The sequence below is a fragment of the Eptesicus fuscus genome, chromosome 23 (genome assembly GCF_027574615.1).
Source record: "Eptesicus fuscus isolate TK198812 chromosome 23, DD_ASM_mEF_20220401, whole genome shotgun sequence".
NCBI lineage: Eukaryota > Metazoa > Chordata > Mammalia > Chiroptera > Vespertilionidae > Eptesicus > Eptesicus fuscus.
The window spans coordinates 4,768,386-5,056,743 of NC_072495.1; the positions used below are offsets into that span (position 1 = coordinate 4,768,386).

Here is a 288,358-nt window from a genome sequence, read left to right on the forward strand (position 1 = left end):
TAACCAGTGTTTCAGTTCCATTTGAGCTTAATTTGTATGACTGAAGCCTGCGTTGCTGCCAGTTCCAATTTGCTCGGCGATTCTCGCGCTCATTACCTGGGTGATCACGCTCCCACGCAGGCGGCCGCACCCGGAGCCGGGAGCTGGGAGGTGGGAGCTGGGCCGATTTCCACGAGCCATTGTGGGCCGGGGTAGTCCCTCTCCTCTCCCACCACCACTCAATAAATAGGAAATAAATTATTAGAAAGCCAAGTTCTGATAAGGGGTCCCCATCATGGTATTTACAGTGCAAAACCATCACCACTAAAAAAATCACCTCAACAAATAAAAACCAACAACAAACAAAAGACAGCAGCCGCAGACAGAGGAGGAGGAGGGGGCAGCTGCCTGGCGCGGTGCAGAGGGAGGGAGAGGTTTAAGAAGCCTTGCTTGGAACAGCCTACCCCCCCGGGACTCGGGTGGCCACTGTAGGAGGGGCGAGTGTTAAGGAAACCTGCAGGTTTTAAAAAAATATTTATGAGACAAAATTTTATCTTCAGCTGAAGAGAAAAGCAAGATCCATGCCAGGAGGCTACTCTGGCTGTCGGGGGAAGAATGTGGCAGGAGCAGCAACGGAAGTGGCACTTGAGGAGAAGATGCTTTCGAACCCTTGGCCGCACCCCGAATTCTGGCCTCTTCAAGCAAACCTGGGGAAGAGGGTCTGAGTGTACGAAGGGATGGGGCTCTGAGGCCCTGTCGTTCAAACATCTTGATTTCCTGTTGTCTCTGAAAGACCAACTTTCCTTCAAAGAAAGGCGAGAAGCACAGGATGCAGGGAGACCTGGATGGACCGATGCCCAGACGGCTCTGATCCGGGGCGTCTCCTCTCAGCCAGAGGGAACCCACACACTGCCTCAGGCTCTCCTCTCCGATGAACCTCTCCATGTCCATGTGTCCTTTTTTCTCCAAGTCTCGGGGAGCTCGCTCTGCCTTTAACTGCCCAGGCCTCGGGTGAACCCCACTTCTCAACGTGGGAACTGGCCCCAGAAAGGGAGCGGCTCGCCAGGCGCCCTCACTCAGTGAGTCCCGCAGCAGGGGGGGGCGGGGGGGGCGCGCAAGGGCTCCAGGAGTTTGGCCTCCAGCCAGGCCCCTCCCTTCCGTCCTGGTGGTTCTGTGCGCTCTGCCTGAGGTTTCGGGCATCTGCCTGCTCCCTGGAAGCGGGGGGAGCAGCGATGGCGGGGGCGGAAGGGGTGTGTGTAAAGGAGATGAGCAGCACCCAGTGAGAGCGAGGGACGGAGCCCCCAGGGCACTGAAGCAGCCTTCTTGCCAGCCCTCCCTGGCCGGGGCTCCCTCGCTTGGGACGCCTGGGCGGAGGCAGGTGAGTCACATTGCCAGGGAAACGGCCAGGGCTGTGGGAAGGGCGAGCCGTCCCAGCCACAGACCCCCGCTGGCTGGGCCGAGGCGCTGGGAGAGCCTCTGGGTCCTGGGTCCCAGGACGGGTTCTGAGGTGACCCTCTCGGGGGGAGGGGGCGCCTCTAGCTGCTCATTTCACTCCCCAGTTTCAGAAACAGCTTTGCTCTCTCTCCTGGCAGAAGAGCACGAGGTCACAGAAGGCCTTCGCTTTGGGGAGGGGGTGTCTCCCGGGATGACTGGCACCTCCTCCCCGGCAGCGGGACCCCGGCAGAGAGGACAGAGCCGTCTCAGGACGGGAGGATGAGCCACGCCTGTGGGAAGCAGGTCCCTCACAGGAGCCAGCCGGGTGTCGTGTCGGGAATGCCCAGGGATGCTGCCCGCCAGCAGGTGCCCTGGGGCAGGGGGAGGCCAGCGGTGCACGTTCCCGCCTCTTTCAGGACCTGAGCGCCTCCTCAGCTCCAAGTGCCTCCCGGTTACCACTCCTGTGACCCCGTGGCCTCCACCCTCCAGGCCTCAAACACAGGCCGCGGCCGCGTCAGCACCGATGGGCTGGGCGGCCCCCACGCCTGGCACCACCTGCCCTCAGCCTGAAGGGCTTTCCGGGCCCGGCTCCGACTGCGGCCTCCCTCCCCCCCTCCCCGCTAACCTGGCTCCGACCCCCCCCCACCCCCCGTGGGCTGGGACTCACCATCACGTCCGCTCATAAGCTTCTTAGCCACTGACCTGGGGGCAGGGGGCCCAGCCTGAACCTTGGGGCTTGGAGCTCAGGGGTCTCACCTTCAGGGCGAAGCCAACATCCCCACCCCATCCGCCTCTCAAATCCCATCCAGAGAGACACGAGGGAAAGAAGTGAGATGCACAGAAATACTTTAGAAAAAACCCTTCCCCCCGACCCCCCCACACAGCCTCTCCATATAAATAAATAAATAAATAGTGAATACTGCTAATGGCGCAGCGAGATCTCACCACATAAATAAATAAACAAACATAAATACAGGAAATAAATAGCAGGCTTGCTGGCAGCCAGGCCTCTCGCTTCTTCCTCAGGAGGTGCCGTGGCTCCGGGAGCCTCAGTCTCCGTGGAGGGGGCGTCCAGCGGGGTCCGGGTGGGGAAGGGGGTTATTTACAGTTGCTGTACATGCCCTCCGGGCACCTGCCTGTCCCGGCACCTGCCATCCGGCCTCCGTGGTGACAGCATTGGCATCGGGAGGTCTTGGCGGGCGGGGGCCGGGCCTGGGCCAGAGGCGTCGTGGGAAGGCCAGGCCCTCACGCTGCCTGGACAGCCGGTCGCTCGGGGTGGCTGCGGGCCGGTCTGGCCCCTCAGGCTGTGTGACGGGAGACTGAGGAGGGGAGGGGGGCTGCTCCCCAGGTGTTCCCTGTGGTGTGAGCGATAAAGGATGCTTCGTCCCTGCTTCCCCAAAGCTGAGTGTCCCCTCACTCCCTCCACGTCCTGTCCTGCTGCTGTGGCCACCGCAACGTGAAACCCACCCACGAGGCTCCGGAGAGCCAGTCAGCCGGTGAGGGGCTGCCCCGGAGTTTATTTAAGGATCCTCTCTCACCCCCGTCCTCTGCCTTCTGTGCACGCAGCAGCTGCTGGTGTTTGTGTTAGAGATCAGCTTACCCCGCTGCCAGCCCTGGGCAGGGGACGGGGTGGGGGTGGGGGGCGGAGGGCAGAAATAGGGTGGGGCTTTCTCCACTGACAAGGAACTTCAGAAGCCACTGGCAGCTCAGGGCATGGAGCACCCAAGACCCCAGACTCTCTGGGTTTGGGTCTTTCCCCCAAACTGGAGCTGCTGTGCCCCATCCTAGCAAAATTCCTGAGAGGCAAAGGGGGAGGCGTAGGCTGAGGTGGGCACTCAGCTGCACTGGGCAGGATCCAGGGTGTGGCAGTCTGGGTGGTGGGGAGGGGGCAGGCAGGCGCCAACCGGAGGGCCAGGCCAGACGGGCTGGCGCTGGGGGCTGGCAGCTGGCCATGCACTGGGGAGTGCTCGGCAGATGGTCCCGTGGAATTAAGTTGGTGCCAGCTGGTGGGGCTAAGGCAGGTTTGGGAAGGGGGCTGTGTCCTTTCTCCGGGAGGTTGCAGGTCCCTGCGAACAGCCCAGAGGCATTGTGGGTGAGCCAGTGAGGGCCTCTCCGTGCTAGAACCTGCCGGCTCCGTCTGACCTGCGGGGGCACTGGAGCCGCCGCCCTCGCCCTGTGTCTGCATCCCTGGGCAGAGGACCCTCCTCCCAACGGACACGCCCACGTCCCTGCTCATACACGTCCCTTCTAGGACTCGACAGCCTCTGGCCTGTTTGGGGTGAAAGGCCTGACCCTCTCCTGGAGCTGAAGGGCCCTTGGTCTCTTCTCCTGCCCCCACCCCACACCCACCCTCTCGAGCCTGCATGAGGGAGGGGTGCTAATCGCCCTGCACCCTGGCAGCAGGGGCAGTGGAGCCATCTCTGCGTTCCCCTGGCCAGGCCCCTCCGCTGGAGTCATGGCCCCGCGGCTGCTTACAAAGCCCGGAGGGGAGTGTGGTCTCCGTAGGTCCAGGCCTCAGTTGAACCCAGGGTGGCGCTGGTGGAGGCTCCTCGCAGCTGGACATGGAGGCCGACCCCTCTTTTCCTCCTCCCAGGAGCTCAGGAAGGACAGGGTCCAGGAGCCCTCAAAGTCTGTCACCAAGAAGGCAGGGTGGGCAGGGAGGGGGCTGGCCCAGGCAAGGCCCGCCCGCAGGCAGCTGGCTCCCGGGGGCCTCGCTTAGCGCCTTGTGCTGGAGTCGCTGTCTGCAGAGCTGGAGCTGCGGCTCCGGCTCCGGCTCCGGCTGCGGCTGCGGCTGCGGCTGCGGCTGCGGGAGCCCAGGCTGGGGCTGCGGGAGCTGGAGCTGCTGCTTGTGCGGGTCCGGCTGCGGCTGCGGGAGTAGCTGCGGCTGGCGGAGCGGCTGCTGCTGCCGCTGTACCAGGAGGAGGTGCTGCTGAGGCCGCTGGACGAGGAGGGGCTGGGCCGGTAGTAGGGGATGGGGCGTTTCCGGGCGCTGCGGAGACCAGGGGGAGAGCATGAGGGCCAGACTCCTCGCCTGCGCCCCAGCCTGCGCCCCAGCCTGCCCTGTCCCAGGGGAGAGGGAGCCCGCCCTTCTCCCTGGCGGTTCCGAGCGCCAGGGAGACAGATCTAGTGCTGACAAGTCCTAAAAAGTGGTAATTTCACCTTTTAACACAGCAGGCCCGGGGCTCAGAGCCTCCGCTGGCCACGGAGTCTACATTAAACTTCAATCCGACTTTGGTTATTTTTACTTTGACTGGAACCTTCTATTTATGGCAGGGAAGGACAATTTTCCATCTACTGTGGTGTCTCAGTTTCCTTTTTAGAGAAATGTACGGCCCTCTAAGGAAAGGCAAGTCTATTTAGAGAAAATTAAGTCAACACTAGGCCACGAGCAGACAAGGCAAAGGTGGGGGTGGCTGAGGTTTGGGAAACACTGATGAGTTCACCGGATGGACTATTTGGGGTTGACCAAGGAGACCCGAGTCTTTGGGAATGCCACTCTCCTGACGCCAGCCTTCCTCTAAGCCATGGTGGCGGGTGCAGGAGTCCCCTCCTTTGGCACAAGTTCCTTTCCCTCTACGGGCCATGAGGGGGCGCCCCTGCCCTGCGGGTCTCGGGGCTGATCCTGGAAGGGGCAGCCAGCTGGAGGGCAGCACTCAGGCCTTCCCCCAGCTGCCGAGGCCGAGACACCGCGTCCACTCAGACCGGCTTCGCTCTGCTGAGACCTCACCTGTTACAGAAACTGGGCACCTGCCCAGCCCGTCCACAGGATGGCACACAGCGGGGCCTGGTGTTCTGCATTTAACTCACAAGCACGGCCACATCTCTGTCTCCTCTCACTCCAGCTCAGATACTCCGGGACTGATTTCCTCCCATACTTCCTGGGCGAGAACTTTCCCGTTCCCCTGGGAAGTGGCCTGGCCAGGATTCCACTCCAATCCCAGGACTCTCCTCCTCACCGCCCTCCGAGCACCTGTGAGCTCCCCCACCTGCTCTCTGACACTTGGTCAGGGTGCAGATGCAGTGGGCCTATCTCAGCCTGGATCCTGAGCCTGTGGGTCTGCCCAGCTCCACCCCGGCAAAGGCCCCGGCCCAGTGCTTTGGCCCCGCCTCCTGGCACCAACTCCGGCCACCGCCCAGGCCACACCCAATCCTCACGCTGGCCCACCCTTCCCAGCCAGGAGGGTGGACTGGGGTGCTGACTTGGCCCTGAGGTTCTGAGGCAAACTATTTCCGGGGTTGGGAGTTCGGGGGCGATGTGGTCCTGAGCTCCCGCCGGTGAGGTGAGGAGGGAGGGGGAGTGAGGGTGAGGTCGCACTGGCCTCCGCCTCCTCTCACCTGGTTATCCTCCGCGCCTCCAGGTGGCTCGGGGAGTCTCTCCGGCGCTTCCGCATGGGCGAGTAGGACCTCCGTCTCCTACGAGGTCGCTCGCGCTCCCGCTGCTGCGAGTTCTTCTCGTTGTACTTGGGGTCCCGCTCCCTGAAAGGGTGCAGAGGGGATTACTGGGAAGCTGGGGCTGGCCTGGCTTACTGTGCCAGGGGCTGAGGGGCACTCACTTCCTGTGCCCATGCCCTCCCCCCACCGGGGCAGGGTCGGCTCAGGCTCCAGAGGGCGGGAGGGAAGATGGCCGGGCTGTGGAGTCTGCGTGGGTGGGCACCATGGGCAGGGTGGGCACCGTGGGCAGGGTGGGCACCGTGGGCAGGGTGGGCACCGTGGACATGGGTGGGCACTGTGGGTAGGGTGGGCACCGTGGACATGGGTGGGCACCGTGGGTAGGGTGGGCACTGCGGGCAGGGTGTCAGCCTTTGAGGGTAGGACAGGGGTGCAGGAGCTGCAGGGTGAGGATGTGAAGGTTACACAGGCCCTGATGAGTAAGAATTGGGGGCTCAATATGGGGATGAGGGGTAGTATGGGGGGTGTGAATGGTGGAGATGTGAATTCTGGGGTGTGGCCCTGGGAGCCTTTGGGGTGGGGGTACATTAGGGCACAAGGATATATTTGGGGTCTCAGTTGCCACCCCAGCTTACAGAAGGAACTACAGTTTAATCATCATCCTATTCCTAGTCTGGCTGGTTTGACCTAAGGGGAGTAGGGGCGGGGCTTGGGGACATTCCACTATGAGCCTGGGGGCGGGGCCTACTCAGAGGGGCGGGGCCAGTGCTGGGGGCGGGGCCGGTACCTGCTGGGGCTGTAGCGGGAGTAGCTGGGGCTGCGGCGGGATCCAGAGCTTCTGCTGGGCGGGCTCCTCTTGCCAGACTTGGAGGAGTAGCTGGGAGAGCGCGAGTAGGACCTGGAGGAGAGGAGACCCCTGAGAAGCCTGCTGGCCGCCAGGCCTTCTGTTTCCGGAGCCGCCCGAGGCAGCAGGCACTTCCTGGCATGAAGTGCCCTCCCTGTCACGTGGTTAATAACATGGGCATCTTCCTCTTACCGAGTTCTTCCTATCCTGGCCACTTATTAGCCACGTGACCTTAGGTAGGTGATGCCTCTGGGTCTCTTTTCTCGTCTCTAAAATGGGGGTAATAATAGTACTTACCCCACAGAACTGTAAAGTAAATGAGTAAATTAGGGTAAATCACTTAGCATACTAGCACTGAGCCAGCACGCGGGAAGTGTTAGCTATGATGTGTCTATATTATCATAAGTATTTTACTCTGTGCCAGCATTGAACTAAGGTAAGCTTTGGGTGCGCTGTCTCATTTAATCCCAGCACATCCTAGGGTTGGGTCCTGTGACCAGTGTTGTGTTTGAGGAAACAGGCACGGGCAGGGCATAGAATTTGCTCAGGACATCTGGGGGAGCTCCTGTTTGCAGAGGGGAGCTGGACTGCAGGAAGCCCAGGATGATTAGGTGGACTCTTGCAGACCCTGAGGTTTCATGTCTGCATTCTGCTGCATCCTTCTTCCACAGGAGAAAAAGCAGCAATTACCAATCGCTATTGTGCTCAGAGGTGGGATGCAAACAATGGACACGCCCTCGTCTTCCTGTAGCCACACCCCTTGAAATGTGACCTTGCAGCTCCTCCCACTCAGAGGAGCACCCCTTGCGTCTGATTGGTCGTTGTGACTTGCTGTCGCTAACAGAATGGCAGAAAGGATATCAGGCACATCCCAAGCCAGGACCTCAGAGGCCTCGCACACTTCCGCCCTCTCTCCGCACCTGCCATCGCTGCGTGGAGAAGCCCAGACAAGGGAGCTGGAAGGAGAGGCCACCCGGAGCAAAGCAGCCAGCCCCCGCTCACGGAAGACGTGTACTGAGCCCGAGAGAGACTGGAAAACCACTCAGCTGAGCCCAGCCCAGACTGCTGATCCACAGAGTCAGAAATTAAATAAATGCTTGTTTAAGGATGCTAACTTTGGGGGTAATTTTTTTAATTTTTAAAAATATATTTTTTAATTGATTTCAGAGAGGAAGGGAGAAGGAGAGAGAGAGAGAGAATCATTCATTGACTGCCTTCTCCATGTCCCCCACTGGGGATCGAGACCACAACCCTGGGCATGTGCCTTGACTGGGAACCGAACTATGACCTCCTAGTTCATAGGTCAACAACACTCAACCACTGAGCCATGCCAGCTGGGTGGGGGGGGGGTATTTTATTTTTGTAGAAACTAATTGACACACATCAGCTCCTCATCATGCCAATAGCAACAATAATAACTAATATTTATTATGTTCCAAGTTGCTCTAAGTGCCTTGTAGTTCTCGGAACAATACTTCAGGGTATTATTTTCATTTTGCAGATGAGGAAACTGAGGCCCAGAGAGATGAGCGGAGGCCCCAGGCGAGCAGCTAGTCCTGGGTAAATGGCATTCAAACTCACGTCCGCCTGCCTCCTCTGCCCACGGGTCCAAGGACATGTCTGGTCTCTGGTACCTCATCAGCTCCCTCGGGAGGAAATGCTGCAGAGCCAAGGTCAGAGGGCACTCACCTTTTCCCAGAGGAGGCGGATCGGCTCCGGGTGTACCTGGGGGAGGCCCTGGGGCTGGGGGATCGGGAGGAGCGGCTGGAAGACCGGGTGCTGGCATGGGAGGAGCTGCGGGAGCACCCTCTCCTGGGGGAGCTCTGGGCTGTGGGCGGGACTGCACTGGACTTCACCGGCGACTGCCGTCCCCTGTGGGAGGGAGAGCATCGTCAGTACCGCCTGCCGCTCACCTCCCACCTGTGCCCCAGCTGTGGTGCGCTGCGCACCCCCTTCCCTCCTCTCGCACCCGACCTCCGGGAAGTGGCCCCAGGCCACCGATGCTGGAGTAGAGGCAGAGCGGGACACATCCCATGGGACACCTCGCAGTAGTTTGGGCCACTGGGCAGGGGCACGGTGGTAAATACATCACATCACGTGCTGGGAGATCTCCCTTCCCAGTCTCTCCCGGTCCCTGGATTCCATTCGTGGGAAGGGTGTTGGTGCTGCTGGGTTTCACCCCTCCCCAGTCTGCAGTCTCCCAGAGAGGAGGCAGGTCACCGTGACTAACTAGGAGTAAATGCACCGTTTCATCGTGTACCTTTATGGGTGCCTTCTATTTAGGACAAGTGGTACTAATGTTCTATTTAAGGTGGCACCCTAAGTGTCCTTACATGAAGAGGAGTTTGTTGAGGTGAGAGGAGTACAGAGGGAGGGTGAAAATCGAGAAGCTGGACTGAGTTTGGGAAACCATGGTGTCGCCATTCTGCACCTGGGAGAACTGAGACCCAAAGGGTTAGCGGCTTGTTCAGAACCACCAAGGACAGCGACCGCCCTGTGCTCTCACTGCCCAGGCCACTCGCGGCCGTCAGGACCTGCTCACTTGGCTTGGACCAAGGGTCAAGGGTCAAGTTCCAACAACATTAGCAGGTTTCGCGGTTCAGCCCTCAGGCTCAGCTCTCCCCTCTGGACTCTGGGCCTAGCAGACTGTTTGTTCCTCCTGGAATGTCCCTGTCCCCTCCCTGTGTCCGGCCTGGGAGCATCCCCACCGCCTGGCACCCCCTTTCTCCCCTCTTCACCTGAAAACTACTCAGGGTCCAGGCTTTAGTCTGACCTCACCTTTTCAGGGAACCCTTCCTTGACACCCCCCGAATCTGGCTGGGTGCCCTCCAGGGTGCCCCCCGCCCCCATGCCTCCCTCTGCCCAACAAGACCTCTTGGCCTCATAGCTGTTCCTTCCTCCTGCAGACACTGAGCGCCTTGGGGACGCTGTCCCAGCCCCCGACACCTGGGCGCTAGGCTGTCAACACCCAGCTGCGGAACAAGCACCTGGAGACGCCCAGGGCCCTGGCCCTTCACAGGCCTCATCTCACTCGGTCCCACCAACAGCCTAGTGAAGCGGCACCACTGTTACCCCCAGTTCACAGAGGACTCCAGGCCTCCCGGACGCCCCAACCGGATCTGTCCAGCTCCGAGCCCATGCCCCTGCACCTCGCCAGCCCCCCACCTTCACGGATGAGGGTTCCCCGGATTTAGAGCTGATGCCTCTTGCACCCAGCCATCTGCTCAGAGCTGACGTGACACAAATAGCCGTGGATTTAAAGATCATTTACATTTCAAAGTGCACGGCTGGGGCTGAATTATTTCACGTGACTGTCCACATCGAGCAGGTTAAGCAGGTCACTGCTCGCCGCTTCTAGGCGTTGCTCCAGTTCCGGGGACAGACCTGTGTTTGGATCCGGTGTTGACCCTCATTACCGCGTTTCCGAACTACTCGGAGCCTCAGTTTCCCCAGCCGCTCTAAAGGGGTTATAAGGGGACCGATCCCGTAAAGGGTTCTGCGTGCAGGAAGGTGATTCAGGGAAGCACGTGGCACAGGACCTGGCATGTGTCAGGGCTCCGTAAATACCAGCTGCCGCTATTTCTCCTGCTGCTGGCGTTTCCGTCGCTACTCGGTGCGCCTTGCGTAACAGCCTGTGTCAGTAGACACGTGTCCCCGCTCATCTGGAAATGTCACTCCTGTTCTGGAGACAGTGACATTTGCTCTGGCCCAGCCCTGGCTCCCAGCCAAGCTTGGGCGTGAACTGGGGTCAGGGATGTCCTGAGGCGGCGAACCAGAGGCCAGGTCTCGGTGTGGATGCCGCGCGGTGTCCAGGACGGAAGTGGCTATGTGCTGGGCACATGGGGTGCTCTGTCCTTGCAGACGGCTCTGCCGTCGCGGCTGTGCTGTCTTTCCGACCTGGGCCGGTTCCCCTCCTTAGGCTTCCTGGTGGGCCCCGCTCCCGGGAGGTCCCCATATCGATGCTGACACCCTATCGATCGGCATAGCGCGTTACGGCCCAGAGCTCCTGGGCTCCCGCGGTCCCCCAGCCTCAGCCTCCCCAATCCTGTCTTCTGAAACCGGCCACTGTGAACCAGAGCAGACCCCATCCCCAGAAGGAAGACCCCACTGTTGTATGGCGGAGTGCAAGCCGGTCCTTCCCACCCTCCTCACCTCTGCATCTCCCCCATTAACACTCGCTCCCGGGGAGAAGGGCCCCCGCTTTTGTATCTCCAGCACAACCAGGGTCCGGCCTGTGGGAGGTGCCTGGAGCTGAGGGATGAGACCCTGCATGAGTGTGGGGAGGGAGTGGGCAGCAAACTGCAGCAGCTGCTGCCCAGGCGCTGTCCTCGGTGATGAGAGCGTTACAACGGTCTCCTATGTGGCTGCACGGAAGTGTTTTCCACAGAAAACTGCACCCAGCAGGTGTGTGAAATGGGCAAGAGGCTTGTAAAGTTTTATATCTACAACTTTCCACAAGTTCAGCCTACCCCACTGTCACCATTCCCCACGGAAGGGTACATTTGTTATAAATAACTAGAGGCCCGGTGCATGAATTCATGCACGGGTGGGGTCCCTCTGGGTGGCCTGCAGGGATAAGGCTGAAACCTGCATTCCAACGCCACCTGTAGCTCCTACCTGCCGTTCCCGCTCATCCCGGCCCCACTTGCCTGCCGTGGGCTCGCGCCCAATCAGTCCTGATCGGGAGAGGCTCGTGCTGCCACAGCAGTGCTCGCCAGCCGAGCCCTGCATCTGGCACCCTCTCAAGGGGAGTGGCCTGTGGGATGGAGGCTGAAACCAGCTCTCCAACATCCCCTGAGGGGTCCTGGATTGCGAGAGGGCGCAGGCCAGGCTAAGGGATCCCACTGGTGCACAATTGGGCTGGGGAGGGACCGTGGGAGGGCTCCAGGGTGTGTCTGACCCATCTTGCTCAGTCCTGATCCGATGGACCCCAGCAGCAAGCTAACCTACTGGTCAGAGCATCTGCCGCCTGGTGGTCAGTGTATGTCATAGCGACTGATTGACCGGTCAACTGTCTGCCCCCTGGTGGTCTGTGCACGTCATAGCGAGCGGTTGAGTAGCCTAAGCATATCATTAGCATATTACGCTTTGATTGGTTGTTCGGTTGTTCTGCTGTTTGGTCTATTTGCATATTACCCTTTTATTATATAGGATAAGCCTGACCCCAAGCCCAGCTCACATGAGGGCCCACTCTTGGTGGTGTCCATTCTGTGGGCTTTGACAAGTGTATGATGACATGTATCCACCGCTATAGTCTCATACACCATCGCTTCCCTGCCCTAAGAATTCTCTGTGCTCGGCCTTCTCCCCCCTTTACCCCTCCCCCTCCCCGTCCCTGCACAGCCCCCGGTGACTGCTGGTCCTTTTACTGTCTCCAGTTTTGCCTTTTCCAGATGTGATACAGTTGGAATCATACGGTAGGCAGCCTTTTCAGATTGGCTTCTTTCACTTAGTAGTATGGATTTTAAGGTTCCTCCATGTTGTTTCATGACTTAAAAGCTCATTTCTTTTTGGCTCTGAATAATATTCCATTGTCTGGAAGGACCACAGATTATTTCTCCATTCATCTACTACAGGACATCTTGGTTACTTAAAAATGAAGCTGTTATCAATTGCAGGTTTTTGTGTGGACATACATTTTCTATACATTTGGGTAAATATTGGGGTCTATTTTTGAATGACAGCGACTTATTCTATACAGGAATCCAGCCTCTCCTGGCCAGAGTGGTTGGTCCACTGCAGGCAAGGGGCCCACGCTGGCCGAGCAGAGCCGATGGGCACCTGCCCTGGTGTGCTGATGAAGTTCGGGGAAAGAGGCATTTCCCTGCCAGTGGCTGGCTATCAGATGGAATGTTAGCTGGATGGCACGGCTGCCAGTGCTTTGGGAGGGCCTGCTCGAGAATGAAGCAACAGACAGGGAAGCAGAGCTGAGAGATGTGATGGGAAAGACAGATTCCCGAGGATATGTTTTTGAGCCCCTGGATCCAGCTGTACCTGAAGCTGAATATTTCAAAAAACATTTTTAAAAAGCAGGATTTGTTAAAAACGATGCCAGTTGGAGTTTTTTTCCTCTTGCAAATAAAAGACTCCCGGGTCAGAGCCCAGTGGGAGATGCAGGGTAGGGGTGCGAGGCTGCGATGCAGAGCTAAGGGGGTCCCCTCCTCCCGCCCAGGGCACTGACCTTGGCTCTCTGCCCCTGCTGGTGGGGGAGAGATTCTCGGGAGCCGTCCCCTTGTTCTGGGGAGAGGAGGTGGTGAAGGAGTTCCCTGAATCAGAGGTGTTGCCGCTGTTGAGGTCCCGGCCCTGGCTGCGTTCCCCGCCGGGGCTCTCCTTCTCCGGACCCCGAGACCTGCTGGAGCTGATCTGCGTGGAGGGTGGCGAGGAGGTGTCGTTGCCTGAGTCGTACTCCTGGGAGCGGCCGCGGCGGGTGGCGAGCGGGCTGGCTGTTTTGGTAAAGAGGTCAGCAGCAGACCCCGACCCAGTGATCTGAAAGCAAAAACACCCGTTGGACGCGCTGAGCATCGGCCCGCGGCTGCGTCTAGATAACCTAGAAATGTTTACCGTCATGATGCACTGTAACGAGAGTAAGAGAGAGAGGAAAGAAGAGACGCCAAAAAACAAAAGCACAAATTCCTGAAAGAATACCACAGAAAGGAGATATTTTACCCCCTGCTAGGATAACTGGAAGATTTAGGTATCATGCAGAGAAAAAGCATGCGATCCAGATTAAACAAAAGAAAAAGGAAATTATACAAAATTTAATTTCTAATGAATTAACGCAAACCAAAGAGGCAACTTAATAGAAAGGGGGGTGGATACACCCTTAATCTAAAACAATAACAAAATAAAGGAAGGGGAAGGGGAAAGAAATGGGACTGTGGGCCTGAAAAAAAAATTATCTTGGAACTGAAAAAAATAAAAAAGATAAAGCCAAAATTTTGAACTTCAACCAAATTCTCAATGGTTTGGACTATTTTTTCTTTTTAAATAAAAAGTTGCCTGAATAGATCCTTAAACAAATATCACATGGGGAAAAGAAATGAAATAAAGATGAGCTTTTAAAAATATATATGTAGAGTCAAGGTCACAAAATGACATTTTAGTAGTGTTCAATTAAAGGGGAACAGAAAGGGGGCGGGGCAAAAGGAAGTCAAACAGTCTGACTGAAAACAAACAAAAAGCTCTACGGCCTCTGTGTGCGTCCTTCCCCCGGAGCAGGTGGCTAAGGCTCTCGAGTGGCTTCTAATAAATGCTCTCATGTCTTTGCGGATTTTATCCACTTACCGAGCAAGAGCTCCTCCTTTAGTAGGTAGGTAAGGTGTAAGAGAAAGGGAAGAGCGGGCAACGTGAGTCCATCATTAGAGTCGCAAATGACAAGAAAACACACACACCTTTCTGCACACCCTCACGCTGGGCCCTGAACTCCGCGTTTTGGTTTCTCCGGGTTCGGGACAGGGGAGGCGGCCGAGCTGTTCGCATCCTCTGTGGGCACCTCGAGCCGCCAGCGCTACCTGGCGTCAGTCCCCGAGTGCCCGAGCTGGACCCAGAACGCTCGAGGACATGCGCCTCGAGGACATGCGCGCGGGGCCAGGATCAGGCCACCCAGGGAGGGTCTGCTTGCAACAAAGGGCTTGGGGAGGGGCTTGGAGATTTGGCTTTGGGGTGACTGGGAACGAGGAGGGGTTCCCAGAATCCTGCTTGGGGTTCACCTAAGGCAGATGAAGGAGTGAAGGGGTGCTGGAGAGCCCGCCCGTGGGAAGGTGGTGTGTTTAGAAGCCAGCGGATGGTTTTCTCTCCAGGTTCTGGGTTCTCACACCTGGGGTGACCCCGTGTTTGGTTCTGGTCCCCGCCAACAGTGCAGGCGTATTTAGCTGCGGCAAGAGGAACCCCTGCCTGGGCCTCCTCCAACGATAACCATCCCCATGGGATCAAGAGGGCGCCTCGGGAATGACTCTCCAGCACCAAGACCCCAGAATCCTGTTTAAATGGCCCCAAGCCCCCGGGATTTCTGCGGCTCATCCTGGATCTACCTGTTCTCGAAGGCGTACACACTCCTAGCTCCAAGGGGCTCTCTGGACAGGCCTTGGAGGTTCAGGCTGAGGTGTCAGCGTGCAGGCGTGGGAGGCCCATCCAGGTGCCGCGTGGTGTAGGAGGCGGATGAGAAGCGGGGCGGGGGGGGGCAGGCCCTGGGCAGGTTCCCACACTGCCACGCCCTGCCCGGCTCTCTGAAGGGCCTGAGGTCCCCGACTCAGAGCAGAGATGCTTGTGAAGACATGCTGCCAAGGCAGGAGCACACACTTCACTGAAGCCCGCTGGCCTGACATAAACATGCGGACGGACAGCATGTGGGCTGCCTTGAGACGCTTGCCCCGGACCCCGCACGTCCTCGTGTGGGTCTCACCGTCAGCAGCCTGCGGCCCCCCACTGTATCTCACGCACTGGGCTTTCTGAAGGAACATTCCTGCCTTCAGCAGCTGGCCTGAGGGTGAGACAGGAGCACCGCAGCTGGGAGAGTCACAGGCCCCTCCGGCAGCTCAGCATGGCTCCGGGCCGGGAGGCGGGGCTTCCCCATGGACGCTCCCAGGAGGCTTTGAGCACAGCCAAGGCATGGCCCAGCGTTGCCACGTTCTACCCAGCATGGCTGCTGCTTTCCCTGCCTGGGTCCTGGCTAGCTTTGCCCTGGAGAAGGGACCTCAACATAAGGCTGCTCAGGCGGAGTTTCTAGCTCCCTTTGGTCTTCCTGTTTGCAATGTGGATGTCACCTCTTCCCTGCCTCTGGGGTGGGAAAGGTAAGGTGTATTTCCACAGCCGGTCAGGAGTCAGACAGCGCCATGCCAGGCAGCTAGACCCGGGCCGAGTCCTGGGGCGAGCGCTCAGCTGGGGCGTGTCCAGGGATGGGCTCCAAGACTCGGCCTCAGAGGTGGTGGATGTTTGGTGGCCAGGACGTCGCCGGTCAGCCAGGCAAGCCCTCCTTGGAGGGAACCAGGTTCAAGGGAAGGGACTGTGAGAACAACGATCCCGTGGTCCCTGGCCTGCTCGCGGGGGCAGCCAGGCTGGGCCTTTCTCTCCCCAGAACCTGGCAGAGCTGGACCCTCCTCTTGTCTGTGCACAAAGCCTTGTCCACTAATTTCCCATGATTGGCCCTGGTGCATTGTGGGTCTCCGTCGGCGAAGATTTGGCAAGTGGGAGGCCCCTCAGGGCTGGTGGAGGCAGAAGGGGACCTTTTCTTCGCCACCTTCTCAACCCCACACCTGTGCTCACGGGGACACTTTCGGAGCGCCTCTACCTGACCACAGCCAATATCCACACGCTTAGAACCAAGAATTCTATATGGCATCGTGCTTTCCATCATCACCAGCGAACAGAGATAAAGGTGCCACTGCAGTGTTCCCACGGGGTTGGCCCTGGTGCCTGAAAATACCCACCTCTCTGGCCTGTTTAAAGGTCCCGCTGCTCGGGATGAATCTCAATTCTGTGACATGTGTGACGCATCCTTTACAGCCCACCCTCTGGCTGCGGCGTCCCAGGTCGGTATTCACAACTGGCCTGGTCAGTGGGCCGGTGGGGGGGTTAATTCCACTCCACGGCCCGGGGCACACCAGTGTGATGTAACATCCCTGGCAGGTGCCAGACATACAATTCTTCTCCCTCGGTTTGACCTGCTTGGATTGGAGTATTTACCGGGGGCGGGGTGGGGGCGGGAGGGCATTCATCCCTGCTTCTTCCCCCTGAGATCTATTTGGTTCTGTCTTTCACGTCTTGGTGGCTCTGTCTATATTTCCAGGGACAGGACATTTTAATAAATTCATTAGGGATGTCTGGTTAGTTTCATGGCTTCGCAGCCGCAGACTCTACCTTTTCCAGAGCTTGCCATTCACCCCACACAAAGAGGAGGCACAACTGAAGAGAGCCAGAGATGAGTGTGTGTGTGTGTGTGTGTGTGTGTGTGTGTGTGTAACAGCTACGAGGACGCACAGGAGACCAAGTCTCGACTTCGTGACAGGCAGACAACAGAGGCCTCCGTCCCTGGCCTCTGCCCTCCTGTCTCGGGGGTCTCCTTCTGAGTGGGCACCCCGTCCAGCATGGAAGATGCAAACAGTGGCCCCGTACCACACTGACACCAGGGGCAGCTCCCCGCCGCCCCCCCGCCCCCCCCCACCCTGTCACCTCCTTTGCATAACAGGCCTCTCAAATTCATCTCCGAGCTCTTCTCCATCCACTGCACTTTCTCCTCTAGGCCTGTAGCTGCCCCCTGCCCTTTCTTCCCGGCTTGGTTGCAAAACGGTGCTCAAGATCCTTGCTAGGAGTTGCCTAGACCTGCTGCCCAGTAACAGTGTCTTCAGGGAGCCAGGGACCCCATTTAAGACAGGGCGCTCCTCAGACCAGGGCTGTCCTCTTTGGTCCATGCTGACCCCTTCCTCCGCCTCGGCCTCGCCCTTCCTCTCATGTCTTCACAAAGGCCCACCTTTGGGTCTTGGCATGAACCTTCAGCCCCGTAAGATCTGCTTAGCCACCAGGAGCAACAGCACCGTCTTACTGTGGTTCTCCGGGAAATCAAATCAGGCCGGGCATTTGAGGGCTGGTGGTTTATCCCAGAGGGCGTGGCCGTAGGGACGCGGGGGGGGGGGGGGGGAGAGGAGATGAGGAGAGGGAGAGGAGGACCCAGTTGAAGATGCATCAAACCAGCTGCCACAGAGGGCGCTGGAGGGCAGGAGCCAGGGCAGAGCTGACCTCAGGGTCCGGCTCAGCCTGGGCGGGGCTGCGGCACTGACTCCCCACTCCCGCCCCTCCCTCTCCGGATGAAGCCCGTAACGGAGCTCTCAGTTCTCTCGTTTGTCCCGACGGCCTCGTGGCCAGGCCAGGTGGCCTTTGACAGACAGAGGCAGCTGGGAGTTGACCATGAGCCCTGGGGTGAGGAGGGTGAAGGGACGGACAGTCGGCTGCAGCCCCAGAGTGGCCCGGGACAGCGGTGCCTTGTTTTAGGTATGCCCCCGTGGTGTGTGCGACCACCAACGTGAACTAACTGGTTTCACCTAACAACCCCGTTTTGGTTCGTGTTGAAGAAATAAGATCTTGCAATGCGGGGTCCACATTCCTGCAGTATCAGCCTGAGAGTCACGGGCGCGGCCTTGTCCTCTGCGCCTGAGCTCTCTGGCCCCGAGCCCCACAAGGCCCCCCACAAGGACCCCTGGCTTGTGTCGCAGCTGCCTGGCCCCTGAGACCCCAGAGTCTGCGACCCTCTGTTCTAAGTGTTGTTACCCCGATCACTCTTAAAGCAACAGACACGTGTGTCCTGCGTGGCCCGTCTCGCCCTTCCACAGCTATAATGGATTGCTCCTGCTCCCCCATCTCGACCTTTCACCCCTCCTGGCCTTTACAATGAAAGGAACGAGGAGACCAGAGCCAAGAAGCCTTATCGATCGGAAGGATTGCCAATCTCAGATTTTATTTTTAAGGGACAAGCTCCTGGCGCGGGGAAGGAAGCAAGCAAGCAGCCCCTCCTGCCTCCTCAGCTCCTCCCGCTGAAGCGCTAGTCCTCCCGCGCTCACCAGCCTGCCGCCTCTCCTTCCCTAACACACTCAGCGTTAACACTTGAGTTTTGCTAATAAGTAATTAAGTCCCCTCACCACGATCTCCGGCTCCCGGCGTTTCACTGGGAGTCTCGCTCAGCCCTCCAGGGAAGCCGGCACTGTTATTTATTGTTTTTGTCTCAAATCATTATTTAATCAAGAACGGGGGAAAAAGACAACCTCTCACTTACACTTTAAAATTTAATTTCAGCTGAATTCTGAGATCAAGAGGCAGCATAGCCTAATAGGTTACAAAAATACAATCAAGAAGAGAATTCCAATTAAGCTGAACAAGTCCATTTGCTGAGCTTCGCAGGGGCCCGTGGAGAGAGATGGCTATAAATTTCTTTCCTTCCCTGCCATACGGGGGCTGGGAGTTCTCAAGTGAACCTAGAGCTGCTGGCAGAGCTTTAGCTAGAGGGGCTGGTTGTTTCTTTTTAAAAAAGCCTTTTGTGGCACAGACATTAAGCTTATTTTGCTGGCTGTTGTTCGTCTTCCTTTGCAAACTAATTAGGAAGACAGCAAAAGAATGGATTCATTGACCTGTTGGGAGTTCATTTGAGAGGAACAGGGGATGGAGAAGGAGAGGGAGACCTGCAGGGGATTGTGGGGAGGTGACAGAGGCCCTGGGGCTGGAGCCATTGTGCAGGGCTGTGCACCGCATGTGACCTGGGGCCCAGGGCGTGGTCTGGCCTCCTCCTGTCTTTCCCTCCAGATGATCAGGGGGCAGCTCCAGCTTCTAATTTCGCTGAAGGCCCTCTTGCTGGCCCCAGCCCACCGGTTCTCACACTCTCAGCGTGGATCCTGTTGGATGGATTTTCACCAGCCCCAACAGAGACGAGAGGACTCAGTGCAGTGGAAGGAGCTGCATTCATTTAAAGGCGCCTTTAAAGGCATGGCCTCTGACCTTTTCTGGTGGGGAGATGTCACTTTCATGATAGAAAATCCTGTTTTCTTTCTCTCCCGGCAAAAGTAAAAGTTGACAATGTCATGCCACTTTCCATTGAAAACACACACAACCCACGGGTCTCACAGCCCCCAAGCCTCAGGCTGCCCTTCTGCATGCTGGTCTCTCTCCTCTAAACCGCAGGGCATGCTGGGCGTGGAGCCTTCCCATCTGGAGAGAGTCTTGGGGCTTTTGCAGAATCTGCAAGAGCCTGGGCCAGGGCTCCGAAGGCCAGGGCCACCCCCGTGCTGCCCCTTGGCCTCAGTTTCCCTGTTTACAAAATAGGAAGCAAATTGCCATCCCACCCTTCTCCGAGGGTTGTTCTGCGGGTCACCAGAGAGCCTGGCTGTGATTAAACCTTGCAAAGTGAGAGATACTCCAAAAACATCACGTCGGGGTCTATCTGGAGTAAGTCTAATAAAGCCACTCTGACAACAAACACTAACCCGAGCGACACTGTGCCCTGAGGGTATGGCCCAAGCACTGGGCAGTTTCCACACAGAACTGCAGCTGCACGAGGCAGGAACCTTGCCTGCTCACCCAGTACCTGGCACACAGTAGGTGCTTCATGCATGTCTTCAAATGAAGGAAGAGTATCTCATTCCATCTGCACTACTGCCCGATTAGCCAAGGTACAGACAGGGCACTGAGGCCCAGCGCAGTGAAATGACATGAGGGGGCCGTACAGCTACACACCTGGTCTCTGAGGTCGGGCGTTCTGGGTGGGATCTAACTTCTCCATTGAGTAGCTGCCTCTTCCTAAATTCTTCTAGGCTGTGGTTTCCTCATTGTAAAAGGGGGTATTAGTGGAAGCCCTTGAAGGGCTACTCGGAGAAATGAATAAGATGATACCTGTACAGAGTTCAGCCTAGCACCTGGCACACAGTAGGTGCTCAGTAAGCATTAGTTATTGCTGTTACCAAGTGTCTCACAGGAAGACAAGGTCAAGAACTTTCGAGTATCCAGACCTTCCTCAAAGTCTTCATCACTGCCCTCTATTGCCTCTTCTTGTAGACAAACGTTGTGAGACCCATTTTTATGGACCCCAAGTTCTGCTTTTTTTCCTCCTTGTTTTTTGTTGTGGCATCTGTGCAGATTTTTATTGGCAACGAGTTTGTGGCAACCGTTAGCCCAAGCTAGATTCGGGAGGAGGAGAAACAAGGCCTGCCCTTCTCCTAGGTCTAGCTTCCGTCTCGACCAACCCCGTCCAGACTCCCTCCTAGTTATATGGCGATATGCTTCCTATTTTGTAAACAGGGCGTTGCCAAACCTTGTGGCCACCAACCTGCCATTCATTCCGTGCTCTGGCTCTCAGAGTAAGCTTCTGCGGCACAAGCCGTGATTCATACCAGCTCCCCTTCCTCCCAATTGGGCTACCTGCCTAAGTCATTTCACCTCTCTAAGCCTCAGTTTTTCCACCTGAAAAATAGTGATAATGATAGTATCTACCTCAAAAAACTATTCTGTGGATCAAGTGAGGAAAAAAAGCTGTGTAAAACATGTGACATGGCCTGGCACATAGCAGTATTTCCCCCTCCCTCTGTCATCATCCATCTCATTTTGGTGAACTCCTACTCATCCTTCAAAGCCCAGCTCAAATGTTCCTTTATTTATAAAGCCCTCTCAGACACCAAGACAATACTGTCTGGTCCTTCTTCTATGGTCCTACTACCCACTGTATCTGCTTTCATCACCATTAGAGGTGATGTTACAAATATTCAACAATAATTGGTTTGGTGTGGATACTCCTTCCAAAGGTCACTGGCCTTGGTACTGAAGGGCTGTCCAGCATAACCCTTTAGTTGCTGGACTGTAAGAGGTCCAGAAAGTACCAGAGGAGAAAGGAGATGGCTTTGTTGAATGGGGGTGGGGGAGAGGGCGGGGTGGCAGTCGGGGGTGGAGATGGTGACGACAGGGTCTATTTATCAACTGGTGTGCAAGTATTTGAATATTTTAACAATTGAGGAGGTGCTCACCGGCTCAGTCTCAGCCCTAATTACAACACTTATCTCACTGCATTGCAGCATTCTGTTAACTACTAGACAGTGAGCTCTGGAGTTCAAGGGGAGTATGTTATTCATGTCTCTGTCTCTCTGTAAATTCATGTCTCTGTCAACCCTGAACGAGATGGTTGAGTGGAGATAAGGAACATGAGTGAGGCTGTGAAGGGTCCCTAAGTCGTTTCCTTGGGACCCTCCTTTGGATTTGAGCTCAGGCCCAGCAAGAGGGCTTCAGGTTATCTTTAGCTCACTAAGTAGGATCGCAACCAGACAGGACCCCAGATTTGCATATTCATATATGCAAATATGCCCCTTGATGTGATACACCGCCCTTGATTTTTCCAAGAGCTGTGCATATGAAATGCCTGCAGTGGAGTGGGGCAGGAACCGTGGCACAGGAGACCCTTCGGGCCCCTGTCCTCTCCAGACCCCCACCTCCTGTCCCGGAACTGTCTCCATCCCCGACTCCAGCCTTCACTTCCTGCTTCCTTCGGCTCACTCCCGCTCACCTCTGGTTTCCCAGTCAGTTAGCCTTCTCTGCCCTAAAATAACCCCCAAGTCCTGTTCCAGCCTGCTACCTTCAAGCCCGCCTCAGCGTCCCTGCACTCATCGCTGTGGATTGTCTTACCCAGTTTTCACCCGTCTGCCGCCGATGAAGGCGCAGACTGCTCCCACCCACTGGGTCCCCAGACCAAGGTCAGAGCTGACCCTTCACAGATGCTCAGTGGGTAACTGGTCGATCGGAACGGATGACTGGACGGGTGATCAATGACAGTGGCGTTGCTGTTCTCTTTATCAGAGAGCTCAGGGAACACGTGGGGCCAGGACTTGGAAAACCTCTGGTCCCCTGGCACCTCCTCTCACCCCTGCCTTTGCAGAAGAGAAGATGAGAGCGGGTCCGGTGTGGAGGGCACTCAGAGGGCCAGAACTGGGGGGCATCCGATGTGCCCACAAGTCAGGCAACCACGAGCGGGGTGGGCCCAGCCATATGGGCTCAGCCGCCCTCTAGGCCGGAAGGAAACTGAAGGCAGTGGGAGCAGGGGCCCGGCTCTAAGTCCCAACTCATCCGCCGTCTAGTCTGGGCCAGAACCACACTAATCTGTGTTACCATTACCACCATGGCTGCCACCATTCCTGCTTCCGCTGCCACATCATGAGCATCAGCCATAACAGCATTTGCACTCGCCTGCCGCAGCCCAAGGTGCTCACTTACACTGACTCACTGAACCCTCACAACATACCTGTGAGGAGGTCGGCCACGTTATTATCTGGGTTTTGCAGATTTAGAGGAAACAGAGGCACGGCGAGTTCATGGAACCTGATGAAGGTCCCCCAGTGGGAGGGGCGGAGCCAGCACCGGGACGCTGTTGTCATGACACCCGCTAACACGTGCCGGCTCTGCCCCGTGCCCCGCACCAGGAGCGGAGGTTCACAACATGGCTTTGCCTTTGTCCTAACAACGAGGCTTCTGAAGAAGAGCCTTCTCGCCATGTTTCTAACAGATGAGGAGACTGTGGCTCCAAAGGCTCCAGCAGCGACGCCCAGCGTGGCGCCGGCTCCGGCCACACAGCCATGACCACGCGCTCACAGCTCTGACTGGCCGTGGCTCCTGGCGTCATGGGCCTTCTGTGAGGCTCAGTTTCTTTTCTTGGGATCGGGGCGTTGTTGGGCGAGCTCTCCAGCTCCCTGCCTTCTACCCACGGACGGGCTTCCAGCTCTTCTGAGAAGGGCTGGGCCCGAGGGGACATCACGGCTTCAGGAGCCAGCAGCAAGCTCGTCCCCCACTGGCTGTGGGAGGCCCACTTCCCCCCGACTTCTGGACAGACCTGCGCTGTCAGGAACCCCTCCCAGGCAGGTGACCACACACAGCCAGCTGCTCCAGGGGCACTTCTTCATGAGGGTCTCGGGGCCACCGAACGGCCATGACCGGGGAGACGGGGCTTGCACTGACTGAGAAGCATTCTTCTGTCCCTGTGGCTTGGATTTTAAACTTACTTCCACCTTCGCAACAATCCCTCTGGGAGACCATTTCCCCATTTTGCAGGTGAGAAAGCTGAGGCTGGGAGGGATAAAAGGAATTGTCGAGCCACGCCTGGGACCGGAGTCGGAACCTCTGCACACAGGGGCCTCAGAGGGCATTGGGGAGGGCGGCATGCAGGTGCCGCACCCAGCACCCAGGCTCGCCGCGGAGGAGCTGGGAGGTGGCGGTTCCAGCAACGGGGGGATTGGGCAACGCGGAACCTCGGTGACTCAGGGCGCCTTGGCAGGTAACGGGGGGTCCAGAATGCACGACGGAGCCAACCAGTGTGTCAGAGACCCATCGAGGGCTGTCATCACCTTCTGTTCCCCGACCTCCCGGCAAGCACCTTGGTCCCTGTCTCCCGCCACATCCTTTCTAAGGGAGCAGCCCTCTGAAATCGCCCGTTTGCTCGTGGCCAGACAGATGGGCCCCTCCTACCTGGCAGCCGCTCAGGCAGGCTCCCTCAGGGCTGAATCAGTCTGTCTATCTGTCCCTTTAGCGGCTACAACAGGCCGTCATGGACTTTATGTTGTTGTATATCCCCAACCGCCCCTCCTGTGAGCGTGTTACCGATGAGAAAGCCGCGTTTCAATGAGGCTCAGTGACCTTCCCAGAGCGGCACGGCCGGAAGTGGCACCGCTGGGACCGGTCCCCCTCCACCCCCAACCCCTTGCCCAGGGGCTTCGCGGGCGCAGTCTGGAGTCACAGCCCAGCTCGTCACTGCTGACGGGCGTGTGGCCTGAGTCCACTTGCTTTTGCTCTGCTCTGTGGTGTGGACCCAGACCGCAACCTCTCGGAGCCTTTTTTTTTTTTTTTGGTCCCATCTGTGGAAGGGACTAGAAGAGCAGCTATGCCCACCGTGGCCCCCCACCCCCTTGGACCTCTGTGGACCGTGAGGGAGGCAGGGCCACACAGGTAAGGCTGAGTTTACACAGTGAGGCCACGTCCCGGCGGCAGGCAATGGGGGCTGGCTGGCGTCAGAGACGTGGACTTCATTGATCAGTAGGGGTGCCCTGGACCCTCTAAGACCTCCGTCCCTTCCTCCCCAGGTGGCTCCCACAGTGCCTCACATGCGTTCCTGAAGATGTCACTCTGGAGACTGTCAAATACGTATGTTTCAACATCCCCTGGGTATTTCCATTTGTCTAACCACCCACCCAGCCCCAAATCCCCAAGCCGAGTGCTGCCAGAGGCTGGCGAACGAGCATTGGATGGATCTGCCATGAGGCCTGAAACCGGGGGGCTATCTGCCCGAAACTGAATTAACGTGTGATGTACACTGCCCTGCGCTTGTGCCTTCCCCCCCTCCCGCCCCCCAGGTGTCGTGGCCCAGGCTGGCCAAGGAGCCGGGCAGGATACTTACTACACCCCTGGCGGACAGGAGGCTGAGCATCTGGAGGGGCTGGCTAGGCGGGTGGCTGGACTGGGCCTGGGGGCTGGCCTTGCCGAGGGTCTTGGAGCAGCGGCGGGAGTGCCTGTGGCGAGACTTCCGCCCTTCCTCGGGGGACCGGCCGCGGTGCCTGGGGTCAGGGGAGAGAGGCCTGAGCGCCTGTCCACGGGGAGCTTGGCAGAGAGGAGGTTGAGGGTCCCATAGGACCTGAGGACTAGAGTGTTTGTATAAACTCCGCGCGCATCCATCCCAACATCCCCCACCCACCCACCTGCCCATTCATTCATTCTCTCGTCGTCTCACTTGTTCATTTAACAAATGTTTGTTTACGCACCTGGCGCCGTTTTAGGGGCTGGGACGCAGCTATGAAGACAGAAAAGGTCCCTTCCCTGATTCAGGTTAGGGCCCTTCGCACATCTGAGAGGCTGTCTGTGCGTCTGCGCCTGTGTGTGTCTGGGCCTGTCTGTCTGTATTTTCATGTGTTTGTCTATAAATATAACCGCAGATTTCTGTGCGTCTTTGTGTATGTGACTTCGCCATCTGTGAAACAGGCATCTCCCTGACTGTCGCCTGAAACTTTGGGGGGAAATATAGCTGACAAGTGACAGAGATGCCTCCTGCGAGCCTGTCAGGCCGAGGTCTGCCACCCTGCCCTCCGTGCCAGCCAGGGGCGCCTCTGACTCTCAGAAAGGGCACTCATGTGGGCTCCTCACGCTCGGCTCCTCGCTCACATCGCCCTGGGCCGTGGTCGGCAAACCGCGGCTCTCGAGCCACATGCAGCTCTTTGGCTCCTTGAGTGTGGCTCTTCCACAAAATACCATGGCCTGGGCGAGTCTATTTTGAAGAAGTGGTGTTCGAAGAAGTTTAAGTTTAAAAAATGTGGCTCTCAAAAGAAATGTCAATCATGAGAACTGTTGATATTTGGCTCTGTTGACTAATGAGTTTGCCGACCACTGTCCCAGGGAAACGGGAAATCCTCCCTTCTCGCCCGCCCTCATCCGAACTGACTCTGACCGTGTGCAGGGTGGGGCCCGGGCACTGGTGTTTTTAAAAACTCCCAAGGTGATGGCAAAGGGCAGCCAAAGTGCAGAAGGCCTGGCTAGCCCGTGGCCTCCGGGATGAGGGAGAGAGAATGTACATGGAAGGGTAGCGCAGTGCCAGGCAGCGTGGGCTTGGAGGAACATTCCCCTCCTCCTTGCTCTAGAGCTTCTCATCAGACTGGGGGACGGCAGACAAGGACGTGAGATTTAAAACCTCCCGGTGACATGGACACGCAGCCACGTGGGAGAAGCATTTAAGGAAAACTAAGCGGCCGCCGGCATCCAGAAGCTGGCCTCGGTGCTCCCCTTGCACGTCAGCCACTTCGCTCACTGGCCCCTCCTTCGCCCACAAAGCCCCTCCTTCTTCTGTTCTTCTCAGGCGGCACAGCCAGCGTGTCAGCAAGGAAGGGCCCAGATGAGGAGAAACCCAACTTGGAAGGGCCTCAGAACGAGGTACTTAGTGCTGTGTGACCTTTTATAGGTTGCTTAACATCTCTGTGCTTAGAGCAACCCTTAGCGGGAATGCAAAGTCCAGAGCCAGATGCCCCATTCAATCCTCATCTATCACTCAGCAGCTAAGTGAGGAGCAAGTTCCTAACCTCTCTGTGCCTCGGTTTCCTCATCTCTAAAATGGGGATCACCATGGCACCTATTTCCTAAGGTTGTAGGGGCCCCTGCAGCTGAGAGAGGGAGCCTGCGTACCCCAGTGCGGCCACAGGCGCCTAGGAGGCATGTGTGCTGGTTAGTGGTGATGACAGTGCCGCGGGTGTGAGGGGGGAGGGGCGGGCATCCCTCTGCTGGGACAGCGGCATGGGAGGCGAAGCTGATGTATCAGAAACTGGGCTCTGGGCAGCGGCCGGGTGAGGGGCCCTTTGGGGTGAGGGGCTACCTGCTCTCGCAGCTGGAGGACCGGGACTCCGAGCTCTGGGACCGCGAGGGCCTGTGGTGGTGGCGGAGGCGGTGAGACTTTCGGGGCCGGCTTCGCGATCTTGGGGTGGGGGGGAAGGAAAGAGTCAGAGAGAGAGGTTGAGTGACTGAAACTTCTGATCGGACTGGGATGTAGTCTGATCGGACTCGTGTGACAAACCTTGTCCTCTGCCAGTGTCCCTGCCAAAGTTAAGCCTCTCCCTCCACCTCCCCCCATCACCCTTGCTCCCCACGGGGCACCTGGGGTCTCTCACCAGCCGTACTGCACACAAGTGACAGGAAGGGGGTCCTCGGCAGGAGCCGCCTGAGGACCCCGCCTCCCCGCTGGAAGCAGGCTGCCGACCACACCCTGGACAGGAGCGGCCCCCCCTGCCCGCCCCCAGCTACGGCCGGAGGCTCAGCCGCAGCCCCGCGCCAGGCAGGCACCACAGTGCGCCCACCAGCCCAGGGCCTGGCTGCGGGAGGAGCCTTTGCCCACAACAATGGCTTGGAGCTGGGTCTTTTAATTTCTCAGGCGAATGCAGAACTATAGGTGTTTTTTATGTAAAAGATTCCTATTTTAAATGGAGGCTCGTTTTTAAAAATGACACTGTTTGGGGCAAACACACACACCTGCAGAGTACATGAGGCCTCTGGGCTGCCAGTTGGTCACCTCAGACCTGGAAATGGAGTCTAGAATCTTCCCCTGGAGCCAAAAGCCCACTTTCAGAGTGAGTGACACATCACCGACCACAAACACCACGGGAGCCATGGCCACTGTCCCTGCAGCGGCACCCTGACAGCGACCTCAGCTCCTTTTCAGCGACAACAAGGACCGGAAACAGCGGTGCCACTGCGGGTGCCGGTGCTTTGGGCCGAGCCAGGAGGACGCGGGAGGTAGAGATGACTATGGGGTGGGGGGGGCGGAGCTTGATTATCTCAGCCAAGGACTCGGGACCTTGTAATGTGATAACCAGGCCACTGCCCTCGCGTCAAGTCCGAACTCTGACCGGGAACCCAGCACCTCCAGGAGCCACTCGGTTAGCTCCGCAGCCTCCCTGCGTGACAGGCCCGGCCTGGCAGCTCGAGCAGCTCCGAAACGCTTGTGTTCCGGCTCACACGTGTCCCGGTTCCCGACGGCCTGACAGTGCTGAGGAGGCAGGCAGCCCGCACCGACACACAATGCAGGCCAGGCATCGTGTTCCAGGCGTTTCCCTTAATGGACTCAGCTGCTCCTCACAGCACCTAAGGCGTAGCGTCCCTGCTATTCCCATTTCACAGACGAGGAAACCCAGGCACAGAAAGGCTATGCACTCGCCTAACCTGCAACCGAGAATAGTTCCACCGGCATCCCCACCCCAACCCTGACACCCCTCCTGCAGGAAGCCCCTGTCCAGCGCCAGGGCTCCCACAGCTCCCTCAACATCCTCTGCCACCGCGGTGCCCGGCCCGCCCTGCCCGGCTCCTGTGCCCACTGCACCGGGAGCTTCTCGAGGCCAGAAGAAAGCTGGCTGCGCTCTGCCCTGGGCCCAGCACGGCCTGCCGATGTCAGGGCCTCACTAAGGGATGTGAACCGGAGGGGCTGACTCACCGGGGTCACTTGTTTAAAAGCAGCCCGGACGTGGGACTTGGCAAGAGTACCATCCTGCTGGTCATTTCTGGGACTCGTTCAGCTCTTGGCACCGGAGGCGGGCAGGCCTGGTCGCAGCGAGGACCCCGCCCGCCCTTAGGGTCTGGGCTCAGGCCCTGGCTCTGGGTGTCTGCACTGCAGCCCAGTGGGCAAGCGGGGCCGAGGGCGCCGAGAACGGCACTGTCTGTACTTGGCATGACAGCACATGCAATGCCCATGACCAATAACTGCCTCCTGCCTCACACAAACCTGATGACCAGGAAGCCCCCGGAGCTAACTTGAAGCACTACTGCTCCTTCTAAAGCTTTCTCCGGGCACCGTGGTGGTGGCTGAAATGCCCTCCTTTGCACTGACCTTGGGTGAAGTGACCTTGGGAGCCGCAAAGCTGCGCGCCCTCCCTCTGTGCCCTGCCTTTCATCCCATTGCCTTTGATCCTCACTTTAGAGGCCTCTTGGCAGGAGATAAAGTAGTAGTTGATTGGAAAACACACGCACTAACATTTGCAGGGGACAGAGTAGGTGGGTTGTAACCAAACGTGCTTTTAATTTGGCCGGGAAGTGAACTCAGCAGGAAGCGCCGACTGATTTGAATTTCTACACCAGCTACAAACCGTGCACCTGCTGGGGTCCCAAGACGGGCAAAGGCTCACTGATACCTCGGTGCCCCGAGCTCCAGCAGCCAGGGCTCGGACTCATGTGCACCTCATGCATGTGCATGCATGTGATCATGCCCCCTTACCCCTTGTGCACACACAGCACACATGTGCACAGGTAAAGACCCCCCACCCCCCGCCCCGAGTGTATAACGCACACAGATATGAGCAGTGCACGCTCAGTGTGTACAATTCACATACAATGGCAGACAGCGCACCTATGTGCACACAGTCATGCTCACATAAGCACGGGCACATGTAATGCATTCGTATGAACACAAATACATACCACACACACACACACACACGAGGTACCCATATTGCGTACATTTATACACACAGTTCACACAAATGTTTGCATGATGGGAAAATCTATAGACATTTACAAACAATGTGTGCGCTACACATACACACACTAGATACACATAAATACAGAATACATGCACAGGAGCACCAGTTCACACACAAGGGGTGTGCCAGGCACATGGGTGCACACCCTTCACTTTCATGCACACACACATCTACAGACCACTGTGTGCCCTTACGCACTCCCAAGCCCACGGAGCGCGTCCACACTCAGTTCTGTCCTCCCCCTCCCTGTTCCCGGTCACTGGGCAGCTCCCCAGGTGGGGAGGACCTTCCCAGAGGTCTCTACTCACTGTTTTTTGTGCCTCTTCTCTTCCCTTCTCTTGCTTTTTGGGCTGGAGGAGCTAAAGGAGAAATGAATGGCCAGTTAACTGAAAGATGCAAAATTCCAGGCGAAGGTAAACATAAACTAGTAGTTAAAATGCATAACACCCAGGGGCCAGAGAGCCAGGCTGCCGGGTCGGCTCCGAGACCCTAGACCTGGGCTCCGAGACCCTAGACCTGAGCGGTGGGCGCAGACTCTTTCACCAGCAGGTCCAGCCAGAGACTCCGCCCACACAGGCGGGAGGTGGGGGCCGGCTTTGGTAGTGAACACTAATAAAATGACACTACTGCCATTTTGGAGACTTTATTACAGAGTGGACATTCTGCTGAATACTCTGTCAGTCATCTCATGTTACCCTCCCACACCTGGGGCAGAGGGCGAGCTGAACAAGGACGCATTTTACAGATGGACACTGAGCCTCAGAGGAGCCACAATCACACAGGGAGGGGGCGTGGCTGCACCGGGCCCACAGCCACGCCCTTGGCCGCCCGCACTGACACACACTGTGCCTTCGTATCTGAGGGAAGAGAACGGAACGTCCAAGGAGACACTCGAAGCCTCAGCAAGCTTGGCAGATGCGGAAATGTTCTGCCCACGAACCTTCAAGCATTTGGGTTTTAGTGTCTTATTTTTTCTAAGTCACAGGCTTGGGCTATGGACAGGATGGACCACGATGACTCGAGGTCCCGGCGTAAAGAAACGGAGGCCCGGAGGGTGAGCGGATTTGGCCTTCAAGGCAGACGGGTTTCAGGAATCAACAAAAGGCGTGACTGGCCAGGCCCTGGGACGGGAGGGCTGGCTTTGGCACTGAATCGGACCTCGCATGAGCCGTGGATCTGACCTCGCCGTGAGCCGTGGATCTGACCTCGCCGTGAGCCGTGGATCTGACCTCGCCGTGAGCCATGGATCTGTCTTCATGCTTGAGACTCAGTTGGGGGGGCGGGGGGGGGGCAGGGCCTCCCTGAAAGACCCAAGTTCAAGTTCCGGCCCCACAGCAGGTGCTGTGTGACATTGGACAAGAGGCCCGTCTCTCGGAGACCCCTCCTCGGCTGTGACAGTGAGCCGGGCCCAGGCGGCTGGGCCGGGTGGATGGAGGACGCTGGAAACCACGTCTACTTGTTCCTGAACGGACGGAAGGCCCTGCACTCTGCCAGCCGCTCGCGATGTGGCTGCGTTACCGAGGAGCACGCGCTGTCCTGACGCTGTCGGAGACCTGGGTTGACAGTTGGCTCTGCCACCATGTGACTGTGTCTGTGGACATGCCTGTCCCGGCGCCTGTCTGAGTCTCAGTTTCTTCGTCTGTCACATGGGGACGCACCGCACAGGCTGTGATGAGGGTCAGTGGGGACTGAATACGCACAGGCATGGAAAGGGCTTAGCGCGGGCTCCGATGTATGGGGAGTACCCTAGCTGTGTTTGTGCCCCCCACCCCCCCAGTTTCCAGTACAGTGGGGTTGCCTCCATCGCTCAGCCGGGGGCTGGGAAGGCTGGGGGGGGGGGGTGGGGTGCAGGCGGGGGTGATGTTTCTCTCCACGCCCCACCCCAGGTCTGTCAGTGCTCAGATGAGGCTCTGGCAAGTGGGGGAAGCTCCGGAGAGGGGCCCTGCCGGCGCTGGTCAGGGGCAGCCGCTTGCCTGATGGAAGCTGGAAGCTGACTTTCAGGGAGGCAGGCCAGGCCGCTACTCGGGAGGAAACTGACACAGGAAGAGGAAGAGGAAGAGGAAGAGGAAGAGGAAGAGGCTGAGCCCACGAGCACGGGGACACGGAGCCCAGAGGCTCTGGGCCAAGAAGGCAGAGGCCGAGCGAGCAGCCAGGGGACACGGTTCTTACCTGTGCCTTCTCTTCTTGGAGAACGACCTGGTGGAAGGGGAAGGGAAAGGGAAGAGAGAGAGGGAGGGCGGGAAGGAGAGAAAGGAGGAAGGAAGACACAGAGGGAGGGGGGAGGGGGAGGGGGCAGGGGGAAGAGAATAAAGAGAGGTGAGGTTGAGGGTCTTTCCCTGGGATGCATGTATCAGTGCGCTTGCGATCACGTGACACCGGGGTTGGGACGCTTAGTGAAGCCTCCTCGTCTCTTAGATTCCGAAGGGTATGAAGACCACATGGAGGCACTGTCTGCATTTTGAATTCCCAGGTCAAAACCTACCAGCGCTCGGTCCTCACCCAAATCGTCAGTGAGCCCGTATGAGGTTGGGCGAGTCTGGTGAGGTGACGTAAGGGAGTCCTCTGCCCCCTCCCCACCCCCAGCCTCACTTTCATCTGTCTCTCCCCAGCTGTGGACGCATCACTGTCATTATCATCATCATCACTGTCATCCGCAAGGGACAACCAGCTTCCACATGTGGGACTCACTGTGGGCCAGGCTCGTGCCCAGCATCTCACACACTCATCCTCTCTTTCCCCCAAACCCTGGGAGATACTATTAACAACCATTTTACAAAGATACCGAAGCTCAGAGAAGTCAGTTAAGTTGCCCAAGGTCACACAGCTTTCACCCGAGTAACTCCTGCTCATTCCTGGAGTGCCTCTCCGGTGGCCTCATTTCCTTGTAGCGTGTTCCGATCCCCAGGCTGTTGGGTGCCTTCCCCCTGCCCCCACAAGCTGCTGCCCCCCAAGCTCCGAGGCCAGACCTGCTCACATGATGATTACCCAGCTCCCCAGCGAAATGGGAGCAACTTGAGGGTAGGGGCTGGGCCTGGGTGGCTGTTCTGTTCCCGGGCGCCCAGAATCCTCATTCATGCCACATAAAGGCATTCAATAAACAGATGTAAAAAGTAGAATTTTTAAAAAACTTGAAGCCTTTTTAATGGAGGAGAGAAAAAAAAAAAATCTCAATGCATCCTCTGCTCCTAGCTCCTGTCTCCAAATAGCCAGGCATCATTCAGCAGACACGCTGTGGGCGAGGCAACGCTGGGCCACGCGGGGTGGGTGCTGCTCAGAGGGAAGAGGCTGGGCGGTCAGCACCAGCGTGTCCTCATCTCCCCGTGACAAAGCGCCGGCCTGGCCCATAAACACAGCCTGCGTCCTCCGCTGAGCACCTGTCCACTCTCCTGCCCGCCCCAGGAACCCACACGTGTGAGTGTGTGTGCCTGGTGTGGATTGGGACCTGGTGGGACGTGTGTCCAGTTCAGATGCCCCTGAACTGTCCACAGGGGGGCAATCCCAGAGCCTGTTTGCCTGATTCCGCCGTGGGACACGGGGACCAACCGCGAGGCCTTTCCTGGGGATTTCTGATGGAGAGTCCGCGTCCCCGAGGCTGGGCCTGCGATGCGGAGAGACGGCAGCGGGGCCCCCGTGGCTCCCACGTGGAGCGGGGAACCGTGTGTCCTGTTGGGGTTCCATCCGCCCCCCCCCCCCCCCCCCCCCCGGTTCTAGACCCTCCCGGAGGCCTGGCTGTCCCTGGGACACCCCTGCCTGCCTACCACCCAGTCCCCTCTGCCCAAGGGGCTTTAGTGGGCCTCTGGCCCTCGCAGCCAGGGTCTCACGTTGTGCAAGATACAAAGACAAACAACAAAAGCAATTCCTAGAGAAACACTCCACGTGACTGAAATGCTCCCGAATGCCCTTTCGGTGCCACCACTCTCCCCGCCCCCACCCCGCCCCGCCCCGCTCCCGCCCCCTGGCGCGTCCCTGCTGGTGGAGGAGGAAGAACCATACCTGCGCCGCTTATGCTTCTTGGAACTCTTCTTCTTCTTTTTCTTGACAGGCGACGAGCTATAGGACGGGGACCTGTGGGAGAGGGAGACCTCGTCAGAAGGAGGTTCTTAAAGGCCGGGGATGATTTCAAAAAGACCCCTTTCCAGCCCCGATGCTGGCCTCAGCTCTCAGTGACACACACACCCAAGTATTTGTTTGAAACGTCAGGCTGAGGGTCAGGTGACCCGAGTTCCAATCCTGACCTTACTACCAACTCACGAGGTCACCTTGGGCAGGTCACTGCTCTCTCTATTCCCCCCTGACAAAGCGCCAAGGCTGAAAAAGGTTCGGAGTTTCACACTCAACGGAGGCAGCAGCCCGGGGTCAGGCAGTAGGGAGTGGTGGGGACTGTGGCCAACCAGAGAGCACCTGGCTGAAGGGAGGCCAGCCGAGGGTCCGTGTGGGACTGCAGCCTGGGCTGCCAGAAAACCCCCTTTCAATAGAAGTCACCAGAACACATATTTTTATGTGAAACCTCCTGGCTTTTAAATGTTGGTCACCAACTAAAAAGACAAAACCAAAACCAAACCAAACCGAACACCCTCCACAAAAGCCACTTGGCAGGGCCAACAAACATGTCTGCCTGGGAGGGCAGGGCCGAGAACAACCCGGCTCCTCGGGTGTCACAGTGCCTGTCCCCAGACACGAGCCTCGCGGGCATTTGCTGGATGAGAAAGACGTAGTGGAGCCTGATGCCCGTGCTTTCCTTCTTTGAAGTGTTCTCATGCTCCCCCGCTAAGATCCAGAGGCATAAGCCATTTGCCCCAATTCCACCACTCGCCCCACAATGTCTGGAAGTCAGGGTCTCATCCACATTCCCCTTTGGGCCCTCTTAGAAGGAGGCTAAAGGGGTGTCCTGGGACCTGTCACTCAGACACTCCTCTCTGCTGCCCCCTGCAGGCTTCTTCGAATACTGCCTCCCAGGTTTGGTGTGTTTTTCAACTCCCCCTTCTAAGGTCTCTGCCCACCACTGTGGGTCTAAAGAGCGGCAGCTTAGAAGAATATCTGGGAATCTTTTTAAATACAAAAGAATTAAAAGAAATTGTACACAGAAAAAATCATAGGATAGAACAGAATCAATAGCTGGCACAAATATAAAACCCATTATCCTTGGCTTTAAACCTGCTGGTGGGCGTGGCAGAGCCCAATGAGGAGCCTGGAGTCATGTCCCTGGGGGCTTTGCCACCCCCTCTCGGTGCCTTTCTTTTCTCATCTCTAAAATGGGGACAATAATGCTTGCCGGGTAGGTTGTGGTCAAGGGTAAAAGAGGTTATGGAGGACACAGTGCTTCGTGCAGCCCTCCACACAGGGAGAGTTCTAAAAATACCCAAAAAACAAAAAACCCAAATCAATATTCATGGTCACGACGATGCTGCCGGTTAACTGGTCATTTACTATGTGTCAGACACTGTGACAGCTCCTTCCGCGTCTGGGTTTCCATCTAATTCACACAACAATCCCAACAGGTAGGAACTATCCTCATTTACAGAAGTGGAAACAGAGAGGGGAAGTGACTTCTCCAAGGTCACACAGCTAAATAAGAGGCAGAGAGAGGAACTCAACCCAAGGGGTCACTGGCTCCGAAGCCCCTTTGACCCCCGTTTTGTCCCGTCCCCCATCTTCAAGGCGTCCCCTTCCCTGGGCCTCACCTCCTTCTCCTCTTCCGGGTAGACTTCTTCTTCTTCTTCTTCCCCCTGGAGGACGGCGGTGGCGTCCGATCTTTGTCGCGGGAGGTGCTGTAGGGAGCACAGAGTCTGGCGTTAGAGGACTCAGGGTTCCCGAGCCCCCTCAGGGCTGTCGCCACCGAGGGAAGAAGGACCCAGCTCCTTGGAGGGTGAAGGCCCAGAGCGGGGCCCTAATTAACGCCTCATGGCTGGATCGGGCACACTTCAGACTAAGTGCCTCAAATAAGGAGTTAATGCCCACCTAATGAGACAGACGCTGTACGTTACCCAAACACCAACTGATTATTTAAAACAAAATTATAGAGGCTAACTGCTCCTTAATTGATTTACTATCAAACTTGCAAATGGTTCACCTTGGTAAATAAATCGCTTTTTAAATAATTAATCGGCAGTCCGGCCCCTTCTCTGCCCAATACGTCTTGTCTGCATAGTGCCTGCTGGAAATGTAATAGGAGGCGTATATGTTAAGTGGCAGCTGATTATTGGAAGTATATTTGCTGAGGTCTAATGTAATGAGATACATATCTTATATCGCCTCGCAGAACCTCAGAACTCTCCGCTTTTCAGGAATAATTATTTCCCATTCAATTAAATTCAAATGCTCAGGCTGCAGTTAAATGAAGTCGAGCTATCTCCTATTATAATCGGGGCAGGCTCCAGGGATATTTTTAAAATACTATCCCATGGCAAAAGGAGGTGGTTGGGGATGAAAAACCACTTGGAAATTGAAACACGCCAACCCAGTTGGACCACAGTGGGAAAATGACATATTAATAAGAATATTATTGTCTTTATTAGCCATAATGCAACTACCATTTATTCACTTATTACATACATGCCGAGCGTTTTCAATGCTTGGATGCTCGCAGACGCGGTGAGAGGGGGCTGATTCTTCTGCCTCCTTCTACGGCCTGCCCACGCTGCCCGCAGGAAGGGTAGTTCCTGCTCGGAGGGCTTCCCCACAGAACCCGCCACCTCTGGGTCCTGTTTCTGCGGCCACGCTTTTGGAAAGTACCCAGCTCTCTCTAGACCAGCATAAAACGCTGCCATATTGAATTCTACTCCAAGAACCTGATCATTTTGGTGAGTGGGAAAAAAATGATCAAGTGGTTACAACATACGCTAAGGTCTCTGCCTTGCCAGAATAGAAATCATAGAGCTGTAGCCAGAATGTTTGCAAGAGTCAGTTTCAGCGGGTTAAACCTACATATCAAGGGGATTGCGACTCCGCTGCTTAACTACACTTACATGTGAGGAGACTCAGAGGACACTACGCGCTTCCGGAAGCCGACAGGCTGCTGGGTAACTGGGGTAGGCCACTTCCAAACCTTTCCTTCAACAAGTGCTGACACAGAGGAAGAGCCTAATACATATTGGGTGAGTGGCCAAATGAGGGGTGAATGGATGAAATAATGTAGCCACATGTTAAATCGTCTGGTTTCATATAAACATTCCCCAACATAACAGTGGCCAGGAATTTGAGAGAAAAAAGAATCCAAAGTGTTTAAGGAAGGGATACTTAAGGGGGGAAAACACCGTTTATAAGTATATTGTGCGAAACAGAAAGATCTCATTGTTTCAGTCAATAACTCTCACTTCTCTCTGGAACCCGAGAGTCCCAGGGGAGCAAGGTTTGGGAACCACTGTCCTAGAGCAGATGGGGTAAAACCCAGAAAGCCCTTGCCTCTGGGTAGAGTTGAGGCTTGCTGATCCTGATGGAAGGGTTGAAAGTGGAGCTTGCAAAGCCCGAGGGGAGGAGTGGCCAGAGAGACAGACTCATTTCTGCCTCCTCAACCTGCACATTCTCTCTGGCCTGGAGGAGTGGGCAGCACCTCACCTGCGTGCTCTCGCAGGACTGCGCTCCCGGCAGGCCTTGTCTCTCTCCCAGCTGGTGCCCGAGGCCTCTGTGGCCAGATGCTGGCTCAGCTTTCCAGAGGGTCCATCCTGACCTGGAGCCATGGGGCTGCTCTGGGGTTCTGTCCTACAGGAACAGAAATAAGGAAGCAAACGTGTTAGACTATGACAGAGACTCGCAATGCTCGTCAAACCTCCCTAGATGCCCCTAACATAGCCCAGCTTCCCTGGCAGTTAGTTTGGGGCCATGGGGTTATCTTTGACCAATGGTCTCTGGGTGGGAATGACATGTCATTTCCAGTTTGACACAGTAAGGTCTTACTGTGTTCCTCTGTCACAGCGACTCTGATGGAGCAGAGATGCCTAACCACTTTGCATGACAGAAATCAACCTTAGTTAGGTGAAGCCACTGAGGCTGAGTTATTTGTTACTACAGCACAGTGAACCCTATCCTGACTAAATCACAGCGAGAGGCTGGAAACCAGCATTTCACTTCCTTCCTCAAGACATAATTTGAGGCCAAAGCATGATGTCACTAGTTCCAACTCCTCTTTGCCATTTCAATTCCATTTTTTTCTTGCCTTATATGTATATGGAACAGAGATACCTGAATTTAAATACCACTCTCACCATATAGTGGCTATAGGACCGGGGGCCAGCTCCTCAACCTGAGTCGCAGTTTTCTAAGTTATGAAATAGGGACTAATATCAGCGCATATGTTGTTGAGCTGTGGTAAAGATAAAGTAAGTGAACAGGAAGACCTAAAAAGTGTCTGTTTTCTTCCCTTTCCTTCCCTGGGAACCAACCCTCCCATCGGGTGCCGTAGCAGGCCTGAGGCCGCCCACTTGAGGAAGGCCTGAAGTTCCCTCTTCTGCCTCTAAGATGAGCTCCAAACAACACAGGCAGGTCCCTGAGTTCCCCCTCCTTCTCTGAGTCCCAGGGAGGGAAAAGAAGTTGCCTAATTACCCAGTCTTTGAAGAGACTGTCACTCAAATCTGCTGGCTCCTAAGCGGGAAGAGTCAGCAATCCAGAGTCACAGGTGGATCCGGCGCCAACAGCAAGCGCCCCTCCCTGCCCGCCCTGCCCGCAGACTCCAGGGCCAGCATTGATCAGCAAAGTCGGCAGTTCTCATGCCCCCCACTGCTGCAGCCAGTGCATCAAGATTGGTTTTACGACTCGGGATGAATGCATCTGATAAGCCCCCTGCTCCTTGGGGCTGCCAGGAGAGCAGGCCAAGCCCAGTCAATATTGAAGGAAGGACAGCAAAGGCATCCATCTCTGTCAGCTGCTTACGGTGCATCTTTAGAAGCAGAGCGGGGAGATACTGCAGGCCCAGGAGGAGTGAACATTCAGGTCAGGGCTTCCCAGCCCTCCTCACTGCCGGCTGCATGCCTCCAGAGCTCCCTCCATCCTGCTCAGCTTGTGTCCCCTGCACCTCCCTGCCCCCCCCCCCTCCTCTGAGGGTCCCATTTCCATGCCTTTGCCCAGGCCAGTCTGTCCATGTGGAATCTGTCCTGGCTCTTCTCAGACAACTCAAGGTTTGCCATTTCTGCCCAGCCCCCAGCAAGGCGTGCCTCCCCTACACTTGTCTGGCCGGGGCTGACTGCACTCATGAACGCCCATGCCCCGAGGGTCGGCAATGTGCCCAGGTCAGCTCTAAGTGCGGGGCTGCAGTGAACACAACAGATGTCGCCTGTGACCATGGAGTCTACATTCTAGATGGGGGAGCAGGTAATAAACACACAAGTGAGTAATAATCAGGCTTATTGGGTAGTAATAAACTATGGAGAAATAAATCAGAGAAATGGGACTAGGGAGTGGGAGGGGGTGACTGCTATTTTGTGCAGAGTAATCGGGGAAGACCTTTCTGAGGAAGTAACGGGGTGGAGACTTGAAGGACTAGGGACTAACCTTGCAGCTGTGATGGTTTGGCCATGTGTTCACAGACTCTTTGGCACTCCCGCCATCAGAAGATGGAGCCCAATTTCCTTCCCCTGAGTATCGGATGGGCCTGGTGACTCACTTTTAACGAATACAATAAATTGTGGAAAACAGAATAAGTCAGCAGGAGTGACAACGTGTGACTTCCAAGTCTCGGTAAAAAGGCAGCTTCGTCCACACTCTCTTGAACTGACCACTTCCAGGGAAGCTGGCCGCATGGAGAGGCCCAAGGTGAAGGAGAGCCACGGCCTCCTGCCGACAGCCAGCACCACCCGGCCCCGGGAGTGGCCACCGTGGATGTAGACCCAGTCCCAGTCCAGCCTTCAGGTAAGACTGCAGCCCTGGTTGGCATCTGACCACAATCACATGAGGGAGGGTGAGCCAGTCGCCCAGCCAAATTTCTGACTCACAGAAACCGAGACATAATAACTGTTTATTGTTTTAAGCCACCAAGATTTGGGGTAATTTGTTGCCCAGTAACATATAACTTCTACACAGGCCTCTGCAGGAAGCAGGACATGTGCTCCCGGCAGAAGGAACAGCAAGTTCAAAGACCCTGGGCATACACAAGGGACAGCAAGCAAGGGCCAGAGTGATCAGAGATCAGAGACCAGGTCTTTGTCAGTCCTAGGGAGAACTCTGGGTCTTCTGTGATCGGCATGAGGAACCTCTTAAACAGAAGAGGGGTACGGTCTGGTTTGCATTTTAGAAGGATCCCTCCAATGGCTGGAGACACAGATGGAACAGAGGGAAGGACAGCGACGAGGAGACTGCAGCAATAGTCCAGGCTGAGGGCAGCAGGCAGCAATGGAAGTGATGGGATGTGGTCAGATGCTAACATATTGTGAAGGTAGAACTAGCGTCCTTTGCTGCTCGTTAAATTGGGGTGCAAGAGACTAAGAGAAGGGGAGGGGTCAAGGAGGACTCCAAGGTTTAATGCCTGAGCAGCTGGCCAGACGGAGTCCCCACCGCTGAAGTGGACATGGTGACGTAGGGAATAGACACCTGGGGCGGTCTAACCCCTTTCCCGGGATGTGCTAATCCATTTGGTACCCTCACTGCAACTCTTAATCATGTGCTAGGACCATGTCACTATCTTCTCTCACACTAAACTATGAGCTCCCTGAGAGCAGGGTCATGTCTTCCTGCCCCGAGCCTGCTGCTTAGCAAACACCCACAACACATGTTCAAGGAATAAATTAAAGAGCACATGCATGGCTGCAGAGAACATTTGCTTCGAAAAGCTAGCAAGGGCTTTGGAGATGCTTTGAGCGAATCCCCGTGTGCTACAGTTGGTGGAAATAAACTAGCCGTGCCTCAGTCTACTCAACAGGCCCATCCATGCCTGTTCTGTTCTACCCGCTATGTCTCTTAGAAAAGCGACCCATGAGCTTAGCGGTGTGTGGGGATGGCCCAGCAGATCATGAGTTGGACACACAGGAGGATGGCATTTCCGACTCTCTGGGGCACTATAGGAAGACAAGACACAAATCCATACCAGAGCGGCCCTGCCACAGGCAAACACGGAGAGCTGATGTGAGGAACTGGGCGGTGAATAAATGCACGGTGAGCAGTCCGGGCACTGGCGGAAGGGCTTGGTGACTTTGCGCATGGAGGGAGCAGGGACACGAGTCATCGGCAGGTAGGGGGAGATGGTGGGTGCTACTGCCGGGCACTGGGGCATAGGCTCAGGCTGAAGACAATGCCTCGTCCATCACTGCCTTCAGCAGGGTTCAGAATCCAGGATGGGGAGCTCCTGGTGATGCATTGATGAGACAGGGATAGTGGGCTGGCTGCAACTTAAAATTGCCCTCCTTCGTGGCCCCACCCATCTCCCTTCTCTGCCTCCAAATCTGCATCCTTGCAGGTTTTTAAAAACATATACATACTTACATATTTTTTATTGATTTCAGAGAGAGGAAAGTAGAGGGATAGAGGGATAGAAACATCAATGATGAGAGAGACTCATTGATCGGCTGCCTCCTGCACGCCCCGCACTGGGGATCAAGCCTGCATGTGCCCTGACCCGGAATCAAACTGTGACCTTCTGGTTCGTGGGTCGATGCCCAACCACTGAGCCACGCGGGCCAGGCTTTGCAGGGTTTTAAGAAAACGCTGTGTCCATCTTTGCTGAGAAGGACCCGTTTTACCACACGGCCCTTCGATGCTGCATTAAAAAAACTCAAAAGAAGGCAAGCTCTCCAGGGGAGGCGGGCACAGTGGAGTCAAAGGCCAGCGGCTGCTCCACCTCACAGACTGAGGGAGGGAGACTGAGTGCCGATTTCACGAGGCCTCCCGCTCCCTTCCTGCTAATCAGCGACCTGGAGCTTAGTGGCTGCTCTCCTGTAGTCATGGCAACCAGCAGATTTACAGCCTCTGATAAGAGCCAGGGCTGAACTTTCTGCAAAACTCTCTGAGATGCCTGACTCCCCGGCCACTTCCCTGGGTCTCTCTCCCAGCAAAGTGCTTGTTGGGCCCAGGGCTGGGTGCAGGTCCCGGTGCCCAGCACTAACCGAGTTGAACATTCAGAGATGGACCATGTTGCAGGGGAGCGGGAAGGGCCCCCAGCCTCGGCCCACCTGGTATGGGGAGGGGAAACTGAGACCCCAAGAGGCAAAGGGACTTGCCCAAGGCCACACCATGGGTGACTCATGTTAGACCAGCAGCTGGAGCCGTGGCCTTTTGACCCCCAGTCGAGTGCTCTTTCCATGTCACTTGGTCACAGCAGCAGCTGGCATGTGTCAAGCGCCTGCTCCATGCTGGACCCTGGGGTCAGCACTTTCCCATGTATCATTTCATTGAAGTTTTCAAAGACACCCAGAAGTACGCATGGTCATCCCCACTACACAGATGGGAAAACTGAGAGCCGGAAGAGTAAGTGGCAAGAACACCCTGCCCTGTGTGTACTAGGTGTACCGGTTAATAATGCGAATTTTTCAATAGATGGAGTTACACATATGTTGATATATATGCGATTTGATATGTATGCTATTTTCTTGTATTGACAACAAGCTTCAAAACTTCATATGCCAAATTTGCTGAAGGTGTTAACATCATAGATATTTTTACACTTAAAAATGTCGAATTTTGTGCCAAAAACCCCCACATTTGCAGGAAGTTATAATTCATTACTTTATTTTGAAGAAAAGTGCTGCTGAATACTTCGGGAAGCTTATGGTGAACATCTCCATCTCAAGATACTTGTGAACGCTGGTTTAAACACTTTGAAAATTATGATTTTGATGTGAAAGACAAAGAATGTCCAGGTCAACCAAAAAAATTTGAAGACCAACAATTACAAGCATAATTGGATGAAGATGTGTGTCACACTCAAAAACAACTTGCAGAAAGATTAAACGTTGCTCAGCAAACAATTTCCGATCATTTACAAGCAATGGGAAAGACTTTAAAGGAAGGAAAATGGGTGCCACATCAACTGAATGAAAGGCAAATGGAAAACCGAAAAGTCATCAGTAAAATGTTGCTTCAATGGCATGAAAGAAAGTCTTTTTTGCATTGAATTGTGACTGGCGATGAAAAGTGGATTTGTTTTGAGAATCCCAAATGCACAAAATCATGGGTTGATCCAGGTCAACCATCAATATCGACTGCAAGGCCAAATCGCTTTGGAAAGAAGACAATGCTCTGCGTTTGGTGGGATCAGGAAGGTGTGGTGTATTATGAGCTTCTAAAACCGGGTGAAACCGTTAATACTGATTGCTACCGACAACAAATAATCAATTTGAACCACGCTTTGATTGTGAAACAACCAGAATGTTCCAGAAGACACGGCAAAGTAATTTTGTTTCATGATGATGCACCATCACACACTTCGAAACCAGTTAAAGACACGTTAAAAGATCTTGCCTGGGAAGTATTAACCCACCCGCTGTATTCACCAGACCTTGCTCCTTCAGATTACCACTTGTTCCAATCGATGGCACACGCACTTTCTGAGCTGCACTTCAAAACATACGAAGAAGTAGAAAATTGGGTCTCTGAATGGTTTGCCTCAAAACAAGAAAAGTTCTATTGGGACGGTACCCACAAATTACCTGAAAGATGGGGAAATGTGTAGCTAGTGCTGGACATTACTTTGAATAAAGCACTTTTGATGTTTCTCTTGAAATTATCGTGTTTTCTTTGATTACAAAATCCGCCATTATTAACCAGTGCACCTAGTATAAGAATCAACTGAGGATAAAGGAGGACAATCTGCAAAACACTTTGAAAATGTGAGGAAATAATGAGTGGGGTATAATTACCCTGTAAGGCAGGGACTTGCCTTGTGTGTTTGGAGAAGAGGCTATAACTCAGGGTTTGGTCTGAATCTTACATCCACACACAGGAATGAATGGCACTGGTCATCAGGTTTGGGACTCCCTGACCCTCAGTGCCTCCATCGCATGAGTAGCCTCTCTTAGGGGTGCAGGAGTTGCTAATCCAGTGTCTCCCTCCATGCTGGCAACCCTCTGTAAGGTTCTCACTTTGACCAACTTATCCCATTACACAGATAAAGACACTGAGACCTGGGAGGCAACGGGACTGGCTTCCCATCCCAGGCTCGTGCCTCGGGTTCTTGGGCCACATGTGCATCCATAACCGGGAGTAACACACCCTTGTCCCCGCACCTGGCCAGACACTTGGACTCTGCCTGTTTCGGGAGAGAATGACAGCCCAGACCGTCAGCTCACCAGTTCACCAGAAAGCCCAAGGCTTCTCCTGGCTGACCCAGCCTGCAGACAAGATGGATTTATGGCTAATTTGTGCTGGGCTCCTGAGGCTCCAGGTTGGCCAGAGTCTTGGTACCAAGCCCTTTGGAAGGTGAATTAAGCTGGTTGGGGGCGCTCTGCGGGAGCTGTGCCTCTGAGCTTTGCTATGATGGTGGGAAAAGCACGGGAGCCTGGGCGAGACTGGGCGTTCCAGAGACATCATCGGAACGACACCATTCGCACGTGGGGCAGTCATGCTCATCTCAGGAGAAACGGAATGAGAAAGAGAAGGGAGCCTGACGAGGCAGGCATCTCCCTCGTTATTGCATTCATCTGGTCAACAGCTGTTTACTGAACACCTACTTAGTATCAGACTCCAAGGACCCAAAGTAGCTAAGACTTGTCTCTGCCCTCAAGGAGTTCCCAGCCTGGAGGGGAAGACTGATCCCTCAGCTGGGAGGACAGTCATATAGTGAGTCCTCTGACGGGGAGAAGCTCAGAGGACCACAGAACCACAGGGAGAGCACCTAATCCAGCCTGGGCAATGTGGGCGGGTGCCACGGAGAGCTTCCTGGAAGATGTATGGAGAGTAGAGTAGCATGTGCAAAGGCCCGGCACCACCCAGACACAGCAGTGGACTTCATATAACTGCAGCTGGAAGAGAAGGTGGGGTGAAGGGTGGAAGGCAAGAGCCACGACTGGCTTATTTCGCTTAGCATAAGGCCCTCAGGGTCCACGCATGTTGTCTCAAATGGCAGGGTTTCCTTCTTTGTGGCTGAATAATATTCCACCGTAGATGTTTATACCACAACTTCTCTCATCATCTGCTGATGGGCCCGTAGGCCGTTTGCAAGTCTTGGCTATTGTAACTAATATTGTAATGAACCTGGGAGGCAAAAGGAAGTAGAGGCGGAGAAGGAAAACAGGGCTGGATCCTCCAGGGCCGCAGGCAGGTGCTTCTCACGCCTTCGGGTACAGGGGACCCACCTGGGGATCGTGTGAGCACGGAGGTGCTGATTCAACAGGTCTGGGTGAGGCCCTGCGCTTCTGTGTTTCTAACCAATTCCCCCAGATGATGTTGCAGTCCCTGGACCACACGCTGAGTAGCCAGACTGTAGATTTTACAAAGGATTTGGACTTGACCCTGAGGGCTGGCCTCGCCAGACAAGCACCGCCCTCTAGCATGCTGTCTCTATGGGCAATTGATGAGAGTGGTTTCATTCAGTTCTCAGGACTGAGAGAGTGTGGGTGTGAACAGGTGTGTGTGTGTGTGTGTGTGTGTGTGGTAAACACTCTTGTATATCAAAAATTGCCAGCTTCCCAAGTTTAGGTCAAAGGACAAAAGAACCATATGGAGAAAAATAAGCTCAGCATTTCTCACCCAGCTCAGCCAAGCGGGCCAGGCCCCCAACCTGCCTGGGTTCTGAACTCTCATCTGGAACACATCCAGCCACTGCCCTCCAATCGACCCCAAATCGCCCCATCATTTCTCCCTCCACAGGCTGGCCTGCCGATCGCCTGTTTGCCTGGTGAGGGATCGCACTGCTGAGAGGGAGAGGCTACCCCTTCTTGGGACTGCCTGGAATGCAGGCTGCCCCGACGTGGGAAACGGCTGCATTCCAAAATGCTGTGGTTTTCCACTTGAACGGGTTGCAAACGATGCTGCTGAGAAAGCGCCCAGGCCCTGCAGCCTCGCTGACCTGAGTTCACGCCCCGATTCTGCCAAGCTGTGTCACCGCGGGCAAGAATAGCATCCCTTGCTCCCGCCCAGGGCACCCTCAGGACCTCCGCGTTAGTTGGGATCGCGGACAGGGTTTAGATTTCTCCAGGGAGGGCGGGCTGCTGCCTATATTTTCTTGGCGTGATGAGTCCCTTTGGGGCATCATCACAGCTGCTGCTGGAGGAGGCACCAAGCAAACCAGACCTGAAGGGCACAGGGCAGAGCGCGTGGCTTGACGGGAAACTTCCACCCAGGGTTGGAGGAGTCTTGGTTCAAGAGCGGAGAGTAGCGACGGGTCTCAAAGAGTGCTGCCAGGGACCAGTCACTCATTCCTCATTAGTCACCGACTCAACAGATACTTCTTGAGCACCTACTATACGTAGGCACTGTCCTAGGCACCGGAGACACAACAGAGAACAAAAGAGGGAGAGCCTGCCTGGCGGAACTTGCATCCTACCGGGATGGGCAGGGGGAGGCGGAGAGGAGCAAATTCACATAATAAGGTGTAAATGTATACACTACTGGAAAGTGACGAGTGCCATACAGGAGAGAAATGAGGCAGGATGGGGGACTGGGAATGCCACTGGGGGCTGCAAGTTTCAATGCGGTGATCAGGGAGAAGGTAACATTTGAGCAAGACTTGAAGATGATGAGGGAGTGAGCTGCGTGCATGCCTGGGAATGAGAACAGGGCACAGCCAATGCAAAGGCCCTGGGGTAGGGACCTACTACACCCACTGAGGTTAGAACTGAGGGAGTAAGGGGGAGTGTAACAGGGGGGACGTCAGAGATTGTAAGGAGGGACCAGCTCATGGGCCGTCGGGTAGGCTAAGGCAGAAACGTGACTTTTTCTCTGAATGAGAAGCCACTGCAGGGCCTGAGCAGGGGAGGCTACTTCTGGACTGTGCTGACCACAGGAAGTAGTTTAATGTCACCAGGCCTTAGCTTTCCTAGCTGAGGCTGTGAGATGGTAACGCCTCATGGATGTTAATATAACCTGCCTCAAGGTAATTGTGAAATGCGTAGCCCACTTCCCGGACACACAATAAGAGCTCAATATATGTTATTTGATGATGATGATGATGATGATGATGATGATGATGATAATAATGGAGGCGACAGAATGAATGCAGAGTTTGGTCCATCGCAATTCCACCAATCAGCAGAAAGCTCTCAGAAGACTCCGCCTCTGCAGCTCCAGCACCAATCACCAGCGAGTTCTCAAATCACTCCCTTGCCACTCACCCTCCCTTAGGCTTGTCCCAGAGGCCCCATCTTTTGCCATTGCCACTCTTCTCTGACAAAGGGCTCCCTGTGGGAGAGAGGGGTCTCTGGAGAGAGCAGATGTCTGGCTTTACACAGAAGTGGCCGTTTGTCAGTGCCAGCCAGGCATCCAGCTGTCCCACCTGTAGGAAACAGCTCCTCCACAGTCATCCTAATTAAGGAGCTGATGGGAAAGGTCTGTCCCTCCACTGGGACTTTCATCTGCCTTTTAAAAGTCAAACCCATTACCGCGGGACTGGGGGGGATTGGAGAGCTCTGTCTTTGGTGGGCATTCAGCTTCCTGATGATCTCCCTCCAACTCTGATGGGTGCCCTGTGGCTCCAAGAGGACTGTGTGTGTGTGGGGGGGGATTGTGCAGGAACAGCCTAGGGGTCTCAGGGCAGCCCCTCGCGACCACATGAGCAGAGGTCTCATTCAGATCCACGGTTTGACAACGGGCAGCCACTGAACAGCCAGGAGCCGCCAGGGGCTCGGGACTCAGCAGGTGGCCTTGCAAAGCCGCTGCATTCTCACACTGGGACTTGGACCAGCCACCCTCCTCCCTTCTGCAAAAGGGGCTGATGCTAGCGCCCAACCTTAGGGATGACACCGTCACGTGCCTGACGCCAGGCCTGGTGCAGCGCAAGCATTCGATCAGTGTTAGCTGTCCCTGTCGCTGCAATTGCTCACTGCAAATAGGCTCCAGGTCAGAAGCTCCCAACCTTGCTGTCTGCTCAGCTGGTCCCTCCGTTCTCAGGGTCCCCCCTTCCCTTGGAGAAGCCTCACCCCATCCTCCAAGGCTCAGCTCACCTCCACACCTGCTTTTTCTGACCCCCACCGCCCCCGCCCCACAGGAATAAATTCTTTACCTCATCCTGCTCCAACGGCTCCCTGTAAATCCCTCCAGGATACTGCAGCATGACCTTGAGCAAGGCCCCTCGTCTATTTAAGCCTCAGTTTGCTCATTTTTAAAATGGGCATAATGCCCCTCGCATGAGGTGGTTGTGGGAAATAGGTACTTATTAAACTCAGCACGATGTCTTATTATTGTAATTATAACTGCAATTACTTTGGAAAGAGGCTTGGTAGCTCTCGTGTGACAAAGAATTTCTGCTTGGCGAGGCGGCTTATGAATGATCCTTTCCAGTCATCTTTGATGCGGGCATGGCCTCCAATCTGCCTGGGACAGCGTGGGACCCCGAAGACATGGGGATTGGCCCGATGACCTCTGGAGAGCCTGTCCAGTTCCTAGACTTTGTGAGTCGCACTCTTCTCTGGGTCTAAGACATCCCCATCTTTTTGCCTTTCTGAACACACCGGGGTGGCACAGTAGGGCCCGGACCTCACACATGGCCCGTTAGCCCCCAATTTAAGGATGAGAGTTGTCACCTCCAAACACAGCTTCTGAGCTCACAGGCTGCAGCATGGGCATGCCCACTCCCCCAATTCGCTGTGTTAAAGGGACCCCCATTAATTGAGCACCTACAAACACCTCATCAGTCATTTAAAACCCATTCTCTCACTTACTAGTAAGTCCCATCATAAGCCCTGGAAGTGGGTACTGTAAGGGTTGATGAGGAAACAGAGGCTCAGAGAGGTAGTGGTTCGCTTAAGGTCACACAGTGAACAAGTGAGGGTGTCCAGAATTCTTAAGGAACTGTGGCCGTGTGTCCCTGGCCCGGACTGAGTCTGGCTACACGGTCCAGGCTGTGCCCACACAGCTTGTGATGTAGCTATGTCCTTTTCCACTGCTGGCCATGTCCCTGCCCCCTCCACCCTGCCTGGTATTCCGCCTTCTCACTCCCTCCCCCCCCCCCCCCCCCACCCCACTGCGCCGTTCCCCGGCTGCCGTCTGCACAGTCTATTGACCGACACAATCAATCAGCCAGCTTGCTCCGACAGCTAGAAAACACCCGTCCACCGATTTCCCCTCCAGCGCCTCTCCGCAGACCATGAAGCCTCACTAATTTGGAATTTGCAATGGTTTCGGACACAGAACCTGCATTTCTCATTCCTGTAAAAGGACAGCCTCACTGGAATGCCATCACGTGCTCCCCTCGGGGCTTGTGAGCAAGGCCCTGGCAGCCAGAGCGCCTGTGTCTACTCCTTTCCTCTTTGTTCCTTATCCTGCTTCCTGCCACCTGCATCCGTGTCCAAGCTGGATAACGGACGGCGCCATTATAGATGCGAGTCTTCCTCCTCCTCCTCCTCCTCCTCCTCCTCCTCCCCCCCTCCTCCTCCTCCTCCTCCTCCTCCCCCCCTCCTCCTCCACCCCCTCCTCCCCCTCCTCCTCCTCCTCCTCCACCCCCTCCTCCCCCCTTCCTCCTTCTCCTCCTCCTCCTCCTCCTCCTCCTCCTCCTCCTCCTCCTCCTCCTCCTCACAGCGGCTGCTGCGGAGCACCGGCTCTGAGCTCAGCACGCCCCTGAGTGCTGCCGTGGTTCTGATGCTCCTCACCAGCTATTCGAGGCCGGTGCAACGATCAACCCCGCTTCACCAATGAAGACACTGAGGCCAATGGGCCTGCTAACAGGTGGTAGAGACAGAATTTGAACCCAGATAGTCAGCCTCCGGAATCCACGCCCTACCCCCCCATCCTGCCTCGTGGGCTGGGCACCACGGGGGCCACTTGGGGATCCCGAGCCCCAACAGTGCCTCCTGCCTTGGGTGTGCAGAGCCAGGGGGTGAGGCCATGGGCGAGCTGCCTGGTGAACTCTGTCACCGTGGCCACCACGGCGTGGGAGGTGCGGAGCCCTCGGCAGGAACTGGTGGCAAGGAATGAGAAGGCGCTTTCCTCGGTTCGAAACCCTGTTTGAGGGGTGGCTGCCCTCAGGGACCAACCATCTCCCAGGGCTCTGGTTCTCCCTACAGACCTCGCGCCGCACCTGGTGGCGGAGGGAAGCACCGCGGCCAGCTCGGTGCTGCTGCTCCGTGAGCCCCGCTGGACTTGCGGATTCCTTCTTCATGGCGGGAAACGGCGGCCACGTGGGGGCTTTGGAATGTGATTTGAGTGGAAAAGAAAGACCATTTTTAAAAATCCTTCTACCCACTGGGCTGGTGGGGCACAGACACAGCCTTCATTCATTCTCTGTGAAACCTCCCTGGTGGTGGGTCCTGAGGCTGGACAAGTGTGTGGGGGGGGAGGCTGGCGGGATTGAAGCATTGGTCTTCAGACTAGTCCCCCCCTCCTTGACCATCGTGACACTGCCTCCCACGGAACTGCACAGGGTGGCCACTCTGTCACTTGTGTCAGCCAAGACTATCCACACGAATGCACAGGATGTGTCCAGCTGTGTGTGTGTGTGTGTGTGTGTGTGTGTGTGTGTGTGTGTGTGAGTGTGTGAGTGTGTGTGAGTGTGTGTGTGTGTGTGTGTGTGTGTGTGTGTGTGTATGTGTGTGTTTCTGTGTGTGTGTGTGTGTGAGTGTGTGTGTGTGTGTGTGTGTGTGTGTGAGTGTGTGTAAGATGGGGAAGAACCTGGACCCAGATGTTCTCAATATCAAGATGTGTCACTGGCAGAGCCAGGGTGACCATACAAGTACCTGTCCACATGGGGACACTCTGATCAAAAGCCCCAGGGCGCGTGGTCATCCTGGTTGTCTCTTGTTTCTGACCTTGACCCTCGGTGCCCAGTGTCTCCTCATGCAAGCACCACAGGCACCTGAAACCTGTCCAAACCTCAGCACATCACTGCCCCCAGCACCGACCTCCTGATCACTACCAGCTGACCACTACCCTGGACCCTCCCTTTCTCTGACTCTCACATCCAGCCCATCAGCCAATCCTGACCATTCTCGCCTCAAAGCACCTCAGCATCACCTCCGTCTCTCCATCTCCACTGGCCCTCCCGGGTCCAAGCCACCACCCTTTCTCACCGAGAAAATGCCCCGGCCTGTGCGCTGGCCCTGCCAGCCCATCTCCACGCAGCAGGGTGGGGGGGAGGGGGGTTACCTTCCAAAATGCGGAGGTGGTCATGTCTCCTTCTGCAGAGCCCTGAGGAGCAAGGCCAGATTCCCGACTGGCTCTCTGGCCTCAAGGCCCTGGCCCTGGCTCACCTGCCCAGGTGTGTCATTCTCTGGGCCATCAAACCAGCTGAAGCTCTCGCAGGGCCCGAACAGCCGGGCACCTTGGCTCCAGGCGTACCTCCCAACAGATGTGGTGTGGCGTGGCCTTCAGGGCACAGCCTAGAGCCCAACCGCCGGGTTCAAACCCTGGTCCTGGCGCCCTGTGACCTGGGAACTGGCTGCGCTCTCTGGTCTGGATGTGGACAGCAGCAGTGCCCACACCGCTCAGGTGTTTCAGGGATTGACAGTGAGTCTATGGAGAGCTCTGGGAACAGTGCCTGGCACATCCCAAGTGCTCTGTTTACTAATTAAGAAATGACGTCTCTCATCTTCCCGCTTTCTCTGCCGCTCCCCAGGCATTTCTGGAGCTTCTGCTCTGCTAAGACTTAGAGCATAAAGGCTGGGCAGCCAAGTCCCCCGTCAAACCCTTCTTCCCAGGGAGCTCGAGAGGAGGTCACGCAGCCAGGGGGTGGCAGAGTAGTGAGCCCTGAGTCCTGGGCTTCAGGTGCCCTGATGGGGGCTCCTCCTGGAAGCCCCGTCCCTGCCCGTGCTGCTGGAGGTCGGGGTGGGGCTGGCGCAGGGCAGGGAGAAGGTCAGCCGGGTGCCACTCTGAGCTGGCAGCCAGGGAAGCCTTCATCACGCCACGTCACCAGCCAGGGCGGTTTGGCTCGGCATTTCAAATGCGTCCTGATACACCAGACAGTCTCAGGGAGAAAACAGGATTTGCCTTTTGTTGCAATTTTAACAGAAAGGGGAGACGTCGCACACACTTTCTCCCTCTCCCCAGAGAGCAGCCCGTTGGGAGCAGTCAAATGTTTCCAGCCAAAGCCCGTGTTTCCCCAAACTGTATCAGCCGGGAGGGCGACGGGAGAGACGGAGAAGGGGGTGATGAGGCGGGGGTGGTGGTGCACTTCTCCGCAGTGGATGCAGGGAGGGGGCTCCGCTGTCCATCTGTCTGTCTCACACCTAACAAAGAGAGGAGTGGGGACAGAGACTGGACAGGTGTGGGGCTGCTTCCCTTGACGGAGGGTCTTGGCTCATGTTCAGAGGAGCGCAGAGCCCTTCGGAGACCCCACCGGGGGTTCCGCCCACTCCTAGTAAGTCCCGTGGAATAACGAGGCTGATCCCGAGACCAACAAGCCTCGACCCGCTCATGGGAGCAAGGTCAGCCACAGCGTGCCACGCGGGCCTGTCTCGATCGATGGCAGCTCTGCCATGGGTTTGTTACTAATGATTATTAAAGATGAGCATCTGGGTTTCCAATGAAAACAAATGTATAAATACATGCATCTTCATCATCTCAGCTGATGTCAGCTCGAAGTGGTAACCTCGGAGTTGTCCTTGACTTCGCGATCTCAAACTTCCGGTCTGACCTGTCAGCAAATCTAGATGCTACCTTCAGAAAAGATCTAGAATCCAGTCACTTCTCTCCTCCCAGGTGGCTGCCGCCCTGGTTGAAGCCCCCAGCATCTCACCTGCATTATTGCAAGTGACTACTAGGTCTTCCCGCTTCTGGCCTGGCCCTCCTGCAGGGTACTCCCCAGAAGGCAGCGGCAGGGATCCTGTTAAGACTCAAGCTAAATCATGGCACGCCTCTCTTCAAAGCCCACCAATGGCTTCCCATGCAATCTGGCCCCTGGCCCTACTCTTTCTTCCTGCTCTCTCCACTCCTGCACCCCTGGCCTACTTGCTGCTTCTCTGACATGCCCATTAGGATCCTACCTCAGGACCTTTGCACATGCTGTTCCCACTGCCTGAAACAGTCTTCTTCCCAATATCACATGACTTCCTTCCTTGTCTTCTTCAAGTCTTTGTTCAAATGTCACATTCTCAGTGACATTTCTTCCCCAACAACCCTGTGTGAGCCCTTTCTGTTGTTTGTTATTGCTTCCCTCTATAGTATTTATTACCTTGTAATATAATATAACCATTTACTCCATGTTTTTTGTTTGCTTGTTTATTATATGAGTTGCCCTCCCTCCCCCCCCCCCCCCTCACACACACTCCCATCTACTAGAATCTAAGTTCATGAGGGCAGGAATTTTTTTTGTCTCTTTTGTTCACAGTATTTCTCCATACTCCTAACTAGTGCCCTGGGACACAGTAAGGGCCCAATTAATATTTGTTAAATGAACAAGTGAATGGATCCCAGATCCTCCTGCCACAGAGTCCTTTGCCCTGAGCTGTGTTCTGTTACGCTTCCCTGAGCAGGAAAGAGAGGTGTGGAAGTAGTCCGCATGCTGAGAATGCTAACATCACGTGACCTGGTCTATGCGTGGGGGAGGGGCATTGTGCGTGGTCACGCCATCTGGTAGATGTTTGGAGTGTTTGGGGGAAAAGGTTGAGAACAATGAGACTAATGTGCAGACTGAGAGTACTGCCCCGCTCCTCACTGCTGTGTGGCTCTGAAGACGCTGCCTGCCCTCTCTGAGACACAGCCGAGAACAATGGGTCATCATTGCACCAAGAGCACTCAGGTCTCGATCCTGCCACCATGAACTGAGTGAGCTCATCTGGAGAATTTAATTGCAAAACCTCTGTTTCCTCACATCCTACATGGGGAGACAGAAGCCACGGGGTAGGAGGGACCGAACACGTAAGTGTGAGCTTTGGAACTGAGACCGGGACTGAATGTTGGCTAGCCACTCACGCGCTGTGGACTTCCAATTCTTTACCTTAAATGGGAATAGCCGACTTGCACGGAAATGTGAGGACTGAAGGAGTTACTGGGTAGATAACGATATGGTAAAAATCATACGTAAGTCATATTTTTAGCACTTATTTTCCAATCTTCATTCCAAGCTTTTATAGGTTTAATCATCATCAGAGTATGATAAGGACAACACTATAATTCCTACTATTTTAAAGATGAGGAAACGGGGGCACAGAGTGGTTGAATAATTCACCCAAGGTCACACAGCACAGCCAGGTTTTAAAGGTCTAAAACCAGCCTTTCCTCCCTCCTCCCTCTCTAGCCCTAACATCCTGACACCTCACACACCAGCTAACAGAGGTTGACCCACATTTCCCAGGTGTGGTCCTACGTCTTTAAGCGCCAGAGTTCTCCTGAGCATCTGAGGGGAGAGGGGCGCTGGGTGGCAGGATTTGGGTTGATTAAATCAAGGAGAAAAATCAATTAAATTTAAATAAAGAAAAAAGATTAGAAATCAGACACAATGCCTTCTTAATTATAGCACCTAATCACTGGCTGAAAAAATGCACAACCCCAGCACATTTCATTTCCTAAACGCTGTGTGTCTGACCGAGAGGCTCCTAATGAAACGTCCATTACCCCACTTGACTAGTAATTGACGAGGCGATCCCGACAGGATCATGGGTGGAAATGATCAGGCGTAATAGCCGGAGCTTTTTAAGGATGTGACAACACAGGGTGCTCTGGGGGTTTATTGAGAGGTAGCTGGCCCCAGGGTCCCTTGTCTTTGCCGAGCAACCCACAATTCTCCTGACAAAGAAAGTGACACTGGGCAGGGCCGCGTGTGCAATGCAGCAGGCGAACGTGATTGAATGGCTGTTCTCTGCACAGTTCCAGCTGTGGCAAACACACGGGCCTGGGAAGATGGCCGGCAATCAGCTAGCAAATGCCTCCACGAAATTACTCTGACAAGAACCGCGGCCAGTCAGGTCTCGGATTGCAGCCTCCTAATTGGTCTCCCTGTTTCCCATCCCTTCCCTTCCAGTCTTTCTCCTCCACGCAGCGAGGGGCCTCTTATAAGGCACACCTCACGGAGTCACTTCCTGGACTAAACCCCTTCACTGGATTCTTGTTGAGATTAGAGCACTCCAGACTCCCCGCCACGGCTCAGGGGGCCGGGCGTGATCTGGTCCCAGCCCATCATGTCCCCATTCCTTCCGCAGCCTTTGCTCCAAGGATCCCAACCCGATGGAGTTCCCCAGAACCTTTCATGTACTCCTGACTTCATGCCTTTGCATATGCAGTTCCCTCTGCCTTGAACACCCTTCCCTCCCTTCCCCACCTGGCTGGGTGTGAAGCCACTCTTCCATGCTTTCAGAACAGCTATGCTTTCTCCCATCATGGCAAGCGTTACCTGAAACAATAAACACTGGGTATCTGCTAGCGGCCCATGTCATGGTGTTGGAGAGGGGAAGTCCTTTTTAAGTCATTTATTGTCTGTAGTTTGTGGAAGGCAAGAGTTGACTTCACTCATTCATTCATTCATTCACTCATTTATTCACTCATCAGCTCATTCACTCATTTATTCATTGAACAAATAATTATGGGATGCCTACTATGTGCGAGGCAGTGTGGTCAGCACTTTGCAAACGTTTTCTGATGTAATCTACAACCCTTAAATGAAAGCTGGTTTTAAGGTATTGTTACAATTCCTCCCACTTTGCCAATGTGAGACCTGGAGTGAGGAAGAAGTCAGGGCCTGCTCAGGTAGTTATAATGAACAAGGATGATGATGACTGACATTTGTGACCACTTATTACATCCCTGGCTCTGTGCTAAGCCAATGTGTTGAATTTAATCCTCACAACAAGATTTCAGGGTAGGTGCCATTCACATCCCATTTTACAGATGAGGCGACTGGTGTTTAGAAAAGGTAAAGTAACTTGCCCAGAGCCACGAGCTGGTCCATGATGGTGCCAGAACCTTATCCTAGTTCCACCTGATTCCAAGTCCAATGTTTCTCAGCGTGGTCCGTGGGCACCTGTTCCAGCAGCACCGGGGACGCTGTGTAAAGTGCAGAGTCGGAGAACAAGGCCCAGGACCTGGCATTTTACACAGCGTGCCGAGGATTCTTACGCTCACTAAAGTGTGAGAATGCTGTCCCTACCCTTTAGGTAGGGGCCAGCCCTTTTCAACAGAAAAGAAAATACTCCATTCGACCTTCTCACTCATTTGATTCGGAAAAACCATAATGAAAGGAAGAAAGTCAGCACCGGCCCGCGTCCCGGAGGGCTGCGGGGATGTGCAACGAGAGGCAAAGGTGTTTTGCGGCCGACGCACCCGCAGATGTGTTTAGCGAGTCGGTTGGATTACGGCGCTAAAAATACCCCTTTTAAATATAGGGGCCCAGAATATCTCCCCGTGCTTTTACCAAAAAGCAGCTTTTCAAACATTTTAATTCATTCCTAACCGCCACCTCCTTCAACCAGTTATTAGTATTGATGCTGGAGTCCCAGAGTTTGTTGTCGAGAATTATAATCGCAAATCACGGAGGCATTTTCTCTGATTACACAGACTCTCAGCGCCTTGGTCCCGTCTCCCTGCCAGCCGTCCCCGGAGTCAGCAAAAGTGCCAGCTGGACCTTCTACTTCCTTCGGGTGCTGAATACCAGCCCTCGACAACTTCCCGAAATAACGGCCCCCTCGCCCTTCCTCCCAACCTTCCTGCCTCATTCCGTTTTTGTACTTGACATCTTTGAATCATATCCTGCGAAGACCTGAGAGAGTCAGAGACTTAATTCAGAGAGAGGAAACCGAGGCACAGAGAGGAGGGTGTATAACTGGCCTGAACGTGACAGAGTACGTGAGCGGTGGACTGACCCAGAGCCCACGCACCCTGCCTGTGTCTTCAGTGACACCAGGCTGCGACCCGGCCACGCTCACGGCTCGACCTTTAAGACACCCACCACCCCTCGGCCTGCAGTCTTCCTCAGGCCCACCGTCCTCGGAGTTGCTCCCACACTGCTGGGCCTTAGAGAAACTTCTCTCCCATCCTAGCAGTTGGTGTGTCAGGGTTGAGGGGGTAAGTTTGTTGGCTTATTCAAGGCGTTTAGAACACCTGCGAGGCCTCTAGACCAGCGTTTCCCATAAGGATCACCAGGGGAACTGCTAAAAAATGCCATTGTCCGGGACCAACTCCGACCACTGAAGCAGAATCCCTGGGGCAGGGGCCTGGGCACTGATGTTTTTTAAAAGCACCTCCTTCCTCCCAGAGATGTATTCTAACTGCATCAGACCATTTAACTAATCCACACACCTGATTTCCTAGCCCACCGACGGGGAGCCATTGGGAGTAGGTCTTGTTCATCTCTGCACCCACGGTTCCAACACGGGGCTTAATGGGCACAAATAAATGTTTACTGAACTGGGCGGCAATGATCTTCTGTCCTAAACACCACGGCCCTGTAGGTGCATGAAGACGGTGCCTGAGCTACGTAACCTCGGAGTCCCGGTTTCTCGGTCTCTACACGGAGGGTGAGGACATCGATTTCTTAGACCTGTTCGTGGTGAGCACAGGGACCTCGCCGGAGCCAGGGGCGTGAGAAAGGCCACAACATGTGACACTTTTTTCTCTTCCCTTTACTGAGTCCAAGGCAAGCAGTCCGAGGACAGGAAGGCTGGCAGCATGCTTCGCCTCGGTGGGGGGGTGGGGGGTGTACCCCGCACCTGGAGTCACCCCGTCTCGCCACCACACTGCACCACCGCCAGCAGCAGTGTCAACAGCGAGTCTGGTCTGTGCAGCCTCTCCTTTCAGGTGCTTCCCGTGGTTCCCCTGAGGTGGGGACTATGATGCCAGCTTTCCGACGACAGCGTGGGGGCTCCCAGAGCTGACCTCCCTTCTCCAAGTCACACAGCAACTAGGTGGCCACGCCAGAGTCAAATCTAGTGTTTGGTGTGTTTTTTAAGAAGCACAGCTGACATGAAGTTACATTGGTTCCAGGTGTGGGACATAATGATTCGATACTTTTACATATTCCAAAGTGACCCCCACAATAACTCCAGTTCCAGCCCCGAGCTTTTCTCCGCTGCCCTCACATTCATCCCTATACGTCCCTACTTTTCAGGGACAGGCAATTCCTTTTGCAAACTGGCTCCTGGACTCCATTCTCTCCGTGGAGTGCCACATTCTTCCAGCTGAGATGACACAATGCTCTTGCCTCACCTGTCCACGCAGACCCCCCGACAACAGACAAGCAGGCTGTGAGCTTTGGCCTCATTTCATGCCTTGATTTTCCTTTCAAGGCAGTAATCACTGTGGGCACCTTCGAATCCACCTGCTAGATTCAAATCCAAACTTTGACCAACTCTGTGACTCTTGGGACAATGTCTTCAAGTAGCCGAGTCTCAGTTATTCCTTCTGTGCAATGGGTCTAGAACAGCGGCCAACTCACAGGGAACTGTGAGGAGTAGATGAGATAACGCATGCATCTTGCCTTGCACTAAGTTGTAGTAACAACAGTTTGTTCCTCTCTGGAAAAGATGGCCTAGCCGCCAAGAGGCCAGCACCTGCCTGTTACCAGAGCAGACTGGCTGGCTGGCTGCGACCCCGTGATGTCCGACGTCTCCATTCAATTACCTCCGTCTGTGAGTGAAGCAGCCCCTGCGTAATGGACTGATTAATCTCCTTATCGCACGGAGCACACAGTGTAATTACATCAGAGAATTCAGATCCCCGAGCGCAACATCAATCAACTCAGAGCGAACAGTCACTCTCCCTTCCTCACAGCTTCGGGGGGGGGGGGGGGGGGCAGGGCGGGGCAGAAAATGTCTCCCCTTTCTGCCTTCCTTAAATGTGAGATCGGGACTAAGTTGGCCAGGGCTGTACCACAGGCCACGCTCAGAGCTCTGCGCGATGTCCACTCCACCAGACACGTGCCACCACTGCAGCCACCTGGCCCGAGACCGACCCACTCTGCGCGTGCGGACACCACCTGTGGCCGGGACTTCGTGCCCGATACTCACTCTGCTCGCTTCTATCACGTAAGCTGCCCCTCTCTGCATGTAACCTGCGTGTAGCTCTGCTGGCTTATTGGGGAGTCTCCCCTAATACACCTGGCATTGCGGGAAGACACACCTGTGTGACTGCTCCAGGGAGCCCTTGCTCACGACACTTGGTCCTTAGTGTTCCCGTGCGTAGACTTGGTGGCCCCCTAAAATCGCGCACAAAGAACAGATGAGCAGAGCTGTTCCGTTGGAAGCAGGGCTGGTGGCTTGGCTCTCCAGCCACTCAACCGTCCCCTCCCTCTCCACGGCCAGCCTGAGACGGTCCGGAACGCAGCTGGGAACCGCAGACACGTGACCTCTCAGACGCCCGGCTCTGGCACACGGAGTCGATGCCTCAGTCGGCCGTGGTCCGTCTCATCCCCACCGAACCCTCCCCACCTCGAACAGCACTGGCCCAGGGAGTCGCTGCTGAGTGGGCAGGTGCTTGCAAAGCTCATTCACCGAATGCACAGGTGGAAAGTGGCAGGGTTTTTGTGGGTTTTGGTTGTTTTTTTCCCTCTCGTGCAAGACACTCCTGGAGAACGGAGTCCGCAGACATGTGCTTGAGTTGCATGCTACTTGGCAAACGCTCAAAACTCACTGACGACGTTTCAACATCAGGCGTTTCATGCACACAGTTTGGCTTTAAGAAAGGTCAGACTGGAGACGAGGGACCTGCATTGCCCTCCCAAGGAGCCATCAGCGGGATCTGGGCAGCAGTGCCCCCCACTCACCCAGTCCCCGCCTGGCTCACTTCACCCATGTGCGGTCCCTGGACCCTGGCAGGCATTGCATTTTGTGAGTCCTGGTTGAGAGACCAGTTTCTTCTGCTCTCCTCAAAGCTGGTGATGCACAGAGTCAGCCACGCCCGGGCCCAGCCGTGCCAGGCAGCCGGGACCTCGTGACAGTCGGTAACATATGGTGACAGTCGGTAACACAGGTCCGGCGCCTTCACGGAATGAACTGGCCCCTGTAAGGCTGGCCCAGAACGCGGGCTCATCCTTGCCTCTTCTGGGCAGGCAGCGGGAGGGGCCTTGTCTCAGTGGCTAGCGGGGCTCCAGGAGCTGCCCGCTGGGTCAGCAGACACGCTCTCGCCTTCTTCGCCGGTGAGACACGACCACCACCCACGTTCTCCTCTCTCACACAGGACTCTGCTCCCAGGCTCCAAAGTGCAGGCTCGGCCCGATCAGGCTTCGGAGGGGCCAGGAGCCTGACGCTGTGGTCTCCTGCAGGTAGGATTATATTTTGACATGGAAATCCACGGCTGGCTCAGAATCACTTAAGGCGCTTTCTGCAGGTAGATTCCTGGGCCCCCCTTGGGGGTCCTGACCCCATAGGTGGTGGTGGAGGCGGGTGGGCTCCAGGGTCTCTATTACAGAAAGCTCTCCTCGGGCAACATCGTGCCCAGCCAGCGGGGGGACGGCAGGCAACAGGCTGAACCGCTCACCTGGATCCACCTGCTCTGCCTTCATTTCTTCCATCGCTGGCGTCACCATTAGGGCTCTCCTGTTTGTGATTCTCTCTCACCTTGAACTCGCCCCAAGGATGCTTTCCTAAGCCTAATGGCTTTTGCTCATTTTCTCCCTCAGCCAATTAGACAATATCCTGTGGACTTAGCTCGGACCCCCAATGCCAGTCCCACAGTGCTACACAGGCAGGGGAAAAAGACCCCCAAAACAGGACCTTTGGGGAGAGGCACTGCCCTCCCCTCAAGCTCTGTGTGAAGATTTCTCCCAGACTCCTTCTCCCCGTCGCCTTCTTTTTAAGATCAACAGGAACCAGCACCGTTTTATCTCTGGGCTGTGGAAATCCATCAGCTGTTGCCAGACCCTCCGTGGCCGGCACTTGGAAGGAGTCAGCCCTGAGCCACAGCGATAGCTGCTGCGGGGCACGCCCAGCATGGATGACCGCGCCCAGGGGCCCCCACAGATGGGAGATAAATAGCTAAAGCTCCCCAAGCCATGGACCCGGGGCTCTTCAAGGTGATTTTGCACACACAAAAGGAAAGGAGAGTGGAGTTCGATGAGGCTGCCCGCCCCCCCCCCCCAGGCCTCCCAGGCTTCTCTGTGCCGGTGGGTGGGCCAGTGTGGGAGGGGAGGGGAGGGATGGGGAGGACAGAGGACGTGGCTGCGGGGTACGCAGTCTGCACACAGCCTGCTTTTGCGATCAGCAGGGCCACCATCATGATGACGGTGGTTATGACGATGACAGCTCACGGGACACAGCACCAGCCACAGGCTGGCTCATGCCTGGCACCGTTCTACACGCTCTACTTGCATTTGACCCCGCCATAGCCATGGCACAGGTCCTGTGTCCCCAAGGTGGATCGCAGATGAGATAACCAAGGCCGGGGGAGGTTCAGAAACTTGCCCGAGCGCATGCAGCCAGGAGATGGAAGAGCCAGGCACCGCCTACTCTGAGTCTGTCGTCTTAAAAGCCAGTGTGTGCTGCTACCTCCTAGGTCTGTCCCCCCGTGGACAGCCCCAGTGGACCTGTAGCGTGTGACCATCTGCTAGACAGGTGTGTGCCACCAGCCACTTGAAAAACTTGCGATACAGCTGGGGAGGGCAGATTTAATAAAAACAGATCATTTGCTCTAAGATGCCAGGCACCGGGCTGAGAGCTTTATGTGGACTATCTCATTTAATCCCCTCCCACTACTCAATTGCCCCCATTTTACAGGTAAGGAAACTGAGGTTCAGAGAAATTAAATCACACATCCCAGGTCGCATAGGGTGTGGGTGGAGGCCTGTTAGCTTCTAGAGCCCCAAGCTCTGACCCCATAGATTCACAAAAAGGTAACAAACCAGATGATTTCGTATAAATGCATCCTTGAAATCTAAGGAAGCAACATTTCTAGACGAGAGCCGTGGTTCTCAAACTGGAGTGTGCGCCAGAAACACGGGGGGCTATCGTAGCACAGCCTGCTGGCCCTCCCAGAGCGGCTGCGTTGGTAAGGCTGGGCTGGGGCCCAAGAATTTGCATTTACAAAAAGCTCCCAGGGAGCTGCTTCTGCCGATGTGGGGCCGTGTTTGAGAACCAGGAGTGCAGCGTGAAAGGCACCCAGCTGCAAGCATGTTCTCCGGAGCTGAATCCAGCCTCTGTCCCCGCTGACCTGGGAGGACTGGGTCACCTCCCAGCACTCAGCAAAATGAGACCAGTAACATCAACATGGTGAGTGAGCTGTGTATTTGTAGTAACGCAGATAAAAGGCTTATTATAGTACTTGGCACATGAGAGGCTCAATAAATAATAGTCACTATTATTGTTATCACCCAGAGGCAAAGCTTAAACCAGCACTTAGCCAATAGCACATTAGGACTGACACGAAAAAATGGTATCTTCGATGACCACCCAAAGCCTGGGGTCACTAAAGTGACAAGTAGCTAATATTGATGAATAATGACAAAAATTTGGTAACACACATTGAGGGGTTACTCTTTGTCAAGCAAGACTTCAAAGGCAGACAGGAATTGGAGGCTATTTCTTCATGGCTACTAAATCAGATTGTCTATTTAACCATTCATTTGGTGTGAAATCCACTCATTCATTCACCCTCCATTTTTCCATCCATCCATCCATCCATCCATCCATCCATCCATCCACCCACCTACCCATACATTTTTCTAATCCCCTATTTTTGGCGGAAAACTTCCTAGGTACTACAGTCAAGTGGATCTAGCATTGTGCCCTTCTGGAAAGCCAACTGGCTCATATTTCCACGTTTCATGCAGGAGCTGGACTCTCCCAGGGCAGGCTACACCCTGGCGGAGGTGGCCAGGGAGCAACAAAGAGCAGAGTGTCCCAACCAACGCAAATCCAGACGCGAGAGGTGGAGAGGAACTGCGGCTCTGCAGAGAGACAGCGGGCAGGAGGCTCCTGTGCGCTGACCCATCCATGCCCATTTGAGTGGTCGTGGATGCGTAACCTACTTGGTGAACCTCGATTTTCTTCTCTAGGAAAATGGCAATGTTAATAGTACCCATTTCGTGGGGGTGGCTGTGAGATAATGCATAAATAGAAAGAGGTTGGCATGATTCCTGGTGTACATTAATTAAATGCTAAACAAATCCTACCAGTACTGTTAGCAGTGGAACAGGGTTCATGAGGGTCAACGGGGGCAATTTGCTTGGATCAGTGTCTTCATTATCAGCTGAATCCAAGCTTTTTTTTTTTTTTTCCCCAGCGTTTCCCCTGAGAATATAAACCCCTCGAAATGAGAAATGACCTTTTTCCTCCCTTTTCCACAAATCCCTGCCAGATAAATCAGTGTCTGGCTTGAGAAGCAAAGAAGAGAAGCACTTATCAATATAATTCTGTTTATATCTTTCCTCTGTTATCCTGATAAAACCCTGAGCTTTAAATAAGCAATGTTTTCTTAGTCTCATTTTCTGAAACAGGAAATAATCACAGAGAGTGTAAGTGGCTTGCCTGAGGTCACACAGCAAGTAAACAGCAGGGGTGTGGCTAGTCTTCTTAAATGTTTTTATTAAACCACATGACAACCTAAGTTCAGTTTCTTGGATTTCCCCCTTTTAATAAGTAGGAAACCACAGAACTTTGGCTGACTCCTCTGGTATTTTAAACTATAATACCATCACTGGAAAAAAAATGTATATGCCTGCCTTTTTGGCTGTTGTGAATTATTAATGACGCTCTCTTTAATGTGTCAATTCTGTTCCTTTGTTCAAAACATTCTGTTTGGCATTGGCAACAGCACTGAAATAGTTTATTTGCCAATAACACAGCTTGTTAAATTTTAATCAAATAGAGTATTGTAAGCACATAGTTATTTGGGATACATCCCTTGGGAGTAAGAGAGATCACTTTAAAAACGAATTAATAACAGAGCCTTTGGAAGCCACAATGAAATGGCCAGTGGGGCCTTGATGTGGATTATCCCGATATGAGCTGTCAATCAATAGAGTTGGCCTCTCCCTGCTCCCATTAAAACTTCCTTGTTCATTATTTTCAGAAGATAATCAGAACAACCAGATGTAGGGGGGATTGTTTTGCCTCTTGCTTTCTTTTGAAAAGCACGAGCCCTTCTGATGATGTTTTAAGCACGTAGCCCCGGTGTCATCAGGGGTTTAACCCTGGGGTCTGACGCTGAGGAATAGACATTCTTCTTCCAGGCACATATAGCGGATGGCACTTCCCTTCCCCTTGGATAGAGGTGTGATGCCAGGACTTGCTCTGACCACTGAAGTGTGAAAAAATTGGTGTGTGCCACTTCTGGGTAGAAGCCTTACAAGGCAAGTGCACAATTCACCATTTTCCCTTTCTCCCTGCCCTAGTAATTACAGATGTGCCAGATGGCAGGGGTTCATTCAGTCTGGCCTCTTGAGAGAGGGCAACATGGAGCAGAGCATCCCATCAACCCAAGACGAACATGCAGTGTGAGCACGAAAAGAAACCTTTGTCGTTTGAAGCCCCTGACCTTTGGGGCTTGGTTGCGACCATGGCACGTGGTTGCTGCGAAGCCTATGCTTGCTGAGAGATACAGGATAAAGTGCCGTGCACACGTTACCATGGAGTCACATGCATTGATGGCCATGATATCAAATCCAGGACTTCCGGTTCTTGGGGGAAAAGAGATGAATGGCTTGCTCATCTTTAAACAGCCACTGCCTAGCAGAGTGCCAACTACTTAGTGGACCCAGCGATGTTTTCTGAATGAATGACTTAGAACAGTGGTTGGCAAACCGCGACTCGTGAGTCACATGCGGCTCTTGGGCCCTTGAGTGTGGCTCTTCCACAAAATACCACGTGCGGGCGCGCACGTACAGTGCGATTGAAACTTCGTAGCCCATGCGCAGAAGTCGGTTTTTGGACTGGGCGAGTCTATTTTGAAGAAGTGGCATTAGAACACCCAAGGGGCCAAAGAGCCGCATGTGGCTCGCGAGCCGGGGTTTGCCGACCACTGACTTAGAAATACAACGGCATAGTCTCGGGAGTTCACTGGCCAAGATGAGGATGATGATGATGATGGTGATGGCAACTACCTTACTGATGACACTCGCATCTTTGAAGGCTTATTACGTGCTTAGCATGGTGCTAAGTAAGTTGACAAGGAGTATCTGATTCCTTACAGAAACCCCATAAGATAAATATTAAAGTGGTTTTCATTTTGCACATGAGAAAGCAGAGGCACGAAGCATGTAAGCCAATTGGCCAGAGCCATTAAGAGGAGCAGAGCCAGGATTCAAATCCAGAGACACCTTTCCCACAGATTCTCAGTGAAGGCGGGGGACTTGAGGCTGAAAACATCGTGCAATGCACAGGGCAGTTTCCCAAACAAAGAATTATCCAGCTCCAAATGCCTCGAATGCCAAGGAACTGGGAGATAGTCCTATGATGCTCTTAACCAATAAATTACACTGTCTCTGCACACATCTATCCTTTCAGAAATCAGGGAGACCAAAGCTTCAAGATTTCCAACCCTCCCTCCTGGAAGATTTATTGGAAATAAATGTGTCTCTGAATTGATCACATTATAAAATATAGGTTTACATACACCTTTTCAGGAGTACACATTTCCCATAAAGTGAGGGACACCTGAGAGGTGATGTAACTAGTAGGTTCTATAGGTAAGGACCAAGGCATTGCAGCCAGGTAGCTTTCAAGGTCAGATTCGCCACAGCCTTGTTCAACCGCTGTCCTTGGTGCTGAACCACCGTCAGGCTCTCAGGGACGTGTATCCGCAGAGCCCCGTAGGAGCGGAAGTTCTGCCCACACGCCCAAGTGCACACGCAGGGCTGCACCTTTTTTCTTTTCTAGCCTCCACATCTCAAGGACACTCTGAACCCACCTTTGGAACAAGTTAATTAACATGCGGGAAACGTTTCTATTTTTGAGTCCATCTTGAAGAATTTTTGTTCTGGGGCTTGACAAGGTGGTCATTGTTTTCCTTCCATTATTCATTCCTTCAACCTTCAAGGACTTTCCTGCCACTGAGTACACAGCCCTGCCACACATGCTGATGCACGCGCGCGCACACACACGCGCACACACGCACACTCCACATTAAGAGGTGCAGGGAGGGAACAGGCATGCTCAGAGGAGACCGAGAAGTAGGGTGTCCTGAGGAGGAGGTGGGGGAGTGAAATGATGGGATGCAGTTTCATTCTTAAAGGAAATTAGCCAGTGGCCAGTGGCCAGGATTTGGTCGGCAGGTGAGAACTACGTTCCTTCTCCCATCTCAGACTATGAGCTAAGGTTGATAAGATGTTTGATAAAAGCAGGAGGGAGCTGACCTCATCCTAAACATGGATCTTTGGAGGTCATTATGTCCTTCAGGAAGCTGGAAGACCTGGAGGGTGAGATGAGGAGGATCCAGCACATGGGAGCAATTCTCCAAGGCTTCAGATGGGATGGGGAGCTGCCTGTTATGGAGCTGAAGTCCCTGTCCTCATTCTTATGCTCCTCTGCACCATACCTGGGAGGGGCTCTTGTCTAAGAAATTAACAGAGAATGCACGGAACAAGTCCACCAATTCCCAATCCGCTAACTCAGACCTCACCTCCTTAGTCGCTACTGAAACTTGGTTGAACACCTTAGGGCCTGGCCTATTCTCCCTTGTGTAGGCTCCAGAAAATACAAGGGCAAAGTCTGGTGTGTGTGTGTGTTGTGTGTGTGTGTGTGTGTGTGTGTGTAACCCAGATACAGTTGCAGAGCATTCATGGAGATCTGACCCCTGTAACTGGAGGTACAGAAAGACCCTCAGGGAATCTGGGTGTATGGATGAGGGCATGTGGGTGCACACATATGTAGTTATCTGTGACGTGAGCTATGTGGGAATGCTGGCATGTATGCATGTAAAAATGCCCAGGAGTGTTTGATGGTGTAGGGTAGGAGTGCCATGTCTTATCAACAGCCATTTCTCCTGTGGGTCCATGATTCTCCAGGGCAGTTTTTCACATTTTGTTTTTTGCTGTTTTGTCTACCTGTCCACCGAAGTGGATAATTCCAGGGAAAAGCATTTTTGCCTCATGAGCTGACATGTGAGATGGTCCAGGTCCCGGTCATCTCAGATTCCCCTGTATTCTCCCTTGATGCCCATTATGGAAGATCAGAGCGGAAAGGGCCTCCATGCACAGCGTTTTATCAATGGAGAACTAGGTCCAGAAAAGTGAGTCAAATCCACACTAAGTCACATAGCAGTCGGGGCGATGCCTGGACCTGGCCTCCCTGGGGCTACTGCCCCTCACCAGTCATGAGTCCTCAGCACGGGGAATGGACTGGCATCAGGCAGAGAACTGGCTTCTGAGCCAGCCAGCTCTAATCTCCATCTCGCCCCCACATGAAGGGACCTCACGCCTTCTCTCCTTTCCCCAGAGATGCTGCACACCTCAGTCTCAGAATCCAGCCTGCTCAGGGCTACCCGGATCTGACCTGGTAGAAGACAAAGGCTTCCCGAGAAAGAGAAGCCAGAGCCGGTTAGCACTGACACGAGACTCACAGAAAATGCAACTGCCTAAGCCTTGTGTGGCTCCGCATCGCCTTTAGGATGAGACCAGGAGGATCCAGTCCCTTCCTGTATCTTCCTCAGCTCCCTCTCCTTCAACTTCCAACCTTCACCCCACACTCTTGCCAGCGAGGCATTTTCCTAGGTAGGCCAGGCCCTTCCTCACCTTTGCATATAATGGGGACATGACTTCTCTCCTCTTTCCTGGCCAACTCCTGCTTATACCTCAAGTTTTGTCTGTTTTGATAGGTAACCCTCATCTGTTGCTCCATCTCTCAGGGAGAGGGAAACAGGTAGGTTCTTATCTGGTGTCTCTATCTGGTTGGTTCAGTGTTGTAGTCCCAGAGTCTAGCTCAGTGCATGTCACGATGAATGAATGAATGAACAAACAAACATCGCTCTGAGTCTCTTCAACAGAGTTGGCAAGGGACTGAATGTGAAGAAGAAGCCCTGGGGAGTGGGTAGCAAGGGGACACTGAGGTGGTAGAATCAACGTTTCTTAAGTCAAGAGCCAAACAAGTGATTTCAGGGCTGCGGACGGCCCTGGAGGCTCTGAAATGCTGCTCTGGTGCTCACACCGTGTGCTCGCCGGGCACGGAGGAGGGCTGGGCGGCGGTGGCTCCAGACAAATAGCTGCAATCTAGGGAGCGGTAATTGCAGAATTTGAAGGCGACTCCTTCCATGTCTGGCTCTGCTCTGGGGAGAAGTGATCACAGACGTCTCCGCTGGAGAGCCCGCTGAGTGTCAGAGGCAGCGCAGGTGGGTGACGGCCCCGGACGTGGCTGCCACGGGCAGGGGCAATCTTAGAGAGAAGATGAAGGGTGTTGAGGGGACAAAGTCTCTGGAAGAAGAAGGTAGGGGGAGGGAGGGAGAGGCAGAGGAGTGGGGGTGGGTACAGAAGGACTGCTGGCTGGTGTCCAACTCTAGGGAGCATCAGCATCAGAAGAGGTGGGGAAGGGAGGGATTTCTGACATGGCTTGTACTTCTGAGGAAACCTTCCAGATTATGATGGACCCTCTTATCTAGAACAGCTACGGGAGGGGAGCAATGACCAATGGCTTATAAACTTGGCTTTTTGACACAAGCTGCCTAGGTTCCTATCCCAGCTTTTCCATCTATGGGCTGAGTGACATGAAAAGTTATTTAATCTTGCTAAGCCTCCACATATCCCTCTGTGAAATGGGTGTATCAATCTCATGGTTACGAGGGTTAAAAACGAGACAGTCCACATAGGCACTTACTACAGTGTCTGTGGCACAATTTGGGCTCGGTAAAGATTTACTAGTGTTATCAGTGCCTTGTGCTATTTTTCACCAGGTATTTCTAGTGCCCCCCAAGTGTCTGGCACATAGCAGATTGCAATTAAATAGAGCAGAAATAAGTTAACAGATGAAGGAATGCATAAGAAGGCACCTGCTATCGGCTCAGGGCTTACCATGAGAGTCACAAGCCTGTGTGTCTGCTGTTTCCTCTCTTGGAACACATTTCCCTTCTTCCCCGGTGATTGCCTAGTCATAGGTCAAGACTCAGCTCAGAGAGTCTATTTCCCAGAAAAAAAAAAACCTTCCTGGTATCACCTGGGGAAAAACCGTGGTCATGTCTCTGTTCTATAGCAGATGTGAGAGGTAGAAAGAACCCTGGGCTGAGAATCTGGGACTCAGGTTTTTATTTATGTTCTGTTCCTAACCTTGACAGTGACCTCGGAAAAGCTCTTGATACTTTGCATCTCTATCTTGTCATCCATTGAATAGGGGTGATGATGCTTATCCTATAACATTGTCGCCAACGTGCCTCTCCTTCAAACATACCTACTGAACTCATCTTAAGAATCTGGCACACCCCTGGGTTCTGGATAAACCTCTAGGAACAAGACAGGCCAAGTCTCTCCTATAATGGACCTCATAATTTAGCATAGGAGATGGGCATTAAAAAATAAGTGTTCTGAAAAATATATGTAATTATACCTTGTGATATGCACAAAAAAGGAAAGGAAAATGTGGGAGAGACTTGCCTGAAGTCTGACTGGCAAGAAGGAAACAATCATTCAGAAGGGGCTGGGTTAGAGCTTCCCAGGCAGCAACAAGAGCATGTGCAAAGGTCCTGAGGGAGCAGAGAGAAAGCCTAGTGGGTTTTAAGAACTGAAAGTAGGTGAGATGGACATGAGCAAAATGGGAGAGGAAAGGAGAGAAGTAGGACAGGGACAGAAAGGTGAGCAGAAACCAGTTCTGGCAGAACTTTGCAGCCACGGCAAGGAGACTACAAAGCAAGATAAGGGATGTTGGTTCTCTTAATAAAGGGTAAAGCCAGACCGCATGGAAATGTCACATCAGACCACGGCTATGGGCCTGTCACTAGCCTTTTGGTTTCTGCATTGGCAAGGTGAGCTCACACCATCTGCCCTGCCACCCCCACCAGGAATAACAATGAGCGTGACATCTCCTTGCAAGTGAAATCAGTGACATCTCTCCACCACAGCACAGCACCCCTAAGCCTTATGGAGGCTGTACCAGGCACAGTGGCCCTGGCTATGCCAGCACTTAGACAAGGCTGAGCTATCATCAAAGGGGAGGAAGCATCCTGCAGGCTGTTTTGGAGCCGTGATGTATGTGGCTATTCTGGGCCTGGTGGGAGGGAGGCAGAGAGGGGGCTGGCCGGAAGAGTGGAGTTATTTCAGGACATCACAGCATGCCATTTGTAGCCTGAGTACACAGAGCAAACCTGGGTAGACGGGAGGGGCCTGCGACCCTGAGCTGCTGGGAGCCAAAGGGCATCCCTCAAAGGCCCCGGAAGAGATGTGCTTCTGTTATAAGACACTGTGGGTGCACGGGTCCTCGAGGCAGACAGGCTGGGTTGATGCCCGCTGTGTGACCTTGGGGAGGTGCCCACCAGGTCCAGGTATGTAGCCAAGCTCCCTACACACATTAGCTCATGTGTCCTCCCAACAACCTTATGACAGAGCCTCTGTGTTCCCATTTTACAGATGCGGAAACTGAAGCTCAGAGGCTAAGTGACTTGCCTGGTCCTGCTATCATTATCAGAATCGGGATCTGCACTTGGTTCTCAATCTCAACTTGCCTATCCTGCGTGCTTCTCTCTGACTCTGATTGCCAACAGGAAACTACATGGGATGGCACAGGCAAGACATCAGCACAGCTTTTGCCATGTGGCATCTTGGCATGTAGACATCTTGGTAAGATAGCACTGGATTGCATGAGGGCTCTTTGAAACTGCTTATTTGAAAGTACATGGGAAATGTGTGGCAGATAGAGGCAGGTCTTACACATCCAGCAGGGACTGGTTAAACTGGGATTTTGAGAGGGGTATTAGCCATTTGGAAAAAAAACACGTGGACTAAAGTATGTTTCTTATAGGAACCATGAAGAATAAAAAGCTGCAACATTCATTACATTGATAAATCACCCTGCTGCGTGTGCTCTGCTCTTTAGAATAGCCTTGCACCGTGTGATGGCAAGAATCACTGTCCCATGTCACAACAGCAGACACTGAGGCACAGTAAGGTTTATGGGGTCGTCCGAGGTCACCGAGCAAACCGGAGGGACAGGAGTGACGAAACCCCAGTCTGCTCCTTCCTGGGGCAGCCCCTAGCCATGAACCTTCTCAATGAAGAGTGAAAGTACGGTTTCACAGGGGGCGTGATTGTCCCTGCTGAGCGTCTGCTCTCTGCTGTTATGGGAGCAGCAGATTCTTCTCTGAGGGGTCCGTTCCCTTCTCTACTCTCAGTCCATCTGTTTCAGGCAAAGGTGCCTTCACCCCAGCTCCAAGGAGGGACACATGATCCAGCCCTGGCCAACCAGAGCATCACCTGCTCCTGGCCACAGTGATTGGTCCCTAAATAGGCACCTATGCAAATCAGGCCCATGGAGCCAGTGAGACTCAATTCTGGGACTTTCATTGAAACTATCTGGAAGGGACTCCTTTGCTAGAGGTCGCTAAAAAGGATAAGATGGCAGCCTCCTGTCGCCAAAGAAGAGATATTGCCTACGAAATGATAGGGGGACATCGCTGTTTTAGCTCCTGGATCCAGCTAGACCTGAAGCTACTCAACTTTTCAGTAATGAAAACCAATACATTCTCTTTATTATTGGAGCTACCTTCATGTGGTTTATGCCCCTTGTTACCAAAGGGCTACTAGTGAATGCAACCAGTCTCATTATCAACAACAAACAACTTCACTAAAGTTCTACAAAATGTAGGAGCTTCTGGAACGAATAAGAGTAGTTAAGAGCATGCAGGCAAGCTGCCAGGGGTGAGGGTGGCCTCTGCTGCTTTCTAGCTGTGTGACTTTTGTAAGGTATGTTACCTCCTCATGCCTCATCTGTAAAGTAGGGTAATATCCCCTATCTTGCTGAATCACTGGGAATCCTATATAATAAAAGCCTAATATGCTAAGTGTCCAGTCGTCCAGTTGGCTATTCAACCAATCAAAGCGTAATATGCTAATGATATGCTGAGGCCGCTCAACTGCTTGCTATGACATGCACTGACCACCAAGGGGCAGATGCTCCAACTAGTAAGTTAGCTTGCTGATGGGGTCCGGCCGATCGGGACTGAGTAAGATGGGCTGGACACACCCTGGAGCCCTCCTGCGGTCCCTCCCCAGCTGGCCAACCTCCCACGTCTCTCCCTGGCCCCAATCACGCATTGGTGGGGTCACGGCTGGCGAGTGCAGCGGCAGTGGCGGGAGCCTCTCCCACCTCTGCAGCAGCGCTAAAGGATATCCAACTGCCGGCTTAGGCCTGCTTCCCATGGGGAGCAGGCCTAAGCCGGCAGTCGGACATCCCCTGAGGGCTCTTGGACTGTGAGAGTGTGCAGGCCGGGCTGAGGGATCCCCCAAAACAAGTGCACGAAATTCGTGCACTGGGCCTCTAGTGTTAAATGAGATAATAAATGGTGAGTGCCTAGAGTAGCACCTGCCACAGAGTGAGGGCACTGACCCTTGAGCAGTGTGGGGGTTAAGGGCACTGACCGCCTGCAGTTGAAAATCCACATATAACAACAGTCGGTCCTTGCATGTGTGACCAACCTCCAGATGACCTTGAACAACGCAGGTTTGAACTGTGGGCCACTTGAAAGAAAATGCGGTCTAAGTGGACCATGCAGTTCAACTCCGTGCAGTTCGAGGGTCAGCTGTACTCAGTAAATGTCACTATTGGGATGTTGATGAGAAAGAAATTGTTTTACCCCAAACCTGGGACCCTTAGAGGCACCCTGTGCACAAAGTGATGTTAGACACAAAATACGCACAATGGATTTCCAATTTCTGAGCCCTGCTCTCTGCCTTCTAGGGCTGTTTCACATGAACCACATAAGATAGGCAATTTATTATCCCCAATTCATTGACTACAAAACTGAGACTCGGAGAGTCAAAAAGCCATGCTCAAGACAACCCAGCTGGGGCGTGAAGGAGCCACCACTGAACACAGGCTTGCTTTCTCCAAAGCCACATCGCCCTCAAAACCTGTTTCCCAAACCTCAGCTGCTCACATACGACCAATCGTGATTTTTGTCCATTTACGCATCTGTTTCCTGGAAGAGCATTTGCTTAATATCATTCTTGAAATTAACTTGCTTTTTGACTTCCCATACATAGTTAAAATCAGAAACCTCACATCGCGACTGTACATGGAAAAATAGGTGTCCTGTTCAGAAATAGAAGACAGCCTTAAAAATAGATGTGATGAAAATGCAGGAACACAATGAAATTCCAGCGATGCCTTGCGACCGCCCAGGCTCGGGGCCTGACACCTGCTCCCTCTTTTGTTAAGAAAGGGAGATTAGCAGGTGCTGAGAGGCCTTAAAAACACAGCAGTCCCAAACGGAGACAACGCTGACAATCCGAGGGATAGAAAGTGGATAAAAAGGGCAATTGCTTTCTCACCATGCTATTTCATGCTGCGGCCCTACGGCCACCTAAAATAGCCAAATAGTCATGTGGATCCAAAACTTTGGAAAACACAGCATCCTGAACTCCAGTTCATCTATTCCCTACGGACCCTCCCTTCTGGACTCTACCATGCCCTCTCTCAATAGTTGGGCATGCTAGACGATTCGTTTGTTAGTACTTGATTGGAATTAAGCAACGCTGAAAAAAAAAAAAAAGTCTTCAAGTCACAAGGGTCTTTCCCCAAGTGAGTCCGGGAAACACTGTGTTGTACGCCAACATAAACACCCACCCAACCGCCACCTGACAGACACGCCTGGTCCTCACCAGTGGAAACCACTGCCCTGCCCCCTCTTTCAGATGAGTCAGCACCCACCCACTGCCACACAGGAGCCTTCTGTGTCTGCACTAAAGAACAGCCACGGTTGCCACGGTGACATATTCTAAATGAGGCAGGTGATGTAATTCTCCTGAGGAATGTGGTGTCAAGCAGGTGAATGGGCCACACTGCATCTGATTCAGGCTCTTGGGGAGAAAGACTGGACTCAAATAGACTCCCAAGAATCATTACGAGGAAAACGATGAGTCAATGGCAGAAATGCCTGCCAAGCTCTGAAAGGTACCCTCTAGCTGTGTGGCCTGGGGTAAGACACCCGCAATGACTCTCCCCAAACACCAAGACTTGCCCATGGTCACACAGATATTAAGTACTAGCAGACCCAAGGGACAGAGATTGTTGGGTTTTTCATTCCACGCCTGATTATGCTATAAAGCAACATTTACCAAAATGTGTTCTATTGAACCTTGGTCTACAATGCATTAATAGTTGCTTGCTCCTCTATCATGGCATGGGATGGAACACTGTACTCAAGTGAGATTGAGAAATACTAGGTTAAACAAAGAGAACCAGGTTTTGCTGCTGCAGGACTTATCAGAGCCTTTAATGCCTTAAACGCAATGTGAAGACCCAGAAAGGGAATGCGTTATGCAGGCTTTCTAAAAAACTTGGGAGCCACCGAATCTTGTTCGTGGCCCAGTGGGCTGGTATTCCATGGAGTACTCTGTGGAGTAATCTCAGTCAGAATACCTTCAATGAGAGGAAACTCACTCCTTCCACTTTCAGAAAACTGATGGTTAGAAAGATCTTCAGCTGAGAAAACACAGCCTTTCTGTAACTTGCACACTGGAGTTCCATTTCTGCTCTCTTCTGAGACACACAATATCTCTGAGACTTGCTTTTCCCTCCCATAAACTGGCAATGACGCCAGCCCTAACTGCTCCCAGAAAGGGGGGAATTACACGGGATGACTCAAGTGTTGTAGATATCGGAGCTCTCATCCACAAAGCAGCATCGCAATCGCATGTAAAGACAAGTCGCTTCAGGTCGTCACCTTTGGGGTCGCCTTCCTGAAGACAGAGAACTCAGAACAGCGTTGCTCAACCTCGGCACCCTGGCTGGGGCGCTGCTGTCCTGGGCACTGCAGGAGGTTAGCAGCTCCCTGGCCTCTATCCACCAGATCCCAGCAGCACCCCCCAGTTGTGACAACAGCAACAGAAACATTTCCAAACACTCCCCGGTGCCCCCGGGGGTAAAACTGCTCCCGGGTGGGATCCGCTGGCCGAGATCAAGCTTTCCGTGACGACGGAGACGCCTGCAACTTGCATCAGTGCTTTCCAACAGGGCAGCACGCACACACGTGGCTGCTGAACACGTGAAATGTGGCGAAGATGACTGAGGAAGCGGGTTTTTAATGTTGGTAATTAATGAATAGTACATGTAGTCATACGATTTAATTTCACTTACTTTTTAATTTAAATCTACACAGCCAGAGCTGGGAGTGGCTTCCAAGCTGGACCGTGCACTCTGAGGTCCATCTATGTATTGCGCAATATTTGTTGAGTAGAACAGTGTGCCTGCCGCGAAGCCACATACGGGATGTACAGTGAAAATGACAGACATGACTCCTCTTCTCACAAACCAGTAGACACCAGCCAAGTAAGCCAGCTACAAGACCCTGTGCGTCCAGGCTCGTGTGCCCAAAGACGCCTCCCCTACAGGCCTGTCCCTCGGCCTGCACTGCCCCCGCCACACGCTGCTGAATTACAGGGTCTCCAAAAGACACATATGCTATCTCAAGAGGAAAATTTATTAACAGCCACCGACGTGCCAGGGCGGGCTTGTGTGATTAGCTGCACTGAACAACCCCCAGGGGCTCCTGGAGAACAGAGCCCTGTCTTGCCCTCATTATCACCACCACCAAAGCCTGGCACAGTGCCTGGCACACGTGGGCGACCAGCAAATGCGTCTTGAAAGCAGATCCGGGGCAGATCCAGAACAGACTGTGAGAGACGGAGAAGGTTCCGGAAACCATGTCATGTCAAGGTCAACGGAGCGACTGCCTACTTGCTCAGCACAGTATCCCGGACCCTGGCACAGAGAACATATAAATGCTGTGACTAGAGGATACAGGGGGCGGGGCCTCAAAGCCTGTGTCAGTCCCAGGAAGGTGCTGCTCAGATATGAAGAGCACGTGACTGGCCCAGACAAGAGAGATCCTAAATGGGCCATGAGGATAATAGAACAATAATTTATCATTACTTTTATTATTGTTGTTATTTGGGGGCTAAAGTGTGTCTCCTCCAAATTCATATGCGGAAGTCCCAACCCCCGGGACCTCAGAACGGGTCTGGAGCTAACGCCGTTAAAGACGTAAGTGAGGTGGAGTGAGGCCGTATGGGGGAGCCCTGCTCCAACAGGACTTGTGTCCTCAAAACAAGAGGAGATGAGGGCACAGACGACACAGACCAGGGGATGGCCATGTGAGGACACGGCGAGGTGGCGGCCACGGCCTAGCCAAGGAGAGAGTCCTCAGAAGCAAGCAAGCCTGCCGACACCTTGATCTGGGACTTGTAGGCTCCGGAACTGTGAGCAAACAAGTGTGTGCGGAGTAAGCCCCAGCCCAAGCAGACCACGCCTGCCTGACCATGGGAAGCGCTCCAGGCTCCGTGTGAAGGGCTCCACGTGCATTCTCTTGTTCAGTCCTTGTCCTCGTCCCCTTTAGTCTATTCCTCACCCCAAAGCCAGAGAGACGCTTCTCAGGGGAAGTCAGACTGTGTCACTCCTCAGCTCGGGCTCCCGTCTCACTCAGTATAAATCAAAGCCCTAAAATCACAAAACCAGTGCACACACGGGCCCTGTTGCTCTCTAATCTTATCATATTGTTCTCAGCCTCTCACCGGCTCCCTCCCTGCTGGCCAAGCGCGCTCCCACCTCAGGCCTTTGCACTGGCGCATCCCCGCCTGCGACGCTTTACCCCAGCTGTCACCTGGCTGCTCCCGCACTTCCACCAAATCTCTGCTCCATGCCACTTCACCACGAGGCTTCCCTTAAACACCAGATGTGAACAGGCTGCACATGGCCAACAGGGACCCCACTCAAGGCCAGGCTCCCCCTACCCCTGTACCCTGACTCACCTTTCTCCTCAGCACTTTCCACCATCTATAATACTGCTCCCCTGCCAGCCTGTTTGCCCCCAACTTCCCTCCTCTGCCAGCCTGGTCCCTCCCAACTGCTCTCTCCTGCAGGCCTGGGTCCCCCCCCCCGCCCAACTGCCCTTCCCTATAGGCCCGGTTGCCCCCAACTTCCCTCCTCTGCCGGCCTGATCTCCCCTAACTGGCCTCCTCTGCTGGCCCGATCGCCCACAACTGCCCTCCCTTGCAGGCCTGGTCCCTCCCAACTGCCCTCTCCTGCTGGCCATCTTGTGGTAACCATCTTGTGTCCACATGGGGGCAGCCATCTTTGACCACATGGGGGCAGCCATCTTGTGTGTTGGAGTGACAGTCAATTTGCATATTACTCTTTTATTAGATAGGATTAGTCCCAATCAAGACAGGAGTGCTCCAGAATTACAGCTCATTAGCTATATGTGCATGTTCAGTTCCATAAACAGTCATGTGGCACTGATGAAATCACAGGTCCCTGGAATCGGCATTAGAGATAAAGCCGGCCTGTGTTCCCAGCCCGTTACTCTCAGCCATGTTGATGTAGGTTCTGTAATTACAGATGGAGATGGAGGATGCGTGCATGCATGTGTACATGCGGGTGCCTGGGAGTGTAACCTAAGGGTGGATGGAGTGGGGGGCAGTGACAAAGGCTCAGGAGTTCTGAAGTCTAGGTCACAATACTCTGTCCTCTCTTCCTCTCAAAACCAGGCATTTGCATCAAAGATGTGGCTGGTGTCAATTCAGAAGGAACAGGCCGGAGGTGCTAGCAACGCCAGAAAGCGTGGCAACGTGGGAAGGTTCCGAACAGGACTCTGGAGTCTAGGGAAGTTCTGCGCTGGCAGGCAGGTCCGGGCTCCAATCCCAGCTCTGCACCAACTGCAAGACTGTGGGTGTGTTCACCTTTCAGTCCTCAGTCCCCACATCCATACGGCTAAGCCCAGTCTTACCACCAGTAATGAGACCAACATCTTCTTCTCTTCCCATAGCTTCTCTCCCTCCTTGCCTGCCTTCTTTCTGCCCTCCCTCTTTTTTCTCTCTTCCTTCCTCTCTCCCTCTCCCTCTCCCCACTCTCCCCTCCATTCCTCTCCTCCTCTCCCCTTCTCTCCCCTCGGTTCCTCTCCGCTCTCCCCCTCTCTCCCTCTGTACCTCTCCCCTCTCCTCTCCGTTCCTCTCTCCCTCTCATCTCCCATCACCCACCAGCACCTCCTCCTCTCTGGTAGTCGTTTGCTGCTGTGTGTAAAGACTGGCAGAGCCCTTGGTGGGTGCTGGATCACACACATCGGAGGTCTGAATCAAATCACACTGCAACTGGATTACACTAATAAACCAATTAAATGGCATTCAAAAAGTAATTTCCATAGCATCCCTCACAGTCATTGCAAATCTTGTTTCTCCATCGCGCTGCCTTCTCTTGCCGCCTCCCCACCTCTCTTCTTTTTTCTCACTCCTCCTCTCTCTCTCCTCCAGACCCAGACCCTTTCTCCTCCCCTCTCCACAGGCCTGCCTGCCCCCGCAAAGGCATCCTACAGAAGCCACAGAACCCCAGGGCTCTTGGTCTGGGGACGACCTCCCCAAGCAGGAGGAGGAACAGCCCAACTTGGAAATGCCCGTGGGCTCCGGATCCCAAGGCTTCTTCTGAACCTCCTGCTGTTCTTTCATTCTTGAGTGGAAATATCCTTGGCATTACAGAGGCAACATGGGAACTCACACGGGAGGGCATCCCCATCTACCATTCCGCTGGGGCTTCCTAACCTCTCTGTGCCCTTACTCAGGGGACAGCACCCTCCCTGACAATTGAGGAAACTGAGGCAGCGACAAATTAAGGGGCTTAACCAAAGTCATGCACATTGAGGGTTCTGACTACAACCCACATGGACTCACTGGACCCCGACAGGCAGACAGGGCTGGATTTGAGTCCCAGCTCTGCACTAAGGAGCTGAGTGTCTTAGGCCAGTGGTCAGCAAACTCATTAGTCAACAGAGCCAAGTATCAACAGTACAACGATTGAAATTTCTTTTGAGAGCCAAATTTTTTAAACTTAAACTTCTTCTAATGCCACTTCTTCAAAATAGACTCACCCAGGCTGTGGTATTTTGTGGAAGAGCCAGACTCAAGGGGCCAAAGAGCAGCATGTGGCTCGTGAGCCGCAGTTGGCTGACCACGGTCTTAGGCAAATAAATTCACCTCTCTGGGCCCCGTTCCCGCACCGAGCGTTGGCGGTATGAACACTCTCCTAGCACAAGGACCTCATGAAGATCAAAAAGCCTACGCACGAAGGAAGCTCCACCTGGTGCCGGGCCACACCGGGCCACACCGGGCCACACCAGGCCACACCGGGACACACCGGGCCATGGGGGGCGGTCGGTGCTGCTCTGTTCTTACGCTGCTGGCATTGGGACGTGCCTTTCCCTCCTTCCCCCACGCAGACACCTCACCCTACGGGGCGCCTCCCACCCACTCTCTCATTGCTGGCCTCCTGTCCACCGGATACTTCCCCCATCCACGTGAAAGCTGTCAGTCTCGCTGGTCAGAGTATGGAAATAATGGTCATATTTACTGGTGTGTGTGGGGCGGGGGTAGGAACTGCATACAAAGGCAATGAACGTGCTCCCCACGCGGTCCATCTGGAAACGTGGATGTCATGTTAGGATCTGGTTCCGGTAGCAAAGGCACACGTCCTCGCCGGGCCAGCCTCGGGCCACGCTCACCTCAGCGCTCCCTTTCCGTGCGTCACTCCCCCGCCACGCCGTTTCCCTGTCACACTGGGACGATGGCCCACCACCTCGGTGTGCCCAGGCCTGGGGAGGTCCCTGAAGGGGGGGGCCTTTGGGTGCTAAAACCCGGCAGAAGTCCTGGGCAAATCGGGACCAGCTGGCCACCCTACACTTCGCAGTGACAAGTGATACACTAAACTCCTTCAACTAATAATAATAATGCCAGTCATACGAGTGGCAAACATGCTATTATGGGACATCGGAAACATGCAAAACCCAGAAGAAAACAGGCCACCCTTAATTCCACCCGCTAGGACCACCCCCCACCCCCAGCAGGCCCAGCAGGAGACACGCGTGTGTGCCCTTTCCACAGACCACACCACGGCTGGCCCTTCCGGCGCTGTGCCATGTCCGCAGCATCACTGGGCTTTGGGGGCCTTTGGTTCTGTGCTCCGAGGGGGGCGGGGGGCTGTGTGGCAGGACACGGGGCGGCGATGCTGCGGACGGGCCACGAGCCTGATTTGATTCAGCTGTCAGTGCTCCCCAGAGTAAGGCTGAGATGACGCCTGTTGTGTTTGTGCCCGTCCCATCTGACTTCCTCCGCTCTCTGGCCTCCTGCTCACGCTCTCATGGGAGGCCTGGGGGAGGGACCTGCCCTCCGTCAGCGGCGCAAGTTATCTAGACGTTCCTGGACATCACAGGGCCAGTTCAGCTCCTCTCTGCACCCTCATGGAAGGCGGCGAGGGAGAAGCGTAGCGGCTTTCCAGAGAGAGCCATGATGAACTGGGCCTCACCAGGCGGCGGGAATACCCATTAGCAAGTTCCTGGGGACACCAACCCTTGCAGCACTCCCTGGAGAGGGAAAAAGAAGCCGGTAAAAGAAGAGATGGGGCGCACGAGTCCAGGACACCTCGATTCTGGCTGAGGAGGAGAGAGCAGAGCACGCAGAAATCATGAGGAAAACTTGGCTGAGTGGAAGAATGACTTCTGGTAGCAAATCCAATGGACTCAGCAAGTTCCGGGAACAAATAATGAGAAAAGATAAACACCTAGAAGTCTTGGTGAATATTTGGAATTTCAAGGATAAAGAAGCACGTCTACAAGCAGGACAGGGAGAAAGGCGAGCGATGGGCTCAGACACTTGGTGTGAGCAGAGCAGAGATGGGGAGGGGGTCCCCCTGGATCACACCTGTCAGAGTGCATGGCCCAGAGCCGTGGCTCCATAAGTGCCGGTTCATGTGTAAGTAGATGGATGAAGCAGTGTCCTTAACTGCTGCCCGTCAGTCTCTCCTGTCGCATTCCAGCCTCAATCACACCTCCCAGGCCGGCTGGACCAGCAGGAATGTGACTACCTCGCTTTACAGTGGAGGAAACAGACCCAGCCGGGCGATGCATCACCTGCCTTTACGTCCCCAGCAGCTGATGCGTGCAGATGGAATGAGAACCCATGAATCTCAACTGCCAGCCCCAGACTCGGGCCCTGAGTGCTCAGAGCAGCACAGACCCATTTTCATGTCTTCCTTCTCCTTCTGTAAGGGAATATGCTACAGGGGCCCGAGAACCCAGATACTATCCGCCAGGGGTCCCCGCGGTGACACAGCCTGGCGGCTGATGGACACCCACAGGGCACACATATACATAAGCCAGCCTCGCGGACCCATAGAGAAACTCCATGTGCTGGCGTGGCCCCTGGCAATGCAGTCCTGGCTCACGCAGACCCGCTTTCCTTGGTGGGCCTGGGGTAATTTTTCACCCGGACTGTAATGTGAGGGAAGGCACACAGGCATCTACAAAATTCCACAGAAATCCAGTCCTCCTCCTGAAGGGTGAGTGGTGCCCAGTCTCTCTCCCGTTGTCTCCCAATCTTCCCTCCAGCCCCACTTACAAGGCCCTGCTGTCTGTTTTGCATTCTGGACAGGAAAATCTATTTTCTGATAATGGTCCTTAACTCCTGGAGTACTTTCCTCCTCACATGGTACGGCATTTTGCAGTCTGGGTGATATTCATTCTGAGATCTCCCTCTCCCTCTCTCTGTCTCCCTCCCTCCCTTCCCCCTTTGGACACTATTCTCTCAACCCCATTTGAGCAAGAGAAGCTAAACCAGTGACCTACCCAAGAACTGGGGGCAAAGAGGTGACGCTCTCCTTGTTTTCACCAGCAGGGGGCGTGGATAGCTGCCTTGCTTTTGATAACTCCTGTTGCTCGCATCACAACCCACTTCTAAGACAAAAACATGAAAAACCCTTTGGGTGTCCTCTCCCCAGAAGCGTGGGTGGCAGAGTGAAGGGGGAGAGCAAGGAGATCCACCCAGAACAGCACCCTGGCATCATCGAGTTCCTCAAATACCCCCGGAGGACCTGGGACCACCCTAGGAAGCCTCACCCCGTTGGTTACAGCAGTGGGAGGTACCACAGGGCACGAGTGGGCACGCAGACCACCGTGTGGGCCATTCTCCTTTCTAGTCTGTGCTTTCTTCTTTTACAAAAATGTTTTTATTGATTTTAGAGAGGAAGGGGGGGAGAGAGAGAGAGAGAGAGAGAGAGAGAGAGAGAGAGAGAGAGAGAAACATCGATGAGAGATAAGAAACATTGATCTGCTGCCCTTTGCACAGCCCCTACTAGGGATGGAGCCCATAACCGGGAATCAAATAGGCGACCTCTCGGTGCACAGTACGATGCTCAACCAACTGAGCCACACCAGTCAGGGCTGTGTTTTCTTTCTTTCTTTTCTTTCTTTCTTTCTTTCTTTCTTTCTTTCTTTCTTTCTTTCTTTCTTTCTTTCTCTCTTTCTCTCTTTCTCTCTCTCTCTCTCTCTCTCCTTCCTCCCTTCCTTTTTCTTTCCTTCCTCCCTCCTCCCCTCCTCCCCTCCTCCCCTCCTTCCCTCCCTCCCTCCCTCCCTCCTCCTTCCCTCCCTCCCTCCCTCCCTCCCTCCCTCCTTCCTTCCTTCCTTCCTTTCTTCCTTCCTTCCTTTCCCCTCTCTCCTTGCCTTCCTGCTCTTAACTGCACATATCGCCCTCTCCTTCACCCTAACCTTGAACAAGCATTCCCTGGGGCGCTACTCAGAATCACAAAGCCGGTTGCAAACTCCTCAGGGTGTTACCCACCCGCCTCCGCCTCCGCCTTCCCCATGTGGTCCCCAAACTGCCATGGAGATGACAAACAAGACTGTGAACGAGATACTGTGCTGCAAGCTGAGGATGGCCACTCTCCCAAGCCGGAGGAACACGGAAGACGATCAGCAAGGCGTGGGTGGGCGGGGTGAGCCGGGAAGAAGCCCAGCTCCGCAGCAGGCCGCTGTGTGCCGGGACAACGGGCCGGGAGCAAATGGGAGAGCCTGGCTGGGACTTACAAACACCTGCTGGCAGCCAGGAGGGCCACCAGGGGCAGGCTGGGAAGCCAGCAGGACCTCTGGGAATGGAAGTGGAGCCGGTGGCCAAGAGTGGGAACGGCCCCCTGTGGCGCTGATTCCTACTTGGAGCGTGACAAAAGGCAGAGCACGCTGGGACCGTGCTGGCCGAAGACGGGCCACCTCGGCTTCCCCACACACAAAAGGCAGCCCTTTCCCACGGGCACATCTCCTTGCCAAAGGTATCTGCTGGCTCTGGCTCGCCCTCTTATCTCTCCAAGCAGCTGAGTCTATGAAAAGGAAGATTACAATGAATTTAATGTTCCCCCTTTCCTTTCATGTGGCTTGAAATATCCAATCAAAGATCTACCAAATCCCTCTTAGAATCCATACAGGTTTCCACTTTACGATAATCACGGACCTCACACTGGAAGAGTGAGCCAACAGAGAACAAAGTTTGGCCACATGAGAAAGACGCGACGTTGAGAAGAAGGGGAAGAAAGAAGTCGAGATGTAATGCAGAGTTGTTGCGGAGGAAAGTTCAGATTTTCTCGACAAGATGAAAGAAGGCGCTGCATCTGTGCCTCTGAGGAGATCCTCACAGAGGGGCCTATGGACCTGGAAGAGGCCACGCAAGCGAAAACCACGTTGGCTGAATTAGAAACAGAACTGCAATAGGAGCGGAAGCAGTCCACTGCATATCAGAGAGGATCAAATCAGAAATGTAAAGAGAAGCTGGAGAAAAGCTTCCCTAATTCAGAAACAGGGAAATAAAAAAGGAAAAGGAAAAGACACGGAGAAGAGACCCACGGTGTCCCGCCCTGGGCGGCGTGAGTGCTTCCCTCTGCCAATCAAACACTTAGCAAGCTCGGGGCAGAGGAGGAGACACACACCCAGATATCTCGGTGCAATTTTTTCCGTTTCCATGATAAAGAAGCAATTCTATGAGGAAAGCAGGGAGGAAAGAGGAATACTCCAAAGGTGCCCACAGCATGGCTCAGTGGGTGAGCGTCGACCTATGAACTAGGAGGTCCTGGTTCGATTCACAGTCAGGGCTTATGCCCGGGTTGTGGGCTCGATCCCCAGTGCGGGGCGTGCAGGACGCAGACATCAATGATTCTCTCAACACTGATGTTTTTCTCTCTCTTCCTTTCCCTTCCTCTCTGAAATCAATAAAAATGTATTTTAAAAAATACTCCAAAACCAAAAGACCAGGCAGCCGCAAACTTCTCCACAACATGGAATATATTATGAACAAGGAAGTTTTGAGGTGGGGGAGGGGAGGGAATCATGATTCAAGAAAAACAGTATCAAAAATGTGCATGACAAATGGTTAATAAAACCCTTATCATATTAAAATAGTGAGCAGCTTTTTATTTTAAAAATATGCAAATGCACCCGTTCGGTGTGGCTCAGTGGTTGAGTGTCGACCTATGAACCAGGAGGTCACGGTTCAATTCCCAGTCAGGGCACATGCCCAAGTTGTGGGCTCCATCCCCAGTGGCGGCGGGGGGGGGTGGGGGGGGGGGGGGGCGGGGGGCGGGAGAGAAGGGCAGGAGGTGGCTGATCGAGGATGCTCTCTCATCATTGATATTTCCAACTCTCTCTCTCCCCCCTCCTCTCTCTGAAATCAATAAAAACATGTAAAACAAAACAAAACAAAACACAATGGAATAAACTACTAAGCCAGAACTCAATTGTCTGCTCAGAACAGGGTCCCTTGTTTCCTACGAGTCGTGCCTGGCTCCCCGGCTCGCGGAACCACGGCAGGTGCCTCAGGAGCCTGTGCTGCCGTGGGCAGCTCTCCTGGAGGAGCTGCTGTCTTCTGACAACTGCCATCCTCCCCGGGCACAGGCGCCTCCTGGTCCTGACACACCCTAGGTGCTTTGAATTGCTCGCTACAATCCCTCGGTGTCTGACCTTTCGTGATGCTGGGGAGCAGGGGGAATGGTGAGGAACGCTGTTCTGAAAGGAGGCGGAAACTCACTGTGGATTTCCTCTCGCGTTCCAGTTACCTCTGCCCTCCTGTCGCTGCTCCGTTTCATCTGCTGCCCAGCCAGTGACCCCATTAGAGAGCCGAACGCTCCCCAGCTTAGTCGTGAGGTTGATGGATGTCCGTTCTCAGACCTCGGAAAGGCCTTGGGAAGCTGTGTGGGGCCCTGAGGGATGGGCCATTAGCCGGAGGTTGTCCTCGCTGAGAGAGGGCTCCCTCCACGGGAATGCGCTCCCACCAGGGCACGTGGCAGCCTGCTTCCTGTGCCCCTGACCGTGTTGTGTCTGCGTTTAATTCAAGGCTCCCACTCCCCGGAGGAGAAAAGGCTCACAGTGAGGTGATTCTGGCCTATTGGACAAGTTTCATTACAACCAAAGCATACTTCAACTTCAAAACAAAGACCAAGGCGTAACAAGATGGACTCTGACCGACCATGAAGACAAGAACTATTTCTGTTTGATCCTGGGACCGCCCCTGGCCCGTGCTGGGCTCCAAATGACTCAATGGCTGGATTAATGGGTGATGATCAAGAACCAGCACCTCCGTGATCTAGACGCCAGCCTCGTCTCTCGCTGCTCACCCCTCACCCTGGATACTCCATCTGGACTACAGGCCGCGCCCCCGTGCACCCTGGTCTTTGCACATGCTGCTCCTCTGCCCCAGCACCCCACCCCCACCCCCAGACTCCCTGTTTGGCTAAAGTCTCAGTGCAAGTGTTATTTCTTCTGGAAATCTTTATCCTCTGTTCCCCTGCGCACGCGCTCACACACACGTTACATGCCTTTGCTCTAGATGCCCGGAATGCTCTCCCCACACCCCATCGAAGCACTCCTCAGTTTACATTGTCATTTGGGGCTCAGGTGCCTCCCCACATAGAATATGAGCTCTGAGTGGGGCATGACACGTTCTCTCATCCTCCCTATTAGTCCAGGCCCCCGGACAGGCCCTGACTCACAGTAAGTGCATTTCAACAAAGGGTCCCATCTCAACCTATGGCTGCAGCACATGGCTGGGGAGACAGAGAGTTTCCCTGGGGCGCCCTGAGGACGAGCAGGGTACACCCCCAGCATCAGCCAGGTTTGGATGTCCAGGGATCAGAGAAGATCCGGAGGCCCCACGATCCAGCTTAGAGGCCTGGCCAGCCTGCCTGTCCCTGCTCTCTCCAAGGGTAGCAGGTCTCAGCCCCAGGGAGGCTCAGTTTAAATGCATGTCAATCATGCTCTGGCCAATCCTGGATTAAAAGATCAAAGCTGACAAGCGCCTGTTGGAGGAGGGGGCCAGCCAGGACACACAAGGAAACGTGTGGAGAAGAAAATGCACAAAGTGGGGGCTGGGGAAGAGCAGGGCTTCTGTGCAAACCGATGAGCTGCACACGGGCCCCGGCCGAGGGGGTGGCAGGGCTGACACCCAGCCACGTCCCCTCCACCAGCCTGTGTGCCTGCTGGCAGGCGACATCAGCCCGAATCCAACCATCCAGAGAGGGCACCTTTGGTAACTGCACGGGGTGCGCCATGAGCCTGCAGCCACTCTGCGCAAGGAGCGCCAGCTCCAGGAAGAACTGGGGGCTGGAGGCTGAGAGGCGGGCTCGGGCCCGCGGCAGCCCCACCACGCTGGATGATGACAGGCAGACCACCTCCTTCTCGCGGCTTCGGGGACTATACTTGAGCCCCAGATAGACCAGGCCCTGGAAGTATAGCCAGGGAGAGACAGAAAGACAAACAGTGCCCTTGAAATGCACACAGAGATGGAGAAAAACAGACATTGAGCAAATAATCACATAAATACATCAAAACAACCGGGATAAGTAGGAGCAGAAAAGTCTAGAGGCCTATGAAAGAGAATTATAGGGAGGGTTTCATTTGCAAGAAGAGAAGAAATTGTTAAGGAGGAAGCATAAATAGGAATTAACTAGAATGTGTGTGGGGGGTGGGGTGGGGGGGGAAGAGGTAAGATTTTTGGCTGGAAAACAGCATTTATCCATACAACAAATATTTATCAAGACTAGTATGTGTTGGGTCTGAAGCAACGAAGAAAGGGAAAGAAGTCCAGAGGGGCAGGAGCAAAGAGATGAGGGGGAAAATGGAATGAGTGCATGTGGAAGGTGGAGGTAGAGGCCAGACCATTTAGGACCTTGGGTGGCGAGATAAGGCTTCTGGGAATAATGCAAAGATGTTGGGAGGTCTTAAGCAGCGTGTGACATGATCAGATTTGCATGATGAGGTCACACTGGCTGCTCCAGGGACCCGAGCCTGGTGTGCACCATGGTTCAGTGCCTGTGGGCTATTGCTGGGATAATGGCCAAGGCTTCTCTAGCTCCACTCCCCTAAAACACAAGTGGCCCTCGGCCATGGCACCCGAGACCTATGACCCCTCCAACTATCATTTGACTCTCAATGGGGAGCTTCCTGAAGGCATCCAGTTGCTCTCCATGTTGTGATCTAAGGATGCATCCTTATTAATCAGAATCCTGATTCTGCCTAGGCCTTTGGGTTGGTGGTGGGGGCGGAGAGCACACCTCATTAGGGGAGCCTGGGCCCCCCTGCAGTGCCACAGAATTAGTCTCAGTTGATCAAAGCCAATCATGGAAAGTGACTGGCCTGGGTACAAGCATGTGATATATTCTGGGAGCCCAGCGGGAAGGCTTTCTTTATTCTTACAATAGGACATGAGAAAGGATGCTGTGTCTCACTGTGTTTGCATGCAATGGCTGGAGAGGCTGCAGCCATCTCGCAGTAGTGAGGGAAAACAGCTTTACCCCATGCGAATGGCAGAGCCAACGTGAGGTCTAGGTGCGTTGCTGATTTGCTGATTAACCAGCCTTCCCTCAGGACTTCTGTTACGCGAGAGAATACACTTCTGTTACTATTTAAGCCACTTTCCATTGTGTTTTATTGGAACCTGCAGCTGAGAGCACCTTCATCAGTACAGGTTCTCTGGGCCTCAGCTTGAGATGTACATAACAAAGCTTTATACATTTCACAATCCCTCTGCCAACTTTCCCTGCCTGTGGCTAGCAACTCAGTTCTGTGATTTCTGAAATCTATGTCTAGTAAAGCTTCCCTCTTCCATATCAAGTGCACATTCAGCTGACGTTGCAGTCAGGGAGTTCTTCTTGGCATCCGGCTTAAATTTTGCTGCTGCTTTAGGGACTCTCTCCCTGTGAAGGAAGTCCTGTGGGGATCATCTCTTTGCCTTCAACAACCACCTAGAATCCTGGCCCATTGGGGTGATAACCTTGGTTGTACTTGATCCCTAGTATCTAGATCAGTCCCCAGCAGAGAATGGATCTTGAAAAGTTTTTGTTGCTTTTTAATGAGCAAATAAGCATGAAGTCTTCATCAGGGTGTCGAGTGGAGGCTTCTTTGTAAGAGAAAGAAAACCAGCATCCTTCTCTTTGGATCCTGTCACAAACACATCCCATTCCTAACTTCAGTTCAGGCAGGAGTCCCTAGTGGGATAAGGCAAAAGCCTGACTTCTCAAGCCGGATAAGAGAGGGATTCTGGCAACACCGGCCACTGGGGGGCAGTGGTGCACACCTACATCCCATGTCTCAGGTCCTTGGGAAGCTCTAGGCCGCCCAGGTTCCTGCCCGCATAGCGGACCCAAGGTGTCCCCGGAGTCCTATCCTCTGAGCCCGCACTCTGATGAAAGCACACCTCTCCCTCGCAATGAGTCAGCTGATCTCCCATGACTGTCATTCTGCCTCTCTTCCATAATTCTTCTATTTTCTGCCATTTGCCTACTGGTTCCATCTTCTCTAAGAAACTATGCACACAGCATACATTATCTTTCTTTTTTTAAGTAAAACTTAACACACTTATAGAAGAGTCTCTAAATCATCAAGGTAGAGCTCAATGAATTTCCACCAATTAAGAAAGACTATATTCCAGACACCCAGAAGCACCCTCACCCCCACCCCCCCAATCTCCACTCACTTTCTGTCACTCTCTCATCTCCCTTTCCTGACCTTTCTGACTTCCAGATGAGTTCTGCCTGTTTTTGTGCTGAATACAAATGGAATCACACAGTAGGTGCTCTTTTGTCCCTGGTTTCTTTGGTTTATTGGTTCAACACTAAGTTTTTAAGATCCATCCCTCAGTCCCAGTGTACTGATGGGAACCACTCATAGGGGTGGTTCACTCATTCCCATTGTACAGATGAGAAAACCAAGGCTGGGGCAGAGGATCAGGAGCAAGGCCACCCTGGCATCCAAGGGAACTCATGGCTCCTCTCCACTTCTCTATGAATCATTTTCCTGCTGCCAGAACAGCGCCCCCTGTGGGGGGTTTCAGCACCTCTATTTGCTGTCCACCAGATAGGACCATTTTCTCTTTGGAAAAGACCAAAACAAACAAACAAACAAAAAACGAAAAATCCCGGCCGTCCTCACTCATGGCTCCACAATGAAATCCTCGTTATGTCCCCAGCTCTCCCCTCCTGTGCTCTGCACACAAAACCTTTCACCACCCCGCTTGCAATTACCACCAAGAGGAATCGCATCTATTTTGGGCGGTTCATTTGCACTTTCACACGCGGCCTGTCTGCAGCACCTGGACAGTCCTTTTCAGGACAGCCTCCCCGCTCCGAGCCGCACCTTTTCAAGGCCAACAGCCAGGACTCACGCCCTCTCCATGCGACCCTCCGCCTTTCCTTGATTCCATTCCCTGCGCTGTGGGAAATGGATCATTCAGCCCAGACTGTACTGATAACACGAACAGCTATTCCCTGCCTGGGGCCACGGGTTTACCGGCACTTCCTGTGACGTCTTTACAAGGATTTAATTTAGACATTTAGATGACAGAGTTTTATCTGCCACACTGGTCGCTTTGCCTCGGAGGGGAATCCATTGGCTGTTTAATCAGGAGATAGGTGAGAGGGTCTGCGTATGTGGGGTGCAAGGGATAAAACAAGAAAGACTGAGAGTCAAGACTCTCACCCCAGGTAACTGATAAAATAAGAAAGACTGAGAGTCAAGACTCTCACCCCAGGTAACTGATAAAATAAGAAAGACTGAGAGTCAAGACTCTCACCCCAGGTAACTGACTCCCTGTGTGGCCTTGAGAATGTCACCTCCCCACCCTGAGCCTCAGGGTCCCATCACTGAAATAAAAATGAAGGGGTGTGCACTGAATCAGAGAGGGGTGACCTAGTGCGGCGTCCATGCTGAGCGCCTCAAGTCCACCCAGGGAATGGGGTCCCCTTCCCTAACTCAAGGTGTCTTGAGGTTAAGCAGCAACTCTGGTGCTGTCGTATGAGTGTGATTTTTCAGCTTCCAAAGTGTCCCAGTCCCCAAGAAGGATTTAAAACCATCAGCGTATGAGGTCTCTCTGGCCCCTTGCTTTCCTGCATCCTGTGAGTTCCTGGGTATTTCCTTTCTCCTTCCAATCCCCCCCGACTCCCCCGCACTGAAGTACTCAATAACCACAGAGCCCTACTCCTCAAATCAAAGAGCTGAGAAGGGATGGGGCCATAGTGGCATTTCTAGTGAAGCAGTTTGACCACCGGGCGTTGGAGACGGAATGTTCCCGGGTAGAGAAGGGAGCAGTGATGGGGTTGGGGTAAAAAAAATGAATAAGTGTTATTTGGGGAGGTAAGAGGGTGAAAGCCAGCTGCTACCAGGGAAGGCAAGAAACTGCTGTAGTTTGGGGTTTGGGGTTGCCAGCAAAAAACTAACAAACAAACAAAAAACAAAGCAGCTGAGGTGGGTGGGTGGGTGGTGGGAAAATGTTGGGGGAATTCAAATCCTGGGAAACTTCGGGGATTACCTGAGTCCCCTTTCCCTCAGCTGATTGGAGGAAAGGATTTGCAGGCAGCCCCCACATGCAGAACCCACTGTTTCAGCTCAGGGATGGTCAGCATGTCTTGGATGAGGGCTTGATTTTGCACATTCCAGAAAGGATTTTGTGCTCAACATTTTTTTTAAAGCCTCCATTAAATATTTATAGAGCTGGCCTCTGGAGCATTTAAATTAGGATTTGATTTATGTCAAATTGATTTGCACGTCACCTTTGCCAATCAGTTCCTCTCTTCAAGGGACGTAGCATTTGGGGCAGGAGACTGGTTCCTCAGTTGTGGGGAACAGATGATGAGGAGCTGGGGCTGAATCAGGCAATTCAAAGCAGGGGGTTCTGGGAGATTTCCCTGTGATAAACCCTTTCTACTTGAGCTCCACTGAGTAAGTTGTGGAAGCCTGCAATCAAACCATCCTAAAGGAGACACACAAAGTCCAGCCACCACTGGGGGTGAGTGACAGCAGGAACAATCCAGGGGGAAGTGAGTCTGGGAGGAGCACGTTGTGTAGGAGGGCTAGCAAGGAGACCCTGTGGCTGGAGCAGCAGGGGCGGGGGAGGGCAGGGAGCAGTGTGTGTGTGTGGGTGTGGTGGGGGGGGGGGCGCGGGGGGTGTAGAATAGAGGCTGGGCCACTGCCTGGTGCTTGGGGTTTTATTGGTCCTGCAGCAGCGCAGGTTCTGAGCAGAGGAGAGACTTGAACTGGTTTGATCCTCAATGATCTCTCTGGCAGCCGCATGCAGCACACTGGAGGGGAGTGAGCGATGAAAGCAGCAGGAGGGAGGGGGCGGGATTTGGGAGACTGTCCTGGGTCCAGGTGAGAGGTGATGGCAGCTCTGCCAGCTCAGTGGGGATGCACAAGAAGAGACTCGGGCTCTATCTGTAACAGAGATTTGCTGATGGATCGATTATATGTTGGGGAAGCAAAGAAGGGTCCTGCGGTCCTAAGTATGATTCTACACATTTATCCACCTGCAGCTCGCATTTTCCACTTTCCAAACGCCGTGGCCCTCTCTCCCTGCCCATACTTAGAGTTCAGCCTCATTCCTTTAACGGCTTCATTGCATTCCATATTTTGGATAGCGAACAATTTATTACTACTCCCCACTGTTGGATACTTGGGTTGGTTTCTAATTTGCACATCAATGCTGCAATAAACATCGATCCGATTGCTTATGTCTTCAAGAAATTTCTTGAGCAGAATTTGGGCACCCGTCTGGGGTTACTCCAGGCTAGAACGGGTGTCGTGGCAGGGTGGTAGGGTACTCTCACACTAATGGGATTGTAGGCTTTTGCCAAAATATATTCCCAGGGGTTTAGTGCCGACAGATGTGCTGGCCCCGTGATAATCAGAGACACGCCCTCCTCCCCCACCTTCTGAAGATGAACAGCCAGAGGGCCCCGCCTCCTCCCTTCCGGTGCCGTCCTCGATGTAAGACTGCAGGGCTCCTGTAGGCCAGATGCCACCTCGTGTCTGGTCTTTAAATACGTGGAGTGGCATTTGGGGAACGCGACCAGGCTGCCAACTGCAGCGTGGAGCTGGGAAGTAGCTGGGTGCTCTTTGCAGACGGGTTTTCTTTCCTCTAAATACATGCCCTCGTTTGAACCCAGGTCCAGTGGGAGAGATCGGAGCCTCGTACCTGTTCTGACTCACAGCCTCCATCTGCTACCGCGAATCATGGTAAAGAGACAACTGGGGAGGGAGATAGAATTTAGCTTCACTTTCTGTCCCTTCTCCAAAAGCTACCGACAGTGATCCCCGCCCCCTACTCTGACTGTCTATCCTCATCAGAAATGAACAACAAAGAAGTTTAATAGGCAACACACAGGACAGATAGAAGAACAAGTTCCTCAACAGGCAAAAAGCTCTCACGAATCGAAAAAGAAACACAACGGCCAATGCCATTAAATGGATGAAGGACATGAAGAGGTAAAATGGCCCAGAAGGATCCACAGCGGCCAAGAAACACGCGAAGACGTGGGCCCTCGCTCATGTGCAGAAGGGGAATGCACAGGTGCACTGCGCTCTGACTCCCACAATGACAGCCATGGAGGAGCTGGACCGCCCCACGTCTGTAAAGGCCGGGGAAGAGACTCTCATAGCCCTGGTGGAGGGGAGGCTGCAAACGCGGGGAGGGCAACTGGGCAACATCTTCTTCGAGCGTCACACAGACACGCAGGGCGGGGCCAGAGCAGCTGCCAGTGTGAGTGTGTGAACCACAGAGTCTGTCTTTACAGTATTATTAGTTATTGTATTATTTTCCACACGAACACCTGGAAGCCTAGTGTTGGCCCATCGTATAGATAGCTCCAAAGTGGGCAAAGAGGTATGAAAAGCCTTCTGGTCGCATTGCTTGTTACAGGAAAAATTCTGAAAACAACCTGATTGTGAATCAATAGAACACTGATTAAGCTGAGGATGAGACAGCCGTCCAGAATACAATGCGGCCATTAAGAAAAGAACAGGGCAGCTCTAAGTGTAGTGATATATTTAAAACCCCAGGTACGACTTTAAGAAGAAAAGGCAAGTTTCCCAGCATAACGTGTTGTATTCTTGCGACACACTTCTGGAAGAATGTACAAGAAAGCAGGTCTCCTCCGTCAGAGGTGAGTAGAGTTAAGATGCAGACACTTCCACTCTTGCTGCAGTGCTTTCGATAAACTATCAGCATGTGTTGCTTTTATGATTAAAACTTGTTTAAAAAATATGGAGCAGAAAGCAGGTGACTCAGTGCTGGACTTAAAACCTGGAAATTGGAGCATCTGAGTCCTCACCCCAGATGGTGTTCTGTTTATGCCTGTGTTACATTGGGTTACATCCTCAACCTCTCTGGGCCTGACTTTGCCGTCACAGAACTGGAGATGCTCTGGGTTTGTTTGGTGGTGTAGTTAGTGCCGATGGAGGGCAAACTAGTCCAGAAACGCGAGCAGCTGGGCTGCTTGGCTCCAAAATGTGTTTTGTTTGTGAGTCATGTGTAAACATCGATCTCTTTGAGATCATGTCACTTAGTTCAAGACGTAATAATGCTGCTCCCCCACCATGAAGGCGGCCTGGGGATGTTAGAGGGCGATCCAATTTTCACCTCGCCGTCCGTTAATTCCACCGTAGCTCCTGTGTGCTGGCAGTAAACAGCACTACCTCCCGGGTTGATGGAGAAATACCTGTTTTCTCTCCCGCCTCCCCTAAATTTGAGGAGGTAATTGGGTCAGTCTCTGTCATGGGTGGGAGTAAATAGAGACGAGGTAAATGTCAACAGAGCAAATCACTAAGCAGGGGAGGTATCGGCAATAGCGACAAGAGAACCAGACCTGCCGAGGCACCTGAGTGAGAGGCAACTGCCAAACACGATGGAGGAACTTCGCAGGGTCTTTGCAGAGAAATTGCAAAGAACCACGGCTTCAAGTTTAGCAGAGATGGTGCTGAAGGAAGAAGCTGGGGGAGTGAGCAGGCCTGAGGGGAAAGGAACAGAGGGCTGCAGGAGCAGCAGAGATCACCCTGAGGGAGTCCACTGGGTGTTTAAAGGGGGATGGGGGGCAGACAGTCAAAAAACAGTAAGAATAAGAGAAAGTTGTGCTCTTAAGATTGCTGCCAATTTGTCCTTCGTTGCCCCAGTGGGGAAGGAAGGCCAATGGCAGCGGGAAGCGGAGGGGGACGGCCACAGAAAGCTTGGTCTCCGAGGATGCTGCCAAGCAGGGCTGTCCTCCTGGGAGTGATGTCATGGGAACCCTGATTAGAAGACGCCGTGCTGGTCCCCAGCTCAGATGCCAGGTGATGATGGAGAACTGGGGCTCCTGTGGGCGGACTCTGTGTGTGATTTATCCAGATCCAAAGGAAGTGGCCCGTGGTGGGCGCATGGGGAATGCGTGCTGCACACATGAATGGCGCCCATTCCCTTCAGGGCAGACAGCTGGCCTTCCAGGGAAGAGAAAAAGAAAAACCCGACCCTCTTCCCCATGTGAATACACCGGGCCGTGGGCTAATGTGCCATTTACAAACATTGCCACTGGAAGCAGCATCCTAGCTACCACGCACCGAGCATGCGGCCCTGTGAGGACATGCTGAGCGCCCTTGCATCTAACCTGCGGGGGGGGGGGGGTGATCAGCACCCCCTTTCCCAGATGAGGAGGAGCTCAGGAGGGGAAGTGGCCTGCCAAGAATGCCCTGGTTGGGATTTGGCCCTGATCTATCCATTCACCAATTGCACCAAGATGCCCAAGACGGACAAGGGGGCGCTATCTCCCTCGTTCACAGACCAGACGCGGGAGACCGGAATCAGGTGCTCCTCCCACTGCAACGCTGCCCTCCCTAGTCCCAGGGGAAGGCAGGACTTGCTACTTCTGAGTCCTCCACCTAATCTCTTTTTTAAAATTAATGTTTACATACAAAACTCATTCAGGGGAAACTTGTAACTTATGAAAACATTCTTGTTAAATACGTAAGCCCCAGAGGTACAGCTAAACACCCACCAACCCCCTGCTCCCCTTCCTCAGCGAGGACACTCTCACCCACAGTCTGCGTCCCGCAGCGAAGCACGCAGAGCGCTTTCTAAGCGGAGAAGCCCCTCCGTGGCCCCCCTGGAAGGGCTGGTCCTCTTCAACCCCAACCACTTGTTGTACGGAAAGTCTGAGTGATTCACCTACTCTACACCAGGTGCTGAGCTTGGAGCTGTTCTGATGCAGAGAAAACATACTCCACTGGCAAACAGCCAGGAAACGTGAGAGCACACAGTTATGGCTGTGACACACACACACACACACACACACACACACACACACACACACACACACGAGCTCAGGAACAAAGAAAGAAAGTGGGGGGAACTGTTCTGACCTGAGCGGAAGGGGAAGCATCTGAAAAAGTTGCCAGAAGTATTGGGTCCTAGTCACGATTTTTTAATATTAGTCTGCTTTCTTGATTTTTGTCTGTACCTCCCCCACACCCCATCTGTCACAGTGTCAGGTATACAGCAGGCGCTAATAAATACTTGCTCTGTGTGTGAATGATCTTATTCGATTCAACCCTGTGAGGAGGTATTACTCTAGTCTGCGCAGGAGAACCTCAGGCTCAGAGAGGTGCAGCACTCGGCTCGAGGCCACACAGCCAGCAGGGGCAGAGGCCACCTAGACCCAGTGGCACAGAGTCCTGGGTCCTGCTCTCCACACCTGGCGGCTGAGAGCGAGGGCGTCCTGCAGAGCAGGGGATTCAGGGCAGGAGAAGAAAACGGTAACTTCTCCAAATCTTTCCTTCAACCCCTGGGTTTGAGGTCTGGCTCTCAGGGGCTGGGAGTGCTGTGACCTCCCTGTCATTCCTCCCCATTAGCCAGTGAGTCCCATCCCTTTCTTGCCCCATTCTCTTATTTAATTGTCCTTCCCTCCAGCCTGCCTCCCCCTCCCCCTCACGTCCAGTCCCCAGGGCTGCCCAAGAGGCCATTCGGTGGGATAATTAAAGTTCCCCTCCTGTTAGCATCTCGCTCCCCAGTCCTCTCAGCAGCTGTTCCGCAGGAGCCTGCCTGAGGGCTGGCCGCACAAAAGCTTCGCAAATAATTGTGTCTGCAACCTGCGTGTGTGTGTGTGTGTGTGTGTGTGTGTGTGTGTGTGTGTGTGTGTACATGGCCCAGCATGCGCCTAGTCTCACCCCCACCCCCTTGGGCGGGGCATGGGTTCATTACAGCTTTTTCTTGGTGGCGCTGAGAGGAGGGAGGGGAAGGGGACCAGATGGCAGACAGGCGGGTGGCGATAGGCCTTACTCCTCCGCCCTCACCGAGCAGATGCCCTAGGAACAAGGGCCCTGAGGCAGAGGCAGGATTAGAGGGGGAAACTCCGTATCAATTAGTGTCAAAGGCCCGGAGAGCTGATGGGGGAGGGGCCGCCAGTTGGCTCTTGCTGGGGGGGTGGGGGAGGGGGAGGGAGAGCACTGATGGGGGAGGGAGACCAAGGCCAGCAAGGTTAACATGCATCCGCCCAGGGAGCTGGGAGGAAGGAAAGAAATACCCTTATAAATCAAGGGCAGTACCCTGCTTTCAGATGGGTAAACTGAGGCCTAAGGAGAAGGGTCTAATGTTAGATATTAGACAGCATTAGATAATATTAGATATTAGATAATGCTCATAGGTGTTACATAATATTAATATTCTTGTCAGTGATAATACCAACGGTTCTAACTGCGATGGAACAGTATTAGCCCCACTGCCAAGCACCACATTAGGCAGACGGTTTCTTACCTAATTTAACCCCCCAATGGCCTGATAAGGTGGGTCTACGAGCCTTGCTTTCGCAGAAGCAGAGTGAGGGCCTGATGCTGCCTACAGTCCCACAGCCCACAGAGACAGCGCTGGAGGCTAACCCAGGACTGAGCCAACGAGCATCAGCAGCAAGGTGGTCGGACTCCCCCTGGGACTGCGGGAGGGTCTACATTGGTTTAGAGCAGCAGCACTCTTAACCCCTCACTTCTTTTACCCGAAAAGAGACCTGAACTTCAAGCCCCAAGCCCCAAATTCAAGTTCAAGCTCTTAATGTACAGGCTGCGTGACCCTGTGCAAATCCCGAGCCTCTCCGCATTAGTTTACTCCTCCCTCCTGTGTGTCATCCAACACGGAGGGTGGGCGCCTTTCTTTAGATAAATGCCTATAACGGGATACCATGTAGGCACTAAAGACGATGAGGTGCACAGATATTTGCTGACACTGGAAGATACTCAGATCGTATTGTTAAATTAGGGGGGAAAGTCTGAAATTAAAAACATATGTGTGCCCAAAATCTCACAGTGGTTGTTATCCGGGTGCAGCGATATTTTTTTGTGTGCCAATATTTACAAAAATCAGTATTAATACAAGTGACAAATATTTACAGGGTACTCTGTCATCAATCTTGCCCAGCACTGAGGACTGTGAGGGTCCAAAGAGCCCAGCTCTGCATCCTGCAAGTGCCCCCCCGCCCCATACGCTTGGGGTGGCGAGGGGAATGACACGATGTAAGCCAGGGTCTAGTCCACAGCTCAGCGAGAGACCCAGCACTTCTGTGGGTCAAAGTCCTAAAGAACCAGCCTCTGAGGTCTGCCGGGGAGGGAAGGGTTAATGTGCAAATCCATGAAGCTGACCCTGGGCGGCCACTGAGGCGGCCATCTGCCAGCAGGCCAGCAGCTGCCAATCCCAGCAGGCCCTGCTCCTCCCAGGTCCTCCCAGCCCACACCTCAGGGAGCAGCCCAGAGGCCTGTGCCGCTCCAGTCCCAGCCAGGGGATCTGGGCTGGCAGCATCATCGCCTCGCCCTCCCCACCCCCAGCAGCAGCACTGACACCCACTGAGGCAACAGAGGTTTCCCACTTTCTCACGTCTGGTCTCATCCCACCGATGGATGAGGCGGTGGTTTCCCACTGGAGAGCGGAGGGAACGGAGTCTCAGAGGAGCTGGGGGACTTGGGCAAGGACACAGATTCTCCGTGTGAGCGGCCCAGGCTCCCGGGGGAAGCAGCCAGCCGCGAGCCCTGATATTCTCCCACAGGCACAACTCCTCCCGGAGAAGGTGAGGGCCAGGCGAGGCCCATATTCCACAGCCCGTCACCCAGAGCACCGGGCAGTGGGGTGGGGACGGAGGTGGGGCAGAAGAGCGCTCAGTGGGGCCCAGGGACTGAGACCTATCTGGAGGATCGCAGGGACCTCCCCCCTTCCACTGCGGGAAACCCAAGGTGAGGAGATCATCTCTCTGGGACCCACCACACACACTCGGGGTCCCACATCGGTCCTGGTAGACCACAAGACGGGAGAGAAGAGTTAACTGGAGGGGCAGATGGCGGAGGGACAGGATCCTCCCTGGAACCTGCCCAAATGTTACACTGAGCAGCTCAGGACTGCGGCCAAAGGAGGCAGAGAGAGACCCAAAAGCTCCCAGAGCAGATGGGCCAGCCAGGGCACGAGGGGAATGAAATGGCCGTCATAATCGTAACATCTCAAATTCCTCTGGTGCAGTCCCCGTTTCCAAAGCTCGTTCAAATCCATTATCTCACTGAAGCTCACAGCTCCTCTGGACACTGCAGGCCAGGGGCTGTGAGACCCATCTGGCAAGATGAGGCCACTGAACTCAGAGAGGTTAAGAGGTTTGCCCAAGGTCACACAGCTCGTCTGCTGTCAGAAGGGCCGGAAAAAAAAGAGAATCAGTCCATCAATGGACTTGCAATTCGATTCTCTATCTCCCAACCTAGGGGCTTGGGATGAGGATAGATATTAGTCATAAAATAGCAATACCAATAATAACTCCAACATGTATTGGTCACTTATGACATGCTAGGCACTGCTTTAAGTGCTTAACGCATATCATCTCATTTAATTCCCACTTTCAACGGACATGAGGCAGGTATTATTAGCACCGATTTAACAGACGAGAGACAGGCTCACACAAATGAAGCCACTTGCTCAAGGGCACGCGTATACCACAGTGAAGCTAAGATTCAAAGAGACCTCCCTGTCCCTTCGCCGCCACTGGAGTGGTTCCCCATCACCGCTGCACATCAGAATCACCGAAGGAGGGTGTTTGAAAAATTGTGATGCCCGGATATCACCTTTCAATTAAATCAGAATGTCTGGACGTGGGGCCAGGCATCAGTACTCTCTAAAGCTCTCCAGGTGACGCCGCTATGCAGTGCCCTGGGACCTACCACACTGCACTGTCCCCCGGGACTCGCCCATTTATCATCTCAGAAGAGTTCTGTGATAGTCTCTCAGTTTCCCCATCAGTAAAGTGGAGCCCCGTCAGCCCTAACAGAGCGGATCACTCCTCTCCAGCTCAGGACGGAGAGTGTTAAGGCCCCAGAGCATTGAGCTGGGAGTTCCAGAGGGCAGTCCCACCTCCTCGCCCCCAGGGCCAGCTAGGGTTTGGGGAGCCTGCACCGGGAGGCTGCGGTGACATTTTTATTATATTTCTTTCCAATCAGGCTTTGTGCGTCTGCAGGTACTGGGACCCACAGCCCCAGGGACTGCGATGCTAGCAGTGTTTCTCCTCCTCTCTGGGTAAACGCGTTGGGTGCCCCGAAATACAGTGAAATCATAGTGGAGGGGGAGGCTGGGGCGTCACCAAGGGAACAAAGAACACAGATCCTGGAGGAGGAGGCTGGCTTGGTGGGAACTGGGACATTGGTGTTTTTTAGGCTCTGAGATGGGCTCCACTCAGCCTTTGAGATCACCCCCACTTGCTCCTCAGCAGGAGCCAAGTGCCCTCCTGGGGGAGCAGCGCCCAGGAAAGGCGGTCGCTGAGCCCTGGCTGTGGCCACTTGCTGAGTGGGCTTGCACCAGTCCAGGCCGCACTCTGACCCATCTCCTTGCCTGTACATAAGGAGGTTGGAGCCCCTGCTGACCCTGATCTTCCTAGTTCTCTCATCAGACCGGTTAGCTGCCGGATGGAACACACAGAGAAACCCCAGTGAATGCAGAAGCCAAGGAACAGTGGGCTTCTCGGGGAGCTGCCTGCTGCCTGCCGCCCAGTCCTCGGAGCAGCTGCCATCTGAAACAGCAGGGCCTGGCCGACCTCCTGGAATTCACAATCCTGGTTTATAGATGTTCTGGGCGCAACACGGGAGCTTCTGGGATTGTGAAGTCTAGGAATCAAACGTCCCAATGTCCCATGGGAGGTGAGAGGGAGCCGAAGGGGCTCAGCGATGACAAACCTTAGCTTCGTGGAACATAAAAACATAGAATCTTATGATCTCAGAATCTTAGAGCAGGGCCATAACCAGGGCCAAGAACAGCTTACTTACACTGCTGGGGGTGGGGGGGCTCTTTAAGAAAAAATATATACAATTTCAGAAATGAAATTAGGTGCCAAAGGGTGGGGCAAAAGTGGGTTTGATTAGCATGAAAAAAAATAATAGTACAAAAAAAACGTCTACATACTCACAATTGTAAACCTCCTTTTGCTCCGCCCAGTATTTATTTACAATGAGAGGATAAACAACCAAATTTTAAAAAATGAGAAAACCCACAAACATTCCTAATTAACAGACTGAAACACTACTAACATACTTCATCCCTAGATTTTTTTTGGCTGCATATTCTGATCGCTTCCTCGGCTAACAGTTTTGTCATCGACAGAGAGAAGAGAAAGACCGTCCGTACTCTCTCTGATGGTCTGCTTGGGGGGCCTTGGGACCACTTGGCTGAGAGGTTCCACGGTCCCACTGAGGCAGGAAAGGGGAGGGTGTCTGTGACAAGTGGCTGAGGCCAGGCCGTGACAGCAAGCCCAGAGGGAGCTTGGGAGGACGGGGCGTCCAGCGTCCCTCTCATCCGCCTTCTGCCCACGGCGGGCTTCCTTCGGGCTCTGCTGTCTGCGCCGCAGGTAATATCCATGCAGAGAAGACGGCTCATTTTTCGTGGTGACCTCCCCTCATCACCTCTACGAGCTTGCCTACAGAACAATCCCAAACCCTTGAGCAAAGCAAGTAGGGGAAATAGGAACTGAAAAAATATATAAAATTGCCCTCATTTTTGATAGTCAGCGATTTATGCAATTGCTGACTTCAATCTTTTCAGCATGTCCCTGAGAGAATCAAGAATCAAGGATGCCATGGAACCCCGGGATGGGGCTCAGGACAGGCTGGGGACTGGGAGGGTGCAGAGCCATGCAGCGGGGGCTTTAATTGGGTGACATTGTCGTTGGGTGGGTTCTATCCACTTACCCCTAGTCCTCGGTTACAGGCTGTGCCCCAGGCCTAACAGGCTTCCCCACATTCCCTGCCTCCCTGGGACCCAGATATAGAGCCATAGAGAGATGCTGGGTAGCAGTGCAGTAGAGTGGTTAGGGGCCAGGGATCCAGTGCCTGCTTCACTGTTTGCTAGTGGCATGACCTTGAACGAGTGCTGTCACTTCACTGAGCCCCACATGTCACATTGCAACATGAGGATGATGAAAAGGTACTCACCTTTGGGTGGTCAGGAGGATTAAGCAATATAATTCACATACAGTGCTTAGCACAGTGCCTGGCATTGGATAAACACTCAGTAAATGCTGGTTTTACTGTTACTATTCCTACTCCTGTCCAGCCGGGCCGTGCTCACCACCAGAGCCCACGAGAGGCCCCTCCCTTGCACCTGATACCAGAGGAGGGCCAAGATCGGCTCTCTGAGGACCATATGCTAGCCCTGCACCAATGGTCGTGCCTAGGGCATCTGAGAAATGTAATTGTGTCTATGGTGGCCCTAACTGGCATGGAGGTAAGGCTCTGTCACTATAAGGGAAAGGAAATACTTTCTTGAAATACTTAAATAAAAATATTACAGTCCCTTATCCCTGCCTACTGGCTCAGTGTGTCCCACGAATGGGAAACGGACCCTTCCCACCAATTGGTTCCCATTGCAATAGCCAATCAGACCCCACATTTCTGACAACGCAGGTGTTCTTTCTCAGAATCTCCAAGAATTTGGGGAGGATGAAGCCATCCCATACCCAACTCTGCTTCGTGAGAGCAGAGACAGGATCTAGTTCATTGTCATGTGCTAAGGGTCCCCACCAGCTCCGGCACATAAAGTGCACTCAGTACATATGTCGCTGAATAAGTGACCATATGGGATACCAATTTGCAAAGGATAAAACAAAGAGAAACTCTGACAACCGAGTTTTTTCTTGTTTTATTTTTTGTGACCTATTTAATATAAGCATTAATGGTAGGCTAATCACTTTGTCTATCACCATGTTTAATCTTCCCAAGAACACTTTGAAAGTGGCACTTCGCCTAGGCAGTGCAGTCTATAGTTAAGAGCACTGCCTTTAGAATTAGATATAGGCTCAAAATTTCTCTCTCTCTCTCCTCTCTCTCTCTCCCTCTCTCTCTCTTCCCCCCTCTCTAAAATCATTTTTTTTTTTTAAGAGAGAGCCAACAGAAGTATTTGCTCACTCCTAATAAAAGGAAAACCCCAAGGGATGTAGCTGGATGCTTCTTCAGAGAGGAAGGGAGAGAGAGATAGAAACATCAATGATGAGAGAGAATCATTGATCGGCTGCCTCCTGCACGCCCCACACTGGGGATTGAGCCCGCAACCTGCACATGTGCCCTGATCAGGAATTGAACTGTGACTTCCTGGTTCATAGGTCAAAGGTCAACCACTGAGCCACACCGGCAGGGCTGGATGCTTCTTTAATGTGCCAGGCGTGTGAGGTTCTTTTCCAAATCATCGTCTCTAATGCTCGCAGTAACCTTGGGAGAAAGGCATCTCCCGTTTTGGAGGTGATGACACCGAGGCTCGGGGAAGTGAAACAGTGCGTGCGGCGCAGGAGGTGCTTTGCAGGACTGTTCTAAGCATCGCATGTCACTCATACTGTACAAAGCACCGCACGGAGCACAGCAGAAAGGACCTTCCAGGCACCACATTGTACGTGTCAACGTACGTGAAGAAGAAAGAATACTTGTTCCGCCTCCTTTGCAGTATTACCGCGCAGCTCAAAGGCACAATACACAGGGCGTTCCCAAAAAGCGTATACACTCTATCAATAAAAATATATTTTAGAGAAAGTATACACCCTTTCACAGCTGATAGCTCAATTTTGAAAATGAATTTTAATAAGCCCTGCCTTTATCATTATTCAAAGTATGTGTATACATTTTTTGGGGATGTCCTATATATATAAAGTATTTGGAAAATAGAAAACACTATACAAATGCAAGTTATTACTTAATAAATAAAATTGGCTGATTGACAAGGAGGCGGGATAGCTTGGAGGTTAAGCGCAGAGGCTCTGGAACCAGATAGGACTGAACGTGATGACGTTCTGACCGCTCTGAGCCTCGGTTTCCCCATCTGCAGAGTAGAGATGTGCATATTCCCTGTCTCACAGGGCACTGCGAGGCTTCGAGAAGTTAATATATACGAATTGCTTAGTATAGCATCTACCTTACGTGGTCGCTATCGTTATCCTTGTCATTATTATTAGTCTTACTTTTCTCATCTGTGAAATGGGAATAAATAAGTCTACCCATCTCACAGTGATTTCGTCATCTGAAATTCTTTAAAGATGCAATTTGCCAGCTCTGCAGATAAGAAGAATCCGCCCCCCGCCCCCCCAAACTTAACTGAGGCTAGACACAGCTGGGAAAGAGGAGATGGGGCTCCCTGAGGCCGCCCCTCCTGGCTGTCCCTCCCCCGTCCCTCCCCCGCCCCCCGCCGCTCCACGTGGCCTTCAGGTGCTCCAGGCAGGAGGAAGCTGGCCCGTCCTGGCTCTGAGTTCCAGAGCCCCTGCAGCAGTCCCCTCCTGCGGCCTCCCAGCATCCTGCTGGCAGAACACAGAGCCAAAAATAGCTCCCTCGGTGCAGGACACCCGCTTCCTCCTCCTCCCTCCCCCCTTCAGCTGCCTGACTTGCCTGAGGAGATCATCACACGTGTCCGCTGAGCTTGGCATCTGTGGAAGCGGCAGCCAGCAGGCTGGTCCTCAAGTCCTGCCTTTACCAAGATGGTCTCTCTCTTGTCTTCTGAATCCCACCCAGCAGAATTGGGGCAATGTCTTTATCTAGCACTGGTTGACTCAACAAACACGTACCGTGTACCTAGTTTGTGCCAAGCACTGCACCAGATTGCTTTCCTATGACATATGCACAGCCAAATCTCTTCACTCACTACACCCCCGCCTCGGGGATCTAGCACCGTGCCTGTCACAGTTCTAAGTAAAGAGGCTTTGGGCATGGGTTGTGTCCTGGGTCCATGGGTTGTGTCCTCCCTGTGCTAGCTGCTAGACCTATGGAGATAAACAAGACAAAGCCCTTTGGCCAAATATAGACGTTCACACACTAATTAAAAGGTTCCGGGATGGCTCTTCTATTGACATTTCTCTCCATCAACCCAATGGTTTTGTATTTAACAGTAGTTACCAGTGCTGATTAGCTACTAACTAGTTTCTTTTGCTTTGGGCAAGTGACTTGCCTTTCTGAGGTTCTGTTATTTATATCTGGGAAAAAATGCGGGGGTGTGATGAGCATTAATTGAAACAATGAATGCCAAGAGCCCGGCACCAACAGCACAGTAAGTGTTCAACGGTTGGTACTTGAACTGGTCCTCCCAAAAGCCGTAGGATTCCCGTCCTGGGGAAGATAAAGACATTGCCCCAATTCTGCCACCGCCCTTGTCGGCACCACCGAGGGGCATCACTAATTGATAACACACTCCTTGCTACTGATCGCAGATATAGCCCAGGAGCCACCTCAACACGGTGCTGCCGGCAACCACTACTAATGAAGCTGTTGGCACTCTGGGGGACTTTTTTTTCCTTCTCTTGCCTTCCTGCCCTTATCCACTCAGTTGCTTCGTTCTGTGGTTTGGTGGACATTCTAAGGAATCTCTTTCCTCTCTGAGCTTCATGACTGGGTGCTGAGTGTAACTTCCCTGGAGACTGAACTCCATGGGCACAGGCCCAGACGCATGCAGGTGGTGTCCACTCAATGCAGGTCCTGACTGACATGCTCCTGAGCAGCAAGGCTGGCTCCCATTCTGCTGAACTGCTGATCGATCTTGGGCAAGTCACGTGTCCTTTCTGGTCAGTTTTGACTTTTCCCCTCACGTGTGTTCGTAAGACATGGGCTGAAATCTTGACTGCTGGAGCCTTACAAACCTGGGCTTGCATCCTGGATCCACTTCCCATCTGTGTGACCTCGGAGGAGCCACCTAACCTTCCTGAACCTCAGCTTCCTTGTCCGTTACCTGGAGACAGTCATAGCTCCCGGCTCAAAAGCTGAAGGGAATGAAAGGAGAGAGTGCACGTGCCGTGGGATATTTTGATATTGATTCATGTGACGGTTTTCCTCCCTGTATTTCCTCTCTTCTTCTAACTAAGCAGATCCTGGGCTCTATCCTCATTGCCTCAGGGGAGGCATGTGTCCGGACTGAAAACAGGAAGAATATGAGAGTGTTCTTAGCTTTTGCATTTTGGAAAAGTTAAAAGTTTTTAGGAGAATGGGATTTATGGGCGACAGAGAGTCTTGGAGAAACACACGGGAAGAAAAATTCCTCTACAGTAGAGAAAGATTGCCTCTGGACCAGGGAGAGGAGAGGAAGAGACAGAGAGTAAAAGGGAAGGAGGGAGGGAGGAAGGGAGGAAGAGAGATTCCAAAAGACCAGAAAGGTGTCCTGTGGGCAGGAGTGATGGGTGTGACCATGGTAACGTGTATGAACCAACAGCCAATAGCCAGAGCTCTGCCATGCTGGGCAACCTTGGGCAAGTAAAAGAACCTCCCTGGGCCTGTGTTCTCCTTACAGTGTAAGGCCGCTCTTGTTCACCCTACAGGTTAGTGCGAGGAAGTGGGAAACACTGGAGCTTAACAAATACCGATCCTCCTAGCCCCTTCCTCAGCACCAACGGTCCAGCCCGTCCTCTGCGTCCCCTCAGTGAGTCCAGCTCTGGTCAAGAAAACACGTGATTAACTGCCAGCATCTCTCATCTCCTACGAAGGGCTATTCCTCTTCACAGGAGGCTCGATAATCTCCTTGCTGGAAGAGCACTTGTAGCGTGAAAGGCATTTCCTGCTGATTCTTCTTCCGAGGAACCATCGGTGCCCAGGACCACCCCTCAGCCGGCACCTGAGGGCAGCCTCACAGATGTCACCCAGGAAACGTAAGCTTCCACGAAGTGCTCACCTAACACCCGAAGGCAGGAGCACAGCGTGGCCTCACCTGGGATGCCTCTGCTCCCTGTCTGGCCTCTGGGGAAGGTGTTGGGTAGTGGGGAAGGCTGTGGCGGCAAACACATCAGGGCCATAATTCTAACTCTGACCCTTACAAGATGCTAACCTTGGCCAAGTTGCTTAAATCCTCTGAACCTCACTTCCACCATCTACCAAATGGGGACAATGGTACCTACGGCCTAAGGTTGGGGTGAAGATACCATGAAGCAGTATCTATCCACTGCCATGGAGCTTAGCTTATGAACAGGAGAGGTCTAAAATTGCAAGGCATTACCACTAACTTACATGACCTTGGGCAACTGACCTGTTCACAATTTAATCCCCCCTCCCCCATCTTTCTTTTTTTCTGGAATAGCCCAGCCAAGACCTAAGAGCCAAATCCAGTCCCAAAGGGCTGACATTGGTTCCAAAGAGCCAAGCCTCGCCCCTGAGACCCCAACCCAGTCCCAAAGAGCCAAAACCAGTCTCCAAGGAAGGGGCCTTGCCCCCCAGAGCCTCGCCCAGACCCAAACAGCTGTAGTCGGTCCCGGAGGGCAGAACCTTCTCCAAAGAGCCCAGCCTAGTCCCGAAGGGCCCAGTCTAGTCCCGAAGAGCCGCACTCAGAACTGAAGAGCCAAAGCCCAGACCCGAAGCGTAGAGCCTAGCCCTGAAGAGTTGAACCCAGACCGGAAGAGCCAAGCCAGGACCGAAGAGCCCGGCTCGCCCCTAAGCAACACCCCCCCCCCCTCCAGCAGGCCCCGGGAGCCAGCCTCAGTGTGTCCCAGTGACTTCCACAGGCACCGCCCCCTGGAGAGTCAGCAGCCCTTTCAACCTCGGGCTCCCAGGCCGAGTGTGCTCACTTAGGGTCCTCTCCTCTGAGGCAGTCTTGTGGGGACCGGGGCTTCCCCATGGCCGGGTCCATTTGATTTTAATGGACCTAGCCCGGGATGGCCCAGCCACGGCCTAAGAGCCCAATCTAGTCCCAAAGGGCTGACACTGGTTCTGAAGACCCGAGCTAGCCACTAAGGAATCCCCTTTTTGACAATATTAACCCTGCCTGCCTGCTAATTGCTACTTATTTATAGACACATCTTCCCTACTCAAATGTGAGCAACTCGAGAGCAGAGGAAATTTTACTCGTCACGACGCTTTGTATTTAGTAGAAGCTCGGTGCTGAAGGGAGATCTGAATAAATGAAGGGAGATGCAGTCCCTCCGCACAACTGAAAGTAAAGGATCGTGGCAACGGGGGTTCCTCCCTGTGCCAGGGGATCGGCAGGGCAGGTGTCCCACCCAGCACAGGCTTCAGATCCGCTCTGACATTTCCCAGCTGCGTGAGTTTAGGCAGGTGACTTACCCCTCTGATCCTCAATTTTCTCGTCTACAAAGTGGAAACTGTCATAGAATCTAACTACCTCACAGGACGAATGAGTGGGTTGGTGATATATTGCAGAGAAAGCACTGTGCTCAGTGATGGGCATATAGTCAGTAAGCAGAAACTATGGTTAGTAGCCATTATGAAAACGTTGACATAAAACTGCCCTTTCTGTTGTGAGGATCAAAGGAGATCAATAGTAACTGTTTAACTACAACGGCAGCAGGAGTAACGATATATGGTTATTTCAATGATGTGACAGTGGGCAAGTCATTTTGCATATTTGAGCCTCACCAGTTCTGTTTGTAAAATGGGAATAAATTAATTTTTCTGCCTTCTTCCCCAAGGAACTCTGAGCACTGTAAGGAGGGTCTTAGGACTGGTGTCAAGGGTCCATGTTTCAGCTCCAGCTCTGATGTTCACACGGGTGTGCCACTGACTCCCTGTGCTCCCTCTGTCCTCAGTCTCCCCGTCGGCAACATGAAGAAGCTGTGTTTGAGCTCTTCAAAGGTCCCCTCTGTGAGGTGATGCCGGTTTGTAAGAACCTAACCATTGGAAGGCGCCTTTATGAGAGTGGTTTCCTTCTGGAAACAAACGTCCCATGGTAAACGGTGGCCCTGAGCCCATCCTGCACCCCTGCCCAGACACCTCCCCCTGTGACAGTGGCGGGCCCAGCGTCACCTGCCACCTGGCTGTGGAAGCCAGGCTGGCCAAACAAAGCCTCCTTATCAGCTGGAAGCTCTGAAATAGGATCCCAGAAGCAGCCAGAGCTGCTCACCTGCTCTGCTGGGCACAGGCTGGGCACAGATGGACATCTCCTCAGGATCCCAGACCAGGCTCCGGGCAGCATATGCCTGGAGGTCTCCATGGGGCAGGTGCCATATCTCACAGTGGGGGCGGGGAGCAAGAGAGAGTGGTGTCTGGTCACAGCGGGGAAGTTCAAATATGAACCTGGACGATGGGCAAACACCACCTCCCTGAACACAGAGCTCACCCAGGCTGACTCAGGCTATGGACCTTGGGAAAATCCCTCCCCCTCTGTGGGTCTGTTTCCCCACCCACAAAATGAGGAGCTAACTTAGACTAGCGGGTCCTAAAGATCTCTTGATCTCCCACCTCTCAGTAAGAGATTTTGAGAATAAAACCACCACATATAGGATGTACCAAAAAATGTATACACACACTTTGAATAATTATAAAGGCGGTGTTTACTGAAATACATTTCATTTTCAAAATTGAGCTATTAGCTGTTAACGTGTGTATACATTTTTTGAGACATCCTGTATATGTATTTACTTATAAATTATATACACACACACTGTTGTTCCAAAACGTTATGCATATTATAAAACACTAGAGGCCTGGTGCACAAAATTCGTGCAAGGGGGGGGGGCGGTCCCTCAGCCCAGCCTGTACCCTCTCACAATCTGGGACCCCTTGAGGAATGTCTGACTGCTGGTTTAGGTCTGACCCACAGGGTTCCCTGCGGGATCAGGCCTAAACCGGCAGTCGGACATCCCTCTTGCAATCCAGGACCGCTGGCTCCTAACTGCTCACCTGCCTGCCTGCCTGATGGCCCCTAACCACTCTGCCTGCCTGATCACCCCTAACTGCCTCTGCCTGCCTGCCTGATCACCCCTAACCCCTCTGCCTCAGTCCCCATGACCGTGGCTTTGTCCGGAAGGAGGACCAGATGACTGGAAGATGCCCGGTTGACCTGGTCTAATTAGCATATTACCCTTTTATTAGTATAGCTATCCCTCATCCACCACTTGTAAACTGAGGAGACTGGGTGATCTCTACATCCTTTAGCTCTAAAATTCTGATGCTATACGATGTTGTGCCTAGGTCTGGCTCCAAGTTTCCTCATGGGTAACACATGCTTCTCTACCTGGCGTGCCCTCATTAATTATTCATTCTACAAATATTCAAAGACCCCCCCAACTGTGGGTCACTGTCCTAGGTGCTGAAATACAGCAAGGAGTGAGATGGACATGGTTCTACCTCAGAAGTTCCAACCGTTCTCAAAGGAAATAACATCACTGTTTTCATATATTGGCAATTTCATACTATCAGGCATGAAAGTGATTTGATGAAGGGAAAGTGTTAAAATTCATACATCCCACCAACATTTGTTTGATCCTCTCCTATGTATCAGGTGAGAGAGATGTACCAATGTACACACAGCCCCTTCTTCATGAAGCTTACGGTCTACTGGGAGGAGTACACTTTAATCAACGATCTCACAATCAATATAAAACTACAAACATGTCCAGAACCAAGAGGGGTACTACAGTGCTAAGAAAGGCTTTAATGTGGGGTGTGTCCAGTCTGGAGCATTATGGAAGGATTCCCTAAGAAAACAGCACTTGAGCTGAAATCTTAAAGTGGAGTAGGTGTAGATTAGGCACCAGGGGATAGGGGAAGCTTTCCTGGCAGCATGTGCAAAGGCCCTGAGGCAGGAAGGTGATGGAAAGTTTGAGTAGGGTGCAGCAGAGGAGAGGGAGTGAAGGGCAGTATTTTAGGAATGATCTTGGGGGGTGCCAGGAACTGGAGCCTAAAGAAACTTTAGGCCTTGGCAGGGAGTTGGCTCTATAGTCTACAAACCAAGGGATAGTGATGGAGGTCTGTAGCTGGGTGGAGGATGTATATCTGACAGGCTCTGAATTATTCTGGCTCAGTGTGGAGAATGGGCAAGGAGGTGAGGGTAGCGTGTTGTGAGATGGGATTATAACAATGGCGATTGCCTAGATTGGACTAAAACAAGACGAGCAACACAAAGCAAAAACACCCACAACCTTCAAAGCCAAACCACAGTGACAGGAAGAGAAGAATGTAGCCAGTTGCAGTCGAGCAGACCTGAGTTCAGATCTCACTTTCATCACTTCCAAACTGCGACCTCGGACAAGCCACACTCCCCTCCCTGGTCTCAGTTTTTCCTTCTCTGCAAAGCGTGCTAAACTATAAACACATCCATTAAGAGCTCTGGGCTCTTCTCCCAATTCCGAGTTCTACCAGCCACGTGCCCTTGAGCAGGTCACTTCCACTCTCTATGCCTCAGTTTCTTCATCTGTAAAACAAGTTCTTAAAAATGCTTGTCCCTAAAGTGATGGTGAGGGTGGAATTAGACAACAGGTGAAATGTGCTTAGCACAGGGCTGGGCACATGATGCGTCAGGAGCTCAGCACACACATCCCCACCGTGAGGGAGTGCGCACACGCACCATGGATGTACACACGCAGGCCCAGATGGCACCTCTCCTCCCGCAGCAGTGTGCCCGCCTTGTAAAATTCCAGCTCACTTGCGTAAGCTTAACTTTTAATGAAGCCGGAGAACAGTGATCGGGGGTTTCTGCTCAGCGAAGCTGTCAGCAGGATGTAAGCCCTGGGAATCCGGCGACTAGGGAATCTCCTGATGAGAGACATTTGCATCCAGAGGATCTTCATGTTTGTTTTGAACAGACACATGTAGACATGAATTACTTAATGACTGTTTTAGGGTTCGGCACTGTTCCTGTACTTGGTTTGGCTTTGTCTCTATGACATCTTAATTCTGTGTTTTATTTCACGGAGGTCCGCACACAGGCTGTGGCATATGGGAGCTCCCTCAGCAAAATCTCAAATGGAGATGGGGGAGGAGGAGAGAAGAGGGAGAGAGATGGGGGAGGAGGGAGAGGAAGAGAAGGAAAGAGGGAGAGGGAAGGAGGAAGGGAGAGGGGGAGGGAAGAAGGGAGAGGGGAAGGGAGGGAGGGGAATGCAGAAGGAGGGAGGGAGGGAGGAAGGGCGGGAGGGAGAGAGGGAGGAGGGAGGGAGGGAGGGAGGGCGGGAGGGAGAGAGGGAGGGAGGGAGAGGAGACTAGCTTTGACGGTGTTGCAGGTGTGCAGTGAAGGGGGCTGCTGGGTGAGAGGGAGCGTCTAGATTTGCATGCATGAATATGAGAGATACATCAAACCCTCGCCAGCATGGGAACAAGATTTGCCACTGCTATTTGGAAGTCTAAACAGTGTCTTTTTCAATTTCCTAATCTGATTGATCACAATCAGAGAGATTGTAAATTTCATGCTTGTCCATAACACATGGAGGGCCCAGCTAAGCTTCTGACAAGTCACCGCTGGCTGCATAGAATCGGGAGAGAGAAGCCAGGAGAAGCAGAGCAGACCCTGGACCCTGACTGAGAGGCAGGAGCCCCACGGGACCCCCTGCCTGGAAGCTGGCTCACCAGGCGCTGGCTCAGCTGTTTGCTGCCTACATCTATGCAGCCCTCTCCAGCCTTCCTCTCACTCTGCTCCAGCCACACTGACTTTCTTGCTGTTCCTCAATACACCCAGCATGCTTCTACCCCCGGGCCTTTGCACTTGCTGCACCCTCTGTCTCAGACACTTTCCCCCAGTTATCCTCCTGGCTTGCTCCCTCCCTTCATCCAGGTCCCGGACCTCTCCATCCAACAGCAGCCCCCTCCCTCCCTCCCGTTCTCCCAATTTGATTCTTCTCTAGAGTCCTCGTTACCACCTGATCTTATATTGCATTTTTGTTTCTTCACTTATTATCTTTCTCCCTGGGCAAGAGCAGGAACTTCACATTGTTCGCTGCTACACTGAGTAGGAGCTCGAGAAAACGGGCGAATGAATGAAGGTACAGCTTTATTTTTTAACCGCATGCAGCTTCCTCCAGATGTGCATTCACTCCCCCGGGCTTTGTCTGCAACGTGTGTGGGCTCACTCTGAGCCCCCTGATGCAGACGGAATCTCGCTTTAGCCAGAGCTGGACAGGGAAGGACAAGAAACCCAATGGCCCACACCAGACCCTGCATCCTTGCGCCAGGGAAGCTGGAAGCTTTGTAATACATGGGCGGTTCCCTCCCGTGGCCCTCCTTCATCCGCATTGACTATGCTCCCCCCAGAGAGTTTAACCTACTGCTCTTCTGGGAAAGGATCTTTCCTGAGACTCTACTGGGGATAAAGGCCCTATTCGTTCTGATCATCCCTTGCATTTGTAGGTAAAATTGATGAAATAAACGAATCATTGCCACTTTACAGATCAGATAACTAAGGATAACTGTGTGACTATAAGCAAGGGACTCCAGCCTCACAGAGGGCTTCTCCCTCCTCTGGGTTCCCACCTCCCCTTTCTTTATTCCCACCTACTTTCCATAGTATTCCAGACCGTCTGCCTCATGTCATGTATACATGTGTGTGAGTTAACTTTCCGAGGCCCTTAAAGGGAGACACTGCATTTCATTCATCCTTTCCTCCCTGAAGGGCCTGGCATGGAGGACGAATAAAAACTATGACTGATTATTAATAGCAAGAGCTAACATTGATGGAGGCCTCACTGTGGCCAAGCAGCGCTTTCCAGAATCAGTCCTTCCAGTCCTGACAACACCTCTTGCACGTGGCTGCTACTGTTGGCCCCATTCTGTGGATGGAGAAACCAAGATGGAGAAGGCCAGCTTGCTTGCCAAAGTCACGTAGCCAGTAAGCGTTTGCAAACAGTGAATGGAAACGTTCTTTTGATTAGTTTGCCATCAGGCTGTCAGGTTCTTTTCAATAGCTCTACATCTCCAGTGGCTCTTTGGGGAGTGCCAAAATCATATTCTCAAATAAATGCAGAGCAGTGGGGGGGACGGGTGGCAAGGCCAAGGGAGCCGGGCCTCCCCACCAGGTAACTAACCCCGCCCAGGTGGTGAGGGATGTGGCATTCTCCCTGCATCTCACGGGGTGGCTCATATCCTAGTGAGGAGACTGCCATTTATGGGGGTCTTGGTCTGTGCCGGGCACTGGGCCATGTTCTCTATAGGAGTTATCTCATTCACCCCTCACTACAACCCCATCTGCTGAGCATTTCACAGATGGGGAAACTGAGGCACGGAGCAGTGAAGTGACCAGCAGATTCTAAAGCCAGGAAAGAGCAAAGCGGCATTTCCTCCTGGGTGGCTTTGACTTCAGAGCTCAAGCCTTGAACCATTTTGCTTTCTCTACCTCGGAAACATCCCCTCACACTTCAGAGCAAGCCTGCCTAGCAAGCAATTAAAGAACGCTGGCTCTGTTAAGCTCCTGCAAGTTCTTCCACCTCCCAGGAAAGTAACATGTGAAAGAAAGAATATCTTTAGGGTGATTGTGCCCCTGCAGCCTGCCTGGGTGCTTGTGGAGCAGGAGGCACATGACCCAGGCTCCCTTCCTCGTGAAGGGGGTTGTGCTGCTAGGGAGGGCCCCTTCGGGGTGGCTTGGAGCGGGGGCAGAGTTCATGGAGCCTCACACAGGCCTAGAAAGCACTTCCAGGCGGCATCAGGTCCAACCTTCTGTCCCCTACCAGCCGCCATGTCTAATCTCCCAGCAGCCAGGCGGCTATATGTAGGGAGCTTCACCCTGATACTAGCGAGAGCCAAGTCTTCTCAGAATCCCGTCAGGACTGGGAGTGGCGCTGGGAGAGAGCGAATCTGCTGCTGGATTGGGACCGCGTGTACTCACTCCATTAACACATCCAACGGTCACCAACATGTACCGCAGCCCAAGTCTCTCCAATAGCACCCCACAATGGACACAGACGGCCCGACATGATCCCCTACCAACCCCTGTTCACCCCTCGGCACATTTCACCTTCAGAAGAAGAGAGGTTGGACCAAAACGATGACACGCCCTTCCCAGAGAAAAGCCTTCGCTCATCGCCAGGGCCAGCGTTCTCAATGACCCTCCGTGCCTGGCTCCTAACCACGGCTGTCAGGCCACTTCCCACAGCCCCGTACTGGGCTCCCCAGGGCAGGGTCAATACAAACGTGCTCACTGATCTCTTGGCACAAAGGGGAGTCTTGAATTAAATGGTTCAAACGCTCTTTCCCTGACTTACAATTTGGCCATCTTTCCCTTTATGCAGAAAAATCTCCGATAGTTTGGAATTTATGACCGTTTGGACAGGGACTGGGCTGAAGTCTGCTTCTGGACTATTCGGACAAGAAAGGCTTTTCGAAGAAAATTAATAGTTTGCCAAAAGAACTGTAAAGGGAATGCTTATCCTATTTTAAAGGGGAGCCCCTTTTTAGCCCTTTACTAGCTCACGTGTATCCACAAACAATTGATATACTAATTACAAATGACTTTTACATGCTCATTAAGTCCTCAACTACTATTGGTCCACTCGATTATTACAGTTTGAGTTGGCCTCGAACACGACTTTCCACTTTGAGCCTAAACTTCTTGGGTACAACCTTCCGGACTAAGCGATTAACAAGGTGACTCGTAACGCCAGGGAAAATGGCTACACCTTTTCGGTGCGGGCAGAATCCAAGGACTTATTGATGCACGCTGCTCTCTCCCAGCTGGGATGGGGTGAGGTTTGACCGTGGTGACCCTCATCCTGGTTTGCCTGGGACCGTTCCTGTTAGTTCTCCCTGGGAGAACTCCTCACAGCAACCCCTTCTTTTCAATATTGGTAGAAACCATAGATTATGTAGTTGCTCTAGATTAGATGGAACTAGGGATTAAAATTGTGATTTTCAAGGAGGTTGAGCCTCCTCTAGACTGGCAGCAAACCTAAGAATACTCCATAAAGATGCTGCACCAGTCCTTGCTGGATCCAATCATTCTTCAACTGAGTCAGGTCAGAAAGCAGCTCCCCTTCCCCTAAGGGAGGGGAATTAGGGACAGCTCCCAGGGGTGTGTGTTAATTCCATCTCCATGTAGTTTCCTGTCAGGAGTTGAAATCCCACCATTTCTATTGTCAGCGTTAATGGGGTGAGGAGGGAAATGGGTGGGCACAGTCCTGGGAGGAATGGCTGATTTCTTCTGGCCGTCTCAGCTCTGACTGCCTGTGTTAGAGACGATGCCTATTAAACGACCGCTCTTCTCCCCGCACACTGTGGGGAGTGCTTTACCTCCTCCGTCCTCAGACCTCCCTGCCTGAGGCGGCTGCTGTTATTATTTCTATTTCCCAGCTGACAAAACGGCTCAGCAAGGTAGAGCCACTTGTCCAGGACACTCAGCTGCGTGACAGAACGAATAGAAATCCAGGTTTGTCTGAAGCCCAGGTCTGAACTCGTAACCACTATGATGTGCTGCCACCTACTCCGTTACACTGTTCTGACATTTGAGTCAGACATCTGCTTGCAATTTGATACATTATAAAGCTATTGCCTCATCAAGTATGCCTCACAGAGGGGAGCGAGGGGGGAGAGGGAGCAGGGGCTGCTTCGCTCCCAGTGCCTGTATGATGTATGCACATTGCCGTGGATTCAGCGAATTGAATGTAAGTGTCTATATTGGTAGTCTATTATCTTCGGCGAGAGACTTAAAATATCCCAGGGAAGTTCGTTCAGGAGGTAGCCCTCATCTATAAACAAACAAGTGTGTAACCCACAGAACTGGCTGGTGGGGCACCCGCCTTCTTCCCATCTCCCAGCAGACAGCGACAGGAGCAGATCTGCTGACTGTGAACGGGGCTTGACTCATGGAACTAAACAACATTTCTGATGAGACCAAGTCCCCAGGCTGCCCCTGGAGAAAGCCGCTGGGGCCCAGCCAATGCTATGCCTGTGCCTCTGTCCCTTCCCTTCCTAAGACCTCTGCTTTAGAAACATGGGACTTTCACCCCTAAGTAAGCACAGAACGTTAAGAAGGGGGTGGACCATCACAGGGCGTGGCTGGCTGGGGTGACCCAGGTTTTAGGTTTTACAGACAGTCTTGTTAGAAGACTGCTCAAACTCAGCCTTTCCTGAAAACTTGACTACAAATGCCCCCTGTTCACTCTCCCCACCCCTCCCCCCGGCTCAAACCAGGAGTCACAGGCAGTATACACAGTGGTTACGAGTTCAGACCTGGGCTTCAGACAAACCTGGATTTCTATTCGTTCTGCCACGCAGCTGAGTGTCCTGGACAAGTGTCTCTACCTTGCTGAGCCGTTTTGTCAGCTGGGAAATAGAAATAACAGCAGCGCCTCAGGCAGGGAAGCATGGGGACTGAGGCGGGTACAGTGTGGAGTCTGTTCTAAGGGAGGCCACACCTGTTACAGAAGAGGATCCGTCCAGCAGGACATGAGTGAGGGGCTTGTGGCTCAGGCCTTCGTCTCAGGGATGGAGACCCAGAACACACCAGGTGAAAAATCACCGCGTGGGGAGGGTTGGCTACTGTGAGATTCTCAGATGGTTGAGATTGGGATTTATACAAAGATACAACACACATGAGAGTTGGAAGAACTCGCGGGCGATTTTTATGATTGAGAATGTGACCAAGAAAAGAGCATGCCAGTAACAGACTGACAGACACCGGGTGAGGGCACCAAGCCGGTAGGGCATTGGGCAAGCTTTGCAGAATTAAAATACCACCAGGAATCTGCTCGCCTTTCCCCGGACCCCTGAAATCTATAGACGACCCTAGACCAAATGCCACGCTGCTGGTTTCCAGTGAAATTCTCTCTGGTCCCCTCGACAAGGGCATTATTTTTTGGCCAACGCAGCACCTGATTTGCCAACAGTAGGTGCACCCACTCCAAAGGTGGAACGAATGGCAGAAACCCAAGGAGACAAAACCGCTGACGTCAAAACTCTCTACAAAGAACCTCCTTCCAAGCAGAGAAACATGGGCTTTTGATGGCATTGGGTGTCATTGTTCCCCTTCTCCAGCCTGTGTCAGAGGGTGCTCCCTCCCTCCCATCCACAGACACTGGCTGCTGCTGCTTGCAGCCCCTACACCCTGCTGGCCCCTCACTGCATCCACCCATTCCCAATGGGGGGCACCCATTTTTCTAAAGACCGAGATGAGCCGGGTCCCTTCCAGACCTTGAAAAGTTCTCCAGGCTGAGTTTGCTTTTGGGTAGGTTCCCTGTCGGTCCTCCAGCCCTCGGCCGCTGGAAAGTTCGGATTCGGCTGTTCTAGAAGGGGCATTCTGTCGGAAGCACTTTCCCAGACATATTTTCAATCTACTCCCTTAATGCAGGCTGCCAGGATTAATAAATCCTCCAGTCTCCCCTGGTCCACTTCTTTCTTTATCTCCCACCAAACCACTCACCCAACACCAGCACATGATGAGTTTTCACACCGCCTCGGTTTTCCCTGACGGAGGGCACAGCCTTTTCCCCTTCATTCTCAAACTCCTCTAGATTGAACGAGTCATGAAAAGAACTGGGGTTTCTCCACCCTGGAGTGTTTCCGTGTTGCTCAGCCTTCTCTCCGTTCACCCCGTATCCTCTTCTCCCTCTTTCTGCATCCCTTTCCCTTCTCCCTATCTTCCCCTCGTCACACTGTGTCCACCACCACCTAAGGATCCCTTCTCATGCCTGCGTGCAAAGCACTCGGATCCTTTTTGAAAGACCAGATAAAACTCTTCCAAGACCATCCCTGTGATCTTTCGAGGCTCCTCCCTGACTCCTGAGCTCCGTTCCTCGTTTTGGATGCTGGCGAGGACAGAATTCAGCAGCAACAGAAGCCAGAAAGGCAAGGAGCAGGGTGCTTTTTGGGGTCTATTGGAGGGACCAGAATATGGGCTTTTGTCAAAACCTTCAGAGCTCGCTAGTTTTGGAGCTGAGTATAGAAGTGTGCCACTATCGCTGAACACTGCTTGAGCTGGTTCAGCCCTCATCTCTGTGTGTACAACACCTCCAGCCACCTCAAACCCACCATTCCTCCCGAGACCAAGAAAAGTTTCTCAGTCAAGTCGTATCCCACCTACACCCCCACCCAAGCAAGCAACACCTCTTGACCAGAAGCTGCCAGGTCAGCAGACAGTTGTGCTGCTCCTTGCTCAAGACTCCCTGTCCCTTCTCGCCAGCTCCCACCTCATGCAAGCAATTAGTTCCCATGTTCCAGTGGGAGAGAGCGAGTAGTGACGGAAAGAGGGAAAGACGGGCACAGTGGCCCAGCTGTCTGCATCCACCCTTCAGGGCACAGGCCAGAAAGGGGGCCCATCAGGGTCTCCCCCTTAAGAAGGAGGTCGTTACCTTGGCAGAGGCTTGCGGGCTGTAATGCTGGCGACAATGATGCTCTCAGGACGCGGGGTGGCCACAGCTTTAAAGGTTCCTCGCCAGAACTTCTCAAAAAGCTGCTTCTCGCCTTGCTGAACGCTCGCCATAGCCAACCCAAGGGCCACTCCCGGGGCGCTGTCCGAAGTGCTGAAACGATTATCCCAAACTGGGGCACGCCCGGCTCTGGGCTCTGTCCACGCGAAACCTAGAGGGATCGGGTGGGAAAGATCGGGGTTCAGGGCGGGGGATGGGGCGCCTCAGCCGGGCAGGCGGGGGAGAAAGAAGGCTTGTCCCCGGCGTTCTTCGGCTTCTGGGTTGGCTCGGGGCTGTGCGCTGAGCCTGCGGAGCCCCCGCGCCCCAGTTAGGAAGGGAAGGCTGGCTTTCTCGGCGGCGCCAGGGCAGAAGAGGCGACCGGGTCGTCTGTGTGTGCGTGCGCGTGTGAGCTCAGGCGCGCTGGGTTTTGTCTCTCTCACAATGTGACGTTGGAAGAGGAGGCTGGCTGGTCGCGCAAGCTGCACTTTCCTCCCTCCTCTCGTCTCCTCCTCCCCACCAGCTCCCGCCTCCTCCGACTCAGCCCTCCGCCGCCATCTGCATAACAAAAGCCCGCAGGTCCTGGGAGGAGAAAGGGCGGGGCGTGCGCCTGTCACTAGGGCCCCGCGGTGACAGATTTGCGGAGCCGAACCCAGGAAAAGCCATGGGCACCCCGAACGGAACCAGGCAGTAGATCCTGCTTCCCACCCCTCTCTCCTCCCCCACTATCGCAGGCCTTCCTCCATCCATTCTTGGGTGTGATCCAGGCGGCCACCTCCCTTCCCAGCCCCTTGGCAAGTCTCAAAGCGGATCTCCTATGGAAGGAGAGAGTAAAAACTTAATCTCTTCACCCAAGCCAATCTCTCCCCACCCCACACACTTCTGGGAGGGGCTGCCTAGGCCAGAGACGGGGGTCCCCTGTGTTCCTCTTTGTGCCTGAGGGCCTCGAGATCCCCACCACCCAGAAAGTGCCATTTGATGGACAATCCGTCACCAATTCGGCTTCTCGCCATCTGCCAAGCCGCCCCGCCCGCAGAGGGGTGCAGCGTCACATCTGTGCATGCGGCGCTTTTGTGCCTCACAGCCAGCCAGTCCACCATCCCCGCTGCCAAGCGGTCCACAGGAAAGAGCACCCCACCCACTCCTGGGAATTCGGCTACAGCCACTTTTCTTAACACAGCTTGTCTAGGGAGAAGAGTCTGTTTTGGAGAAGAAAGCTTTTGGGGGAGGGATTTGAGGGGGAAATCTGAGGATTGTGGGGGGCGGGGGAATAGTTACTTTTTTAGCTCTTTCTCGATCTTCTACCCCTTCCCAGTTCAACCCTAATCCCTGAAAGTGGAAGCTCAGAACCACAAATAAACCCTAGCCACAGAGGGTTTTGGCAGAAGAATTTCTCTACTTTCACCCTCGGGGTTTTCATTAAGAAGAAGAGGTAATGGTAGGACCCCTTAGCTCATCTCCCCCTTTACTCTCAGCAGAGTTGCTATTCTCTCTCCCCAGGCTGCACACTCCTGGAAGGAAAACTCGCCAATTCTTAAAGGCCTCCAAGCGCCTAGCACCAGGTCTCCACCACAGCTCTAACAAACCCACGCTCTTGCTGATAGCTATGGGGACCCAGGAACCACAACAGCAATGTGAACTTCAGGAATTCTTTGAAAGGGAACGCGGCGAGGGGGGGGGGGGGCGTGGGGGGAGAGGAGGAGGAACGCTGAGAGAACAAGCTGGAGGAGGAGAAGGAAAAAGAACCCTGAGGTAACCGGGTACTGGCCCAGAAGCGCATATACTTTGGACATATGTATGTGTATTTGGATATTGGAGTCGGTTTATGTGAGTGCCGGGAGTGCTGCTCGCTCTGCAGTGACCCCTTCTGGTCGACAACTAGAGATGCATTTGCTGGCTTAGAGTGGGTTGCTGCTGCCAGGAGGTGGGGTTAGTTAGGGCTGGGGAGCTTGGAGGTAAAGGAAACTAGAGACTGGGCTCCACCTTTCCCATCCCCACCTGCCTCTCAGAAACCCCCACTGCCCTTGGCTCTCAGGCCCTATTTCCTGACATTTTCATTTTAAAGCCTTTGAGAGCTGGTTCTGTAAGCAGCCTGGGATATTTAAACTCAGCCTTAATCATGGCATTTGAGGTGGGAACTGAGTCACCTGCATGGAAGTGGTAGCTGGGTCCCTACCTCCACAAGATCAATTAACATTTCCCAGCCAGTTCCAGTGTGAAGTTCCTGCAATATTGATAAAGTCTCTATTTGCATAACATTACCTCCTTTGATATCTAAACAGTACAATATGGCTAATCATTGTCCATCAGCATTAAGGGACATCTGGATATTGACAGTCTGGACCCATTTCTAAAAGTCCAGTGAACAATAAATAATTTAAATAATTACCGGGATAATACGAAATATAATAATGAGACCAATTCATCTCTCTGTGCCTTTAAAATGGATCAGACTAAATTATTCAAACTACAGGATTCTGTATTTCTTCATATAGACATTTGTGGCGGGGGGGGGGGGGGAATGATTTCATTGCTCAAGGTTTACCAATCCTCACTTCTTGAAGGCTGCACCTAGTGTCTGATCTGAATCCCACCTCTAAAATATAGGTAGACATGGGTTCAAATGCCCCTGGATTAACACAGATAAACCAGGAATTCTCCTTCCCTAGTTGCATAATTTCCAAGATTCTACAAGACAAATACATTCATTGCTATCTCAGATAAAAATAGCTTCAGTTAATTAAGTCTATGTCACTACGTTCTAGTCACCACTTGTGTACTATATTTGTGTAACATGTGTAGCACAAAGTAAAGAGACTAGTATAATGAGCCCCTGTGTATCCATTTCCAATTTCAACCATTACAATACATAGTTGATTTTTTAAAAATCCTCACCTGAGGCCATGCTTAGAGAGAGGAAGAGAGAGAGAGAGGGGAGAGAGAGAGAGAGAGAGAGAGAGAGAGAGAGAGAGAGAGAGAGAGAGAAACATCGATTGGTTGCCCTCCGTACATGCCCCTACTGGGGACCCAACCCACAACCCAGTTATGTGCCTCCGACTAGGAATCGAACTGGCAACCTTTTGGTGCACAGGATGATATTAAATCAACTGAGTCACTGTGGCCTGGCTGCAGTTGATTTTTTATCTCACTCTGACCCACTTTCCACACTCCCAAATTATTGTGAAGCAAATCCAAACATTGCATTAGTCCAGTTGTAAATACTGCAGGATTATCTCTAAAAGATAAAAAAAGCTTTTTTTTTTTTTTTAAGTTTAGGGTCATTGTCATTATGATGCTAGATAAAATTAACAATAATTCCTTAATATCATCAAATAGCCAATGTTTACTCTCTTAAGTACGTTTTAAAAGATTTTTTTATTGCTATTTAGAGAGTGAGAGAGAAACATCAATGTGAGAGTGAAACATCAATTAGCTGCCTCCTGCATGCCCCCAATCCAGGCAGGTGCCCTGAACCAGGAATTGAACCAGCAACGTTTCAGTGCACAGGCGATGCCCAACCAACACTGACCAGGGCTCTGTCTTATTTTTTCTTAGAAACTTGGTTGTTTGTCTAGTTCAGTTTCCCATAATAACCTGTGTTTTCCTGACTGCATACCTGTGGCATCAATAACACGTTTCTCTAAGCCCTTGATTTCCTGTTAAGTGACAGTAAGATCTAGAAAGTTTAATCAGACTTAAGTTCAAATGAAATTTCACCAGGAGGTTAATAATTTATGACTTCTCCTTTTCTTGTGATGCTAGCTGACACTGAGGATCTCTGTCTAATTTATGAATTTATTAGAGGTCGAAAAATGGTGGTGAGCTCCAATCTACCATTCATTTTTCATGGATGAGCTGGAACACTTCTACAGAGAAATACCCCCTCATCAACTATCTGGGTAACTCAGGGTCCGAATAGTACAGAAAAAGCAGAATAGAAACATGCCCCTTTCTCTTTATTTACTGGTTTAAAAAATATAGAGATGGTGAGCTGACATCCTCACAAGGTAGTAGTGAGTATGTTTTTTTATCCTTCGGATAAACGCAGATCTAAATGTATTTGACGCGCTGCAGTTCATTGCTATTAGTATTCTCAGTGCTGAAACTGTCTTCGCGAAGCCCGAACAGCCCATTCGATTGATTCCCGAGCCCTCTGGCACCAGAGGAGCCTTTGACGGCACTCTCTTTTTCTGATATGCCAAGATGTTCCCAGCTCAACTCACAAATTCCCTGCCCAGACCTGGAACCGGCCATTCCTCCAAACAGCACTGGTTCCCGTTAGTGGGTGCCCGGGCTGTTCACCTCTACTAGGTTAGTTACTGTTTCTGGGACTTTTAGAATAGAGACCTAGGAACTTTTATTTGAGGACAAAAGGTATATATTATGACTTTCTACTGATAATTTCCTCTCAAATAAGGGCTGCAGGTTTGCCCCATTAATCATACATCTTATACTTGTATCTCCTTTATGCCATGCCAAAAATCTGAGTTTAGTGACACCAACATAATTGCCCATTCCTCTACCCCACAATACACACACACCCCTTTCAGAACGACCATGCTTAGACTATTACCTAGAATGTGACTGCTAAAATCAGTTTAAGATTTCTTTTAAACTACTTACTTGGGTGTATATTCAAATTACTGTGTTTTAAAGTCAACTGGAATAAAATCACATTGAGGTTTATTTACTTACTTTGCCTTTTGAATTTTAGAGATTGCTTTTAAATATAACTTTCTTTTTTAATTACGTAAAATATTGACATGGCTCTAAAGTCAAAACTTCCAAAAAGGTATATTCAGACAAATCTAGACACCCTGCCCCACCCATCCTCTTTCCCTCTCTAGGTATATTTTTAAAATTTCTCATGGTTTATCCTTCCATTTAAAAAATATTTCTCATTCAAGATTATTCCATTAAAAGAAAAAAAAAAGAGCACAGGTTGAGACAAAGATGCTACAGAGATTCTCAAGTAGTAGTCACACCTCTAGTGCTCAGGACACACTGCATTATCTACCTGTGGGAATAGCCAGCCTGCCTTTCCAGGACTGGAAAGGGGCCTGTCAGCATTGGACTAGAGAGAGGGGGAGGGAGAGAGAGAGGGAGGGAAACATCGATGTGAGAGAGACACATCAATTGGTTGCCTCCCACATGTGCCCCTACTGTCCTGGGTGCGCAATTGAACCGGCAACCCAGGTACCTGCCTTTCACTGGGAATCAAATCTGTGACCCTTTGGTCTGAGGGCAGATGCTTTAACCATTGAGCCACATTGGTCAGGGCTCCACAGACTTTTTATGCAGAGGTGTGTAGCATAGCTCCTTTACTTACAAGCAGCACACATTAGGCATGACACACTGTGGACATCTCATCTCCTGACTAAGCTCATGTAGTATTTAAATGCGGACGCACAACAGGAAGGTGGCAAGGGGACTTGCCTAACAAAGCATCCCTCTTCCATGTTAGGGCTCGTGTGTGTGTGTGTGTGTGTGTGTGTGTGTGTGTGTGTGTGCGCGCGCGCATTGCCTCTAGTGCCTTCTGCTTTTGAAGATAGGCTGCAACTTCTGAATGTGGCTACTTTGTCTTGCCTGTTACTTTTCTACTAAAAGAAATACCGAATTCTCTCCTGGAATGCTCTGAAGCAGAGACAGAGGTAACTGACCTTTGGCTTGGACCAAAAAAGAGGCCACGAAGGAGAAAACCAGGGCTGTGCACCCGCAGGCCTGGCGGCAGAACTGAAGCCGGGCGTGGTCTGCAGCAGGGGCTTCGGGGACAGCGCCCTTTGGCAGCAACTTCCCGCAGTCCTTGCTCCTGGATTGGATGTCGCCAAAATAATTACCGAAGGAATCGACAGTCAGTGTTGCAGTGTTGCGATGTGACGCGGTAGTTAATGCATTATTTTCCTCCTGGAAACTGGGTTGCCTTACAGGCAGGCCAGATTCCACACAGGCTCCTGACAGCCCCAAGGCGCAGCATAACCGCATCTTCCCACTGACTTCCGCGCCGCCCTCTGAACAGGCTCCCAGCTGAGTGCAGGGCCTTGTCTGAGGTGATACAGCCAGAACGGGCACGGGTCCACGGTGCCTTTCCCTGCTACTTTTCTTTGAGATTAAAATAAATGTCATAGAATTTTGTCTTTAGAAAAGTGATACGTGCTATTTTTTAAATGTCCCTCTCAACTAGACTTTATGGAGAATTCCCGAGGTCTATTACTCAGGACTCTGGGCAACAAGCTATGACTCCCAGCCCGATCTCCTTCAGGGGGTCTGTAGATGCGCCTGGGCAATGCACAGAGGGTGTGAAGGGCCAGCATTCCTGTCCTCGCTGAACTCTGGCATCTCTCATTCCTGACTCAGGCCTCAGTTTCCCATCTGTGAGAGGAAGGGACTGGCCTGTCAGAGGGCTTCAGTGGCAGCCCACAGGATGAATCTGGCCTACAGATGTGCTGTGTTTTATGCCCCAGAGTCTTTAAAACTGGAGAAGCTGAATGATTATAGTCGAAGGTCAATGCTCTCCTCTGTGCCACAAACACCACCATCCTAACTGCCTCTCACCCAGCCTTCCTTGTGCATATGCATGCCTCCCCTCATCTCTATGTCGATTCCTGGGACCGAGCATCTCTAAGGATCTTCCCAGGAGTGACACTCTGCTTATAATATTCATAACAGTAATTTTAATAATAGCAGAAACAAGCATGTATTGAGCTCTTCTTATCTGCCTTGCAAGGGATTAAGCACTTTACACACAGAGTAGTCCAAGGAGGAAGCTATTATTAAGATACGCACCCCTATTGCATACAAGAAAACTGGGGCTCAAAAGAGAGAAAGAGCCTTGCTCAAGGTCACACAGGTGGTAGTCAATGGAAGAAGAGCTGGGATTTAGATCTAGGTCTTTCTGAGCCCAGAAGTGATATTCAAACTACTTAGCAACTAGTAGGGCATGGAGCTGACTCGGCAGGTGGGCGCTGGACACAGGCAGCCTGGGCTCCAGGGAAGGATGAAGTGCAGACAATGGGCCCTGGAGGGGTCCAGAGAAGCAGCTCTTTACCAAGCTGAATGGAGACAATTCCCCATTAAACAGTGTGGCTGTACCTGCCTCTCGCGTAGTGGCCTTCCTGCTCTTACCCACCCCACGTGCTCCATGTGACGCTGAGCCAGGGGCACCTGCAGTATCTTGAGAGCCTGTGTTCGACCAGTGGGCACCCATGCCAGTGGCTCAGGGGGTGGACAGGGTCTCCTGAGAGATGGAGAGGTGGCAAAACTCAGTAACAGAGCCAGCCTCCCTGCTTTCAGAAACTTAGGAGGAAGGAAGGTGGAATTGACCTGGAAAAACAATTCTGTGAGTTTCTACATGATCTGAAGGAGGCCAGAGGTATTACTCAATGGATCACTTAATATGGCCCCCAAACCAGGAGAGCTTGGCTGGGTCTCAGAAAAGTAATTCAAGACATGTGCCCTCTCTCATTATTATAACAAATTACAAAATGCATTGGGCACAGACTCGCGTGCAAGAGGTTGTACCAAGCACTGAGGTTTCAATGAGGAGATGATATCTCTGCCTTTGATATGCTCACAATCGGCGGGGGGGGGAGGGTGTCAGGTGAGGGGATAGACAGGTAGACAGGCAGTGACTGTGCTATTACCTGTGATATTATGGGCTACACCAGTGGTTCCCAACGTGGGGCACACGCCCCACAGGGGGCGATTTGATTTTTAAGGGGGGTAATTTGAGAATGAGTTATTAACAGTGAATTTTTTGCATTTCTTATGGTTCTAGGGGCCTCATATACAGTATATAAATATATATTCTGACACATTTATGCATTTCAGTTCAGTTCTCTATTATATGTTTGGAAACTTTATTTGCTATTTTTTTTCATATCACTTCATATTATTCCTATTTTTTAACAATTTCTTAGTGATTGTTTCCTCAGTACTTCCACTGTCCTTTTGTTCTTTTATTTTTCTCTTTCATGGATGCCATGTTCTTTGGAAGCTTGTTTAGACCAGTGGTCAGCAAACTCATTAGTCAACAGAGCCAAATATCAACAGTACAACGATTGAAATTTCTTTTGAGAGCCAAATTTCTTAAACTTAAACTTCTTCTAACACTACTTCTTCAAAATAGACTCGCCCAGGCCGTGGTATTTTGTGGAAGAGCCACACTCAAGGGGCCAAAGAGCCGCATGTGGCTCGCGAGCCGCGGTTTGCCGACCACTGGTTTAGACCAAATGAATGGCTTTTTAGGCATTCTCCATGTGAATAGGACTTCACTTTTTTTAATAATAAGAATTCTATGTCACGGGGTGGGGGCATCAGGATTTTAGAGATGCTTAGGTGGGGCATGGCCAAGAAAAGGTGGGGAACCCCTGGGCTACACACAGAGGGCTGGGGTGCACACATAAGGAGCACCCGTCCCTGGGTAATCAGGGAGAACAGGCCTGAAGTATGAGCTATCCGGGCGGACACAGGAGGCGGGGCGGGAGGGGACACTCCCGGGAGCGAGCTCTGAGGACAAAGACGCAGATGTGAGACGGAACTTGAGCACAGGGCACACCAGCAGCAGCAGCTCCCGGGAAGCTGAGAGAAATGCAGGTTCGCAGGCCCCACTCCAGCAGTTTGACCCCTTCTAAGTTAGCAATGAGCATCCCGAGATGTCGGGTTTCTGCAAACAAGTATAACTTTAAAAATATAAATAAATGAAATAGAGGCTGTGAGACTTCTCTTTGTCAAGTGTAGACAGTTCTTGAAATAATCAATTACCACAAAATTATCATGATCATTGCAAAAAAAAGCAAAAAAAGAAGAAAAAAGCACATTTTATACCCAAAATGCAGGAGAGAGAAAGATGTGCTCTCAGAAGAAAGAATACGCTTCTAAATTGACTGACTCTCACTTGCCTAAGATTTCACAACGTTGTCCATACTGTTCCCTTTTTCTCATGTTGACACAGAAGACCTGCCGCAGACCGGCCCAGCACCCTGGAGCACTGCCCGGGGTATGATGCAGACAGCCCCCAGCCTGCTGTGCATTCAATGAGAGCACATTTAGAATAAGCAGCAAAGTCAGTGGCTTCTTACCCAGCCTGGAGAGTCAAAGTTAAGGTCACAGAATCACTCTCCTTACAGATCCATCTGTCCAATCCCCCTCTATTTTTTTTTTATTTCTTCTGCATTTTTTATTGTGGTAAAATATACACAACCTAAAATTTAGCATTTTAACCTCTACAACTCAGTGGCGTTAAGTGCAATCACAGTGTTATATAACGCTCACAACTCAAAACCTTCCTCCTGGGGTGCAGCCCCTGACTTCCCCAATGAGGGCCACTCCCTCCCCTTGCACACCCACAGCTCCTTTGAAACAATCACCATGCATTGTGATTACATAAGGAATAATCTGCCTGCACCCTCCCATCTACTAGAGGGAACACTCTGGGCTGGAAAATATCATCTGTCATGTTCATGGCTGCAGTATCAACACTCTGAACAGGTCCCGGCACACAATAAGCACAACTACTTGATTGACTGAATCCTTTCCCTTCTCATCCTTAACCCGAACCCCCATCCAACCCCCATCCAAGTCTTCATTTTGTATTTTAAGTGCTGACCCCTGCAGACCATGGTATGGTGGAAAAGAACCACATCTATCGCATCGAGCAGGTTTCCGCAGCCTGCCTCCACGGCTTCCTATCGATGTTTTTAATCGCTTAGTGAGCAGATGCAGCCTATGGCTGAGAATCCAGGGACCTTTCCAAAGTGGTCAGCAAGCCCCATCATTGACCAGCACCGACACGTCATGCACACCTGCATTTTGAAAATCCTAGTATCTATTTTCTAATGAGCAAGTTGCCTCATTTGGCTTATTCCTTCTGAGCTGTCAGGAAGGTGGGAAGACTTTTATTTGCTCTCAGGATCCACTATGAAGAGAAGAGAGGAGAGGGAGGGGAGAAATACCCACATTTACAATCATAGCTCTGGGTTTGTCATTAGAGTGCGGGTGAGTCATTCTGAAGGCAAAGAATGCAACTAAGGGGAGTCAAGGAAGTCTTTCTGTGGGTGTCAAATTAGCAGCATCTGCCTCCTGCCCTAACTCCCACCCAATGGCCATAACTCCCTCAAGCATATATCTTACCTCATCTAGCCTGAACCTCCATGAGCCTCAGTTTCCTCATCTGTAAAGTGGGGAGAGTGGTACTTATTGGATAGGATTGTTGGAGGGATTACATGAGACAAAGTATCCAAAGTGCCTGCATCTATTTTTCTTTCTTCCCATGCACCAGCCAACACTTCCCAGCAATCGTAAGGTTAACACAACGACCAGACCCCAAATTCTAGGCAGCTCCAATACAAAGGGCAAAAAGTGTGTAATTGTGGGTCACAGGGTTGGCAGAAAAATGGTGGAACAAAAACAGAAAGAAACCGTGTAGAACAGCATTAGGTTTAATTTGCCCAAAACGTTTGATGATGCATCTTTAACCAACAAGGAAGTTTCTACATCTTTTCCACAAGGGGAACATTTTCCCTTCGAACGGTCTTTTGTTTTTTTAAAGCAGACAGACAGGAAAGATGAAGGAAGAGAAGACACTCTTTTTCATGTCTTCAAAGGCAAACTAAACGTGATCCCTTTGGTGAATGGCTCTAGATAAAAACTCCACTCCAGTCTGCTTTCTGTGATTAAAAGCCCTCTTGTTTGTGGAATCACAGGGAGAAGAAAAGAAAGGGAAGCTCTTGTCGCTGTTAAGTGCTCCGAAAGTGGGCTCCCTCCCAGTTCCCTCTGGTGGGGGCCCCCAATCCCTACAAAGGACAGGAGGCAAAGCAGAGGCTTAGCTGCCTAGAGTAGGAGAGAAAATGGGGATGAGGTGGGAGGCCCGAAGAAGTCCCCACAAGATTGTGGACTCAAGATAGTAAGGTCTAGGACGCCTGTGCCCTGCCCCCTGTCATTTTAGGGACATTGCCACATTGGGACCCAGTCTGTTCCATGGCCTTCTCCATGTAAGAAACCAGATAGACTGCTCTTCCTTTCTTTCGAGGGATGGGTGGGTGGAGGGGGCTAACCTAAAGCCATCTTTCTTCACTGGGAATCCAATTGCAGCTTGACTATAATGAGAACTTGAGTTTTCGTGGGAAGCAAGAACTTTTTGCAGAAATCGCTCTTGGGTTCTGAAGGTTCCTTTTGGAATGTAAGTGTGTTGGTCTGTTGACATCTTGCACTTTAGTTGGCAACCCTACCTATTGACCATCTTAACCTCAGCCTTCATTTCCTGCCTCATTTCCCCACGAGCAGTAACAGGAGTGTGGATAAGAGAGGAGAGCCCTCGAGGCTTCCTGAGGGCGCCAATGAGGTAGTTAGATACATGGGTTTTCATGTCAGGCAGGGCCAGATTCAAACCTCATGCCTGCCTCTCGCTCTTTGATCTCCAACAAGTGGTGTTCCCTACTGAGCCTCTTTTCTGTATGGCTGAAATGAAAATGGTAACATCCACTTTACAGAGTTGTGGTTGGGATTACAATGAGCTGACATGAAAGCCCCTAGCACGCAGTAGATCCAAGGTAAATGGCAGTGCTTATTCTCATATCTCTCTCCCCTTCAGCAGACAGTTCCTTCTGCCCGAGTGCCCTTCCTTCCTCCACTTCCTTCTCACCCGTGAAACTTCCTTCACTTTCTTGTCGGCCCACCCTTAGCAAGTTGTCTAAACTACTCACCGTGCCCACGTCATTTGGAGGATTACACTGCAATCAGCAGCGTGATTCACAGATGCTTTCCCATCAGGACTGAATGTGTTGGCAGATACCAAGTGTCCTTCATCTCCTTGGGTCCAGCCTTTAGCACAGGGATTAACACATAGGAGGAGTTTGATATGTCTGAGACGAACATGTTATCAAACTATGAACACATTAGTATAAACCACCTATGACTGCAGGTTCCAAATGGCAGTCTACTCACACAAAATTAAGTTGGTGTAGGGGGAGTTTCTCAGAAAGCTCAGCTTATTCCCTTTAAGAGACTGTCTTTTATTTCAGACTATCCTTTCTTCTTTGTTTGGAATAAGAAATAACACTTGTCATTTATGGAATAATTTTTAAAAGGTATTTATTTGACAAAATGGAGAGTTTGCAGTCTATGTGTTGAGACACATCTCTGTATCTTATCTCTATCTCAACAAGCAAGTTTCAAGTGCATTAATTGAAAATGCACTAGCACTTGAAATTCAAAAGTATGAGAACCACCACTTTATGAGATAATAGAGTAGAAAGCAGAACCGGAGAGAATGTAACCCACAACTGGTAAGTTTGGGTGGAAGAAGTGGAGAGGAAAGAACCACAGCATAGGCCATGGCCAGGGAGGCACATTTGATCTGAATAAAAATGCTTAAGGTGTTTAGGGGTCAAAATGATAGATGCAACAAGCAAGCGAATTTCCCTACTTTCTAACCCCATCATCCCAGAGAGTCAGTATCTTAATTTACTCAAGTCTAAGAACCTCCCAGTGGTCCCGCCCCCAACTGTTCATATCAACAACCTCCTTCAAAGGATAACAAGACAGTACAAGGAAGGGCATCCATCCCATTGACCTCTGACCTCTGACCTCCAAGGCCCCTCCTGTCTTTGGAATCCTAGCCAGGCTCCTCCCGCTGAATGAGAGTTACTGTGCCAGTGTCCCAGGCAAATTCTGGGAACTTGCCCTCGCCTTGGCCTCAGAGTTACGTTTCTGTAAAGACAGTTCCTCAGTCCTCTGTAGCTCCATTGACCGTGACTCCAGGCATTGTTAGGTCATTCCTCAGTCCCGTCTCCCTCTGTCCTTTCCTAGATGGCACATCTGTCACTTTAAAGTCCCCATTGCTCATCTGTCATGGTCCACAATGAGTAAGAGACCAGGCGAAAGGCTAAATAAATGTTTTGCCACTAAAAGGAAGGCTTTGCCACCCTTAACTTAATCTCTCAGGGTATCAGGCCCCCCACCCTTTAAATAGTAATAACAACAACAATGGCAGCAACTCTGCCATATAGCAGTGTAATGCCATAAGACAGGCATAATGTTAAGCACTTTACTGCACTATTTCATTTCATCTTCACAACAAACACACGAGAGAGATGTTACCATGTTACAGATGAAGAAACTGAGGCTCAGGATTTTTGTCCAAGGAGCTTTGCATACCTGGAGGAGCTGAGGACTGGAAAGCCAGTGTTTCTGATTCCAAACGTCTGTGCTTCATCCTACTTAATACTGCTTCCACTCTAGCACTTTCGAACCCTCCTAGCGGTCCACCAAATAGAACTCAAATTTCTCCTGGTCTCCATTTGCTTCCACCATCTTGTGTCCCACTCATGCTCTTCTGGATCCTCCATGTCAGTTACTTTAGAGTCCCTTCTACTTAAGAAGTCTCTCACTTCTGAGCTTTCCCCCACACTATTCCTCTCTCCTTAGCAAACCTACCCATGTTGTTAGCCCCTCCTGTCTCAACATACTGACCCAATGAATTCCCCTTCCTCTCAATCTCCTAACACTGGGGTCGGATGAACCCCATAGCCCATCCCACAGAGGACCATGAGTTGCTCTGTAGTCATTCCTCACGTAGGTGTTTCATCTCTCCACCTTGACAGACACCCCTGGGAGAAGCCACGGCTCAGCACATGTGTCTCTTGTATACCACCTTCCTGAGAACACAATTGATGTCTAATCAGTGTTTGATGACTGAGCCCCTTCTGTCCTCTTCCTTTCCTTTCTTTCTTCTTATTTCTTCTTCTCCACCCCCTCTTCCTCATCTCCCTTTGGCACTTCCTTTTCTCCCCTCTGTTTTATTCTGCATTTTTAAGTGTATTGGGCAACTCCAGGCATGTTTCCCCAGGATCTCTGCCTCCTGATACTCACAGCCTTGTGTAACCCCCTTCTCCTTGGTGTGGGCTGTATCTAGGAACTTGCTTCAAATGACCAGACTATACAGCAAAGGCATGTCACTTCTGTGATTAGATTACCAAAGACTTTGACTGTCCCGTTAGCACTCTCCCTGGCTGCCGTTCTTGTCCTCTCTCTTGCTCACTCGCATGCAGGCAGTTTTGTATTGTGAAATGCTCTATGGAGAGGCCCGTATGGCAAAGAATCAAAGAAGGTTTCTGGCCAACAGCTCAACAGTCTCAGTCCAACAATCCGCAGGGAACTGAATCTTGCCCCACACTATATGAGCGAACTTGGAAGTGGATCCTTCCCATTTGAGATGGCTGACAGCTAAAGCTCCGGGCCATGCCTTGATGGCAGCCTTGTGAGGGACCCGGAGCAGGAGACCCAGCTAAACCATGCCCAGACTCCTGATCCAAAGAAACTGTGAGATAGTAAGGATGTTATTTCAAGAGAGGGAATTGTTAAGCATCAATAGGTAACTAATACACTAAATATTCATTGACTCAGACATTTGGTGAATGTTTAACAAGTTGTCCTTGTTGACTGAGGGAACATTTTGATGACTCAAGCGTGTTCTCTAGTTTTGAAAAACTCCAGCCTACTTGGGAGTTGGGAAGAGAGTTGAGTCATCAGATCACTGTAATATAGCATTTAAGAGCGCTGATAGAGAACGGAAGAGGAACCTAGTAGAGATTTATAGAGGCAGCAGTTCATTCTGCTTGGGAGAATCTGAGAAGGCTCCCCAAAAGTGAATGTTGAGTTAGGTCTTAAGAGGGTGAGTGGGAGGTCATCAAATTGAGAGAGTTGGGTAGAGGGGGTGGAAGAGCATTCCAGGGAAAAAGAACACTGTAGACAAAGACATAGCAGTATGAAAAGGCTTGTCATAATTGGGTAAAACATGAGAAGCTTAGCACTCACTCTCCTGACTCCTCTATCACAAAAAGAACAATATGCATTTATTCAGTGTTCACTCTGTTACATTTTAGCACTCAGTGTCTCACTGAATTCTTATAACATTCCTATGAAATGGGCAATCTGTATTTACGGTGAGGAAACAGGCTCAGAAGGTGGAAGTGACTTGTTCAAGTTACCAGCTAAGTGGGAGTTTGAATATTGATCTGTCTGACCCTAGCACACCTCTCTCAACCACCAGCTGTGATGGGCAGCTCCCAAGGCAGAGGATTCCAGTTTCTGCTGGATAGGACAAGTCTTGAATTGCCTGTGGACTCCTCTCACAGCCTGGTATGGAAACAAAGAAAAGAGGCTGGGCCAATCAGATTCTCTGGGGCAGTGGATAAGGGCACAGGCCTAGGTTCAAACCCTGGCTCCTCCACTTACTATGTGGCCTTGGACAAGGTATTTAACATCTTTGAGCCTGTTTTCACATCAGTAAAACAGAGAGATGATAAGAGCACCTAACTCATACAGTCAATGTGAAAATCACAAAAAGCAGAAGCAGTGAGGGTGAAAGAATGCCATGAAATTGAAGGGCCTCATTGGAAGTCTATCCATGTTAAAATCTAGTAATGAGGAACCCGAAAAAGAGAGAGGGAGCGAGCAGGTGGCCCCATACATTTCCCTCAGATTCTGATGACTTCGTAATTCTGATTCTCTTTTATCTTTAAAAGCAATATTCCATTTTCTTCAGACAACCTGATATTGTTGGGAGGAGAAGGGGATGTGGGAGGAGGAACATTTATTCCCTACTCCTCATGTTTCCCTGCAGGGGACCCTCCAATAGAGGGACACTCCCAGCTCTTGCCCCACCTGATTGGTGAATCTGGAAGAAGAAACTGAACATGCTCAGCTCAGTCTTCTCTCTTTGGAGTGTTGCCTGCCTGCAGAAAAGGTGCATTCTGGGCTTCGCTGAGCAGGCTTTGTTTGCTTGAAGTTGGAATTGGAGGTTAAGTTCAATTCAGAAGAGTATTAGCAAGCTGTGTCCTCTACAAGAGGTTTTTATTTTTTAATCAGCAATAAAACTGGCACTTTGAGTTCCATCTGACAGACTTTCGTGTCTCCTGCGATTCGTTTTGTGCCACCTTGATAAGGTTCACTCCTCTCTTTTTGATGATGCTCATTCCAATCCGCCATTAGGTCTTCTTGTCACGGTTCCAGATGGCTATCCTAAGCAAACTTTCTGCACAGATAGCTCTTCCCTGGGCTTTCTGCTCCCCTGATATCCTGGCTCCCCACCCACCCAGGTCCTGAATCATGGAGCAATTTGGCAGATTTGCTTTATACCCATGCCTTACCCTCTGCCAACCCTGCAGATGCCTCGACTCATCCAAGTCTTTTCTAATTACTTCTTGGCTGATAGCTATTCTAGCAATTTCTTTATGTCTGGTGTATGTTCCAACTTCTCCACTTTGTCTTTCCCACTGAATACTTAAAATACAAAACTTGGTAACTACGGCATTTTTGAATCATTAATTTCAAGCGTGCCTTCTCTTATTAGCTAGTCTACACTCCCCACCGAGACCTCTCTTTTCTCCTTGATACATTTGAGCACCTCTGTTTAATTTTCTTTCCCATTACTGAGCTGGGACGAACTTGGACTAACTTACCCCAATAACGTTCTTGCAGAAGCATCAGTAGACACAGCATCAGGGTGGAGGTTCCCAGGTGTCAATTGCTGGCAAGTGAGTCCTCAAAACATCTCTTCCAAGGGCTTGCTGCTCCTCTGTATGTTCTGAAATATTTTCCAATAATTGCTTTTTCTGAACTCATTAGAGGTAGGCAAAAGTCACTAGAAGGGCACTAATGATGGACATATTTACCAAGAGAGAAAGGGGAATTGATCATGAAGCCATCTACCATAGACACATATGAAAGGTGTCTCCAAATAAGCTCTCTTGTCACCAGTAGAGGTTTCCCTATGGGATTGGGAGGGGCAGGTCAAGAGTCTGATTCTTAATAGTTCTGTCCAGTAGAATGTTCTGTGATGATGGAAATGTTCTATTATCTGTGCTGTCCATATAGTAGCTACAAACTACATGAAATGTGGCTAGCGTGGCTAAGAAGTTGAATTTTTAAATTTTATTTCATTTTAAGTAATAAAATGTGACTAGTGGCTACTATATTCATCAGTGAAGTTCTACCAGATATTGCTATGGGGTTACCAGGACATTCCCCCATTACAGTAACCATAGCTTTTGGTGAGTCATGGGATAACACACAAGGAGACAAAGATCCACTGGACTCACAGAACCTGGGGTCCATGGGTGGATGTCATGACGCTCCCCACCCAGAGGAGCCTCACTCTGGTACAGCAGTCGCCAACCTTTTGGACCTCCAGTGGTCTGTGGACCACCGGTTGGTGGCGGCTGCTCTAGTGGATGCTTCGAGAAGAGGTCACAGATTGGTGGTCTGCCACCTAAATTCAACAGTGTAGGCATGTCTGACTCACACACTTAAAAGAAATTGCTGACACTGAAAAACAAAGAGATGTCACATAAAGTGTTGGGTTTCTAGCTTTTCTTGAAAAATCAAGAGAGATCACCTGGGAACATTCAGGTGGAAATGAGTAGCAGCAGCTTCCTTCACGTGGGGCAAGAGTTCTTCTCTTGGCCACAGTCCCACTACTCCCTACGGTCTAAATGCCCCATGCAAGCATTTGGGTTTGTTTGTCCTTGTGTCACAGTTCCAAGCATAGGCTTTGTCTGGCACTAGACAGACTAAGTTTGAATCCCACTTCTGCCTTGGAACAAGTTGTGTGACCTTGAGCAAGTGACCTCACCTCTCAGAGCCTCAGTCTCCTCATAAGTAAAGCGGGGAAGGTAATCAAAGGGACCTGGATCTTTGTTGTAAGGATTCAGTGGAACAATACATAGAAAACTCTTGATAGACGAGCCAGGCTTACGGAAAGTGAGAAAGAGAAGAGGGAAGAAGAGGAGAGGAAGAAAGAAGAGACAGAAGGTGAAGAAAAAGAGGGGAAGGAAGAGGAGCAAGAGGAAAGTAAGAGCTGTTTTTCCAAACACATCTAAAACCAAGAGAAGAGAAAAAAATATTCTTTCCCCAGTGAAGGATTTCCTAACCCCATCGCTTTAGTTCCCTGCCAACATAATCCCACAGCCACCTACATCGTAAGCCCAGGACATGGGGTGGAAGTTGAGGGGTGAATGGGTGAGTGTACTGAGGGTGAGAGAGAGATGCATGAACAAAAGCAAGGAAATAAATCAGTTGGCCCCTGGAACCTTTGCCCTTGGATCGGCAACCTTTGCCCTGAGAACCCATTTTCCTGCCCACTTCTTGGAAGCATTTGGGACCTTGTGCTAGAAACACCAAAAGGTCTGGGCTTCCTAAAACCTATTGGGGCTGAAATCCCTCCCCCAAGTCAGCATCTGTCATCAGAAAAGACCTCGGTGTGGCATAGTTTGTACTTATCTATCAGAGGAAAGGCAAGCCTTCTTAAGACAAACGGAAAGGCACCAGTAGCTATTTGCCAAAAGACGTACAGGAGACGTGACTAAACTCTCAGGCAGTTATGACCTCAGGTTCTCAGTAGTTAGTTTTGCAGGGTTTCTCAAAGTTGATTTGAGGACCATGTAATTCCGATGATGCTGGGAGAGGGGTATTGAGATGCCAATTCCAGGGCCTGGTACCCAGAGACTTGGACGCTCAGTCTATTTGGGAGTGGTGCTAGGGAAGGTGCTTTAGTAGATATATAAGCTGTTTTACTTATACGACTCATATATTTTTATTGCTTTCAGAGAGAAAGGGAGAGGGAGAGAGAGATAGAAATATCAAGGATGAGAGAGAATCCTTGATCAGCTGCCTCCTGCATGCCCCACACTGGGGATCAAGCCTGCAACCCGAGCATGTGCCCTAAGAATCGAACTGTGACTTCCTGGCTCATAGATTGACGCTCAACCACTGAGCCATGCCACCAGGGCTTATATGACTCCTGTAATCAAGTAATTTAACAGCAGATTTGCCTGACATGTCCCACCTCTGGGGAAGCATGAAGATCGCTGTAAATTTGGGTGGTCCAGGAAGGCTTCTCAGAGGAAGAGACAGCTTTCTGCTGGATTTTGAGGTATCTAGATGGGGCTATAGAAGGAGATGAATTCATTCATTTCTTCATGTGCCAGAGATTTACTGAACACGTACTACGTGCTAGCTTCATTCTAGGAGCCAATAATAGAACAGCAAACAAACTAGATCCTCATAGATCTAGCTAGGGAAGGCAAACAATAAAAAAAAAAACACAAGTAAGCAAAAACACTCATAAGATGGTGATAAGCACTTGAAGAGAAAAACAAAACAGAGACCTAATCCCGTGTGACTGGTGTCGGTATAAAAAGAGGAAATCAAGACACAGACTGAGAGAGACACGGGGAACGCACAGAGAGAAGGAGGCCATCTTCAAGCCAAGGAGAGAGGTCTCAGAAGAAACCAAACCTGCTGACCTTGATCTTGGACATCTAGCTCCCCAAACAGTGAGAAAATAAATTTCTGTTGTTTAAGTCACCCAGTCTGTGCTACTTTATTCTAGCAGCTCAAGCAAACCAACATAGACACTATCACAGAAACAGGTGCTCACAATTCAGAGACAGAGAGGAAAATGAACCAGGCAATTGTAATACAAGTGTATCTCCACCAATAGAGACACACCATTTGAATTAATTACCGTTCTAATCGATCCAACACATACTTGTTGGGAGCCTGCTACATTTCTGGAGCTGCACGAGACACCGGGGATAAAACGATGGATAAAGTGGATACATCCATCGCCTTTAGACGCTCACAAGGTCCTCTGCCCCTCCCTATAGACTCAACACTGCTCTCTCCCCAGACTCAAAAGAGGGGCTGCAGGACCGTGTGGTAGAGGTGACCATGGAGGGTGGAATTAGGGAGGCCTGGACTTGGGTCTGTGATCGCCCACTAAGGGGCTGTGTGGCCTGGGGCAAGCTATTTAACCACTCTGGGCCTCGGTTTTTCTCTAAAAGGCAATAACCATACCCAGGGATGATTGTTGTGAGAATTAAATAAGATCACGGCCACAAATCAGAACAAGTGCTTCGTAGACATTTGCTATGGTGATCGCCGCAGCCTCTGAAGCAGACCCAATCAGATGATAATAAATATTATCACTAATATAGAGCGCCTTCTCGAGACCAGAGAACACTAAGTAATTTGCATATATTATCATTTTATATCTATGAAGCATCTTCCCTCCACCCAGCCTTTCCTAGTTTAATTTTCTGACTTCTCCTTTGTTTACTTCATGTTTTATCAATCCTGCGAAGGCACTCCAGACCTGAGAGAGTCTGAGGGGGAGGCTAGGACGCTGTTGGGAAAGGGCTGTCTTTCTCCCCATCCACAGTGCCCGTCTCCAGTTTGCACACAGCCCGCAGGCTGGGAGCCGTGTCTGGAGGCACGGGCGCCACAGGGCTCCCTGTTACACCTGAGTCACTGGCAGCACATTCGACTGCAGGTCCCCATCAAGGTGGTGCGGTTGTCTCTGTATATGTCATTCCTGGAGGATTTTTGTAGTTAAATTTCCTCCAGTGCCACTGGGAGATGAGATCCGCTTCCCTTGCCAGGGACCAGAGATGGGAGACAGCACGGAGCTGTTATCATGGAAACCACGTCTCCCCAGGGCCCCAAGGGGCACTTCTGGAAATGGTTTGGAATTTGATCACAGTCTTCGAGCTTGAGAACCATGGTTAAAAGCTGTTATTTCCTCGAGTCTGATAAACGGTTGTTGAGAAGCTGCCAGTGCTGGTTGCGCTGGGGGAGACGGGACAGGGGAGGACACAGGTCAGGAGAATGGGGAGAGATGACAGGATGGGGGATCCGGAGCCTCAGACCTGTAGGGCCTCAGACCTGCAGAGCTGACGATTGGGCGACGTTCCTGCCTGACTGTCCAGAGTGACACTGTGGAAGGGACACAGATTAGATGGGGTGAGTCACATGACTCACCCTCTCCGGTCAGAGAGGGGCTCAGGTGTAATGAAGGAACTGAAACATCTGGATACAAGTCATCATCAGCTCTGAGGGTCTTGGAAAAGAACTCCAGATAAGAAGTTGCAAACTCAAACCCCTAGAGACACCACTAAGTGAAGGTGAAATGAGCGTGGTGGGGCTTCGGTGGGAACGGAAGGGCACACCCTCCGTCTAAAGGAGGTGGCCGGCGCCAGCCCCAGCTACTTATGCCTGGAGGGTCTGCAGCTTCAGCTCCGAGCCAATTAGCCACTTTTCCAGAAAAAAAAAAAAAAAAACAAAAAAAAACACCAAAAAAACCTCCAAATCTAGAACTTGAGGTAAACTCTCCTGACATTTAAATGTAAGCTATGGGGTCGAACATTTTAAAATCAAGTTGCAGGCCAAACAAAACATGTCTGAATGTCAAATCCAGTCCGTTCATTTCAGTTTGCAAATTGAGCATTAAAAAGAAGCTCCAAATTCCAGAGGCAGAAGGAAATTTTAATATATCACCAATTACCACAATGAAAAAAACACAGTCAAAAGAACAGTTATGATTTATTCAGTACTTACTGTGCGCTTAGCAACCTGTTTATATTACTCTATGGAGTCTTCCACACACCTCTGGGGGCACAGGACCTCTCACTCCTACTGAGGAGGAAACTGAGGCCCGCTGAGTTTAAGTCACTTGTCCAAGGTCACTCGGTACTACACAGGACCTGTCTCTGTGGGGAGAGGACTCGTTCCCTGTGCATCTTCTGCTGCAGAGAACACAACACCCGGACACCTCCAAAGGCGCACTCCTCCCAATGTTTGCCTTGCCATATGTGTCAGTTGTTCTAAGGCAGTGGTTTCTGACCAGGGGGGGGATTTGCCTCCAGGGGACATGTGACAAGGCCTCTCACATTGCTAGTGGTCACAGCTGGCGGGGGAAGGGCAGGGTGCTACTGGCACCTGGTGGGTAGGGACCAGGGATGTTACTGAACATCCTACAGTGCACAGGACAGCCCCCTATGACAGAGAATGACCTGGCCAACGTGTCCATAGTGCCAAGGTCGATAAACCCTTTTTTAAAAGGACATGGGAGGAAGAGATGAGGGCTGGGGGTTACTAAGGAGAACAGAAGGAGATGGAGATAAAGATGAGGCTTGCAAAAGCAGCTCTTTGCTAGAGAACCTGCATGAGGTAGCAGGGTTGTCAGTCTCACCGTCTCACCAGCACTTCATGGCAGCCCAGCAATATACCTTCCTGTTGCCACTTGACAGGTGAGGCAACGGAGGCCCAGAGAAAGAGAGCGCTTTTCCCCCAGGCATCCATCCTTCCAAAAACCCGGCGGAACGGTGGGCACTCTGTGTGCCTCCGTGTGAGATTCAGAGAAGGGAAAGCACCTGACCAAAGTCACCGGAATTGGAACCCAGGCATTCAGGACGTTGAGCCCGGTGCTCTTGACCATCTCTCACCGGCCTGTATCCCATGATGCTTATCCAGCGAGTTCCCCACGCCGAGGAAACTGGGGCTGCACCAGCGCAGTTCCGGAATGCATCCTGACTTGGAGGAGCTTGTGTTCAGGTGGGAAGCACAGGCAGCTCACCAGGAGCTGCACGTGACACAAGACGAAAAGTGACCGGGTCATGCAGAAGGCAGAGGGCTGCACGTCAGGAACCCGCACACGGCGCCTGGGCCCAGCCAGCCTGCTGCCTGTGTGCGTGCGGGAATTTTCTTGGCCCCCGGCCAGGCCCACTTGTCTGCACAGTGCTTGTGGCTGCTTCTCAGTGGAATAGCGGCTACAGGCACCACCTGGCCTGTAAAGCCGAAGACATTTACCACACGGCGCCTCACCGAGCAAGTTTCCCGACCCCTGATGCAGGAGGAGGACAGAGGACCTGTACTGAAAATCACCCACCCTCCCTGCTTCTTCCCAGATCTGGTTATTTTTCAAAAACACGGGGTCATGATCCCCGGAGAGGAGAGCGGTAGTAATGACATTAACCAACCCCGTGTACGAGGTGCTGGCGGTGTGCCAGGTATGGGGCGAGTCCTCTCTAGCTCCCTGACACACCAATCAGATAGGCATTACTCAACCCTTTGCTATATGAGGAACATGAGGCTTGGAGCGGTCAAGTGGCAGACCCAAGGTCAACGAGCTGACAAAGGACAGAAACAGGGTCCAAAGGTGGACACACAGGATGGCAAAGCTCTTCACCACCTGTGTGTGGAAACACTCAGCAGGAGCCGGCTTTGATGAATCCGGTAAGGTTTTCATCAATACATTTTTCTCCTGTTCTCCTTGCCCAGGGGTCGGTCCCACCCCTGTAAACCAGTTGATACTGTGATGGGTAATAAGAAATATATATTTTGTCTTTGTCCCCATTCCTGGCACAGAGTTCCTAAACCCCTGGAATTGTCTCAGTGACGAGGATAAAGGTGTCTTTATGTCAACAAGGTGACTTGGGGAAGCCCCTCAGTAGCCTAGGGATGGGGTGACTGCAGGGAACCTGCCATGGGATTGGAGCGCTGGAACTTCTAGTCCCCCTCACCCAAGCCCGACCTCCATGGAGTAAGAAGGAGGATTGCACTCAATCACCAATGACTTAATCAACACACCTTCCTAAAAACCCAAAAGGATGGGTTCAGAGAGCTTCTGGGGTGGTGAGCTCCTGGAGGGACTGGGAGAGAGGACCTCTGGAGGGGGCATGGAAGCTCTGGGCCCGGTCCCCATGCCCCGCCCTGAGCATCCCTTCATCTGGCTGTTCCTGAGTGACATCCTATATAATAAAAGGCTAATATGCAAATTGACTGAATGGTGGAACAACCGGTCACTATGATGCACACTGACGACCAGGGGGCAGATGCTCAACGCAGGAGCTGGCCCCTGGTGCTCAGTGCGCTCCCACAGGGGGAGCGCTGCTCAGCCAGAAGCCGGGCTCATGGCTGGTGAGCACAGTGGCGGTGGTGGGAGCCTTTCCCACCTCCACAGCAGCACTAACGATGTCCAACTGACGGCTTAGGCCCGCTCCCCGGACTGCGAGAGAGTGTAGTCCAGGCTGAAGGACCCCCGCTCCTGAGTGCGTGAATTTTGTGCACCAGGCTTCTAGTCTGATTATAACACACCAGTAATCTAGTGAGTAACATGTCTGAGTTCTGTGAGCTGCTCTAGCAAATGAATTCAACCCACAGGGAGGGTTGCTGGAACCTCTGACCGGTAGCCAGTCATTCAAAAGTCCAGGTGACAACCTGGCCTTGTGACAGGCGCCTGAAGTGGAGGCAGTCTTGTGAGCCTGACCCTGGACCCACAGCATCAAGTCGAGATCCTGTCAGAATTGAGCCGAATGGGAACACACCCAGCTGGGGTCAGAGAATTGCTTGGTGGTGTGGGGGGGACACACACTGGAAGTGGTGTCAGAATCGTAAGCGGGAAGAAGCTCCTGCAGGGCCCAGAAAGGCCTGGAAGCTCTTTTCGGAACCAGCGTGTCCGTCTCAGCACCCAGCAAGCCCCAGACCTCAGTGGGTTGCCAAGCAGCTAACTCACACTGCGGCTTCCAGACCGGCTCACACGCCTCCCACCCCTGTGCTCCAGCCGCTGACATTTACCCAGCGCTTTACAATCTCCCCTGGTTAATCCAGCATGTTCCCTGGTCACTTCTCATTATGCCGAGCGCAGCCTCCTTTTCACTTGTTCTGAATTAAAGTGTCACTTTCCCCGGCAAGGGGCTGCAGGTGGAAAGTGCAGGCACAAAGCTTGGAAGGCAGGGAGGGCAAAGGGGACAGCCCCCAGTCACCACCCCCTCAAAGCACAATGATACGTGCCCCTCCCACCGGCAAGTTAAACAAAAGTGAAATCCCCGTATGTCAGGGCTTTTTCAAAGCTGAGGGCATTTGGCCCAGCTGGTGCAGGAAAACATCTACAGCAGTTGGACCTGCCAGTGTCTCTCCGGAGCTCCCAGGCTCGCCGATTACCCCAGCTGTGCGGCCACCAAAGCCCACCCAGATGCTCTTGCGAGAACTAGCTCTCCGCAGACATGGCTCTGGTTTCGGCTGTACCGCAGTCAAGGGTCCCAGAGCCCCCACTCTCCTTCTCCCCAGCTTGATCTCAGGCCCTAAAAGCCACTTGTGTCCCCAAAGCCTTCCGTGACTGAGAAATTGCTACCTCAGCATCAGTGAAATGGCTAGCAGGCCTTCCTTTAGCTATAAATCCATGAGCAAGAGGGAAAAGAGGCTGTGCATGTTGGTGGAAAGGATTTGGGTTTAAGTCACCCCCAAATTAGCCATCGTCACCATTTGTAAGCTCACAGTTTGGTGGTATTAAGTACATTCACTTGGTTGTGTAACCATCACAAATGCTTTTCATCTTGCAAAACTGGAACTCTACTCATTATACAACTCCCACTGTCCCTCCCCACAACCTCCATTCTGCTGTCTATTTCTATGTATTTGACTACTCTAGGCAACTCATATAAACGGAACATGTCCTCAATGTTGTAGCATGTGTCAGAATTTTCTTCCTTTTTAAGGCTGAATAATATTCCATTGCACCTAAACAAAACCACACATTTGTTTACCCATCCATTCATGGATGGGCACTTGTGTTTCTTCTTCATTTTTTGCTATTGTGAATAATGCTGCTATGGCTGTAAAAATGCCTTTTGAGTCCTGCTTTCAATTCTTTTGGGAACAGAATTGCTGGATCATATGGAAATTCTGTTTTTAATTACTTGAGGAACTGCCACAGTTTTCCTTAGCAGCTGCACCATTTTACATTCCCACCAAAAGTGCACAAGGGCTCCAATTTCTCCACATCTTTACCAGGACTTGTTATTTTGTTTCTTTGATAGTAGTCATCCTAATAGAAGTGAGGGTCTCTCACTGTGGTTTGACTTACATTTTCCCAATGATAGTGATGTTGAGCACCTTTTCCTGTGCTTGCTGGCCAGATACAACGCATTTTTCATCAGAGCCTGGAATATGTTGGGAGGCAAGACCTGATGCTCATCATGACGGATTCTGTGAGATGTGAATGATGACTCTGGCTGAGTCTTTCTTGCAGGTCTAAATGGCTCCAGCCCCCATCAAACCTTCAGATGAGACTGCAACCTAATGAGACACCCTGAACTAGAGCCACTCAGCTAGATCACTCCCAAAGTCCTGCCCACCAGAAACGGTATGTGAAGTAGTACATGTTTATTGCTGTTTTAAGATGCTAAGTTACAGGAGTTATGATTTGTTACATAGCAATGGATACTTAGTACACTCACCTCATAGAGCCAATGTGAACTCTCAATGCATGTGAGAGATTTGCCTTGCACAGTGCCTGGCCCATAATAACAGCTCAGGAAATATCAGTCATTGTTACTTTTGGCCATAAAAAGAAATGATTTGCTCTTTGCTCCGATTCAAGGACTCAGGGAAATGTTTCTGTAAAAATATGCCCTGGAAGAGGCATCAATGAATTACTTAAAGCACAGATGATGCAGGGCCAAGAAGACAACATTTCTGTTATCCAAGCTAAACAGAGAGGAGATGAGGCAAATAAAAGTGTAAAAAGCTGAGCATCCTTTCAAGCATTGCAAAGATTTAAGTAAGCCAATGGCCGGGGCTGTGAGGCTCAAATAAAATACAAACTATAAAGACAAGAACACTCAGAGCACTGTATAGACAGACGTGTTATTATTCCCTGTACTTTATAAAGTCTATAAAGTGCTTATGGAATTATCTCTTAATTCTTACACTAAGCCTTGCAGGATGGCTATTCTTGTGTCCATTTTATGGATGGGCCAACTGAGGCTCAGAGGGCTAAGGCAACTCTCCCAGGAGTATATAGTCAACAGATGCCAGTGATGGGTTTCAGACCCAGGCCTCCAGTCTGCCCGACTTGAACTGAGCCCAGAGATCATTCCATGATGCCAAGCTACAGTCTCTTCCTCTCTCTGAGCTTAAATTTCATTAAATGTAGAGTTTGGAAGAAGCCAGGGGTCATATGTTCAAAAGCTTGTTGCACAAGTCAGTTTATTTAAGTGAGAAAAGCAGGTCAATAGAGAATGATCTTTCTACTCTAAGGAAAATAGAAGCATATGTACATAGCAAATGGCACTGGGCATCAGAGTTGGGAAGGCAATAGGGACTGGTGAGGACTGTGGCAAATTGAAGAGCATCTGTCCTTTCTTGAGCAAACCTCCTTAGCACTAGCCAGGTGTTGCTGCCATGCAGATATATAAGCCCAGGACTGCCAGATTGCCTACTACAAGGGAAGCCAAAATCTGTATTTTATATGAATTCTTCTAAGTTTTAAAGTCAGCTCAATGCAAATCGAAAGAAAACAAAACGCAAACACACGCAGCTACAAGCCAATCAGCTCATTCAGTGACCCCTTCACGAGATAATTTGCAAGGTCCCTTCCTGCTCCAAGACAGGCTGTCTCTCTCAGTCCTCAGCATGCACTGTTTGTTTACACAGGATCCTGGGCAGCCTCATAAATATTCAAAGCGGGTTTTCATGTGCAATGTGAGCTGTGTCCTCAAACAAGTTTCACTCTGTGCGGGCAGGGCCCAGGTCTCTGGTTCCCGTGGGTGTCTGTCTCTGAGTCCCAGGAAGCGGTGCATCCCCTCAAGGGGAGCGCTCATCCGTAGCTAGGGCAGAGGGTCGGGCGAGTGCTCTTCCCCAGGCAGCAGCCCCAGGAGGCTCACATCATTTGGGGGCCTGGGCTCTGGACCTGGACAGGGCAGCTTCCATCACTGCCGGTGTTCTAAGGAAGTGAGGTGAGGGAATCAAGGTTAATGACTTCCACTTACATCGTGTCTGCCGGATTCACAAACTGCGCTTCTGTTTCCTGCGGGAACCTGCCTGCGGCTGGCAGATGTGGCTGCTTGTGCAGAAGGCAGCGACTTCCTCCGAATCTCCCCGTATCAGCAGGCAGGCTCCTCTGGGTGTTCTCCCCTTGGAGTGCCTGATCCATCACAGCTGTGGCTCGGGATGACATGGGTTCCGGAGCCAGCCTTCCTGGGTTCAAATCCCAGCTCCTCCATTTACAAGTTAGCAAAAACGGCAATTGCTGCTTAATCGTTGCTGTGCCCATAACTTATGAAAAATATAACTTATGTCCTCTGAATTTAATTGAGGAGACAGAACAAAAAAATTGCAAATGTTTAATGTAGATATGGGAAATTATGGTCCATAGCAATAAATGATCATTAGCAAATGAGTTGTGTGAAAAGAACCGTAAGAGCACAGCGGAGGAGGGAAAGAGCGCAGTGAGAAGCACACAGGAGGGTTAGGCTTTAACAATGGTGGGGCTGGTGGAGGAGCAGGCATTGTGTGCACGGGGCAGAGGGGCACTGATAACAGGTAAAGAAAAGGCTGAATAGCAGTTCGAAGCGCAGACTTTGGAGACAGACCTAGGTTCAAACCCTGAATTTAACACAGTTGGGAGTGACAGAGACCCAACTTCCATGGCTCAAGCAAAAGGGGCATTGCTGGTTCACAGGAGAAGGGGTCATTCAACAGAATAGAAGGCAACAATTAGGGTAGCTCCTGGGACCTGAGAAACAAGGCCATTGGCATTATCTGACGCTGTTAGAGGCCTGAGTTCCATGACCTTCTGGAATAGGCTAGTTCTTCTCCAGTTCCAAGTACAAAGTCCCAGGAAAGAGCTGTAATTGGCTGGGCTTGGCCACATGACTTCCACAGGTCCTTCTCAGTGACCAGAGGAGTGTGGTCCTATTGAACAGGCTTGAGTCTTGGATCAAGTCCTGTGATTATCAGCTTCACCAGAACCACAGTAGTAGGGAGGGTGAGGAGGGAGCCTTCCATTAACCCAAGAAGGATAGGGTATTTATCAATGCTTTGTTTTGGGGAAAGGCCTTAAAAATAATCTAGCCCAGTGTTTCCCATCCCTGGATGAGCTGGTTAAACTTCAGATTCCCAGGCATCACCAAAGGTCTCAGCCTATTGCCAAGGCCTGGAGCCTGAAAAGCTGTTTTTGAGCAGCTTTCCACGTGACTCCAGTGATCAGCTGGGTATGGGAACCACTGGTTGGATATCCCGATCCTGTCCTTTTATTGAGGAAGAAATGGAGGCACAGAGAGGAAAGTGATTCGCCTCAAACCACAGATCCAGGAAGTGGCAAAGGAGGACTAAGACTTGAGTTCTGTTCCCCTACAGCCCCTGCTCATTCTCCTCAGAACTATTGCTTCCCCAGGCCACCGAGGAAGGCGGGCCCCGTGCCTCTCTCCCTGACCTTTCTACAACCAGAATTCTCTTCTGTTTTCTTTTAATCCTCACCCAAGGACATTTCATTGATGCACCCGACTCTTCTCTGTGACTGGTAACATATCAGGTAGTGACCTTCCCATCCCAGGAAGTAATCAAGCTTATCTCTGATGGCCATTCACCAGAGTCAGACTTGAGCAGATTTTTATGACATCAAAAGCAGTGCAGTGTTATTACTGAGTCAGCAACTACCGATAGACAAGACCTCTAACTATGTCAGTTAATCGCAATCTCGCCTCCAAATAGCAGTGTTCGGATGGTAGCTCGATTTGTTTTCTTCAGAATTTCTATTTTGCACTGCACTTCTATGGAACTGCAAACACTGAGCCCATTAAATGAGCGCTGGGACATATGAGAGGATAATGGCAATCGCCCATATTTATCATCTGCATGAGCTGCTTCCGCCAGGGTGCAGTGGAGAACGTGCTCATTAAAAACAGGAGGAGGTTCTTTGACTGGATTCCTTGGTAGAAATGTAGATGTGCCGATTAGGCAAGAGTCATCAGAGATAGCCAATGCCTCTAGTCAGACGATTTATTTCCAAGCTTTCGAGGGTGAACATTTAATGGCAAAGGGCATGGGTCTCAATGCCAGCCAGATGTGGGTTCAAATATTGGTCCCTCCACTTCCTGGCTTCATAACCTTGGGCAAGTCATTCAAACTTCTCTGAGCTTCTGCACTGCGCCTGGCCATAGTAAGTGCTTGACAATAGCAGTTGTTTTCCTGACTAGTGGTAGTATTATAAGCTCAAGTGCTGCCACGGCTCCTGAGAGATTCCACAGAATTGTCCTCACTCAGGATATTAGGTCTCCCCCCATTAAGCTGAGCTGAATCACAAATCCAATCTCTTTGCTCATCACTTAATTTCATTTTACATTATTAAATGGATGCCCTTAACCTAACTAGCAAATGTTTCAGTACTATATTTCACAAAGTATAGAAATAGTATCTATAGACATTAATACTCGTTACTGGCAAAAAGGAATTAGTGATCACATAAGTTTGGGAGACATTTCACTTAAACAAAGTGAAATGGATTTCTTTCCTGCAGGACTTGTCAGAGCCTTTTGTATGTCAGCAGGATTTCCAATTGTGCCTCTCTAAGAGGCAGGTGTAACATTGCACTAATCTTAATATTTCCAGCTACAAATGGCAGAAACCCAGCGGAATTTAGCTTAAGCAAAAATATAATCTACTGGTTCAGGTAACTCTAAATCCTAGGATTGTATGTACTTTAGGTTAAATGGATCCAGGGTTTCAAATTATGCCATCTAATTAATACCTATCCCACTCTCTCCCCCTTTCCTCTCTCCTCCAACCCCTCTTCTTCTTCCTCATTCTCTCCTCATCTATTTGAACATCTCTTCTCTGTTTCACTTCATAATTAGGCTTTTGCATTTGACAGCAATATGGCTCCATAGAAATCTCAAGCTTACAATCAATAATACAGAAAAAGAAAATATTTTCCCCAATTTACCTATCTTGAATCATGAACACATGTCTGATTCAATCTCTGTGGTGAGGGGTATAAAGTAATCTGATTGGACAGGTGAAAATAAATTAAGTAGGAAGAGGAGGGCAAGTGTTTCCCAAAAGGAGAATTTTGATGGTGACAAAAAAAAGTGCATCCACTCTGAATATTTAGCATTTCATCACTGGGCTAATGTTCCTTAAGAAATGCTGATTTTGTACAAACTTGGTCTCAGCAGAGGAAAAGGAAATCATCATTTTGAGCTACTATTTTTGAGTATCTGTTATGTGCCTGTTACTGTTCGTGGAACTTTGATATGAAAATGAATGAGATATAGTCATCATCTTGCAGAAATTCACAGTCTGGGAAGCAAAGATCAGAGGCAGACAGGAAACAGCGAAGGACAAGAAATCTCCTGGGTATTGTAGCAGAGGAATGAATGAACTGCCACAGGGACACAGAGAGGAAACTGGACCAATCTGACTTGCCGATGATGGAAACGCTTCATAGTGGAGGAGACAGTTGTGTTGAATTTGGGAAGAGGCCAAGTTTGAAAAGGGCAGGTTCTCCTGGCACAGAGAACCAACCATGAAAGCTTCGGCAGTTTGAGAGCTCGTGGCTTAATTTGGGAGTAAATGTTGGCTGTGGATCCTAATGTAGCCTCTATGGCCAGGCAAGACACAGAGATGAAGAACACTAGAGCTAAGAGACTCCTGGCTCACAAGTCTTCTCTCTCTAGTGTTCTTCCTGAGAGCTTTCTTCATTCAAAAAAAATGGACTGTGGATGCTGTTGATTTGTTTCTACTTAATAAGCTTCCTCTAACCCCTTTCTCCAGGCCACAGCACTTACCATACAACCCAGGCAGGCTCCCACCTCACAACGACCCCCTGCCCTTCCCTCTACATGGACTGTTCTTCCACCAGGCTTGCTCCCCCTCCTCCTTCAGCTCTTTGCTCAAACATCACTCTCCCAAACCTTCCCAGATGCTCTACTTTAAATGACAGCCCCTTTCTCAACACACTCTCCCAGCCTTCCTTATTTTCTTAATTTTGTACCTGGACACCATATATTTTACTTGCTTACTTGTTTTATTAATTGTGTGTCTCCTGAGTAGTCCTCCATCCCCAAAAGATAAGTCCCGCAATGACAAGGAATTTTGAGTGTTCTGCTGACTGACATATTTCCAGTGCTTACAACAGTGTGTGGTGTATAGATGTCCAATAACTATTTGTCAAGTAAGTGAATAAACGAATGAATGAATAAATTATTTGAATACCAACTGCCTAACGTCCGGTAGACACTCAGTATTAATTTATTGAGTAAATTATTTAACTAACGAAGGCTAAGTGAGTTTTTCCCCTGGCATTTTCATGTTTCTCAATCCCCTTCTCCAGCTTCCTAATCAATTATTAATGGAATTTGTTGGTTTGTGTTGTTTTTTTGCCAGTCCTGATGTTATTCTGTAAATGTCTTCTCCAGTGGTACGAACAGTCAATCAATGGGTAGTTGGCAATGAGGAGTCCTATCCCAACCGACAAAGCCCAGCTCCATTCCGAAGAATATGTCACTCTTAGTGACAAAAAGTAGCAGGCAATGACACAATTCTTTACCATGAGTTTCCAAAATATTGATCTGAACATTCATCTGCATGCAAAACTAACTAAACCCGTTGGATTCTATAAAAAGGGATAGATGGCATGAAATTGATATTGAAATCATCGTGAGAGCCCTCAAAGCACATGGGAAATATATTTGAAGGCAAAGAGATTTCCATACAAATAGAAAAATGCACAAAATACGTCTCCATTCCACCTCTGTGAGACCCATGGAGAACTTGGCATTAAAGAGTAATAATTAGCATGAACACAGAACTTAATAGTTTGCAATAAACTTTCATGTGTACAATTTCATCTGGGTTTCATAACCATCCTGCAAAGAGGGGAGTATTATTATCTCATTGTGGTAGGCTAAATTACGGCTCCAAATTATTTGCTGCCCTGCCTGCAAGAGGATCGCGTGACCCTGCTTACGGATGTGATTTGCACTGCCTGTCGGTGGGAGAAGGATGGCATCCCAGCCCCCACAGCAAATAGAAGGTGAGCCCAAGTGAATAGAGAGGGCCTCTGAGCAAAAGCTTAAGAGACACTGCAGGACTACCATCGCTCCTTCTCCCCTCGGCACAAAACCAAGACAGTAAGTTAAATGCTTCCTCATCCTGGATCTCAGAATGGAGAATCTACACGGACAAGAGCCACAGACCCGCAGCTGAGAGCCGACCACAACAAAAATACAATGAGTGACAAGTAAACCTCTATTGCTCTAAGCCACCAAGACTGGGGGAGGGGGAGCTGTTTGTTACCACAGCAATGAACTTAATCTGACTAACACACCCATTTTACAGATGAAGATTCTAAGGCTTAAAGAGATTAGTGACTTTCTCAGAGACAGAGCCAGGATCAAACGCAGGATGTCCGTCACCCCCAGACCATGGCCATTCTACAAGATCATCCTAACTAAAGACAATGTCTCCTGCACATCTGGAGTAGCCTGGGAAGCTCAGTGGTGCCAGACGCCGAGCTGGTGTGTTTTACACCGAGGAGGGCCTCTTCCCGCCTGAGCCCCTGCCAACCCAGTAAAGGGCTCTGTTCGCACAGCTATTTAGGAAAACAGAGTTGGCTCAATATAGCTGTTTTCATCAACTGGTCTCTGGAAACCAGCCCAGCCCAGGGTAAAATATGAAGTTTAATCACAGTGGGAATTGGGCCAGCAGCACCAAGCGCCACTGACTGCTCCTCTTGTTTTCTCTCAGGACTCAATTGATTTTCAGAAGCCCGTGGATGGGCCTGAAAGTGCTCTGGGGGGACAGGATCAGAATGCTAGCTTTATTAGGTCCTTCATTCTTCTGAGCCTTCCCTGATGTTCTTCTTAAAAAAAAAAAAAAAAAAGCAACCTCTGGGGATCCAGGCAGGCTTGACCCCCAGGCTAACATTCCTGAATATGCACACTCTACACAGGGTGGGGTAAAGTAAGTTTCCAGTCATTTGTGTGGAAAATAATGCAATAGTCAATAAACAATAATACAAGACTAAACTGTGTTTTGTGTACTCACACGGTATACCTTTTACCCGCCCTGTACAATTTGTTCCTTAGGGGCACGGTTCAGAGCAGACACATTTAATTCCCAGGAGCTAAAATCTGGACCACAAGGGAAATGGTCCATGTCACCCAGGCAACCTGACTGCCCAGCAACATTTCCAAGGATGTTATAAAACAAATGTCTTTGGGCACCGCTGATACAGAGTAAAGGCTGGCTGTGCCTGGAGCCTGCTCGTGAGGAGGTGGGAGAGAAAGGCTGAGGCTAGCTCAGATGCCCCAGCACCTTCATATTAGAACCCAGGGCCATGCACAAGAAAATGCAGGAGAAAGTCAGCTAAGTCTGGGCCTGGCTATTAATTCAGGAGCTATGTAGGGATAGGCAAAGGAAGTCTTATCTATTTAACAAACATTTACTCTGTACCAGACACTTTTCTAATCACTCTAAATACTGACTTATATAATGCTGGAAACAATTCTGAGATGGAAACTCCTCCCTATGTTATGGGTGAAGAAACCGAGGCACAGAGAGGTTACGTAACTTGTCCAAGGCCTAAGAGCTAGATGCGGAAAAGGCAGCATTTGGACCCAGGAAGTCTGCCTCCAGAGACCATACTCTTGACCTCTACGCTATGATGCTTCTATGAGGGGAGAGTCAGCTCTGAGCACAACTAAAATTGATTGGATGTCTCTGGCAATGTTATACTTGAGAAAGTAGAGCAGTTGTGACTTCGCTCAGAATGAAAGGGCAAAGACCTCGCTTCCCAAGGTGGAAGCTGAACACGGGAGCTTTTCCACATTTAATATCCCTGGGAAACCTCTAAAGGGGGAGGTCCCAATATGCCAAGAGCTGCTCTCTGCACTCCTGTCCCCATAGCACCTAAGGCAGTGCCTGAATCAGAGAAGGCCCAATAAGTAGTGGTTAGAGGTGAGAAAGGGAGGGATGAAGAGATGGGAAAAGAGAGTGAGAAAAGGAGGAAAGAAGAGAGGGAGGGAGGAAGAAGCTTATGATTCCACATGATTTCACTTGTTTCCAGAGTCAGGAATAGCCCTCTCTTGTTAACCTTCATTTGGAAAGCAATTTAACTCCCTGACATTAAAAATTGAAATAAACAGCCCAGCACTGGACAATTAATGGACAATTAAAAGTTAAATTAACAGATAGTAAGTGATGAGTTAACTTTGTTATTGTAAAATTAGTTTCATACTGGGAGGAATATAAAAAGGGGGAAATAGATCCCTTAAAATGAAAAAAAAAAAAAAAATCAAAAAACGGCAATAGCAGATTCACTCTTTGCAGCTACTTGCCCCCAAATTCAGTTGTCTGATAGTCATGCAGAAATGTTTAGATGCTAAAGTAATAAGAATTGATGATCTGGCAGAAAGAAAAAGAAAATTGGTGTAATGTTTTATTGCAAGATGTAGAGCAAACAGCTGGATAAAGCAGGCTGGGATGCCTCACACCATGCTGGTTGACAGCCTCTGGGATGACCTAGGGTTTTCAAACCCATGGATCTGCTAGAGTGCTAACTGCAGTCTCAGGCCCGACACCCTCTGCTGGGATCCATACACTGGGCTTCCATAGAACAGGGAAGTGGAAAAGAGCTGGGGGAGCTGTTTCAGAACGCTGGAGAGCGTCTAGTTCACCTTTTCCTCCCCCACCCACTTTACCTACAGCCCTACTTCCCCCAGGGGCCTACTGCTCTCAAAGCTCTTGTCACTTTATTTTCATTGCATTTTAAGACATCTATCCTTCCTGCTGGTCTATAAGGTCCCTGAGTTAAGAAATTACTTCTATCTTATTTACCACTAGAGGCCCAGTGCACAAAATTCTTGCACAGGTAGGGTCCCTAATGGCTGCCGGCTGCCAGCTGCCTGCTGCCACTGCCAGCAGGGGTGGGGCCAGCCAGGGGGGAGGGGCCGCAGGCAGTTGGCCAGCCGGCCCCGCCCCCTGGTCGAACTCCCAGTGGAACTCCTAGTTGAGGGGATAATTTGCATATTGGGCTTTTATTATTAAGACTAGAGGCCTGGTGCATGAAAATTTGTGCACTCGGAGTCGGGGGGTCCCTCAGCCTGGCCTGCACCCTTTTGCAGTCTGGGACCCCTCGGGGGATGTCCATCTGCTGGCTTAGGGCCACTCCCCGGGGGCTCAGGCCTAAGCTGGCAGTCAGACATCCCTCTGGCAGTCCAGAAGCCCTCAGGGGATGTCTGACTGACAGCTTAGGCCTGCTTCCCATGGACCTAAGCCACAGTTGGACATCCTTAGCGCTGCCGAGGAGGGAGAGGCTCCCGCCACCGCCACTGCACTTGCAGCCATCAGCCCAGCTTGTGGCTGAGCAGAGCTCCCCCTGTGGGAGTGCACTAACCACCAGGGGCAGCTCCTGCATTGAGTGTCTGTCCCCTGGTGGTCAGTGCACATCATAGTGACGGGTCGTTTCCATCCGCTGTTAGGGCCAAATTGCATATTACCCTTTTATTATAAGGATTATATACAGGCATACTGCATAGTGTCTGGCATACAATAGGTGCTCAGTGTTTATGGTCTTGAATTGATTTAATGTACCAGTTAACCAGCAAAATACTTGTTCAATCTCAGATATTAAGGACTCAAGATGCTGCTCTTTCTAGAGGCCATTTGCCATTTGAATCAGGGACTGGAGATAGCAATACGGTCACGCATAGCTTAACACAAGCTATGGTTCTGAGAAATGCCGCGCCAGGTGATTTTGTTGTTGTGCGAACATCATAGAGTGCATTTGCACAAACCTAGCCTACTCCACACCTAGGCTAGATGCTCCTAGGCCACAAGCCTGTATAGCATGTCATTGCACTGGATACTGTGGGCAATTGTAACACGATGGTATCTAACATAGCTAAATATAGAAAAGGCACAGCAAAAATACAGGTAAACAATAAAAATGGTGCTGTTGTACAGGCGCTTCCAGGAGCTTGCAGAGGAGAAGTTGCGCTGGGCGAGTCAGTGAGTGAGTGGTGAGTGAATGTGAAGGCCTCGGACATTACCGTCCACTCCTTTATACACACCGTATGCTTAGGCTACACCAAATCTACCACAAAATTCTGTTTTCACTAATAAGTTAACCTTAGCTTACTATAACTTTATAAGTTTTCCTTTTTTAAAAATGGACTCTTTTGTAATAATACTTAGCTTAAAACACATTGTACAGCTGTACAAAATACTTTATATACGAATTCTATAAGCTTTTATCTATTAAATCTTTTTTCTTTTTACTGTTTAAACTTCTTTTGTCAAAAACTAAGACACAAGCACACACATTAGCCTAGGCCTACATGGGGTCAGGATCAGCAATACCACTGTATCCACCTCCACAGCTTGTCTCAACTGAAAGTCTTTGGGGCATTCATGGAGCTGTCCTCTCCCAGGACAACAGCGCCTCCTTCTGGAACACCCCCTGCAGGACCTGCCTGGGGCTCTCCTTGAAGAGGTGTTCCTCTTTTCAGATATACATCGGTGGTGGTTTGCTTCGTTTGTTTCTTTTTTCATTATAGATTTGCTTGTAATCAGATAATGCATCATGAACATTCCTCTCTATTCATGACAACCTGGCTGCCATATGGGAGCGGGATGGAGGGGCAGGGTGCACAGGTGACGGGATTAAGTACAAATTGGCAGTTACAAAATAGCCACGGGGATGTTAAGGACAGCACAGGGAATACAGTCAACAATGTTGCAATAACTATGTATGGTGGCAGGTGGGTGCTAGAATTAGTGGGGGGATCACTTCATAAATTACATAAATGTCTAACAACTATGCTGCACACCTGAGACTCATAAAATAATATTGAATGTCAACTGTAATTGAAAAATAAAAAAATAAATTTTTGGTACCACTGAGGCAATTTACTAGAGACAGGATATTAGATGGTAGTATGGAGTTATTGTTCATTTTAAGAGTAATAATGTTGCCCTAGCTCAGTGATCAGCAAACTGCGGCTCGCGAGCCACATGCGGCTCTTTGGCCCCTTGAGTGTGGCTCTTCCACAAAATACCACGTGCAGGCGCGCACGTACAGTGCGATTTAAACTCCGTGGCCCATGCGCAGAAGTCGGTTTTTGGCTCTCAAAAGAAGTTTCAATCGTTGTACTGTTGATATTTGGCTCTGCTGACTAACGAGTTTGCCGACCACTGCCCTAGCTGGTTTGGCTTGGTGTATAGAGCATCAGCCTTCAGACTGAAGGGTCCCAGGTTCCATTCCAGTCAAAGGCACATGCCAAGGTTGTGGGCCCGATCCCCAATGGGGGGCGTGATGCAGCCGATCGATGATTCTCTCTCATCATTGATGTTTCTCTCTTCTCTCTCTCTCTCTCTCTCTCTCTCTCTCCCCTCTCTTCCTCTCTGAAATCAATAAAAATATATTTTTTAAAAGAGTAATAATGTTATTGCTGTTTAATTGTAAAAAGCAACAACCTATGTCCTTATTTTTTTAATATAAAGGCTTAAGTATTTAGAAGTGAAGTGACCTGATGTATGTAATTCCTTTAAAATGTTTAATAATTTTAAATATGTATGTGTACAGGGAGGTTTTCATTCATATTAAATATTTGCTCAGGCAAGTAATTTTCCTCCCCAATCAGCTTATCTAGAGTTTCAAAAATCTCTTCAGCCACCTCCACATCAGCACTGGCCCATTTGCCTGCTCGCTTTCACGTTATATAGTGAATAACAATTCTCAAATGGTTTAAGCCACCCAGAGATAGAAGTATATTCAACACGGTAGTCGGGTCCAGCCTTTTCTTACAACATCACAAACAGGTTTTTGCTTTGGCCATGATCCTCATGGTGCTCAGCGGGGACTATGCTTCTACATCTGGTCTTCCATCCACTAACACAGTCATTTATTATCAGCATCATGTTCTACGTCCTGTGCACAATTGTAGGTGCTGAACTTTCATACAATCAGCAGCACAAAGGGCTTGTTTGCACTAGTATCACCACAGACATGTGAGGAGTGTGTTGTGCTACAACCTTACCATGGCTACAATGTCGCTAGGTGATAGACATTTTCAACTCCATTATAATCGCCAATATAATCGGCCCACTGTCACACACACCGCCTGTCATTGGCCAAAACATTGTTTTTCGGCGCATGACTGTACTAAATCCAAAGAGATGGCTCCTGCACGAGTGAGTCCAGGTACCAACAAGTGGCCAGAGGCTAACGGATAGTGTTGGGAGGGGAGGCTTCCGAGAACTCCTCAGATCACAGCCTGTAGACAACTACCGGCTCTGATTACATGCTGGTCTGACTTCAATGAACAGAAACTGTCTCAGGAGCAAAGAGCACCACTCAATTCTCACAACATGTGAAGTGTCTGACAGAATATGATCTGGTTCTGATAAGATGGGATCTGAATGGGAGCAGCCTTCTGTCCACAGGGTCCTTCTCCCTTCCTTTTTTTTTTTTTTTTTTTTTGCAAACCCTACTGCCATGGTCTCTGTTTTGGAGTAAAGGATATCTGTTGGCTTGGGTAGCCCAGCATCCATTCCCCTTAGCTCCTTCATTTCCTTTGGGAGACTTCCCTTTCATTCAGTATGCATGGTCATAATGATACCAGAAGTCAAGGACTGTACCTCCCACCCTGGGGTACATGACTCAAGTGTGATCATTCCTTTCCTGCTGTGACTTTGAATCCTGGGTGGAGTGTCATAAGGAGGGAGAACTGGTTGACATCACTTCCTCCAGAATGACACGGTTTTAGGAATGTCGCCCACTTCACCCTACCCCATACCAAAGCATTCCTTTCCTCCTCTGAGCTGGGTTCTCCAGCCTTCTCATTGATCCTATGATCCATATCCTTCTAATAAATCCATTTTCTGCTTAAATTAGACCGTCTGTTGTAACGTCTTAAAATCCAAGATCTCTGACTGACACTTTGGATTAGAGAGCAAGAGGGGAGGCAGCATCTGAGCTTCCAATAACAGAAAATGTACCACATTTGTTAGTTAGCTCTCTACCAAGGAAAGTAAACCAAAAGAATGTGATCTCTAGTAAGAGAAAGGAGGGGAGAAAAATTAGGGTAGAATCATGCAGGTAAGTCCCACTGGTGGTAAGAGACTGATAAGGAGAGGTTGACCAAAGGAAATCAATTTTTGCCCATTTTGCTTGGCTTCAACCTCAAGCAAATGAAAAGATCCTAATCAATTTAACCTCAGGTAGGGTGCGAGGGATTCTGCATGATTAATAGGACTCTGAAGGCCTTCCTGACATAAGTCCTCCTTGAACCAGTTTCTTTATCTCTTTTCCCAGAGGGTCCAGGTACCCAGCCATGGGATCCCCACCTGATGATGCTTGACTGACTAGACGATAGGACAAGACTACTCACCATCCCCATCCTGACTTAGCAGTGGATCAATTCACAGAGAGAATATATTTTTTCCAAGAGCCTCTGAATATCCATCCCATCTGCCCGTCACTGTAACAACCCACACTCTATAATGAAAATGTGAAGCAATAACAAATAAGAAAAGATTTCAGGCACTGACTTCTTTGGATATAAGTTTAGACATTTCAAGGTATGCTATTAACAAACCAGCCTTGGTATCATCAAACATTCTGAACTTCTTGGATCTTCGTACAATTGTAAATGTATGTATCTGTGTTTTCCTAAAGACCAGTAGTCATAGACCAAGAATCTTAAATTACTTAGAGTTTATATACATACCAAGAAGAAAACTCAGTCTCTATCAAGAGAAGTAAAAATGTAGAATCAGAGATGAGACACTAAAAAATTAACTGAGAAAAGCTAACAGAGACCACTGTGTCAACATAGACAAGTCCGCTTTATGCAGATTCCTGGTGGGGCAGATAAAAGACGGAGCCCATGGGAAGGGTGCATTCCAATTCCATTTGAGTGCTAGTCCTTCCTGTTGACAATGTTATAACTTCCCTTCCATCAGTGTCCACTATGAGTAAAGGGATAAAGGCACATGTCCTCCCCACTTTTTCTGAGTCCCTGTGAGATGACAGAAACTACATATTGGTCTCTGCCCCCAGTTCCTGGCTCAGGGCTCCTGAAACCCTCATCATTTCCTAGGTGATAAGAACAGTAGGGGCATCTTTTGTCCTAAAAGTTGACCTCCTGAAACCCTGGTAATTCCTGAGTGACAGGAGTCTCTTTTCTTCTAATGAGGTGACTCTGGGAGGGCTCCTGGGCGGCTCCTCCCTTTCAGCAGCGTCTGCTGTACTTAGGAATCCACGTGTGCAAACACTCAAAAGTCATAACCAGCCCGGCCCGTGTGGCTTGGTGGTTGAGCGTCAACACATGAACCAAGAGGTCACTGGTTCGATGCCAGGTCAGGGTACATGCCCAGGTTGCGGGCTCCATCCTCAATAGGGTGCTTGCAGGGGGCAGCCAATTGATGTTTCTCTCTCATCGATGTTTCTATCTCTCTATTTTCCTTCCTCTCTCTACAAATCAATAAAAACATTTTTTTTAAAGTGATAACCTTCCTCAGGAGAAATTTTTGCCATTGTAGCTGTTTTTGACAGCATGGTTGGTAGCATTTTCCTTTGCTTATAAAATCACCTGCTGCTGGCACGTGCCAAGCGGATAACCAGAGGCAGAAGCCCCTCTCCCCACGTTGGAGCCCCCTCACGTCACGCACCACCTGCCCTGCCGATGAGCCCCACACTCACTAAATTGCTTCTAACCCTTCTCATCTCCTATGGTGTATTACCACCTCCGCTACATTGCAGTTTTAATTTGATTTATGCCCCAGCCACCCACCTGAGGCCCGAGAAGATGGCTCCCCTCCGATTGCTTTCATCAGCAGCGTTAAGTGGAAGGTAATAAAAGCCCATACATGGCTCAGACGTTCAATTTCAATTGGAAATGGAAACTGTGCAATATGATTAAAGTTAATCTGCATCATCAGTAAACATGTGTGCTAAGCATCCAGGGCACAGGTTTGATGGGAGCGTGTCCTCCGTCTCTTGTCTAAATGATGTGTTTACTGAGGTTTGGGTCACGCACACCGGGCTACATGCATGGGCGTGCAGGGAGTTGATATGTTTGTACAAAAGAGGAAAAATCATCATGTTTGGCAGGAAGAGGTTGTACGTGCTCAGCTGAAACTGGATTAGATCAATGCCTCTATAAAGATTGGCTAAGGGTGCGATGGTTTTTCAAGGAGTACTAATACTCATTCATTCATTCATTCATTTATTCATATTGCATGCCTACCGTGTGTCAGACATGTGCTGGATCCTGGGGTCATAATGGTGAAAGGGGCGAGGGGGGCATGGAAGAGACACCATTTCTATTCTCCTGGCACTTACAGTAATGCTTTAGAGGGATGCCAGCTGAAGAAGGAGGCAATTAAATGTAAACTGCTCCCGAATGAAGTGCCCACAATGAAGAGGTTTACCATGCTCTGCGTGCGTAAAGAGGGAGAGCTTATTCTGTGAGGTCACGGAGAGCTTCATGGAGGTGGTGGTAATTGAGCTAAGGTTTCAATTATCAAGTCACATGAGGTTAACTTGGGTGGGGTGGGGACAGGGTTGGGGAGATGGTACAGACACAAGAGTGATCCAGCCTAGGGAGGTTGTGTGTACAAAGGCTGGGGAGAAGAGGAAGCAAGGAAGGTCTGAGGAAGGGCTGAGAGAAGGCAGAGGGGCTGGAGCAGAGAGAGGAGGAGGCTCAAGATGAGCTTGGAAAGCTGTGCAGAGAAATCCCACAGAACTTTGGAGGATGTGGCTAAGGGTCTAGATTTTTTTTCTAAGTGCAGTTGGCAGCCATCAGAGGGTGTTAAGCTGGGCGGGTATGTGACCAATTTAAAAGGCTGGTGCATAGCAAAGGGAATGGAGGAAGCAAGAATGGATGGGCAGAGACCAATGAGGAGGCTATTTCTTTGGTCCCGAGGAAATGTGAGGATCACTCGGACTCTTAGATGGCAGTGGGGGTGAAAAGTAGACCCACTTTCTATAGGATGGAAGCCAATGCCTGCCCTGCAAACACATAATAAATTGGTTCATCTCACTACCACTATCATAGCCCTTACTCAGTAAGTCTCTGTCACTTCCAAGAAAATAGGCCATTCCGTATGCACCCTGACATCTCTGACTTCTGCTTCCAAACTCACCTGCATCTTCACCCATCCTTACCTGTCTGTTCCTCCTGAGGGTAAAGGGCAGACCATGTTGGCGTGAGCTGGCAGGCCTTCACACACACTCTTCCCACCCTTTCCTCAAACCCTTCACCCAGCTCATCTGTACTTAGCTTTCAAGCCTCAGCCTACAGTTGTTCTTTCGGGAATTCTTCTCTGACCCTCTCCATATAAACAGCTCAGAGACCATACATCACAGCCCCCATAACTGCTTGCTTAGTGGGCTCTTAGCAACCAGTGCTGTGAAAACCTTGAAGAGGAAGGCGGGCTGTGCTTCCCATTGTACTGCCCAGGACCCTGTACAGAGTCTGACACAGGAGAGTCGATGAATATGTCTCAGGCAATTGAAGAACGCCTCCTTTTTTCTTAAGCCAACTCCTCCCTCATTCTATTGATACCAACTCCCTACTTCAGCAGCCCTCATTCCAACAATTGTCCCTTCTCTCTTATAGATTTAAGTACACCCTCTTTAATAAGTTTTTAAATATATTTTAATTGATTTCAGAGAGAGGGAGGGAGAGGAAGAGAGAGATAGAAACATCAATGATGAGACAGAATCACTGATCGGCAACCCGAGCATGTGGCCTGACCCGGAATTGAACTGTGACCTCTTGGTTCATAGGTTGATGTTCAACCACTGAGCCACACCGGCTGGGCTCAAGCTCACCCTCTAAGTAGATCGTCCCTTAGATCACAGCAAGCTATTCAAGCTTTCCCATCGTAAGAGCACTTTCCTTCCATCCTGGCTTCCTCAACAGTAGAAGCATTCCCCTAAGCTTCTACTGTTCAGACTTCCAGAAAACATAGTCGATGCACTATTTCTTCTTCCTCAATGCTTTCATTGTCCAGTTCTACTGAAACCGCTCTGGATAGCTCTGGGACCTCCCAATGCCAAGTTCAATTGTTGCTTTTCAGCCTTCCTCCTACTTGACCCCTCAGTAACATTTGATGCTGTTGACTCACCAGCCTTCTGTGTAAAACTCTCCTATTCCTTGATTTTCACGATAATATTTCCTGACTCTTGACTTATAACTTTTCTGGGGTTTTCATGCCATTTTATAACTGAATAAACTAAGGCTACAATAAGCTATCCAAGTGTGAATATGTGTGTTTTCTAAAGTCTTCATCTGTTGGAGATAGTCACTCAAGTATTTTTGAGTGAAATGATATCCTATCTTGGAATTGCTTTACAATACTCCAGATGTAGTCAAGTATTTTTTATGTAATTAAGGAGGTAAGTGTAATTGAAAAATAAAATAAGAAGTGTTTGTATTTGCCACCCTGATTCCCTCTTAGAAAGCCAGGTCTCCTTCAGGGTCCTACAACAGTGGTCTGTCCACCACGGAGATCAGCACGCCTCAGGTGATCGGGAGAGGGCTCGGCCAGAGCAAGGCTCACAGCACCCGCCTCATACATGGCAGGTAGGGGACCGTGTGTGCATGTGATGTCAGAGGAACCCTGGACATGCTGTCAGGCACGGCTCTGCTGGGACCCACACCTGGGACCTGGAATGGTGTATCCATGCTGAAGTGAGACTCTTCGTCTGTGTAAGTATACTCTAGAAAAATAGTCTTCTGTAAGCAAAATTAATTCCGGATCTCTCAAATCTCAGAAACGATAACTATCAAGAAACTTGAAATGTTTTGTGATTTGTAAGAGCAGCCACATGGCGCGTGGGGAAGAGCAGAGGCTCTCCGTGCGACAGACCTGGGTGTGAAGCCCTGCTCCGTGACTTACTACTTACTAGTGCGAGGTGTGACCCGACACGGCACTGGGGGCTCCACAGTGTCAGGTTCCATGTATGCCAAAGGGAAGCGCGAAGCCGTACCCTACAGGGTTATGGAAAGGATTAAAATGTGGAAACTAATAAAGAAATGGGGCTACCTCAAAACAAAAAGCTTCTGCACAGCAAAAAGCCATCAACAAAATGACAAGAGAGCCCACTGTAGGGGAGAACTTATTTGCCAATGATATCTCCAATAAAGGGTTAATTTCAAAATATATAGGAAACTCATACAACTTAACACAAGGAAGACAAACAATCCAATGAAAAAAGGGACCTAAATAGACACTTGTCCAAAGTAAGAGACATATGAAAACATGCTCAAAGTCACTAATCATCTGAGAGATGCAAATCAAAACAACAATGAGGTAGGTATCATCTCACACCTGTCAGAATAACTACCATCAACAAATCAACAAATGACAAAGTGCTGGCGAGGACGTGGAGAAAAAGGAACCCTCGTGCACTGCTGGTGGGAATGCAGAGTGGTGCAGCCACTGTGGAAAACAGTATCGAGTTGCCTCAAAAAATTAAAAATGGAACTCCCATTTGACCCAGTGATCCCACTTCTAGGAATATATCTTAAGAAATCAGAAACACCAATCAGAAAAAAATATATGCACCCCTATGTGCATAGCAGTACATTTTACAATAGTTAAGATTTAGAAACAGCCCAAGCGCCCATCAGCAGATGAGTGGATAAAGCTGTGGTACATTTACACAATGGAATGCTATGCAGCTGTGAAAAAAAAGAACTCTTACCATTAGATCAGGGGTCCTCAAACTTTTTAAACAGGGGGCCAGTTCACTGTCCCTCAGACCGTTGGAGGGCCTGACTATAGTTTTTAAAAAAACTATGAACAAATTCCTATGCACACTGCACATATCTTATTTTGAAGTAAAAAAACAAAACGGCAAAAACACCCGCATGTGGCCCACGGGCTGTAGTTTGAGGACGCCTGGCATAGATGGACCTGGGGGATATTATGCTAAGCAAAATAAGCCAGTCAGAAAAAGATAAGTATCACATGATCTCATTCATATGTGGAATCTGATGAACAAAACAGATCCAGAGACACAGAAGCATGGAACAGACTGTCGAACCTCAGAGGGAAGGCAGGAAAGGGTGGGTGGGACGAGATCAACCAAAGAACTTGTAGGCATATATGCATAACCCACAGACAATAGGGTGGTGAGGGCCTGGGGTGGGGGGCAGGCTAGAAGAGGGGGGGGGAGAAGGGGACATATGTAATTGCGGGGGCGGGGAGAAGGGGACATATGTAATACTTTCAACAATAAAGATTTAGAAAAATAAAGTGTGGAAACTGCTGGAATATAGCAGAAGTCTCCAAATTCCCATTTGGGGTGGTGGACAAGTAGAGCCAGAGAGCCATCGCCCCTGCAGGAGAATTTCAGATTGGTCCCACTGTCCAGTTCCCGTGCATCTAAATCAGGATGATTTGCAGTTGGTGGTGAATTCAGCCCTGGGACCAGAGATCTGAGACTGGTGATAAAACCGTCAGCCAAGATTTGCTAACATCTTTTCTTCCACCCCCTGGTCTCCCATTAAAAATGATTCATCGTTAGGACGAAACATGGGAAAACAAACGTGATTAAAATTTTCCTATATTAAATACCTGTGTGGCAATGGCAGGCCCAAGCTGAGCTCTCTGAAAAGCCTCTGATTCGTCCATCTGGAGAGGGCACGAGCGGCTGGCAGAGTCGGGAAGCAGAGAAAGAGTCTGGGTTTGTTCCTCTGCTGCTTCACACGCACCCTGGCACCTTCCTTCCCTCTGATGGACTTCATCCCACTGAGTCCGTCAAAAGCAGGTAGAGCTAATCAAGGATTAAAGGTAGCCGGGGCAGGTGCTGGGCATCATCACAGCACGGGGAAGTGAGGACGGGGAGGGAGCATGTGCTCTACCCTCCTACTCTGCCTTCCCAGAGGTCAAAGACATCTCTTGTAAATTACAGAAATGCAATAGATCTGTCAAAACTCCACGAGGTCAGTTACACAGGCTCAGAGACAGGCTGCCCAGCTTTTATGTCTCTCTCTCTCTCTGAAACCTTTTGCTTCCTTAAGGTCTGCGGCAGATCAATTGCAGAAACACCCACAACACTTCACCCCTGCAGATAGCCACACCCCTTGCAACGTGACTGCAGTTCCTCTCATCCAGAGTCAGAGGCGCTTCCCAGTCTTGGCGTGGGACTTGCTTGGTCTGGCTGCCGGAATGCAGCAGAAGTAGAGGTTTTGCACATGTCCACTCTCCTTCTTGTAACAGGCATGGGTTGCTCTACTGGATGATGAAAGACATGGCCCAGCCACCACCCTGCAGTCACCCCATCCAGCAACCAGGTAACTTCTATTTCAGTGAGTGAGGCCACTCCTAACAAGTCTCCAGACAACCACAATCTGCCCACAGGTTGATTAGTAAACCCAGCTGAGATCAGCCCACCTTGCCCTAGCTCAGTAGGCCAGCCCAGCTGACCTGTAGACTAGTTAGCAACAAAGTTTGTTTGCAGCCACTGATCTTTGGGGAACACTGGGTGAACTCCTCCCACAAGTTTTTTGCAGATATATCATCTTTACCTGGGGCATTCTTGTTCCTTCTCTCTTCCTAGCTAATCCCTACTCATCCTCAAAGTCTCGGCTTAGCTGTGCCCTCCTCTTGGAATGTGTGTCAGGGGACCCTTGGACAGTGCTGTTTCAGCAGGTGGAAAACTCCTGGGCATTCCTGTGTGTCACTGTTTTCTTCCCTTGCAGATACAGGGCTGGATAAATCGTCACTTGGGGATCGTAACACCATAAGGCTTGGGCCCTGGGATAATTCCCATGAGTTGCAACAAGGGAAGAAACAAAATCATGAGCCTTTAACATTCATTTTGCATAAATGAAAAACTTTGCATGCTTGCCAGCTAGTTATTTCTATCACAGTATACAGGAGGCCAGCCTCCTCAGTGTCAAAACAAAAATAAAAAATTGTAATTGGATGTCATCACTGTCAATCATCCTGGGTACAAAGTAGAGGGCGGGTCACCCCTTCTAGGGAAGGAGCATGAAGCAGTGACCAGGTTGTGGTCAAGGAGCTTGACTTGGATGAATCTGGTTCTCACCCACTTTCCTAACCAAAAGCAGGAGAGGGGAGACGGAGGTGCTTTCATTGCAGTTAGACCCTTGAAGTCATTTAAGAAGAGAGCCTCATTAACGGAGATGTGGGAAACCAGTGGGGTGGCTTCTTAATGATACCTCCAGTAGAAAATAAAGGGGTTTGTGGAGGGGGAAAGAAAAGCTGTATTGACTGTTTTCCATTCCTTGGAGTTCTGAATGTTTCGCTGACTGCTTTATAAAAAGAAGCAATTAATGAACGCACAACTGGCAGGAAGACAGGTATCCAACCTGCTCTTTGAGTAAGATGACTCCTAACATAGAATTTTTGCTAATGTTACCAAGAATAGGTTTGAGGCGCCTCCTCTGGCCATAGAGGCCACAGGCAGACCCCCCTTCAGAGTCTGTTTCCCTCCCCCTCCCCACTGCCAGATTATGAGTTTCCTGGGGACGTCTCTCATTCACATCAGCATTGGCTGGCTCTCAGAATTATGTGAATGTTAACCTATGAGTCACACTCACGGGTCAGTTCAGTATTCCTTCAGCCACCATTGAGCCGAGCATCCAAAGAGGATGTGCCCACCAGTTTGCTTCAGACCAAGATGCCCAGATCAACCAATTACCAGGCTTGGTCTCACCAACTCAACTGATGGAAGCATACGGCCCTCAAATATATCAGTTTGTGATTTCCTGGTGAGCAAATGATCCAACTGGCAGTTCGCCTGCCTTAGGGTTCAAATCCCAGCTCTGTCGCTTACTTGGGAAAGTTAGTCATCCTCTTTGTGTCTCAGTTTCTTTGTGTATAATACAGGGATAATAATAGTTCCTCCTCTACAGAGTGGTGTAAGATATTTATGGTCACATTGATGATATCCTCATCAATGACACAATGAGAGGACACCCGTTCGGTTCTTGGAGAGTATCAACTGGCTGGGAAACATTCCAAACAGGATGAAGAATGGATATGGATCCAATACATATCCGGTACCCGGCACAGGCTTGCACCTAATTAGCACTCTGTGGGCAGGCTGACAGGATGTTTCTGTGTCCTTGTTTACATTACTCCTTCTCCCTTGTCTTTTAATGCTTGTATCAGCCGCTGAATTGCTATGCACAAACATTTCCTATTGACAGGCAAGTCAGAGAAACTGCAATCTTACAGCTCAGATATTAGTTCAGGTGCTCCGAGTCTTGCTGGTGTGATGGATGGCAGTTTTATTGCAAATGTAAAAATCTGCTTTCCTTTCTTCCCGTGTTGGCACATCAGCATTTTGGTCTCGCACAACACGTCCTGGCGCACAGAAGATAACAGGGCTCTAATGCGCTGGATGGCTCTGCATCAAAGCTGGTCAGTGCGCCATCGCCATCGACTTGGAAGGCAGAAACGACTGGACCAGCGACACACACACTCCCACCACTTAGTAAATACAGAGCGAACTCCCAGAGCATTTGCCAGTGCAGCACCAATTCCACCAACATTTATTGAGCACCTGCCGGGGCAAGGCTTAAGCCAGTGCGGAGCCCCTAGTGCACGGGTAGACGGGAAATACTTTCTTGTTAAAGGAATGAATGGATGAATAGAAGTCTGTATATTGTGAAACCACTGAGGAATCCATAATGCCTCCTCTTTTGGAACCTGAATTTTCAAAAAGCAATCAAATCTAGGGGGAAATTGGCTAAAAGAGATGCATATATCTTTTTTGGGCAAAACCCCAAAGGCATTAGTCCACTGCTGCCAATGTGACAAATGCAGAAACCCAGGGGAGGGGATCATGGCTTGGCTGCTAAAGGATGAAAATCCACAAAGAGATTTAATTTCAAGGAGAGTATTTAACCACCAGCCACAGGCACCAGTTGGATCATGCAGATGTATTGAAAGTGGCCTTGATGCCATTCTAGTCACTGGTGGCTGCATTAATGTAGGCATTAGGAGCCCGGGGTTTTTCAGTCCAGGGAAGGAGGGGCAAATGGATTCTAGGCTCTGTGCCTAGAGGTCCTGTCAGTCTTCCTCGCTGCTATATCCCAGCAGCTAGCACAGTGCCTGGTACATAGTAGATGCTTAAAATGCAGTGGAATGGATGAATGAAGACATCTGTAAGGTATACTGTCCATGTCTATTATGTTATAATATGTTATCTGCATTACTGCAAAAGTAATACATAGTATGTAATTTGTATCTAGTGTATCTGCATTACTTCCTTAGTTCCAGAAGATAACATTTAGCCTACAATATTTTATCTGTAATCTATAATAGAAGGTTCCATAGTGTAGGAGAGATTAAATAGAAGAAAAGATAAATGCCTGCAAACCTGGGGAAATTGGGAGAGACAGAGACATTGAGGAGATATCTATTGTGGATCTTAAAGCAAAGGCGGAATCCAGGGTGTATGGACATTTCCGATCCAGGCTGAGGAAATAAAAGGAGAAACATTTTGGCAAAACACAAATTTGGAATCATGTTTCTCCAAGTGTATCCCATGGAAGCCTTTCCACAAACCCACCTGAAATTGACCATGCCTGCCCTACTGGGTCACAGATTTCCGTTGATGAGGCTCATCAATCTGAACTCTAACAGACTCTCAGAGTCATTTTTATGAGCTACATTTTGGGAGCCATTTTCAAAAAGCACAAGCTCCCCCAATTCATTTCATCTTCTCAACTAGCCCAAGAGTTAGGCGTGATGATCTTCAATTTATAGCGAGGCATATGGAGATTCAAGGAGGTCACCAGGCCTGTATGTAGGAAATGTGATTCAAACACAGACCATCAAGCATCAAACCTTCAGTCTTACCCACTACCTGTCGCTGTGTCCCGGAAAGCAGGGCTACAGGACAGGGGGGTGTTCTGATAATAACAGTAGAGATGGATAAGGACAATGAAACTGTTTTGTATCTTTTAAAAGAAAGAAAGAACACGCCTACGCTCTGGCTGCCGCAGACTTTATCAGGAGGCTCTGATTAATGAGCAAGCCTCAGACTCCGGTTCCTAATACAGGCCCGTTAGACGGCCAGGAGATTTCCATCTCAGCGACAGGTGCCCACACGGGGCTCTGGCAGAAGTGTGGGTTCCACATGCATTTGAGCAGCCTCATCTCTGATTTTAATATAAAGGTCAGTAAAGACATGCATCCGGTACAGTGACCATGGACCAGGCGATGAAGTCCAAAGCTGCTGTTAAAGAATTACTGGGGTTCACACTGGAGTGTGTGGTTGGACATTTCATTTGTGCTCACCGGACAGGCAGGGTTAAAATGTCCGAGGTCAAAAGTCCAAAAAGGCTAACTTCCTTACTATTCCAAAGCCCTCGCTGGCCTCCCAAGTCGGCCTGGCTACCCGAAAGTCCACGGAGGGGAGACCACATCAGGTCTGTGACTCACAGGTCTGCCTTGCGCCCTCCCTGGCCCCAGTCCCCTGCTAAGAGCATGGCCTCAGGCCACCTCCCTGGCCTCTATACCCCTTATTTTTCTTTGCTTTTTCCCTGACTCTTAGCGATACCCAATATTATATTATCTGCTTATTTGTTCTCTTGTAAATTACCTTTCTCTTTCCATTAGACTGTAAACGCCATAAGGTCAGAGACCTTTACCCCCGCCCCATTTCCACAATCGGGGGGCTGAGCCTGTTACATTATAGATGTTGTGTAAATATTTGTTGAATGAAAGAACAACATGTTGTCACAGAAGCATCCTCTACTCCAAGAAGCAACTTCATTGTCAGCTGCTTGGTGACGTCATTTAAAAATAACACTTATTTTTCTGGTAAAATCTTGCAACCGCTTTCTTCTCGTCATCCCTAGGATAACACAACCTTTGTGATGTGGTTAATTGGACGCTCTGCTTCCGGGTGAGGTTTCTCAGCTCATGCCATGCCCCTGTCTGTCTTGTGTCTGCGTAGTGTACATTCTTTCAGCTGGTCAGGAGCGCCTGTCTTTGCCCTTTTTCGATTCTTTCTATCAGTTCCCTCTCATGCTGAAACGCTTTCCTCTCTGAACCAGGTTCATTTCCAGGCATCCTTCCATTCTCAGCTTAACATCACTGCCTGGGGCTGCCGTTCCTGAGTTTTCAGGCTCGGCTAGCTCCCCTATGACACGTCTCCAGGGCCTCCTGCATTTTCACCTTTTGTCGCATTTAAGCACTGGGACACTTGTTCAGTGTTTGTCTTCTCTGGAGACTGCATTTCCTGAACCCCACACCAAGGCAGGTTCGGGTTTCTCCTGACTGCTGAGTTCCCAGCATTTTGCACGGGCTGGAGCAAGTCAGAGCGCAATGAGTGAATCATGGATGCACCAAGAGCACAGCTGGGAGTCACCTGCCATGGAAATGACCTCCAAACATGGCGCATACAGATCTCCATCTCCTGGGCGGTGTTTGAGGACACGTGGGTGATGTCAGGCCTCAGGCTGGCAGCAGAGTTCTAGGCACCCCCATTATTGTCTGGGTCCAGCTCCTTGCTGAGCAAATCGGTGCTCTTCTTATCACCAAAGGCCTGGCCCCAGGAGCTGAGGCCATGACCAAGCCCACACCCTAAAGAGCCAACAAAACCTCCGAGACCTGGATCTTTTGCAAATGTATTATGGCAGCCTCTAGCTAAGAAACAACACTTTTGTTTTGGGAGCTGAAAAACTCAGCATCCAGAATGCCAGCAAGTGAAGCAAACAAAAGATTGTGCTGAAATTGCAAAGCTAGAGGCCAAGGGGAAGAGGCCACTCCAGCTTTATGTGCATCAAGAACCCGGAGCCAGTCTGGAGACCACAGGAAAGGAAAGAGGGGCTGAGTAGGGGGGGAAACACGTGGAGATCTTTTATTGCTTTTGTTTAACTCTAATTACAAAAATCATAAACACACGCAAAAATCTCCCCTAATTAACCACCCAGAGATAACAACCTTTAATGCTTAGCTGCATGCACTTTGGTGCTGAAAGAGATGGGCTGGAGGCCGCATTGATTATTGAACAGCCAACCTTCCTGACTTGGCAAAGCCACACATAGTTATATTCCAACGGGAGGCCAGGGCCTCTGTAAAGAACAAAGACTTTTTAATGAGGAAGACCTGCATCTGACTCTCGCTGGACCATCTACTATTTAATTCTCCAGGCAAGATGCTGAGGCCTTAATTTCCCCATCTATAAACTGGGGACAAAAGCAGAATTGATCTCTCTGGGTTGAGAAGATTAAATGAAGTAAAATATGTGAGTTATCAACACTGAGCTTATGGCATAATAGATGTTCCAAAAGCTATCATTACTATTGCTGTAACATTAGAAATTACTTATCCACAACTTAATTTTGATGGCCAAGAGTGTCACAGTGAATGGATTTGCTTAACCAACCCCTTATTGTTGGGTATGTTCATTACTATTTTTCTTTTCTTTTTAAAAAAAATATATTTTATTGGTTTTTTTACAGAGAGGAAGGGAGAGGGAGAGAGAGTTAGAAATATCGATGAGAGAGAAACATCGATCAGCTGCCTCCTGCACATCATCCTACCGGGGATGTGCCCACAACCAAGGTACATGCCCTTGATTGGAATCGAACCTGGGACCTTTCAGTCCACAGGCCGACGCTCTATCCACTGAGCCAAACCGGTTAGGCCATTACATTTTTTTCTTTCCTGTTGGGAGGAGCTTTGGGTTGAGTAGTCATGCCAAGGGTCCCAGGAGAAAGGCAAGCACAAGAGGAATGGGTGGCTTCCAGTGGGTGTCCTCATGCCAACAGTGGCCATGCCAATGACGAGGGAGTTCCCAAGGAGAAAGGAAGAGGAGAGGAGGGGGATGATGGCTGGAATCACTCAAAGGAGGGCAAACAATCGTTTTTCATTCTCCCATGAGCTGGAATGGAGATAAGAGTGATGGAACAATCCACAGTGGCCAGACTGATATTTAAAAATGTAACTCAGACATACTTTCTCCCTTAAAGCAGATCCAGTCTCTTTATCCTGGTCTACAAAATCCAGGTTAAAGATCTGGCACCTGTCTCCCTCTCTGACTGCATCTCATATCACTGCCCCCTTTGCTCACACCAGTCGGACCATGCTGGCCTCCTTGCTAGTCTTCAGACTTGCGAGGTTCATTCCTGCCTCAGGACCTTTGCACTTGCTGTTCCCCCTCGCCTGGAATACTCTCCCCCAGCTCTTTGCATAATGCACTATTCATGATGCAAGTCTTTGCACATCCTCTGAAAAGTCTCCCCTGACCACTCTATCTAATACAGCTCCCTTCTATAACCCCCTGACCACTCTATCTAATACACCACCGATGCATCACTCTATAACCCTTTATATATTTTGTTTTTCTTCTAAACATTTACTTCTGTATGAACATATACATGCATTTGTTTATTGTTGGTCTTCCTTACTAAAGCATGAGCTATGTATGTTGGAACAGTGGCTGCTTGTTCATTGATGTGTCCCTGATGCTTAAAACAGTGACTGCAACATAGTAAAGTTAAAGGAGTAGTTTACTAAACACCCATATACCCTGATCTAGATTCATCAAATTCTTTACGCACACACGCGTGCGCGCACACACACACATACACACACACCCCTTTTCTATTCCATTTCCAAGTGAATTGCTGCCACTTGATGGCTCCTCCCTAACCAGTAACCACTGCCCCACACATAATCTGTCCTCACAGCCCATCACAGGCTTTCCCTCATTTCCCAGCCAGAAGTGCTCTCATCCTTGCTTCTAGACAAGCTCCACATGTCTGCTGCTCACCTCCACCCCCTAAAGGGAGACTCTCTCCCACAGCTCTGCCAAATGAACCCTGCCACTTGACCTGGGGAGCAGGGAAGGTCTCTGACCCAGAGGGATGCCAGCCATGGGTGGGCAGGAGCCTATGATCTGGGTAGGGATGAGCAATCAGATTCTCCCTCTTAGAAGGTCTTGTTGACTCAGGGACCACTGCAAAGGTTGAACCATAGGAAACAAAAGGATGATGGAACAGTTGCACAAAAGTACTGCAGGAAAAGTATAAAAATAATAACAACAGCTAACACACATTGAGTAGATAGTACGTGCTAAGTACGGTGCAGTGATAAACTCAGTTAAAACTTGACATAGAAGCACATGCAGTATCACCTTTTCTGTTGGGACTGAGGCACAGAGAAGTGAAGTAATCCACCCAAAGTCACACAGCAAGCAACTGGAGGAGTCTTTTGCAACCATCATCCTGCTAGTTCCAGATATTCTCCCTGCCTTTCCTGAGGCCCACTGTTCTATTTTTCTGGATTCCCATGAGATTTTTCTGCCTCTCACAGCAAAGCCTCAATTGCCCTTGAGCTAGTTGGAGTGGCTTTCTGTTGACTTCCATCAAAGGAAGCCCGACTAAAGCACTGGCCTCACCTGCGACTTCAATGGGCCTTTAACCTGAGACTGGATTTCCTTAAAAACGCTCACGCCCACCATTCTGACTGACTGCCTACAAGTTTGCAAAGATAGCACACACATTTTCTGGGGAGCCAAGGATGATGCATGGCAATGAATTATACATGTCCCATTACCAATCACTTAATATGCATAACCTGGTTAATGCCACCTTATTTAGATGCCACCTATGCTTTATTTGATGTAAAAGAAAATTTAGCAGGACTCTCCCAGTTTCACTCATGACCCTTACACAACACAACCCAATTTTCCAGGGATGATCCTAAGCTTCAAGGGCTTGAATTTTCCTACCATTGAAATTTTCAGGGAAATACTGCTTGCTTGATTAGGGAGAGACTTTTTTTAGATAACACATTGAGGTAACCAATGTTTTGAAAATTAGCATTCCTCAAAGTACAGTTAACACAAATGACAACAAACATAATTGCATCTTTCTGATGATTTAGGAGATATTTCTGAATGTCATTCTCCTTTATTTGAGATTTAAAAAATCCGGGTAGTGAAAATAGAGCCTTACCTTTGCTTGTTGGAGCTCTCTGGGAGGTACATGGTTGTGGGACTAAGTCAAACATAAATGTCATATCTGGTTTCTTGGGCTGTTTACCAGAAGAATCGGAGGCATGATGAATGATATGAGAAGACACCCATCTCCTCCATGGTCTGGGGTCAGTCTACTATTCTATGGAAGAGTGTCTCCACTGAGCTGGTTGTATTTCTACATCGACTCCCTTAAAAGTTGGATGGTAGCTCTAAATTCCAAGGCAGTTGGGAAAAACCAGGGAGTTTTCATATTTGGGAAATAACAATTCCCACGCAGCAGAGCTGTTCTGAGAATCTGAAAATTATATGTCATGTTTATAATACAGTGTCTTGTGCTTAGTAAGTGTTCAGTAAATGGTGTTATTAAGGAAATAAATACCTGAGCACTTGAGATGACCCAAAAATTTATTCTTCTGGGTAGCTCCTACACAGTCTGACTTGTGTGTTTTTTCATAGCAGATGGAAAACAATTCTACTCCTCAGTTCCCCTTTGGAGAACATGGAAATCCTCCTGAGTAGAGGAAGGTACAGAGAAAAGCAAAAGGAATGCAGGAGGAAGCTTTGGTGTCATGAAAATTCGTGGGACCTGAAGGCAAAAGACTTGGGTTCATGTCCCTACTCTGTGCAGCCGGTGCTTTTAAGCAGCCCCACACAGCTGGGTGTGAGTCACTATTACGTAGTGTTGTAATGAAATCCACATCTGTTCCACTTTTAACTCTTACCTACTGGCTCATTGTTTCTTCTTTCATCAGCAGAGGTACAGTAGGCACCTACCAGGAGCCCAGAGCTGTCCTTGGTGCTGAGAAAACACCAGGAAATGCATCAGACCAGGACCTGCCCTCATGAAAGGTTTCAAAGGAGAAGTGCAGTGTGCCCAGCGTGTATGATGACCTTATCCCATGTTGGAGGTGGTTCAGAGAAGCTTCTGAGGGAAGTGACATTTAATCTAAGACCTGCAGGAAAATAAGGAGTCGTGGATCCAAGTTTCTCCTTATAAAGCAGCACAGAGAAAGTCTTTACTTTCCAAACATTAAAAGTCGCCTGTGCCCTCTTACACTTGCCCTCTGCTCTCACTCTGCTCTGACCACCTGGTCCACACTGGGGAGTTCTATTCTCTTTCCTTGGATGGCATAATTCTAGGCTCTTTAACCACCCTAACTATCCTGACTCCACTACCAACAAGCTCCATTTGGCCAAAAGTTCTTAAAAGGGTGGCCACCATGCTATCTGGATCAATAATGAAAGGTTATACCTGATGGCACACTCTTGTGTGCCTAGACCTCCACATCAACAGTGTCTTGCCCAGGCCAGTGAGTCTCAGTTGGTTGAGCATCGTCCTATGCACAGAGAGCTCACCAGCACATGCCTGGGTTGTGGGCTCCATCCCCAGTAGGGAGCATGTGGGAAGCAGTGGATTGATATTTCACTCTCACATGGATGTTTTTTCTCACTTTCTCATCAATACAAACATTTTTTAAAAAGAGTATCTTTCTTCTCTGTTTGGAAATGTTTCTAGAACTCCAACAATGTGCCAGACACTGGGAGTTTCTGCAAGTTGGGTTCCCCAGGAATCAGACACCATGGCAGAGTTAAGAATACAAAAGTGTTCCTGGGGATTTAAACATGTGAAAGAGAAAGGGATGAAGCTGGATTGGGCAGGAGGATGCACTAGGTCCCAATGCATATCCAATAAAGTCTCTACAAGCCCAACAGGGGGCTCTGAAACAGGTTAGATAAAGCAATCGTGAAAAAGGACAAGGTTGGAGGATCCTCACTTCCTCACTTCAAAACTTACTACTAAGTTACAGCAATCAAAATAATTTGGTTCTGGCATAGAACAGACACATCGATCAATGGAATAAAATTGAAAGTCCAGAAATAGACCCATGTGTCTATGGTCAACTGATTTTTGACAAGGATCCTAAGACCATTCAATAGAGGAAAAGAATAGTTTTTTCAACAGTTGGTGCTGGAACAATTGGATAGCCACATGCAAAAGAATACAGTTGGAACCATACCTAACACATTAAAAAATTAATTCCAAATGGATCAGAGACCTAAAATGTAAGAGTTTAGAAGGAACCATAGTTATAAATCTACATGACCTTGAATTAGGCAAAAGATTCTCAAATATGAAAACTAAAACACAAGTAACAAAAGAAAAAGTAGATAAATTGGACTTCATAAAAATTTAAAAATTTGTGCATCAAAAGTCACCTTTGATGATCCACGTGTCCAGGGCTGGATGGCCTAGGTGAGAGCTTCCTGCCAGGCTATTGTACCTTCCTTAACTGACCATCAGGATGGACTTGAGAAAGTGGGAAGGGAAGAGAGGAAACAACACAGGCATAACCCAAGAGGCGACAAGAGACAGAGGGAGGGACCAGAAAACATTATTTTCTTCCTTTTGTCTCCAAAACCAGGTGACAGAGAATGGAAAAGGGAAATGTAGATCAAAAAGTAATTTTCCTTTACAAGCGGCGGCAAGGCCAGGGGCTGGGGAGACAGCCTGCCCTGGGGACTGTGCACTCAGCGATGTCTCGTCGGCAGCTCTGCACAAAGCGGTGTTTATTAAAGGTCAAGAGGAGCAGCAGAGGAAGGGCTGACGGACGCAATAAAGGGGCGCATGTGGGAGGAGGTGGGGGGGGCACAGCTGGTTCTAATTAAGAAATTGTCCCAAGTAGGGCAGAGCAGGTGATGCCTCTGACACCCACCTGGGACCCCTCAAGCTGGAAAGCGCTGCCTTTGTCTCCATGGCCCAAGAATTTCCCTGGCCCCTGCAAAAATCAATGGTCAATCAATACAACACTGGCTTGTATAAGAAACAATTACCAGTGAGCCAGGGAAACAGCATTGGGAGGCTTCTGCTCCTGTCTACCTGCCAGTGGGTGGGAAGGTTGCCAAGCCCTCAGAGGTCAGGTAGCTGGAGAATGACCTCAGCTCCCACAAGCCAGGTCAGGCTAACTCATCACCATCACTGTCATCATCATCATCATCATCATCACCAGTTACTTCTATTATCTGTCAAACATCTACACAGTTCACAATCTTACTAAATCCTTTCAACAACCTACAACAGTGCTGTTATTATTCCCACTTTACAGTTGGGAACACTGAGGCTCAGAGAGATCAAGTCTCCTGCCCAATAGTATTTCCAGGGATAAGCAGTCAGGGCATATCCCCCATCTGTCTGCCTTCAATGCCTGTGCCCTTAACCATGATACTTAATCAATATAGTCAAATGACTATTGAAAACCTACTATGTGCTTGGCCATGAATGCTTTGTTGGGATTTGGGTAACTCATTTCTTCTCTCAGGGCCTCAACGTTCTCATCTATCAAGTGGAGAGTTATCACTAATGTTCGCATCTAGGAGGAGGTTTGAGTATCAAGTGATACTGTTGGTATCCATTTGAATATCCAAGTCAACATCCACTTGGAAAATGGAAAGAAACTCTGTGTGTTTAAGAAGTTGTCCCTCTCTGTATCTTTCACATCGGAAGGCTGCCCTGCCTAGCATGTAGCATAACCCTGACCCAGGCGGAGTCCCAAACTGAGATGAGGACAGATTACTTGATTTGTCACTGAGCCTGGAATAGAAAACAAACATGAAGGCCAAGGGGTGGGAAACGGGGGATGAGAAAGTAAGGTTGACCCAATGATAACCAAATACAGGCCTTAAATAACAGGCATGGCCCAAACCATCAGGCCTCTGACCCTTACCTGAAAACTGACAATCAATAACCTTTTGCTAGTCACAGTCCTGCCCCCAAGATGCTGAGCTACCATGCTTTTATATGTGTTACCAGTCTTCAATGTTTTAGCATGAAGGGTTCTTTTCATTTTAAAAGAGCCAGGGATGGGCGCTTTCATAGCCCTCACCAGGGCTGGAGTAAGGCTGCCTGGGAAGGTTGGGAAGTATCTGCCTCAGCAGAGCCCAGGGCTGCAGGAAAAAAAACTTTTTCCTGAACAATGGAAGCAAGTACTTTAGGAGGTAAAGAGGTGGTGAAGTGAGAGTTAGGAAAAGTGTGTGTGTGTGGTGTGTGTGTGCACATGCACACGCGTGTGTGCTCCTAACAGCCCTTTAACATTAAAAAAAAACTCTAGAACTCTTATTTATTTTGCCTTTTAAATATACCTTTTATGCCATCTTAATCATTTCTTCCTGACCACTAACATCTATGGGACTTGATCTTGCAAACAATGGCTTAGCCAGGGACAACAATTGCTCCTGGTGGCCAAGTCACCACCCTTCAGCTCATCCCTGGTTGTGGCCTCACTGACACCCTTCAGCTACAAGCACCTGCCCAGAACCCAGGGCTCTCTGCCTTCTGCCTCAATGCTTTTCCTAAAGCTCAAAAGCCTGCTCAGCCTCAGGCAGCTGCATCCGACAGTGCAGGGCCGTTAACGCCCTCGGAGGAACAAACATGCTGCTTCCTGCCTCCCTTCACACTGAGACTTCTGGGAGGCCTCTGGACACTTCTCAGGTGCCCTAGTGGAGTCCAGCCCGACTGCCTACAGCCACAGCCTGTAAATAATGATTCTTCCTTGATGTCTCATTGTTTCCTGATTTCAGTCTCCCTGCTCCCTCACTTCTGCTTCTGGGAACCGGCTCCCAGATTAACAACCTGCCCCCAAGTACATATGTCAGGGTTCTGCTTTGGAAGAATCCAAAATAAGGCCCCCAAGCATGTATCCTTTAGGAGAATCAGTCAGCGTTCAATCAAAGAAGCAGGCCCCCTGGGAGGTTGATGTGCATTTTAAAGAATCTGTCCCAGGCCTGTGACCTTCCTCTATTGCAATTGATTGAACAGTCTCTGTGAGGCTGTTGTTGCCTTTACATCTGATGCTAGAGTTTGAAATCTGCAGGGCAGACTGTCCCGAAGGGCAGATAGGTGTGAAGTGGGGGAGAACAAGGACAAGCTGGAATCCGTGAGCACAAACTAGAACCCACAGGACGTAGACTTGAATCCACGTTGGCCCGCACTGCCTCTGACCCTGATGATGTGGGCGTCCTTTACCACACACACACTTGGCCCAGGAAGCAAAGAGCCTGAAGGGGGACCGTGGGGAGCTGGCCAATGAGGTGAACCCAAGACAATATATGTGAGCTATGAGAGGGCCATACCTTGACCTACAGAAACAAACAAATAAAAATGGCTGCTGCTTCACTTCTGCCTTTAAAGTCTCTCCCAGAAACATTGCTTGTGGCTCTAGAAATAGACCAGAGAGGGCATTCTGGGAAATGTAGTTCAGCCTCACTGAGTAGGCACTTTACAAAGCCACTGCAGTAGATGAAGGATTCCTGCATTATAAATGCAGAGCCAGACTTGACCTCAGGACCAATGGCACTTGGAAAGCCTCGCAGTGACTTGCAAACACTGTAAAGAGCAGTGTCCTCTTTCTCAGATGCTGAAGGCAGAGCTGCTGCAGACACCTCCATTCTGGAGCGCCCATTCACGTGGAGTATGACATGGATGGCGCCCCCTGGAGCTGGGCCCTCCTTGTAAAGCAACCACACCCACCCATGAGATTTCCGCTGGTGACAAGAGGGAAGCATATGTTAGAATAGACTCCCAGCCCATATGAAGCACCCATGTTGATTTGGGGGGTTGCCATATCTTAGCCAATAATTAGAGTACTATTATGAATAAGACCAAGCTAGCAAGAAAGAAGGTGCCAGGAGTAAGAGGGGACGGTCAGGTGGGTCTAGGGGTTAATGGTAGTGTAAGCAGGCGAGAGATGAAGTCCAAAGAGGCCACCTAAGACAGCAGGGAGAAGAAGCACCTGGCTCCGAAACCAGGCAGGGAGCAGAGCCCAGAGGAGCACAGGGGCAGGGGGGTCCCTGAGGGGAGCGCGGGTTCGTTCCTGCACTTTGTCTGGACTCCATCAGGCCACCTGGCTGTGGGTGCACTTACATTAACTTCAACCACAGAGGAGCTCAGTGGGGACATGTTTAAGGGTTCTGGAAATGCCAGAGTCAAGACAAAAAAAGCCGGGTCTGTAACTGTGCCCACTTGTGGTTTGTTCTTGCCCAGCATCCATTCTCTCTGGTTCTAACATCACAGCAACTTCCTTTGTGGGATAATTTTCCCCCAGGCCCAGTCAACAGGCAGCCCAATTCAAGATAAGGAAACTGAAGCTGAGAGACAGGCGAAGTGGCTGCCTCAGTGCTTGGCGAAGTCCGATTAAGACACATGGTGCTGTGCAAGCTCCCCACCAAACAACGGTGAGCTGCCCCCAGAGTGCAGGGCTGGTCACCTTTGGGGTGCAATTCCAACAGAAACTAAAATTTGTTTTCTCACTTTTGTTCTCCCTCCCTGTTCAGAAAGTCAACACTTGCATAGCACAAGCAGGGAGAGAACTTCAGCTCATTAAATCGCTAATTCTCGTCCTTGTGGGCTGCCCCCGCGTCCCCCCACCCCCGCCCTCCCCCCGCAACGTGGCCCGAGTCAGCACACCCCTTATCTACTGAATCTGATTCTATGCCACAATTTATTTCTGAAATTTCTTTCCTTGCTGTATAATGGCAGCTCTGAAAAAGCTCTATTGATTTCTTGATGGCAGGTTTACAGGGGCTGAGTCAGCCCCGCCCTCTGCCAACTAGAGTCTCCATTCAGATCTTTATCTCATCGATTCCTAGCTTGAAAGACTGCGTTTAGTTAAGGCCATAGGGATGGGTCCTACGGGTTGCATTCATACTCATAATGAAAGAAAATTAGAACCTGCTTTAGGTTTTAACAACCACTGTATTCACTGTGCTGAATTATACACAGAGGAGACCATAAGAAAATGGAGGTGAAGGGGAGAAAGCAGACAGAAAACCTAAACTTTGACCTGGTGCTGACCTTGTGCACCTGTGCTAAAGTGCTCAGCATTCCCAAGTGGGGGAAATATCCTCTACTTTCCTTAGGACATCACAGACTCATCAAGAAAGCCTACAGTCCTCAGTAGAAAAATACTTGAGAAGAGATGATCACTATCCAAGTGCCTCCAGACACAGCCGTCAGGGGTCTTCAAACCTTGCTTCCTCTAAGAACCTTTCCATCAATTTTCATTTCTTTATTCATTCAGAAAACATTCATCAAGCAGATACTAGAGACATGAGTTAATTCTACCCACACTTACATTGTCTTCTTAGACAACCTGCCCATACCTCCTGGGATAGGCAATTTGTTTGCTCCATCTGACATCCTCATGGCCTACCGTTTCACCTTCAGCCTTGCTGCAGCAAATCACCCGCTCACAGGTGTACACCTTGCCTTAGCTGCTTTCTGCGTTAGGGTTTGATCTAAGAGGCAGTCTCGTGTATGTGCAACACTGAAGATGAGAGGGAGGTAACACCCCTTGGGCAATCCTTCGATTAGTAAGAACAGGAACTGATGGGTAAATTATCCCCCTCCCATTCTCAGGAGGGCATTTCTGTTGAGAGGACCTCTGGTGAGTAGGAGCCTTGTTGCCTACATCACCTTTGCACTGGCTTCCCCTCCTTCTCCATTTCACTTTTCCAAGCCCTCCCTCTTCTGTTCCTTGGCATCTTTCCCCAACCAAACTACCTGCATGCAAGCCATTCTCTCAGCTCCACTTTCAGGAGGGAATCTGAGCTAAGATTTCCATATTGTGAAGAGATACGCTCAAACTCTAGAGCAGCAGACCACATTATCCCGCCGTCCTATTCTAAAGGTAGAACGGAAAGGATTTGCTGGCAGATAGGCTGCAACATATTACAGAAACAGCAGTCACAAACACGCCAGCTTCTTCGCCTGAACTGGGAAGATGAAGTGGCCAGTAGCTAAGATGGGAAACATCAGGGTTAGGGCGGTGGAAAACAACTCACACCAGTACACTGCCTGGCACATAGTAGGAGCTCAATAAACGTTTGTTGAAGAAAGGACGAGGACAGGGAGAACAAAAGGAAGAAGTGAAAATTCAGTTTGGGATGCTGGTCCTTCAAATCCCAAGTGTCAAGCCAAGCGACACGCTTTGTCTCCTTTTCCATGTTCCCCATCTTGCTCCTAAGCCAGGCAGTCATAATCATAAAGAGAGCCCCCTGGCACAAAGGAAGTGGAAGGCAGATTCAATTAGAGCAGGATCGCTGGCTCTCAAATGGCTTCGGGTCCAGGAAGCGTTGTTTTCTCCCCAGCATGGGGCTGAATGCACAACTGTCCTCTTTGGTTTCTGAACAATAAGCTTCCAAATTACTCTCCGCCTGGCAGCTCCACTTGAGATCTGCGAGCCACTCAGAAGTCCCTCCCTGCCTCCCATTTGCCCTGTACCTCCCGAGCACTCCTACTTGAAATGTGCCTCAGTGACATTTCACCAGGGCTGAGCCCTCGTGTGAACTGTTATTAAAATCCACAATTTTTAATGGCCAACGGATATAAAAAAGCAATCATAAAAGAATAAATACAAACAGCCAATTAACATAAAGGAGGGAGGGAGCCCAGCCTCATGATTCTCACAGAAATGGAAATGCATACAATCTTGAGAGAACATCTTTTGCCTATCAAATTGGCCTGATTAAAATACATGCAAATAAGCTAGCAGGAGTGTGAGAACACAGACAGAAAAGTACTTTGCTGGTGGAAGTATGAATTGGTACACCCATTCTAAAGGAAGCTTAAAAAGTAGTCATGATCTTTGATCCAAAAATTCTACATCTAGGAATTTGTCCTGGGCACACTGTTATGGATATCTGTAAAGATATTCATCACACCGTTATCCGTCATAGAAACAGCACAAACAAACTTAACATATAAAGGAATTCTGGCACTGCCCATAACAGAAGAATAGATAAATGCTACAATGAATTATGCAGCAATGAAAATAAACAGACTAGTAACACATGCAACAGCATGGATGAATCAAATACAACATTAAATGGAAGAAGCAAAAAAAGAATACACAGAGTACGAGTCCATTACGTAAAATTAAAAACCAGACAGACTTAACTATATTGTTTAGGATGTAAACATAAATAGTAAGACTCTAAGAAAAAGCAATAAAGTGGTTTCAATTAAAGGCAATATAGTAGTTAACTCCAGGGAGGAGGGAGGAGGTACATACAGGGAGTTCCTGGAGTTTGGCAATGTGTGACTACTTGCCCTGAGTGGTAATTATGTGGGTGTTCAAATTGATATCATTCTTTAGCTATATTTTCCCAACCTTGGTCATTTTACCACCAACCAATATCGGGAAATGAAATTTTTTTCTTCAAAATTTATGATGGAACCACACACAGAGCGGTTTGACCATTTGTATCTAAAGATTCTAATAAGATTAGCATGAATAATTTGCTCTTAAGATTTCTTCTCTTTGACCATCAGAAGATTTAAATGCTAAATGGGCCTTACTCGGTTAGGATTGTCCTTGAAGATAACAGGACCACCCCATCTGTAAATCTGCTGAAATTCAGCATCAGAGGGAGAGAGAGAGAGAGAGAGAGAAAGAGAGAGAGAGAGAAAGGAAGAGAGGAAGAGAGAGAGGGAGGGAGGGAGGGAGGGAGGGAGGGAGGGAGGGAGGGAGGAAGGAGAAGGGCTAAAATAGCTTGCTAAAGTTCTGATCTTTCAGCTAATGAGTTAAATCAAAATGTGGCTCAGTTTGGGGCAGGGGTGGAGGAGAGAAGCAAATGCCAGGTAAGCAGGGTCACAGATTCAGCACTGATCTATGGAGCTCTGCCACTTGCTAACTGAGCACTGTCCTTGACGTTGAGATAGAACAAGAACCAATGCCATTTGGCCTTGAGAAATTCCCAGGGCAAGGGAAGGTGTCAGGATAGCAATGAAAACAGTCCATTTTGGGCGATGAGAGAAAAGTTTGAGGCCACAGAAGAAAAAGGAAATGAGGGTATGTGTTTCTTCTCTGGGCCATTTTTTCTATTCTAGCCCAATTCGGCAGGAGTTAGAAGCCCCCTCGTACCCAGAATGAAAAAAACGGCTTCCTTCTTCCTAGTAGGCCAAAGTTCAAGCACATGTCCATGCATCTAGAGCCTTCTGCTAGGAGGCAACAACACCGCCAGTCCAGAGGAACATTGGGCTCTCTCTTGTCAAGAGGATGCCATCTCTCAAGCACTCTCCACGTTACAGATGCTCTGCACCTCATTCAGAAGCTAACGTGTTCATTTGTGATTGTCATTAATTAAAGCAAGAGCAGCGGCAACCGCAATGAGGGGGATCATTATGAAATCCACTGAGGACTTAAGTGTCAGATGCTTAACTTGCATTATTTCATTTTCTCACAGGAAAAAATAGGTCGTATTTGAAAATATTATTCAATTCCCATTCTACTAATGAGGGAATGGAGGAAGGGAGAAGTAAAGCTACTTGACCAAGGACACACAGCTGGCTGGTGGCACAGTTTGTATTAGAACCAGGACCATGTGACTCAGCACCATGCTGAGAGGCACCACATGAATGCTGCCATGAGCAGGTCCTTCCTCCACGGGGGAGGGAGGAGGGGAAGCCTTAACCATTCTGCCCTGCTCTGCTGGCTCCAGCAGCATTGCACTGTGAGTGAGGGGTCTCCACACCAGGGTGGGGGGGTGTAGCAGGGCATAACTGGAGTGACGGTAAATTACTTCGGTGATCTCTTCTCTGACAATGAGTGTGGGGCTCAGTCGGCTAAGCATCTCAAGGTCCCTGCCACAGGAACCTGCCTGCATTCCTGGTGCAGCTGTGATTTATGTAGAGGGTCTCCACCCTCTCTTTCACGTTGACCAGGGGCCTGTGCGCTGAAATTGCTGGGGTAGCGGGGGTGGAAGGGAAGGTCTTGAGCTCCATTGGGTCACAGGAGCCCTGCCCCAAGAGATGTAAGTCCAAGGGAGGAGCAGACTCAAACAATGCTATGTGCAAAGGATTATGGATGGAGGAAGCCCAGTCAGGAAAAGCTCTGCAGAGGAGAGTCCCCAAGAGCTGAATCCTGAAGCTGTCAAATCACATAGGTCAGTGGTCGGCAAACTCATTAGTCAACAGAGCCAAATATCAACAGTACAACGATTGAAATTTCTTTTGAGAGCCAAATTTTTTAAACTTAAACTTCTTCTAATGCCACTTCTTCAAAATAGACTCGCCCAGGCCGTGGTATTTTGTGGAAGAGCCACACTCAAGGGACCAAAGAGCCACATGTGGCTCGTGAGCTGCAGTTTGCCGACCACGGACATAGGTGATGAGGGTCCCAGGAGAGGAAATGGCTTATCATCCATATGAAAAAGAGAAATGTTGGGAAGGACTGTGAGTCCAATCTTATGCTTATTCATGTTGATGCTACTGAATGTTTATTGAGCACTTACTATGTGCCAACATACTTGACCCCACTTTAGAATCACAGCAAACATGATCAAGATGATCGCCTCCAATGTACAGATGAGGAAGCTGGGCCTGGAGGGTGACCTGCTCAAGGTGACTTGCCAGGGTTCATACTCACTCCTCTATTCTCCTCCTCACTCACTCCTCTACTCTCCTCCTCACTCACTCCTCTACTCTCCTCCTCACTCACTCCTCTACTCTCCTCCTCACTCACTCCTCTTCTCTCCTCCTCACTCCAAATCACTGAAGAGTTTGGAAAGACGGTGAAGAAGCAGAGAGAGGAAGGAGGTTCAGGTCAGGTGATCCTGAGAGCATCACTCTATGTACGTAATCCTGACAAGCCTGTGAGGCGGGTGCAATTATTATTCCATCTTGTAGATAAGGATGCGGAGGTCGGAGTGGTGAGGTGATGTCCTTCCCAACAACTGCATCCAGGCAGCCTCCAGTTCTGAGTGCCTACCGCCCAGGCTCCCGACCCCCTGCTCCAGAAGCTGGAAACCTCTTTGCTCCCAGGCCTCTGTGGGGAAGCCTCCACTGCCAGCCTCGCTGCTGAGGCATCACGTCTCGTCTCTGCTGGGGAAATGCGCAGCCACGCCCCAGCGGCCCCGAGCCCCAGAGGAGGCGCGGCCACTGACTGGATGAGTCTGTTCTGGTGTCTGCCCAGACTCCAGCAGCCAGATGGAGACGAGGCGGGAATCCCAAATCACTCTGTTCTAGGGCCTCTGAGTGTGGTACCCAAAAGCTGCCATTTCTGAAAAATGGTGATGGGGCGTGGCTCTGGGAAGAAAGAACAGGAGAGGGCTGCGGGAGGGAAGGAGAGCTGACCGTGGGATATAGGGAAGTGATCCTTTTCTCCCTCAAGCACAAAAAAACAGAGATGAGCAGTCACTGACTTGGTTTTAAGTCTGAGAAGGGGTGACAGTCAGGTTTGTCGCGTGGGAGGAGCCCAGAGTTTAGGCAGAGCACACAGGCTGTGAAGCCTCACTTCCCCTTCCCCCTGGTAAAGCGCCAGCCCTTGCTCTAACATGACACTTTTCACAATTTAACTGGGTCAATTTGCAAAACAGTCCCATGAGATAGAGGTCTCCATCATCCCTATTTTACAGATGAGGTAACTGAGACTCGGTGGCAACTCGGGTTATAAGTGCAAGAGATAGGGCTTGAGCCCCGATATATGCCCTTAGCTACAATTTTACGCTGCCACAAGGGAAAATAAATAATTGTAGCGGCTGCTGCTCACTGAGTACATATCATCCCCATGTGCTCTCATTTCATCTTCCTGATACTGTCTCATCAGCCCATTTCACAGATGCGACCACTCTGGAGACCCTCAGTGATGTGCACATGGTCCCCCAGCAGCCGGGATTCCATCCCAGGTCAGGCTGACTTCCGAGCCCCTGTACATGGCCACCACACTGTGGTTCCCCATCTGGATCATCTTAAAGATCGCCCGGGAGAGTGCTGAGCATTTGGACTTTCAGATTCCTGTCTGAGAGCTGGGCTGCACTTGGTCCTGAGATCGTGTGTGCTTGAAATACAACCACAGTGGTTCTAATTATCAGTCACTTGCCAAAAATGACATGTTAGAATTGCACAAAATAACAAAGGAATGCATTAGTAAACTTCCAAGTGCTAGGAAAATGCTATAAAGTATGATTATAACTGGAACATGCTTCATCATTATTAACGACAAACCTCTGTAAATGTGTGCTGAAGCATCGGTGACTGTGTGCTTAGCCCTAATGGCATCAGAGCTGAGAAACAGGAGACACAGTGACTGACCTAAAGACGCTAGATGGCCAATAACCGAGAAAAAGGGTGTGTGTGTGTGTGTGTGTGTGTGTGTGTGTGTGTGTGTGTGTGTGTGTTTAGGAGTGTGTTGCTGGAAGAATGTGTCAAGAAAGAACAAGGGAATTCATGCTACTGTCAGCCTACAAAGGCAGTGGGCTTTCAGTTCCCCACGTGCAGAGCAGAAGGATGCTAATGCGTGTGAATTCCTGAATCCTCGCCATCAGAGAGTGCAAAAAGGGTAGGAATACTCTAAGCAGCAGGGAGGAGCAGCTACATTAGACTATGCGCTTAGCACCTAGGCACAGAGGTGGGGGATTCTGTCAGAAATACGATGGAACTGGTAAAAGAACATTAATGGTTTACTAGCTTCTAACAGTGTGCAGAAATCACCCACTGTCATCAAGAGAGAAAAGGAAAACACTCCAAGCAGTTTAGTATTAACTCAAATTGAATTATATGTAAGTAATGAGGTTTCCATGTATTAGCGTTAGGATTAGGGTTGTGGTTAGCTAGTGTGCTAACAGGAGAATGAGTTCCCATGAATGGGGGGAAAAACAAGAGTATAGCATGATGCGATGGCAACAGGCATGATTTAAGCTGAAGTCCCAGAAAGATTTTTTTCAACCAGAAGATTCTATTTGAAGAGAGTATTGCTCCTACTGACAGCATTTCCAGGACCCTTGTCCTAATTGGAGCAGATGGCTCTTTCTCAACTCAGCTGTCTACTCTGGATCCCAACTGATATCTAAAAAAAAAAGGAAAGGACAGAAGACTGGTTCTATCCAGAAGGCCCACTTGGAAACAGTCCGGTGCTGTTTTCTCATTTAATCCTAACAATGCTGCAAAGTGGGGTTATTTTAAAATTATTTCCATTTTCCATCTGAGACTCACTCAAAACTCTGTCAGCTGAATTCCCAGACCTGGAGGTGCCTCAGAGTCACCTGGGGACCTCAGCGAAACGTCCACCCGGAAGACTGCAGGTCTGCAGTGGGCTCGGGGCATGTGCTTTTAATAAGTCCTCGTGCAACTGCAGTGCAACTAGCCTGCACCGACTTGCTTTGGAATAACAGATGAAGATGTCACTGCCTGTCTGGAGCAGATCAGAGCAATTCTTGTGCTTCCCACTCCCTTTAAAGAGTAACTGCTTCTTCTTTTCTTTCTGTCCTTGACACCTAGCCCAATACCTGCCAAAAAGCTAGGGCTTAATAAGAATTATTGACTCACTAAATGAATTGAGAAATGGGTGGCAGATGGGTAGATGCATGCATGTGTGCAGGGAGGAAGGGAGGGGGTGAGGTAGAAAGGAGAGGAGAGGGAAGGGGAGGGGCAGAGAGGGAAAAGAGGGAGATATCAAACCAGGGGTTCCTAGAGCTTGGCATTTACCCACAAACTTGCATGGAGTCCTCAGAAGCATTTATTTAATGTCACAGATATAAAACAAGGGGTGCTATCTGAGCCAGTAAGCAATCCAAGATGAGATGTCTATATTTATAAGATGCACTGAAGCTCTTACCAACTAATGATCAGCATAGGCAGGGACTGGGGAGGGGCAGCGGAGCCTGATTCTGCAGAGGATGTGGAAGGACAGTGTTGGCGTCTATGCCACCCTGTGTGACTAGTTCCCGAGGTCTGAGGCATTAACCTACGCCATGGCCTATTTGCAGATAACAGGCCCATCTGGGCTCATTTTACCCAAATGAACAAAATTGCCCCCTCTCTCGTCTTCGCTCACTGTCTTTCTGACCTAACCTCCTTTTCATCTCAATTCCCTGCCTTCCTTTCTGTCTTGTTCATGGGATCTTAGAATCTTCTTATGAAGCTGTACACTCCCCACCTCCACCTTTCTAGAGGTAAAGTTGGGACCACTTACTCATCAAGACCCATCCTGCCACCATCACAACCATGAATTAAGTGGTCTTCATATTACCATGACCACACACACACACACACATACCACATCTTCTTTTTCTATTCACCTATCATGGTTTCACTTATATGTGGAATTTAACAACAAAACAAATAAACAACACAAAAACAGACTCATAGAAACAGATATCAAAGGAGTGGTTACCAGAGGAAGGGGAGTGGGGGGATGACTGAAAAGGGGAGAGGAATATAGTCAATAATATAGGGTTTCCCCAAAAAAATATACACACTTTGAATAATTATTAATTCCAATGGATTCAATCTGAAAAGAAATGTTGGAATTAATAATTATTCAAAGTGTGTACACATTTTGGGGGGGGCACCCTATGATACGTTGGCATGGTGACGGATGATTACTAGAATTAGTGGGGTGATCACATTGTAAAGTATAAAAATGTCAAATCATTATACTGTACACCTGAAACTAATATAAGCAACATAAGATTATATACCAACTACACTTAAATAAAAATCTGAATTGAAAAAAGACATTTGCATATCCATGCTTCATCCCAAAGGGGTAACAACTGGTGGAAATGTTAAGCACAAACTAGTTCTTCAGCAGGCAGCCCTTTGGCTGCCCTAGATTACCGCTACCTAGGTGACCACCCACCACTTACATGTGAGACCTAAGTCTCAGGCGTTCTCCTGAAATGACCTCTCCAGGGAGGAGAGATGTCGCAGGGGTTAAAAGCAGGAGATGGAACCAAGTGAAATCCCCATTCTTTCCCTTTCCCTTCACGTCAGATCCAGATCCCCAACTATACCCCATAATCTGACCAAACACACACATGCATACGACTAAACAGCCTTCATTTAAATTCTGATAATTTTCCCTTTAAAAATACAAGTGCATCTGAGACTGTGATATTTTCCCCACCCGAGCTGGTGCTGCAGCCCAAGGGTGACGGCAGACAGGAAGCCTGGCTCATTACTCCCGCCTAATGTCTCCACCACAGTCTCAGAGAAGAGGCTCATTGGGCAGCCACCGAATGAGACCTCCATTGGGTTCCTTCCCCCTACAGGCGCCTCAGTTTCCCCATCTCTAAAATTAGGAGGATAAACTAGAATTGGGAAGCAGACAGGCACGTATCTCACATACATCTATGTCTATTATACCATTTTTGGAAATTCAAAAGAAATCAGCCTAGACTCTTATCTTTTATGCAGCAACAGAACAAGTTTCCTTCTTGGTTGTCCAGGGATGTTTGGGGGTGGGGTGGGGCTTGTATTTCTCTATCTCCAGGTTCTCTATTTTGCTGAGCTGGTTCAGTTTATGGATCATCCATTTAGCATCCCATGTGGTCTCTTTTCCCCCAATATTATGTCATCTGATACTGGACGATGACCCTATTCTCTCACTCTCCCAACTGCTGCCAACACAAGTCTCAATGTGTAAAACTGACTTTCATTGGCAATTTGGGTCAACAAACTCTAGACTGCAGTGAGGCAAAGCTGGAAACAAGGCATCCTGATTGGAGATCTTTGGCTGCTTTACCATCAGGGAGTTCCCATGTTGTCTTTTCTTCTCCTTGAGGCTCAGCTGTCCATCATGTGGCTCAACCTCTTCTCTCCTACAAGCTCTCCCTGCATCCTGCTTCATCCACAACCTTGAATTCCTACACATTATGCAGAACAATTTAGTTCTCTCTGCATTGCTGTTTTCTTACACCATATGTCCTTTGGGCCCCAACATTAATACATAAAACAGCCTATAAAAATACATTCTAAGACAAAGACAGCTTTCTCTCTAAGAGGGGTTCTGATGACAATTGTGCATATAGCTTTTTTTTTTACCCCAATTCAAATACCTGCCATAAACCTCCAATTCCATGCCTGAAACACATCACTAATCAATCTCACCACTATTTGCCACTAAGAGGGATTCTATTCAACAGAAAACAAACTGTAAGCAGACACTACCAGTCACTACCAGCTGCCACCCTAAGTGTGATCTATTTGTAATCTCTGAGCCCAGATGACCTCAAAGTTTCCTTCCAGTTTTGACATTCTAGGGTCTGGTGAGAGTGTAATACATTGAATAAAGTCAACTGAGGATATCATTAGTCATTTGCATGGAAACATTCCAGGCTATCTGAATAGGTCATAGCCCTGCTTCAAACTCCTCCCCACCCTCAGCTCCAACAGTCTGCCACAGATCTGACAGTAGCTCAGACCAGATCACTCCTTTGGATTAAAATAAGAAAGAGCCTGCTTAAATAAGAATCGCACACCCTCATTCCCTACTCATTTGGTCTCCCCTCATCTTTTTTTTCTTGACTTCCTCCTAGTCAACCTTCTGGGCTTAGCTAAAAGGTCACTTTCTTCAAACAGACATCTCTAAAACCCCCTTCTCCAAAAACAGGCTGGGTCCTCTTCCCCTCACTATGTGCTCTGATGGCACCATGCACTTTCTTCTGTAACTTACCGTTTAAGGGCATAATTACTGCTTGTTGTCTATCTTCCCAGATAGACACCAGCCCTAGCACTAAGACATGCATGCATGTAGCAGATGCTCAGTAAATATTTGCTAAATGATGGATTGATTATTGGTTAATTAATGCCTACTTTCTGCAATGGTTTTGATTCTTAGAGATGCATACTGCATATAACAAACATGTTTAGCAATGTCTGGCACATAATGGGTGTTCCATAAAAAATAATAAGAATATGACTGATATAGGGCTCTGTTCTCTCTGTGTGTCACTTTCTCTGTCTCTCCCTCTCCCTCTTCCTCTACCTCTCCTTCTCTTGGCACTGTAATTATATCCAGTTGATAGATGAAGAAATTGAAGCTCAGAGAAGTGAAGTGGCTAGCCCACTGCTGCAAAGTGGGACATGGACACCTAGGCAGCTTAGCCTCAGAGCCTCTGCCTGTGGGTTATCCAAGAGGCATCAGGGGAGGGGCATCATAGCAGGGACTCCAAAGTGAGTGAGGAAAGGGCAAGTGTGATAGAACAGCTAAGACTTGAGCCTTAGAGTCAGAAAAGCCTGAGCTCCAACCACTCCCCAACCACTTCCTAGCTGGGTGGCATGGACCATGACTAAACCTCTCTGAGCCTCAGTGTCCTCCTCTATAAAATAAGACCTCTGCCTGTAATTGTATTATGATGATGAAACAAGATGCTGTAAGTGGAGCACTGGTACGCTGCCTGATACATTATGCAGTGCTCATAAAATAGAGGCCAAAATTAACCTTTCCTCCTGATTCTCTCTCTCTCTCTCTCTCTCTCTCTCTCTCTCTCTCTCTCTCTCTCTCTCTCTCACACACACACACACACACACACACACATTTACATATACATATATGTCCTTCCTTCCATTCTTAGAGCATCACTTTTAAGTGGGTAAAGAGGCCGAGTAGAGGCTTCTTTTCCCACTACTCAGTGGTATGTGTTTTGGGGAGAACTGGGGGTTTCCCCCAAATGCTTGAAAATAAAGAGAGATTATTGGGTACAATTAATTGTTCAAACTGCCAGGGATTTTAAAGTAGAGGGAGTAAACAGATGCTGCTCTGAGCTCTGTGCTCATTAACTCAGAGAAAGAATTCATTTCCTATGCATGATTAACTCCCCATCGTCGGTGATTTACACAGCAGATGATCAAACGAGAATTCATTATTCCACAGACAGAGATTCTGGGTACTAGACATTCAGCCTCCTTGGGTTGGTTCTATCCCCTCCATTCCTGGGGTGTCTGTGGTTATTGCCTTGACCCTGGAAGATGCTGTTTGCCTTTGGCCCAATTCTTCCAAGGGCTCTGAAAAGAGCCATAATCCAGAGCATCACAGAGTGAGTCACAAGACCTCCCTCTGTTAGGTGACTGGAAGGAAGATAGATACAGGCACCTTTGGTCTCCATTATGTCTTGCCATTGCTTAAAGGAATACCTGTACTTTGGAACATAAAGCCAAGCATGACAGAGCTCAGGTTGAACAGAGAAAGCCCCTAGGATCAAAGCAAAGAGTTAACCTTGTAGAGTTTAAGATCAACATTGTAGAGTTCAAGTATTTACTGAACACCTACTATGACAGTGCAAGTTGAGAATATCATAGCCTCTTCTCGCTATATTGGATGGACAATGTCTTCCTGGAAAGCTAAATGAGTACCTTCAGTGCTGAGCTGGTAGGTAAAAATCCAAGGGGCTCTACACTGCCCTCACCTTTTTCAGAAAAGGTTAATTCTACTGCTACAGTTTTCTTTAACCAACATGGTGCAGAGACCAAAGGATCAGGAATCAAAAGCATTCTAGAGAAAGAGGAGGGTCTATGCCCTTCATGATGTGCAATCAAATAGCCTTAGAACAGTCACCATGAGCCAGGCTTTGTTGGGAGCTGGTGCTGAATCAGACCCACTGATCGCCCATGAAAAGCTCAGGCTGAGAGTGGCCATGGGGTAGGGACATGAAGAATTAGAACACAAAGTTTCCTAATACCCTTCTCTAAACCAGAGCTTATCTGTGATTAATTCTTTACCAGGACTCAGAATCAAGAGAAAAATAAAAACCACCTCTGTATGAATTTTTTATAGAACTAAATTTATTTCATTATTAAAATAGTTCCTTATTTTGAAATAATGTTCTTCCTTCCTGTTTTCTCTTTTTGTGCTTAAATAAGTTTCCTTTATGAAATGATGGTACAGATAAAATTTGTTTGTCTCAAGGTCTTTTGGGCAAAGTCAAAAGTTGCCAAATCTATGTCAGAACTCCACCCCACCCCCGTTTTTAAATGCTATTGGCTAAGGAAATATCTAAATCAGGCACCCACAGCTATAAATAAAGGCAGTACAGATAAAGCTCTGGGAGTCAGCAAGGAGGGCGAGATGTCTTCTCACTTGGGTAAAATCAAGAAAGACTTCAAAGAGTTGACATTTGGGCTGAGACTTTAAAGATGGATGGACTTTATATACTTAGAGTTTTGAGGTAGATTCAAAAGGGCATTCCAAGTGGAGGGCACAGCCAGAAAAAAAGGCACACAGGTGAGAACAGAAATCCAGAATGAGTCATTCGTAGAAATAGCCAAGACCTAGTTAACCTCGTCTACCTGTGAACCACCGCCTCCTAGAGGGCTGTAGAGGCATCTTCCAATTTTCATGCCCATGTGCCAACGTCTCATTCCTTAATACAACTACTTTTCATATATCTGAAAGTCAATTTATTCAAAAGCATTATTGAATTCAACAAATGGTTTCTCAAGGAACATATACTAAAATCTAGACTGTTATTTTGGGAATCCACAATATTTTTTAATGTCAAAAAGGAAATCTCATCCCATTCATTCAACAAGTATATATTGAGAGCCCATATGTGCCTGCCACTGTGCTAGATACAACGTGTTGTGGCAAGCAGGGTTCAGAGCAGAGAGACCACGGAGAAGGATGTTGTAACCTGAGCAAGGATGAGGAAGAGACATGGACTGGGAAAATAGCAAAGCAAAAGATGAAAAATGGCCAGATTGGGACATATTTTGAAAGTAGAATAAACCAGACTTGCTGGTGGATTTGATGATGAGGGGGTCAGGTAAAGAGAGAAATAAAAAATTACACCTAGGGGAGAACCAAGATGGCGGCATAAGGTAAACACCTGAACTTGCTGCCTCACACAACCACATCAAAACTACAACTAAAAGACAAAATGGACATCATCCAGAACCACAGGAAGGCTGGCTGGGTGGAAGTTATATAACTAGAAGGAAAGAGAAAAGTGCACTGAGACTGGGAGGAGGTACAGAGGTGCGCGCGGAAATGGGCTCACAACTGGATATACTGTAGTCTTTTTCAATCTGGAGGGAGATACAAGCTCCCGACTGCTCTGAACTACAGTTCTGGGCGAGACTCTGGGGACCCAGACTCATATGGGGAGAAACTGGACTGTCTGGCATTGGGCTGGAATGCAAGGGTGGCTTTCTCTCAGAGGTGCTTGCAGCCATCATTGTTCCTGCACGGTGCCACGGGACACAGAAACCCAGAGGATTCTTTGGGACAGGGCTGATAGGCAGCCATTGCTGTTTGCTCCACCCTGGTGATTCCCTGAGACCCCACCCAATTTACAACCCCACCCAAGCTGTGTGCAGAGGCTTTTGCATATGAATGGCCTGGCCTTTTATAATCTAAAACCTAACAAACTGCATCTGGGTCAGAGAGCCCCAGAGCTTCCAAAAGAAGGCCCAAGGCTCCACAGCAGCTTGCATTGCTTCACAGCTGGGCCTCATCTGGGCACCTCCAAACTCCAAACAAAGAGGAGGAATCTGCAGATCTCTCTGTAGCTCCTGCTGGGTGGCCTCAGGCAGTGGCTAACTTTGCACCTCCTTGGAGATCCAAGAGCCAGTGTACCCAGTGGTCAGAGTGAGACCATCCAGACTACAACTCTTCACATCCATAAGAGACACACTCAGGGGGCAGACTCAGTGAGCGCCAAAGCCCCACTGAAGCAAGTCCTGCCCCATAAGGGTGTCTCCAGCACAGAAGTTCTCCCATTGTAGACACAACTTGTCCTCACAGCCAATTAGCCTAGAGGTCAATTCCTCCCAGTGATACCAACAACAATCAATGCTTAACTACAACAAGACTGTGCACACAGCCCACAAAGAGGTGCACCAAGAGTGTCCACCTCAGGTAATTAGGGAGGCTAGGCCACTGGGCCCTATAGGACACCTAGAACACAAAGCGACTCTATCAACACAGGGAAGCAGCCAAAATGTGGAGACAAAGAAACAGGTTACAAATGAAAGGAATGGAGGAAAGCAAACTACTGGATATAGAGTTCAAAACCACGGTTATAAGGTTACTCAAGAATCTTCTAGAAACCTCTGAGAAATTTAGTGAGATCCTCAAGAATATGAAAAATAACCAATCAGAAATTAAGCATACACTGACTGAAATAAAGAATAATATACAGAGATCCAACAGCAGACTAGAGGATCCCAAGAATCAAGTCAAAGATTTGAAATACAAAGAAGCAAAAAACACTCAACTGGAAAAGCAAAAAGAAAAAAGGATCCAAAAATATGAAGATAGTGTAAGGAACCTCTGGGACAACTTCAAGCGTACTAACATCCGAATTATGGGGGTGCCAGAAGAAGAGAGAGAGCAAGATATTGAAAACCTATTTAAAGAAATAATGACAGAAAGCTTCCCCTACCTGGTGAAAGAAATAGACTTACAAGTCCAGGAAGCACAGAGAACCCCAAACAAAAGGAATCCAAAGAGGACCACACCAAGACACATCATAATTAAAATGCCAAGGGCAAAAGACAAAGAGAGAATATTAAAAGCAGCAAGAGAAAAACAGTTAGTTACCTACAAGGGAGTACCCATATGATTGTGAGCTGATTTCTCAACAGAAACTATGCAGGCCAAAAGGGAGTGGCAAGAAATATTCAAAGTGATGAATAGCAAGAACCTACAACCAAGCTTACTCTACCCAGCAAAGCTATCATTTAGAATTGAAGGTCAGATAAAGAACTTCACAGATAAAAAAAAAGCTAAAGGAGTCCATCACCACCAAACCAGTACTATATGAAATGCTGAAGGGTATTCTTTAAGAAGAGGAAGAAGAAAAAGGTAAAGATAAAAATTATGAACAACGAAGTGACAACAAATACATATCTACCAACAAGTGAATCTAAAAATCAAGTGAATAAAAAATCTGACCAACAGAATAAACTGGTGAATATAATAGAATCAGGGGCATAGAAAGGGAGTGGACTGACAATTCTCGGGGGGAAAGGGGTCTAGGGGGTGCAGGAAGAGACTGGACAAAAATCGTACACCTATGGACGAGGACAGTGGGGGAGTCTATGGGCAGGGGGGGTGGGAACTGGGTGGAGGGGAGCTATGGGAGGATATGGGGGGGGGAAGAGGAACAATGATAATAATCTGAACAATAAAGATTTATTTTTAAAAATAATAATCCTATCTAATAATAGAGTAACATGTAAATTACCATCATTCCGCTACACCCACGATTGGGCGGTGGGAGGCTGAGGGGCGGGACTCGGGGTGGCCTATCCGGCCATTGAGAGGCACAGATCCGCTGCCACTGAGGGGGGCTACCCTGCTGTTGAGAGGCGCAGGGGGCGGGAGTCCTGCCCCTGTGCCTCTCAACGGCCAGATCCGCGGCAGCTGAGGGGGCCTGCCGCCGACACCCAGCTGCGCCTCTCAACGGCAGGGTAGCCAGGTGTCCACGGCAGACCCCCTCAGCGGTCGTTGAGAGGCGCAGGGGGCGGGAGTCCCGCCCCTTGCGCCTCTCAACAGCAGGGTAGCCCCCCTCTGTGGCTGCGGACCATCAAAAGTCGGGGAGCTGGGTGCCTGTCTGCTCCGGCACCAGCGGACAGGCACCCAGCTCCACCGCGAAAAGCGAAAGCGTGTAGGGGACCCTACACGTGCATGATTCAATCATGCACTGGGCCTCTAGTAATAAAAGAAAAAAGAAAAAAATTACACCTAGGATTTTAGCCTGCACAACTGGATGGATGTATCCACTGTATGAGAAAATCAGAAAAGGTTGGAAACCATTGGACTACAGCGTGAGGCTTATGAAAGTAGGTGAGAGGGTCATTGGAAAAAATTCTGGAGGCCAGATCAAGAGTGTGGGGGGGGGATCTTAAACACCAGAACAAGACATTCATAAATGAAGGCACTGTCTTTAACCACCCCCCAAAAGTCAGCAGTTTGGGATCCCTGAGAATGCCTGGGGGAGCTGCTCTTCAATCAACTACTCTTTGTAAGTACCGACTGTATACAAGGCACTACACTTGGCACCATGGGGGACACAAAGGAAGATAAGATGTAATCTCAGCCCTGAAGGCATCATCATCGCATGGGTAGAATCTCAAGACTCACTGATGAGAAGAGCCAGCATCCTGACTTTGAACAACAACATAACACAGGCTCTGGTAGGAAGCGGAGGATTTCGCTTTGTCAACATCCCTGTGAGGAATTAGTGAGAAATATCCTGGATCTTCCTGGCATCTTTGCGTCAAAAGGTTTGTCCTCATGCTACATACAAATAGGCTTGACACTCTCACTTTGTTCAGTTTCCATTCCGCATCCTTCACCCTGACAGGTGAATGGACCCAACCCCAACGCCCTTTACGAGCCCATTGCATCCATCCCCCAGATGCTGTGAGTACTGGCTGCTAGGCTCCCATCTGCCCTGGGAGAGAATTGCTCTCAAACAGGAGCCACCTCACCCAGAAAGCCCACCTTGGGCACATCCCTTCCCCGCAAGGCGTCCCATATACAATAGTGACTGACCAGGAGTTAAAAAAAGGCTCACCCCACACCTTAATGTGGCATCAATTCTGCAGCACAGTTCACACTCCAGGGATGAGACTGTAGCTAGTCTCCCACTGAGATCATATCCTTGCTCCTTCTTTGTCCTTGTCCATCTCCTTGCTCCTGAAAGCTCAATACATCACATGCCGGAGAGCCAGAGTCTCACATTCAGTTTGTAGATATCAACTTTGTACTTCACTCTTGACCACAATACTGTCATTAACAACCACTAACATTTTAGAGCCCCTATTATATACCAGACAATATGGGACATGCTTTAAGTGCCTCGTCATATATGATCTCAAAGGCTTAGTGACATTACCCCCATTTAACAGATGAGGAAACTGCAGCTTGGGAGGGTATGTGTGGCATCACCCCTAACAAGTTCTTCTGGCCTCTCAGAAAGAACCCAGATCTGCTAGGGGGCTACACTCTCCTCATTCTGCAAAACCATCTTTTCCTCCATTTTATTTTATTTTTATTTTTTATGTTATATTTGAAACAAGATTACACTCTTAAATTTTAAAATGACTATATCAGAACTGCATTATTATTTCATAAACTAGAGGCCCAGTGCATGAATTCGTACACGGGTGGGGTCCCTCAGCCTGGCCAGTGATTGGGGCCAATCGGGGTGGGGTGGGGACATTGGCTAGGGGGAGGGACTGCGGGAGGTTGGCCAGTTGCAGGAGGTTGGCTGTGGGAGCACACTGACCACCACAGGGCAGCTCCTGCATTGAGCGTCTTCCCCCTGGTGGTCAGTGTGCATCATAGCAACTGGTCGACTGGTTGTTCGCTTGTTCAGTCGCTTAGGCTTTTATATATATAGATTCTTCTTTTACTTAACATGCAGACATGTCCAGCTTGCCCCAGGTGTGTGTGGGGGGTGGGTGGGGGGATGGGTGTGGTGGTTTTATTTTTGGTGTTCAAGGGTAAGGAAGAAAAATTATGGTTCTTTTGTTTAGCATACATGTTTTCCACTTTAATTAACTAGATCTTTAAAAATGAAAATGAAAACCTTCTCTGACAGCCATATTTATCTCGTCGAAGGAGAAATAATTTCTCAGTGAAATGTTGCTGGTCTATTAGTAAATGCCCTCCTGTGTGGCTCCTCCCACTCCTCCCACTGGTTTCCCCCCCCCCCCAAGCCTTCTGCCCCTTCCTGTTCCACAGGATCCTTTTCCAAGTGCAAGGACCTCGGTGGAGACAGCAGTTCAAACCCCACAGAGGAGTAGCCTTCTGCTCAATCCACCTCCCCAGTGACTCATCAGGGATCAGACAGATCCGAAGCATCCACTACAACTTTAATAAAAATGGTGTCAACTTTAATATAGGTCCCATTTTCTAGCCCGTTTTGGGCCATTTTAAATGTAGCTCTGCATTCCTCTTCCTTCCTCCTGCTACGTTCTCGCTTCTCATACCCACCCCCTCAGAAGACCAGTGGTCAATTACATGAGTTTCCCTGTGCAAGATCTCCTAGGGCAGTGAATTCAATTTATTTCCATCTGTTTCAGCTTTCTCTTGGAAGGCCTTTTTTAAGTGGCAAGAGCACTTTAGTTCTCCCAAGGATTGCTCACTCAACATGTTCCTAATGTTTTTAATAAGCGTATGTGTTGACGTGAGGGAGGGTGTCCCACCAGGTCTTCTTCTAAATGCTCAAAATACTCAATGAGATCTGAGTCTGCTGCAGAATTCCAAGAATCAAGCCTCGGCACCAGTAGAGTCAAAGGGTAAATATCTTGACACTCCGAACCCCCGTCCCCCGAATGAAGGGGGAAAAGAGAGTGAAACGACTTATACTGGCCATCTATGAGAAAAGGGGGGTGTGGTGGGCATAGCTACAGGCAGGGAGGAGGGGAGGAACAAACCTACATGCTTTGCATAAGCTGTTCCTTGTGCCTAGAATGTTTTCTCTCTTTCTCCAACTAATGAACTATTATTCATGCTTCAAAACCCAGTTTAAATGCCATCAACTCTACAATGTACACGAGCTTCCCCAGGCCCCCACGACAGTCACTGCTTTCTGTGGAAGTACAGAGTACAGTCTACTCTCAGGCTATATCACAGTAGGTAATTAAGAGCTAATTCCTTTGTGATATGACCCAGGATAAATACTCACTCCATCACCCACCGGCTGTGTGACTTTGTGCGAGTCATTCACCTTCTCTGAGCCGCAGGTGCCTCATCTGTAAAATGCTAATGCACAAAAACACTTAGCACTATGCCTGGACCGCAATAAAAGCTCAATAAAATGGTAGCTAAGTCTTCATTACTATCATCATTACCACACCCTCCTCTGAAGTCCCATAAGTACCATTTTCCTATTGTCCGTTCCATTAATACACAATTTACCCTCCATGGCCTTGTTTTGTTCATTAATGTTGCGTGTATGTAGATCTCTTTTCCTTAACTACACTGCAAGGTCCCTGTGGAAGGAAATGCATCTTACCCTTTTGTATCCCACGCAGCTATGAGAACAGTGCCAAACACGTGATACATGCTCAAATATTTGCAGAATAAATTCTTAAAGCTTTGGCTACAAGTATAGTGCTTACTTTGCTTGGCAACAGAACAAACAACATTTTGTATTTACATTCTTGCTTCCAGGGCTAATTGATGTGGGCCTTATACTCATAAAAACCCCTCTAACCTGTCTCCTAATAATGGCAGAAGCCATCAATTAAACAAACCATTAGATGCATCAACAACCTATTAATCCGCTCTTCGTGGAGGGACGTTGGTTGATTTTCAGCTCTCTGGCTGCACAGTGGAGCTGGATTTAAAGGAAATATTAGGTTTGGTTTCTAGCTTTCCATCAGCCCTGCTTACTCTACAAAATGGGACTGGATGATTATGTGGCTAACATAAATATGGAGATAGAGAAAGATATGCAGAGAGGTTCTAACCCAGTTCCCAGCATAATGCAAAACTGTAATGTATGTGGCTCTAAAAATCCAGGGTGTGGGGGGAGTAGAGTTGGTGGTAGAAGGAGGTCTGCCCAAGCTCTGGCTCTGCCACTGAAGTCCTTTGATCTCTAGTTTTCTCATAAGCAAATGGGGATGACAATACCTTCTGTGCAGGGTTATGACAAGGATTACATGAGGTTATTATACATATAATCCTTGTATTGGTATAGATGATACAACTGAGAACACAGGACAGAGTGCCTGCCCTGGTGAAATTAACAGTCTAGGACAAGACACAGACCATCAGTTAGTTTAAGAGGGCAGTAAGGGCTATGACAGAAGGCAGCACCGAGGGCCAAGGGGCACAGAGGAGACAGGCGGGGTCCATGCAGGCTTTCCCAGAAGAGGTGCATGCAGGCCAGCACCCTCACACCCAGCTTCACACCCCCCCTTCCATCGCCCCTGTGGTGACGAGGGGCCGTGACTATGCCCACTTTGCTGGACACATGCCTGCAGGTTCCGAAAGACGGGTGGTGCCGGAGGAGACTGCAGGGCTGGAGGAGCCGCTTTCATTTGCAAGCACTGCTCTAACGAAGCGCCACACTGGGCACCTAAACGACACAAAGCTGCTCTCTCGCGGTTCTGGAGCCCAGATGTCCAGACCCAAGTGTCAGCAGGGCGGCTCCTTCTGAGGCTGAGACGGCGTCTGCTGCGGCCTCCCCTGGCTCCTGGTGGTGTGCCATCTCTGGTGTCCCTTGGCTGGCAGATACAGCACTCTGACCTCTGCCTTCCTGTTCTCGTGGACTGTGTCCCCTTTTTATAGCAGAACCAGTCATGTAGGAGTAGGGGCTCACCTTAACGAATTACACCTACAATGACCTTATTTCCAAATAAGGTCACATTCTGAGGTACTGGCAGCTAGGGCTTCACCACAGGAATTTCAGGGGGTTGTGGGGCAGGGGGGTGGTGGTGGAAATTCAACCCATCCCAGGGGCAGAGGGACCGTTTGCATCCTGCTCCTATCTGGGTCAATGGCTCCCCCCAACTCCAGGCAGTGCCAGTTGGTTCCAGAAACAGCAGCTAGCTCTAGCTTCAAAGTGTTGTTTTCCTCACATTCCTATAAACAGCCTCTTTAAGTCCCACCAGTGTCACTCGTATCAACTGGTCAGGGCCATCCCCTCAGAGCCCGTCTCAGCCCCATGGGGACCTTCCTCCAACCATCTACTAGTAGATTCTAAAGTCCCAACCCCTTCCCTTTGTCCTCCAGCCCTGTAGGTACTACAGTCTTTCTGCCTGAGAGGGGCAGCCTCTGACATAGCCCCTGATATGTATGCCCTTGTGTGATCCCCTCCCCTTGAGTGCAAGAGGGACTTACGGACTCACTTCTACTGGGAAACAGCAGAGATGATGGTATGTCCCTTTAGAGATTAAACGATGACTGTGGCCTCCATCGTGGGTGTTGTCTTGCTTGCTCGCTCTGATCAGAAGGAGTCAGCCCTATGGAGAGGCCAAGGTGGCCAGGACCTGAGGAGGCCTCCAGCCAACAGACAGTGATAAACTGACGGCTTCAGTCCAACAGCCCACAAGGAATTGAATCTAGCCAACAACCGCTTGAGTGAGCTCAGAAGCAGATCCTCCCCCAGGAGAGCCTTCCGATGAGACCCCAGCCTCAGCTGCCACCTGATTGTTGCCTTGTAAGAGACCCTGAGGCAGAAGACCCAGCTAAGCCATGCCCAGGTTCCTGAGATAATGAATAGGTGTTTTAAGCTACAAAGTGGTGGGGTAACTTGTTACGCAGCGATGAATAACCAACCCACTGTGGTTACTATCTCTATGACCTCAGTGTTCCCTTTTCACCTTATCGGTCTTCCAATAAGAGCTTAACCAGATCCCTATCAAATTCTCTTGGTTAAATTAACTGAAATGATTTCTATTTTCCTGATTAGACACTGACTGACACAAGATGACATCTCAGCTGTGGCCTTAAGGACAAGTGGAAGCTAACCAGACAAAGAGGATGGAAAAAGTGTTTCCGGGAGAGGAAAAAGCATATGCAAAGGCCCAGGCACCATTCATTCATTCTTTATGAAATACCTATCACATGCCAGGCCTGGTTCTATGAATGAAATGACAAATGAGAGAGTAAGGTCCTATCTCCCATGAAGACTGTCCTGGCATGATCAGAATAAGGCAGCAGTGAGACAAAGCCAAGCCCTCATAAATGGCCCACACACTAGGCCTCCTCACAAGGCACACACACGTCCTGTTAAGACAGGAGCACTTGCCGTGCATTCTTAATCCAGGCACCAGACCAGTAACCCCCTCCCAGCTTCAGCATCTCATCTGTAAAGCAGCAACGACAGTCTCTCCCCTCGCGGGAACGGCAGCATTGATCACATGAGGGTTGAGGCTTAAAGCAGCTTTGTACAGGAGACAGAGCAGTCCTACTTAACAACTGAAACTCTCAGCTCTGAATGATCCGATTCCTTTATCTGCCCAGCGGCCAGCGGCCCTCTGCTGGCCTGGAGCTGGCTGCAGCCTGGGGGAACAGGATTAAACACAGAGCCTGTTGCTTCTGGCCCCAGCCAGCGGGTTGCTGGTCATTGATAAAAACAAGCTGTAATACAAAGAGCAACCTCCCCGCGGACACCGGCTCCATAAATCATCAGCTACCAAGGGCTATTGAATTACCTTTGGAAGATGGATGACACCAAGCTGGAAGGCTGCTTGATAAGGTTTCCCTTTGAATAATTCCGTGTAGAAAGCTGGGTTTGAGAAATGGGGTCTTCCCACCAGCTCAGCCCCTTCCTTGCCGTCTCTGCCGGGTGCTTTCAAGATAAACACGTTTCCTTATGGGCTGCCACCGTGTCTGTGATGAAGGAAGAAAACTTACTGCCAGGCCCCAGGGAAGTATCTACATCTGTCCAAGGCACAAAAGAAGGCTTTGTTTTATTATTGATATTCATTGTTTATAGTACTAACTTATTAATAATAGCTATCATTTATTAGGCATATTCTATGTGGCAGGCAATGTGCAAAGCATGGAGTGCATTAAACCCTTAAACAGCCATGAGACAGATCCTATTACTCTGTCCATTTGGTTGATGAGAAAACTAAGGCTCTGAGAGGTGCTATGACTTTCTCAAGCTGACACAGCTAGTATGTGTTGGAGCCGAAACTCAGTTCATGCTTCTAACAAGAGTCAGCAAACTTTTTTTTTTTCCTGTAAAGTGGCAGATAGTAAATATTTTAGGCTTTGGAGGCCATATGTTCTCTATTGCATCACTCACCTCTGTCCTTGTAGTGCAAAAGCAGCCATAGACAACACATAAGCAAATGAGTGTGGCTGTGTTCTAATAAAACTTTATTTACACAAACAGGCAGAGGGCCAGATTTGGTCAGTGGACCATATTATGACACCTCTTTTCTTAGCATGTAAATGACACTGACTCTATGTTTGGGCATCAGTTTCTTCCACTTATCTGTTTCCACATAGAAAATGTGAGGGGAGCTCAGACCAGGGTGGGAGCTTCCTGTAGAGCTAAAGTGAGAAAGATTGAGCTGGAAAAATCAGAGGGATCCACTGGTGATGTCTGTCAAGGGCTTGATATGGGAGAGTGGAAGGCCCTGTGCCCATGGCTCTGATCGCAACTCCTCCTTTGTATGTGCTGCTGAATTCTATTTGATAATATTTTTAAAGGACTTTTGCATCTATAATTGTTTTTAATGTCCTCATCTGCGTTGCTTTTTTTCCCCTTTTCTTTCATCTGCTTTTCCTGTCTAAGTTATATTGGCCTGATGATACAAGTTGGAAACAATTCTCTTTTTTAAAAAATTCTCATCCAAGGATATGTTTATTGATTTTGGAGAGGGAGAAAAGGAGAGGGGGAGAAGGCGAGGGGGAGGGGAGGAGGGGGAGGGGGAGGGGGCGGGGAGGAGAGAGGAGGGGAGGGGAGGGAAGGGGAGAGGGAAGGGGAAGGGAGGGGGAGAGGGAGAGGGGATGGAGAGAGGAGGAAGAGAAAGAGGGGAGGGGGAGGGGAGAAGGAGAGGGAGAAGGAGAAGGAGAGGGAGAGGGAGAAACATTAATGTGAGAGAGAAACATCAATCAGTTACCTCCCACATGTACCCAACTGGGGATTGAACCCACAACCCAGGTATGTGCCTTGATGGGGATTCAAACCTGTGACCTACCAATTCTCTTCTTTACTTTCTGGAAGGGTTTGTGTAATCTCAGCATTATTTTATCATTAAATATTTGATAAAATGTGTCTGTAGTTGTAGGTGAGGGGAGGCAAGGAGAGGTTTTAAATTATGAATTCAATTTCTTAAATAGATACAAGGCTATTTAGGTTTTTCTATTTCTTCCTCTGCTAATTTTGGTATGTTATATTCTTCAGGGAAGTTATACACTTCATCTAAGTCATCAGATTTAACCAGTTAACTTAATGGTAAAGAAGTGAAAGCTTAGATATGACAACTGACATGCCCAGGCCACATAGTAATGACAGACAAGTACAGGGCCTCCGGTCTTCAGAGGCTCAGCCGACTGCTCTCAATCTGCCACATCCAGACTCACCCCCTCCTGAAAGCCCAAGGAAATGGTCTAAGGATCTCTCTGAAAATGACAAACACAAGCACTTTAAATGCCCACATGCCACTCCTTGGCATGATCTGGTGATTCAGAGAGAAAGAGCTGTCCAGAGTGAAAATCACCTTCGTCAGCACCTATCTGGAGCCTCAGAGTTCAGCAATTTTACCTGCCGAAGCCTGGGGCCTTTTGAGAAAACTGGTGGCTAGCAAGAAAGAGAAAGCTACTCCGTTTAGGCTGCCCTGGAAGCACCCCAGGCTGCCTTTCCCCTTGCTGCACCCAGTCCCTGCAAGGAGCCAGGCTGTCCATGCACATCACTCCCCCACCCCCGACTCTGGGCCTGGCCATTACTCGACGAAGTCCCTAAGGGGACTGCTCGGCCTGGCCTGACCTACTTAGCTGTGACACGCCTGACGAGAGTTGGAATGGAGCTAATGGGGACGGACAAGAAGGCAGGCTTGGGCCCAGGGGAGATGAGCTTACAAGACTTGGCTCACACTCTCCTGGGGGAAGGTCTCCCTAGAGGAGAAGCAGGTTAAGTCTGACCACAAGGGCGTCCTGCTTCAGAATGTTCAGCGATACCCTGTGCTCACATGAGATAGTCCGGACTCCACAGTGAGGCCTCCAGGGCTCTGCTTGTGTGTCTCTATCCCCGCCCCCACCCTCACTCCTGTGCTCCCCACTCCCCTCGCCCTCCCCCACCCCCGTTGTCTTCTCTGAGTGAGACTGATCTACTTTTAGTTCCAAAATGGCAACACGCTCTCCCTTGCCGCAGGCCTTTGCACAGGCTGTTCCCTTTGCCTAAACTACTTCCTGCCCCGATTTTCACCTGGCTCATCCCACTTCATTTTCAGGTCACAGCCTGAAGACCACTCACCCCAGCGGCATTTCTCAGCACCACAGTCTGTGCCCCTTTCTTGTGCTTCCACAGCCCATCGCACTCACCCTATGGCTGCACTTACACGTTGCTTTGGAAACATTCGCTACCTACTTATAGTATTCCTGACTTACCTCTTCCCCGAACTCCATGGTCCTAGGATCAATTTCCTACTCAACAGCTTTGTTTGGATACCTATAAACATGTCAGACTAGTAAGTCTGATACTGAACTCCCCATCCTTCCCATCTCAGCAAATGGCAATTCCATCCATTCAATTGTTCAGGCAAAAAAACCTCGGCGTCACCCTTAATTCCTCTCTTTTCATCACACCCCACATTTTACCCATCAGCAACTGACCTTTCAGAATATTTCCAGAGTTCAGTCGCTACCCAATGCCTCAATGCCACAACCCTGATCCAAGCCCCCATCACCCCTCACCCAGGTTATTTGCAATGAGCTCCCCGCAACTGGCTTCTCTTGCTTCCCTGAGCTCTATTTCTATCACAGCAGCCCGAGGCCCCCTTTTCAGGCAGAAGACAGAGCACGTCACTTCTCTGTTCACAGCCCCCCATCCCACTCCTAATACAAACCGGTTCCCTTGCTATGGCCTACGCATCCTGACAGTGTCTGACCCCAGCTCCCTCTGTCCTACAAACCTATTAGAATGGCAAACATCCAAAATCCTGACACCACCAAATGCTGGAGAGGATGTGGAGCAACAGGAACTCTCACTGGCTGCTGGTAGGAATGCAAAATTCACTCCATCCTGGCAGGCAGTTTGGCAGCTTCTCACAAAACTAAACATAGTCTTACCATGCAGTCCAGCAACCATGCTCCTTCTATCTACCCAAATGAGTTGACACTTATGGCCACACAAACACCTGCACATGTTTTTACCAGCTTTGTCCATCGCCCAATCTGGAAGCAACCAACAGGTCCTTCAGTAGGTGAATGGATAAATAAACAGTGGTACATCCAGACAATGGAATATTATTCCATGCTTAGAAGAAGTGAGCTAGCAAGCCATGAAAAGAAATGGAAGGAGCTTACGAAGTGAAAGATACCAATTTGTAATGACTATATTCCAACTATATGGAATTCAGGAAAGGCAGAACTACAGAGACAGTAAGAAGATCACAGTTGCCAGGGATTTGGGAGGAGGAAGGATAAATAGAGCACAGAGGATTTTTAGGGCAGGGAAACTATTCTCTGTGACACTGTAATGGTGGATACATGCCATACGTTTATCCAAGCCAAGGAATGGACAACCAAGAGTGAACCCTAATGCATCCTATGGACTTTGGTGATAATGGTGTGTCAGTGCAGATCTACTGGTTATAACAAATGCCCCACTCTGCTGCTAGAGGGGGAGGCTGTGTGTGTGTGAAGACAGGAGTATATGGGAACTCTTGGAACTTTCTGCTCAATTTTTCTGTGGCCCTAAAACTGCTCTATAAAATAAAATCTATTTAAAAGGAAAAGAAATGTCCTCTTTCTTCTCTGCTTCGTCCTTCTTACCTCAACACAGCAGGGAAAGTAAAGGGAGCAGGAGAGTGTGGAGTACAGGGTTGTAAGAGACAGGCCAGATCCACCTCCCAAGTCCAGTCAATGCTGAGAAACAAAAGGGGAAATTTGAAAAAAATGTAAGATTGGAGTTGAAAAATGGCCCGGCAACCAGAAGACTGAAAAGTTATAGAACCAAACAGACTTAACCGGTAGCAGAAAGGTAGGAAGTGGGTGGGAAGTGGAACAGAGATTAATCTCACAGTACTTACTGGGGAAAAAATGAAACAATTTCATATTTATTCCTTAAAGAAAGGACACTTCTCAATTAAGCAGGCTCCAGTGGCGATTTCTGAGATATTTTACAAATCAAATAAATTCTCCCTTATTTCTGCATCTAGTGTTTATCCTTCTGTACACACACGTATGCATGCACCACTCACACACAGCGGAGAAAGGCCCTGTGTCTGGCAATATCCCAACACATGTTCTGGTCTTGTTGGTAGAACACGGGCATTTTAACAAGAATATCCTCTGGCTCTGCTGAGAAGCAGAGTCTCAGTAACAATCACATTTACAAAAGCTCACACTTCTATTCCATTTTGTTTCAGGAGTGCTGAAATACTTGGCAGACTTTAATTCATTAGCATGTGCACACCCACTCACCACCCGTGAGAGGAATTGCAATTGTGAGAGGCTCCAGCCCAGGTCTGATACAGTGTAATAAGATCCCAGGGCACCTGTCAGGAGATGCACGGTCCTGTCTCAATCATTCACGTACCGTGTCATGAAACTGTCCCACAGGGATTGAGACGACAAGTCCCCTGAAGGCTCTCCATGTCACCACTGGTCAGTTGGGCTACCGCATTGGTTCTTTAGGTTTTATCCAAAATGGTTACTTCTTCTCGTCACTTTGACTTGAGTCTCATCTCATAGCTCCCTGGGATGCACGGCAAGATTGGCCAGGCCCCTAGAACAAAGTTTTCTAATAAGAGTGAGGATTATAGTCATGACCCCACTGCTATACCACAGCTTTCCCCTTCCTCACAAAGCACAGCTGTCCTCTTACTTCAACAGTTGGCCAACTGCTGAGAAAATGCCCTGATCCTTATCACTTTCTGGGACCAGAGACAGAGATGGAAATGGGTAAAGGGGGGGGGGGGGGCTCACTCACATGCCATGTTCCTCCCACTACAGACCTTTGCAAGGGCTGCTCCCTCTGCCTAGAATGCCCACACTCCCATTGCCTCCCCCTCATTTAATTTCAGCACCTCCTTAGACCTCAGGGCAGGTCATTCCTCCAAGTCTTACTAGATGTTTTCACAGGAACAGATCCTCATCCTTCACATTTGGTTCATTTTGTTACAATTCACCCATTTTTGAGATTATTCTATTATGGTCTGCCTCCCCATCTGAACTCTAATTTCCATGAGAGCAAGGACTATGGCTAATTTTGCTTACCAACACAGCTCCAGAATTTAACACATTGATTAGGGCATAGTAGATACTCAATAAATATTTCAAGGAATAAGTCAACAAATCCTATTTTACTGAAAAATTCAAACTCATTTTATAAACATTTTGTTGAATAAATTAGCCAATATCCTTAAAACCAGCATAATATTAGCACCTACTTAATAGTACCTACCTAATAAAGTTATTAGGAGAATTACATTGTTAATGTAATTAAAGTTCTACCGTGCCTGGCACACAGCATGCACTCAATAAATGAGTTAATCTTATTATTTACAGTGTGTTCTCTCCATATAATAGGAAGATATTTTGAATTATTACCTAAAATGAGTTTTCCTCTGTACTTCTTCTGATAACCCAGTCCTTCTTTCAGCCTTTTTTTTTTTTTTTTTCACTTTTCAGATGTGGAAACAGAGGCTCCAAAAGACCCTAAGCTGCACAGCTGGTAACGGGATCTTGGATTCCAATTCTCATCTCTGACTGAAACAGTTGTGTTTAACCCACTTTTTCTCAAACCATCTACCAGCAGTCGAATGAATAGACTCAGACAGCTTCAACTTGATTCATGTTGAAATATCAACTTCTTTACTTGTCTCCTGAAGAGAAGGCATCATTTTACTGAAATGATAACAATCCCAGGCCCAGCTCATAAAGAAACTCTCCTTTTCTATTATAACAAAGACGATGGTATGCCGATGCATTCTTGGAAATGATTGTCTCTCTACTTAGTTTGGGCTGGAGCTCGCCAGAAGTTGCTGCCTCAGCCAATATTACTTAAAGACGGTGATTTTTTCCATTTTGTTTTAGTCCCACGAAGTGTTATTTTAACAGTGAATAGGAGGCCCTGTTTGAAAAATCGATTATATATTTCCATTTTAATGTAAACATTTAGTGTCCAACACACTCTGCCTGGCCATCTCATTAGCATCTGAATGCAAAGCACCATTACAGACATTTATTTCAAAACCTTCCCTTTTTTTTCTCAGAGAAAGCAAATACAGCAAAATCTATACCCCAGGGGATAGTAAACCAAATACAACAATCGTGACGGGGTGGGGGCAAACTTTCCAAAGAAATGGGAAAATACAAGGTAACTTTAAGTCCATCTTCTCCTCCAGGGAGCTGCTAAGGCATTCATTTGGATTTTTAGATAATCTTTCAAGCTCTGTTTTGCGAATATACCTCCAAAAAATAATAATGATAAATAAAGGGGGTTTTACGACGGCCAATTTAGGCCCTCGATGACTAAATTTCCCTTTTCTCCATCTCGGGTTATTACTCCTCTGAGGTCACTGGAAAAGGCCCGTTGACTGAAATCTGCAGGGTGGGAAGGAAAGTGCTGTTGGCAGCACAATGCTGGGTTGAAACCCTTCCCCACCTGCTGGGCTGCTGCCCTGAATCCAAAGCCACAGAAAGCAGCCTGAACTCCTCCTGAGAAACCTTCAGCCTGTCTGTGTGTCCACCCAGCAGGCCAGGTGCAATGCAGGCAATTCAGGCTGAGTGCAAAAAAGTGCTCCATTTCAGCTGAAATCACACCAAAAGCTCCTTACAAAAGCGACATTCAGCACCTCCGCTTCCACATTCCATTCCACATGTTGTCTGCCTTTATTTCCAAGGATTCCAAAAGCACTTGGCCGCATTAAATAGGAGCCAGGAAGGAGAAACAATAGCAAGGAACTGCTGAGGACACAAAGCTGGAACCACAAAGCGGGGGCAGCCAGGGATGCCAGCTGAGCTCCAAAAATAGGTGTGCCTTAATGAGAAGAGGGAGGCTGGGCTTCTCCAAAAAGGCAGATTAACCAGGTGGGAACTAGATCGTCCCACTCTAATGATGGGGTGCACCTTGGCTCAGTACCTTTGGGGGGCCATTTGGTGGTACTCACTGTTAGGCCTGATCAAATAACTGAATGGATACCACCCCTCCACTACCCTCCCCCCGGGGCACTGACCTTTAGACCACTTCACAATGGACATTCCCTTTTGCTTAGACCACATTTCACTTGCTAAGACCACATTCCACTTGCTAAGACCATTACCTTTCCCCTCAAGACCTACCCAGAGAATTCTCCGCCCAGAAAAAGCCCATCTAGAGTCCTTTAAAATCTCTGACTCCCTGTCCCTAGGTGCTGGCGCCATCTTGGGGCTCAGCCCATCTGGTTTTCCAGATGACCTAATCCTATATAATAAAAGGCTAATATGCAAATTGTCCCCTAGAAGGGAGTTTGACCAACAGTTCAACTGGGAGTTTGACCAGAGGGTGGGGCTGGCCGGCCAACCACCCTCGGCCCCTCCCCCTGGCTGGCCCATACACTTGCACGAATTTGTGCATCGGGCCTCTAGTAAAGTCATAATTCTTTACCCCTTTTGGCCTCATGTGTTCCTTCCTCCTTCGGCAACCCTAACACTCACTGGAACTAAAAAGTGACTGGTGGTCCATGAAGTCCGAAAGGCTGGCGACCGCTGCCCTAGAATACAGACATTTCTTTTCCTGGCACCTAGCCTAGAGAAAGATGCAGATAGACACAATGCACACAGGGAGGGATACACAAAGATATTCAAGACTGAGCTGTGTGTAATAGCCAAAAGGTGGGAAATGATCTAATATCCATCTTTTGGGGATGGTTACAGTGGAATACTTTCAGCAGCAAAGGGACCAAGGACTAAGCAGGAGAGGTAATGTTATCAGCACACACCTACCCAAAAGTTGAGATGTTCTAGAAGCCCTCCTCTGTGCCTCACACACACTGAACCATTTAATCCCTGTAACAGTCCTTGGTGGGCAGGGGAGGTCTCTATGCTCACAGAGCAACTGAGGCACCGAGATGTTAGATAACCTGCCCAGCACCACACAAGTACACAGGGTATTTAAACTTGGGCCATCTAGCTCCAAAAGTCATGCTGCTTCTCAGGGAATTTTAAAAACCTACTCTTGCCCTTGGAAGAAAAAAAAGCCAGTTGCCCATGACCTCCCATCCCCTGAACAGTACTGAATGGATTTGCTTTATATTATGACCATAAGCTAATATTTCTAAACCAGATCAAAGATGTGCTAGAGATCCAGGTGGGAGGGGCCGCTTCACCTCTCCTTCTTGGTAGGTCAGTCCAAGTCCATTCAGTACTGTTCAATCACTCACTCACCCTGTTTCCCAGCCTCATCATTCCCTGTCAATAGCACATTATTATTATGTTTGGATATGTTCATTTATTCAGTCAGGTTACAATCAAGTCTGTAGTTCTGAGGGTCTTTTTGTCTTTTAACATGTGCCCTGCCACAAACCAGAAATGGGAGGAGGAAATACCTGGGATGATTAAAAGCATGGATTTTAGAGCCTGACAGATCTAGGTTTGAATCTGCTACACCTGTGTCCTTGGGAAAGTGACTTCCCCATGTGAGCCTCCTTTTCCTCATCTGTAAAATGGGGATATTGAGTTCCTACACCTCAAGGGCTGTGAGGATAATGTATGGGCAATGTTTAGCATAGTTCCTTGGACACCATAAGCTCTCTCTGGCCCATATCAGAGTGGGGGGAAATCACATTTTCTTATTTCTTCCTTTTTGGGGAGACACCTCACTCTGCCCAGCGTAGGAAGGTAGCAAAGTCAGTTCAACCTGTAACACTTATGGACCACATTAGCCCAGAGACATCTGTCACTTTGGGATGTCCAGTCTACAACTCCTCTTCCTGTTGGCATGCTGATTTCCGCTCTGGGAGCTCTCCCATTGAGAATGGTTCTGGATGAGTGCTCATCGTCACAATAGCAGCCATAGAAGAGAAAGAGAATAACTCGGATCCCTCTAGTCCCTTGCTTTCTCCAGGGGCTTAGAATCTTAAGTGAGTGACTTAAAGATGTAGAGATGATTGAAGTGTGACCCAGACGATTTCTGCTGCTGGACATTCGCTGTACTTCCTGAGGCTCACTGGTCATCCAGCTCATCATTCATTCTATGTACCCCACTTCATTGAAGAAAGCCAAAGTTAGGTTTCTGTCCCTTGCCACCAAGGATGCTGGATGATACACCTACTGTAAACAAGATACTATGCTCAAGTTGTCCATGACCTTGCAGGGAAATTCATAGCACTCTCATCAGGTGCCTGGCTATGTAGTATCCTCCCTCCCCACATCCCAAACAAGGCAACATCTGATTAGAACAGAGATGAGAGAGAGAGGGTAGGGAATGATGACTGACCAATGGGTTCTGACATCTCTGCATACTACAACCCCATTCAAGAGACCAGAGACCATACCCAAGCTTAATCTTGTGGGCCTATTTAGAAGTCTGGCTAATTAATGGCTGTAAAAGCAGTTTGGACTTTGCAAGTCTTTTCTAATGTGCCTCATTTAGACATAATGGGCTCGAGATTGCCTCTGGCATCCTCAAGAAAATTAAAAATCCAGTAGGCAGTAGAATTGCCTCTACGTGGGTTTCCTATTACTTTTTATTTTTATTATGATTGCAAATAGTGGCGTGGCTAATGGTACCTTGGACGAGAAAGCTTTTCCAGGGAAGGCCTCGCTGTTTCCCACGTCCACAGCATGATTCATGGATCCTTTAGCCAGTGGCATGTTGGCTTGTTCCACATGATGTCATTTAACTCTTGCCAAACAGAGGGGAGCTGGAGGACGCTGAACACACAGAGTCATTCCTAATGTGGGGCCACTGCAAACAGAGACACCTTTCATTACACTCCAGCTGGACAACACAAGTCCTAATTGGTATTTGCCCAGTCCTTGGCTCCTGACAAGCAGGCGCCTGGCGTGTGTGGGCTGAGCAAGATTTGGTATTCTGGAAGTCTGGGTTAGTGTGCAGTGCAGAGAGTTGGCATTGTATAAACTGGGTAGAATAGGCATGACTAATCACAATGACAGTGATAACTCTACTCATCGGGATCCTGAGTTGCAAGTAAAGTACTTCTACCAAGTTTATCAGAAAGAAATCTTAATGATGTCAAGAAGTTTCTGGCATCTCCAGTGGGAGTGGTCAAGAAATGATGATGAGGAATTAGATTGCCTGGAATGAAATCCAAGTCACCACCTCAGCAAAGATAACGGCTCTGAATAGTCATTATGGACACTCCCATTAATATTAGTGACTTTGGATTTAAAGCACCACCCCACTGCCACTGTGGACCCTAAAAAGCGGGGTGTGTCTGCCACCTGCTCATTCAAAGTTGGATTCCACCCATACCTGCTTACCAACACTGCTCACCTCCAAACAGACAGTTTGATAGGCGAGTAAAACTGGCAGCATTAGGTCACAGGCATGCCAGAGGCAGTGGGAGTGGTTTGCCCCAGTGCAAAGAGGAAAGGAGTGCTTATTTAATACCGAATTTTATAAAGCAATATAGTAAAACTGAATATACGTTGCTTTATATTATGACCATAAGCCAATATTTCTAAACCATATCAAAGATGTGACAGAGATCCAGGTGGGAGGGGCCGCTTCACCTCTCCTTCTTGGTAGGTCAGTAGATTAGTTCCCATCCCTCCACCAGCGACACGGGGGAGGTGCATCTGTCAATGGGGACAACAATGGAACCTACCTCACAGGGCTGTTGTGAGAAAAAAATGAATCAAAAATGTAAAGATGCTATTTCTCCTCGAACTGATCTAAAGAGGTATAATCCCAATCAAAATTCCAGCAAGTTGCGTTTGGGTGTTTTGTTTTGTTTTGTTTTGTTTTGTTTTGGGGGGGGGTGTGTGTATTTACAAGAGAATTCTAAAATATGTGTTAGAAATTAAAGAGCCAAGATTATCACAAGGAAGAACAAAGTCAGATGAATTTCACTACTGGATATCAGGAGTTATTACAAGGCCAGAGAATTAATGAGCATGCTTTGATACAAAGAAAGATTAAACAGACCAGTGGAACAGCAGAGAGAGCGCAGAAACAAAATCACACATACAAAGACACTTGATTTATAACAAAGGGGCCACTGGAGAGCAAGGGAGAAACAGTGACTTTTTCAATAAATGGTGCAAGTCAGTTGGCCATCCATATGAAAACTCTGAATCCTGGTCTCCACCTCATATTATACATAAAAATCAATTCCAGGTGGACTGATATGATAAAGCGTCTAAAAGACAACATAGGAGAGAATCTTGAGCTGGAGGCATGCAAAGATGTCTTAAACAAGACACGCAGGAGCTGGGATGTTGATGCCCCACTGCACAGTTAGTTAAAAATAACAGGGACCTCACAAATCAAACTCCTTATCTAAGTCCCATCCCTTAAAGGTTCACTGCCTTAGAACCTCGGTAAATCCCAGAATGTTCAGGCTTAAGTATCCCAAAGGAGAAGGGACTTTCCCATGATGCTCTTCATGAGAAGCACCTATGTGTAGGTTGCTTTTACAGAGGCGACTCTGATGTCGTTGACAGTGATTGTTTCCTATGTGCCAGGCACTGTGCAAAGCACTGCACCATCATTTTCTTATTTCTCTGTATTTCAGCCAGCGGTTGAGGCCTGAGAGTTGGTCACCATGGAAACCACGACACAAGAAAATTTATCTTCCGATCTCTCTCCACTACCTCATCCTTTAATATATAAAATTTTAATTTACAAAATTAAGACACACAGAATCAATCATGAAATTGAAGTTTAAATGAGTGCTTCCTGCTGTCTTGTTTTGTTCAATTTTCAGGAAAACTCAACATTAAGTTGATGACTTCAACTTCTAAAAAATACATTCCCATGCATTTCCTCATAAAATATCTATGAAATGGCTATAGTTGGCATTGTAATTCCAATTGTCCAAATGCGTAAACTGAGGCACACAAAAAGAACCTATCAGATTCTGGAACCAATGCTAACTAAACATTGCAAGCCATATCCAAATGAGTGGAAAAGTTGGCTAGACAGGTTTGCAGAGGCATACTCAAGTGAAGGAGGAAAGGACTATGCCTGGGATTGCTTCCTCAGAGATAAGTATCTGCAGATGGGGAGGCAGGAATGTACTTAGCCTTCACTTCAGCTTAATTCAGAACCTCCTCACCTCATTCCTAAACTGGTCCTCCTGCCTCCAGTTTCCACAAATCTCATAGCAACACTTTCAGATTTATCTTTCTACACAGCATTCTGAAATGTCACTTCCTTGCCCCAAATTCATGAACAGCTCCTCTTCACTTTTTCCTAAAAGAAAGCATTTGTAATCAAACACCAAGAGAAATAAATATTGCTCCAATTTTGACACCAGCACTTAACAATTGAGAGTTTTTGGTCTGCTTACTTAACTTCTCTGAGTCTCAGTTTGTCTGTAAAATGGGACTAAGACTAGGGATGTGAGGGTATAAGGGACATTTTAAGTGTAATGACTGAGTGCATTGATGTTTTAAAAGATTGCCTGGCCAGCATGGCTCCGTGGTTAGGTGTCGACCTATGAACCAGGAGGTCATGGTTCGAGTCCTAGTTGGGGCACATGTTCAGGTTGCAGACTCAATCTCCAGTGTGGGGTGTGCAGGAGGTATCCAATCAATGATACTCTCTCATCATTGATGTTTTTACCCCTTTTTTCTGTTTGTTTTGCTTTATAATTTTTTCATCATTGATGTTTCTATCTCTCTCCCTTGCCCATCCTCTCTGAAATCAATAAAAATGTATTTAATAAAAATAAAAGGTAGAATAGAATACTTGATTAAGTTAACAATAAAACCAACCCTCTTTTATTCCTTTCCCCCTCCTTCTTTCATCCCTCCCTTCCTCCCTTCCTCTCTCCCTCCTTTCCTTCCTCCTACTGTTTAGATCTTGCCGTGTGCTTGCTCTGTGCTCACACTTTTCATGCAGTTTTATATACACAAGGACACTGAAACTCAAATGGTCAAATTTAGTTTTAAACTCAGATCCCACTGAGTTCAAAACTCATACTCTTCCATGCCATAGCTGTACCATTTACATCAGAATCACCTGGAGGTCTTGCAAAAAAATTAAATCTCTGTGCCCCAGTCCAGACTGTTAGACTTCCACCAGAACCCATTCATTCTCCCCTTTCTTTTCAGTGGCTGAGAATATGGCTGCATAGCTAGAGACTGTATTTCCCTGTCCTTTTTGCAATTAAATGTGGCCATGTGACAAGTTCTCGCCCATGGAATGTGAGCAGAAGTAATGGGTACCAGCTCCAAGCCAATGTGGGAAAGAAATAGATGCATCTTCTCCATCCTCTCCCATAGACTAGAACCTGGACATGGTAGAAATTCAATCAACTTTGACTGAGCAGATGATGACAAGTTCATGAAAGGTGGAGGAGCCTCTTATGGAAGAAACCTGGGTTTCTGAATGCTTATGTGGTTTGGTCATCACAGCTACACAAAACACCCTAAGTCTTAATGACTTTAAACAACAGTCAAGTACTGGGAATGTGACTCTAATCGGAAATGTGAATCTACAACTTGGGCAGGGATTGATGGGGATGGCTTCCCCCACTTGGGAAGGCTCAATTGAGACTAGAGGATCTGATTCCATAATGAGTCATGCCCACGGTTGGAGAGCCATTTCTGAATCTCAGCTGAGAGTTCAGCTGACAGCCAGGAACCTTTGCTGTTCTCCATACACTGAGTGGCCAGATTATTATGATCTCTGAATGCATAATAATCTGGCCACTCGGTGTATATCCTATATAATAAAAGGCTAATATGCAAATTGTCCCCTCGACCAGGATTTCGACCAGCAGGCTGGCCAGACTCCACCCATGCACAAATTCATGCACCGGGCCTCTAATACACACACACACACACACACACACACACACACACACACACACACTGAGTGGCCAGATTATTATGCATTCAGAGATCATAATAATCTGGCCACTCAGTGTATGTGCCTCTTCATAGGCTGTTGGGCTTCCATATAGCATGGCAGCAGAGTTCCAAGAGTGAGTCTTCTGATAGAAAAAAAGTGGAGTCTCTTAATGCCTGGGCCCAACAGCCTGTTGCCCAAAGTAGTCATAGAACCAGCCCAGATGTTAGAAGAGGGGACATCAACTTCATTTCTCAAAGAGAGGAGTGCCAAATAATGTGTGGCCATCCTTAATCTGCCACATCTCATGAAACAAAACAGTATCCAAAAATAAGGAACACTCACCTTGGATTGTAATTGTGTGGGAGAAATACCTTCTTCGTTCTCTAAACCACATTATTATTGGGTCTCTTGATACAGCAACTTAACCTTTTGCCATAACTAATCCTTCCAGTGAATCAGAATAGAGGACCAGGTTCAAGAATCTGCATTCCAACAAGCAACCGGATGGCTTAATGCACGACAGAAATCAAGATCCACTTTGCTAAGCAATGTGGCTACTCCATTCAATTTCTGACCTTTCAGTGACTCTGAGCTAGTTAATCCCTGTTATCTTATTATCCATGGGGTTCCCATCTTAGAACAGACAACATCTCTAAGGGATGGTTTGAAGATCCACGACCTGACAAATCCCACTTGGCAATAGTCAGAGGGGCCTTGGAATTCATCTGGTGAACTACTCGCTGACACAGGAGCCCTTAAGACTCTAGGATTACAGGCAAAAAATTACAGAATTCGTGGTAAAAGGTAAGTTTCTGTGTGTGTTTTTGTTAACCCTCACCTGAGGATATTTTTCCAGTGATCTTTTAGAGAGAGTGGAATAGAAAGAAATATCGATGTGAGAGAAACACATCGATTGGTTGCCTCCTGCATGTGCCCTGACCAGGGCCCAGGCTGGGGAGGAGCCTGCAACAAAGGTACATGCCATTGATCAGAATCGAACCCAGGACCCTTTGGTCTGCAGGCTAATGCTCTATCCACTGAGCCAAACCAGCTAGAATAGGTACGTATTTTTTTATTGTCTTTTCTTTTATGAAACTCCTCTTGACAATCAAATAAAAGGACTGAAGTATCTCAGAGGCATCAAGAGATCAGAAAGCGAAGTTATAACAGTGTTACTTAGCCGGATCTGAAATACCACAAACGTGAATTAATTGAATGTGAATCACTTTATGAGTTACATACATTTTCCATACCAGGGGAGCCAGGTTCCTATACCAGCATGTTAAAATTATCTAAGCAAGAAAGTTGCAAGAAAGAGCGGTAGTACTTACAGCAATTAGTGAAGACACCCAATCAACAAAAGGACAGCTTTTAGACAAACATCTGGCTATTCAAGGCTCTTTATAAGACCACCTGGGGGTCTTATAAAATCAGGTCTCTAATTCAAAAGCTTTCTCCTCTCCTTGGTTCACTTCCAATTCTGTTTGACTATTAAGCTTCCTTATGGTTAATATTGGGTCCCTGAGGACTTAATTTGGCAATCTTCCTCAACAGATAGGACAATACCAGTCCCATGAGGTTGTTCCAAAGATCAAACAAGATAATAGAGATATTCATGCAATGAATATTCACGATGAAGACCCATGGAACATGAAGTACAATATTCAGAACAATGTTGCTACATAGTAAATATAAATTCCTCATATTCCCTTGCCACTTCTAGGAAATAACTTCCAAGTCAGAAATAGCAGCTGTTATGGACTGAATGTTTGTGTCTCCCAAAATTCATATGTTGAAATCCTAATCCCCAAGGTGATGGATAATATTAGGAAGTGGAGCCTTCTGGGTAGAATCCTCATGAATGGGATTACTCCTCAGGGACCTCCCTCGCCCCTTCCATCATGTGAGGACACAGCAAGGAGTCAGCCATCTATGAACCAAGAAGTGGACTCTTACCAGACACCAAATCTGCCAGCCCCTTGACCTTGGACATCCCAAGGCCCCAGAACTGTCCGAAATGTTTGCTGTCTAAGCTGCACAGTTTATGGTATTCTTGTTACAGCAGTCCAAACAGACTAAGACAGCAAACATAGATATTTGATTTGCTGTATGCAATGACTTTTTAAAGTTTTAAATTAGGTTTTAACATGAAAATCAGAAAATTTAGGTTTCTGTTTCTCTAAAAGAACAGAAGCTCTAGAAACATGAACCAGCATGGCTCCTGCAGGCATGAATTTGAGAGCCTAGGACCTAATAATGTTCTTTCTCATCAACTTTTGTATCCCAGGCCTACTTTGCTGGGCTCTAATGTAGCCTATCAGTCTTGGGGAGTGAGCAGGTAAAGAGTATGTTGGAAGCTCTGATGTCACCATGAATTTTGAGTGGAGAAAATTGCCTTTGATTTTCGGCTAGCGGCTGGCTGCATGCAATGACAAGAGATGTCATACATCTTCCTTATGACTTGCTTAGTCAACTACCACCCAGCCAGAAATCTGCTTTCAAAGCCAACATGTTTTATTTGATTTGGTAAAGCCCTACTAAGCTCAGGACACATGTTCTATCTTATGGAACACAAAAATTAGAAAGCAAGAGACCTCATCTGGCTAACCCCTGTTCACCCCCTAAGTCAGTATTAATGTCCCTTCCTACAGAAAGCCTTCCCTAATGCCGCCAGTGGGGTTAGACTTCTAGGTATACACTCTTGAACTTTTCCTTTGTCACATTTCATGAACTTGGTCAATGTCTTTCTCCATCCCCCTCTTCTGAGTTAGTTATGATGTCCTCTTAATTGTTGTATCTCCAGTTTCTGACACAGCACCTGACATCCAGTAGGCCCTCAACAATATGCGGAAGGAAGGAAGGAAGGAAGGAAGGAAGGAAGGAAGGAAGGAAGGAAGGAAGGAAGGAAGGAAGGAAGAGGGAGGGAGGGAGGGAGGGAAGGAGGGAGGGAGGAAATATGAATAATTGAAGATTTGATATTTATGCAATAAACTGCTATAGCAGTGAGAAGTGGGACAAATGTATTCATTGGTTAATTGGTCATTTGTTAAACATTTTAAATACCAACCCTGAATCTAGGGGAGTTAAGTGTCCAGTGTATTAATAGCTATAATTAATTAAGAGCTGTAATGATTACAGGCAGATAATTAAAGTATTTTCCACTAAAACGGGCAGTTGTCTCCCCTCGAGGAATTCTGGTATGAAGTTCCTTATATAAATTAAGCACCTGAAACACCGTAGGTGCTAAATCCATTTCATTTATTATGAGTACTGAGATTTACAACATTGTATCTATTATCTTTACTGCTCTATTCTCAACACAGAATACAGTACACAGTGGTGTTTAATAAATAGTGGGCAAATCAATTATTTAATTAATGATAAATTAGCAATGTTTTAACTCAAAAAAGAAGTTAGTCTGATCGTCCTAAAGGCTATCTGGATCAGCCTTAAAGCCCTTGAGTGTATCCTAGGACATGTAGGGTCAATACTGTAATAGGAAGGTCAGTTTTCAGCCTGGGAGGAGGGGGCAGTGTTTCAGGATCCCAAAGGCCTTGCTTCTCTTATCTAGTCTTTTGAGAGTCATGCCCAAGGCAACCTTGCCATAAAGGGCACCTTATCTCCAGCAGCACAGCAGGCTGAGGACCCCAGATAAGCCCTACAGGAGAGTGGGACAGGCCCAGATGGGGCTCCTAATTACAGCTAAACATTCTGAGGGGTGCAGGGGTCAGGAGTCTGACCCAAGTGTTTCAGGCTGCTCCACAGGAGTCTTTTTGTATTTCACAGAAAATCTGCTGAAGGGCTGGGAGGTGGGAGAAAGGTGGGGGCGGGGAGGTATAAGAGAGAAGATGGAAAGACTCAAGATAGAGAATCATGGACACACACACACACAGAGACACTCAGATGCACAGTAGTCAGGACAAGAGAAAAGAGGGACCCAGAGTTCGTGAGAGAGCCAGGACAGAAAAGAATCAGAGGCAGAGACTCAGAGATACACAGAGCAATCAACCTGGGAAAAGGGAGAGACAGGTGAGAGACACAGAGAGGCAGCGACTCAGAAATATTCACCCAGAGAGATAACACCCAATACAGAGAGAGACAGAAGAGAGAGAGAAGAGCGAGAGAAAGGGAGAGAGGCAGTAAACAAGGATAAAAACAAACAGAGCAACAGAAACTCAGGAGATAAAAATAAAATCAATACACAGGGACACAAAACAAGAACCAGTGACAAAGGCAACGTGTGGGGCAGAGGGGCAGATGAGCAGGCACATCTATGGGGCATTTCATCTGGAAGAGTCCTTTGCACTTGTCAGAGACTGCTCCTGGGCATCCTACATTTCAAAAGCTCCCCAGGTGACGCTCATGTGCAGCCTGGATGGAGAGCCACTGCTGAAAGCCAAAGTTCTGGTCAGTAGGAGAACTGTATCAGAATCACTTGGGGTGTCTGGAGCCCTTCTTGGGCTATGAATCAGATCTGTGAGTGTGGGGCACAGGCAGATGACACTGCAAGGTGCTGCCTCAGATCTCATCATTTAAGGAGGGCAATGATCAGACACAGACTAGTTCATAAAAAACAAAGCCAGTTACTAGATCAGAAATCCCTTTCTTTAATCAGAGGTTAGGTTTGTTGATGCATGCATTTTACTAATTGCTATACTGAGGAGTTACTGTGTACTTGGTATACACTTTAGACAACTTATCAAAATAGTTTTTTCTAAATATATTTTTATTGATTTCAGAGAAGGGAAAGGGAGAGATAGAAACATCAATGATGAGAGAGAACCATTGATTGTTGCCTCCTGCACGCCCCCTACTGGGGATCGAGCCCGCAACCCAGGCATGTGCCTTGACTGGAATCGAACCTAGGACCCTTCAGTTTGCAGGCCAACACTCTGTCTACTCAGCCAAACTAGCTAGGGCTCAGATTCCCTGAACTCAAATACTAGCCCCAAAGCTTATTATAGTGGGAAACCTCGGACAAATGATGCAAACCTCTAGGTCTCAATGCTCTCATTATAAATGAGGTATGATAGGGTTAAACATAATAAATGATGTGTAATAGGGTGACTGAAGGGCTGTAAAGAACACTAAGAACAGCACCTGCTTCATGCAAATGACAACTATTTTTGGACAATTTATTCCCCAAGGCATCGTTGCTGACAATAGAACAAATAATGGGGCTTAACAGTCAGTGTGCTCAGGGAAAGAAACAAGCAGAGTTCTGTCAGAGGCACTATCATCCTAGTGTGACTGTGGACATGGCCCAGGCTGCACCCCTGAGAAGCAACATTGGAGGCTTCACACTGACTACCAGGGGAAGGGAACAGACTTCATTAAAATAGTCCACCCACCACAAAACAAGTAAACAAGCAAATAACAAAAATGAGTAGTCTTTTCAACAAAAAGTACTTGGGCAATTAGGCAGCCACATGCAAAAATATGAAGTGTGAATTCCCACACATCGTACACAAAAGCTAACTCAAAATGGATCAAAGAGCTAAAACTATAAAATTCATAGAAGAAAATATAGGGGTAAATCTTCATGACCTTGGATTTGGCAATAAGTTCCTCAATATGACACCAAAAGTGTGAACAACCAAAGATAAATTGAACTTCATCAAATTAAAAAAAAAAAAAAACTTCTGTGAAAGTTTTTCCCACATAATGGAAAAATATTTGCAAATCATTATCCAATAAAGAAATTTTACCTAAAAAATATAGGAAACTCTTACAACTTGTTAATAAAAAGGTCAATAACCCAATTAAAATTGGGCACAGGACTTGAATAGATATTTCTCTAAAAAGGACATACAACTGGCCAATAAGCATATGAATTAGTCATCAGGGAAATGCAAATCAAAACCACAATGAGCTATCACTTTACACTCATAAGGATGACTAGAATAAAAAAGCCAGATAACAATGTTGACAAGGATGTGGAGAAATCAGATCCCTCCTACACCACTGGTGGGACTATAAAATGATGCAGCCATTTTGGAATATAATCTGGCAGTTTTTCAAATGGTTAAACATAGAGGTACCCTATGACCCAGTAATTCTACCATAGGAATCTACACAAGAGAAATGAAAATATATATCCACACAAAACTTGTACAAGTATGTTTACAGGAGCATCATTTAGCCAGAATCTGAAACCAACCCCAATCCATCAGTTGATGACTGGATAAACAAAATGTAACATATCCATACAATTGAATATTATTCAATTACTAGGAGCCCGTTGCACGAAGTTTCTGCAATAGACTTTTCCTTCACCTGGCTGTCGGCACCAGTTTTCCGCCAGCAGCAGTTTTCCTCAGGCCACCCGCCAATCAGAGTGCCTCCAGCAAGCACGATCGGCCACCCCAAGAGGAACTCCCATCGGGAGGCGCTCCGATCGGCGGGTGGCCAGAGGAAAACTGCTGCGGGCGGAAAACTGGTGCCGGCAGCCACGCAATTAGCCACCCTAGTTCCGCCACCAGCGTCTTCCGCCGGCCCCATGGGTCCTTCTACAGGGCCCGGCGGGAGGAGCGGGGGTCGGGGACTCGTGAGTCCCCGCCCCCCCCCCGCTCCTCCCGCCAGCCAATCGGCCACCCTGAGTCCCGCCCCCCCCCCCCCCCCCCCCCGCGCCTCCAGCCAGCCCAATCGTGGGCGTAGTGGAGTGATGCAATTTGCATATTACCTTTTTATTATGTAGGATAAGAAGGAACAAAGAATTACCCACGCTACAACATGGATGAACCTTGAAAACGTGCATAGTGAAAGCAGCCAGTCACAAAAGGTCATGTATTATATGGTTGCATTTATATAAAATGACCAGAACAGGCAAATTTATGAGACAAAAAGCAGATTAGTGGTTGCTTATGTCTGGGGAGCTGATAGCTAAAGAGATTTCTATTTGAGGTGATAAAAAATGTTCTAAAATTGACTGTCGTATTATTGCACACATCTCTGAATGTACTAAAAACCATTTAATTATAAGCTTTAAATGAGTTAATTGTATAGTATGTGAATTATTTCTCAATAAAGCTGTTATAAAAATTTTTGAGGCCTAGCTGGTTTAGCTCAGTGGATAGAGTGTTGGTCTGTGGACTAAAGGGCCCCAGGTTCGATTTTGGTCAAGGGCACATGCCCAGGTTTCGGGCTCGATCCTCAGTAGGGGGCATGCAGGAGGAGTCAATCAATGATTCTCTCTCATTATTGATGTTTCTCTCGCCCTATCCCTTCCTCTCTAAAATCAATAAAAATATATTTTTTAAAAAAAATAGAGGACATAGACAAAAAAATGGAACCTAAAAGATAAAAACAAAACTACAAGTATTTCTTAAGTGTTTACTGTGCCTTTGATAAACGCTTATTATTTACTGTGCACAAGGTACTTCTCTAGACTCCAAGATAAAACAAACTAAACAAATTTCCTGCCCCCAGGCAACTTACTTTTGAGTAGAGAGAGTTAGATAATGTATAAACATATATGAAGTAGTAAAAAATGTTTAAAACAAAGCAGGGTAATCATATAGAAGATGACTGGGTCTGCCATTTATAGGGGGAGGGTCATGGAAAGTTTTACTGATGAGCAGACAGACTGAAGGAAATGAGATTGGAGAGGGAGCAAGTTCAGAGCAGTAGGACCAGCTTCGTACAAAGGCTTCCAGATGGGATGAGCTGACGCATGATAGGAAGAGTAAAAAGGTCAATGCAGCTGGGGTAAAGTCAGTAAGGAGAAGAATGGGGGAGAGAGGGTCAGAGAGGAAGGCAGGACTTTTAAGCAGCAGTGGGACTTTACTGATATTCAGTGCTAGGGTCTGTCTCACTCCTGTGGGTCCTTAACCCCATGGCATTTTCCTACCATATCCAAGTGTCTCAACACCCGAGCTTGGACACTCACAGTCCAGTCCAATGTTTTCAACCTATTCATGGTGCCATGAAACCAATTCAGTGATCTGAAATCTGAATTTTTGGAATGAAATAGAGTTGAGTGGATGAAATGAAATGGAGTGGAGTCCAGTGTAACGGAATGGAATACAATGGAGTGGAGTGGAGTGGAGTGGAATGGAGTGGAGTGGAGTGGAATGGAGTGGAGTGGAGTGGAATGGAATAGAGTGGAGTGGAGTGGAGTGGAATGGGATGGAGTGGGATGGAATGGAATGGAATGAAGTGGAATGGAATGAAACAGAACTGAACAGAGTGGGGTGGAGTGGAAGGGAATGGAGAGAAATGTGAAATTTAGTGAAAAAAAGTGGAGTGGAATGGAATGTAGTGGTGTTGAATGGAACAGAAAGGCATGGAGTAGAATGGAATGGAGTGGAGTGGAGTGGAATGGAATGGAGTAGAGTGGAGTGGAATGAAGTGGAATGGAGTGGAATGGAATGGAGTGGAGTGGAATGGAATGAAGTGGAATGGAATACAAAGGAGTGGAATGGAGTGGAGTGGAATAGAAAGGAGTGGAATGGAATGGAATGGAATGGAATGGAATGGAATGGAATGGAATGGAATGGAGTGGAGTGGAGTAGAATGGAATGAAGTGGAATGGAATGGAACTGAACGGAGTGGAGAGAAATGGAGTGAAATTTAGTGGGAAAAGGTGGAGTGGAGTGGAATGGAATGGAATGGAATGGAATGGAGTGGTGTTGAACAAAACAGAAAGGAATGGAGGGGAGTAGAATGGAATGGAGTAGCGTGGAATGGAATGAAGTGGAATGGAATGAAGTGAAATGGAATAGAATGGAGTGGAGTGGCGTGGGAGTGGAGTGGAATGGTAAGTGGAATGGAATAGCATGGAATGGAACAGAACTGAATGGAGTAGAGTGGAGTGGAGTGGAGAGGAATGAAGTGCAATTGAGTGGGGAAAATTAGAATGGAGTAGAGTGGAATGGAGTGGAGTGAAGTTAAGCAGGGTGGAATGGAATGGAGTTTAGTGAAATGGAAAAAATGAAAAGATCCCTGTGCAACAGTTATGTGTATTCCTGTGTGTGTAAGCATGTGTGACAGATGCATGTGTTTGTGGGTGCATGCCATGTACTGGTTGTGATATAAAATGTATTTCTTACCAAAGACAGCATCAAAATATTTGAACCTGGCTCTAGTCCATTCCCTGCTCACACAGCCCATCAGAGCACACACACACACCTGCATCAAAAGGCACCTTGGCTGTTCGTTTGTACAGAGCCTCCTGTGCTGACTGTCAACAACTTAATTGATCCAAAAGACAAACTAGCCTGCAGCTACAGAACAAGGAAGGTCTTCTGTGTTAATTGAGACGTTTCCTTTAAGCAAGGCAGGAACCCATGTGTCTGCATTTTAATGAGTGTTTACTTTTTTTGCTTTGTTTAGTCACCATGGTCCCTGGTCTGCAGAAGAACCCCCAGACTGAGCCAAGGACATCTCTCTGGGTTCAGACACACCAGATAGGAGAGAGGTTGGTGGTTCCCTCTAAAAAAAAAAAAGTGCCAGGCTCCTCAAAAGTAGAATGATTGGAGTCCAATAGGCATACACTCAATCCTGATGCTGTTACCTGCCAACAGTATGACTTTAGACAAGTGAAACCTCCACTGAGCCTCAGTTTCCCCATTTTCAAAAAGAGGTAATGATATTGCCAACCTCATAGGATTATTATCTAATCTAATAATAGACAAATATGCAAATTGACCGCACCTTCGCTACACCTAAGCCACGCCCACCAGCCGAGCCATGCCCACCAACCAATCAGGACGAGTATGCAAATTACCCCAACAAAGATGGCGGCTAATTTGCATATCAAGACAGTGTCAAAGAAGCCAAGAGCTGCAAAAGGGAGTAAAGCTTCGAAGAAGCAAGCAAGCCAGGGGGGCGGGGGGAGGAGAAGGGAGGAGCGAAGTCAGGGCCGTGTGCGAAGGGAAACAAAGGCGGGCTGGAGGAGAAGGCGGGGCGGGCGGCAAGGGTGGAGCGGAGGCGGGGCTGGGGACGAAGGGAAACGCGGGCGGGCTGGAGGAGAAGGCGGGGCGGGCAACAAGGGCGGAGCGGAGGCAGGGCCGGGGCGAAGGGAAACGAGGGCGGGCTGGAGGAGAAGGCGGGGCCGGGGGCGAAGGGAAACGTGGGCGGGCTGGAAGAGAAGGCGAGGCAGGCGGCAAGGGAGGAACGGAGGCGGGGTAGAGTGCAGCAGGAAATCCTATTGCAGGATTTTTCCTGCAACGGGAAAGCTAGTCCTACATAATAAAAGGTTAATATGCAAATAGACCGCACAGTGGAACAACCAAACAACTGAACAACTGGTTGCTATAACGTGTGCTGACCACCAGGGGGTGTGCACGGAACATAGTGGGCATTGGCAGCAGGTGGCAGAGCGTGGAACATGGTGGGCATCAGCCATGGCGGGATGGTGGAGCAAGTGAGCGGGGGCACTAGAACAAGGTGGGGCGCCGGTTGCTATCATTGGGGCGAGCCTCTGGTGGTTACTGAAAATTCTTTGCTCCCGTGTGCCATGGTCCCGCCCAGTGCTCGCACCCGCTGCTGGCGCTGGCCCTGCTTGAACCTGCTGCCAGTGCCTGACGCCAGCCCCAATCGCTTGGAGCCATCAGCGGGTGCGAGCAGCGGCTGCCGGCCCCGATCAACCCTAAGGGCTTCTCCACCTCCCTCTGCTCCTGAGGGGCGATCAGGGCAGCAGCTGCCGCTTGCATCCGCTGCTGGCACCAATCGCTCTGCGCCATCAGCGGGTGCGAGTGGGGCCGGCGCCGTCAGCACGTGGGAGTGGCGGCAGCAGTGGGAGCAGGGACTGCTGGCAGACAGGGGACCGGGCTGCAGCAGGAGGGGCTGGGCGGAGGTGCAGAGGATGGGCCAAGACCCGCCCCTGTGCCCACTGCAGCCTCGTGGCCCACAGTTCCTTTCAAGGTGCATGAATTCATGCACTGGGCCCCTAGTGGGTTAATAATAATGACAATCTATACCTAGCACAGTCCTTGCAATTACTATGCATATTAATTCAGGTAATCTGCACTACAAGGCTGACAGATGAAGGATCTATGTTCCCCACTCTACAGATGAGAAAACTGAGGCCAAAGAGGTTCAGTAATTTGCCCAAGGTTACCCAGCTGGTAAATTTTGAGGGCTGGGCTTCCCACTTACTCTCTTTGCTCAGTTTTAACAATAGCCGCATAATGAAAAAAATTGGGAGCCACTAGAAAAAAATGATCTAAGAGAGTATGGGAATCTTTAAGACTGCTTACCAAGAATTTCGGATTCTCTCTCCAGGCACATATTAGGATTACTCTTCTCCACCCTCTTGGATTTAGCTATGTCCGTTCACTTACCTTAGCTAATGAAATATGAGTGGAAGTGACATGTGCCACTTCTGGGGAAAGGTTTAAGAGAGCTTGCAGTTCAGTGTGCCCTCTCCTTCATGCTGTGCTGACCATGCAGACATGTCACACGGAGCCACTGTTAACCTGTTTTCCTGGAAAACCAGGGCAAGCCAAGACCTCCCTGCCAACATGCCTTTGCCACCTGACAGGAATGAGAAATAAAGTTTCCTTAAATCAAGACTCTGAGGTTTGGGTTTATCTGTTACTATAGCAACACCTAGCCTATCTTGACTGACATGAGGCCTCCCTAGTCTGACCTAGTGCAGCTCCCATCTATTTAACTCTGTGCGTCATTGAACCCTGACCACAACCCTAGACAGAAGTCCTATTAGCATGCCCATTTCCCGATGAGGAAACTGGGGCTCTGAGAGGTAAGTAAATTGCCCAAGTTCACACAGCTAATACTAGTAAGTGGCATGGTTAGAACCCAAACTGAGACTAATAATAAAAACTGCCTCTGCCACTCACGGGAACTGAACAAAGTCATGCACTGCACCCAGATCATACCAGCTCATAAGAGCTGATTGTGGGCATCTATTACCAAGATCCCATTCAGTGATGTCATACTGGTAGTTTAAAAACACCATGATGGGGATGTTTACACCATGGAAACTGGCAAATAATGAGGGCTTTTCTTTTTGATTGGAGAGTCCATTTACACTACTGATTGCAGTTCAGTAGTTCCTATGATCAGAGTTCTAATCCACTAAATGTGCCCAGGGAATTTCCCAGAAGCTCATCCAGGACCCCTTGGGATTCTCCAAAGTGTTTTTAGTTGACGAGACAGAGTCTGTAGTGAGAATAGTACAAAGCAGTGGAGTCACAAGCTGAGCAGGTTAAGAGCAAGAAGAGAGAAGAATCTCTGCAGGGTGGCTAAAAAATAGGCTGCTGGGGCAAGAGGAAGAGAAGCATGCAGATGGGGAGAGAAAGGCCTTCCGGTCAGGAGACCATAGTCTTTCATCTGTGAAGCACACATTTTGTTAGGTTTGCATGATTCATGAAACGCAAGAACATCTCGAGGACAGCTGAAGTTCAGGGCAGAAGATCAAGTTGACAAGATTGGCTCTGGGATACAAGCAGGAAGAGAGGTGGGGGTTGGCTGCAGCAACTGACCTTTATTTCTCTGTTTGCACTGCAGATCTCTCATCATCCATCACCCCAACTAGGCTTTGCCCACAGCCTGGGCTGGGGGGGAAGAGGAGCTTGGGAGCCTGGGGCCACAAGGATGGCACTATGTTTGGATATGTGGGCACATATTCAGACCACTGTATGAATACTTGTGATGACAGTGATAGTACCTCTGCCACTTACAAGCAAGGTGACCTTAGGCAAGTGATTTTACCTCTCTAAGCCTCAGTTTGTTCTTTTGCAAAGTGGGGCCAAAAGCTCCTAGTTCATGGGGCTGTAATGTGCTTAGTCAATAGTGGCCACCAACTTTTATTACTGAAGGAAGAAGAATCATAGGATAATTGTAATATTTAACAGTGCCAAGTAGTGTTTTGAGAGATTTACTTAAAATGAATTCTTTAATCCTCACAGCAAGCTTATGAGATAGGTCCGCTCATTGTCTCCATTTTCCAGATGAGGAAACTCAGGCAGGAGAGGGAGTGTCACTTGCCCAGGGCACAGTAAGTGGTGAGGCCAAATAGTTACTCAGCCCCTGCTAAGTGTCAAGGAGTTTACAAACATTAGCTCACATCCTCACCTGGACAACTTGGAGAGATAGATCTGTTTGTTTCCGTTTTAAAGATGAGGATACTGAGGTTCAAAGACTTAAATTAGCTAACCCCAGGTCACTGAGCAAGTAAGCAGCAAAGAAGGGATTCAAGACTAGGCCTGCTTGTCTCTAAGTGCTTATTTCATTCAATTATCTTTCATTCCCAGAAATAAAAGCAGCCACCCTTATTAAGGCTAATCACCATTCAATTGGAAATTAAGATCTGCAGGACACTAGACTAAGCATTTTACAGGCATCCTCTTCAAACAGCAGCTGCAGGAGGTGGGTACTTATCCCCATTGTACAGAATAGTAAACTGAGGCACAGAGAGTTGGCCATGTGTTCAAGGCTACATAGCTAGAAAGTGGCAGAGCTGTGAGACCAACCACCCTAACTCTGCTGGGTTAAATTCTGTTGAGCTATAGAATCTACTGAACAAATACCTTTGACCTGTTAAAGAAAAAGTTGTTCATGACACTTGTTAAAGCATGGTAAGGCGGACTTTATTCAGGGATGACCACGGTTATAGGTACAGGACTTTGCAGTAGGAGAGAAACCTAAATACAATACAATACAATACAACTCAATACAACACAATACAATATGCAGAAGTGGGAATTTATAAGTCAAAGAGCAGGTTGGGGGGTCAGTGGACAGAAAATTACTAAGAGGAAACCTCAAAAGGTAGAGATGCTGGCTAAGCAGACCTTTTGGGTCTTGCTGAAGGCAGCCCAGGGGGATGGTGGAGGATGAGGAACCCAATCAGATACGAACGGTCAGATGTCAAGGATGGCTCAACCAACTGAGCAGGATTCTTGCTAAATGCAGAGAGGAACAGGGGAGCCCCAAAGTCAGGACCCGGTTGAGAAGGGAGTTCAGAGGAGCCTGACTGGAGTGTGGGCGAGGAGAGAATCTTTGTCACCTGCCAGGGAAATCATCCCAGGTCCTCTCATTCCCTTTGACCAATATCCAGATAGGCTTGAGAGGAAGAAGAAGGAGGAAAGAGGAGCTGGAGAGAGAAAGGCAAATAGTTGAGGGAGGGACAATGTTGGGGCTAAAGATAATGGACAGAAAGCTATACCAGTGGCCAGGACTAGGCCAGCCCTTCCCCATCCCCTCATATTCCTCTGTCTCCATTCTCCCCAAAGAAGAAATCCCAGGACTGTCCCAGCTGTGTCCTGGAGGTCTTGGAATTGCCGACTGAGCAAGCCTGGCAAAATCCCTCTGTGTCCTTAAAGAGAGAGTGAATATCTACCCCCATGCCCCCTTTTCCCACTCCTGAGAAGGCAGCAGTGGAGACAGCAGCTGGGGAGTACCCTCCTTGGCTTTCTTGGCTGGAAAGATTTAGTAATGCAGAGCTTCTGAAATGACAAAGGTCAGAGGCTGCCAGCTGGATGGACCGCCAGGCAGGGTCTGACAGAGTGAAGCCAGGAGCTGGAGGAGCTCGTGACTTGATTAAGGCCTTCCTGACCCCCTCCTGGCAAGGTCATCCTGGGGGTGGCCCAGAGCAGGGCCCCGCCCAGGGAGGAAATAGCATGTCTCCTGTAGGTGCCGAACTGAATTCTGATGTGAGGAAGAGTCCCTCCTGAGGAAGCTCACCCTCCATAACCTCCAGACGTTTCTAAATGATCTATTACTACCGCACCTCCTCTGCTTATGCCAGGTATCCGCATGAAACCTCAAAGTTCCTTGGGTGGCCACCAGATCTGAGACATTGCAAAATTGCAGAAAGTAGTCAATAAAGTTTAACTTTCCCTTCTTATCTGCCTATGAGAAGGCAGATAAAAAAATGGTAAGAATGAGCTCCTACCAAAGTTCCATCCTACTGTCTTATTCCCTGGTTACAAGCAACAGATGTTGGCAGCTGAGTGTGTAACATGATATATATGTGAGATGATAATGATGAACCAATTATAACCACTCTTGTGAAAATCCATCAGAGTCATAAAATGGTCTTTGGTTTTAAAGTGGTAACTAGCAAGGTGTTTCTAAAATACTTTCTGAGCCCAGCCAGTGTGGCTCAGTGGTTGAGCATCGACCTATGAACCAGGAGTCATGGTTCGGTTCCTGATCAGGGCACAGGCCTGGGTTGTGGGCTCAATCCCCAGCAGGGGGCCATGATTCTCTCATCATTGATGTTTTGATGTTTCTATCCCTCTCCCTTCCTCTCTGAGATCAATATATTTTTAAAAATAAATAAATATGCCCTGGTTTGTGTCTGTACCTTCCTGCCCCTTAGACCACAGTTTCTTAGAGTGGTCTGGGAACCATTTTTACTCATCACCAAGGGTACTACTGGAAAAGGCAGTTCATGGGCCCCACTTCAAACCTACTGAGTTGATCTCTGCTGGACAGAGACCTATAATCAGTACCTTTAGCCAAGTTCCCTGGGGGGAACATTAAAAATTGAAAGGCAGTGCTCACCATCCCCTCACCCAGACCTCTCTACCTCCATGTTCCCCACTCATTCTACTTTGCACTGCAGCTGGAGTGATCTTCTAGAGACAAATCTGAAGCATCACCCTCTTCTCCAGCCCCTGTTAAAACCTCCCAATGGCTTCCCAGTATCCTTAGGTTTGAGTCTGAATATTTTAGCTCCATGATGATCTCCAGCCTTGATTGCCAGTGCTCTCACCACCACCCCACACACGCCCTGCACCCCACCAAGGGGGACCCTTCACTTTCATGTCACTCATGCTTCTATGACTCTTCCAGTATATCTCTGCTCACCACTCTCTAACCCGACCTTTCTCTGCCTCTCCAGATCCTATTCATCCCTCAAAGGCCCTTCTGGGCTACCTGCACTTGACCTTCCTTGGTGCTCCCAGTCACCCCTGCTGTTCCCATTATCTCTCTGGCATAGAACATCTCAAGATATTTTGTAACCGGCAGGTTGTGTGCCTGTCACCCACCCCCTGTGCATCTCTGGGGAACAGAGGCCATGCCATCTTCACCACTGTTTCTCCATCACTACTTTATCATCTGGTTTCCAGAACACTGTTGGCTCACAGGACTTAGTACACGAGTGAATGAATGAATTAATGAATGGCATCCTCATACTCACCTCCTCATGATACACACCTTGGCCCACCCACCCTCTCAACTCTTCCTGCCTTCTATCGCTCGCTCATCAATAACAATTTTCTTGAACTCTGCCCCACTGAGTCAGGGCTGTGACCTTGGCAAGAATATGAGGGGTGGGTGTTTTGTCTTTGAGGCCCTTGACAGTTTGTGAGCTCCTCACAACAGCCTTGGAAGACAGGCAAGGTTAATCTTGGTATCCACAGGATGGAACTGAGTGTGTTTAGGTGGATAACTTGGGCGCTGTCTTGTTGACACCCCCATTTTGACAGCCGTTGCAGAAGAGGTAGCCACAAGTCACATGCTAGGAGCCTCCCCACTGGCCACCACTGATTAGACCAGGACCGTACACTTGATTTAAGTGAGCTAATAAGGGTCTCTCTTGAGAATCCGAGTTGTAAGACAAAGAGAATTTCCTTGAAGGTCATTCTTGGCATTTTTCAATCCTGTGAGTTGAGCCAACGTGTAGAGAAAAGCAGAGAGGAGCCACTAGCCAGTCTCAGAAAGAGAGAACGGAAAGGAATGGTCTCCTTGGCTTCTAATCTCTGTTCAGTGCCCCGAGGAGTCTGTAAGAACAGCTCTGAGTCCTGCCCTTGGCTCTCAAGAGCCACTTCACTGTCCTTTCAATAAACCTCCCATTTGACTAAGGCCATTTGTGTAGGTTTCTGCTCCTTGAAAACAAGTAAGCCTGACCCAGACAGGGATGTAAGCAGGAGGAAGAACACTGAGCGGGGGATATGAAGGCTGCAGGGGCTTTGCCCCTGAGTGAGGGTGTGACCCCAGGTAAAGCACTTCATCCCTCAGGACCTCAGTTTCCACTCCTCCATGGTGGAAGCAGTGACGCTTCCTGCCATATAGGATCAAATGAGCAACATGTGTAAAAGAAGTTTATAGCTATAGAATACTCAAAGGAAGTAATTGGCCAAAGTAGTCATAATGGTGGGAGATTCAAGCATCATGATGGGCGGCCAAGAGAGACCTACCAGGGAGAGACCAGTGCCGTTCACCCAGTCACTTGTACAAACAGCCTCTTAGGAGTACAGCTGCCTGTGGACACTTCCTGGAGACAGGAGGAAGAATGCAGAGGCCCTCTCCAGAGGCCACCAGCCTCCAAGAGACACCAGCCTGGAGAGGGAGACCCAGTCACTCCAAGGGGAGAAGGGAGCATGCCCTGCCTCCATCACAGCATCCGTTTCTCCCTCTCTGGATGTGTGAGCTCCCAGGGTAGCAATGGTATCTGTCTTCCTAACAGCCCTAACCCCAGAGGCCACAGGCCCTGGCACACTGCAGGCACTCCTGGGTGAATGAGTACCTCCATTTCTCTATTGTCTCTGTCTCTCTTTCTCCGTTTTAGTATCTCTGCTTCTCTAAGGCTTTTTTGTGTGCTTTGTCTCTTTCTCCCTCACCCCTGACCCCCCCCCCCTCTCTCTCTCCTTCCTTCCCTCCCTCCCTCCCATTCCCTCCCTCTCCCTCACTTTCTCTCCCTTTCATCTTCTTTGTTTCTCCCCTCTGCCTCCGTCTGTCCTCTATGTCTGCCTGGGTCTCTCCCTCATTCTCTCTGTACCTCCTCCCCACCTCACCCTGCATACACTCATACCTGCCCCATACCTCTCCTTCACACCATCTCCCTTTGTCTTGGTCCCTCTCTCGTTGCCTGGTAACCATGCTCCCTACCAGCCCCATGGAAACCATAGCAACAGACAGCAGACAACACAGTCATTCATCTCCCCTTTGTCCCTAGCATTGCACGCGGACACTCCAATTACAGGTACTCACAGGCGATGCCTTTGTCTGAGGCCCATTCACAGCTGAGCCAGCTCCCTTGCCCAGAAGATGCTGGGTGCTACAGCACAAAGCACCTTTGTGCCTCCCCCCGCCCCCTGCAGCCCCAGACCCTGTTCAAGGACAAGGACTCCACAAGGGCAGTGGGGATGCAGTAAAAGTAGAGGGGAACAGCCAGTAGATGGACCGACAGACATACTGAACCAACAGCCCCTAGAAGAGAAGCCAGAAGGGTTGGGAGGGGAATGGCCTGGCTCCCCCACTGATCTGTCCATTTCTCCAGAGAGCAGGTCAGACTCAATCCACAGAAACTTGGCACTTTCTGTTCCCTCCAGCCTAGATCTTCCTTCTGTGCACACACAACTCCTATGCCATCTTCAGAACCCAGCTCCAGTGCCCCGTGCCCACCCCTCCACCTCCCTTCACTGGCTACCACAGCTCCCTGTATTTGCTTCCACAAGTGTAATTACATAGTTCTTGAGTGGCACCTTAGTTCCCTAGGGCTGTATAACAAATTCCCACAAACGGGATGGCTTAAAATAACAGTTATTGTCTCACAGTTCTAAAGGCACGGAGTCAGAAATCAAGGTGCCCTCAGGACCCCATTCTTCTCCCTCATAAGAATCTAGAGAAGGACCCTTCCTTGCCTCTTCCTAGGTTGGTGGCTTCCAGCTATCTTGGCATTCCCTGGCTTGAAGATGCATCACTCCAATGTCCTCCTGTGTTGTCACGTGGCATCTCTCGGTGTCTCTCTGTCAAAATTTCTCACATAAGGACAGCAGTCATTGGATTAACTCAGTATACCCTCATAATAACTTGATTATAGCTGCAAAGAATGTATTTCCAAATGAAGTCACATTCCAAAGTTTCCCAGTAGAATAAAGCTCCAGTTGGCTACAGGAGTGGTCCCCTGAATAACACCCCTTCTCTAGGCTTCTCTCCCTTCCCCATTTCACTTTTCCATTCCCTCATTTATGCTTCCTGAGATCACCTTCCTAATAATTTATTTACACCATGTCCTTGTCTCATGGTCAGCTTGGCACACCCTCCAGTGGAGTGGGGGTAGGAGGGTGACTCACTCTAAGACAGGTTAGTAGCCATATCGCAAGGTCAATTACAAAGAACAAGTGTCTTCACCAAGAAATGGAAGGAATTTTAAGCCAGTCTTGCAAGTGGCCCCTTATCCACTAGCCCAGGCAAGTATGGGCTGAGCCAGGCAAGTCATCTAGTGATTAGATTCACTGATTTCTCGGGGATAAGGGAAAGCTTTGGCTGCCAGGTCCGCATGAGGACCCCCCACCCCAGCATCACCCCCACCACCAATCCACTCCACACTTGTCCACACACAAAAGACCAGGCATTGTCCCAGGAAAGGGGCCAAGCTTGAGAAAGCTTGAGAAAGTTAGGTAAAGTTTGCCTTGCTCGGTTCACATCTCTGGAGAGAGTCTCTGGGTGCAGCTGAGGTTGCTGCTATATATAACACACAAGCGCAGCCAATAAAACGGGTTGTAAAGCACTGTGCAGATCCAAAGTGCCACATAAATGCTAAATAAGAAAATTCATCTTAGCTACAAAGAACTCACATTGAGAGACTGGAGAGGAAGGGAGGGAATGCCATCCTCCACGACCATGCTCTGCCTTCACTCTCCCCCATCCAACATATGTACTCACGCTCCTGAGCAGCATGCGGGACCACAGCTGCACTCACCAGCCCAGGGCAGCTCAGGTGACTCCTAGGCGTCACTTGCTGCCCCCAGGCCACTTGGGGGGAAGGAAATGCCACCAGCTCCCTATTGCTGTCCCAGAAAGGCTATCTTCTCTAGGCCCCTTCGCACCAGCTTTACACAGTACTGACCAGCAGAAGGAAATGTCAGCTGATGTCAGTGTCTCTGCTTCTCTAAGTCTTTGCATGGCGTGTAGATGGTGGTCTAGCTTCACAGCATTACGGCCGCCTGGAAAAGTTCCCTCAGGAGCCAGAAGGATATTAGCTATCCCCGCTCTTCTAGAGGAGCAATGAGATTTAAGATGGCCATGGGGTTCGACACAAAGCCAGGGTCTCCAAGAGCACATGGGCTCAAAGAGACTACAAGCTCCTTCATTCTCAAGGGGAAGAAAATGAACACTGGCTGGTCTTTACTGAGCACCTACTAGGCACTAGGCACTATGCCAGGCGCTTTTGCATTGTAGTCTAGAGACATACACCATTATTAGGCCCCTTTTACTGAAAGAAGAATGGAGGTCAGGAAGGCTTGCTCAGGGCCACACGGCCCGAATTGGGACAGAGCTTTCTGACCCCAGAGAAAGGATGCCCACCCACAACAGGGCACACCCTCCAGGGAGGGAGTTTCCTGTCCCAGTTATCTTCCAAGTCACTGCCAGGCTGAAACCACAAAGCCAGTGTCCTAACACCAGATTTATCTTATACACCATGGAGCCTGCTTTGCGACTGGTAATGGACACAGATAGATGACGAGACACAGAGCCAGGATTAACAGTAGAGGAGTCACAAGCATGAAGGCAGGGGACAGATGGTGGCCCATCATGGCCATTTCTCCCTCCCCTTCTTGTCTCAGAAGTAAAGTCTAATTGGTCTCAGCCATTCCTGCTTCCCCCGCCCCCCCGCCCCGAGATTTGTTTTGGGAATCAGACACAGGACTCAGTTTTGGGGCAATGGTTTCTGCAAATGTCTCCTTGCTCTTAAAGCAACATAATCAAGAGAAGGCCTCTCATTTCCCCTGGACATTGTATCTGGACGTGACAGCTGGAGCCACAGTAGCCATGTTGTGACTTTGAGAGGAGCCAGAGGGAGGGCGACTTTGAGGGAGCCAGCTTAAAGATGGGAAGAATCAAGTTCGATGACATTGTTGAAATGCTGACTGAGGAACCAGAGAACCCAATGTCCTCGAGACTGCCCGTGTGGGACATGATGAAAGTCTTCCTTGTTTAAGTACATTGAGTCAAGGTTTCTCTTACTTGCAGCCAGAAGAAACGCTCACTAATATAATGAACTTTAGATCCTGGAGCCCAGCTGCATGGGTTCTAATCTCCACTCCCCCACCAATTAGCCATGTGATCTTGGGCGAGTCTGTTTACCCTTCCGAGCCTTGATGTTCCTCCCCTGTACAACATGGTGGTGATAATGATCCAGGGTCATTGGGAGGCTAATGTGAGATGATAGCAATTAGAACTCATTGCAAATAGAGAAGCCTGAGGTGTTGCTGGATGGTATTGCTGTGGTTGATATTACAGAATCAACCGGGACAGAAGAACCTGGGCAGCCTGCGGGGCCCAGAGCTTGCCCTTATTCCCCACGAGGGACTCAAGGAAGGAGCAGCTGCACACGAGCAGATAAGGCCACATTTGCATTCTCCCAGCCACTCCTGCCCAGCTCTCTGCAAGCTGAGCCAGACAGCAGCCATTCCCAGGAGCAGAGCGCTAGCAGTGAGCGTTGGATGGAGAAAAGGACAGGACAGGGAGGTGGGGGCCAGAAGGGGGCTGCTCCCCAGCCAAGGAAGCCCTACCAGGGAAAGTCATACACCAGTGACAGTATAATATTCTAGCTGTCACATCCTGAGTCTTCTGGGTGGCCAGATCCTTGCTCTGAGCTTCTCATTCAACCCCGTAACAACTCTATAAAGTAGATATATGCCCTCTTTTATGCATGCAGGAACTGAAGCTCAGAGAGGTTAGCAAACACATCCAAGCCGAAAGAGCCAGCAGTGGAAGGGCCAGGTCTGTCTGACTCCAAAGCCATGCGCATAACCACTACGGGGGAGCCACGGAAATGAGATGCCCTCAAGCTGCATGGAAAGAAGAAATGGCAAGAACAGTTCTGGGAAGAGCTGAACTCTGTTCACGGACCTTGGCCTCATAGAGCTCCCCATCCAGCTATGCCTGAAGCAGACTCCAGCGCTTCCTACAGTCTACATTTGACATCCTCGAGAAGTTCAATGCTACTCTGAAAACGGCTCCAGGAAAATGGAGAAGGTACCCTTCACTATATGTCGGGGACCCAATAGAACGAACAGGAAGGAGCATTTGGGAGGGGGCTGGCTATTCTCTGTTTGTGACGCTCCCCAAACCAGGTCGCCCTCTGTCATTCTCTGCACCATCTGTCTCGAGAGGCTCACCAGTTAGCATCCATGGGGTCCCTTGTCCTCTAGCTTCCCAGTGGGCTTGGTCACTGGGAGGCACCAGCAGAGGTTGGAAAGCTGGAAGAAAGACTTGGAGGTATTTCTCCCATTCCCTCCCACTCCTTCCCTGATTCAGTGCTGTGATTCTGGCCAAGTCCTTCTATGACTACAGCTCCCTCTGGCACCCCACCCCCAGCTCCACCTCTCACCAGCTTCTGGTAACCCGGTTCCTCTCCTTGATATTCAAGCCTAGGGGTGGTAACTGCTCCCAGCTCTGGCTAGTCTCTGGGGGTCTCATATCCCTGATCAGTCCCCCTAACCCTGCCTACCTCTCTGCAAGTAATCCTTTCATTAAATTTTCTTCAGATTCCCAGCTCTCTGTTTCCTCGTGGGGCCCTGGGTATTGGGGTGTATGTGTGTTGGGGAGGCCAGACTGTAATATGTTCTCAAGGAGTTGGGCTGTCTTGGCTCAGTTGCTCAGGTAAACTGCCAGTGGGAAGAGCCTTAAGCAATTGCCAGGGGTTGGTGATGTCCCGTGTGCCGCTGGCAGAGGGGGTAGATCTTGGTGGCTAGGGCAGCCCCCTATTTCTGGAGGATTCGGGCTTTGACAAGCCAAATCCCATCGCCTTGTCTGCCTGGCTCACAGTGAGCTGCAGAATGGCAAGGAGGAAGCAGCCTATGTGAGGAGGTAGTACCCACACACTAGCTCCTCTTCTCAGCTCCATGGCACTTTCAAATTGGCAAGGCATTTTCTTATGAAGTCACTCATCTGAGTCCCACGACCCAGTGAGGGAGACAGCTAAAGGCCACTTCCCCCACTTACAGATGAGAAAGTGAAAATTCAGAGGAAGGGACACATCTAAAGCCACACAGCCCCAGCAGGCTTCATACCCAGCCATGCTAATCCCAGCTCTCCTCACACTTGCAGCCAATGGACGCTTGGCCTCATGGCAAACCTGAGAAGGCTGTCCTTCCCTCAGACTCAACATAATAATGAAGGAATAAGAGCTAACATTCGCTCACTGAGCACTTACTATGTACCCAGCACTGGGCAATATACTTTATCTCTTTTAATCCTCAATAATGCTGTGAGGTAGTTATGATTATCTTCATTTAAATGTGGAGGAAGCCGGGGCTTAGAGAGGTTAAGTGATGTGCCAAACCAAACAGCCAGTAAGTGACAGACCTGAGATCTGAAACTAGACCCATCTTACGCCTCCTGTGCTTACCTATTACATTAAACTCCTTCTACTCCAAAAGCTCCCATGATGGATGGAAGGTATGCCTTCCCTATGTCAGTGCCTAGAGCTGTGTTAGCAAGTGGGGTAAAGTGCATGTTGAAATTGATCCTCCTGCAGGCAGCACCAACGCAAGGCAACCCCTCTCCTGGTGGCTTGTCTTAGGTTTTCTGTTCCCACACAATGTTGCCCTGGACTTGGTGGGGATGAAGGGATCAAGTTCCTGTGGATGGAATGAATGACAACTCATACACCTCCAGCATTTCACTTCTTAGAATGTGTTTTGACATGTGCTGGGTCATTTCATCCTTACAGTAAACCTGTTGGGCACACAGGATAAAGATTCCCTATCCCCTCCTTCTTTAGACAAAACTAAGGATGCAAAGAAGTAAAGATACTTGCCCAAGGTCACACAAGTGGTACAGGTGGAGCCAGGATTCCAACCTGCAAAGAATGGGCTCCAGCACTTATGCTCACTCCACTATCATGTGCAGTTGGGCTCGGGATGAGAATCAGAGAGGGGAGTGACTTGCCCAAGGTCACACAGCAAGTCAGTGTTGTTAGGATTAAATTCTGCCAACACTCCTTGCTGCATCCCTACAGCCACCCAGATTTGCTCTTCTTCATCTCCTCCTTCCTTCCTGGCTGTTCTCCCCTCTGGGCACCTTCCTCCTTCAGTTCCTCCCCTAGAAGCACCTGGAACTAAGAGATGTCTCCCACACCACTGCCTCCATGGAGAAAAATAAAGAAGGGAGACTAGTTAGAAGGGGGAAAGCCATCATGGGCCTCATTTGCATGAGCTGGTTATAGCATGGTTTCCTGGACTCCTGGCAGCACCCGCCTGCTCTCTGCCCACAAGAAGGAGGCGGAACAGCTGTATGCACATCTGCCAAGGGAATTTTAAAGAGCAGAGAGGATGCTATTTTTCTACCAGCAGCAGCAACAGCAGCAGGGCAAGTGCTTAAAGCTCATTCTGGTTCATTTTCTCCCTGTCTGAGGTTCCTGTCTTTAGAACAGCTGTGCACACAGAGCAAAGCAAGGCTGGACAGTAAGGAGGCCTCCAAAGCAAGCCCAGGAGCCCCCTGTCAAATTCACATGAATGGACTTGTCACAGAGGTTGCTTACAGACAGAAAACAATAGCTAAGACTTGCCTTATGTGCCAGGTACTGTGCTAAGCCATATGTTTTTATGTCAATAGTTGTAAAAGTATTATATATATATATATATATATATATATATATATATACACACACACATATATATACACATATATATATCCTATCTAATAAAAGAGTAATATGCAAATTGACTGTACCTCCGCTCCACCCACAAGCCACACCCACCAGCCAATCAGGAGCAAGTATGCAAATTAACCCAACCAAGATGGCTGCGGCCACAGAGAGAGCAGGAGGCTTGGGTTTCCCCGGCAATGGAGGAAGCCAAGTTTCCACAGCCCTGGCCTGCCTTGGCCTCCACTCAAGGCTACAAAGTTTCAATTATAGAAGATAAATAAATCCCAACAAAAATGGCTGCAGCCACAGAGGGAGCAGGAGGCTTGGCTCTGCTCAAGGCTACAAAGTTTTAATTATAGAAGATAAATAAATCCCAGATACCAGGGCCTCTGCTTGGGTTGCCAGGGGGTGTGGCCAGCCTGCAAACTACCACAGGCCCCTCACCCAGGCCACCCCATGCCCCAAGGGAACCCCCACCCTGATCCGGGACACCCTTCAGGGTAAACCAGCCGGCCCCCACCCATGCACCAGGCCTCTATCCTATCTAATCCTATTTAATAAAAGGATAATATGCAAATTGACCATCACTCCAATACACAAGATGGCTGCCCCCATGTGGACACAAGATGGCCACCACAAGATGGCCAGCAGGGGAGGGCAGTTGGGAGGGACCAGGCCTGCAAGGGAGGGCAGTTGGGGGTGATCAAGCCTGCAGGGAAGGGCAGTTAGAGGTGACCAGGCTGGCAGAGGAGGAAAGTTGGGGGCGACTGGGCTTGCAGGGAAGGGCAGTTGGGGGGGACCCAGGCCTGAAGGGGAGAGCAGTTGGAGGGGACCAGGCCTACAGGGGAGGGCAGTTAGGGGTGACCAGGCCTGCAGGGGAGGGTAGTTAGGGGCAAACAGGCTGGCAGGGGAGCAGTTAGGCATCAATCAGGCTGGCAGGGGAGTGATTAAGGGGTGATCAGGCTGGCAGGCAGAAGCGGTTAGGGACAATCAGGAAGGCAGGCAGACAAGCCGTTGGGAGCCAGCAGTTCTGGATTGTGAAAGGGATGTCGACTGCCCGTTTAGGCTGATCCCACTGGGATCGGGCCTAAACGGGCAGTCGGACATCCTTCGAGGGGTGCCGGATTGGAGAGGGTGCAGGCTGGGCTGAGGGACACATACCCCCATGCATGAATTTCATGCACCGGGCCTCTAGTGTGTGTGTGTGTGTGTGTGTGTGTGTGTGTGTGTGTGTGTGTGTGTGTATATATATATATATATATATGCACATATATATATATGAGTATATATATGTGTGTGTGTATTTCATATATACCTAATCCCAAAATATGTATAATTTACAAAGATCTCTATGCCACAGCTACTATTATTATCATCATCCGTGGTGCTCAAATTTTAGTGTGCATAAGAATCACCAAGGACATGGTTTAAATATCAGATTCCTAGACCCCTGCCCTCTGAGTCCAGGAGGGCCAAGAGCTCAGAGTTCTGCATTTTAATAAGCCCTGCTTGATAGACCACTCTGAGAAAGATTGACAAAGAAATGCATTCATTCACAAACATTACAGGGCAAAAAAACTACCTGGGATAGATATAGGGGAGATGAGAAGAAATATTTATAGTTCTAGCTACCATGATCATATACCAGGTACCTTGCTGAATGCCTTACATTTATGAATGCTTAATTATCACAAAATCCCCTAAGTCAGGTAATATTATTACCTCCATGTTACAGATAAGGAAACTGAAGTCTCCCAAGGTGAAGTGACTTGTCCAAAACAAGTAGAGGAATTTGATTGGATTTGAATATAGGTCTGATTCCAGGCATTGTGATCTTAACCAGGGAAGCATAGGTCTACCTTTGTGAACTCCCAGGCTAGTCAAAGAGCCACATTGGGAACCTAAGCAGTAGAAAAGAAGAACCAGAGGGCAATATCCATCCATCCATCCATCCATCCATCCATCCATCCATCCATCTATTAGAAAGAGAGAGAGTTACGAAGGTTAGTAGAAAAGGACAACCCTGGTAGGTTTTCTAAGGGTGGTGATATTTACCTAGGGTCTTTTTTCCTAAAGAATAGGATTTGAACACAGTAGTGATGGAAGTTGGAGTAAAGAAAATTCTAGGAAGAGGAAACATCATTAGCAAAATCACTGATGTGAGAAAGAACAGGGATTTGATGGGACACATGAGCAATACCACTTCGTTGGTGTGACGCCCTCAGCAAATCTGAATAGCTCCCTCCCTCATCTCTCTCAAATGTTTATTCAATGTCGCCATCTCCGGAAGGCCTTAGCTGACCACCCTATTACAGCTGCAATGCAAATTCTGTTCTCCCTGTCCCATTACCCTGCTTTATTTTTTCCTAAGCACTTTTCCATTTCTAATATATAATCTTTTTATAAACTTCTTATCTGACTCCATCCACTAGAACACAGGCTCCAACAGGGCAGGGATTTTGTGGTAGGTGCTCAATAAATATTTGTTAAAATTTGAATGAAGGAAATAAGGTGCAGCAAGAGAAGTGTGTGCTTGGGCAATTCAGCACCTCGGACAGAGATCCACTGTCCATGCTCCTGGGAGCTTGTTCCAACAGATTGCAATTTGGTATATTTAGGATGGAAACCTAAATTAATGCCTTCCATTGCTCCTTCCCTCCCTCCTTCCCCTTTATTTCTCCACTGATGAATCTAACATACATCCAGGATGACACACCATTACAAACAGCTATGGCAGTCCACACACGCCCCTCCTACGGCAGAAATCAGTGAAGTTTCCAGGATCCCGATACTCCAACCTGCCTGGTGACATAAACAATGTCCCAAGTCTGTGGGATGCAGGCAGAGTTCTCCCATTAAGTCAGGCAAAGCCCACTGGGGCGATTCTTAAATCAATCCCCCACTACAAGACAGCCTTCTGACTCTCTTCTCCACCATAACATCTTTGACAAGACCCACTCACCTCCCTCCTCCTTTCTGATGAGTCCTCAGAAATTCCAAACAGTCAGTTCTGATTCATGTTGATCAGCTCGGGGCGGCCTTCCCTTCCGCCATCACCCTCCTGTTCTCCCCCAAGTTAACTGGGGAAGATGGATGGATGATGGTGCCCTGTGTAACCTAATTAAGATAAAAGCTTCCGCTGATCTCTCTGCCAGAGGGACAAAAGATGTTGCCAGCAATAACTCCTGGTGCTGACACGTCCAATACATGCAGACCCATGGAGGAGCCAAGGGTCTTAGTGGCTGCCTTCAGAACCCAAGAATCCAGTTACATAAGCCTCCATGGTCTGGATGGCTGGGAAGGGTGGAGCAGATACTTCCTAAACCTCATGTTTGCTGAAAACTCTTAGTCCCTCTATTCAGAATCTGCCTACTCCTCACCACCTCCAGCTGGTCCAAGCCCCCATCATGCCTTCCCTGGATTTTTGCAGCAGCCTCCTCATTGGCCTCAATTCCATCCTTGCCCCTCTATAGCCATTCTCAATATAATAGCATTGCCATAAGGCTGTGCTCCTTCTGGAACAAGTTGACTTGATTCCAAAAGGAACACAACCATTGTGCACCCATCACCCAAAGTAAAGTCTCTTTCCATCCTCATTTATCCCCACTTTGCCCTCTTCCACTTCCCTCTATTTCTTTTCCCTTTGGCTATCACCATACTGTTGTCTGTGTCTATAATATGTACTTTTGCTTAATCCCTTTGCCTTTTTTCACCCGGCCCTCCAACTCCCTCCCCTGACAGCTGTCAATCTGTTTTATGTATCTATGCTTCTGTTTCTATTTTGTTAAATTATTTTGTTCATTAGATTCATTCATGGGATGAAATGTTCTGTAAATATCTATCAAATCCATCCGGTCTACGTCATATGCTATTTGTCTCTCTCTGACTGGCTTATTTCACTTAGCATAATAATCTCCAGGTCCATCCATGCTGTCACAAAAGGTAAGATTTCTTCTTTTTTTAAGGCTGACTAGAAGTCCATGGTGTAAATGTACCAAAGTGTTTTTATCCTATCATCTACTGATGGGTGCTTGGGCTGTTTCTAGATCTTGGCTATTGTAAATAACCAGCAATGAACTTAGAGGAGCATATATTCTTTTGAATTAGTGTTTTGGATTTCTTCAGATATATTCTTAGAAGTGGAATGGCTGGGTCCTAAGGCAGTTTCATGTTTTTAATTTTTGAGGTAACTCCATACTATTTTCCATAATGACTGTGGTTTCACTGATCTTTTGTATCATTTTTTTAGTCTCTTATGTCATTTATTTCCACGCTAATCTTTATTATTTCCTTCCTTCTACTTCCTCTGAGCATTGTTGTTCTTTTTTCTAGTTCTTTTAGATGTAGGATTAGATTGTTTGAGATTTTTCTTGCTTCTTCAGGTAGGCCTGTAATGCTATGAACTTCCCTCTCAGTACTGCTTCTACTGTATCCCATACATTTGGGGATGTTGTGTGTTCATTTTCACTGTCTTCAGGTAACTTTTTATCTTGGTCTCATTGTTAACCCATTCATTGTTTAACAACATGTTAATCAGTCTCCATGTGTTTGAGTTTTTTTATTGTAGTTGATTTCTAGTTTCATACCATTGTGGTCTGAGAAGGTGCTTGATATGATTTCAATCTTCTTGAATTTAGTAAGACTAAACTTGTGTCCTAACGTGGTCTATCCTAGAATGTTCCATGTGCACTTGAGAAAAATGTATATTTTGCTGCTTTGGGATTAAATGTTCTGTAAATATCAATTACATTAATCTGATCTAGTGTGTTAAGGTCACTGTTTCCTTATTGATTTATTGTCTAGAAGATCTAGCTAGTAATGTCAGTAGGGTTTTAAAATCCCCAACTATGGCTATATTGCTCCCTTAATGTCCACAAAGATTTTCTTTATATATTTAGGTGCTCCTATGTTGGGTGCATATATGTTTACAAGGGTTATATCTTCTTGTTGGATCTATATCTTTAGTATTATGTAATGCCCTTCTTTGTCTCTTGTTATGGCCTTTGTTTTGAAGTCTATTTGCCTGATATAAGCATTGTTACCTCAATTTTTTTGTTTTCACTTGCAAGGAATATTTTTTCCATCCTTTCATTTTCAGTCTGTGTGTATCTTCCGTTCTGAGGTGGGTCTCTTGTGGACAGCATCCAATTTATATTTCTTAATCCCTTCAGCCTTTTCATCCAGTCCCCTCGCCCACTCCTATCTGGCAACTCTTCGTTTGGTCTCTGTATCTATGGTCATTCCTGGACCATGTGTTAAGGGGCCCTTAATAGCGTAATCACTCTCTCCCAAGAAGACCAATGGTGACAGGCCTTTTAATGAAGGATCATGGTATTTTGCATTCAAATATACTCAGCCAGTCGTCACAGGAAAGACAAGTAAATCAGAAGGGGAGGGAGGACTGTCAGGCTTGGGAAGAAACCAGGCAAAGATGTGGACCACCAGGGACCCTCTCTATTGCTGCAGCCAGTGCAGGGAGCTCCTTAGCGAGATTCTCTTAGGCAGAAAACTAGACTGAATGGAACATTTCCATCATCACAGAAAGTTCTGTTGGACAGCCATAAAACAGATAATGGAGGAGGGTTAGTTTTCCAAAAGAAAATCAAGTTGTTGGGACTTGAAAGAGTGGATGACTGTTGGGGAAGCAAAACAAATGCCCACTGTGAGTCATTCTTGATTTGAGAGTTGCAGACCACTGAGACTGAAGAAAGCTATACATTTCCACCCCAGGGGGTGGGGGGAATTGCAGTTACATAAGCAGAATTCTGCTTAGAATTGCGGCGGGGTCATAGGCCCCCTGAAGCCAAACAATGAGCATGACCCAGGTTCAGAATGTCTCGGTGCTCCACGAATTTCAGCAAGACGGTGGGGCTGAAGAAGTAACTTTTAAAGGCTTTGCTGCCTGAGCACTATCCCCAGATCTTCCTTTATTCTCTACCACAATGCCCGTAGTCTGGGAACAAGAAGAATTCGTCTCTACTCCTAATTACCGGGTAAGACACACAGGATGCAAATATTATGCTAAATGAGATCCCTTAAAATAGCAAAGAGCAAACCAGCACAGAAGATGCCTTGACATTTGCAATTTGCAAATGAGTTTGATGCCTTTCTTCATCCTCTCCCCACTTCCCACCCCTGTTGTTGATGTTAATCTGAATTCCTGAAGGAGTCACCTTCCCCCCAGAAAGGTGTCCGAGGAGGGGAGGAGAGAAGGAAAAGGGGGTTTGGAAATGCAGCTTGATTGTCTACATCTGATTAGTAATTACCTGCCAAGAGCAGCTCTGGAGAGAAACACTCACCCTCTGATGAGGAAAAGGTTTTGAGAGTCAGATCTGCCAGGTGGAGGGCGGGGTAGGAAGGTGATGAAAAGGGAAGGGAGGTGAAACAGATAGGCAATTGGGGGACTGCCGCTAGTCAGGCTGGGGACAGGCAGGCAGATTATTCCATCCTTTGCCAGTGTGTCCACTCCAACCTTCATCAGCACGGGTGACCTTGAGTTTTGTGTGGCTTAAATTGTGTGCTTCAGTTTCCTTATCTACAAAATGGGAAGAAAGCTGTTCCTTGCTTGCTAGAGCTGTTGTAAAAATTGAATACATTCTTATTAGTTCATGCTTCAAAACAGCTCCAATTCAGCCTCAAATTGAAGGACGTTGGCTGGGACTCTACAAGAACTCAAGAAGGCCACCCTGGTCTCTGCCAACGTGGCTATAGACCCATATGCTTTAAAAACAGAGCATGATCGTCTATAACAGTGGTTCTCAACCTTTCTAATACCGCGACCCTTTAATACAGTTCCTCATGTTGTGGTGACCCCCAACCATAAAATTATTTTCGTTGCTACTTCATAACTGTAAGTTTGCTACTGTTATGAATCGTAATGTAAATATCTGTGCTTTCCGATGGTCTTAGGCGACCCTGCTAGCGGTTCTCAACCTGTGGGTCTCGACCCACAGGTTGAGAACCACTGCTGTAGAGCCTAAGACCATAACAGTAGCAAACTTACAGTTATGAAGTAGCAACGAAAATAATTTTATAGTTGGGGGTCACCACAACATGAGGAACTGTATTAAAGGGTCGCGGCATTAGAAAGGTTAAGAACCACTGGTCTATAACCAACTTCCAACTACTTGTGTCACCAGAAAGGAATGCTGGTTTGGGCAATCCTAGACAAAAGTAACCCAAAACAGCATATTTGTTGTTGGCTGTTTTCATGAACTTCCTCACCATAGGTGAAGAATGAAAAAGGAGATTCAACTGACCCAGCATCCTCATTTGTTCTAAAGGCAAACAAGACCCTGGGAGGAAGGACCCCCATCAAGCCCCTTCCCAAAGGAGGCTGGATGGCACAATACCTAGTGAATGTCCCTCCCTATTCCTCAAAACTCAGAACATTGCTGGGTGACCTTGGGCAATTGGCTTAACTTCCCTAATCCTCATTTTCTTCATAATTAAAATGGAAATCAGAGAACCAGGCTTCTGCACTGCTTTTCTTCCTCTGCATTTCCTTTTCTTCTCCAAGTGACTTAGATCACGGCTCTTCTCCTCTGCCTTTGTGAAGAGCACGCCCACCTCCTCTGAGAACATACAGGTGCCTTCACATTCCCCAAGATCTGCCTAGCCTCATCATACCGTTTTCTGCTCCAAGAAGACAAAGGTCCATCTTGGTATTGAGTGTTCAGGAAATGGGGGTAGTAGTTAGACTTTGCATTATTACTGATTTGTACTGGTTACTGGTTATATCAGCACCTAGAAAGACCTTCCCACTGTGGAAAGAATGGGGCTAAAGCAGTGGTACTCAGCCATGACTGCTCACTGCACTCATCAGGGGAGATTTTAAAATACTGATGCACAGGCTCAACTACCTTCCTGAGATTCTAATTTAATTCATTTGGGTGTGGTCTAACCATTAGGTAGTTGTTTTTTTTTTAACTGAGGCAATTCTAATTTGCAGTTATGTTTGAGGACCACTAAGCTAGAGAAATAGAGCTAATGAATGATCTACAGTAATAGGGTAAAGTCTTCAATCAATATTTTAAAACATTATCATAAGGAAAACAATGATATTTTGACCACAATTTTAAAAACCCTCTTTTTTGTTCCCCCAAAATCATAAGCCACATTAGGAAGCCAAACAAGTTTTAAAAAAGAAACTGTAATAAATATGGCAAACCAAGGAGAAAGTAGGCATTCCCCAAATTACCTCCAAATTTTAAAACTCTGTTATATATAAAGAGTTCTTGCAAATCAATAAGAAATATAAAAGAAAACTAAAACTCCAATTAAAGAAAATGAACCAAAGACATGAAAAAACAATTTTCAGTAGGATAAATACATGTGTAATAAGCTTATGAAATTGAAAAAAAACTCAGCCTTTTCAGTAATCAAAAAAAGCAAATGGAAGCAAGGAATTAGCAAAGTCAAGAAGAAAAACCTCTCTGCTGGCCAGACTAAAGGAAACACTCTCAAACACTCTGGTGGGATTGTAAATTAGTTCAACCTTTCTGGGAAGCAATTTGGCAGGACAATCCCAATTATGTTAATATATATATATATATATGTACATTTTAGGCCTATGAAAAAATACCGGGAGGATGTAAAACAAATGTTAACAGCAATTTTCTTTCTGTAATAAGATCAGAGTGAATTTTTATTTTCTTCTTTATATTTTTCTGTATTTTCCAAATTTCTACAGTAAACATGAATTGCTTTCATAATGAGGAAAAAAGAAAAACAATGAAAAAAGGGGTGCATTTTTAAAAAGTCCTGTTATATTCTTTTGAAATGTATTTTTTAGCGTTTCTTTCCAGGATGCTTGGTTTTGCAATGCTAAGCTCTTTCTTGAAGAATTTTGTATTTCATCCTGAGAGAGTTGTCAAGTAAAAGGAACTGGTGTTTAGTCTGTCTAGCAAAAGAAAGCACACCAGCCATGCATTCAGCAGACCTGTGTAGGTATTTCGTCTTGCCTCTTCTTGGCTGTGTGAACTTGAGTGAGTTATTCAAACTCTCTGAGGTTTGGTTTCCATATCTTTAAAGGAAGACATATAATCATTCCTACCTCACAGGATTGAATGAGATAGTAAAGTGCCTGGGACAATAAATCGTGAAGAAAAAGCATTAAATTCGCATAACTGAGAAGCAGTCATTTGGGGTGTGTGAAAAGTTGACATAAGTGAAGCCATTTTAATATGGAGCCAGAGCAGCCATTCCAGAGCAAGTGTCTTGCACGTCTTGCTCCATGAAACTTTGGAATGTTTGGACTGGGAGGGAAAATTTTGGACTGGGCCAAACCAACTTTGTCTTGCAAACAGGTGTGTTTGCAAAATTATCAGGAAAGAAGACATCCTGATCACAAGGACTGATGACTAGGAATTCTCTTTCTGAAGATAAAATCAGTAACCAGCCATGTACAACTTGTTAGCACCAACAGAAATTTCTTTCTTCCATTCAGGTAATTATTCCCTTCCTTTTCTCCTAGAAACCCCTTGCCCTCACCCTCTGATTGGAACACTATTTGGGTTTCTGCCTGAATCTATTTCCAGAATTGCAATTCATTTTGATCCCAAATAAACTCTTGTTGTTTTCACTTTGGCTTTTTATTTTTAGGGAAAAATCCATCCCACTTGGAGAAAATTATCCTGACATGTACACCTCATGGCATCATTCCCATTTTACAGAGGGGACTCTGGAGGCTCTCAGAAAGCTAGAATGCTTGGCTCAAGATCCTCCCAGGGATTCAGACGTAGGGGCTGAACAAGCAGCAAAGTTCAGCTTTCATTACTCCTGGAACAACGTTCCACTGCTGATTCCAGACTCAGAATGACATGCCATCCATCTTCCCAGTCTCCCCAGACCAACGGCAATATCTCCTCCTACTTTCCACCAACACGATCCTCTAGTGTTCACTGAAGGACATTAACAGTGGGGGAAATTGAAAGCTATCTAAAAGTCAGTGAGCTCCCTGAGGACAGCAACGGTGTCCATTTCCCATTTTGTGTCCCTACTTTCTTAGTGTGAGTCAGAGTTGAGCTAAAACTAGAAAGGAAAAGGGGGATTCAAATGGTCCCTGGTCCCTGGCTTACTGGCCAGTCCACACAGGTGATGTAATTCTTCCTCTAACTGCTCTTCAGCAGAAAGGCGAGATAAAGTCAGCAACTGAATAAAAAGCTCCTGGGTAAATGGGAAGATGGTGTAGCGTTGTGCAGGTCACTGTGCGGACCTTGGCTTTTAATTGGAGGGCAGAGATTTTTGCCTTTTTGTTCAAACATAACAAATGGACATAACAAATGCTCAATAAACCGCACTATTGTTTTTATCACTGTTGTTATTACTGTGGAAGGTGAGGGGGAGACATGATCTGCTGACTGATGTATCCTCAACACCTAGAATGCTGCCTGGCACAGAGTAGGCACTCAATAAACAGTGGTAAAAAAAATTACAATGCAGCAAACAAAAATCCTTGCCATAGAAAGATATTTGTGATACATATGCCGCTTAATTATTTGTTTTTTTAAGGAACATTAGAAAAGAGTAGAAAACTGGGTAATCACAAATTGTTCACAGTGATTGGTTTGGGATAGTAAATTTGGGCCTTGGTTTTTTTTGTTGTTGTTGTTGTTGTTTGTTTTTTCTGATTTTCTAACTCAATATTTTCCCCCAAAAAGAGCTTGTGATATTTGTATGAGAAAGGAGAAAAGCAAAAACAACAAATGAATCAATTGGGTGAAGGAGTGGGAAGAGCTAGGAAGGGGAGAGATTAAATCAGGCTGCTGGTCCACACCCCTTACACTACACACACACACACACACACACACACACACACACACACACACACACACACACACGGAAGCCTCCTTCCCTTCCTAGGCCCTGCCCTTGGCCTTGTTCCAGGCTCTCTCTGCTCTTGGCAGCATCTTCACATCCGCCCAGAAGCTAATGCCCAGCAGGCCCCTCCTGCCTGGGCCACAAGGGAAGATGTATCAGATTGAAAATAAAGGCAAGTAGCAGGGGCCTGCTGCCCGGCTCCTCTAATTGCCCGCACTCCTGAAAAGAAATAAATGATGGCTCTTTCTGAGGAAAATAAAAACATCTCAGCCATTAGCCCCACACGTATGCAGAGCAGGCCTCCCTGAGGAATATCCAGGAGTTGTCAGAGTTAGAAATCACATGACCAGAAAGGCCACTGCCCCAGGAGGGGGGAAGCTAGCTGACTGGAATGAACCCCTGACTGACTGACTCTCTGGGGACCTAGCATTAACCTCTAAGGTGAAATCAGGCCTCTAGAAAGAACTATGTTCAAATCCCATCTCTCCCGTTCACTAGCTGGGTGGCCTTGAGCAAGTTACACTGCCTCTCTGAGCTTCACTTTAAAATTGAAACAGTGACAGCACCAATCTCAGAGCTTATTGTGGGGACTGAGTGAGGAAAGCACCCAATAAAAGCCCTGATAGTTGTTATGAACCAGCATCCTTTTCCTCTGCCTGTGCACCCTTCCCCCATCCCATCTACCTCTCACTAATTCCTATTCATCCTACAAGAGTCAGTTCAGAGATTACCTCTCCCAAGATGCATCTCTGACCCCTCAGGCTGAACTGGGTGCCCATGTCATGTGCTCCCACTTTACACACTACTTCACACTTTTTCTTGGGTGAGAACTCATTGGTGTGAAACTCATTTTTCTGTTAATCCTCACCCGAGGATATTTTTCCATTGATATAAATCAGGGCTCATTGGTTGTAAGTGACAGAGACAGCCTCTGGCTAACCTAAGCAGCAAGAGAGTTTATTGAGAGGCTGTCAGAGCTCAAGAAATCAAGGAGAGCTGGGGAAATGGGCCTTGGTGATGAACCAAGTATGCACCATAGAGCTGGGAAGTAGAATCTGAGCAAGACACCACTTCTGGGATGGAAATAGAACCTTTACCCTCTTAGGCACCTTGTCCCTCTGCTCAGACTCAAATTCCAGGGGGAAGATGATGGAGGGCACAGGGCCATACCTGGGCCAGGTTACAGCAGAGCCCCCAATTATGGCCCAACCATACTGTGTCCACTGGGGAAAGGTTACCCCCATAAAGGCGGTGATTTATGAAATAAAAGTTGGTGCTGGTCAGTGAACAAACAACAAGTCTATCTCAAATACAGACAGGGATTTTCTCTCATTCATTCCTCTCTGAGTCTCCAGCACTTTACTCAGTGTCTCACAAAGTTTGCAGAATGAATGAATGAATGGGAAACCATAGCTTTCAAGGCAAGGAGTGCTAAGGGCTCCAACTAAGGCACTAGGACTGACCATGGAAGGCAGCGTTGTGTCGTGGTTAGAAACATGGACTTAGGAGCCAGAGCTGAGATCAAATTTTAACGGCATCATTTCTTATTTTACTATCTTGGACTTCGGACAAATTGCTTTGTGAGCGTCAGTATCCTTATCTATAAAATGGTAATAATTATAATAGCCTCTTTGCAAGTCTGTTGCAAGATTCCAAGAAGATTTATGTAAAGAATTGATACAATGCCTAGGACATAACAAATGCTCAATAAACCGCACTATTAATACTCTTATTTTTATCACTGTTGTTATTACTGCGGAAGGTGAAGGGGAGACATGATCTGCTGACTGAAAATGAGAGCTTATAGACAAGGAGTCACTGGGATATGTGTGGGCCCTGTGGGGTGGGGGATGGGGGAGCTGGAGGAACAAGGTGGGGATCCTGCCCTAAAGAAGCTCAGAATTTCAGAGGTGAGTGAGGGAGATCAATGAACTCTCACCCAAGAAAAAAGTGTGAAACTCATTTTTTTGTTAATCCTCACCCAAGGATATTTTTCCATTGATTTTTAGAGAGAGTGGGGGGAGGGGGAGAGAGAGAGCGAGAGAGAAAGAGATAGAGAAAGAGATAGAGAGAGAGAGAGAGAGAGAGAGGAGAAACATCGATGTGAGATGCATCGATTGGTTGCCTAATGCATGTACCCCAACTGAGGTATGTGCCCTTGACCTGAATCGAACCTGGGACCCTACAGTCCATGGGCTGATACTCTATCCACTGAGCCAAACCAGCCAGGGCTCTTTTTTTTTAATGAAGAAAAATGAAACTAACATATGATGAAAGACGTTTGCAGCCAGTAGAACCAGATGCAGGAAGAAGCAAAAGCAAAGTCATGAAGGACTGACCTATTCAACCGGCTAGATGCTGGGGGTAGTGATGCTATGCCCAAGCCCTGGGAAGGGAGCAGACGCTGCACCAGACGTCTCCTGAGGTTGGAACTGGAACCGAGGCTTCTGATACGTTCGGAGAGGCCAAGGAGGGCGCTCCAGGCAGGGGTTACTGCGCAGGCAAAGGCATGGCAAGCCTTAGGAGACCGTGGTCGTCAGTTTGGGCTGCTACCACAAATACCAGAGACTAGGTGGCCTCAACAGCAGACATTTACTTTCCACAGGCCTGGGGGCTTGGAAGGCCAAGGCCAACGTGTCAGCAAATTCAGTTCCTAGTGAGAACTCTCGTCCTGGCTTGCAGAGGGCTGCATTCTCCCTGTGTCCTCACACGGCAGAGAGAAAGTGAGACCCTGTCTCTCCCTCTTTTTTCTTTTTTTCATTAATCCTCACTCGAGGATATTTTTCCACTGATTTTTAGGGAGAGTGGAAGAGAGGGAAAGACAGAGAGAAACATCGATGTGAGAGGAACACATCAATTGGTTGCCTCCTACACGAGCCCTGACCAGGGCCTAGGCCAGGGAGGAGTCTGCAACCAAGGCACATGCCCTTGGCCAGAATCGAACCCAGGACCCATTTCGTCTGCAGGCTGACACTCCATCCACTGAGACAAACTGGCTAGGGCTCTCCCTCTTTTTGTAAGAACATTAATCCCATCGTGGGGGCTCCATGAACTTAGTGTCAGGCAAACACCACCTCTATCTAGTTCCAAAACATATCCATCATCCCCAGAGGGAAGACCTTATCCATTGAAGGAAACCCCCCTCTTGCCACCTCCCCCAGCCCCTGGCAACCACTAATCTGCTTTCTGTCTCTAAGAATTTCCTGTTCTGGATAGTGCATGGAAATGGAATCATACAATAGGAGTCCTTTTGTGCCTGTCTTCTTTCACTCAGCATAATGTTTTCAAGGTTCATCCACGTTGTAGCATATGTCAGTACTTCATTTCTCTTTATGGCTGAATAATATCGCTTTGTGTGGGTAGACCACGTTTTGTTTATCCACTCTTCAGCTGATGAACACTTGGGTTGTTTTCACCTTTTGGCTATTCTGAATACTGCTCTCCCCAAGCGATTTTGATGTCACTGATTTGAAAAGTTGCCATTTGAGTACTGATACTGAGGTGACAATCACTTTGTGTTTTTCAATAAGTCTTGGCTTTTTATTTATTTTTTTAAAATATATTCTTCTTGATTTTAGAGAGGAAGGGAGAGGGAGAGAAACATCGAGGATGAGAGAGAATCATTGGTTGGCTGCCTCTTGCACACCCCCTCCTGGGGACTGAGCCTGCAACCTGGGCATGCACCCTGACCGGGAATTGAACCATCACCTCCTGGTTCATAGGTCAATGCTCAACCACTGAGCCACACCAGCCGGGCGACAGTCACTTTAAGAAAAACAAAGTTCTTGAACTTCTATGTGCCTCACTCAGAATAACCAGGGGAGCTTGCTAACAATACCCAGGCTGGAGCCCCGCCTCCAGATGTTCTGATTCAGTAGGTTTGGTTGGGGCCTGGACATCTCCATTTTAAATGAGGCCCCACCCCTCATCCCCAGAAATTCTGATGCAAGTGGCCTCTATAAAAACTGGTGACTTAAAAGAAAGAGGTCATCCACGCTTGCTTGATTATAGGCAATTTTCCCCCATTTTTTAAACACTTGTCAGTATTTGTCAAATGCGCAATAGTGAGCATGTTTACTTTACATTCAGAATTATTTTAATGAATAAAGAGAAAAGGAAAAGGCCCTCATGAATCGCCTGAGTCCCAGCCTCTGCATCTCTCCAGCCCCCACCAACTAAGACTCCCCGACCCCACTCCTACACTCCTGAGCCCAGGCTCTTTCCGAAACACACACACACACACACACACACACACACACACACACACACACACTAAGAAAGCCAACATCTGATTTCTATGCACGGGACACTTTTGCCTACGGCATGTCATGCAATTTGCTTACTTTTTGGATCATCGGAGGAAATCAAAGCTGGGGGCTGGCTCTCTGCTTTCCTACAGATAATCATATTCTCCTGCCACCTAAGTTAATAGGCGGAGGCTTGCAGGCATTTATGAGTGGTGTCTTTAATATGGCTCTGGAATATCTGCCCTATAAATTCTTAAGAACAGACTTATAGATTGCCTATTACCAGCATTATGGCCTATTAATAAATCAGTTACAGCCACGTATTTTTTAAATTGCATTTTTTCCCATTTGTGTTCACATTTAGAGCAACTAAAAATTGGTGAGAGACAGAACCCCGTGCTGGATGGAGGGCTGTGATATTCTAGAGAGATGGCCGGGGAACCGAGCTGACAGCTAGGTCCAGAAAGGCAAACAGTTTGGAGCAAGGAAGAAAGAGGAGCAAAGGGCCCCCACCAGCGGAGTGTTGCTGCGACATTACAGAGACACAATCCATCTCCAGAGGTCCTCAGGCAGCAAGGCTGAGCCCGCCGGTGTCCCTGTGATTTCTTTGCTGTAAATTCCCCATCATATTTCTCTGCTCAGGCTGCTCTATGCTAACTTTGCATTTCACAATATGCTCCCTGGTGTGGACAGTAACCTGAGCATTGAGGAATTCGCCCATTGGTCCTATGACTCCATAGCCTCTTCCCCTGGCAGGGGGAGGAATTCAGATCCCCTTCAAGGCTCCAGTGCCAATCCAGAAGCTGGGGAGTCCCCAGAGGGTGACATCTCATAGCTTTGGCACTGTGGGCAGCTGCTGGTTTTCCCACCACCCGCACCAGACCACTGCTTTCCAGTTGTGGGGCTCGGAGCTCCCCTGACTGGCACTAACCTCCCCACTGCTGTACGTAATGTGCCCCTCACCCTGCCCCACAGGGGGACCCCACAGTACTGGTACTTGGGACCACAGTGTTGCAGCCCTTCCCATTTAAAAAATAACGTTTTTATTGATCTTAGAGAGGAAGGGAGAAGGAGAAAGAGAGATTGAAACACCAATGAGAGAGAGAAACATCGACTGGCTGCCTCCTGTACGCCCCCTACAGGGAAACCGAGGCCACAACCCTGACAGATGCCCTGACTGGGAATCAAACCTGTTACCTCTCGGTGCATGAGACGACGCTCGACGTATACGGGCCAGGGCGCAGCCCTTCACGTTTTGACACACACAGCCCTTTTCTCTAAACAGTGCCAAGTCCAGGATGACAAAAGTAAGAGCCACACTTCCTTTTTTCTTTCCAGAATTACTCTTTTCCTCCAACCCCCGCACTTTCTGCTGGACTGAGTCACTATGCCCATTGAACTTTCCCTGACCAGATTCACTTGAACAGATCCCTTTGTCACTTCACAATCTCTTCCTTAGACCTCCTCTCCCTGCCCCACTCCCCCCGCCCACACTATCATGAATGGAAAGGTTGTTGTATTTGAATCTTGGTCATTGAAGCTGATGAAATTTATTTATTTATTTATTTATTTATTTATTTATTTATTTATTTATTTATTTTACAGAACCCTCCAGTGCAAATCAGTAAATGCAGAGAGAAGGGCAGTTCTGGCGTCGTGTTCCCTGTGTGACGTAAGAAGGCATTGCTAGCTTCTATAACAGACCAACCCCAGGTCTCAGGGGCCTGAGGCAATCAAGGTCTATTTCCCACTGACCTCACAGTCTGATGCAGATCCAGAGGCTTTCCCAGCAGCTCCCCTCCAAGCAGTGACTCCGGGATCCAGTCTCCTTTCACCAGGGCAGTCTTTAAGATGCGACCTCCACAGCCACTATAGAAATGAGAGGAGAGAGAGACAATGGAGGAAACATCAAAGAGACACCCACCTTTCATTGGCTACACCCCGTCCTATGGTTCCAACTTAACTGCAAAGGAAGCAGGGATATTTGATCTTCCTATGAGCCCAAGAAGAACAAATGGGATTGTTGAGCATCTAGCCTATCTCTGCCACATACCCAATCTCCACTTTGACTCAGTGGGAATCCAAGCACATCTGGATCCTCAAAGACTTTGCTCTCTTAATCCTATATAATAAAAAGGTAATATGCAAGTTGACCCTCATGCCCTCATGTCACAAGATGGCTGCCCCCACGTCATCACAAGATGGGCACCCCATGTCGTCACAAGATGGCCACACCCACGTTGTTACAAGATGGCTGCCACAAGATGGCCACCCCCACATCGTCACAAGATGGCTGCCAGAAGATGGCCGACCTCACGTCGTCACAAGATGGCCAGCAGGGGAGAGCAGTTGGGGGCGACCAGGCCAACAGGGGAGGGCAGTTGGGGGTGATCGGGCTGGCAGGGGAGCAGTTAGGTGTCAATCAGGCCAGTAGGGGAGCAGTTAGGGGGTGATCAGGCTGATAGGCAGAAGCAGTTAGGGGCAATCAGGCAGGCAGGCAGGCGAGTGGTTAGGAGCCAGAAGTCCCGGATTGTGAGAGGGATCCCAGATTGGCTGGGCTGAGTGACACCCCCCAGTGCACGAATTTTGTGCACCAGGCCTCTAGTGAGATCATAAGCTTCCTAAGGGTAGATTATTATTTTCATCAGTCTCTCCAGCCCCTGGGAAGTACTTAGCATACAAATGATTTGTTATTCAATGGCCACAAATTCTAGGAGCAAAGAAAATCTCCAGAGCTCATTTGGGCCAATGCCCTGCCTCGATTCCTGAAAATGTCTGGAGCCACAGATCAATTATTATCAAGATACCGAGCACCTTCATAAACATTGTCTGTTTAGACCCCATAACATCTCCAAGGGCTAGAGAGGACAGGATTCGTATGCCCCTGATAGAGATAAGGAAACTGAAGTGCAGTCTAGAATGTAAAGATAATGGTATTGATTGACAATTTTTGGACACTGTGATGGGTAACTTCATATATCAACTTGACTGGGCCGCAGGGTGCCCAGACACTTGACCAAACAATATTGTGGTTGTGTCTGTGAGGGTATTCCCATGAGATTGACATTTGAGTCATTTGACTGAATAAAGCAGATCATCCTCCCCAATGTGGGGTGGGGTATCCAATCCATTAAAGACCTGCATAGAACAAACAGGCTGGCCCTCCCATGAGCAAGAGGGAAGTCCTCCTGCCTGGCTGCCTTCCAGCTGGGACACTGGCTTTTCCTGCCTGAGGACTGAAACGTTGGCTTTTCCAGAACCACATGACGCCCAGCCTTTGTACTGGAACTACATATAGGCTCTCCTGGTCTCCAGCTACAGACTGCAGGTCTCAGGACATCTCAGCCTCCATAATCATGTAAGCCAACTCCTCCTTATAAGTCTCTCTTTATGTAGATATCTGAAGAACAATGACTTATGCAAACACCTACTATGTGTTAAGTGTTAAAAGATGTATAATATCTCAATCAAAACGCACAACAGTCATATGATATTATTTTTTATAATTGTCCCCAAGGTCACACAATAAATGGTGTACATGGGACTTGAGCCAAGGCAGAAGATTCTAGAACCCTTGCTGATAATGGCGACACTAAGAAATACACAGAAAAGTTTTCTTTTTTAATGATCCTGCCTTACTAAATGTCCTAGATCCTGCCTGGCCAAATGTCCTAGAACCTCCCAAAAAGGCTCCCATGAGAAATGTCTGAGTCAACTGGGGATGCTGGGGTGGGGGCAGGGAACAGGGACCAATTCTCCTGTGTGCTAGTGACAGAGGCACATTATGGAAAGTTGCACTACTATCCTGGGATACACAGCCCCCTCCGTCCACACCTCAATCCCTCAACACACCTGGGCACCCACAGCCTGGCTGCCTGCCTCTATTAATATCCCCACGCCTTTCACTCACCATTGCCATCATCTCTCCTTGGTGCCACATAGCCCTGAAGACCATTCAAGGCAATATCTCTACCTCAATCCTATCAGATCAGCTGTCCCAACCTCCCAGCCAGAATAGGACAACAGCTTGACAGTTAACCAGGAGATAGGAGAGTCTGAGAACCCTTAGAAACATCCCAAAATATCCCCTTCCCCAGGTACCTGCTATGGAATCAGAACCTTCCCTACCGAAATCACTCCTTTGTATGACGGAATTGTCTCCAGAAGACCCTGTGAAAATGCCCTTTCAGAAGAGAGCTCCTCACAATACTTTGCAAAGTTCACTTATCAAATGAGCTCATTTATTGATTCCTCAATGTCTCTGATGCCCAAAGGGATGCAGGTGTGGGGATACCTTGTGATAAGAGTGCCCCTTGGAGGCAGAGTTTCACAGAATGAAGACACAGGATGGGAATGGATGACATGTAACATGATCATGGGCCATAGAGTAGTGATGGGCTGAGGCATTAAGGAGGCACCAAAGGGCTGTGGGCATGAAAAACAGGAAGCTAGAGAAGGGTGACAATGACTCTGCCCAAGGCCACCAATGCCCCTGAGATGACTTTGTCCTCCAGCCTCTGTCACATCCTCTGTCCTATTTCTTTGAAGATAAGTTCTGGGGTTTAAGACCAGAGGCTTTCAATTTATGTCCATATAATACCCTCACTGGCAAGATGGCTCGGCACAATGAAAAGGCTGGACTGAAGTCAGAAAATTGGCTCTAGCTCTAGTTTGTGATGTGGTGGCACTGGGGCTGTCACCTTGCCTCTCAGGGCCTGTTTTCCCCATGTGCAACTGAGCCACACAAAGGACAATAAGAGGAATGATGTGCTTGTGGTAAATCCTGAAGCTTTGGCCTTAGTAATGTGGCAGGTTAGTAAGAAGTTAGGAAAATTGCTTGACAACTGGAATGAGGAAACTGAGGCAAATAACTAATCAAATTGCCAAGCAATTTACAGCCAGCTAGTAAATCACAAGATCTTATCTTCCCTAACCAAGGACATTCAGGAGCAAATGATCTACATATTCCAGACCGTGCCAGGGCAGAACTGCCTTGGTCCTGGTCCCTTTTCAGTGACATTCACTGGAGGTGAAACTGACTAGAGAATGACCCTGATCCCCCTATATTTTTATTTTGATGCATCAACATATCAAAGGACACACCTGGAAAGCTGATGAACATTCTAAAATTCCCGCCTTTAGAAAACAGATAAAACCCTTAAGGCAAAGGATCCAGTGCACCCTCTCCCTCAAGCACACCTGCACCTTCCCCCACTCCTCCTTTCTCAGGCATGTATCTTTGCTTTCATTTTCCTAAGCGCTAAGAGTTCCAACGAGACTTGCAACAAGGAAAGCCTTGGGCAACAGCAGCTCATCCCAGGCTAATCCCCTGATCCTCTCTCCAAGGAACCTCCTTTTGCCTCTGTACGTTATTTCCTGAGTCCATGCAGCCCAGCATGGCTCACTTCTTCTGCCTCTGTTAATTCCTTTCTAAAGGTCCAGGCAGCCTCACCTAGGCTTCCTTCTTTTCCTTATGTTTCCCAAGGGCCAAGGCAGCTCCTCCTAGGCTCACTCTGTTGCTGTGATCTTGCCTCTTCTATTTTAATACCTTCCTTGTTTTACTGTCTTCAACTTTCAAAATCACCCTGGACTTATGTTGTGAAATCTTTCCTGCACAAAGTCAAGAACCCACACATTCCAGACAATGCCAGTGCAGACCCACCTCTGTCCCAGTCCCTTTCTGGACTCATACTTTTTGGAGACCCAGATAGGACCTGGAGTTATTTTCTCTTCTTTACTGTCACTCTAATTCATCTTTCCTGTCACTTCTCATTGTTGGTGTTGGGTAAGTCCCCTGTCAGCAGCAGAGTGAATCCTTAGTCAGAAGTGCCTTGTCAGCACAGAGACCATAGGTAAGTCTGCCCTTTGGACATGGGGTAACTCGTCCACATGACCCTCCCCAAGTGACTCCTGAGTGAGGGGATCCAGCAAGTCAGGGCCTGATTACCCCTGATTTCCAAAAGGATCCTCTCCCTCCCCCCATTTTGCTTTAGTTTTCTATAGACATACTTTCTTTTCAGACTTCTGCTCTTTCTTTTGAGGACCCAACTTCCTTGTGAGACTTTCAAGGCACAACTCACTCTCTAGTTGGCCCAAGTCCACTTGGACGTATATTTTTTACTTCTTTCACAGCAGCATCCATGCCCTGGCTTCTTTCCGTTTCTCTATCTAAATAAAACTTGCTTTATTCTCTCTGATTTATCCTTGAATCAGTCTAGGATCCAGAGATCATCTGACATGCAAAAGGTCCCAGACTATGCTGAGGCAGGGATAGCCCCCCATGTGAAGCAGTCTGGTGACAGTAAGAGCTGGATTCAAGTTCCAACTAAGACACACATTTAGCCCATGTGGTCAACACTATGGGTTCACCTCCCCCGCCCCAACAGCCACTCACAGCCCTTCCTCTTGCCTTCCTTCTCAACAGAGGCAAGAAAGCAAAGTCCTCGCCTTTCCTAGAAGCTCTTGAAGCTCAAGTTACCTAGGGCCAGTGAGGAGACACAAGTCTCTAGGGAGAGTACCTCTTCCAGAATGAAAAGACAAAGCTTCAAGAGGAGAAAGGGTTTGTCATGACTCCTTTCTACTGCCTGGATCATAGACAAGAGGCTTGAAGGTGCAGCAGCAGCCATTATGCAACTATGAGTAAGAAAGTCACACTGAGAATCAAGAATAGTAAAGCGGGAAGATTAGAGGGAGCCTGGGTCTCTGAGGATGTGCTTGTGGATGAAATCTTCAGAAGCTAACAGCAAGACTCTTGTTTCATGGAACAAATAAAACCCCTGACAAGTTTGTCAGGCTTTCAGTTACTTGCAGTCACTCGCAATTCTAACTGACCTTGAGCCAGCCATCTCTTTTTAAAATTATTATTTGTTGAGCACTTACTCTGTGACAAGCATATACTTAGCTTATTACACCAATTCTCTCCCAATTCCTCACAACAGCCCATTTCATAGATGGAAAAATCAAGACTCAGAGAGGGTAAATAATTTGCTCAAGATGAAACAGTATTAATTTGACCTCTAGAACCCGGGCTCTTAACCATTACCCACATTTCACTTTCCTGAGCCTTAGTTTCCCTATCTGTAAAATGAGACTAGAAGGTGGCATTGTAAAGAAGCTAAGGCCAAAGGCTTTGAATAATTCGGAGCAACTTTAGTTCAAATCCTGCCTCCACCACTTGTTGCTGTGTGATTTGAGGAAGTGACTAAACCTCTCTGAGTCTCAATTTCTTCTTCAGTAAGTGGTGACAATAAGGAGACCTAGCATAAGGATTAAACATCAGGTAAAGCTATTGGCAGGCTGCCTGGCACAATGTGGACAGTTCTCGGTTGTTGAGATCATCCTCTCTCTGCCTTCTAAGCACTGGATTTCCATGACATTGGTGAATGGCTGTACACCAATGCTGAAATATCCAACTCCGTGGGGCAGAAGTGCTATTGTAACTTTCCACATACAGAAGACAAATCAACTATAGCAGTCTTTCATCTGAAACCAACTATAGTTTAAAAAACCATTTACAGCCCTACCCAATTTGGCTCAGTGGACAGAGTATCAGCCTGTGGACTGAAGGGCCCAGGGTTCAATTCCAGTCAAAGGCACATGCCCAGGTTGCTGGCTTGCTCCCCAGTAGGGGGTATGCAGGAGGCAGCCGATCAACGATTCTCTCATCATTGATGTTTCTATCTCTCTCTCCCTCTCCCTTTCACTCTGAAATAGGTATATGTATGTGTGTGTGTGTGTGTGTGTGTGTGTATACATATACATATATACATATACATATACATATACATATACATATACATATACATATATATATATATATATATATACACATATATACATATATATATATACTAGAGGCCCGGTGCATGAAATTCATGCACGGGGTGTGTGTGGGAGTGTCCCTCAGCCCAGCCTGCACCCTCTCCAATCTAGGACCCCTCTCACAATCCAGGACTGCTGGTTCCCAATTGCTCGCCTGCCTGCCTTCCTGATTGCCCCTAACCGCTTCTGCCTGGCAGCCTGATCACCCCCTAACCACTCCCATGCCAGCCTGACTGATGTCTAACTGCTCCCCTGCCAGCCTTTTTGCCCCCAACTTCCCTCCTCTGCCGACCTCGTCACCCCTAACTGCCCTCCCGGCAAGGTTGATTGCCGCCAACTGCCCTCCCTTGCAGACCTGGTCCCTCTCAACTGCCCTCCCTTGCAGGCCTGCTGCCTCCCAACTGCCCTCCCCTGCTTGCCTGATCGCCCACAACTGCCCTCCCTTGAAGGCCTGGTCCCTCCCAACTGCCCTCCCCTGCTGGCCATCTTGTGGTGGCCCTCTTGTGTCCACATGGGGGCAGCCATCTTGTGTGTTGGAGTGATGGTCAATCTGCATATTACTCTTTTATTTAGGATAGAGGCCTGGTGCACGAGTGGGGGCCAGCTGGTTTGCCCTGAAGGTTGTTCTGGATCAGGGTGGGGGTTCCTTTGGGGCATGGGGCAGCCTGGGAGAGGGGCCTGTAGTGGTTTGCAGGCTAGCCACGCCCCCCGGCGATCTAAGTGGAGGCCCTGGTATCTGGAATTTATTTACCTTCTACAATTGAAACTTTGTAGCCTTGAGTGGAGCCAAGCCCCCTGCTCGCTCCGTGGCTGGCTGCCGCCATTTCTGTTTGGATTTGTTTACCTTCTATAATTGAAACTTTGTAGCCTTGAGTGGAGGCCTAGACCGGCCAGGGCTGCAGAAGCTTGGCTTCCTCTATTGCCGGAGAAACCCAAGCCTCCCTCCTGCTCTCTGTGGCTGCTGCCATCTTGGTTGGGGTTAATTTGCATACTCGCTCTGATTGGCTGGTGGGCGTGGCTGGTGGGCGTGGCTGGTGGGCGTAGCAGAGTGATGGTTAATTTGCATATTACTCTTTTATTAGGATATATATATATATATATATATATATATATATATACTATTTACACTCTAGCCAGTTTGGCTCAGTGGATAGAGTGTCAGCCTGTGGACTGAAGGGTCCAGGGGTTCAATTCTGATCAAGGACACATGCCTGGGTTGCAGGCTCAATCCCAAGTAGGGGGTGTGCAGGAGGAAGCCAATCAATGATTCTCTCTCATTACTGATGTTTCTATTGTTCTCTCCCTCTCCCTTCCTCTCTGTAATCAATAAAAAATGTATTAAAAATAATAATAATAAATAAATAAACCATTTACAGCTTTGTTTACTCCTGCAAAGATTGGGCCTGGACACCCCACGCCTCCCTGCTATTGCAGGCGAGAGAGAGGGAATCACCCTCCAGGAAGTTTTGCCAGACTCCACAACTAAACAAAAACTTAAACACCTGAAAATGGGAGGAAAAGCAGAAGTCATGGAAATAGCAAGAAGCAGTTTCTATGGAGGTTATTTAAAAACAATGAAATCACAATATTTTCCACAACAGATTTCATCAGTGCCACCTGAATGCATTCCATTAGACCACATTTATTAGTTTTGTTTGTTTGTTTTTCTAGTTAGGATGCCAGTTCCAAAGGGCAGAGCCTAGCCCTGAACAACTAAAAGCCAGTGCTGAAAAGCCGAACCCAGTCTCTAAGGATGGAGCCTAGCCCCGAAGAGCCCGACTCGCCCCTAAGCAACCCCCCACTCCCACTCCAGCAGGCCCCGGGAGCCAGCCTCAGTGTGGCCCAGTGACTTCCACAGGCACCGCCCCCTGGAGAGTCAGCAGCCCTTTCAACCTCGGGCTCCCAGGCCAAGTGTGCTCACTTAGGGTCCTCTCCTCTAAGGCAGTCTTGTGGGGACTGGAGGCTTCCCCATGGCAGGGTCCATTTGATTTTAATGGACCTAGCCCGGGATGGCCCCGCCACGGCCTAAGAGCTGGATCTAGTCCCAAAGGGCTGACACTGGTTCTGAAGACCCGAACCTGGCCCTGGCACTGAGACCCCAACCTAGTCCTAGGAATAGCCAAAGCCCGTCCCGAAGGGCGGAGCCTACTCTGAAAAGCCAAGCCCAGACCTAAACAGCTATAGCCAGTCCCCAAGGGCAGAGCCCAGCACTCAAGAGGCGGGTCCAGATCTGAACAGCTGTAGCCAATCCAAAATGGGGGAGCCTAGCCCCTCCAGAGCCAAATCCAGGACCAAATAGCCAAAGCCAGTACCAAAGGATAGAGCCTAGCCCCAAAGATCCGAACCAAGACCCAAACAGCTGAACCTAGCCCCAAAGTGCTGAACCCAGGAAGGGCGGAGCCAAGCCCCAAAGGGGCGAGTCCAGATCAGAACAGCCAAAGCCCATCCAGAAGTAGGAACCTCTCTCTCAAGTCCAGCATAGCCCCTAAGCAACACCCCCTCCTCCAGCAGGCCCCGGGAGCCAGCCTCAGTGTGTCCCAGTGACTTCCACAGGCACCGCCCCCTGGAGAGTCAGCAGCCCTTTCAACCTCGGGCTCCCAGGCCAAGTGTGCTCACTTAAGGGTCTTTTCCTCTAGGCAATCTTGTGGGGACAGGGGCTTCCCCATGACCCAGGTCAATTGGATTTTAATGGACTCTGGACTCTCTGAAACAGAGATCCTTTTGAATGTTGCACGGCCCTAGAAATAATCCCTTCTTCTAAAAGGATCTTTGCTCCTGATTACAGGAACACAATGGAAGATAAATATCCTATCTAATAAGAGAGAAATATGCAAATTGACCATCACTCCAACACACAAGATGGCTGCCCCATGTGGTCAAAGATGGCTGCCCCCATGTGGACACAAGATGGCCAGCCAGCAGGGGAGGGCAGTTGTGGGCAATCAGGCCAGCAGGGGAGGGCAGTTGGGGGGGGGCAGGCCTGCAAGGGAGGGCAGTTGGGGGCACCAGGCCAGCAGGGGAGGGCAGTTAGGGATGACCAGGCCAGCAGGGGAGGGCAGTTGGGGGGGACCGGGCCTGCAGGGAAGGGCAGTTGGTAGGGACAAGGCCTACAGGGGAGGGCAGTTGGGGGTGACCAGGCCTGCAGGGGAGGGCAGTTAGGGGTGACCAGACCTGCAGGGGAGGGCAGTTGGGGGGTACCAAGTCAGCAGGGGAAGGCAATTAGCGGTGACCAGGCAGCAGGGGAGGGCAGTTAGGGACAATTGGGCTGGCAGGGGAGGGCAGTTAGGGGAGACCAGGCCTGCAGGAAGGGCAGTTAGGGGCAACCAGGCTGGCAGAGGAGGGCAGTTAGGGGCAATCGGGCCGGCAGGGGAGCAGTTAGGCGTCGATCAGGCTGGCAGGGGAGTGGTTATAGGGTGATCAGACTGGCAGGCAGAAGCAGTTAGGGGACAATCAGGCAGGCAAGCAGGTGATCAGTTGGGAGCCAGCAGTCCTGGATTATGAGAGGGATATCAGACTGCCCAGTGGGATTGGGCCTAAATGGTAAGTCGGACATCCCTCAAGGGGTCCCAGATTGGAGAGGGTGCAGGCTGGGCTGAGGGACACACATACTCCCCACGCACGAATTTTGTGCACCAGGCCTCTAGTCCTATATAATAAAAGCCTAACATGCTAAGTGTCAGGTTGTCCAGTGACCAGTTGACTGTTCAACCAATCAAAGTGTAATATGATAATGATATGCTAAGACTGCTCCACCACACGCTATGACGTGCACTGACCACCAGGGAGCAGATACTCTGACCAGTAGGTTGGCATTCTACTGGGGTCCGGCCGATCAGGACTGAGTGAGATGGGCCAGACATGCCCTGGAGCCCTCCAGAGGTCCCTCCCTGGCTGGTCAACCTCTTGTGTCCCTCCTCAGCCAGCCGGCCCCAATTGGCCCCAATCAGGATTGGGTGAGATGGGGCCAGACATGCCCTGGAGCCCTTCAATGGTCCCTCCCGACCCCAATCATGCACTGATGGGGTCCCTCAGCCTGGCCTGTGCCCTCTTGCAATCTGGGACCTGTCAGGAGATGTCAGAGAGCCAGTTTTAGCCTGATCCTGCAGGCCACTCCCCTCAGGAGGGAGCCAGACACAGGGCTCACGGCTGGTGAGTGTTGCTGCAGAGGTGTGAGTCTCTCCAGATTGGGACTGATTGGGTACGAGCACACAGCTGGAGTGGGGCCAGGATGAGCGGGAGCGGCAGGTAGGAGCTGCAGGCAACGTTGGACTGTGGATTTTGGCCTGATCCCTGGAGGTCACCCAGAAGGACCCCACCCGTGCACAAATTCATGCACCGGGCCTCTAGTGTTTTTATAATACCATATAAAGTTGGTGTACACAAAAATGAAACCAGTACGGCAGCTGCTGCTCTCTGGACAGGCCCATGATGGAAGTTAGATGGAATTAGGGGAGAGGGAGGCTTGGATTGAGTGTCTGCCCCCTGCAGGCCAGTCAGTGCTCAGACCCTTTAGACTCATTGTAAATTGCCACTGTTGACACAAGCAAAAAGCCTCCATTTATTAATTCTTGAGGAACATAACCTATACTAATAAAAGGATAATACGCTAATTAACTGGACATCTTCTGGATGTCCTTCCAGATGTCCTTCCGGAAAAGCCTGCGCCTCAGCCCTGCCCTTGCAGCAGAAGCTGCCATCTGGGCAGCTGTGATGGCTGCTGCTGCGAGGGGAGGGCCGAGGCTCAGGCAGCGGCTCGGTGGCTGCGAGGCTCAGGGTTCAGGCCTCACAGCCACGGCAACTGGCAGTGGCAGCAGCAGCGGGGTGATGGGGGCAGCGCCTTCCCCTGATCGGCCTGGTCACCTCCCACAGAGGGAAGCCAGACTGTGGCTTAGACCCGCTCCCCATGGGGAGCGGGCCAAAGGGGGCAGGCCGGGCTGAGGGACTCCCCCACCCCTGGTGCACAAATTTTCGTGCACTGGGCCTTTAGTCCTATCTAATAATAGACAAATATGCAAATTGACCATACCTCCGACACACCCACAAGCCACGCCAACCATCCAATCAGAGCGAGTATGCAAATTAACCCAAACCAAGATGACTACAGCCACAGAGAGCAAGGTTTCCTAGGTAACAGAGGAAGCCAAGCTTTCTGCCAGCCCTTGCCAGGCCTAAGCCTCCACTCAAGCTACAAAGTTTCAATTATAGAAGGTAAACAAATTCAAACAAATGGCGGCAGAATGGAGCTTGAGAGAGCAGGCCAGGGTTGCCGCCGGCAACAGGGGAAGCAAAGCTTTCCACACACCCTGGCCGGGCCCACCCGCTTAAGGCAACAAAGTTTCAATTATAACCCCAACACAAATGGCTACGGGCCTTGGAGGGAGCCCCAGGCTTGGCTCTGCTCCAGGCTACAAAGTTTCAAATGTAGAAGGAAAATAAATTCCAGATACCAGGGCCTCCGCTTGCGTTGCCAGGGGGCGTGGCCCGCCTGCAAACCACCACAGGCCCCTCGCTCAGGCCACCCCACGCCCCAAGGGAACCCCACCCTGATCAGGGACACCCTTCAGGGCAAACCAGCTGGCCCCCACCCCTGTACCAGGCCTCTATCCTATCTAATAAAAGAGTACTATGCAGATTGATCATCACTGCAACACACAATATAGCTTCCCCCATGTGGTCAAAGATCCTGCCCCCATGTGGACACAGGATGGCCACCACAAGATGGCCAGCAGGAGAGGGCAGTTGGGAGGCACCTGGCCTGCAAGGGAGGGCAGTTGAGAGGGACCAAGCCTGCAAGGGAGGGCAGTTGGAGGTGATCAACCCTGCAGGAGAGGGCAGTTAGGGGTGACCAGGCCGGCAGAGGAGGGAAGTTGGGGGCAAACAGGCTGGCAGCAGAGTGGTTAGTGGGTGATCAGGCTGGCAGGCAGAAGCGGTTAGGGGCAATCAGGAAGGCAGGCAGGCAAGGAGTTGGGAGCCAGCAGTCCTGGATTGGGCCTGGGATCGGGCCTAAACGGGCAGTCGGACATCCCTTGAGGGGTCCCAGATTGGAGAGGGTAGAGGCTGGGCTGAGGGACAACCCCCCTCCGTGCACGAATTTCGTGCACCGGGCCTCTAGTTTAGATATAAGATCCCAGACAAACAGGTTGCAAAGTAGTTCATTCTGAATGCATCGACGTCACCCCATGTGTAGAAAACAGGCTGGCATTTTTCATTTGATGGTCTCAGGGGGCTCTCTCCCTCTACAGTTTGTGTTGGAGAAGGAGACAGTGAGATACATTGTGGGAGGTGTCTCCATGCTGTTTTCTGCAGGCTTTCTCCCCCTCAACAGCCATGTGGAGGTGTTGTGCTTCCTGCCCTGTAGCGTAAACATCTAAGAAGCTGAATGGCATGCTGCTTCACTGTGTTCTGGAATCTGCGGGGTGAGTAGGCATGTAGGTGCCAAAAAAGCAATATAGTCACTCGGCACAAATTGCTTATTTGTTTATCTAAGGTTCTCTCCTGAGCCTCCCAAATCTCTCACCAACCCCAGGATAATCTCAGTTGCTGGTATTTATAAGGCAGGAGTTGGCTAAGGTCTTCCCAGGGGAGGAAATAGATGGTGTTTCATTCTGGAATTACCAGGTTATTGAGAAGTCTCCCTAATGCCCAACATGGCCCTTGTTGGAAACAAAGGGAGTTAACCCAGCCAGAGACACTGTCTACATTATTTTCTTTCCTCCTCTCCTTGGTCCACTCAAGGCGTGGATTATTGACCCCACCTCAGGGCTAAACACACTGAGAGACTCAGAGGTGAAGCAACTTCCCAGGGTCACTCAGTGACAAAGTGGCAGAACCAGGGTTTGAAGGCCACGGAGAGTTGTGTGAGCTTCAAACACACTTCAGGCAGACACAGCACAATGACACTCAGATAGAAGACAGGCGAAGTCTTTGTTTTTTCCAGCTTCAAATGAGAGAAGGCCACCATGCAGGGCCACAGAGAGTTATTCCAGGGGATCTGCCACAAGGGCAGCTTATGGATGGCAAGCAGAGAGGGGTTATCTAGGTCTCTTGGGCTCCCTGTGGTTTGGCTAATTTGAATAATTTGTGGTGGGCTCTGGGGCACAGGGGTTGTCCCTGATGTCTAGTACTTGACTCTGGCATGATTAGGGCGGGTGCATAATGACCCCATGAGTGAGAGCCCAATAAAGGGAAGTGGTTCAAGTCTGAAGTTAATCACCTGCTCAATAAACAGAACTGACCAGCCTCTAGGCAGGACTGTAAAACTGGGTCATGACAGCATTGAAACAAAACAAAATTATTATAATAAAAAAACAATCACCAATATTACAGGTGGATCAAACTCTAAATCCCACATTCTTTCCCTCAGCCCCCATTTAGTTGGTTACCATATCTTGTTAGCTTCACACTGAAAAATCTCTTGAATCAGCCCGTTTGAAAAAGTCACCTTCAAATTTCCGTTATGAACTATGAGGCCCTTCGAGAAAGCATGATATGGTTAAGAGTAAGTCGGTGAGCCCAGAAGCTAGACTCTCTGGGTTCAAATTGCGACAGTACCACTTGTTAGCTGCTTGACCTCAGAAATCACTCAATCTCCTGCTGAACCTCACCTTCCACCTCTGCAAATGAGAACTAAAGGACAACCCGCACCTGCAGGTGGCTAGGAACCATTGAGCAAGGTTATTTATTGGAAATCCTGGCACAGAGCAAGACCCCCGTTAATATCCTCAGTACTGTTGCTATTGCTGCAGCTGTTATTCTGTCCACTCTGGTGCTAATCTGCATGTCAACCTCACCTCTCTGTCCTTCCCAACTTCAACCCCACCCTGACCCCCAAATGCCGCCGCCATGCTCCTTCTTCTCTGCTGCAGTTGGGATATTTTTCTCTACAGCTTTCCCACCTCCCAGCCCATCCATCTGGGCCCAGCCCCATGGTCACCTCCTCAGAGAAGCCTCCTGGAGCCCCTACCCTGATTCCAGCAGAATCCAACTCTCCCTGCCCAGTGCTACTTCCCATTCCATCAAAGTATGAAAGCAATGTCTTCTAAGAAAGAAGTCAGGTTCCTACCTAATTCCCCATTGGTGAGCTCCTTCCGGGACCTGCAGGACCCTAGTAGTGGAGCAGAGTGGCAGCTGGCTTGGTGTACCAGTCAGGGTTCTCCAGAGAAATAAGATAGATGGATGGATGGATGGATGGATGGATGGATAGATATAGATAGATAGATAGATAGATAGATAGATAGATAGATAGATGTAGATCTAAACATATCATATATTATAGATAATATGGATCTATGTATATACTTATATAGTTTATAGATATAGATTGGTTTATATCTATATCTACATAAGGATATTTATTATAGGAATGGACTTTCATGATTATGGAGGCCGAGGAGTCCCATGGTCTGCCATCTACAAGCTGGAGACACAGGAAAGCCGGTGATGTGATCCAATCTGAATCCAAAGCCCCAAGAACCAGGAGTGTCAATGTCCACGGGCAGAAGAATGTTTAAATTCAAGCAGAGGGAGAGCAAATTCACCCTTCCTCCACACCTTTTTGTTCTATTCAGACTCTCAAGGGATTGAATGATGCCCACCCACATTGGTGGGCACATCTTTACTCAGTCTATAGATTCAAACGCTAATCCCTTCTAGAAACACAATCACAACAAGAAATAATGCTTTACCCTCAATCTGGGCACCCCTTAGCCCATCCAAGTTGACCCATAAAATTAACAACTACAGTATCTATATATATAAAAGCCTAAGTGACCGTCCGACCATTCAACTGTCTTACCAGTAGCTATGACATGCAATGACCACCAGGGTGCAGATGCTTTGACCAGTAGCAATGATATGCACTGACTACCAGGGGGCAGACACTCAATGCAGCAGCTGCTGAGCTGCGGTGACTTGGCAGCTGTGGTTCTCAGGTGATGCACCCGGAACCAGAGAGGAGGGAGCCCAATTCAGGGGTGCGTCACCCGAGAACCACCCTCTCACAATCTGGGACCCCTCAGGGCATGTTGGAGAGCCAGTTTCAGCCCAATCCCCGCAGGCCAGGCTGAGGGATCCCACCGGGCATGAATCTGTGCACTGGGCCTCTAGTCCTTGATAATGTACCTTTGAGTAGCTGCCTTCCCTTTCTTGTCTCACTCCCCTACTCCTTCATCTTGCACTCAAATCCTTTTCTCAGGGGCTGCTTCTGGGAGAATTAATAAATTAAGGCACATTGCACCTACTACCTGTGAGACCTTGAGCATGTTTCTTCAACTCTCTGTACCTCAGTTTCCTCACCTGTAACTGAGAATCATTTTACTTATGAAGTTGTATTAAGAGAATGACATGAGCTAAGTTAAACTTGGAGAAGGGCTTGACATGCAGAGAACACTATAAATAGTAGGTCTTATTATTCTCAAGATCTAGCAAAGGGCCTGGTATAGGCTAGAGCTTCAAAAAATGTTTGCTGGTTGAAGCATATTGGATCTCTGGGGATAGAGGAAGGCTGTAGATTAAGTCTTTTCATCCCATGTTACTTAGGTTCCTCTTGTTCCCAGGAACACATGCAAACTAACGCAAGCTAACACAAACCAGGCAGCTTGTTTCAAGGAGGTACCTGCAGGATAGAGACAGGCATGTCCCAGGAACTGCAGAACCACCAGCCCACTAGACTGTACTAAGGCAGGAGCATAATGGCGATTACGAAATTGTCCTGGATTCTGAGAACAGCCCTAGTGATTGGATTTTCTTGTCACCACCACCCCTTCTGAGCTGCAGGATGCATTCACCAGTGATCTATTGCTAACCCAACTCATCTACTCTCTCTGTCTCACCTCTCTTTACACAGCTTTATGGTCTCATTGAGATCTCTGATTTTCCAGTCATATCTCTTATCCTGCCTCCCACCTTGTGAATTGAGAAATGGTCATAGGAGTCAAATCAAGATGTAGCTATCAGCTTCAGAGGTGGTAAAGTTGGGTCAGAGAACAAAGTGTAGACTTGTGATAAGAGGCTAGAATTCCATTCCTTCTTCCCAAATCTAGATCATGGGATTTCCTTGAGCAAAGAGTATGAGCTCCCCTACCAGCCTGCCGTACACCTGCTGAGCCGGAAGAGACTTGAGGGGGGATGGACAACAGGTCATCTCACTAACAAACATGTGGCAAGAACAGATGTTCCATACAGCAGCGCAACTCTGAATCCAGAGCTTGAAGAAGAGACTGAGCCGACCACATTCAGTCCTGTTCCCAGACTCACAAACAGAATGTCTGTCTATTCACCCTTTTGGGTAGTGAGGAAGGGAGGAGGAAAGATGGACTGATGCCCTCCCAGCACTTCTGGAGGGTGGAAGTTGTTATTTTAATAGTCCATGGCAGACTAGACAGGAGAGGGGAATGTTTTCCTCCTGCAGCTACAAACTGACCAATGTTGCCCATATCTCTAGTTCAAATTCTCAAGAGAAAGGACCTGATTGGCCCGGGACTCGCCTTGATCTCTGTTTGAACAGAGTCTTTCTTCATTAAAAGCCATTGGCCAGTCCACTCCTCAGTGAAACCTGAAATTACCCTATTTATTTATTTATTTATTTGTTTATCGTCTGCTCCCAGCTCTACTAGAATGTTCCTGAAAGAGCAGAACTTTGTCTGCTTTGGTCATTCTTTTATCCCCAGCATCTAGAATAGTACACAGCTCAAAGTGTGAGCTGTATACATATTTACTGAACACATGCTTGAAGGAATGACTGATGCAATGAATGAATGAATGAATAAACGAACCTAATAGGTTTATAAAAAGCTAAATCTACATCACTGGAGCCTCTCTGCTATAACCCAGAAAACTCATCTCCAACTTGCTTAGCCCACTAGGCCAAGGCCAGCGGGTAAGGAGACTCCACTTATCTAGAAGGCTTGCCTGAGCTTCTACTGTCACAGCAGCATGCCCTGTTCCCCCTCAAAGCCACTTAGCCAAATATTCCTTCCAGCCATGTACTGCAGTGTTTCTGAGAGACATTCTGGCCAACACAATTTTCTCCATCTTATTCTATTTCCAGTGAGGTTTTAGCCCCTCGTGAAGCTGGACCACTGCCCTGACTGCCTGCTTTTAATCCAACTCTGTCTGCAGCACTACTCTTGACTAATGCATTTTCCCCTAGACAATAAAATCTCCCTCCAACGCACTCAACAGGGCATTATTTAACAGAAACCTAGATCCAGCACGCTAATGAAAACAGCTCTTGCAAATAATCTTTTAAAGGGATTCTAAGTACCCAGTTCCTAATAAATTGATGCCAATTAGTGACCCTTAGGAAGCTTCTAAACACCCACAATGTCCCTGGCCTCACTACTCTTTTACCCAGAATAGAGTAGGGATGAGGTCACAGACAATAGAAAGCACCAGGACAGATTGTTCCCAAGTTTCATCACTGCTGAACCTGACACAGTGCTAAAAGGGGGCAGTGCCCTGGAGAGCTCTGAAGATTGAGGACCTCAGCATTGCCACGGGAGACAGATGGGGATGCCCCAAACGAAGGGACTTCGCCCCATCTTCCTCAGCCTTGGTCAGAGCCTCTGGAAAACTTAAAGAATGAACTGCACTCATAAATAAATAAGACCTACAGGGTTGTGGTACAGATCAGAAATAATATGTAGAAAGTTCCAGGACATAGCAGGTGCATTGTACACGTTGTTACGATGGAAAACATACACTGGTGCCCGTCACAGGAGAAACCTGGAGAAAGAGGCTTCTCAGCCCAGGACTAAGGGTATCTTGGCACCAAAGGGCTTTGTGCACTCAGCCAACGCAGAGGATTTGGAGCGAAGAGCTTTGCAGCTTGTAAGGACCTTTAAGACAAAAAGGGTCAACTTAGGATGGTCCTCAGCTGACTGGTTGAGAGGCCTCCTCTCAAGGGAGCCTATGTCAGGGCAAACCTCTCCAAACCTGAGAGTCTACACTGGACCAGCCTTTCCTTGTATTCCTCTTCAAACTCACAGTGCCCTCCCCATCTCTCCTCACCACCCCTGTCCTCTGATTTTCAGCCTTAGGCTCACCTCCTCCAGGAAGCCTTCCCAGGCTTTCACAGCTACATACTCTTTTCCCATCTCTATATCCGACACTCAGTCTGCAGCAAACAACTTAGCCCTCACTTTTTTACATTACCCCTCACTGGTTTCAGGTATGTGGGAACTTGGAGCCCCTTTGAGGCCTGAGACTCTGACTCGTGGGCCCCATGTATCCCCCACAGACATGTTGCCTAGTCCAGTGCTTCACTGTCATATGCACACAAATCCCTGGAGACCATGTGAGAAAGTAGGTTCTGATTCCTAGGTCTTGGGACCTTAGACTCTGAATTTCTAACAAGCTCCCAAGTGGTGGTGATGCCACTTTGAGTAGCAGGGACCTAGAACATCTTGCACAGCACTGTTTCCTCAAGCTTTTAACGTGTTATGTACAGTAACCCCCCTTATCTGTGGATGCCTGAAACCATAGATAGTAACAAACCATACATATACTATATTTTTTCCTATACAAATATAACTATGATAAAGTTTAACTCGGATGTCGAGTGTGACTCGACACGGTTAGCATTAGAATAAAGGAATCAAGAAAAAAGCAAGCGAGTGCAAAGGGTTAATATGTAAATTAGGCACAGTAAGAGATTAACAATATATAATAAAACAGAACAATTATAACAACACACTGTAATAAAAGTTATGTGACAAGTACCCAGGCAGATGATAGATGCACACAAAGTATTTATTTAATGAATGAATGAGTGCGTGAGGAAATGAATGATAGAATAAATGTTTACCCAGGATTCTGCATTCCTGTCAATCCTGACGATAGCACAATTCTGAGCACCTGTGATGCTGAAGGACCCCAGGGGCGTCCCTACCACAGGAAGCTGTTAGGGCTGGGATGAAACCTGGGAGAAGGAAGAGCTCCCCTCAGTTTGGAGACATCAAAACTAGAAACCCAGCTGTCTTCAAGGCACCTCCCTTGCCCAAAGCACTCTGCTGACCACCCTTCTTCTTGCTTTGTGTGGTGAGAGGATGAAGCTCAGTGACTTAAGATCTCTCTTGCCCCGGACAATTGAAGGCAAAAGGAGATGTAGACACAGGATGGATTTATTGACTCCCCTCCAGGGCTTCAGGGAGCACTACACTTGGCTAATTTAGGAAGTATGTCGAAATAAGAGATACTCATCTACATGGGCTCAATTAGGAAAAAAACTGTCATGAAGCAAGGGGCCAGGGTGACTAAGGTGACCTATGACCTTCTTCAGAGAGAGGGGCCTTAGGGAGCATCAACAACAGTCTTAGCCTAAATGCCAACCACAAATTCCTAACCTAAATAATGACACTCACTTGGAGCAGACAGTGTTAATCGATTACAGCATACTTTTACCCCAGATACAGCTTCAAATGCTTCTCATCTCATTCATGGAAGAAAGTCACTACTAATTGATTGGGGGTGCCAGGCAAGATTAAACTCACTTTCCAACCCTGACTTCAATGTACATGCTACCTGTGTAGTCTTCAGGATTATAATCATCTTATCTACTTCCTCTTTTTGTCCCTAACATGATCTTAATAGCCCCCTAAGTCATCACAGAGCAGACCATTCGCAACTTATCACATTATCTCCTCTCTCTAGGATTCTCTTACTTTTCTGAACTGCACTTAGGTGGGACGTCATATACAGCAGTCACATTAAATTGTGCTTACTGTAAGAAAATTGTTGAGGATATTGTTCATTATTTTACACAGTGCCTTCTCTAAGAGGCTCTAGAAGGGGACAAAATAATGCTGCTTGATCTTAGAATCAATAATGGTTGCCTCCCCTGAACCACTACAATTTTTTGGCCTTTTTTGGCCTATGCGTTCTATAACTGACACGGCTCCCTCTTTGCATTGGCTGTGGACAGGATAGCACTATTTGCCTTGTAATCCATGCATTAATATCTTTCCCCAAATCCACCTTATTTTTCTGGGTTGTTTCCCTCCTTTGTCTTCGTTATCTTCATTTTAATTTAGTCTGCTGCCTTTTGTGCATCTTTGTAAGCCTCCTTGAATATTGTTGGGAATAAGCTTGGTATGAATAAACAAGTTGATAACTAAGATTCTGATGAATGTGAAGTATTATTTGGGCTCTTTACTATCCAATTCATGTGCAAATTTTGGGGGTTGAGGTGCACCGGATTATATTTTACTAGAGGCCGGTGCACAAATTTGTGCACAGATGGGGTCCCTCGGCCTGGCTGGTGATCGGGGCCGATTGGGGCCAGCCGGCCGGGGGGAGGAACCTTGGGAGTTTGGCTGTGGGAGTACACTGACCATCAGGAGGCAGCTCCTGCATTGAGTATCTGCCCCCTGGTGGTCAGTGCACGTCATAGCCACCAGTTGACTTCATTCAGTCAACTGGTCGTAAAGGTCACTTAGGCTTTTATATATATAGACTAGAGGCCCGGTGCACAAAATTCGTGCACAGGTAGGGTCCCTAGGCCTGGCTGGCGATCAGGGCCAATCTGTGGGGCGACTGGCAGGATGATCGGGGGGCCCCAACTGGCACCTGCCTTGGCCGGCCTTGGGCCTGCGGGCTGGGGGCAGCTCCTGTGTTAAGCATCTTCCCCCTGGTGGTCAGTGTGCATAATAGCGACCGGTCGTTCCACCAATAGTTCTACCTTTCAGTCAATTTGCATATTAGGCTTTTATTATATAGGATGGGAGAGGGGGGAGCATAGGACCATATTTCTCTTTGAGCACCCACCCTTGTTCCTCTTATTCAGAGGGACTGAGAAAGGTATGTGTGTGTGTCCTTGCTTCCTGCTTTATATACCGAATGCACTTACAGACCTGCGACCCCCTTATAGCAACCTAAATCAGCTTGCTAGGAGGCACATAGTTTAAATTGAAACCAAATGCCCAGGAGTATCTGAAGCATCGAGATGAAAGAATGTGTCTTTGCATCATCCCTGCAGTCACAGCTCTCCACTGCCCACACTACCTATCCAGGCCATGTAGGGCTTGAAGTTTAACACATGAACTTTGAAGCAGTACAGACCTGTATTTAAATCCCCATTCTGCCACTCAACAATGTATTTACTTGACCTCTTTTCCTTAGCCGCAGTCTCCTTTTCTATAAAGGGCCTACTTTCTGAGGTTGATGGAGGCTTCAGTGAGATAATACATAAAAAGCATTTAGCACAATGCCAGGCACATGATGGGTACTTAATAAATGATAGCTATTACTTTATGGCTCTTATTTTCCTTGTCTCCCTTAACCTAATAGACAGTAGGCTCTGCTTCACTATACCTGGTGAAGGTGGAGAGTAATTTGATTTATCACAGCCTTAGCAGCACCTAGCCCAGGGTCAAATATGTAGTAGGTAATTAATACCTGGTTGCCAAGTATCTGGAAGAATGTGCCTCTGGACACATTTACAATCAACACAATTACCACACAGTGCAACATTTCAGTACACTGTACTACTTCCTCCTTCCTATAATAGTTTCTCTTCAATTTGCACCAATTACATTCATAGCGCCCTCTACTAGCCAGGCAGTAGTAGCAAATAACCTCCCAAATTCAGCATGAGATTTGCTCTAAAGAAAATGAAAGGAAGAAAACGGACATGTACTGAGTGCCCGCTGTGTGCCAGCCAATGTCCTGGACATGTCCATCATCTGTGCATGAAACTGCGTGGTCAGTGAGTGAACAGCCACACCAGCCCCCATCAGGTCAATTCCCCCTGTGTGTAAATTCTCCAGCCCAAGCGACCTAACAATCTATATCTGTTTCCAGGTCAAATGAAATGACAAGAGGATTAAAAATGTGCCTCAGAAACCCATAGACAGAGCCCAAGAAGCCATCAACAGTGACAGTCCTGGTTAATTTCAAGATGCCAAACAGCCAGCTTTCCATCAATTTCCAGGACTCATTTCCCCCCTTCATTCTCAGAATTGATGTTTATGTTTCCACCAGGATAGAGACCAATTCTCCTTGGCATCCTCCGTCAGAGAGAATCAGAAATTTTCCACCTGGGATGCTACAAATTGCATTTCTCAACACAGTTCTGGAATTCAGGATATGAGCAGTATAGCTAATGCTGAATGATCAAAACTCAGGTGTTTTAACTTTATAACAATCATCATCAGGCAGTCAGAGGTCCGGCAAGGGATGGAGTCTCTTGTCCTCCAAGATTCAAAGAGCAAGAGTGCGTCAATCTGGAAGCAGCTCTTGGTGGACAAGCTTCTGAATGAAGGCTCTGACAGTTCCACACATGACTTCAGGTGCCTACCTTAAACTTACACAGTGTTACATGTCAATCATAACTCAATAAAAATTTAAAAAGAAAGACAGCTGTTGCTGCTATCGTGATTAAATATTTGTTAAGTAAATAATTACTCTTTTGACAGATCTTTTATTTTTACGGGTTCCCTTGCCTGGGATAATAAATCTTTCTCCCTCCACTGGCTTTATGAGAGAAAAGAAGTCCTCATCCAGGGAAACGCCTTTCACTATTAAAAACAAAAGCAAATAAACCAACCAACCTCCTCCTGCAAGTATGGATAAGTGGAAATGTAAGGTCTGGCTAAATAGCGCCCACAACGAAGTCCCACAAAAGCCCTCAAGCCCAAAAGCGCCCTTTGTCCTAAAGCAAAAGTTCTCAGCAGGGTTGGTGCTGCCCCTGAAGGGAGACCTGGAAATGTCTGTGTGTGGGGGTGGGGTGGGGGGTGGAGGGGTGCAGATTGTCACTACATTTGGGAGTGCAACATGTTCATATCAATGTCCTGCCAGACGTTTCCATCCTTGAAAATGAAATCTGTCATAATCACCTGAGCCCGACTCTTACTCCTTTGTACATGTCAGCAAAAAATTATTTTCTGCATGATTACAGTATACATTGACTTTTAAAGGAATACAGCTACTGGGTAAATTGAGAAAACGCTGTTCTTTGCTTTGTTCAGAACGCAACCAAAAGTTGTGCAGCTTTTCAAAAACCGGGTCACTGATGGCCACACTGTGCGAGGTATTCTTTCGAGGTGACACAACACATCTGCATGACTTTGTCTTCATAGTTGCAACAGTCACAGTGATTATATATAGAAACAATTATCTGACTATATCATTATGTTTTATAGTAGAGTCATATCCAAGCATTTACATATTGAAATATACACTATCCTATTATACACTACTTTCACTTTATTCTCTGTTATAATACTGTTAGGGTATTATATTGATTTCTTGAAGTTATGTGCATATATAGATTCTATTATCTGTGAAATTCGTTTCTGGAGAGTAAAGAGGCTGTTATAAAAAAAAACACTTTCTTTTGTAAAAAGGAGCTTTGAGTCTCACTGAGGACTGCTGTCATCTGAATGCTGCTATGGAGCTTTGGAAAGCATACCCTGGGGACTTGGGCACATGGGGAACCCTGCAGGGTCAGAGTTGGGATTTATAGACTTCCACCTGTGGAGATGAGTAACCTTCCTTCCTCCAAGTATTTATTTACATCCAACTGAAATATATGACAGAGGAATCCTATCCATATTTGGGATTTATACATGTTCAAACAATGAAACAGAAATGGACAGGGAGCAGCGATGGAAGCCCAGTTGTAGGGAGGGATGGCTCCGGTCCTGAGGGAAATTTCACCATAAAAGGCACAGGGAAGACTCAACAACCAAGGTAGCAGGGCGGAGGGAGTGGAAGGTCAGGTAACATGCAACAGGAAGAACACAGCGTAACCCAAATGATGGGATAATGTGTGTGTGCCCTGGGGAGAAAGAGGGCTCTAAGAAATACTGATGTGAAACCTCAAATTAAGTGCAGGAAGGACAGAGAATTTATCTCACTTCACAGCAGAACACTGAACTACCATGGCACTGTGAGACTTCAGAGCCTGGACATGGGCGATGCTCGTAAGAGAGGTGGGGAGCTCTGGCTCTAGAATGGCAGGACTCAGATGCACACCCCTCTTCTATCTCAGCAACCTTGGGCAGATTGCTGAACCTCTCTTTCATTTTGCAAAATGGAAATAATAATGTATCTACCTCAAAATATTGTCCGAGGCAGCGCCTGACACTTCGTAAGCTCCTGCTATTTGTTAGCTGTCGGTATTGTGTAAAAGGGTCAAGACCAACAGCAACTGCAGGGGATCTCAGGATGGTCAAGGCCTACAGTTGTTAGGAGCCAGCCCTGATTTGAGAGTGCACATGTAACCCTAATCAAACTCAGGTTCCCACGTGGCCATGCCAGGAGCACTGTAGAATTTAAAGAAATTCATAAAGGACTCCTTTTTCTCACACACTAACTCCTCCCCATACCTCATCTGGACATTCCTCACTCCCAGCACACACCCAAACCTCCAAACCCCACCCCTCATCCATCCTTTCCCTCTCACACAACTCTGCTCTCTTTTCTCTCTGACAAGTCCCTTTTCAGAAGAAAAGCGTACCCTTTCTTCTCTGGCTCTCCATCCACTGATTAGCACATTCTTCATCAGAGCATGGGTCAGGGAGAGAGACTGATACTCAATGGGCAATGCCAGAGGTCATCCCAAAAGAAGGAGGGGGAAATGTAATGGAGAGTCACACATTCATAAATTTGGTCTCTGCTTTTCCTGCAAGGCACCTTTCCTTTACTAATTTGGCCATTCAATAGGTATTTGTGCCAGACACGATTCTTGGCACAAGGACATGGGAACGGTACTACCTCGTCCCTACTCTTAGGAGCTCACCTTCAAATCCTCCCATCTCAGCCACTCCCCAGGACAGAGGATGCTCCAGATCACCCAGGGCCCGGGCCAGGAGCGGATGCTCAGCCTGCCAGAAAGCTCTCCTGGCGGAGCACAGGATTCCATCCTGATGACTATTTCCAGCCTCCCCATAACAGTCTCGGAAAATGAAGACACTCCGTTGACAGTGGCCTTGGCAGAGCCAGAGAGGGATCTCAACACATTTATCACCAGCTGGGAAGCTGCTGTTCAGCCTCACTGACCTGTAAAATCCGCACTAGACTCAGGGCTGGCTCTTAGGCGTCTGAATTTGATTTAGACCCCAGTACAGGTCCCCAAGGCCTGATACTGACAAATCATTTCTCAGGACTGTTCTACTTATTGTGGATGCTTGAAGAGCGCTGGAAGCCAGGGGCAGAGCCACAAGGGGGCACATGCCTACCCCCCAAATGCCTCCTTAGTTTGGCATCTCTCGCCCATGTCCTTATTACATTTGGATTATTAGACCAAAATTGGTCTCCTCTGGTGGAATATATGCTCTGGGAGGGCAGGGACCATATCTGACTTATTCGTGGCTGCACCCCCAGCACCAAGCTCAGTGTGTGGTCCATTGTAGGTACTCAATAAATACCTATTGATTTCATCATACCTGACACTACCCTCAGAATATACCTTGAAAAAAAAAAGTGTGATAATATTTAGTCAACATTGACTCGGTATCAAGTAGGGCACTAAGTGATTTGCTTCATTATCATAACCAAAATATCAGAAAGATAGGGTTTATATCCTGTCTCAGCCAATTCCCAAATGCATAGCTTTGGGTAAGTAATTTAACTTGTCTGACCCTCAGTTTCCTAATCTGTGAAGAGTAATAATACTACTATGTATGTAAGCGCATAGAACAGGAGCTATTTTTTTAAAAGAGCCCAGGCCCCACCCACATTCCAGGTATCAAAACTTTAACTGCTCATGCCCACTTAATCCCAGCAATTCCATTTCCAGGTGTTTCTCCAACAGAAAAATTTATACAGCTATAAAAGAATAACCCGCTTCATACAGATGAAACTCTTGCATCTGGCTTCTTTCACTTACCATTATGCTTCGGAGACTCATCCTGTTGTTGCTTGTATTCACCGCTTGTTCTTTTTTCACTGCTGGGTAGTATTCCACTGTATCAAGATGAGACCTATCCGATTTGCTGATGGGGCATGAGAGGAGTCAGGGCTTCTGCTCTGAGGCACTGAAAGGTGGAGTTCCATTAACTGAGATGGGTTGCGCTGTGGGAGGAGTAGCTAGGAGGTGGGCAGAGGACAAAGATCAGGAACTCAGTTTTGGACATAGTACATTTGAATTGCTCACCAGGCATTGATGGTGAGTAGGCCATTAAATCATCAATCAATGAAGACAAGTGACAGCAGGGCAGGTGATCACAACAAAGTGACGCAGAGGGTGATGGAGAGATGACAGGAGATTCAGAGCTGGGAGAGGGGGAAGAAGGAGTGGCAAGCGGCAAGCCTGAGCAAGGCCACCTACCTCCTCTCCAGAAATATTCCAAGAGAATGGGGCATGTTCCAGAAACACAGCCACCACCTGGGAGGGCTCTAGGGGAAACTATGTCCATGGGGGGATAGTCATGTTAGAGCAACAAGGCCAAGAGGATGTCTACAAAAGAGGATGCACTGGGCCCGACTTCCACATTTTCGCAGAGCCTCTCATCTGCTCAGCAAGCAAACATCCTAACAACCCATCTGCAAAGGCGCAGTAGCAGCCCCAATTTTTCGGTTTAAAGCTGCTGCCTGGCATTAGCCATCCAATCAGTTTTCATTGCTATTTATTCTCTTGTTATTCTTAACGTCTACAAGGTAATAAATGGAATCATGACACCATGCACCGTAACCATTCTCTACACTCGCCAAGCAAATTAGAACCTCGGTCTCCTGCACAGCTTGGAGTGTAGCTTTGATTGAATATCGTGACACCCATGTCCTCAACCCACCTCTGCTGCTAATGTAATGCGTGACTTTCAGGAAGGCCCTACCCTCCTGTGACCTCAGCTACTGCCTCTAAAAAAGGCACAAGAAGAATGTAGATTTTGAAAAGTATGGGATTTGGAACTAAGCAGACCTCATAATGAATGAGATTTGGCCTTATTTGTGGTTTGGCCTGCCCAGCATCCATACCCTCTTCCAATAGCAATAGCCTGACTTTCGTTAAGGAACACCCACCATGCATGCTCAGTCCTTGAGGTTCAGATGAACACCTCCCCCTCCCCCAGGTCCATGCCTGGCCAATCAAAATCCCAATGATTTGTTTTGGGGATGTGTACATGACCTAGTTAATATCAATGCACATGAACCCTGAGATTTTTATTGAAACCACAGGGGAATGACAGTCCCTTTTGCTGTGTGGCTCATAAGACTATAAGCCTACAGCTGCTTAGGGATAGCTTGCTTCATGCGATTTGGGTCAAAGTGTGAAGAGCTTTCTATGCTATGCTAAGAAGCCTGAAGGCTTCACTCCTAAGTTAAGGGCATCTCCATTTTTTTCCACCCAAGTATCTAGAAACAGCAGAGAACAAATTCAGGGTGGCTGACCATTCTGAAGTGCTGAAACATGACCTCAACTGCAAAACTTCCCAACTCTCAAAGTTGTTAGTTCCAGGAAGTTCTTCCTGTTTACCCTGTAGCTTTCCGTCTCTCCTGGTTTATTGTCACCCATCTTCAGAGCTACAGGTGCCTAAGTGGAGAAGTATGGCTTTAAATAGGAGGCAGCTACTAAAGGTTCTTGTGGAGTAGTGTAACCTGATCTTAACCGCATGTTCAGATGATAACTCTATCAGTGATGGCGAACCTATGACACGCGTGTCAGCACTGACACGCGTAGCCATCTCTGATGACACGCGGCCGCATGCCGAGGATGAAACATTTGCTGCTCCTGAGGATGAAACATTTGCGACTAGAGTCTTGGAGTTAGTTTTTTCCTCAAAGTGACACACTACCCGAGTTATGCTCAGTTTTTTGGCGAAGTTTGACACACCAAGCTCAAAAGGTTGCCCATCACTGCTCTAGGTCATGATGCTCCAGGGGAAGGGTTTCAACAAATGTCCCTGAAATACCATGTGGACCTTGACAAGAGGTCAAGCCAATGACCTCATTCTGGAATGTTCCAGTCACCCCACTCGCCCACTCATACCACAAGTCTCTTTCATATATCAAGTTGGCCTTTTACAAGGACACCAGAGTCCTCGCTGCTCCCATCAAATTTTTATTTCCCCGTGGGGGCTGCACGCTACTGGGATATAGCTATGTCCTTGCTAAATTGCTTTGATAAAGTTGATTGTGAGCCTTTCAGGAAGTTACATTAAGGCTTTAAACTGAGATCTGTCTTAGCACGAATCTAATCCTCAAGAGGATCAACTTCTGCTTCAGGGTCACCTTGAAATGTGGAATCCTTATAGTTTACAAGAGTGATCCATAACTGTTTGGGGTGTCACAGACCCTTTAAAGAATCTGATGAAAGATCTGGACTCCTCTAGCCAGGAGAAAAAAACATTTGTACAAAATGTTAGATACAATTTCAGGAGCATGGTAGACACTCCAAAAACCTCAGATTCTGAGACTAGGTTAAAATCCACAATGAGAAGGTCAGAATTGGAAGAAATCTGGAAATGATCTGGCCCAGCTGGCCCAGTGAATAATAATGATAACAACAATAACAATAACAATCATGATTATAAAAACAATCCTCTATTTAGTGCTTACTATGTTGAGACTTTCCATACATCACATCATTAAATCCTTCCAATAACACAGCCTGTTAGGTACTATTTCCTCTCCACTTTACAGAGGAGGCAACGGAGGATCCCAGAGCCTAAGTCCCTTGCCTGTGCACAGGGAACAAGTGACTGACTCCTAGATCCATGCCCATAACCACCATGCATTAGTACCATCATTCCTGGTCCTTGCTATCACCCTTGGTAGCAGGTACCCACCAAATAACAGTTAGCTTATGCACAAAGGGGGTTTGTTATTCTGACAGAATCCAGAGACAGAATCCAGAATCCTACAGAATCCAAAGACAAGGAGTTAGCTGGACCACAGGAACCACCTGTAACTAAGCGTTGGTTTGCTATAGGTACAAAAAAGGCGGTCTGTCTGTTGTGGACTGAATGTCTGTGTTCCACCAAAATTCACATGAGGAGGCCCTAATCCCCAATGTGACTGTATTTGAAAACAGGGCCTGTGAGAAGATGAAGAAGGTTAACTGAGGTCGTAAGGGTTTGGCCCTAATCCAGTAGAGCTAATGTCCTTATAAAAAAGAGAAAGGAAACACAGAAGAAGGCAGCTGTTTGCAAGCCAAGAAGAGAGCTCTCACCAGGAACCAAACCCTGAAAGATCCTTGATCTTAGACTTTCTGGCCTCCACAAGT

The 288,358-nt window shown here is 49.2% G+C and overlaps 1 protein-coding gene across 1 annotated transcript; it reads right to left on the bottom strand.

Annotated features, from left to right (window-relative positions):
* Nucleotides 1–4,128: 4,128 nt before the first annotated feature.
* SRRM4 (serine/arginine repetitive matrix 4) lies at nucleotides 4,129–208,368 on the bottom strand. The gene is made up of 15 exons (XM_008142765.3): nucleotides 208,357–208,368; nucleotides 203,297–203,474; nucleotides 117,747–117,975; nucleotides 36,706–36,849; nucleotides 34,833–34,919; nucleotides 33,145–33,216; nucleotides 31,321–31,347; nucleotides 29,460–29,510; nucleotides 26,502–26,600; nucleotides 24,546–24,702; nucleotides 12,828–13,132; nucleotides 8,336–8,518; nucleotides 6,590–6,700; nucleotides 5,749–5,889; nucleotides 4,129–4,402 (listed from the first exon to the last, which is right to left on the bottom strand). Exons 3-15 carry the CDS (start codon nucleotides 117,875–117,877, stop codon nucleotides 4,129–4,131), a joined length of 1,782 nt encoding a protein of 593 aa, XP_008140987.2. The 5' UTR covers nucleotides 117,878–117,975; nucleotides 203,297–203,474; nucleotides 208,357–208,368.
* Nucleotides 208,369–288,358: the final 79,990 nt, after the last annotated feature.

Coding starts and splice junctions, on each gene's coding strand:
- SRRM4 (XM_008142765.3), bottom strand. CDS start 117,877: ATGGCGAGCGTTCAGCAAGGCGAGAAGCAGCTTTTTGAGAAGTTCTGG. Junction 34,920..36,705: donor AGTCCTGCGAGAGCACGCAG/GTGAGGTGCTGC, acceptor TGCTCCCTACAG/CACCTCCCGCGACAAAGATC. Junction 24,703..26,501: donor TCCTCCAGCTGCGAGAGCAG/GTAGCCCCTCAC, acceptor CCCTGACCCCAG/GCACCGCGGCCGGTCCCCCG.